Consider the following 284072-nt stretch of genomic DNA (forward strand, 5'->3'; position numbering starts at 1 on the left):
CAATGTAAAGTAGGTATGTGGGTGGCATGGACCTAAGGCTGCCACGGTTGGACAAAGACCAGACACACTCAGAGGCTCTGGACTCTGTCTTGAAAGTAGTGGGGAACCATCAGGTGGTCTGGACAGGGGAGTGATAGAATCAAACCTATGCTTTAGAAAGATAACTCAAGAGGCATTGTGGAAGATGGACTTAGGAGGAGGGGAGATTAGAGTGACGAGGACTAGCAGGACGGCTGCTGCAGGAATCTCAGTCAGAGATGACAAATTGCAATGAGCCGGAAGAGATCTAGAGTAGTCAAAGCTATAGAAACAGAAAGTAGAAGGATGGCTACTGGGGGCTGAGGGGAGGGGGAAATGGGGAGTTGTTTAATGGGTAGATTTTCAGTTTTTCAACATGAGAAAGTTCTGGAGATGGGTTGCACAACAACGTGAAGGTAGTTAACACTATTGAACTGTACACTTAGAAATGGTTAAGATGGTATATTTTATGCTATGTGTTTTTTACCACAATTTTAAAAAAGCTAAACTGGGACTTCCCTGGCGGTCCAGTGGTTAGGACTCAGTGCTTTCACTGCCGTGGGCCCGGGTTTGATTCCTGGTCGGGAAACTAAGATCTCACAAGCTGCGCAGAGCAGCCAAAAAAAAAAAAAAAAAAAACTAAGAAAAGAATGAGGAAGAAAAATTTTTCAGATTGAGTAGACTCACAGGATACCAGAAAATAGGTGAAAAAAACCCCATACTTAATGTATTAGTGTGCCAGGGCCGCCATAACAAAATACCACAGACTGGGTGATTTAAACAAAAGGAATTTATTTCTCATGGTCTGGAGGCTAGAAGTCCAAGGTCAAGGTGTTGGCAGGTTTGGTTAGTCCTGAGACATCTCTCCTTGGCTTGCAGATGGCTGCAGTCTTGCTGTTCCCACACATAGCCTTTCCTCTGTGTTTATGCATTTCTGGTGTCTTTTCCACTTCTTATGACACCAGTCCCGTTGGATTAGAATCCCACTCTTTTTTTCTTGTTGTTGTTTAAATTTTATTATTTATTTATTTATTTTTGGCTGTGTTGGGTCTTCGTTGCTGTGTGCGGGCTTTCTCTAGCTGCGGTGAGGGGAGGGCTACTCTTCGTTTTGGTGCGCAGGCTTCTCATTGCAGTGACTTCTCTTGTTGCGGAGCGTGGGCTCTAGGCACGCGGACTCAGTAGTTGTGGCTCACGGGCTTAGTTGCTCCGCGGCATGTGGGATCTTCCCGGACCAGGGCTTGAACCCTTGTCCCCTGTATTGGCAGGTGGATTCTTAACCACTGCGCCACCAGGGAAGTCCCTAGAATCTTACTCTTATGATACCATTTAACCTTAACTACCTCCTTAAAGGCCCTCTCCCCACATATAGTCACATTGTGGGTTAGGGCTTCAATTGATGAATTCTGGGGGGGACACAATTCAGTCCATAACAACTAGAGACATTACCACGTAATACCAACAATAAAAACTATGAATAATAATTTAAAACTTGGAAAGAAAATTCAGTTTCTCAGTTGTACCACCCATATTTCAAGCACCCAGTAGACACATGGGGCTCGTGTCCACCATATTGGACAGCACAGATATAGAACATTTTCATCATCTCTCAAATTTCTGTTGGATTGCAGTAGTCTGGAAATTGTGGAAGAAGTCATAAAACCCCTAAGATTGTAATTGACTCTATTTTAATACACCCCCAGGTCCCTCTTCCCTACCTTAATCAGAGGGATCATCCTCTTTCCAACCACCTGGAATTTCAACAAGGACTGGTAAGATTTGTCACCTCTGATTTTCAATACGTGGATTAGCACATCTATGAAAGACCTGCTGGCCTGGGCAGCATTCTTGCTCCTGGGGCCATCTGATCTTTGGGAAATCTCATTGCAGTACCCAGAGCCTAACAGAATAAAGCAAGCATGTATATGATTTAAGGAGTCATATGATTTTATGATGATGGGAAAAACCTGTTTTGTTTTGTTTTGTTTTTGAAGGAAGAGGATTCTCTTCACTACCATGAATAATGACAGACTGACATAATCATAGATGAATATTCTATTCCATATCTGAAGTTTAGGATAAGGGAGTTGGTGATAATTTTAAATTCAGTTTAATTCCTTTTGTGAATAATCTCTTTATTTATATAAAGCATAAGATTCCTAGGAAAATTATCTAAGTCATGGCCCTTGAATAAGGCCCAAAATGAGTAGGAGCTGAGTTTACTTCTTCAGGTGTCTTGTCTTCCGAGGCCATGGTTGTTGTTTGTCACCCCTGGGTGATTCACATCTGTGGTGCCTTCCAAGCCCTCTTCCTTAGTCTCTGACAGAGGGGTATTTGCCTCTTTTTCATGGTAATACTGGTTCAGCTGCTGAACCCCAGATTTCGCTGCAGATTTAAGCACAGAGCTCACCAATAGCCCCTGGGTCCCCTGATAACCTGGCCATGATCATCCGAAGGCTGGACCCTAGGTCTATGGCCTCATCTCAGCCTCACTCCTTGGGTCTATTGCAGTTCTGAGCAGCAGAGTACAAAGCTATGCCTGACTTTGTGGTAGATTCCCACTCCTGGCAACAGCTGGACCATGTTGTACATATGCTGCTCTTGCTCATATTAACATTCTAGAATAGAGAAGGCACATCTTTCTCTCCCTGGATCAGGCTGAACCCTGCCTAATAGCTGCGGCAGGGCACTCCCTGGGAGGCCCCTCCCTGTGCAGCTGTCCATGTGGCACCTTGTATTTGATTGAAGAAAACCTGCATGGCTTTCACATCCTCCAGGCTATAAAGATGAAGCTGCAGGATCTAGCAATCAGTCTCATGATCAGTCTGCTCCAGGGACATCCTTGGTAGAGTACAAAGTGGGTGAGGCCAGCCAGGGACTTTGGGAGCAGAGTCTGGCGGAACCAAGAGCCTGCTGTGGATGGCTGGATCCCCTGAGATGAGGAAAAAGGCACCAGGGTCTTTTTCTGGGCACCACATGAAGTGACAACCACAGGGTACAGCAGGAGGCACTAAAGGAGCAGGTCATGGTGGGTCTTGGTGATGTCTAGCTGGATCTGACTATACTAGAGTGGAAGACGACACACAAACTGTTTCCTTTGGGCTGTGGTCTGAAGGAACCCAGAGCTCAGTTAGAGGACATCTCACCCATCAACTCCCAGCCTCTCTTCCTTTTAAGTCTGGGGCCAGAGAATGGGACTCAGTTGCTCTTCTTGGTCTCCCTATCCAGATCACCAGAGACTTCCTCTGCTTTACATGGGCCCCATTCCATGCAGGTATGGGGCCCCAAATTACTACACAATCCAGTCAGGGAGAAGTGAAACTGCTCTGGTAGATCTAGACCCACTCTGCCCAGTTCTCTGTCCCATGAGGAGGAAAGATGGTTGCTTTCCCCAGTGATCAGCAAGGGATATGACCTCTATAATTATTTGCCCGTTTGTATTGACTGCTCAAACCTTGTCCCCTTGTTACACAGTCAGCCTCAAAATACGTTGGCACTTCCTACATGTCCCTGCCACATTTCATCTCCAGCTCACAAAAGAAGCCATGGAGGGAATTTCCTGGTGGTCCCATGGTTAAGACTTGGCGCTTTCAATGCTGTGGGCCTGGGTTTGATCCCTGGTCAGGGAACTAAGATCCCATTTTGGGCAGCGCCCCCCGCCCCCGCCAAAAAAAATGCCACAGACACCCGCAGTTAAGAGAGATCAAATAACAGTGATTCTGATACAGAAGCAACGTTTAATTTCTCTTTTCAGTTTAAAAATTAACACAAGCAAGCTATAGCATCCAGTTGGGGAATTAGAAAGTAAAAGGTAGTTGAACAGGGAAAGATTACAATATCCTTCATGTCTAGTACATAATATATCCACGTATCTTTCAACTGAAATACAGAGAAATTGGGAGAAAAAATAGGGGCTAGGACCTATTAAGAGAGGGGGCAAAGCTGACTCTGGTCACATGTCTTTTAGCACTGGGATCAAATGAGTAGCACACTTCTGCCCTAAGCTGTCTCAACATTTCTAACTACCTGTTGTGCACAGTCCTTGTACACAGTCCTATCAGAGACATTTCAGACAGGAGATAGGATTCCTCGGAGGCCTTCCCTATCCAAAATATGTCTGGAAATGTTTCTGTATTAGTCCCAGTATAAGGCACGTCAGAATGGTTGTGGAATGCTTGACAAAGTATATTTGATCTTCCATAGGCATTGTGAAGTCTTTAATCTCAGGGCTTTCCATCAGCCGTTTGCCTACTGCTTCCAAATGCTCCCGAGATTTATCCGTGCACTTCTGGGTGACACTAATGGCAGAAGTCTTTAACTCTGTTACCAGCTCAGTGGAAGGGAGCTTCTCAGCAAATTCAACTATCAGTTGCGCTGTCTCGTAGAGCACCCACTTATGTTCCTGCCTACATGCCTCAGGAAGGGTAACTGAGCGCTGCACCCACCTAAGCTCCCCTAGGGATCCTCTCAGATCCTTCAGAATGACCTTAGCATTGCCAATCCCTTCTTCCTTATTGTGCTTTTTGCTCTCACGGATGAGGGTTTCAGGGGTGTCCTTTCCTCCCATCTTAACAAGCTGAAGCTGCAGAATGTGGGCCTCGGTTGTGCAACCAACCTCCTCCAGGGCCACCTCCAGAGCTAAGTTGGATAGGTACTCAGAGAGAGGGGCTAAGGAGGGGACTGTGTGCAAGAGATCCTGGCAAGTTTGGGGATCTGGGAGAGGGATCTGGTTGGAGAGCACGTTCAGAGGATGCCCAGTTTCTGTGAAAGATGGCTGGAAGTTCAGGGCCGCTTCCTGGGCATTTCTTGGAAAGGCAGCCACTTGGGACAGCAAGACACAGCAAAGGAGCAGCACAGCCTGGGTCATGGTGGGTCAGCAGAACAGCCCTGCTGGAAGGAAGCAGTGCTCAGATTGGGAAGTGGGGAAAGGCTTGGGATGAAGAGACACCAGGACTGGTCAGAGCTTGGAAGTGTCTTAGCCCTTGGAAATTTCAATCACACTGGACATCAAACCTTATAGGCTGTGGGAGATACTCACCTGCTCCTGGTAAAAAAAGAAGCCAGAGGAATGAGATGGTCTGAACACGTCCTTTGCCTCTGTGCTTCTCTGATCTGAATGACTTCTTTTTAGATCTGATCTTCTCTTTATCCCAGACAAAACAGTTGACCCCTCTGAAAACAGTGAAGGACATAACATTCACCAATATATATCTGCCTCTTCTTAGTTCAGGCTTTGCCCTTACCTTTGCCCCCATGCTGAAATCAGGTTTCTCCCTTTTCCTGCCCCATATCCCTCTCATCCTAAGGATTTCTCTAGACCTAAACTTCGATCAGAAAAAATTCCTCTGGGTCTTCTGGGGAAGTGGGATGTGAAAGGCAGGGATGCCAGTGATTTCTGGATAGGAGACCCCAAAATAGTTCTTTAAAAATTTTTATTATTTTTTAATTGAAGTACAGTTGATTTACAATTTACAATGTTGTGTTAGTTTCAGGTGTACAGCAAAGTGATTCACATATATATATATTCTTTTTCAGATTCTTTTTCATTATAGGTTATTACAAGATATTGAATATAGTTCCCTGTGCTATATAGTAGGTCCTTGTTGTTCATCTGTTTTACATATAGCAGTGTGTATCTGTTAATCCCAAACTTCTAATTTATCCCTCCCCCCACCCCGTTTCCCCTTTGGTAACTGTAACTTTGCCCAAAATATTTTATTTATTTATTTATTTATTTATTTGGCTGCACCAGGTCTTCGTTGTAGGAATGTGGAGTCTTTAGTTGCGGCATGCAGGATCTTTTAGTTGTGCATGCACGAGGGATCTAGTTCCCTGACCAGGGATTGAACCCAGGTCCCCTGCATTGGGAGCACAGAGTCTTAACCACTGGACCACCAGGGAAGTTCCCCAAAATAGTTCTTATTCAATGGATTTAATAGGTAGAGGAATAGGACAATAGAATCCACCAGAAGTCAGACCAGATAAGAGCAACTTTTCAGTTTTTACATTCATTCCAGTGCAATTCCCTAATTAAATGCATCCATTACCTTGATAGTACCCCTTTCCAAGCCTATATCAAAACTATAGGAATTGGGCTTCATATCTCATCCAGGGGTCTAGGTGAGAAACTGTAGTCTGAACAGTAAGGAACAATGGCATACGGTGCCTCCTAAAACTGGTACAGAAGTCCACACATCATTGTGGCACAAAGGTTTCTCTCTGGTGCCATAACCCACTTGGCACACAACCAAAGGGAACAGGTCAATGAAGGGGTCTTGGGTCCCTCCTCCTATCTTATTCACTCCTCTCAGCCCCAGGACAGCTCCCTAATAAGAAGAAATCAGTCCCTAGAATAAGAGAAGTAAGTCTTCAGAAAGCTACAGGGACACATTCCTAAAACTGGGAGAACTAGATGTAGAGGTATCCAACAGTATTGCCTGAAATTCTTGGACCCTAAGTCCCCAGGGAACTTCAAGACTCTACTGCTTCTGGACAGCTTAGAGAAGTTTTTGGGTCCTGCCAGATTCTCCCGTTTCTGACTTGAGTTCACCATCCATAACTGGACCTCCAGTTCTACAATCAGCGTCATCCTCATCCTCAATATGAAAATTACTTTTCCTTGAAATTCCTTGAATTTCCAACTCTGGTGCCTTGGGAATGACAGGGAAGAGAGATTGTGTAAATATGTAGGGGGATGGTAAGTGGTGGTGAGCTTGTCTCCAGGACTGAGGAATGACAGAGGGATGAAGACAAAGCCAGGTCCCCCCAATCAGACTTCCTACCTTTGCTCCTGTCCTCATCTTCTACATGTCCCTCATCAATTCCCATTAGCTGTCGCTTCTTGGATGATGGGTTTTTTGTTTTAATTAATAGTTTATTTTTGGGAATTCTCTGGCAGTCCAGTGGTTAGGACTCCATGCTTCCACTGCACGGGGCACGGGTTTGATCCCTGGTCGGGGAACTAAGATCCCACAAGCCACACAGCACAGCCAAAATAAATAAATAAATAAATAAAATAAAATGGCTCAAGAAGCAGAGTCCAAAAAAAAAAAAGTTTATTTTTTAGAGTAGTTTTAGGTTTATAGAAAAATTGAGCAGAAAGTACAGAGTTCCCAAATATTCCCTCTCTCCCAACCCCTCAGTTTCCCCTATTTTTAACACCTTCCACTGGTATGGTACCTTAGTTACACTTGACTGTTATATTATTTAAATTTTACGTATTATTATTATTATTACCTAGGTCTACAGTTTACATTAGGGTTCAGCTCTTTGCATTGCACAGTTCTATGGGTTTTACCAAATGTATAATGTCATATATCAACATTTACAGTATCATACAGAATACTTTCACTGCCCTAAAAATCTTGGGTGTTGTTTTTAGTTGCCAGTCCCCATCAGCCTGGTTTCCCACTGAGATAGGAGGCATTGAAGTAACTTCATCAGCCCCCTAGACCAGCAAGGCTGGTACATAAGTAATTAATAGCATTCCTGCTATTATCCCCTTGGGACCCCAGACCTGCTCTCCTTTTCCTGGCTAACAGGAGGGCCCTCAGGGCTTGTGCTCAGTCCTCCTCCTCAGGCCTTGCCCTCCAGAGACTTCAGGTTCCAGCACTGGCTGAAGCTTTCCTCCTTCTCTGAATGACTCAAAGAAGCATCTAACTTTCTCGGGGTTCAGCATGTCTGGACTCCACAGGAAGTTTTCCCATGGGGTCAAAGAAGTAGAAAGTGGCAGCAGAGTAAAAGGACTAGCCTCTAGATTACCAGATTGTTAGTATTAACAACTACTCTGTGCTTAATACTGCACTGGTGAAGATCAGTAAGCGCTGGGACCCTTATTATCATCACTTTATTCACCTCTGTATACCTACTCTTTGGGTAATCAAGTCCAATTGACACCCAGTGCCCAACACGGTGACTCCTACGTAGGAGGCACCAAATACACTGTTGTGTTAATTGGATATATTAATGAATGTACCTGTGGGATCCAAAGGTGAATACGACCTGATCCTGCCTGGCTTTCAAGGAGTTCACAGTCTAGTGGGAAAAAGAACAAGATGAAGCCCTGTAAGACTGGCGCTTTATCAGGGGAATGTACAAATTCCAGCTGTAAAAGTGATTTCTTTTGGTTTGGGGTTCAGAGAGTGACACAGACTGCCTCACAAAAGAAAGCACATTCGAGCCGATTCTTGGAGGATGGGCTAGGAGACTGGCGGGATCAACAGCTTGGTGGCGTGAAAAGTTCCCTCTATGAGGGAACACAGCAAAAACATCCTTCAGAAATTAAGGTAAAATCAAGATGTTCTCAGATTAAGTAAAACTAAGAGAATTAGTCGCCAGCAGACCTACTCTAAAAGAATGGCTAAGGGAATTTCTTTAAACAGAAAGAAAATTATTTTAAAAAAAAAGCTTGAAATGTCATGAAGAGCAACAGAGTGAAAGATATGGATAAGTAATAATATACCATCTTATTCTCATGAGTTTTCTAAATCATGTTAAGTGATTTAAGTAAAAATTATAACATTGCCTTATGTGGTTCTCAGCATAGAGAAATATTTAAGATAATTACAGTATAAGTGGGGAAGGTAAAGAGACCTAAGGGAACGCAAAGTTTCTATACTTAACTCAAACTGGTAAAATGTGTCTTAGCCCTTGAAAACTCCAATTACCCTGGACATAGCTTCACCTCTACCTTCAGAGGCTATGGGAGGAAAAAAAGACAAATCAGAGAAACAAGACAGTCCAAATGCATCCCTGACCTAGGGCTCTCCCTAATCTGAATGACTATTTTCTGAACCTCACCTTCACTCTACCACAGCTGGAAACACAAGAGGGCCAGAAAGCTAATGGTTTCCAACAATAGGGAAGGACATGACATTTGCAATGTTTACCCACCTGTTTCTTGCCCAGACTTTGTCTTCCCCTATGCCCCATGCTGACAAATGTGTCTCCTGCTTCTTCCTGAGGCATACTTTTTTTTTTTTTTAATTAATTTTGTAAGTGAAATAGGGAGCATTTTCTTTTTCTTTAAAATTTTATTTATTTTTATTTATGGCTGTGTTGGGTCTCCGTTTCTGTGCAAGGGCTTTCTCTAGTTGCGGCAAGTGGGGGCCACTCTTCATAGCGGTGCGCGGGCCTCTCACTATCGCGGCCTCTCTTGTTGCGGAGCACAGGCTCCAGATGCGCAGGCTCAGTAATTGTGGCTCACGGGCCCAGTTGCTCCGCGGCATGTGGGATCTTCCCAGACCAGGGCTCGAACCCGTGTCCCCTGCATTGGCAGGCAGATTCTCAACCACTGCGCCACCAGGGAAGCCCCTGAGGCATACTTTTTTAAACAATTGAGGTATGGGACTTCCCTGGTGGGCCAGTGGTTAAGACTCCGTGTTCCCAATGCAGGGAGCCCAGGTTCGATCCCTGGTTAGGGAACTAGATCCCGCATGCTGCAGCTAAAGAGCCTGCACGTGGCAACAAAGATCCCATGTGCCACAACTAAGACCCGGCACAGCTAGTTAAATAAATAAATAAACAAATAAATAAACAAATGAGGTATATACTCAGCTATAAAAAGGAACGAAATTGTGCCATTTGCAGAGACGTGGATAGACCTAGAGACTGTCATACAGAGTGAAGTAAGTCAGAAAGAGAAAAACAAATATTGTATAATATTGCTTATATGTGGAATCTAGAAAAATTATACAGATGAATTTATTTGCAAAGCAGAAATAGAGACACAGACCTAGAGAACAAACATGAATACCAAGGGAGTAAGGGGATGTGGGATGAACTGGGAGATTGGGATTGACATATATACGCTATTGATACTATGTATAAAATAGATAACTGAGAACCTACTGTATAGCACAGGGATCTCTACTCAATGCTCTGTGGTGACCTAAATGGGAAGGAAATCCAAAAAAGAGGGGATATATGTATACGTATAGCTGATTCACTTTGCTGTACAGCAGAAACTAACATTGTAAAGCAATTATGCTCCAATAAAAATTAGTAAACAAAACTGAGGTATACTTGATGTACAGTATAAGATATACAACATAGTGATTCACAATTTTTAAAGGTTATACTCCATTTATAGTTACTATAAAATATTGACTATATTCTCTGTGCTGTATAATACATCCTTGTAGCTTACTTATTTTATACATAGTAGCTTGTACCTCTTAACCTGCCCCTGTATTGCCCCCCTCCCCTTCCCTCTCCCAACTGGAAACCACTAGTTTGTTCTCTATATCTGAGTCTGTTTCTTTTTTGTTATATTCACTAGTTAATTGTACTTTTCAGATTCCACATATATGTGATATCATATAGTCTTTGTCTTTCTCTGTTTGACTTATTTCACTAAGCATAATACCCTCCAAGTCCATCCATGTTATTGCAAATGGCAAAATTTCATTCCTCTTTATGGCTAAGTAATATTCCATTACATATATACCACATCTTCTTTATCCATTGATGATGTGTTGATGGACACTTAGGCTGCTTCCATATCTTGGCTATGGTAAATAATGCTGCTATGAACACTGTTGTGCATGTATCTTTGTGAATTAGTGTTTTCATGTTTTTCAGATATATACCCAGGAGTGGAATTGCTTGGTCATATGGTAGTTTTATCTTTAGTTTTTTTTTGAAGAACCTCCATACTGTTTTCCACAGTGGCTACACCAATTTATGTTCCTACCAACAGTGTACGAGGGTTCCCTTTTGTCCATATCCTCACTAACATTTGTTATATGTGTTCTTTTTGATGACAGCCACTCTGACAGGTATCAGGTGATATCTCATTGTGGTTTTGATTTGCACTTCTCTGATTAACGACATTGAGCATCTTTTCATGTACCTGTTCTGATGCATACTCTTTTTACCCTAAAGATTTATCCTAGACAAAGGATCTTGAGGTGTGAATGTTTTTCTATGTCTTGTGTAGGGAAAGCAAGAGAAAAGGGAAGGCTGATAATCTCTTTTAACCCTAATAGTTAAAAGTTCTTACACGAACATAGCAGGTGGAGGGTTGAGGTATTTAGACAGATTGGCAAGTCAGATCAACATTGGCAACTTTTAATTTTACATGTTTAATTCAATGCCAAACACCAACCAAACACGTTCATCATCTGACGAGTACTGCATCCCAACCCTATTTCAACATTAGGAACTGGGCTCAATCTGGTGTTCAGGGGGTGATCATAGGAAAGAAAATGAGGATGGGCGTGTCTAATGCCTTTTTAAAAATGGTGCAATATCCCCACTCATCATGTCACAAAACTCCCCATCTAGTGCTGTGACCCACCTCCAGCAGAAAGGCAAAAGGAACAGACCAGTAAGAGGGGTCTAAGGTGCCTTCTATATTTCACTCACTCCTCTCCTTTGCCAGGGTGTGCTATTAACCAAAGAAGAAGAGGAATAAGTCTCCAGAGAGCTACTGGGGCACACTGATAAAAGTGGGAGAAGCAAGAAGTGACTGAACAGGAGGCCAACACTGTTGCCTGGATTTCCTGGACCCTAAATCCATGCAGAAGCCCAGGGCTCCACAGCTTCTGTCCAGTAAGAGGAGTTTCCAGGTCCTGTATGCCCCTCCAAACTCAGATTTAAATTCACCACTTAAAAATGGGTCTATCTCTGCCCCTAGGCATCTGGCTCTTCAGTCGCTCTCATCGTCATCCTCAATCTGAAACCGCTTCTTCTTCCGGATTCCTGGAGCTCCCAACTCTGGTGCTATGGGAATGACAGGGGTGAGAAGACAGGATATCTAAATTTGTCAAGGGGGAAGGAGGATGGTAGCATTTACCTTCAGGACTGGAGGGAAGAGTGCTAGAGGTTAGAAGAAAAGGCAGATCCCGACCAGACCCCCCTACCTTTGCTCCCGCCCTCATCTTCCTCCTTTTCCTCATCGCTGTCCAGCAGCTGTCGCTTCTTGGGTGCCACTTTCAGCTGCTCTTTCCCACCATCAGTCCCTTCCTCTGAAACGACCATGAGAGGCATAAAATTAGGGAACTAGGTCCTCATAGTCTCAACTACCCTATCAGCCCTCTTGATCACACGGCGGCTGCGTAAGTACTCAATAGTACTCAATAGATAAGTGGTCCTGGTATTACCCTCTGGGGACACCAGGCCTGCTTTCTTTTTCCGGGCTGACAGGAGGGCCCTCGGGGCATGTGCTCGATGCTCCTTTTGGCGCTCCTCCTCCTGTTGGTGCGCCTCTTCCTGTTGGTGCTCCTCCTCAGGGCCTTGCTCTCCGGGGACCTTAGGTTCTAATCCTGGCTGAAGCTTTTCCTCCTCCTCTGGTTGGCTCAAAGAAGCTGCCATCCTCCGGAGCTGGGTGGGACTCAGCTTGGCTGGAATTCGCCAGAAGGTTTCCTACAGGGGCAAAGAAGTCGAAAATGAGAGTAGTGGGAAAGGAGCAGCCAGCCTCTAGTGCACCAGATTTTGATATTATTCATTGAATAAATATGAGCCTACATTGGTGAAGCTCCACAAGGGTTGTGAACTCTACTTATTGCTTATTTATCTAGTATGTGCCCAATGTCTAACACAGTGCCTGATACACCAGGAGGTTCCCAGTAAATACAGTTGTTAACTACATAAGTAAATGAATGGATCCTGGGGATCTAAAGGTGAGTCAGATATGATCCTTGCTCTCAAGGAACTCACAATCTAATGGGAGAAAGAACCAATGTACTGTAACACCACAGGATTGGGGCTATATTAAGGGAATGAACAAATCACAGCCACCAAAATGATTACAGTTGCCCCTCCGTGTCCGAGGGTTTCACATACATGGATTCAACCAACTGCAGATCAAAAACATTGGGGAAAAAAAATGAAAAATTCCAGAAAGTTCCAAAAAGCAAAACTTGGATTTGCTGCACATTGTCAACTATTTACATAGCATTTACATTGTATTAGGGATTACAATTAATCTAGAGACGATGTGCATAGGTTATACGCAAATACTATGCCATTTTATATAAGAGACTTGAATATCTGTGAATTTTGGTGTTGGGGTGGGGGGGTTGAAGGAGGGATAGAGACTGCTTCTCTGAGGAAGTGACAACTGAACTAACTCTTCAAGGTTGGGTGGAGTGTTCATCAGGAAGATGGGTGATCTGCCACCTTGTGTATGAGGTTGGAGCCTTCCAGTAGGGGGACTGGCATGATCAACTGTTTGGGGGTATGAAAAAGCCTACTGTTTGGAGGATGGAAAGCAGCCCCGGATGACTGTAGTGTCAGGTAGGTGTGTGGTGACGTGGCTGTGAGGCTGCAATGGCTGGCCAAGGCCAGAGACACCACTGGGAGGCTGTGGACTTTGTCCTGCAAACAGTGGGGAACCATCAAGTGCTCTGATCAGGGGAGTGATATAATCAAAACTGTATTTTAGAAAGATAACTCGGGGGCAGTGTGGAAGATGGACTTAGGAGAAGGGAAGATTGGAGAGATTAGCAGGACAGCTGCTGCAGGAGTCACAGTCAGAGGTGACAGGAAATGAGGAGGAGGGGATGTATCTTAAAGTAGCACCAACACACTTGGCTGATGCTGTAACTGGTGTATTTACCTGCCCAGAGGCAGGAGGCCGAACCCTTAGCTTTTGCAACAGCTGCTGAAACTGTTCATTTTCCATTGCTTCCTCATTTTCTTCTGTCAGTGGCACCAGTGGAACTGCCTGAGAGCAGCCTAGGACAGGGTCAATGGTCACATGGTGAAGATGTGAAGAAAGAACTGGCCCTCCATCCCACGACCAGATCTCCAGCAGCCTCCAGACCCCAGTCCTCCTGAAACCGTCATTTATCCACTCACCAACCTCCTCCCGATCTTCCGCTGCTCGAATGAGGCAGTTCTGGAGCCACAGGAGGGGAGCAGAAAAGCCTAAGGGAAGGTGGAAAACTTATAACTGGCCCATACAACCAACCCCACCACCTGAGACATCTCTCCCAACTGGGCCCTCACCTTCCTGATGCAGGTTTTGCCCAAGGTTTTGAGTTGAAAGGATGGAGCCACCGTGGGCTTGTTCTGCTTCTGAGCCCTCCTCTTTCTCTTCATCCTCTTCACTCTCTTCCTCTGGCAGGTTTTCCTCTTCTTCTAGATCTTCCTGGCAAAAATCGTTCAAGGACTCCTCTTCATTAGGCTAAAATTCATTGGGGTGGGTAATGAACAAAAGGAGACAAGACGAAGAACTGAGTGGAGTCCTCTGGTTCCTGGCCACCCCACTGGGGGGATCTACTCAGAAGAGCCTGAGACAGGAAGAATCTGGGTGGGCTACTTCTAAGGAGCACTTCGGGGGGGCAGGTCCAGCTGGCAGAGCCAGGGTAAGACTGTTACCAAGCTTGAGGGCGCCAACTTCTTCCGGCGTTTCTTGTACAGCTCCCGCCGCTCAGCCACCAGCCCCAGAGCCAGCAGTTTATCCACTATTCGGGCCCGTGAGCGTTTGGCTGTGATGTTCTTCATGATATTACCCAGCACATCTATAGAGAAAGAAAGTGTGAATGCCCAAGAGCAACAGGGGAAAGGGATTAGTAAAGGAAACAGAGGTCTTTGGAAAGAGGCTAGCTCAATTCACTCAAAAATGACACCACAAAAAACAGTATGGGGGTCTCTCAAAAAACTAAAAATAGAATTACTATATGACCCAGCAATTCCACTCCTGGGTATATATCCAAAAAAATAAACAAAAACACTAACTTGAAAAGATACATGCACCCCAATGTTCATGGCAGCATTATTTACAATTGCCAAGGTATAAAAGCAACCTAAGTGTCCATCAACAGATGAATGGATAAAGAAGATGTGGTATACACACACACACACACACACACACACACACACACACACACACACACACAAAGGAATACTACTCAGCCATAAAAAAGAATGAATTTTTGCCATTTGCAGCAATATGGATGGAGTTGGAGGGCATTATGCTAAGTGAAATAAGACAGAGAAAGAGAAATATTATACATCACTTATATGTGGAATCTAAAAAATAAAACAAATGAATGAATATAACAAAAAAGAAGCAGACTCACAGATATAGAGAACAAACTAGTGGTTACCAGTGGGGAGAGGGAAGGGGGAGGGGAAAGATAAGGGTAGGGGATTAAGAGGTGCAAACTATTAGGTATAAAATAAGCTACAAGGATACATTGTACAATACGGGGAATATAGCCAATATTTTATAACAACGATAAGTGGAGTATAACCTTTAAAAATTAGTGACTATAGTGAATCACTATATTGTATACCTGTAACTTATATAATAAAAAAGAAAAAAAATATATATTTAAAAACAAACAAACAAAAACGACACCATAAACAGAGCAAGTGGACAGGATGGAGAGGATAAGCCTTCCTTGGGAACAGGAAGCATCAGGAAAAGAAATTGAGAGCTTGGCTCTCATTTCAGAGGTTCTCTGAGCTTCCAACTCACTTACCATCAGAGTCCCGGAACTCCTCAAAAAGCCGCTGCAGCTCCAGCTCCTGATCTTCCGTCCACAGTACAATCTGGGTTCCTTTCCTGTTCAGGGGGGTGTCAGTGGAAGGGGGAGATCAGGGAGTGAAGAGTGGATTCCCCATCTCAATTCCCTCCAGAGCGTGTGCCTCTACCTCTGGAAGTCCTTGACGCTGTCAGCCAGTCCCAGCTGTACCAGATGGTGGATGACCTGCTTGCGTGTCCGAGGAGCAGTTTTCAGGTGTGCCAAGATGGTGTCCACCACATCCTGACCTGAGGTGGAGGAGGAGTGAGGCAGTGAAGAGGGGTCCTGGAGCTCAGGCTGCCCTCCTCATGCTCTTCAGACCTCAAGGCCTCATACCTTCCACATCCTTATGGGCAAGGTACAGTTCCTGAAGCTGGGCCTCCTCCTCTGGGCTCCACACAGGGCGTCTGCGACTAGAAGATCTAAATGGGGAAAGGAGAAGGGGAGCATGTAGATTGTTGGCTCAAAAAGAGGAGACCAAAGGTCTTCTCTTCTAAAAAGAATAAGGGCAATGCAGGTACCGCAAAGGAGCCAGCTAGCAGAGGCCTAAGGTGTGCTTCCTTCCTCTTACTCTCCTTCCACTTAAGAACCCAAAAGTCAAACTAAGATTTTCCAGGTTGGGCCCATGGAACCTGACACTGCAGGGGCTGAGAGTATTATGGGAAAGAGAGAGAAGAGTGAAAGGAGAGAAGCTGAGATACTCAGGGAAAGAGGACAAATATTTCTATGCATCCTTATGGCTTCCCAGCACATCTTGGGATAAGGCACATATAGACTCTCTCTGGGGGGCCACCCCACTCTGACTGCCCCCCCGAACGCTGGTGAAGAAGGAAACTAGAGTAGACAGGAGACTTAGGCTCAATCCCAGTTCCTCTCTCAGGTGACCTCAGGTAAAGCATTTCACCTTCGGGGCTTGTTTTCTCACCTACGAAAGGGAAAGAAAGGTTACACCAACTGATCTGCAAGCTCTTCCAGCTCTGACACTCTGTGACTGTGTCACCCCTTCCCCACCGCCAAGCCTTCCCCATCCTCAAGCTCACCCGCCATCCAGGGAGCCATAGCCCTCAGTCATCTCTCGAACCACAGCTGTGTTCTTCCAGAACAGCAGCTCCACAAAGGCTTTTTGGTTGACCGCGGCCAATGCAAAGAACTTGCCCAGGATGTATTTGGCAAAAGTCACTAGCTCCTGTGGGAGAGGGAGACTGCTGTGAGGCCTGTGGCCTAAATGTACATAAACATGGGCCTTTAGGTATTTTTTCTAGGCCTGTTCCCAGCTGCCCCCTCCTCGCTCAGCCTCTTCTATCCTTCCCCTTGCAGCTCCCTCAACCTGCCTGTCTACTTCCTCACCGTTCTCTCATCGCTCAGCCTTGACACAGCTCAGGGCACTTTATCCCCTATCCTTTTACCCCAGGACTCCCCTACACTTCTAGAACCTCATTCTTTTGTATCTCCTTACTTTGTAGGCCCCAGCAGCAGGGTCGCTAAGCATACGATTGAAGAGGCAGAAGAGGGAAAGCTGGAAAAGCAGGGCTTCCATTTTGAGATCATAGGCCAGCCGGTGCAGCATCTTGACGACACAGTGGTTGGTGTGGGCGCTATTTTGCTTGTAGCTCCGCAGCAGCAGCACGTAGGCTTGGATGACAGTTGAGTTTGCAAAGCTGCACCAAGACAGGGAGCGAGAGGATGTCAGCGTGAGGACGTGTGGTCGTCCTCACAGCCCCACGGTCTCCACCCTGACACCAATTCTGTCCTCCCAGCCCGCACCGTTTCAGGTAGTCCAGAAAGTTAAATTCTTTCTCCAACACCTCGACCACGTGCAACTCTTCCTCCTCCTCCTCTTCTTCATCTTCTTCCTCTGCCCCTTGTTCCTCTGGCCCCTGCTGCCCTATAGAAAGACTGAGGATTACTGGGTGTCTGTGACGCTGGCGCTAGAGAAGAGCTGGAAGGAGAGAGATGAGAAGGAAATGGAGACTCACGGGGAAGCAGGGCCCAGAAGATTTGCTTCAGCAGCTGAATCTCCTCCTCTGGGGAAATGTTCTGAGAGCCAAACACATCTCCTTCTGGCCACACCTCCCTGGAGCACAGAGGGAATATCTCAGTTATAATTTGAAGTGGGAGAAGGAATTTAGACTTATTTTATTTTCCAGCTGGAAAGAGGATGCAGACTGTTATTTCATGCTAATCTTCTCTGTATCGTTCCAATTTTAGTATATGTGCTGCCGAAGCGAGCACCAGACTGTTATTTCAAAGATGAAACAAAGACTCTAGGGAAATTCTCCCTCATAAGCCACACTGCAAAGAAAATCATATAGGAAGAAAAGGCAAATAATCTAAATGCGTGACATTTGAACAAATGTTGAACAAATGTACATATTCACACAATGGTGTTTTTTGTTTTTATAAATTTATTTATTTATTTATCTATTTATTTTTCGCTGCTCTCACAATGGTGTTTTAAAGCCATTAATAATTGCAGAAATATATCTGATGAGAAATGATGTTCACGGGACTTCTCTGGTGGTCCAGTGGCTAAGGCTCCACGCTCCCAATGCAGGGAGCCTGGGTTCAATACCTGGTTGGGGAACTAGATCCCGCATGCCTCCTGCAACTAAGAGTTCACATGCCGCAACTAAGAGTCTGCATGCTGCAACCTAAAGATCCCGCATGCCGCAGCAAAGATCCCACGTGCCTCACCTAAGACCCGGTGCAGCCAGAATAAATAAATAAATACTTGAAAAAAAAAAAAAAGAAATGATGCTCACAATATATTGAGAAGTGAAAAAAATACTATAAATCAGTATTGCAATATTTCGATCTTGTAAAAGAAGGTGTATATGATATGTCTATATGTAACACAGAGGGAAAAACTCTGGAAGATAACTCATCAAAATGTTAATGATGGCTATCTTTGGCTCATAGAATTAACTTTATTTTTTTTTCCCCAACTAACTGTGGTAATATTTCTCAAAAATGAAACAAAAACAAATAATAAACCTCCCAATAAACCAACCAAAACTCCCCAGGACTCAGTACCCTGTACAGAGCCCCAGCGCTTCTGAGGGGACTTCTCTCTTGAAGACTGAGAACCCTGTGCCACAGTGAAAGCCACTCCCTGCCCCCAAAAGCCCAGGGGCTGGATGTGGAAGGATGGGTAGGCGGGACTCTTACCGGGCAGACCTAAGAAGGGTCAGGGCCTGTGGGGCCTGGCCAGCCAGGAGACAGTCTTGGATCCGCACCATGGCTTCTGCCCGCTGTTCTTCCACGGGCACCTCTGAGGCCGCATCAAAGGGAACCATGGAGTCCAAACTGAGCTCAGGATCCTAGAGAGGGATTATTAAAGCTTTGGTAACAGTTGGGGCGGGGGAGACCCAGAGAGCCTGCCCAGAGCACTACCCTCAAGAACCAGAGAGTAGGACTTCCCTGGTGACGCAGTGGTTAAGAATTCACCTGCCAATGCAGGGGACACGGCTTCGAGCCCTGGTCCGGGAAGATCCCACATGCCACGGAGCAACTAACCCCGTGCGCCACAACTACTGAGCCTGCATTCTAAAGCCCACGAGCCACAACTACTGAGCCCGTGCGCCACAACTACTGAAGCCCATGAACCTAGAGCCCGTGCTCTACAATAAGAGAAGCCACCGCAATGAGAAGCCCATGCACAGCAATGAAGAGTAGCCACCGCTTGCTGCAACTAGAGAAAGCCTGCGCGCAGCCATGGAGACCTAACGCAGCCAAAAATAAATAAATGAATGTATTAAAAAAAAAAAAAAGAAAGAGAGAGTTTCTGCAACTACTTACCTGGGCACAGCACTGTAGCTGCTCAGCCAGGGAGGGCCACACAGACTCCATTTCCTCTGGGCTGTAGGGGACATTACCAGAAGCTACGGACTGATCTAGGACCTTCTTTTTCTTCTTTCTCTTCTTTCGTTTGTTCTACAGAGAAGGAACTGTGTTAGGATGGCACGAGAGCTAGGGAGGCCTTTTCCCCATCAATGTCCTCTATTAACTAAATAATTAGATGTCTGAATTAATTAGACATTCACAGAGTGACCACTATGTGCTACTCAATGGCAATGGGGAAGCAGCAGTGAAGAGCACATTTCCTTGCCCTTGAGGCGCTTGTGGCCTAGTGGGGGAGACAGGTAAGTAGACAGGTAAATGACACTACAGCCTGGATAAGACCTAGAACATGGCTGAGCATAAAACGCCATAGCAAAACCCAGGAACAGCACGTGACTCATTTCTTGCGGCAGTGATACCTTAAACAGAAGCCTAGAGAATGAGCAAATTTGCTCTGAGGATAAAAAATTCTATATGAAAAGGCTTTATAAAATGCAAAGCACTCTGCAAATGTAAACTACAATTTTTTCTCCTGAAAAGCAGGAGAATGAGAGTCAATACCCTGACCCCGCTCCCCCAAGTCATGGCTGTGAACCAGTCTTCGCTGTGGGCAAATAGGAGGGCCTGTGAGGCCCTTAATGAGGTTCATGCTTTATTCAAGGAACTTACAAACACACTAAAGGTCAGGAGCATGAGTTTGGATTCCAGCAGACCAGGATTTAAGTATTGACGCTAGCCATATACCAGCAAGACCTTGGACAAGTTGCTTAACCACTCTGCGCATGTGTCCTAGTGCTATTGTGAGGATTATAGGGAAACCTTAGCACAACGTCTGAGACATAGTAAACGCTCGATAAATGATAGCACCTGTTAGTACTGCTAATACAACAGAGCTCCGAGTGTAAATAGACCTTTTAGAAAAGTCTCATTGGTACTACGGCCCCTTTCAAGTCCAGTTCTGACCGAGTTTTAACCTATAGCAAACAGAATTATAGGAAAATTTTTACAAAGCAGAGTCCTTGTGTCTCCAGGATAGAAATTCCTTGAGGTTTTCTTCTTGTCCCAGACTTTTCATTTATTATATCATTTCAGGCTCATGGGTAGATGTTACAACCAACTTTAAAAACCAGGACTCACACAAGCAGCTTAAGTTATTCTAACAGTAACTAATACAGGATGAGATCCCAGACCTTTGACTTTTTTTTTGGCCGCACCATGCGGCATGTGAGATCTTAGTTCCCTGACTAGGGATCGAACCTGGACCCCTGCAGTGAAAGTTCAGAGGCTTAACCACTGGACCACCAGGGAAGTCCCCAGACCTCTGACTTTTAATGTAAGGCCCTTTCTATCTCATTACAGTGCTTCTGAAGTATAACCAGGAAATAGCACAGCATAATTACTAAATTCTAAAATTATTAACCCCCTGAGACTTCCCTGGCAGTCCAGTGGTTGAGACTTCGCCTTCCAATGCAGGGGGTGTGGGTTCCATCCCGAGTCGGGGAGCTAAGATCCCACATGCCACGTGGCCAAAAAAAAAAAAAAAAACCCCAACAGACATAAAACAGAAGCAATATTGTAACACATTCAATAAAGACTTTAAAAATGGTCCACATCAAAAAAAAAAATCTTAAAAAAAAAAAAGTAAATAAAATAAAATTATGAAACCCCCAGAGTCTATGTGCTTAGGACAGAGCAGGCGTTTAATAAATGTTTCCTGAATGAATTAAGATACTTATGGTAGATCAGGGATCAACCTAATGAGAGGAGACTCACAAGGCAGAACCACATTGGCAACACCAACAAAACTCTTGCCCTTAGTTCAGAGTAGTTCTAACAGACCAGCTTAAGCTACAGAAAATGTGAGGAGAAAGAGGCCCCTGTCCTTTCTGTCCCCCACCCTTTCCCCCCAGCTCTTTCTACACCTTGGGCTGCCCAGTACCTGCACCATCAGGTTCCCACGGCTCCGACAGAACCGCTCCAACATCTTGAGGAAGAGGTGGGTGGTTTCCACCAGGTCACGAAGGAAAGAGCGGGGCTGGCATCTCTCATCAAACTTTCGAAAGAGTGCCAGGAAGAGCTCTCGGTACTCCATCACATAGAAAATGTTGTCTAGAAACAGGGAAGAGAAAGGAATGGAAGGACTGATCTGGAAAGCTTGGGGAAAGGAGAGACAGGTGAAGCTGGGTCTGGGAAGAGTGAGTTTCGGATCAAGAGGCAGGGAAGGCGGGATCAGAGAGCAAACCAGGCCTCACTCTGGATGATGCGGCTGCTCTCCCTCACAGCCTCGTCTGGGGACACATTCATCTCATTCACTGTGGCCAGCAGCTCCTGATAGGCCTTCAGAGCCAGGTGCATCCTGTGAGAGGGAAAGAGGTAAAATGGAGGACAGCTTAGGACCTTGGTTCATGGAAACAGTATCACCCTTTGCACCCTCACCCGCCAAAATAGTTCCATCAAAAACGGAATGACCCAGTCAGTCCTTGCTCCCCAGCTGACCACCTGAAGCCTGAAACAGGACAGAAAGTACCATCCAGAATTCAGGCATTCAGATTCCCAGCCAGGCCAAGATGTCCACTCTGACCCCAATTCTCCTCCTGCTCACCGGCGTGCCCAGGAGGTGGCTTCCTTGCGGTCGGTCAGCATCATCTCATAGTACTTGGTGAGGTTCTGCTCAATGAAGTGGAAGGTGCGGACACTGAGGGTCTCAGAAACCAGGCCTGGCCGGAAGGAGGCAGCTCGGTTGAAGGCCATGAAGAAAGCCAAAGCCCACATGTAGTAGGTCTCATCGTGCTGCTGAGCCTTCTCCCGAAGCAGGTGGTCCTGATGTCCAGGAAAAACAGACCACTTCATGACCTCAGGGCTTCCAACTTCCTCCTGTCCTATGATGACCAGGTGGACCCTGGACACCACTGTAACAATATTCTAGGACCCAAATTTCCATCCCTCTCTCATTCTCCCCACATTCCCTTCCCCTTCCTCTGCGGCAATCTCTACAGCTTTTTTTGTCGTATCAATAACCCCCTCCCTCCTGACTTCATCACCATGTCTCAGGCGCACCCTACATCCGTCTCACCTACTAGTCCACTCTCCATGGTCAGCTTTCCATGGGTTCCTCCCCAGCTTGCCCTTCTTACCCACCGCTGCCCCAATCACCTCTCTACTCCAACTTTCCTAGGCTCTCACCTTCACCGAGCCCATGAGCCGGTTGTAACAGTTCTCCAGGAACTCAGAGCAGAAGTCTCTGAGAAAGAGTCTCACGTTGAGGGCAGAGCGGCGCTGAACGGACAGCTCCCGGGCAGCCTGGCGACGTTTAGGTACCCGTCGGGGCTGCTTTCCCAAATCTGAAGTGTAGTTTTGGAGCTGGGGATGTAGGTTGAGGGAATTAGAATTACTCCTAACCACCTCCGTCCCCGGCAGCTCTTTACACATCCTTGGTACTACATTTTCCTCAGAAGAAACTTGTAGAAGGTGCTCTCCCTCTGGTACTAAGTGAAGATGCAGGTAAAGACAAGGCCAAAAGCTCTATTTCTCCTAGGTCTCCAACTTTCTAAGCCCAAGAACAGAGAAGATTTACCTCCAGAGAGATAAAGGCCCCCCACTCCACAATGTTCCCACCCCTGATGGGAGAATACTCACATTGTGGAGACCTTTGTGAAAGATGAGGTCCCTCTCCCCAATGGATTTCAAGCCCTGGACAATGTAGGAGCCCCCAAATCGAGAATGCCTGCAGAGAAAAAAAAGTCCAGGGTGATTCCTCAATTCTCTGGAAGCTCCATCCCCATTCTCTTTCAGCAGCACATCAGAGTATGTTGTAACTGCAAAGTGCTCTCTGGTCACCACTGCCTTAGCCTTTGGCCCAAGCCCTAGCATTCCGCAGTGCAGGAACGGGAACATGGGTAGAGCGGCTCTCCACCACTCACCTGTTGCCTCGTTGCAGGGCTCGAGTCTTCTTTTCTGCCATCTCTCGCTGGCGCAACACCTCCAGTTCTGCCACAGCTGTCCTCCGCTCCTGAGCTAAGCGTCCCTGCCCTACTCCTGCCAGCTGCTCAGGGTTCTAGATTTAGAACAAGGAGGGAAGAGTCAGAAGGACAGTCATTCCCTATTCTGAGTTCACTCCTAGTGGGGACAGAAAGAGTGAACAAAATAGGACTGTTGATGGGACCCTGTACTTAAGACATGGCTATTCCACCTGGCACCTGCCTTCCCCAGGTATTTCAGTCATGATACAAGAGCAATTCCGGCCGCACAGCAGAAACGGACATGAGGGAAGGGATTAAGGCAACAGGTGAGTGTCTCACCTGGTCACGAAACATAAGGGAGATGATCTCCAGCACATGGAGGCTCCACTGATGCTCTGCAGTTGCGCTGGCCAGGAAGAGGAGCAGGTCGTCCAGGCCACTGAGGTGAATCGCCCAGAGAAGCCGGTCGTGGACACTGGCGTCATCATCGATCCTCTGAGCGGTAAGCGGTGAGGGGAAAAGGGGAGATCAGTCAGTTCTACTGCCCTGCCTTGAGGTTTTCCAACTCATTCCTTGACGAAGGTCCCTCCCCGAGTTTCGTCAGAGGACAGAACAGCGAAAAAGGGGCAGCCCAACCTAATCAAGCACAAGAACTCAGACCAGCCAAGATCACCTTCTCCTGATCAAGGTCGGCTGGGACATGGAGAACATTTCTGACCAGCAGCAGGATCCGCTCAATCAGCAAGCTGTCTTCCTCCTGCCGTTCCTCCCAGCCCTGGTCAGAAGAAGGAGAGTTAGAGGACAAGACCCCCTGTGGAAGGCGGGAGGCATCTACCCTGATGGGGCGAGAGAGGCACAGAGAAGAATCAGGATTAAAAAGAAAGAACAGGAAGAGTTCGAGCAGTCCCGAGGCAGCAGAGACAGCGGATTGGACTTGTACCCCCAAGGACTGGGACCGTATCTCCAAACCCCGCATGTTCTGACGCCCCACCTGGGGTTCTGCCCAGGGGAGGAGCAGGGCGCTAACTGTCCCCTGGGATCTTGTGAGGTGGAGACTCACCAGCTGCAGCAGCTCATACAACGTTTCACTGAGGACTCCAAAAGCCTTCTCACTGGCAAAGGCCTATGAAACAGGGGGGTGGACCTTAAGTAGCCCCCACCCTCTCCTTTCCCACCGCCCCCAAACTCTGCCCCGGGGTTCTGGAGGAAAACCTCACCTCTTTGTAGGCCTGCAAGTACGCTAGCACCTGCAGAAAGTGGTGCCGGAAGCTGGGCTCCTTGGGCACGCTGCCAAAACAGAGCAAGGCTGGTTGTGTCAAGTTCACCATCAGCCTGGGGAGACCATGAAGGAGGGAGAAGCTGTTCAGTTTCCTCACCAGGCACAAATACCAAAGGCTGGCACACAGTATATGTTAAAAAGCTGGGGGATCAACAACGAGGTCCTGCTGTATAGCACAGGGAACTATATTCAATATCCTGTGATAAATCGTAATGGAAAAAACATAAAAAAGAATGTATATGTATGTATAACTGAATCACTTTGCTGTACAGCAGAAATTAACATAGCATTGTAAGTCAACTATACTTCAATTAAAAAAAAAAAAAAAAAAGCTGGGGAATCAACCTGATGACAGCATGAAAGAGAGACTGGTCCTGGCGGTGCTGGGTAAGGATGGGTAGGAGGTCGCTCTGCAGGATTTGCGCCGCCCCCAGCTGCTGCCGTACATCTCGCGTCTCATCCTCATGCCTCAAGTAGCGGATCAAATCCTTCACACTCTCTTCAGGGACAGAATAAACACTTACATGGAACCCTGGCAGAAGCTCTACCCAGGCCCATGTGCTCTTCATACCCAGGGCTTGAGAAATTCAAAAGACCTAGACTCAAGCGTTTTTTTTTTTTTAACCTGTTACCTCAAAAAGCGACTCACCTAAGCAATCTGGCTCCTTGTGGTAAGTGTCTCCCTCCAAGTACCCAAGAGCACTGCATGTGGCTAGAAGTTCACAATTCATCATGTTCAAGTCCATACATCAGTGGACCAGCCGTTAGAGAAGAAAGGCAGGTGGAGCCAAGGGAGCTAGAAATGAAGAGGCCTATAGAGACAAGGAAAGATAACAAATGTAGGGGGACTTCCCTGGTGGCTCAGTGGTTAAGAATCCGCCTGCCAATTCAGGGCACATGGGTTCGTGCCCTGTTCTGGAAAGATTCCACATGCTGCGGAGCAACTAAGCCTGTGCACCACAACTACTGAGCCTGTGCTCTACAGCCCATGCTCCTCAACAAGAGAAGCCACCGCAATGAGAAGCCCGCGCACCGCAACAAAGAGTAGCCCCTGCCCGCCGCAACTAGAGAAAGCCTGCGCGCGGCAACAAAGACCCAACGCAACCAAAAATAAAAATAAACAAATAAATAAATAAATCTATTTAAAAAACCCAAAACAAAACAAATGTAGGGTCCTCCCCATAAAAGGGAGGGGGGAGCAGGCAGGGCCCTAATGCTCTGAGTATTCTGATCAAGGTCCTCAAATGCTTCACTTTTGTCAGCACCGGAAGTGCTGTTCCCAGTCCCAGGGAAAACTTTAAGTTAAGACTTCTACCCAGGAGGCTCCGAGACTAAGAATTAAGCCATCCCATCCTCTCAATCGGGTCTGAAACTGTAGAAACAGTATGTTTGAGTCTAGATAACCTAGTAGAAAGAAAGGCTGGTTAGCAAAGGGCATCAACTCTGAGAATTTCACCCTGAGAAAGCTCTGCAGCCTTGTGAGAAGGTGGGAGAATGAGCTTCCCTCTGCCTTAAAATTGCCGGGGGAATTCCCTGGCGGTCCAGTGGTTAGGACTCAGCGCTTTCACTGCTAAGGGCCCAGGTTCAATCCCTGGTCGGGGAACTAATTCCACAAGCTGTGCAGCACGGCCAAAAATAAAAAAATTGCTGGACCCGGTCCCCCTCCACCTTCCACCCACACAGTTAGAGCTCTGCTGTACCACAAGAACTGAGAAAACCCAGCTCTGACTGTACAGTGATCCCACTGAGGATCTGATATATCCCAGGAGCCCTGAGGCTTCTGAGGCCCTGGGGATGTGTAAAGAAAGTTCCCTCACTCTCCTCCCCCAAGTTACTCTTAAATTTTGGTGATCTTAGTAGAGGCCAGTACCTAACAGAATGGGTGAGGAAAAGAAGTAAATAGGAACTAGTTAAATTCCTTGTCCCTCTCCACAGAAGAACCATCTTCCTTTTCTGAAGCACACCCCCTTTTATTAAGATCCCTAAACCCTCATCAGATAAGCAAATAGGCACAGATCCTGGATGTTTCAGAACCTGACACTAGTCTCACACACACACACACACACACACACACACTACATGCACTATGCGTCCCCTTGTCACATTCAGCCACACTCTCAGCACGCAGCAGCTTCCTCTAAAAACACCTTTCCCTGTTCCATATGTACCCCTAGCCCAACTCCACCCCTGTTCCCCCACAGGAAATAAGAAATGGGCCATGTCCAAAGGACCAAGGTTTAATGCCTGATGTTATCTCCATGCATTTATGTAACTGGGCTACTTCTCTGGGCTGCTGCCTTCCCTTCCCCTACCCAGTGCTAATCTCCTTTCTGACCGCTCAGCCCAGCAACAGTGAGCCAGTAAAACACAGAATGACCAGGAAAACTGAAGGGATACCTGCCTTTGCTGCCCTTTCTCATGGGACTTGCAGACCCTAAGACCTGGCCTCCAGTGAGGTAGGTGCAGTGTGTGAGATCTGTGACTCTCCTCCAAGATGGATCTAGCTTAAAAAAAAAAAAAAAAGATACATGTAGCTTTTCCAGACAGACCACTGGTGTATACACACATACACATACACACACACACACACAGAGCAGACCAATTCTAATATTCAATAATACTCAATATTTGTAAAACTGGCCCCAGCAGAGTACTCAAACCTCTGCTTTCAACACATCGTTTTACCTGAAAGGCAAAAATAACAGAGGTGGTAACTGCTGTTACCTGGCTACCTAAATAAAAGCTGGAGAGGAAAGGAGATAGGGAAGGCGCATCCTTGCAGATGTGAGAAGGGAAGAGGTTATGTAAGAGACCTAAGACTTCAGGTTCTAACCCCCTGCAGTTCTGACAAAACCAGAGAGCGACAAGCAAAGTAGAGGAAGAAATGGGTCAGATGACTATGATAAAGCTCCCAGGCAAGTTGGGTTTACGTGGGGCAAGCTGGCAGTCTTGGGCCTATTCATTAGAACTGGAATAAAAGAGCTCTAAACAGGAGTTCCAGCCCTCACTGGTAGAAACATACTATTAAAAAATCAGCCAGGGACAGAAAACTTACAGTTCACTCTCTTTTCATGCAGTTATCTAGAAGCTACTCACCTAGTCTGTGTGGCCTCATCTTCCTCTCCTAGACCACTTATAGCCTGATTATCTGTCTTATATCTACTTCACACTTACCCATCCAACCCACCACTTCTTAGATCCATGCCTTAGGTGCCTCGTCTGGCTATGTAGCCCCCCAACCCAGGAACATAAACATACATATTCCAAGACATAGAGCCCCCTCACGCTCTCCAAACCTTGCTCCCTCCTTCTGGAAGGTCCACCTCCCTTAACTCCAAAAGTTCTAAGCCTATCTGATCTTCAAGATCCAGCTCAAATGCCACTCCTCCACGAAGCTCTCCCTGATAGCCTACAGCAGGACAGGATCTGACGGCACATATCACTCTAAATGGACTTCCTCCTCCGTCACTGAACTACTTCTTTACGTTATAATAACTTAGAATACATCTTTTCTCCTCTACTAAATGTTGTTTTATGCATTTCTGAATGCAGTGAATTTCTTTCATAAGACAGACATTCAGTAGAAACTGTTAAATGCAACTTGGTGTAATAGAAAGAACAGTACAACGGTCAGAAGGTGGGGTCAGAGTCCTGGCTTCACTGCCTACCTGCCCATTTATTCCTCATCAAGTCAGTCTTAGCTTCCTTATCTGAGAAGTAAGGGAAAGGATACTGTGGCAGCCATGGAAGTGCCTGCTCAGATTTCTCAAGAAAGAACTTTCCATTCAGCTGCAAAGAATGCAGTTAGCTGACAGCACCTCCAGGACCCACCTCAGCCCTACTCTTCCTGGGCAGTCCCCCAGCTAATGACTAAGCACAGGGCTCACTAAAGTCATAGTGAGCGTGGGCTCACTATAGTTACCTCCACCAAATTCTTTCCTCCTACAAAGAGGGAAAAGGAGAAACCACAGGTGCTGTTTCAGGATAACGGGACAGAAGAGATATATACAAGCTTTTAATTTCTCTTTGTTCCAATCGGAGTACTTTATTCTCCTTCCTGAGTTTTCTACTTTGAAAGTAATTCTCCCCATGCCACCTCTTCGACCCAGAACAAAGGCAAAACAGGAAAACCAGCCATTCTGGCTTACCAGAGAACCAATAGAAAAAAGAAATTCCTTTTTTTTTTTTCTGAAAAAATGTTTACCTTAGAATTAACAAAACATGCAAGTAAAAGCATTAACATTATACCCTCAATGTCTCAACTACCTAAACAGTCATTCTCAAGCCAGGCTGTACTTTAAAACCACCTTAGGATACCTGCTTAGGCCCTGTCCAAATATTCAGAAACTCCAGGGGCTGGGGAGAAGGGGCACAGGCACAGTATTTAGGAAACGCTCGCCAAATGATCCTATAATTGGGAACTGCTTTAACATATACAAGACTGTTATGCTGAAGGAAAATCAAGATGCAAAGGCGGGGGGAAAAAAAAGATGCAAAGGTGGTCTACAACTTTATTCAACAATCAGCAGTTAGTTCTCATCATTTTTTTAATTGATGACCTTCTAGATAGGGTTTTTTTGAGTTTTTTGTTTTGTTCTGTTTGCTTTGTTTTTAAATACTGACTGGGGTAATATAGTTGTTCCCCAACTTCTGGATTTCATGGATGGGTCTTTAATTTTTTTTCAATTTAGGGAGACTAACCTAAGGTGATAGACTCTAAATTTTGTAACTTAAGGACAATTAAAAAAAAATACAGACACACAAACCTCCTATATTGCTGGTAGGACTGTAAAATGGTGCAGCTGCTGTGGAAGTTGGTTTGGCAGTTCCTCAAAATGTTAAACAGAGTTACCATAGCACCTAGCAATTCCACTCCTAGGTATATATCTGAGAGAAATGAAATGCACGTCCACACAAAAACCTGCACACCAATGTTCACAGCAGCATTATTTATAATAGCCAAAATGTGGAAAACCCCAATGTCCATCAATTGATGAATGGATAAACAAAAAGTGGTATATCTACACAATGGAATATTATTTGACAATAAAAAGGAATGAAGTACTGATACACGCTACAATATAGATGAAATTTGAAAACATTACGTTCCATGAAAGAAGCCAGACACAAAAGGTAACATATTGTAAGATTCCACTTATATGAAATACCCAGAATAGGCAAATCCAGAGAGACAGAAAGTAGATTAGTGGTTGCCAGACACTGGGGAGAGGAGGCAATGGGGAGTGACTGCTAGTAGGGACGTATGTGGTTTCTTTTGAGGGTGATAAAAATGTTCTAACATTAGATAGCAGTAACAGTTGCACATCTCTGTGAATTGTACATTTTAAAAGGGTGAATTTTATGGTATGTGAATTATATCTCAATACAGCTGTTATAAAAAAACACCCAATTACTATACATTGTTTTCAGTATTTAAACACCAAAAAACCCCCACAAAAACCTAAGAAGGACAAAAATCCCAGAATAAAGTACAGTCCTTTAATACATTTAATTTTATGAAAAAACTCATTATGTTGTATTTTCACATTTTATCATAGACAGATGAGAAACTCTGTCAAACACCTTAGACAAAGCAGATCTGGACATTTAAAAGGGATGTTAGTTACTTTTCTCACTCAACTAAGTACTAAGCAGTTGAGATGAAGCAATAATCATCTCAAACGCAGGCCTCAAAATGCAAGAACCAAAGGAAAATAAAGGATAAAATATTAAATACGCTTGCAATTCAAAATAGAAAATTAACATATTTCTTGAAAACAAAATAAAACCAAGCAAAAAACTCTGTCCCAAACCAACCCTGCTCTAAGAACCAGCTTTGAGATTCACTAGTATGAACAGAATGACGCTTGGCATTTGAATTCCAGTTCTGTCCAGTACTAAGTTGGTGATCTTGAGGCATGTGGCTTAACCTAAACCTCAGTTTCCTTATCAGTACACTGAGAAAAATAAGTAGGGGGTGGTTCAGATGAGATCATGGAAATCAGTGTCATTTGTGGACCAATGGACACTGGTCCACAAACTGTTAGCAGTCTGCATCAAGATATGGACAAAAACAAAGCATAAGCATTTAGAACATCTTATAGCAATTTGACGCAGTTGATGTTTGTTGAATCTAATAGTAAAAATGCCTATATTCTGTATGTCTCTTTTTAACGTTATTTCTCTAGTAATTTAATTTTTCTAATAATACTATTCTAGTTCTACTATTTTAGAAAAGTACTTTATATTTCAAGTGATATATCACAATAAAGCTAGAAAAAAAAGAAAGAAAGAAAAGTACCGGTCTGCAACAGCTTGGGGGGGAAAAAAACCCTGGTCGTTCACCACGAAAGTTTGAGAAGCTCTGATATCAAACACTTTACTGAGTGTTGAGCACAAAGAATTCTCAAAATATTAATTTCCTCTCCATCTACTGGACTCTATAGTCAGTCACTAAGTGCTTACAAAGATCCTCCAAGGCAAAAGATAGTGCTGTGCAGGTGCAGTGGCTGCAGTGCTAAAGAAATTTAAGGAATTTAGTTGCAGAAATAAAACTAGGGCTCTTTTCAGGTTAAAGTAGCCAAGGAGGTTTTGTCAGAGAAAGTGTGATTAGAACTGGGCCTTTGAAGGCTGCATAGAATTCAGGCAGCTGAGAGGAGGAGGGGAACTTAAGCAGAGAATTTGCCAGAGTAAAACCAGGGAGGGAGCCACTATGAATAGAGGAGTCTTAACAGGAAAGCAATGGAAAAGAGGGTTGGAACCGGCTTTATGGGAAAACTTGGTCTTTGTCTATCAATTCAAGGATTTAGAACATAAGCCTGGGACTAACTGAAGATTTCTGAGCTGAAAAACAAAATGATCAAACTGGGGTCGCACAAGCAGGAGCACATATCCTACTGGTGTATCACTACACATCACTCTCTGTAAGGTCTCAATCTTTTTTCCTTTTACTGCATTCACTCTGCAAAAGATCCCAACCTCAGATCAATGCAACCATTTGCTTTCTAGACTCCTGGATTCAAATCTAGAGTCAGATCTGCTAGAGGAAACCAAACAACCCTGCAAAATGATACACAACAAATGTGGTCTCCAACCTGAACAGGTCCTCAGCCTGGCCCAGCAAATCCTTAGTGTTCCTGGCCTTCTCCCTCTTCTCCTTCCCAAGGAACAGCTGTTTCTAACTTTCACCGTTACCCTCAAGCCCCTTTACTCCACTGCTTCCCACACCTCTCAGCTGGTGTCTCAGGTCCCTTCCTCTCAGAACAACTGAGATCATCAGAAACGAACTGTCTCAATTCTCTCCACCCAAGCCTAAAAACATACATATTTCAAATGAATCTAAGCCCTCCATTTGTGAATGATCAATTACTTCTTGTCCCTCAGTTGCTTCTTCCTCATTCCTCATTTGTTTCCAATTTTTTCTTTATACTGGCTCCATTCCCATATGTTATGAGTTGCTCAAAGCTCCTCCGTCTTAGGGGGTGGGAAAACCCCCCAAAACAAAAGAAAACAAACACCTTTCCTTGACCTCATATTGGCTGCTCCTCCACTCCTCCTTAAGTGATGATGCTCCACAGGCTTGCGTCTTTTTCTTCTTTTGGTGGCCCTGCCACACAGCTTGGGGGATGTCAGTTCCCCAACCAGGACTTGAACCCGGGCCACGGCAGGTATCATAAGTGCTCAACACATGCTTTCTAAGCTGAAGTAGACAAGTTTCGAAGTTGAGGGAGGAGAGGTTGGGGCTGGAGATTTGGAGGCATCAGGATGTAAGGCGGTGTGTCAAGTTGTGAAAGTAGATAAACTTACTCAAGAGAGTTCTGAGAGGAGTAAGGAAGCCAGGGCAGACTTCTTTGTCACCCTGTAACTGCAGAGGACTCATTTACACGTGTTCTTCCTTCCAGTTCCATCAGGGCAGAAACTCTGTTCTATTCATCTCTGTCCACCTGGTACTGAGCACAGGGCACAGTACATGTTAGGAGCTCAGTAACCTTTTACTCAGTTGTATAAGTGCCACTGATAATAGAGGGAGGTAAAATACTTCAGGGACACAGAGGAAGAAGTGACTACTTCGGCCCAGGAGGGCTGGAAATAGAGGTTTTCAGCGGGACAACTGAGCTCCTGAAAGAGAAGTTCATTTGGCAGAGAAGTGGCAAGAACTTCAAGTAGAGGGAACAGCAGGAGCACAGGTACCAAAGCGTGAAAGAGCACAATGCAGACACACCCTTTCCACAGGTTTGGGAGTCAAGTGCATGAGATAGAAAAAAATGATAGGGAGCTTTAGAAAATCAGCTGACAGGGTCAGAGTCAGACTGCCAAAGGCCATGGACACCCACCTAAAGATATAAACTTCACCGTGGGCGGCCAAAGAGGAGTTTTAAATTTAATCTGAAATGACCAGATCTACTTTTTATAACGGTAATTATGTAGTGGCAGCACGAAGGGCCAAGAATTGAGAGACTCAAGGGAAGGAGCTTAATTAACGGCTGATGGTCCGGCTAACAAACCCAAGCAGAGGCTGTATCCTCCTTAAGCCTTCTACCCGAGGGAAAGGAAGGAAGGGAATGAGAAATCCATTTTATAAAAACTCAAGATTTAAGTCAAGCGACCAGTGAATCCCAGCTCCTGCTGACCACCAAGCTGTACACCTATTTTTTTCGGGTCTGAACTGGATGGAAAGTTCCGAAGGGTAAATGCCCGGGAAGCTTCTGTTTTACTTTAAGGGTTCCAAGCCCCTTCCCATCACAGCCGCACCGCTGCGCGAGGACCTATCTGTGCAGAATCGCGTCGGGAAAATGACGGGACGTCCCAGGAGAGTTGGAAACGCTGCGGTTCCCACACAGGACGCGGGGTGAGGACGCGTGCGCACCTAAAGCGCGCGCCCCGCCCCCTGTCTTTAAACCGGGTGGCGGGAAAGGGGACTCCGCGCCTCCCAGAAGAGCCCCCGCGGCTTCGAAGGGACGCAATCCGCTTAGAGCCCTCTCGCCCAGACACTCACCCGCTCCCCGCCGGTCCTCAGGATCCCCGCGGAGCCAGCAGCGGCCGCCACATTTCCCGCCACCCGGCTGGGCTGGACCAGATCCCGCCCACGTGGGGAGCGGGGCGGGGAGAGCGGGGCTGCTCCATGTGACCCCGAGCGGGCGGGGGAGTTGGTGATGAAGTAAGGAAAAGGGAAGCGAGTACAAGTATTCTTTTATCTGAGTCGATCCCTTATATTGAGCCCCAAATCACAGCACAATGGATTTCCTGCTGACTTAAGACAGTTGGGATCTAAGTCCGATTAGAGGTGAATTTACAAACATTCTTCCCCTGCACTTAGTCAAGTGGATTATTCCAAAGTCTTAACAAGGTTAGTTAGAAAAGTTAGGCTTTATTTGTGAGGAAATGGAGAGTTCGGCTACGTGGAAGAGTGGTCTTTTGCGGGGCTGGGGTGTCTGTCTTACTATAGGTATAGGTTTAAAGCTTGCGAAATACGCAGGAGGCTCCTAAAAGGAAGAGGTCAACATAAGTATTCATCGTCAGGTCAGGGTCTCCTCTGGCTTCTGTTGAGATGAGTGTATTTTCCCAACAACAAAAGAAAATAGGGATCAAACAAATAATATCTTGTGAATTATTAAAATTTGAATGGAAGGAATCAATTTCTGGGACATGTAAAGGGTTAGATTTGCTGAAGATGAAAGGACAGATGAGAGAAAAATGAAAAGACACACACAAAAATGGAAAATAAAGAAGACTATAGAACTAGTGATAAAAGCAGAAAGATGCCATTTGAAGAGTGTTTTGGGCTGCTCTAAATTAAAACTGAGGGTCAAATCCTCTCCCTCCTATGTCCCCCACCCCTACCTCTGCATTTGCTCCAGGCATCAGGTTTCCTGTTTTGGCCTTAGGGAGCTCTTCTGGGCTTAAGTACCACCTGCTTGGAGGCCACATTGCGGGTGTGTCAGGCAGAACAGTTAAGCTACTTAATTTTTCTAGATTCTAGGCTCACCCACCTTTTGCTTAGGTTGGGAGCTCAGTGGCCCAGGGCCTCCAAAGAGATCCATCATGCCAGAATGCACACAAAACCCAGCCAGTGGTTGTAGATAGGTTGATGTGGATTTACAGAACAGTTCAAACCCCATTGTTCACTTTTCTCAGAGCTACTTCCCCACCCAAGTCCCTGGGGCAAGCATTTCTGAGATAAGTAGGCTACACTGTCGGGTTAACTTCTCCAAAACTTTTTGGCATCCTGATCTGGGGCTGATGCCTCCATTTCGTCCACCATGCCCAGCTGCTCCTACCAACTCTTGGAATGCCTCATCTCCTCCACTTCTCTCCATCTGCCTCCTCTGAGGAGTAACTAACTGCTTCCCTGCTCCCTCAGAAACCTAGAGCCATACACTTGACTGGCAGCAGGGTAAAGGCCAGAAACTTAAGGTCTTGGTTCCCTGTACTTACCACACTGGGTTGGGAGAGGAAGGTATAGGGTGACACCTCTTTTCCCTTCCCTACCACTCTTGCCATGCCCCAAAACTCAGACACAGTCACATTCACTCACAATCATACGCACAATCATGCACACACAGCGGCGAAGAGAGGTGGGATGGGGAGGAAGGGAAGTTTGCACCAAACAGCTCGTGAATGCAACTTGAAAGATTTCACACGGCAAAAGGCAAAAAAATAAAACACACACATAAATTTAAAAATAAAGAAGTACATGCCCCTCCCCACAGTCTTTTTCTTCATCCAGGGGCTGGCTCAGCCCCTCCATGTAAACCCAGAAGCTTCCTATTCCCTCTATTCAGCTGTAGCTTTTACAGGGCCTGGGTCTTCAGTTCAACAGGTTCCCCTGTGCCCTCTGGTTGTCCATTGGATTCACTGGGCCTGGCACCCTTGAGAATAGACAGTCTCTCAGAAACACTCTTGAGCCGGGGGCAGAGGAGAAAGTCATAAAGGAGACTGCCCAGGCCTGCTCCAATGATTGGGCCCACCCAGTACACCTGCAGGAAGAGGAAAGGAATAATCAGGTTTGGGGAGGGGACCAAGAGCAAGGCTGCTCTTTTTCCAACCCCATTGTTGTAAAACAGACATCCTGCACTTGGTACATACAGCTGGGCACTATTTAAGCAGAAATCAGTGTTTGTTTGTTTGTTTATTTTAAAACTTTAGACTCCTGCACTGCCTGCACCACAGAACTTACCATTTCTTTTCCGACTTATTAAATTATACCTTTATCCCACACCTTTTTAGCACATGTATATTCTATTTTTTGCTATCAGTTTGTACTAGTTTCCATATTGCTTTGAAAATTTCTTTTTAACTGTGGTAAAATACACATAACATGAAATTTGCCATCTTAACCATTTCTAACTGTAACAGTTCAGTAGTGTTAAGTATACTCATGTTGTTGTGCAGCCCATCTCCAGAACTTTTTCATCTTGCAAAACTGAAATTCTATACCTATTAAACAACTCCCCATTTCCCCCTCTCCCCAGCCCCTGTTACCTACCATTTTGCTTTGTTTCAATAAATTTGACTACTCTAAATACCTTGTATAGGTAGAATTATATGTGTCTTTTTCTTTTCTTTTTTCTTTTTTTTTGGCTGCTTCTGGGTCTTTTGCTGCCTGTGGGCTTTCTCTAGTTGCGGAACTTGTGGGACCTCTCTAGTTGCAGAGAGCAGGGGCTATTCTTCATTGCGGTGCGTGGGCTTCTCATCGTGGTGGCTTCTCTTGTTGCGGAGTATGGGCTCTAGGCGCACGGGCTTCCATAGTTGTGGCTCACAGGCTCTAGAGTGCAGGCTCAGTAGTTGTGGCGTATGGGCTTAGTTGCTCCGCGGCATGTGGGATCTTCCCGGACCAGGGCTCGAACCTGTGTTCCCTGCATTGGCAGGCAGATTCTTAACCACTGCGCCACCAGGGAAGTCCCCAATATGTGTCTTTTTCTGATTGGACTATTTCACTGAGCATAATGTCCTGAAGGTTCCTCCATGTTGTATATAGCATGTATAGAATTTGCTTCTTTCTGAAGGCTGAATACTATTTTATTGCATGTATATACTACATTTTGTTTATCCATTCATCTGTGAGGGACACTTGGATTGCTTCCACATTTTGGTTCCCGTAAATAATGCTGCCATGAAAATGGGTGTACAACTCGGAAAAAATTTTTGAATTATTTTCATACGTTTAGCTGGTATATGGCCAAACAACACAAAAATAGCTAATTTTTATTGAGGACTTATTCCATATCAGATTCTGTGCTAAATATTTCACACATATAATTTTCACATTTATTTCTCATAACAGCCCATCTTGTAGTTAAGGAAACTGAGGTGCAGAATGATTGAGTTATTTGTCATGGTCACACATGAGGCTAGTAAAGTGCTAGAACTGGGATGAAGCCCAAGCCCATTTGTGCTCATACATATCCTGGTCTCTGAGAGTAGAAGCTTCTGTCTTCCTGATCAGTATTCTGTCCTCATAGCTCCTAGTTTGGAATCCAGTGAATACTTAGTAAAAATCCCTAACTAACTAGTGAAGGAACAATATGAGCAAGAGCCTATCTTTCTAGCAAAATAATGAATCCTGCTCACACAGGCATGCAAACTCTGTGCAGCCCCCTTAGCTGAATGTTGGTAGAGCAGTCAACACATCCAGATGGAAAGCAGGAACCAAACCTGGGAACCTGCAGTCCACACCCATGCAGGAGGGCTTCAGGATCTTGCCCTTCTCCTCTCACTCACCCAGTGGTTGGTGAAGTTTCTGGTAAGAATGGCAGGAGCAAAGGAGCGGGCAGGGTTCATGCCTGCACCAGTATAATACATCTGCAAAAGACACAGTTTTAACTGAGACACTTCCCGCCCACTCCACCCCAGCTTCTCTCCCACCACCCACCTGCCCCCCAAGGGTTGGTACCTTGCCTCCAGCCAGCAGCAAGTAGGGGAGAACAACCTGCATGGAAGTCCCACAGTGGGGTGAAGTCACTAATGCCCCATCTGGGGACAGACTATGGATCCCCCGGCAAAACCCACATCTACCCATGATGCATGCCTTTCCACCTTGGGGTCAGGAAGGACTAGATAAAGCCATCACAAGAGAGGAGAATAGGGACTTCCCTGGCAGTCCAGTGGTTAAGACTCCGCGCTCCCAATGCAGGGGCACGGGTTTGATCCTTGGTGTGGGCAGGAAGAATGCTTAAAAGTCGACAAAGGCTTGGGGGACCGGGAATCCTTAAACAAGAAGTTGCTCCCCTCTCCTGCTTACCCCAAAGAGGTGCCCCAGGGTGAGGGAGAAGCCAACGGCCAGGGCCACGGAGCCCAGGCGGCCATTCCGCCTCTCGTCGTATGTGGCAAAGATGCAGAGCACGAACTGGAGCGTCAGGAAGATCTCCACTATGGTGGCCTGGCCCACACTCACCCCAGGATGCAACTGGGCAAAGGAAGAAGAAGGGGGGCAGTGCATTAGGGCTGCCACAGCCTTACCTACTCAAGGCTTCCCCGGCAGGAACCCCCTTACGGCATCCATTCCATCGAGGGGAAGGATAATACAACCTCTTTCACAGTAATTGTATTTGCTCCTTAATTTCTCCTAATAATACTCCTTCATAGTAGAAATCAATGCACCCACTAATATGGATGAGGAAACTGAGGCCCCATAAGGTAAAATAAGTTTCTTCAAGAATCTGCAGGAGTTGGAAGAAAAGCTGGGACCTGAACTCAGGTCCAGGGCTCTATGACTTCCTTATCCCTCCACAGCACCTGTTGATCCTCCCCACCCTGAACACACACACGCACGCGTGCACACACACACACACACACACACACACACTCTGTCCCAAACCCCTGGGGAACTGATCTACCTGCACTTCAGGAAGGAAGTCAGGGCACCAGGTTCCCCCAGCCCCACTCAGCCAACCATTACCGTGTTAAGTGCTAGGTTTCCTCGGACGGCAGTCGGGGTAACACTGTACAGCACGGCAGCCCCAGCCACGGCTCCCAGGAGTTGGGCTGCCATGTAGCAGAAGGCACGGAGCAGGGACATCTGGGAGCCCACAAGGAAGGCGAAAGTGACTGCAGGATTGACGTGGGCTCCACTGATGTGGCCCACAGCCTGCACCAGTGTAGCCAGGGCCAGGCCAAAGGCCAAAGCCACCTGCAAGATATGCAGTGGTCCAGGGGCCCAACGCAGTGAGGCCCCTAGCCCGAAGAAGACATAGAAGAGGGTGGCAAAGAACTCAGCAAATATGGCCCTCCAGAAGGAGGCTGCCCGCAGTTCCCACATGGCAGGGGGGATAGGCACAATGCCTGGGTCCCTGTTACCCCCCTGGCCTGATCTGGATGGACAGCCCCCTTTATAGAGGACTTTTAATCCCTGGGAGGGGCAGGCTGAGGTGGCTGGCCCAGCCTCTTAACCCTTTCACAGCTGCGGAGGGCTGGGACCACTCTTGTGCATCGGATAAAGCTGCTGCATTTTCCCCTCCCTCCTCAACTGGGAGATGAGCACAGCCATGGGTGTGAGGGTGGGGATAGGGTCAGGGCTCGTGTGAGGCTCTGAGAGAAAAGGACCAAGAACAGGGGAACTGGAGGAATCTGCCTTTCTCTTCAAGTCAAAGTTGGGGTTCATAGTCCTGACTGACATCTATATTAGAACATTCCTCAACTCTGCTTGAGAGGTTAGTGAAGCTGAGTTCACTTCATGGAGTATGAGACTGCTCCTGGGGGCCTCCAGGTTCCTCTGAACAAGCCGGAGTAAGGGTGGGGGTGGGGATCAGGAGTGGGGTCCAGCAGGGAAGTTAGATAGCTGAAGAGAATCCTTTAGTTCTCTGGGATTAGAGGGCCTTCTCCCATTGGCTGGTTTGGGCTGGAATCTGTGGACCCTGCAGCTCTGGGACAGAATAGTTCTGCTGAGTCTGGCTTTCTCTGAGCCCGGGTTCCCTCCCCCGACCCATGCCAGCACCTCCCTTTCCAAACCCTCAGCCTGGCCTTTTATTTTTATTATCTATCTATCTATCTATCTATCCATTTATTCTTTGCCACACCGCACAGCTTGCAGGGTCTTAGTTCCCAGACCAGGCATTGAACCTGTGCCCCCTGCAGTGGAAGCTTGGAGTCCTAACCACTGGACCGGATCGCCAGGGAATTTCCAGCCTGGCCTTTTAAACCACAGAGATAGAGAGCAGGAAAATGCTATCCTTCATGGATAGGCTGAGAGTGGGGTTGGGGAGCTGGGGAGGGGAAAAGGGGTGAGTAGTTAAATCTCAGACTCAGTTTGTACTTCATCTTTCCTAACTCTAAGATTGTAGCAGGAAGTACTGAGAGGAAGGAAACTGAGTCATGCCTATGAAGCAATGGGAGTGTCTAATTCCTCCTAAACTGGCTGTGATCAGGACACTGGAGTCCTAAACCTCTGTGCCTAGGGAAAGGTCTGGGGGTGTGGGTATCTGGGGAAGCAGGCTGGTCAAGGAGAGAGGAAAGGACAAGATGGGGAAGAAAAGCTTGGGGAAAGAGGTTCAGTTGTGGACAGGCTTAGTGAGGGACTTGGGATCTAGAGATGGGGGCTGTGTGGTGGCAGAGAAGGCAGAATGGGACACACTGATAGGCTCCACCATCTCCACATCGTGGCAAGTCATAGAGATCACAAGCTGTTCCCGTGTGAAACACAGGAATTGGGAGCCACATATAGGCTATTGAGAAGGGGATGTCATGAACAAAGGACTATTCTGTGCACTTGAAGTCCATAAAGAATAGCAGTAACAACAAAAATCCTGGCTTTACCACGTTCTAGGTGGGGAAGTTACCCCACTAGATACAAACTCCAGGAGGGCAGGGACTTGTCGATTTGCATGCAAACCCCATGCTTGACACACAGTATGCAGTAAATAAGTATTTGTTGAATAAATTAATGTAAGCTCTCTGAGCCTCAGTTTTCTCTCGATCAAATAAGGTAATGTAGGTACAGGCCCAGGATGGTGCCTGGCACAGAATAAAGCACTTAATAAATTGGAGCCATTTGCTGAGGGTTTTATCAACAGGAACCATTAACCCTATAGCCTCTTATAGTGAGGAATAGAAGGGCAAAGAGCAGCTAATTTGGTGCCCTTGTAGACACCAAATAAAATGGCGAAATTTCCTTATTTGGAGCCACCAACCTTTCTCTTTTACTCTTTTTTAAAAAATTAATTATTTAATTAATTAATTATTTTTGGCTGTGTCGGGTCTTCGTTGCTGTGCAACGGGCTTTCTCTCGTTACTGCGAGCGGGGGCTACTCTTTGTTACGGTGCGCGGGCTTCTCATTGAGGTGGCTTCTCTTGTTGCAGAGCAAGGGCTCTAGGCGCGCGGGCTCAGTAGTTGTGGCTCACGGGCTCTGGAGCGCAGGCTCAGTAGTTGTGGCGCACGGGCTTAGTTGCTCCGTGGCATGTGGCATCTTCCCGGACCAGGGCTCAAACTTCTGTCCCCTGCAATGGCGGACAGATTCTTAACCACTGCGCCACCAGGGAAGCCCCTCCCGTTTACTCTTTATCAGATGTTGATAAGAACCCCATGGAGAACTGAACCCCAGCCCATTTCCTTTCACATCAGCCTCCCTACTTAGCTGAATGCCGAACTTTCAAACTAGGGATGAGCTCTCAAAAGCTCACATGAATTTTTGCATATCTTTACATGTAATTAGCATACACAATGTTTTCTATTAGCCTAGCCTCCTGAAGGAAAAAAAAAAAAAAAAAAAAGCTGTGTCTCCCTTGAGGAATGGAACCCAGCCTTCCCCAAGCCTGCTGCTTGGTATGGGTGGGGTTCTCATCTATGCCAGTACTCCAGAAGTCACTGAGAAACCCACTGCCAGCCTGCCTGGTCTACTTGCTGGTGAGCCACAGCAAACTGGAAAGTGGAGAAGAACTCCATGCCCTGGCCCTGGCCTATGTAACTCCTCTTGCTCATCTGGAAGGGACCAGAGATGCTAAGACCAGGGGTGGAGGACACATACATCCCTCCCACTGGCCCACAGCTCCCACCATCTATCCACAAAGGCAGCTCTGAGCCGCATCTGCAGCAAGTCACCCAAATTTCTGAGTTGCTGAGCCTAACTCATTGGCCTATTGCATCGTATTGAAAGCGGCTTAATGAGAGGATGCACAGAGCAGGGCTGCCCCTTCTTTTGTTCATTCCGTAAAGTCCTAGCCATCCACCCTCCTTAACTACCTAATGTCGTCCTACTCAGGGAGAGGGGCTGCTGCTTACCTGAGAGACCAGCTAGGCTGCAGTCACCCATGGCAGTGCCAGGTAGAGGAGGACTGAGGCCAGGATGGCTGCTGTGTCTGGGCCAGAACATAGGATACTGGCTGGAAAAGGTCAAGCCACTGGGCCCAGAACAGTGCCAGAGGCAGGGCTGGATTTGTCTGGGCCCCACTGACCTCATCAAAAACCTGTGCCAGGCTCGCCACCACCAGCCCTCCAGGCAAGGGGTGAGGGACTGTGTCTGACACGGAGCTCCCACTGGGGGCATGATGCCCTAAGGACAAACCCCATAAAGATCAGGGTATCCAGGCCTTCAGCCAATACCTCTCTCCAAAACCGCCGGCTCTGTAGGTCTTGGGGGAGAGGAAGGAGAAGGGAAGGCAGCAAGATCATGCTGTCTTCTCCCCACTGTTCTCCCACCCCTCTCCTCCTTAACCTCTCTCTGTCCCCATCCCCTTTAACAAACTCTCCCAACCAGGCCTCAGCCTCTTCATTCTGTACCTACTGACCCCCAAGCACCTGATGTGAAAGGAAGGAAGAAGGACTAAGAGACAGAATAAGGAAGTGATCAGAGAATAAGGCCCCCCTTGGTTGGACTCGGATTTATTTTATTTTTTGTTTTACTATTTTTTAAAAATCTGAGGCAAAATATTTTTATTTTTATTTATTTTATTTCCTTTATTTTCTTGGCTGCATTGGGTCTTAGTTGCGGCACGTGGGATCTTCGTTGCAGCATGTGGGATCTTTTGTTGTGGCGCGCGGGCTTCTCTCTAGTTGTGGCGTGCGGGCTCCAGGGTACGTGGGCTCTGTAGTTTGCGGCACGTGGGCTCTCTCGCTGAGGCTTGTGAGCTCAGTAGTTGTGGCGCGGGCTTAGTTGCCCTGCGGCATGTGGGATCTTAGTTTCCCGACCGGGGATTGAACAAGCGTCCCCTGCGCTGGAAGGTGGATTCTTTACCACTGGACCACCAGGGAAGTCCCTGGACTGGAATTTAATGGCGGAGAAGAGGAAATGTCTTGGCTTCAATGGGAGAAGGATGGAGTCTATAGAAAGAGATGCTGGTTTCTCCTCTCTCCAGAAATCTGACCTCCCAGGTCACCATTTTGCCAGCCTGGTCTGGAGTCTCTGTTGCGTGTCCTGCTCCAGTTTGGAGACTGCTATTCTAGGTCTAGGTGGGTGGAGCTGGGAGATGAGGAGGAATTGTTTCAGGTGCTGGAGAAAGAGGCAGCCAGAGAGATGAGCGCTCCACTCCTGTGTCAGAGAACATCCCTCATCTCCTTCCTTCAGCCAATACAGAGGAGCCTCATCCCTCAACCTGCCACCCCTAACCCCAGCCCGTGCCCTTCCTAAGGCAGCCTTCGACATTCGTACTCACACATTCTCACACCTAGGCATCCACTCTCCCCAGCCTTGGTGCTTCTCTCTCCTGCCAAGCTTTTCTTCCTCTTTAGCCCTTCAACCCCAGCTGCACTGAGTGAAGGGCAGGAGCTTATAATGGCTTCAGTCAACCAGAGGTACTCACAGTGAAAGGAGAGACTCATTCTTTCACTCCCTAATCATCTCTATGAACCTGGGTTTCAGGAGCCAGAGAGGTAAAGAGGAAAGCTAATGTGTGGATCTGGAAGACAATGAAAAGAATTCCGGGGAAGGGGAAGTAAGGCCATTCCCATCCCTCACCAGAAACAGAGTCAACCAGTGAGAAGGTACCAATGCTGCATGAGCACTTGGGCCCCTGGAATGGGCAACGGAAAGCACCTGTGAGGAATTGCCTGTGAGTGCAGGGGATTCTTGGGGTCAGCACTTGGGAACACCCAGGACACACCTTAGTTCATCTTTGGCTTCTTTTCTGGCTAGTTTGTTCACTTTTTTGCTATCACTCTACTCTATTCATGTATTTGGGGCTCTTTTCAAGGATTGCCAACAAAGTTTACTTCTAGATTCTCCACCTTTCTCTCTTCTGGCCTTAAGTAAACATACAAACATTTTTGAAGTTTTTTCCACTAGGAACTGCAGAAATGGATAAAAGGGATTTGTAAAGTAAGAAACTTGCGGTAGTTACAGAGTTATTTTAAGTCTTACTGGCTTGTGGTAGTAATCATCCCGGAGTCTCATCTAGCTCTACAGTTGATTGAGTTATCTCTTGGTTACTAACCATGAGCCTTTCAACCTATTTATATTCCTGTAGCTAGTGATCCTAAGTTTATTCCCCTCTTCAATAAAGAAGGCCCCATTTCTGTCCCATAGAGGTGCCATAGGAAGCATAATCCGTACTACTAGGGAGCAAGTGAGTCTATAAAGCTTAGAGAATCTTCAGGCAGAGCTATTGGCCTTGCTTCATTTCTCCACAGTGGGTCCCATGTGATTACTCACTATCTTTCTGAAGCTACTCCCTAGCCAGCCCACATCACCAGGACCTAAAGAATAACCCAAGTTTGAGTTCCATAAAAATATCTACTTTGCTGACCATACAGGATTGTACGAGGATCAGATGAGATATGCCCAAGCAATATACACAAGTTGGCTGCCTTAAAGTAGAAATGAACTGATTCATGAATTAATCAGATATAAACATGCTTTATGATTATTTAGTATTGACCACCCTAACAATTACAATGTGGTTGAACAGCGATATGGTCCTGAGGGGCTGGGTGACCATCCATCTCTGCTTCCACCATGTGGAATCTCTATCCCAGCCCCATATTTAGAGTGCCAGGTCAGCATGTAACCCAGCTCCATTGTGTGGACAGTTTCAGTAGGACAAAGGCCCCAACACAGCACAAGCTAGCCTAGCAGCCCCTTTGGCTAGCTCCTGATGGCCCCCCTTCTCTCTCTTTCTCTGGTTATGCTTTGCTGACTGCTGACTCCTGGCAAAGTCCAGAACAATCACCAAGCTCTAAGTGCATCATCCCTCTCCCACTCATAGTTAAGGGCTCCAATTAGCATTTGGAAAAGACCAGGGCCCCCACATGTTAGAAATGGGGTAATCCAAAAAATAAAGAGTAAATACACTGGCCTATCCTGTCCTTTCCTCCTTCACTACTTTCTTTCCTGTGGAGTCAGATACAACTCCAAGCCAGGCAGACCAATGCTCACTATGGGTCAGGTCCTGTTCCAAGCACTTTATATGTGTTATCTCAGATACTGGTATTGCCTTGGATTGCACCTTCAGTTTATTCCCTAATTACTCTAGTTTACATTCTCCCCTTGGATGACTTCATCTAAGTCATCTCCTCCCTTGAAATTTATATCCATTTATCTACGGAACGGTTTACCTACTTGGGTGTCCCACTGACCACAAATTCAGCCTGTCCAAAACTGAACTAATTATTTTCCCCCATCCAAACATGTTTTTCCTTCTGTATCCCCTCATTAAGTCAGAAACCTATGAATCAATTTTCCTTCCCCCATCCTCTCACTCCCATCTAACAGTCACCAAAGTTCTATCAGTTCTACCTCTTGGATAGCTGAGCCCACACCATGTCCCACCTAACTCTAGTGGCCTTGGACCCTGCTTAACAGTTTCTAGTCTCATTCCCTCCAATTCATGTTGCTGTCAGCTTGACGTTCGTAAAAGTACCTGTAATTTGTCATTTCCCTGTGTTCCCTTCAACAGCTCCTGAATGCCTGAAAGACATTCTCATCAGGGCATACATGACTCTTCATCATCCAGCCTCAACTTTTCTAACTGCTCTCCTTATCTCCCTAGCATGAAACTCTGGCAATACTGTGCTCCTTGTTGTTCCTCAAACACCCACTCTGCTTCATAACCCAGTGCTTTAGTCTAAGCTGTTCCCTGTACCTTGAATGTCTCTTCCTCTTTCTTCTGTCAAGTAAAATTCTAACACTTCCTAATTATTATGCATGGAAATGTTAAAGAGTTAATTACTTGTTCATTAGCAACGAGGCAGGTAAATCATCAGAATGAGGGTGAGTTTATCAAATGGATAATCAGTCTGTAAAAGTGAAATAATGCAAGCGATGACAGGTAAGACACTATACCCTGAGCAGGGAATAAAGTAATAGAGTTGTGTCTAAGTGACAGTGTGAGGAATGTGCAGTGATTGCTTCAGCTCTCAGGACCAAGTGGAACCGAGGGAGAAATCCTACAGAAGCACAGTCCTGGAACTCTTCTCTCATTACTACCAAAATGCAAAGTATTGACAGAGCAGGACTTTACTGAAGGAAATGTTACCTTCACGCCTTTCCTTCTAGGCTTGAAAGAACAGAAACCTCTCTTCTCACATACTAAGTAGGATGAAAAGGCTGGGCCAGGCTGACCCCTGGTGGAAGGAATGAGCTATTGCATGCAAGAATCAGCACAAAACTCCCTTTTTAAAATTTTTAAATTATTTTAAAAATATTTATTTATTTATCTACTTGGCTGCATTGGGTCTTAGCTGCGGCATGCAGGATCTTAGTTGCGGCCTGCGGAATCTTTCGTTCCGGCGCGTGGGCTCTCTAGTTGTGGCACACGGGCTTAGTTGCCCCATGGCATGTGGGATCTTAGTTCCTTGACCAAGGATTACTCCCGTGTCCCCTGCATTGGAAGGCGGATTCTTAACCACTGGACCACCAGGGAAGTCCCAAAACTCCCTTTTCACTCATTCATTTATTCATTCAAAAATAGTGAACACTTACTCTGTACTAAGGGGAATACTGACACCCTGGAGCCCAGATTAACACGGGACTTAAACCCCATTCTTAAGATTTCACGGACTTCCCTGGTGGCGCAGTGGTTAAGAATACACTTGCCAATGCAGGGGACACGGGTTCGAGCCCTGGTCTGGGAAGATCCCACATGCCCTTGCGCCACAACTACTGAAGCCTGCGCGCCTAAAGCCCGTGCTCCACAACAAGAGAAGCCACCGCAAACAGGAGCCCGCGCTCCGCAACGAAGAGTAGCCCCCACTCACCACAACTAGAGAAAGCCCACGCGTCCAGCAACGAAGACCCAACGCAGCCAAAAATAAACAAATAAAATAAATAAATTTATTAAAAAGAAAAAAAAAATTCACAACCTAATGGTAGGTAGCTACCTGTTTAAACGTTCCCTCAGCAGCACTGGAGAGAAGGTAAGGCCAGTTAGAAAGCCAGTGCAGCAGTCCAGGGGAAAAATAATGTGATAGGAATTTAATAACAATCAGATATGTGAAGTGAGGGAAACAAAGAAGTGAAGGACTTCCAGGTTTCTGGCCTGGGCAAAGGTCTGGTTGTGGGTTGCAGTTCACCAGTCTGTGTAGGAAAACGAAATTAGCTTTAGACATGTTAAATTTGAGGTGACTGGGGGACATTCAGGTAGAAATGTCCAACAGGCTGTTGGATATACAGATCTGGAACTCAGGAGAGAAATACGGAGTAGAGATTTTGAGAGTTCTCCAATAGGTGATAGTGGATTCTGCCTTCGGGAAAAAGGCATTAGCTGAAATCTTGAGCAAACTCGGGTTCCCCCACCTGAGAAAACCAAATACTGAGTTAAACCTTCCATTGCCAGTCCTGAAAACACAAAACCAACACTTATTTAATATTTATTAGAACAACTGCCACTTACCCAGTGATTGCTATTTGTCAAGATGTATCCTAGGTAACTCTCTCGTTTAATTTTTACTACGGTCTGACGGCTAGACATTTTTGTTTTACAAATAAGAACATTAAGGCTCACAGAAGTTAAGTGATTTGCCCAAAGACACACAGAGGAGCCGGGTTCGAATAATACAATTATTGTTTAATTCTGAAATCTATACCTTTAACCATCTTGTTACACCATCTTTCTAAACGTCCTATTTAGTTAAAACGTGAACAGCATTCCTCTCCGCGGAAATATTGAATAAGCTGTTCCGGATGCAACCAGAACAGAATTCACTAAAATGGCGGCTCCCTGCGGAGCGCTGGCTACCTTACGTCATCACACTGCGCTACTGCCTCTCGCGCACAAAGTGCCAGGGGAGCAGGCGGGCAGATGGAGGGGGTCTCAGCCAGTGCGGAGCGGGGCGGGGCGGGGGGCGTGCCCTGTTCATCCGTGGCTCAAGATGGCGCTGCCCTTTGGTCGTTCGTTGTGCCTGTGCCGCTGGGGAGCCAAACGATTGGGGGTTGCCGCCGTAGATGCCCGCAGAGGTAGGATTATATCCTTTTACTTCCAAAATAGTTTCCGTCTGTTATTCCTGGAGCCCGCTCGGAGAAACAACTCCAGCCCCTTCGACTCATTCCCCCTCCCCCACCGCGTTGGTCTTGAGATTCCAAACCTGGGACGCTCTCTGGTTTCTTTAAATTCCAGGGCTTCCCCAGTCCGTGTTTTTCGGCTCCTTGGGCTGCCCATACTAAAGCGCCCCGACTCTCTTACCCGCTTGACGTTCCGACTCTTCCGTGTTTCCTCGTGATCTCTTGACTGCCTGTTTCAGATCGGAACGTGTACGTCACTGGTTCTAGAGTTCTAGCGCACGTCATTATCCACTCTCTTTGCTCTGCCCGCAGGCGTCAGTTTCAAACTGGAAGAAAAGACCGCTCACAGCAGCCTGGCACTCTTCAAAGGTGACACAGGTGTCAAATACGGCATGGTGGGATTGGAGCCCACAAAATTGGCCCTGAATGTGGAGCGCTTCCGGGAGTGGGCAGTGGTGCTGGCAGACACAGCGATTACCAGTGGCAGGCACTACTGGGAGGTGACAGTGAAGCGCTCCCAGCAATTCCGGATAGGAGTGACAGACGTGGATATTTCCCGGGATAGCTGCATCGGTGTTGACGATCGTTCCTGGGTGTTCATCTATGCTCAGCGCAAGTGGCACACCATGTTGGCCAACGAGAAAGCCCCTATTGAGGGCATTGGGCAGCCAGAGAAGGTGGGGCTGCTGCTGGAGTATGAGGCCCAGAAGCTGAGTCTGGTGGATGTGAGCCGGGTTGCTGTGGTCCACACACTACAGACAGATTTCCGGGGTCCAGTGGTGCCTGCTTTTGCCCTTTGGGATGGAGAGCTGCTGACCCATTCGGGGCTTGAGGTGCCTGAAGGCCTCTAGTATGTCCGTCACTGGAGTCCCTAATCACGCTCTTGGCCAGCCTCCTGATCCAAGTGTCTGAAACCTTTTAACTGTGCCCCAAGCAACTGCTAGCTCCCACAATTCAGTGATGGGTCCTCTGTGCAATATCTGTCATCTTCCTCTCCCCTACCTTGTGAAAGCCAGGCATACAGCTACCCTCTCCCCTCCCCCAGACTATTGCCAATTTCCTAGGCTACCATGAATGTACTTTCTCTGACTTGCTTCCTTCAGTCTCTCTGCCTCTCTGTGCCCAGGACTTTCTCAGACTGTATTCAGTCCTAGGGTCTTACTTTTCAGCTTTGTTTGAATTTATTCATCAGAATTTATTCATCACTGTGCTACTTCTCCTTCCCTTTGCCCACATGTAACCTGTTTGTTTTGGGGGCTCTACCGAATCTCTCCAGAGTAAATCCTTTCTACCTCTGGCTGGAGGAGTGGTGCAGTGAATGACTTTGCCCTTTCTGTACAGCACATACAGAGTCTGGGCTCTGGCTCCCTCAGGTAGTGCTTTACTGACTGTCAGAATGAGAACAGAGCCCTCCTTGCCTAATACCTCAGTGTTATGGACTCTCAGCCCCAGACAGCTGCAGCTCTCCTCACCCTGAGTCCATCTGCCTTAATTTGCACACCTCTGACACCTGGTCAATCTGTTGCAATCTTTGGACCAGTTACAACCATGACCAAAGAGGAAGAGACATGTGGGGCATATTGAGGGGATTAGTACTAGAAACTTTATTCTTGAGAAGTTCCATCTTCATTTCTGCTACAGTTGTAACTTCCAGAGGGAGGAGGGAGGCCTGAAGTCTTGCACAATCCATTTTGGGGCCTGTTCAGACCCAAGCACTTGTCCCCACTTGGAGCAGAATACAGTTAACCTAAAGCAGTATTTGGGATTGAAGATAACCTAGTGGGGTGAGTATGTATGTGAAATATGTATTCTTTGGGCTCTGTATGACCCTGTGGTTCCATCTTACTCTACCTTTATGATGGTGATGCAGCTGGATGGCCCTAGGGGAGAAAGAGAAGGACTGGGTCTAGCAAAAATAATAATTTGTGTAATTAAAGTTTATTTGAGCACAAAATACTTTCTCTGTCTATAAAATTGCTGTTAGCAGTAGCAACACTTCCTGGCCAAGGGGGGCAGATCTCTCCAGACTACTAAAGCCCGGTGCATAGCTCCTCTCTTTCTCTGTGGATATATACATGTGCGTGGTGGCTAGAGCCCCTTACCAGAGTATCTCTCTCTCATAATGGCTTCTTCAGAGAGAGGAAGAGGGGACCTGCGTGAAGACCTGGGATGATTTGGAGTGGGCTAAGCCATTAGGCTGTCCCTTAAGCCCACAATCTTCATGGATAGCTCTACTGCAGGAGTCCACAAAGGCACTTCTCTATACTCTGTCTGCCAAGGGAATGGGGTATTTTGACTCTCACTGAAAGCACTGCCCCCCCCCACCACCTCACTGAAGCAGTGCGGCCCTCTGTAGCATGTTTGGTGGTTATATGTTAAGTGTGTGGCCAGCTCGTGCTTTTTCTTGTGCAGGGACTATGCATGCCCCATGCTCACACCATGCTCTCTAAGTTCTCTTTGGACAGGGCCTCAGCTGCTGCTTCAGCCTGAGTCTCAGATGGTGTGTATGAGTCCTGGTAATCTTGGAGCAGTTTAACCACCTCCAGGTGGTTGAACTGCACAGCATCATCCAGGGGAATGTTGCCCCACCTGAGAGGAGGAACAAAGACCATGATCAGGCAAAGAAGACATCAAGAGTGCCCTGGTTATATACATAACTGTGGTGGCTGGAGGGCCGTGGTGGAGAAGCTGCTGCCCACCTCCCTTCCCCCCACTTCTTTCAGCTTAATCCTACTCACCTGTCCTTGACAAAAGGATTCACTTTGCAAGCCTCAATCAGGAATTTAACAACTTCAGTGTGTCCTAGGAATATGGGCAGAAGGAAAATGAGAGGGTATATAGATCCTGACCCTTTTGGTGTTAACATTAGTACAGACCCTTGGCAGCTGGCGTCTGAACTAAAAGGGGAGGGGGGAAGGCCTCTTTCCATTTTCGCTCCCTGCAGCACCCAATAAGAGCCTGCAAACTGAAGCGCATCTGGACAAAACTAGTTGCTGCCCTTGTAACCTTGAGGGCACATACAATGGGGGGTACTCTTGGTAGAAAAGAAAGGTCTTAGGATCTGCTTCCTCTCTTAACCTTCAGATACCTTCAGCTGCAGCAACATGCAGGGCTGTGCGGGAGTCGTAGTCTTTCTGTTCCATGTCCATGGCTGACAAGGCAAACCTAAGAGGAGTGGAAGGTAGCTGCAGTTACCCAGATCAGCCTAGAATCACTGGTATCCTTTCTGAAGTGGGGTCAGACTGGATGAGTTCCAGAAAAAGCAAAACAGAGCTTATGCCAAGATCCGTAGACCGTGTCCAGTCTGTGTTCTCTATCCAGATGAGACTGTTAGTCCCACGTCAGAGTGATGGGAGTGTGATGGTCCCAGAAACATCACTGCCTACCTGTAGTAGGTGCCCAGTACATATTTGTTGATGTTGGTAATCCATTTGAGGCAGGGTCCTTACCAGCCTCCTAGGACTCTGCTTTTAACACCCAGGTTAATCATAACAGTGGCTACCATTAATTAAGTTCTTATCACATGGCAGTCACTGTACTTTTTAAAAAAAACTCATTTAAATGTAGTCTCTGACCATTCAGTCTGACTCTAAGGTTGAAGCACTTAACTATATTGCTGTGTTAACGGCTAATGAGATCTCTGACCAGGAGTATTTTATTGTGTTTATTTGGTCAGAGTAGAAGTACCTTCGAAGAGCTGAGACATCTCCACTATAGGCAGCAAATAACAGGTTCACCACAGTCTTGTTCTGGAAAACAAATCATACCCATCTGAAATTAACTGTGACTTTGAACCCACCCATGCCCAGCTCTACCCTGTCACCCTCCCCCATGGATGCTTAGCCAAGGGTTTTACTGAAGTGTTACGGAATGTTCTCTTCTGAAATAGTCTTACAAGGCACCTGGGGTTTTCCTTACCCGAACTTCTCCCCCTTCACGCCGTGGGTCTAATTTCCGAGCGCAGTGCCTCAGATTGTCATAGTTGTGGAAATTGAAGAGAGATACCAACTTCTAGAATTGTAAGGCAAAAAGATTGTTTACTTCCTCCCTGCACTTAGTAGGAGCTCAAAATTGCTTTATTTTCTCATTCAAAAATATTAAGTACTGGGCTTCCCTGGTGGCGCAGTGGTTGAGAATCTGCCTGCCAATGCAGGGGACACGGGTTCGAGCCTTGGTCTGGGAGGATCCCACATGCCGCGGAGCGGCTGGGCCCGTGAGTCACAATTGCTGAGCCTGCGCGTCTGGAGCCTTTGCTCCGCAACAAGAGAGGCCACGATAGTGAGAGGCCCGCGCACCGCGATGAAGAGTGGCCCTCACTTGCCGCAACTAGAGAAAGCCCTCGCACAGAAACGAAGACCCAACACAGCCATAAATAAATAAATAAATAAATAATTAAAAAAAAAAAATATATTAAGTACTATATGCAAAGTAACTTACTTGGCAGAAGCTGACACCCCTATAGCTGTTGCCCAGCTTGTCCAGGGGAGGTGATAGACACATCATTCCCATGATATTGGGCACCACCAGGAGGATGGCTCCTGACACAGCTGACTTGGCTGGCAGGCCCACCTTGGGGACAAAGTTGGAACTGCAGATGAGCAAGAGGTGCCCCAAGTCTGTGTTAACAAGTTCGTCTATCCCAAATGACTTCATGGGCAAGGCCACACCCATCTCAACCTTTCGGCTTGTTAATTAGCTTTTCTTACTCCTGTCCTCCCCTGCCCCCTCTTAAATTTATGGCTTCAGTAAGGAAATATTTACTGAGTATCTATTCTGTGCCTGATGATGTGCTAGGACTAGGACAAGGTCTCTCAGTTAACTTACATTCTGGTGGTAGGAGATAGACAATTAAATAGGTAAACAAACAAATAGACAAAAATAATCACAACTTATGAGAACACGTTAGAAAAAAAGGAGGGTGCTGTGATAGAGAATGATGTGGGAGGGAGAGCCCAGTGGAGAGAGGGTAGTCAGAAAAGCCTCTCTTTGGAAGTGACATCCTGTATGAGACCTGGAAGAGAATCACCAGCCTGTGAGGGGCGGCAGAGGAGTGGTTCTGAAGTTGCACTGTCATGTGTTTATGTGTTTGAGGGGCTTACTGTGTCTGACAAACTCCCCTAAGGATTCTTGGCCTAATTGCCCGGTGGGAAGTTAGTGAGTGAGAGGCAGGAACAAGTGTCCACCTCTCCACCTTCAGAGACTCGGTGTCCCCTTTTCTTGGCTCTGGGCTCATGGCAAATGGATGGCAGGGCCAGAAGCACTCACATGGAAAGCAAACTGGCCCGAGAAGTCATACATGCCGCAGGAGTGCATGAGGCTGAGGGTGTTGCGCACTGCTTCAGCGCTCAGCACGCTCTCGCCTGTGATGGGGCAGATCCCGCCATTGGCCAGGGTGGCTGCCATGACACTGCCTGATTCACAGGTCACCTCCACGGAGCACAGCTGCGGAGACGAGGCAGAGGTGAGGGTCCGGTGTGGACCTGAATGCTGTGCTCTGAGGTGTAGAGCAATGTTCTTGACATCCTGATCCTTCAGTAAGTTCCCCTGGTGTTTCTGAAGGATGCCAGAACCACTGGAGGAGAGCATCCCTCTTGTGGGTCAGAGCAAGGAAGGCAGTGTGTCCCGTTCCCTTGGCGCTGGGCTGAATGGCGGCATCTGCTTACCTGGAAGTAGAGATCCAGGGCAGCCATCATGTCCACCCCTTTAGGAAAGCACTGCAAGGAAGAAGAGGGGAGAGCGTTTCTCTCAGGCCATCAGCGGTCCCTGTCACACTGCCAGGACCTCAGCCGAAGTCCCCAGCCCCCATTGCCCTTCCACCAGCTGCAGAATTCCCAGGGACTTTCTACCGGCCTCTCCCAGTTACCTTCTTTTCCTTTAGATAATAGCCGATGGCATAATTCCGATCCCCTGTTTCCTTCTCTGACTGGAATCTGAAGCAAACACCCAATTTAGTACTTGACATTTGAGGGATGGGTGTGAGGAGAAGGGGGAAAAAATACCTTCCCTGAGAGAGACAGAACTAGATCACACATGTCAAACTAAATCAGCCCCTTTATTAATTCTCACAGTAATACTGGAGAAAACTTCTGAACCTGAGAAAGCACTGGGTCCAGCTTTATCATAAAGTGTGAAAAACAAAACCAAACCCAAAATGCTCTAGTCATCTAGTCTAGGAAAATGAGGTTTTTGGCTTTGAGAGGCTTGGCAAGAAAGGGCCCAGGTGCAAACTCTCACACTGTCTTTCTCATTAAGTACCAAATAGAAATGGAACAAATCCTTTTACAAAGCAAACAAATGTCGATGAAGGCGCTCAGAGGAAGCTGAAAGGCCAAGGTTCCCCTGGGATTTCTTCTTCCTAAGATTCTCTCTATCCTCCTCCTCCATTCCCCGCCCCCCACATACGTACACACACACACACACACATACACTCAAACACACCCCCCCACACACATTCAGCCAATCCTGTGAACAGGGCCTTACGTGGCATTGCTGAAACCCATGTATTCATTCCCAGCCATTTTATTCAGATACTGCAAGACCTGGAAGAGAAAAAGGGGCATGGGAGGCACCCCATGCGTAAGGACCCCTACTAAACACACAGGCCGACTAACCCTTCTGCACTCCTCAGTCCTTATCCCAGCAGGGACTTCAGGAGGCTTTCTTCCCTCACGCCAGCAGATTCCTACACCTCTGGAAATAAGGCTTCTAGTATGGGCTGGTGCACCATCAAAGTGGGATTAGAGCCAGGCACTGGGGCAGCTGGAATGGACAACATGCCATGGAGAAAAGCAGCCAGGGGCTGAGCAGTGAGGGAACTTACAAAATCAAACTTCTCTGCTTTGTTACAGTCCATCTGCAAGGAGACACAAAGAGATATCAGTATTCTAAGCCTAGGAGGATGACAGGGAGGGTCAGAAGGATGTAGTGGAGATAAAGTGTTAGATTGGTTTTGCTACTGGGTGTGTGTTGCATTTTACAATTTTTTTTTTTTTAACAACTGAGACTTTTTTATATCCATGCATACCTAGTGATCTTAAAAACCAAATCATTTAGATTTTATTATCAGGTAATGAGTACAGATAAGCTCACCCCAGCTATGAGTCTCACCCATCCCTGAGTCTCACTCACATTTCCATTCTCAATGCCAACCCTCATCCCTGACTCCCACTTTCATTTTCCTGATTCCAATCCTGTTCCCAAGCCCCACCCCTATTCCTGGTCCCCATCCTCATTCCTTACACCCCAAGCTGGAGGCTTACTCTATCCTACCCCTGACTCCCATGGCCATTTCCAAGACTGGAGTGAGTGATGGGAATGGGAGGACGGTGTGTGTTGCATACATTATAATATTCAATTATATCAATTATATTGATAACTGAAATAAAGCTAAAGATTTTAGCTGAGAGTCAAGTCAGTAGGGCCTGTTTAGATGGGAATGGGATGAGGCAGGTCCCAGATACAGGGCTGTAGATAGAGCTATCCCGGAGCAAGGGGAGAGCCTGAGCCTGGTCCATCCCGCCCCCCCCCCACCCCCCCAATTGCTTCCTGTATTCGTCAGCTATAGTGTCAACACCACAGGGACTCTGACACTTGAGTGAGTCCCTGGGGGGGAGGGTTCCTAACACCACCTTCCCCAGGAAGGGCTGTGATTGGCTCTGGATTGTTGCTGCCCACACTGCTCTCAGGTTCTTGCTCAAGCCCTGGGAGACCTACAGCTGACAGGCTGGCCGGACACCCTTGCTCAAGGCCAACTCACAGCTCCAGGTGACGTGAATGGCTGCCCTGTTCTGGCCATTCACCCTTCTTTCCATGTGTCCCTCACCCAGAAGTGGCCAATCAGTACCTAACAGAGCTGTCCTCCCCCTGTGTGTGGCATTTGGTCCTTGGTCCTAGGCTGGGGTCAGGACCTGCTCACTTCCCTCAGAGCCAGGAAGCTCTGGGCTCCAGACTCATGGGTAGGAGCCGGGACACAGCTCCTTTTACTAGCATCCTCAGCGTAATTTGCGAGTCCTTGCTGTGTCTTCACTGCCCCCTGGGCACCCTCAAAGGAATCAAGTCCCCACCAATCTCCCTGGAGAGACAGGCAGATACGAGGGATATAGGAACAAGGGGGTTTAGAGAACAGTACCTTCCAGAAGGCTAGGGTGGCACTGACCTTGATCAGGGAGCTCACAACAATGGCACCAGCATTGACCATGGGGTTATGGGGGATTCCTGGGGAAATACAAACCACCCAGAGTCTTAAGCAGCCACTGAGCAAAACCTTTACCGCCTGCCCACTCTGTAGGATAAATGGGAAAGATCTCTTTGCTGGGGAGGATGGAGTGACAGAGCTGATCAGGAAGGGCAGAGAAACACACACCCTTGGGAGGAAGGTAGGGTAAGAAGGGGGCATCTATGAGTCTGGTCTGAGCCCAGGGAGTGCTCACCTTCCTCATTGAGGGAGAGCTTGTTGTAGCGCAGGCCACTGGGCTCCTTGCCCACGAACTTGTGCACGTAGTCAGTGCCTAGGGTGCTTATGGAGATGGCATAGGTGAGGGGCTTCACACAGGACTGCAGGCAGAAGGGGATCTTTGTGTGGCCCACGGAGTGCCTGGAGGCAAGCAGGTACCATGAAAGGGGTCGGACTATGCTCTGCCCGTGTGCCCTGCCTCCCCTTCCTCACCCAGCATCTCACCGCTGACCATCCACAGTGCACAGGGAGACGCCCCACAGTTCTGGATTTGATTTGGCCAGCTGAGGGATGTAGGCTGCCACCTGGGTATGAGTGGGTAGAGAAAACAGAGACAGGATGAAGACATGGATGTGGAGAGGGGGAACAGAGCTGAGGTTCAGGTCAGGAGAATCTTTTAGATAAAAGCTAAAATTCTGTCTTCTGCAAGACAACAGGGTTCCCTCCTGCCTGTTGTTCCTAGAGACACCCAAGCCTTAAGTCCTAGAAGGCCTTATATTTCTGCAGCCCCACTCGTATAGAGACGGCAGTAAAGCCCATGGAAGGTACAAAGAGAATTTTGGGGTCAGCTTCCCTTTTCTGTTCTTAGGCTTAATTACCCTGTAGGTCTCTTTCAAAGTTCTATTGAATCCTTATGTCAGCTGTCTCCATAAAAACTTCAGATTCCCTCACCTGCTCTAGAAATCACAGGTAAAATACATAAAGCCCTTGTCCCTATTTTTAGAGGTTCTGCTTCTCATCACTCATCCACTGGATTCCCAGCCCCAGGAAATCTCTGAGAAGCAAGGTATATCTGGTCCAGAGCCCTTGCCCATCCCTCAGCCCCCTGGCCCTCACTTTGCCTCCAGTGAGCTCCTTGGCATCCTCAAAGATGCGGTCCACATGGCTCGTGAACTCCTCAAAATCAGGAATGACGAACTTCTTTCGGAATGCCTGGGTCAGGAGCACAATGTTCCTGCTCACACACCTGCATCCCAGACACGATTGGGTTAGGTAGGGGGCTGGAGAGATGCAGCTGTGACTCACTCTGGAGCCATGGAAGTTGGGAACAAAGAAAGTGTGAGTGGTCATCGGGTTTGGGACCAACAGCTGTGTAACCTTTGGCACATCACTTGATCTTTCTGGGTCTTAAGTTTCTATGCCTCTAAAATGAGGGGTTGTAATGATATGGAAAGATTCCAAGACACAGTGTCTTGGGATAGGAGAAAAAATAAATACCTGAATAATATGTATGGTAGGTCATCTTTATATTTTAAATCTTAAATTATACAAGTATGTTTACATATATTCCTATATATATATGTAAATGCTTAGGACATTATCTAAAAGATATCTACTAATCTGTTAACAACGTTTACTTCTGGGAAGAGGGACAGGGATAGGGGAGAGAGGGAAAGGAGAACATGTATTTCTCTGTTGCTTGAACTTTTATAATAAGTATAGGCATATATATGTGTTACTTGTGTAATAAGTAATAAAGTTGAGGGGTTGAATTATCCAATCCCCAGGATCCCTTCTTGCTGTTAAAGTCTGTGTCCAAAGAACTGCTTTGAGAGCAGTGCCCTTGTTTCTGGGCCCCTCACTTTCGGAAGAGATCTCGGTCCAAGAGGCCACCACTGCTCGTCTCTCGAACCATGTGGCGCATCTGGCTCATGCAGTCCCGGAGCCGGGGATCTGACGTCTGCAGTCCAGTGGCCTTCAGTGCCTTCAGGGGAAAGAAGCCTGGTAAGGTCAGCTACAAGGACGATAATCCAATCCTAATCATTTTTCCCAATGGATAAAAATTAACTGAACCCCAACTACTACAACAGGTGGAAGATATGGGTTTGCAGACCAAGAAAGGATGGAATATAACAGTTTTGAAGGCTAATAGGGGTTTCCTGCCCTTTTTCATCAAGGCAGCTGGTTTCTGAACCCCTTGGGTCAAAGTCCCGAACCAAAAAGATAGGCTGAGTCAGAGGGTTGAATCATCCCACCTGGGGCAGTGATGGGATTGCCTCATCAGCCTAGGCATCTGCTATCATCAGCTATTCTTCATCCTCATGAAGCAACCCATTAGCTGCCCTGTACTTGTCCTACCTTCCTTTCCCCAGTTTCCAGAGATCCTAAGGGATCAGTGTTCTGAGCAGGTAGAGAGGAACTTACAGTAGTGAACTTGTGGATAGGGATTCGTTCCTGTCCCTCAGCAATAGTGTAGAAGAGCAGATCACCCAGACGGGACAGCATGCCACTCTCTGACAAATCACTGTTTGGGGGCAGAGACAGGGGAGGAGGACAGGAACCTGAGAACTCCTCCCTGCTTCTCCTCCTAGAACAAGGGCTTATCAGCAGGTAGGTGTCCTCAGTCTACACCTTCTCCCTGAACCATCTGATCTATCCCTATAATTCCAACCTTCACATCTGTCCTGAGAAGTCTTAAATCCTATTCTCTAACTTTCTTTTGTTCCTAAACTTCAGACATTTACTTCTAGTTGCCTTCTAAATACTTCCATTTCTAGATGTCCCATAGGCACTGCAGACTCAACATGTCCAAGCCTGAGATCATCTTGCCTCCCTCCCTCTGCTCCTCCTCTTGTGATTCCCATTTGGATTAATAGCGTTACCACTTACCCAGGGCGGGGACCAAGCCGGAAATGTGGAATCATTTGGATAATTCCCATACCTTACGTTCATAACCAACATTGGATGAATCTACTTCCATAATGTCTCTCAAATCCACCCTCTTTTCTTCTCTTCCCCTGTGCAAGCATGGTGTTGTAGAAAGAACCAGAGTTTGCCTTTAATAGCTGTGATCTTAATATGGATAGTAAGTCAGGTTATTTAATAAAGCTGAACCTGTTTCCTCATCCCTAAAATGAGGGTTTAATATCTGCTTCACATGGGTGATGTGAGGTTTAATTTAAATGCCATTCCATGAAAAACCATCTTTCACAAAGTAGATGCTCAGTAGCTCCTTGTTGTCTGTTACCTATCTGCTACTACACTCTCTTGACTTGCAACCCATCTTCCACAATGTGCCAGTTATCTTTCTAAAACTCAAATATCATTTCTCTACTCAAAAACCTTTGATAGCTCCCCAGTGCCTATAAAATAAGTTCTTATTTCTTGGTATGGCATTCAAGGCTCTTTAAAACCTGCCAACATTCCTTTCCTATTCTCCACCATGCCCCCATACTCCAGTTATGCCAGGTAATAAATAGGTGGCTCCCCAAATGGCCTAGGCACTGTCAGGCTTCCTGGCCCTTGTTGTTTACACTGAAACTTCTGCATGGAAAGACCTTTTCCTCCTTCACCTGCACAGTCCTGCTCATCCTTCAAGGTCCAGATCAAATGTTACTAACTCTGTAAAGCCTTCCCCAAACTTCTTGATTTTGCTTATGCTGCTGGTATGACACAACATACCATCTTATTGACAGAAGACAATCTCCCTTGCTTCACTGTTATGTCTTCGTGTTTTATACATCTTTGTCTTCCTAGAATTGAGCAAAGTCCCTAGCACACTGTGGCTCTTCAATAAAGAATCACCAAGTTACATTTCTAGGAATATCCCTGTTCCCTAAAGTATCTCTCTCACTGGCTTATAGCACCTAAAAATACAGGTACTAAAGATTTTTGATCTTCAAGATTTCTTCTATTAATATGTTAACAGATTTAGAGGAATTATTTTATCAGCTCATTCCAAATATGACAACTTTTTGAGATTAGACCCTTCAAAACCCTTAGACCCAACAATCTGACTTCCAGGTATTTACCATATAAGTGTATTCACATACCTACAAGGTAACATATTCACAGTCATTCATTGCATTGTTAGTAATAGTAACACTGGAAACAACCTAAATGTGCATCAACAGGGAACTGGTTAGGTAAATTAGGGTATATTCATATGATGGAATATTATGCAATGTAGAAAAAAGAAATGAGGGCGTGCTTTAAGTATTGATATGGAATGATCTTTAAGATATAATATTAACTAAAAGAAGCAAGCTGTAGAACAGCGTTTATAGTATGGTACTATTTATGCTTAAAAGGGAACATATATATGTATGCTTTTTCAGGCACAAAATATTTCTGGAAGGATATATAAGAAGCTGGTAAGACTGATTTAGGTCCCTCTAGGGAGATGAAGCAGGTGCTGAGCAAAAGAAGCAAGAGGGATACTTCCCACTTATATATCTTTTTATATATTTTGAATTTTGAATCATACAAATATGTACATTTTACCTCATGGATATGATATATTGATATATGATTATGAATATATTATCTATTGAAACAATGCATTAAAAAATAAAAAGCCCCTCAAGGAACTTGGCATAGACTAGGCATGTGTGTGTTTTGGGCCAGGAGGAATACCAGGAGAGGGGCAGTTCTTCTGTTTCTGAAGAAATCCAGTTGTTATAATGAGGCTGGTGCCTATAGGGAGGAAAGGATCCATGTGGTGGCAGAGGAAGGGAGGAAAAAGCTATCTGAGGAATAACTCAAGAAGGAAAGTACGTAGGAATATTTTGAGGCCAGGTCTCCTTGCCTGGAAAATGAAGGAAGACAGGAAACAATGCCACACGGCTGAATGTATCACAAGCATTTAAAAAAAAATTGCATACCCTTTGACCAAGATATGGATTGATCTGCAATATAATGTTGGGGGTGGGGTAAGGTGCAGAATAATATGTATAGTATGATACCATTTGTAAAAAGCGGAAATAATATCAACATATATTTGCTGATATATGCATAAAATATCTCTAGAAGGTTATACAAAATATCAATGACAGATGTCTCTGGGGAGCAAAATTTCCTAGGAATTTAAGAAATAATTGAACAAGTGCATAAGAATATGTAGTAACCAAATTGAAGATTGGTTAAATAAACTGTGATACCTCATACAATGGAATCTTAAAATGGCAAAATGGCAGCCATTAAAATGACATCATGCATGCCCACATTAAATCATATTAACAGCTGTTCATAAATGGGAAATATAGGCTACCAAAGAATAGGAATACTATGATCCTATTTTTGTTCAATTTTATATATACATATAGAGTATATATATGGGTTTAAATCATGGATGTATATTAAATATGGATATATGGTTCCCTCTAATATTGGGATCTTGATTTTCTTCTTGATACTCTATTTACCTGGTTTTTCTTTAATAATTAGAAATAAAGTTAAATATTAAAGAAACAAAACAGTAACCTAAATAACAGGGCATTTTCTCTTTGCTGTCCTCCTTATCCACCAAGAACACTTCCCCTCATGGTGTCACACTCCCAGAACCCATCCCCCTCCATGCCCTCAACTCCTTCTGCCCAAAGGAGCATTGGTCCAAGGCCTTTACCAAGAAGTCCCTGGGAGCACAGGCAGCAATAGGCAGGAGGATTAAGGTTCCTAAAAACACTTCCAATTGTAAATCAACTATACTCCCATTAAAACAACAACAGCAACAACAAAGCAAACCACTTCCATCACCTGACACCACAGGGTAAGGAAGGGTGTGTGTGGAGGAACCAGGGATGCTTCTTGCTCCCCATCCCACAGAAGGTGTGAGGGTGAGGGAGGTTAAGCCTTTTCTCTAACCCACCACCATTTCTCCCAAGGTGATTATTTGGGAAAAGTCAGGATGGAGAGTAGACCAGGAGAGAGAGGGTTTATTCTTTAAAGTTTAAACATTTTGTGTCTCCTTGAGAAGAGGCTGATGGAAAAGTACAGCATAATAACAATTCTCATTAATAATAAATAGATAATACCTTATTGGATGTTACCTGTCCAGGACAGGGACTCCAATGGTGGTGAGGTAGAGGACAGAGTAGTCTGTCTGGCTACTTTAATTATGGTGTGCATGTCTTTCTGAATGTCATCAGTAGATATCAATGACAAGGGAAATGGTCCATTTCCTGTTCCTGCTATAAAAAAGCAGGGGCTACTTGGATAGTGTCTATGTTGGCTTCTGGGGAGGACAAAATTTCCTGCTCAGCTTCTCTGCATCTCGAAGAAGCTCAGCCACCAAGTGTTCCAGGGTGGTGGGGGAGAGAGGTGCAGCCTCTCGGGCAGAGTTAGAACCCAAGGGAAGAGAACCCCTTAAATCAGGGAGCCGCCTGAGCAGCACATAAAACGGCTCTGACTGGCTCTGGTTTGGGAGATCTGCGTCTTATGATTCTTCCCCCCATTATAAAGATTTTCCTCCTTCAAAAACCAATCGGAGAACCACCCTTATTCTACAGATTAGAGAGCCCTGATAACGCACACACCCAACACATACGCAAGTATCTGCGCACCAGTAACACACGAGCATCACACACGCCGAAACACAGATAGACCACACACAGACCCAAGAACACTGGGACTCGAGGCAGTCTGTTCCATACCCACGCATCCCCTAATCCCCTAACACGAGGACAGGGGAGAGAAGGAGGGTTAGGATGGGCGGTGCGCACACGGCCCTGCACTCAGACACGCGCACCAAGCAACACTCCGCACCCACCTGCGTTCCCAATTAAGTACGCACCTTGGACAGGCACCATCCCGAGGACCGACCTGCCCAAACGCCCTGCCGGGCGGACGGCACGTTACCGCCCGAGCGCGGCGGGCCCAAAGCCCCAAATCTAAAGGAAAAGGCATCTCAGGCCAGTAAGCGAGAAGGGAGATGCGATGCTCTCCTTGGGGAAGGGGACTCGGAAGCTAGTGGGAACGACAGTGAGAGTGCCTGTCCTCTGCCCCTGTCCCGCGAGCCTTACTGATCCTGGTGCTGCGGCTGGTGGCTGTGTGGCGTCTCCCTGCCCTGCGCCGCGGCCTCACTGAGGTGGTGCCGGACGCCCCCGCCAAGGAGGGGGCTCCGGCTCAGGTGACCCCAGCCTCCCCGCCGGCAGTAACTGCCGGCCCGGCTCAGCGCATTCTGCAGAGCCTTGATGGAGCACATCCCCCCAGCGCGCCGCCCGCTCCGCCAGAGGTCCCAGGGCTTCTGAGCGGTGGTTGGAGGGAGGGGCGGAGGAAACGCGGACCAGGTGGGGCGAGCTAAGCAACGGAGTGCGGGACCTGCGGGGTGGAGAGGAGAGGCCCGGTGGGTGGGGTTGGAGCAGGAGGAGGCGCCGGTCCCTACAAGGCTCGGTACACTGCCAGGTGCACCCAATCCCCGCCTAGACAAGGCATCGGTGTGTAGTGCACGCGATAGGGAACACAGAGCGCAGGGTGCCTAGTGGCTGGTGAGAAGTGGGCGGTTCCTGAGAGTTGGGATGGACAATGCCCAGGTCCAATCATTGAGAAAGTAAAAAACTTGGGGGCGGAGACAAGACGAGGCTACCCAATGAAAGCAAGGCGGTGGGCCGCCCACAAAATCTGGCGGATTCCTCCGCGTTCCGGCCCGCTGCGGCCCGCCGTGCGTGCAAGCGCTGAGGGCGGGAAAGCTGAGGTGGGGTAGTTGTGAAGGCGGAGGACGCGGTGGCGTCAGAACCATGGAAATCTCGGAAAGAGGGGAAAGCGGTACCTCTCTACACTCGGATAAGAGTGAACCCTGCTCAAGAGGCCTCTTAGTGACCTCCGATATTCGAAGGCCAAAACCGGCCTTCAGCACCCGGCCTCGTAGCGCGGCGTGGAGGCCCAACGAATGCCTCGTTTCCAGCACGCGGTGTTGGTGAGTGAGGAGTCATATGGCAGGAAATTACCCCGACCAGAAACAGCGCCCGGGCACTTCAGTGAGATCATGAGGCGGGGGAAAGGTCATCCTGGGCTGCTAGGGTGCCTGGGTTCTCGTTTTACCTCTGCCAGTTATTTGGTGTCTGTTAAGACTTAGGTGTCCTTAACTCTGAGCCCTTAAACATTTTATAAGCCGTTAGGTGCCCCCTAAATTTTAGCTAATTTAATTGCTTGCCTCTGTATTCCTCGCAGGCAGAAAAGATGTACAAAAATAATTTTGAAAACTAAGCATATTCGGGAATTTTATCATTTGCAACTAGGAGAGCATTCACCTATATCTTCACAGCATCTGTATTTAGTAGGAGCTCATGGAAATAATAGCTATTATGGTTTGTCAACCACTTTGTATAGTCTGTCTCTCCCTCTTACCAGAGACCTAAAGAATAGTTATTACTAGTCCCATTTTGAAGATGAGGAAGCTAAGACTCAGAAATTAAGACTTTTTATTTATTTATTGGATGCATCAGGTCTTGGTTGCAGCATGTGGGATCTTTTGTTGCAGTGCGTGGGCTTCTCTCTAGTTGTGGCGCAGGGGCTCAGTTGTCCCCCGGCATGTGGGATCTTAGTTTCGCCACCAGGGATCCAACCAGCATCCTCTGCACTGCAAGATGGATTCTTAACCAGTGGACGACCGGGGAAGTCCCAAGACTTTTTTGAATAAGATAACCCATCTAATAAGTACCAGAGTCAGGAATCAGACCCAAGTCTCTGACTACAAGGCTCTCTCCATCATGCAGCTCATCCCAAAATTAACCACTGAATTATTCCAATTGTTCCTAAAGGAAGCATTTATGTCGAAGCAGTATAATACGGTACTGAGAATTGGCTAGAGGCTGGCTGTATCACAAAATGTCACTTGCTTTTCTTTTTGTTTTTGGGTTAAAATGAGCATCAAGGGTAACTGTGGGAAAAGAAATATCAAAACGATACTCTGGTGTGTTCTGTGGAAAGGCAGTTCTCCTTTGGCTTGGTTAAGGTCAGAGGGTTTATTAGTTTGAAACCAGGTAGAGTGACCTTCCTTTTATTTTTGTTTGTTTGTTTTTCCCTTCTGTAGTTATTCCTTATCTGCCCTATCCATTCTCCTATAGGTAGGACTCTAATTCGGGGACTCCAGCTTACCCTGGCTGCCCATTACTTCTTTAAGAAAGTTCTGGGTCTTAATACTTAGTATAAATGCGAACCAGCATTAATTTTTCCAAATGTAGTAGGCTAATCTTATCCTTGTTTCATAGGAATGTTATATCTCTGAAGTTTTTTGAGCTGTCACGAGAAAGATAACGTGTTAGGGAATTTCTAAACATTACCCAGAAGGTGTTTGCTTCCTTTTATTTCCTACCCCTGCTTTTTTGAATTAGCTTTAATTATAATCAGTAACAAGTTCCTCACTCTTTTTCTTCCCAGTTCTCTCTGATAGTAGGAACGGGTTGGGCAGTGAAGAAAGTCTGCCTGTAGAAGGGGAGGTTCTTTGCATAGAGATCTAGCACTTTGACCTTTGGACTGATTCTTCTTCCACTATAACATTGCTACTTTTGCATGAGGATGGAGGGTGGACCGGTGACTTGGGAGGCCCACAGCATTGTGTGAAGTATAAGATATTTAAGATCAAGTTTGTCATCCCAGGTGGTTAGAGTTTGGTAATGTCAAGTTCTTTTTTTATTTCTGATTTGAGAAGGTCCTATCCAGTTAAATCTTTGCAAAAGTACTAGCCAGCTGTGACATGGCCAGCTAGACCCGAAGCTTTTCATAAGCTTTCAGGTATCTCTAATAGTAGGTTTTTAGGCCAGTCCCTTGTTGTGCTAGAGTTTTGTGGTGTATGGGGAAGGATTTTGAATTTTTTAATCAGAAAAGCTATATCCTCTGTGGTACAAAATTGGAAACTTGATGCTTATGTTTGGAGGATGTATATTTGTTATGATTTACAGACTATCATTTGTTCTACTCTTTAGACTGTAGTTAGAATCTTAATTAGTCAGAGTGAAAGATTATTTCACCTAATTTTTTTTTTTCATTAGCGTTTGTTCTGCAAAAGTTACTATTGGTGCACATTCCTTCCTGCCTTAGTTTCTCCATTTGTAAAAGATAATCTTGTCTTTTACTGGGTAAAATATAAGTACTGGGAGCTCTGACATAATCATCTTCAATTCATTCAATGAGTATTTATTCATTGGCCTATAGTGTGCCAGGCCCAGTGCTAGGAAATCCAGAAATTAAAAACAAAAAACCAGTTTCTGATTATTGGAAGAAATGAGAAAGCCAGTGTTTAAAATTCCTAATGAAAAAATGCTGAGGTGAAGAGATATGGAAAAGGAAGTAGAAAGAAGGGACATCTAACTAGGCTCGGGGTAAAGGGGAGCTAAGATAAAGGGGGAGGGACATCAAAGGGAGGTTGGGGGATTGGAGCCAACTCTTTCTTTTTCTTTTTCCCATTCATGGATGGGTTTTTTAACCCCCCCTTTTTTTTTTAAATTAATTAATTTATTTTTGGCTGCATTGGGTCTTCGTTGCTGCACGCGGGCTTTCTCTAGCTGCGGTGAGCGGGGTCTACTCTTCGTTGTGGTGCGCGGGCTTCTCATGCGGTGGCTTCTCTTGTTGTGGAGCACGGGCTCTAGGCACACAGGCTTCAGTAGTTGTGGCTCGCAGGCTCTAGAGCGCAGGCTCAGTAGTTGTGGTGCACAGGCTTAGTTGCTCCGCGGCATGTGGGATCTTCCCGGACCAGGGCTCGAACCCGTGTCCCCTGCATTGGCAGGCGGATTCTTAACCACTGCGCCACCAGGGAAGCCCTAAACCCACTTTTATTCGTTAATTGTAAGTAGTACAGATATTCCAAAAATATAAACAGACACTTAATGGCGTCCTACATTTCAAGTGCTTTTTTTATTTTTAATTTTTATTTATTATTTATTTTTATTTTTGTCTGCCTTGGGTCTTTGTTGCTATGCGCGGGCTTCTCACTGCAGTGGCTTCTCTTGTTGCGGAGCACGGGCTCTAGGCGCGCGGGCTCAGTAGTGTGGCCCACGAGCTCTCGAGCGCAAGCTCAGTAGTTGTGGCGCACGGGCTTAGTTGCTCCGCGGCATGTGGGATCTTCCCCAGGCCAGGGCTCGAACCCGTGCCCCTGCATTGGCAGGCGGATTCTTAACCGCTGCGCCACCAGGGAAGCCCCTCACGTTTTTGAATACAACAAGTTTATCAAACCATGAACCTGTAAGCAAGGTAGTCAGAACCCCACAGCCCAGTCAGATCTCCCCCACCCTCCAAACGGTATCTTGAAGAGGGTTACGTGGCACGACATGGAACATGTAAAATCTGAGATACTACAAGCAAAGAAGCTCACGGGGCGCAAAGAGGAAGGTCTGCTCCAGGGGCAAGCCCCACAGCAGTAAAGGAATGGGGCAGGGGGCCAGACCCCTGCCTTCCCTCCCCTGCTTGAGTGCAAGTATTTACCAGTATTAAAATAAAAGGACAAAACTAAAACCCCATTTTACCAAAAAGGCGACTGAGGGACAGTAGTGGCAAGTAACCGACTGAAGACCTGAAGGGGAAAACAGGCTTACCTTCCGGAGATGCTTGACCTGTGTGGGACATGGGATATAGGACAGCCTTACGGGGGGGGGGTTGCCTTACTGAATGAGGCCTCATGAACAGAGTAGGGGTAGCAAAATAGAACGGAATCCATTTCCCAGGGAATGACTGCCTTTAGACTTCCTATGCTTTTAGCACAGAGAAGTTTGTGGGCCACTGTTAACAGAGGTGAATTTATAAAATGGTCAAACTCTTTGGGAGGCAGGAGGGAATTAAACAGAAGGTCCCAGGTTAACTGAAGGCAAATTTACTCAACCTCGCTACAGTAAGGGACCCATGGACCTACAGAGTGTCCCCTCTACAATGTGCAGAGTGGAAACTCTGACCCTTTCCAAATTGGTCCTGTGTCCAAAGCTCCCCCTATGAGAGGGACACGAACATCAGGCTTTTGATTTAGAAGCCCAATCAGAGAGACACACTGTGTCCCTGAAGAGGCACCTTAAAGAACTGAACCTGGCAGGTGGGCAGATTCCTGGCACTGCGTGAACTGGGGTCGACCAGGCCTGGTGGCCTATTGCTTCCCGAAGACCAGCCTCAAACAGGAAGGGCTGGTAGGAAACCCCGGAACAGATCCTGGGGTGAACTGGCTCCCTCTCAATCTTGCCCTCCTCCAAAACTGAGTCTGGCCTGATTCCTCTAAGGAGCAAGTCTTGCCCCTAACACACTGTGAAACTGGAGACCAGAGGGTGCATAATGACTCCAGGCTGGCTCTGGTCCACACCGATGGACCCTGCTTAGACTTATTTGGCTGAGCTGCCTCTCCAGGGAAGGGAGGAGAGGGTGAGCGGGGTGTGGCATTTCCGGTGAGGAACTGCATGGGGGCAGGGCAGGGTTCTGGCGAGAACGAGGCCTATGGAGGCGGGCTTCATGCAGAAGCAGCGGGGACACTCCCACCAAGCCATCCTGGGCTCTAGTCACAAGTCCCTTGGAACACTTGGACAAGCCTGATAGGAAAGAGGGTGGCACCAGCTCTTCCTTCACCTGGAGGCAAGGAGACCCAAAGCAGGGCAGAAAGGGTCCTTGGAACTGGATCAGCTTAGAGCCTCTTATTGCTTATTTAGTCAGAAAAGCATAGCTGGACCCCATGGCAGATTTGGCCCAAGGGCTAACCCTTAGGATGGGGCTCGGGAGAGAGGCCCCTCCTGCAATATTAGGATAGAGGCCTAGGCCAGGGCCTTAGAATCAGAAGCTCCCATTTTCCTTCAGGAGATGTCGTTCCTGGCCAGCCCTGGAACCCTCTTCCCCTACCTGCATGAAGCAGGATCCCACAGGCACCAGGGAATGATGCCTGGGAAATGATCACATGGGCTTTGGGGACCCTGTTCTACTCATGTGACACCGAAGGGAAAGACAAAGCCTCACAACCTTGGGACAAGGAGGGGAGGTGGCATCACAATGCTAGAGAAGGGTGCTAGGCGGTCAGAACGCCAAGCTGCTGCTCCACCACCTGGTCCCGGCTAGCTCCTCAGACTGGCCTAGTGTGTGGCCAGTCTGGAAAGGATAATGGGGGTAAGTCCTGAGTGGGCGGTGTTCTTGCACCTGAAGCAACTTACAAATGCTTTGTGACATCTGCCTCCAGGGAAAACAGAGAGGGGGATAGGCCATGGTTAAGGCAGTGATGCTGAAGTGGGGCTCCCTCTGGGGAACCCCTTGTGTGGAGCCAACTCTTAAAGGTTGAGAGATGTTTTCAGGGACATAAGGAGAAAGGTGTTCCAGACAGAGGGCTCTTCAAGAACAGACATCATGAGAGGAACAGTTGAGGGACTCTAGATGAGTTTGGTTGGAGTGAGTTTGGTTGGGAGTGAGAATGTGTGGACCAGTGAAGCTGAGGATATACTGGGGACTGCATTATGAAAAGTTTTGAATACTATGATAATATTCAGCCACAGCCTACAGGCAACTCCATAGTAAACCTTCTTTTAAAGCTCCTCTTTCATTTAAACTTACCATCCCATTGCTTCATAAAGAAGCCCTCAATTTCCTACCATTACACTCATAACCAACATCTATCTCTTCAGATACTATTTAAGAGGAATCCTTCCTCCACTCTCAGGTTAATCTCTCTACTTACTTTACTCTATTTTTCAACTTCTTCTGATGACTCCATCATTCAGCATTTAAATATGCTCAGGACTCTGCCATCTTAAGAAACAGCCACTATATTTTGCCTCTTTTTGTGTGTGATTAAATTAAAATATATTTCAGTTAAGTAGCTCTATGCAATTCAGATTTTCCATCAATATTGCTTTTTTTTCTTTTTTTAAAATTTGAGATATAATTGATATATTTTTACTCTTATCTGTATTCCTTCCATCACCAAGTTTTTTGAAAAAGTTGTTACACTTACCACTTCTTTATGCTCAGTTATTATTTATTATGGTGAAACTAAGCTGATGCTGCCATTGTGTTGCTTTGGGCTCATAGGCTTTAAGGGATTCATTGGAGTTGAAAGTTTAAATAATAATTCATCAAGGTCAGGAAATAGATTAATATGTTTAAAAACTCCTAAGACATCATTAGTTAAGCACGTGTATTGGAATAGGATTTTTTTTTAATTAAAAAAATTTTTTTTAATTAAAAAAATTTTTTTAAATTTGGCTGCACTGTGCGGCATGTGGGATCTTAGTTCTCCGGCCAGGGATCGAACCTGGGCCCCGGCAGTGAAAGCGCTGAGTCCTAACCACCGGACCACCGAGAATTCCCCTTGAATAGGGTTTAGATTCTGACTAGAGCACTATGGTGCTGGTGCACATATTTTAACTTGATGTTAGACCTTCATGGAGTAAATGAAATTTCCTCTAAGTTCACATGTATCTATGATCTATTCCAGTATGCTTTCCTAATTCCTCTTTGGTTTAGCAGTTACACACAAATTTTATAGGACTGAAAAATATAAACATGAGCATGTCAAAAACAAGTCACAATATTATCATCACACTGGTGAGATTTATGATGCCTAATACATGTTTTCTTTATTTTGCCAAATAATGTCTCCTGTAATTTGGCTTCTCTGATGTCCATAAGAATAGATTATAGCAAGTCCATATTATTATAAGATGCTAAGAGAATGTTGATTTTGCTAAAGTCTCTAAAAAAGATTTTAAAAAGCTCTTCGTAGACCAAAGCTAATTTGAAAGAATTTGAACAGCAAAAAGAAAAATACTTAAGTGATTGGTAACATTTTCATACCTTTCTTAAACTTTTTTTTAACCTAAAGAATATGAAAGATGTTTTCAGAATCTTATATTGCCATATAGTGACCAAAAACATTCTCTAAAAGACTAGGTAAAATTAATTTTTAACTACACTTATCTAGTTGAACACTCCATAAGCCATAATTTCTCAAGATGTTATGTAATTTGAAATGTTTTACATCATCCACTTTTACCTGTCAATTTGCTAAAAGCTGTTGTTACAGCTCTCTGATCTTTGGGAAATTTTTAGGTAAAACCATTTTAGATTATCAGGTAATTTATGTAGTAACTACTACTTAGGTAAGAGATTTTCAGAGCTAAGTATTTACTTACTGATTTGCATTTATTATTCCAGTCCAGTTCAATTAGGTGAAAAATTACAATAAAAAGTACAGAGGTGCCAAATAAATTTATGATATATGAAATGGTTACTAATATAATATAATTGCCATTTTGTGAGAATTATTAAATGCAGAAATGGAAAAAAGTAATAAGTACATATAAATTTTCTGTGATAGTTACTGGCAATACTGGTACTTGATTTCAAATTTTTATGAAATATTATCTTAGTTTTGATTTGCATAATTCTCATTCCTGTATTTATAACAGAGTTAAAATGATTTAAAAACTATTTAAGGAACTCTATAGGATTGCAAGGTTTAACAGAATTTTTTTTCCTTTCTAAAAATTTTTTTTTTTAACTTTTAATTTTATATTGGAGTATAGCTGACTAACAATGTTGTGATAGTTTCAACAGAATTTTTATTATTCAGCATATAAGCCCAAACAGGGAAAAAATATAGGTCATAAAACTTATCAATTAGCCAACTCATTAATAGGACTATTTTCTTTTAAAATTTTAGTTATTCATCTGGTTCAAAATTCAAAAGGTACAAATGGGCATATGGTGAAGTCACCCTCCTGTTTCTGTTTCCTAGCTACCCACTTCCCCTTTCCAGTGGCAAACGTTGTTATCGGTTTTCTATATATCCTTCCAGATATATTTTATTCATGTCTGAGCAATTATATTTTTTCCTGTTTTACACAAATGGTAACATAATATAAGCACTGTTTTATATTTTTCCTTAAATTTTTTTTTTTTTTACTATACGTCTTGGAGAACCTTCCAAATCAGTGTATAATGTGCTTCCTTTTATGGCTATTTAGTATTCCATTGTCTGGATGTATCATCATTATTTTAAAAGTCCCCTATTGGTGAATATTTGTATTGTTTTCCATCTTTTGTTATTATTAGAATGACTTCATTTCCTGGTTTGTTTGGGACAGTCTCAGCTATGCCAATTGTCCCAGCTTAAATTTTTTTTTTTTCTTTATTGGAGTATAATTGCTTTACAATGGTGTGTTAGTTTCTGCTTTGTAACATAGTGAATCAGCTATACATATACATATATCCCCATATCTCCTCCCTCTTGCGTCTCCCTCCCACCCTCCCTATCCCACCCCTCTAGGTGGTCACAAAGCACGGAGCTGATCTCCCTGTGTTATGCTGCTGCTTCCCACTAGCTATCTATTTTACATTTGGTAGTGTATATATGTCCAGCTTAAATATTAATAGTGTCCCCTTTCTCTTATAAAAGTGTCGTGATTTAGACAAAACAAAACAATATATTTTATGGTTACCTTAGCTAATACAGTGCTGCAGTGAATAAGATTATATATCCTTTTATTTTGCAAGTTTGCAAATATAACTAAGTTAAATCCTAGAAGTAGAATTGCTGAGTCATAGAGCCCGCATGCAACAACGAAGACCCAACGCAGCCATAAATAAATAAATAAATAAATAAATAAATTAAAAAAAAAAGGTATATACATTTGTAATTTTGATAGATGTTGCCATATTGCCTTCCATATTGTTCATACCATTTTCCAGTCTCACCAGCAATCAGAAGAGTACTTGCTTTTCCACCCTTACCTCAGTTCATTATCACTTTATTTTTTAATGTTTGTTTTTCCAATAGGTATAAAATGGTATCAGTGTTTTTTTTTATTTTTCAGTGTTGTTTTTATTTTACTTTTTAAAAATTACCAATGAGGTTGAGCATCTTTTTATGTGTTTAAGAACCATTTGTGTTTCCGTTTTTATGAATTATTCATGTATTTTCCCATGTTTCTGTTGGATATTAACCTTTTTTGAAATGAGTTGCATACATTCCTCCTCCTCCCAGTTTATCATTTGACTTTTGGTTTTCCTTTTACAGTTTTGCCATGTAGGAATTTTTTATCTTTACGTAGTCAGATTTCTTCATCTGTATTTTCTATTCTATGAATATCAAAATCCATTATTCAGGGCTTCCCTGGTGGCGCAGTGGTTGAGAGTCTGCCTGCCAATGCAGGGAACACGGGTTCGAGCCCTGGTCTGGGAGGATCCCACATGCCGCGGAGCGACTGGGCCCGTGAGCCACAGTTGCTGAGCCTGCGCGTCTGGAGCCTGTGCTCCACAACGAGAGAGGCCGCGATGGTGAGGGGCCCGCGCACCGCGTTGAAGAGTGGCCCCCGCTTGCCACAGCTAGAGAAAGCCCTCGCACAGAAACGAAGACCCAACACAGCCATAAATAAATAAAATTAAAAATAAAAATAAAGGAAAAAATTTTAAAAAAAAATCCATTATTCAGCTGGAATCATGTGTAATCTTTGATTTCCTCATCCTTCAGACCCTATAATAGGTCTCAGATCCATCTACTTCTCCCCATTCTTACTCTTCTAGTTAAGCTTCTTAATTTAGTTCTCCCTCCCATTAATTTCACTCACTTCTATTCTTAACAGCATAGCCACAAGTGATCTTTCAGAAATGCAAATCTGGTTATGTTGTGTTTTTATGGAACCCATCGATGATTTCCCAAATCTAACATAACTTAAAATATAGAGGAAAATGAATGGGGAAAAAAAACAAATGAGAGATGAGGACACTTAGCAAATGTAGATTACTCTTTTTTTTTTTTAAGATTTATTTATTTATTCATTTTATAATTTTTTATTTTTGCTGCGTTGGGTCTTTGTTGTTGTGTGCGGGCTTTCTCTAGTTGTGGCAAGCGGGGGCTACCTACTCTTCACTGCAGCGCGCGGGCCTCTCATTGCAGTGGCTTCTCTTGTTGTGGAGCACGGGCGCATGGGCTTTAGTAGTTGTGGCACACAGGCTCAGTAGTTGTGGCTTGTGGGCTCTAGAGTGCAGGCTCAGTAGTTGTGGTGCACGGGCTTAGTTGCTCTGCAGCATGTGGGATCTTCCCGGACCAGGGCTCGAACCCGTGTCCCCTGCATTGGCAGGTGGATTCTTAACCACTGTGCCACCAGGGAAGTCCAGATTTCTCTTGACTATGGGGAAAATTAAAAGAACAAGAATAGCTAGAGAAGAACCTATAGTTCAGGGAAGGGAATTTTGTTTGTTTTGCATGTTTGTTTTTGTTTTGTCTTTTTAAGAAAATCATCATCTCAGTATGCTGAGGAGGAAAGCCAGTAGAGATGAAAAGGTTGAAGATAGCAGGTGAATATTATATGCTAAGATTATAGGGAGAAAAAGTGAGGTAGAAAGCTTGAGAATGATAAATATTTAGAATAGCTTTTGTAGAACTAAGAGAAGGCACTAACTAGAATCTTGTAGGAGTGTTGGGAAATATCTAAGAGCCTGTTTGAGATGAGAAGTTTGTAGTTTAAAGATTTACGCAGAAAAAAAAACACAGATAGTTTTTTTTTTTTTTTTAATAAATTTTTATTTATTTACTTATGGCTGTGTTGGGTCTTCGTTTCTGTGCGAGGGCTTTCTCCAGTTGCGGCAAGCGGGGGTCACTCCTCATCGCGGTGCGCGGGCCTTTCACCACCGCGACCTCTCCTGTTGCGGAGCACAGGCTCCAGACGCGCAGGCTCAGCAGTTGTGGCTCACGGGCCCAGCTGCTCCGTGGCACGTGGGATCCCCCCAGACCAGGGCCCGAACCCGTGTTCACTGCATTGGCAGGCAGACTCTCAACCACTGCGCCACCAGGGAAGCCCCAGATAGTTTTATGTGGGAGTGCTGTGAAACTTTCAATGGACAGATAATCCCAATCTTATGCACTTTGTTCCATGAAATAGAAAAAGAAGAAAAACTTTACAACTTGTTTTGTTAAATTACTGTATACTTTAAAACCAAAACCAGACAAGGACAATTTAGGAAAGATAATTATAAAGACATAGGTGCAAAAATCATAAAACATACATTTTATGATCAAGGAATTTTTATCTCAAGGTTGCTAGAATGGTTTAACATTAGAAAATGTGCATAATTACCAAATCAACAGATTAAGAGAGAAAATCTATTTGATCCTCCTGGTCATTGCAGAAGAAGTATTTGATAAAATTAAATACCTATTCGTCTTCAAAGTTCTTAGCAAACTAGACAAGGAAAGGAATATCCTGATAAACCTGACAAAGGGTTTATCAGGTAACAGGCCTGGTATCACAACTTCTGTTAAATATTTTATTGGAGGTCTTATTATTGTCCAGTAAGACAAGAAAAATAAATAAAAGGTATAAAGGTTACAAGAAAAGATACAAAATTGTATTATTCACAAGTGATATTTATGAGGAAAATCCAAGTGACAGGTAAATTGTTGGGGCTAATAAGAGAGTTAAACAAGGTTGCTAGATAAAAGATCAGTATCCAGAATACAATAGCATTCCTATATTGAAGTAATAATTATACCTATTTTTTATGGCATTACAAACTGAGAAGTGCACATGAATAAACCTATTATAGGATGCATAAGAATTTTAGGGAGAAATTAGTTAATGGAAAGGTATACCATATATTGCAAATTCTAAGCTGGCTCCCATGATCCCCGCCTCCTGATATTCATGCCTTGTGTAAACCCTTCCTCTTGAGTATGAATGGGAACTGTGATTTGCTTTTAAGAAATAAAATCTGGCAAAGGTTACTCTCCCTTGTTGGCATTCAAGAAGCAAGCTGCCATTTTGTGAGCTGTCCTAAGGAGAAGGCCACATGATAAGGAACTGAAGGCAGGCCCTAGCCAACACGCAGCAAGAAATTGAGGCCCGCATCCAGCAGCCTGCAAGGAACTGAATGCTGCCAAAAATCATGTGACAGAAGTGGATCCTTCCCAACTTGAGCCTCACATGAGAACTCAGCCCTGGCCAACACTGACTGTAGCCTAGCTAAGCCATGCCCAGACAACTGACCCATAGAAACTGTGAGATAATAAATATGTGTTGTTATATACTACTAAGTTTACAATAATATTTTATGCAGCAATAGACAACTAATATACTGTGTTAAATGGAGGGAAACAATCAAAAATATGGAGGCTCTCCCCAAAGTAACTTATAAACTTAACACAATTCCAATTAAAATCTCAACAGGGTTTTGCACAGAATTTTCATGAATCCTAGAATTTTACTGATAGTAGAAGACAAAACAGAAGCCAAGATAATTTTGTAAAAGAGTGAAGAAGCGTCTGGACTTCTCTACAAGATGTCAAAACTTTATAAAGCTATGTGGTAAAGATGTGATTAACTTTTTAAGAAACTGCCAGTTTTCCAAAGTGGCTTACCATTTTACATTCCCACCAGCAATGTATGAGAGTTTTGGTTTCTCTACATCCTCATCAACACTTACTATTGTCTGCCTTTTTTATTATAGCCATTCTAATGGGCATATAGTAGTATCTCATTGTGGTTTTAATTTGCATTTCCCTAAAACCCAGTGATTCTGAACAGCTTTTTATGTGCTTAGTAGTCATTTGGGTGTCTTTGGTGAAGTGTCTATTCAAGTCTTTTGCACATTTTTAAATTGGGATATTGTCTTATTATTGAGTTATAGGAGTTCTTTGTATATTCTAGATACAAGTCTTTTATCAGGTATGTGATTTGCAATATTTTCTTCCAGCCAGTGGCTTGTTTTTTTATTTTATTAATGGTATCTCTTAAAAGTCAAAAGTTTTAAATTTTTTTGAAGTGCAATTTATCATATTTTTCTTTTATGCCTCATGCTTTTGGTGTTGTCTCTAAGAATTCTGCTAGCCCAGAGTCATGAAGATTTTCTCCTGTTTTCTTCTAGAAGACTACAGTTTTAAGCTTTTTCATTTAATTCTGTGATCCATTTTGAATTAATTTTTTTGTATGGTATGAGGTAAGGGTCTAAGTTTTTCTTTTTTGCATGTGGATATCCAATTATTCCAGCACTATTTGTGGAAAAATTCTTTCCTCATTGAATTGTCTTGACACCTTTGTTGAAAATCAGTTGACCATTAATATAAGGGTTTCCTTCTGGTCTCTCAATTCTGTTCCATTGATCTACATTCCTATCTTTATAATAATACCACATTCTCTTGAGTACTTTAGCTTTCTCGTAAGCTTTGAAATCAATTACAGTTAGTGTAAATCTTTCAATTGTTCTTTTTCAAAATTGTTTTGGTTCTCCTAGGTCTTTTGCACTTTCATCAGCTTATCAACTTCTACAGAGAAGCCTACTAGGATTTTGAGAGGAATTGCATTGAAACTATATATCAATTTGGGGGAAATTACCATCTTAACAATTACTTCTTTAATTTCTCTCAGCAATGTTTTATACTTTTTGGCGTATAAATTTTACATTTGTTTTGTTAAATTTATTCCTATTTAATTCCTTTTGATATTATTATGAATAGAATTGTTTTCTTAATTTCATTTCAGTCTGTTTACTGCCAGTGTATAGAAATATAATTGATTTTTGTATATTGATCTTGTATCCTGTGACCTCCCTGGACTCATTTACTAATTCTAGTAGTTTTATTGTGGGTTCCTTAGGATTTTCTACATAGACAATCATGTTTTGAATAAGGACAGTTTTATTTCTTCCTTTCCAATCTGGATTCCTCGAAGCTATTTGGTTCTGTTTTTGTTGTTTGTTTGCTTTTTCTTAGGACATTGTCTAGAACTTCCAGCATAATGTTGAATAGAAATGGTGAGAGCAGACACCTTTGCCTTGTTCCTGATTTTACACGGAGTGCATTCAGTCTTTTAGCATTAGGTATGAAGTTAGCTGTAGGGTTTTTATAACTTTTTTATCTATCAAAATGAGGAAATTTCCTCCTATTATTAGCTAGGAGATTTTATCATGAATGAGTATCAGATTTTGTCAAATGCTAGTTCTGCATTTAGTGAGATGATCATGGGGATTTTGTCTTTATTCTTTTAATATGACAAATTACATTACTTGATTATTGAACATTTAACCAGCCTTGGGCCTGGCACTGACTGCAGTTGGTCATGGTGTTTACACCTTTTTTATATGTTCCTGAATTCAGTTTGCTAATATTTTTTAAAATAAATTTATTTATTTAATCTATTTATTTTGGGCTCTATTGGGTCTTCATTGCTGCACGCGGGCTTTCTCTAGTTGCGGCGAGTGGGCTTATCATTGCTGTGGCTTCTCTTGTTGTGGAGCACGGGCTCTAGGCGCTCGGGCTTCAGTAGTTGTAGCATGTGGGCTCGGTAGTTGTGGCTTGCGGGCTCTAGAGCACAGTCTCAGTAGTTGAGGCACAAGGGCTTAGTTGTTCTGTGGCATGTGGGATCTTCCTGGACCAGGGCTCGAACCCGTGTCCCCTACATTGGCAGGCGGATTCTTAACCACTGCGCCACCAGGGAAGCCCCCCTAATGATTTTTAATAACCTTTGATAATCATTGCCCAAATGAACTGTTTCACTAGGGGTTGAAAAGTGGTGCTATTCTATCATTCCTTATTTATTATTTTAAATTCTTCTATAAATAAGGACTTTGCTTCTTCAACTATTTGGTCATTCAGGGATACAGTTCATATAGAAAAGGTAGGCTGTGTATTTGATTTGTTTCGCTTTACTTGCTAAGTTATAGAATAATAAGTTGGTTCTGTAATATCCTCCAAAGGTGATCAGAGTTTTCAAAATTATTATGATTTTGAACAACTATGATATGTTTACATTCTTTGCAGTTGTTATTCTTTTTGATGCTCAAATGTCCCATCTCTGGACAGTGGAAGTCCCCTCAAGTTGACTCTTGAATTCTTTGACACAACCCCAAATAGATTTGTTTTGGTTTTTTTGGTGGTTGACAGATCTTTTATTAACAGTCGAAAGACTTCACACTTGTTACAATAGGAGAATAAGTGTTTCTTTAATGAATAATTAAATGAAAACTACCTAGGACCTTATAGGATTTTTAATGTGTACTAGGTTTGATACATATCTTAGAAGATAGGACTAGCTTGCTGGAATCATGAGGGTATGACCGAAAATTAGAAACAGTAATTTATAAAACATTCACCTAGATCCACCAGAGGGCAGACAGCAGAAGCAAGAAGAACTACAGTCCCGCAGCCTGTGGATCAAAAACCACATTCACAGAAAGATAGACAAGATGAAAAGGCAGAGGGCTATGTACCAGATGAAGGAACAAGATAAACCCCCAGAAAAACAACTAAATGAAGTGGAGATAGGCAACCTTCCAGAAAAAGAATTCAGAATGATAGTGAAGATGATCCAGGACCTCGGAAAAAGGATGGAGGCAAAGATGGAGAAGATGCAAGAAATGTTTAACAAAGACCTAGAAGAATTAAAGAACAAACAAACAGAGATGAACAATGCAATAACTGAAACGAAAACTACACTAGAAGGAATCAATAGCAGAATAACTGAGGCAGAAGAACGGATAAGTGACCTGGAAGACAGAATGGTGGAATTCACTGCTGCGGAACAGACTAAAGAAAAAAGAATGAAAAGAAATGAAGACAGCCTAAGAGACCTCTGGGACAACATTAAACGCAACAACATTCGCATTATAGGGGTCCCAGAAGGAGAAGAGAGAGAGAAAGGACCAGAGAAAATATTTGAAGAGATTATAGTCGAAAACTTCCCTAACATGGGAAAGGAAATAGCCACCCAAGTCCAGGAAGCGCAGAGAGTCCCATACAGAATAAACCCAAGGAGAAACACGCCGAGACACATAGTAATCAAAGTGGCAAAAATTAAAGACAAACAAAAATTATTGAAAGCAGCAAGGGAAAAACGACAAATAACATACAAGGGAACTCCCATAAGGTTAACAGCTGATTTCTCAGCAGAAACTCTGCAAGCCAGAAGGGAGTGGCATGATATACTTAAAGTGATGAAAGGGAAGAACCTACAACCAAGATTACTCTACCCGGCAAGGATCTCATTTAGATTTGATGGAGAAATCAAAAGCTTTCCAGACAAGCAAAAGCTAAGAGAATTCAGCACCACCAAACCAGCTCTACAACAAATGCTAAAGGAACTTCTCTAAGTGGGAAACACAAGAGAAGAAAAGGACCTACAAAAACAAACCCAAAACAATTAAGAAAATGGTCATAGGGAACATACATATCGATAATTACCTTAAACGTGAATGGATTAAATGCTCCAACCAAAAGACACAGACTTGCTGAATGGATACAAAAACAAGACCCATATATATGCTGTCTACAAGAGACCCACTTTAGACCTAGGGACACATACAGACTGAAAGTGAGGGGATGGAAAAAGATATTCCATGCAAATGGAAATCAAAAGAAAGCTGGAGTAGCTATACTCATATCAGATAAAATAGACTTTAAAATAAAGAATGTTACAAGAGACAAGGAAGGACACTACATAATGATCCAGGGATCAATCCAAGAAGAAGATATAACAATTATAAATATATATGCACCCAACATAGGAGCACCTCAATACATAAGGCAACTGCTAATAGCTATAAAAGAGGAAATCGACAGTCACACAATAATAGTGGGGGACTTTAACACCTCACTTACACCAATGGACAGATCATCCAAAATGAAAATAAGGAAACAGAAGCTTTAAATGACACAATAGACCAGATAGATTTAATTGATATATATAGGACATTCCATCCAAAAACAGCAGATTACACGTTCTTCTCAAGTGCGCACGGAACATTCTCCAAGATAGATCACATCTTGGGTCACAAATCAAGCCTCAGTAAATTTAAGAAAATTGAAATCATATTAAGCATCTTTTCTGACCACAACGCTATGAGATTAGAAATGAATTACAGGGAAAAAAACGTAAAAAAGACAAACACATGGAGGCTAAACAATACGTTACTAAATAACCAAGAGATCACTGAAGAAATCAAAGAGGAAATCAAAAAATACCTAGAGACAAATGACAATGAAAACACGACGACCCAAAACCTATGGGATGCAGCAAAAGCGGTTCTAAGAGTGAAGTTGATAGCTATACAAGCCTACCTAAAGAAACAAGAAAAATCTCAAGTAAACAATCTAACCTTACACCTAAAGAAACTAGAGAAAGAAGAACAAACAAAACCCAAAGTTAGCAGAAGGAAAGAAATCATAAAGATCAGAGCAGAAATAAATGAAATAGAAACAAAGAAAACAATAGCAAAGATCAATAAAACTAAAAGTTGGTTCTTTGAGAAGATAAACAAAATTGATAAGCCATTAGCCAGACTCATCAAGAAAAAGAGGGAGAGGACTCAAATCAATAAAATCAGAAATGAAAAAGGAGAAGTTACAACAGACACCGCAGAAATGCAAAGCATCCTAAGAGACTACTACAAGCAACTTTATGCCAATAAAATGGACAACCTGGAAGAAATGGACAAATTCTTAGAAAGGTATAATCTTCCAAGACTGAACCAGGAAGAAACAGAAAATATGAACAGACCAATCACAAGTAATGAAATTGAAACTGTGATTAAAAATCTTCCAACAGGGGCTTCCCTGGTGGTGCAGTGGTTGAGAATCTGCCTGCCAGTGCAGGGGACACGGGTTCGAGCCCTGGTCTGGGAAGATCCCACATGCCGTGGAGCGGCTAAGCCTGTGAGGCACAACTACTGAGCCTGCGTGTCTGGAGCCTGTGCTCCACAACAAGAGAGGCCGCGACAGTGAAAGGCCCGTGCACCACGATGAAGAGTGGCCCCTGCTTGCCGCAACTAGAGAAAGCCCTCGCACAGAAACAAAGACCCAACACAGCCAAAAATAAATAAATAAATAAATAAATAGATAAATGTTTAAAAAAAAAAATCTTCCAACAAACAAAAGTCCAGGACCAGATGGCTTCACAGGTGAATTCTATCAAACATTTAGAGAAGAGCTAACACCCATGCTTCTCAAACTCTTCCAAAAACTTGCAGAGGAAGGAACACTCCCAAACTCATTCTATGAGGCCACCATCACCCTGATACCAAAACCAGACAAAGATACTACAAAAAAGAAAATTACAGACCAATATCACTGATGAATATAGATACAAAAATCCTCAACAAAATACTAACAAACAGAATCCAACAACACATTAAAAAGATCATACACCATGATCAAGTGGGATTTATCCCAGGGATGCAAGGATTCTTCAATATATGCAAATCAATCAAGTGATACACCATATTAACAAGTTGAAGAATAAAAACCATATGATCACCTCAATAGATGCAGAAAAAGCTTTTGACAAAATTCAACACCCATTTCTGATAAAAACTCTCCAGAAAGTGGGCATAGAGGGAACCTACCTCAACATAATAAAGGCCATATATGACAAACCCACAGCAAACATCATTCTCAATGGTGAAAAACTGAAAGCATCTCCTCTAAGATCAGGAACAAGACAAGGATGTCCACTCTCACCACTATTATTCAACATAGTTTTGGAAGTCCTAGCCACGGCAATCAGAGAAGAAAAAGATATAAGAAGAATACAAATTGGAAAAGAAGAAGTAAAACTGTCAGTGTTTGCAGATGACATGATACTATACATAGAGAATCCTAAAACTGCCACCAGAAAACTACTAGAGCTAATCAATGGATTTGGTAAAGTTGCAGGATACAAAATTAATGCACAGAAATCTCTTGCATTCCTATACACTAATGATGAAAAATCTGAAAGAGAAATTAAGGAAATACTCCCATTTACCATTGCAACAAAAATAATAAAATACCTAGGAATAAACCTACCTAGGGAGACAAAAGACCTGTATGCAGAAAACTATAAGACACTGATGAAAGAAATTAAAGATGATACCAACAGATGGAGAGATATACCATGTTCTTGGATTGGAAGAATCAATACTGTGAAAATGACTATACTACCCAAAACAATCTACAGATTCAATGCAATCCCTATCAAGTTACCAATGGCATTTTTTATGGAACTGGAACAAAAAATCTTAAAATTTGTATGGAGACACAAAAGACCCCGAATAGCCAAAGCAGTCTTGAGGGAAAAAAATGGAGCTGGAGGAATCAGACTCCCTGACTTCAGACTATACTACAAAGCTACAGTAATCAAGACAATATGGTACTGGCACAAAAACAGAAACATAGATCAATGGAACAAGGTAGAAAGCCCAGAGATAAACCCACACACCTATGGTCAACTAATCTATGACAAAGGAGGCAAGGATATACAATGGAGAAAAGACAGTCTCTTCAATAAGTGGTGCTGGGAAAACTGGACAGCTACATGTAAAAGAATGAAATTAGAACACTCCCTAACACCATACACAAAAATAAACTCAAAATGGATTAGAGACCTAAATGTAAGACCAGACACTATAAAACTCTTAGAGGAAAACATAGGAAGAACACTCTTTGACATAAATCACAGCAAGATCTTTTTTGATCCACCTCCTAGAGTAATGGAAATAAAAACAAAAATAAACAAATGGGACCTAATGAAACTTCAAAGCTTTTGCATAGCAAAGGAAACCATAAACAAGACGAAAAGACAACCCTCAGAATGGGAGAAAATATTTGCAAACGAATCAACGGACAAAGGATTAATCTCCAAAATTTATAAACAGCTCATGCAGCTCAATATTAAAGAAACAAACAACCCAATCCAAAAGTGGGCAGAAGACCTAAATAGACATTTCTCCAAAGAAGACATACAGATGGCCAAGAAGCACTTGAAAAGCTGCTCAACATCACTGATTATTAGAGAAATGCAAATCAAAACTACAATGAGGTATCACCTCACACCAGTTAGAATGGGCATCATCAGAAAATCTACAAACAACAAATGCTGGAGAGGGTGTGGAGAAAAGAGAACTCTCTTGCACTGTTGGTGAGAATGTAAATTGATACAGCCACTGTGGAGACCAGTATGGAGGTTCCTTAAAAAACTAAAAATAGAATTACCATATGATCCAGCAATCCCACTACTGGGCATATACCCAGAGAAAACCTTAATTCAAAAAGGCACATGCACCCCAGTGTTCATTGCAGCACTATTTACAATAGCCAGGTCATGGAAGCAACCTAAATGCCCATCAACAGATGCATGGATAAAGAAGATGTGGTACATATATACAATGGAATATTACTCAGCCATAAAAAGGAACGAAATTGGGTCATTTGTTGAGACGTGGATGGATCTAGAGACTGTCCTACAGAGTGAAGTAAGTCAGAAAGAGAAAAACAAATATCGTATAGTAACGCATGTATGTGGAACCTAGAAAAATGGTACAGATGAACCGGTTTGCAGGGCAGAAGTTGAGACAGATGTAGAAAACAAATGTATGGACACCAAAGGGGGAAAGCCGCGGGGGGGTGGGGATGGTGGTGTGATGAATCGGGCGATTGGAATTGACATATATACACTGATGTGTATAAAATTGATGACTAATAAGAACCTGCTGTATAAAAAAATATAAATAAATAAATAAACATTCACCTAATAGCTTTCCTAAACATTAGTTCCCCTGAAATTAAATCAGGAAGTAAAATTTCTGTTTAAACCCAGTTTTAGATATGATTCATAACAGATGTTAATTTTATGATTTTGATGCTACCTTTTTAAAGGTACTCAATAAAAATTCAAATCTCATTTTAAGATTACAAATTTAAAGTGTGCAGTAAAACAACCCCAGTATTCTTTGATAGCTTCCTTGCTTACTGGTCTGAGTATGCCTTGTACATATTGTTTTTTCTTATTTTTGCCATTGTATCTTTGGAATATATTCCTAGAAGTAGAACTGTTAGGTTGAAGGGTGCATATGTAATTTTCCTAAATAGTGCAAAAGGAGTTATGCTATTTTCTATTTCCACAAACAATATATGACAGCCTTTTTACCACAGTCTCTCCAACGTGGTTGACAACTCAGCTTGTTGTCAAGCTTTTGGATTTTTGCCAGTCTGGTAGGTGAGAAATGGTATCTCCAAGTAGTTTTTTTTTTTAAAGGAATTCCTGTATTTTTATTATCATTTTTTATTTATTTTATTTTATTTTTGGCTGTGTTGAGTCTTCGTTTCTGTGCAAGGGCTTTCTCTAGTTGCAGCAAGCGGGGACCACTCTTCATCGCGGTGCGCGGGCCTCTCACGATTGCGGCCTCTCTTGTTGTGGAGCACAGGCTCCAGACACGCAGGCTCAGTAGTTGTGGCTAACGGGCCTAGTTGCTCCGCGGCATGTGGGATCTTCCCAGACCGGGGCTCGAACCCGTGTCCTCTGCATTGGCAGGCAGATTCTCAACCACTGCGCCACCAGGGAAGCCCAGTAGTTTTAATTTTAACATATTTTTATGTTCAACAACACATTTCAATAAGTTAATGATAGTGAGTCCACATTAACATATAAAGAAAGAAATTTGCCATTAGGCATCTAAAATTTTATGAGTTGGCTCTGATTCTCAAACTGAAGGTTATTTACTTAGATTTGCGGTAAGGAATAAGATGGATTTGTTTAGACAACTATTATGTTAATAAAATATTCAATTAAAAAAAAAGATGGATTTGTTATACTCAGCATGGCGTAGTAAATATCAACTGTGGTCTCACACTTGGAAAATGCTTTGTAATCAATAAAGTACTTTCACAGTCATTATCTAATTTGACTGTCATGATTGTCCCTGAGAAATAGAACAGATACTATGCCCATTTTGTAGAAGGGGAAAATGATGTTTTAAAAAATTGAGATTTTCCAATTTAACACAGCAAATGATAGAGCTGGGTTTAAATTTCAAACTTCTGAGTTACCTATATACAAATTCTGTGCTTTCTCTTCCTGGTATTTGCTAAAGGGTGCATGACCTATATTATCCAGTTGGTGGCAGTGTTCTCTTAATGTTCATTGAGATTCACTTTCCCATTGGAGATACTTAAAAGAAATTGAAAATTGTATTCTTACAGCTAATATTCTTGAGCATAAATTATGTTTAGGTGTTAAAGATAAAAAGATGAATAAAGTTGCTGCCTGCTTCCTAGGAACTCACCATCTGGGTACAAGAGGGAGGGCAGTAAGTAGAGTTAAAAGCCTGCAAAAATTTTGTACAAAATGCTATGGGAATACAAATTTATAATGGGCCTTTTGAGGTGGTATCTTTTTATGTGATGATGGGGGTATAGTTTTATCTAGTACACAGATGAGAGACACAAGTAAATTCAAGCTTTCTGACTACCTAATGACAAAAAAATGAGCCACAGAAGGAAAATAATATGTATTGTAAATATAAAGGAAAAAGCTCCTAGATGTCCTAATGTGCCATTCCATCACTGTCAACACTATTTTCAGTGTTTTTTTTTTAACATCTTTATTGGAGTATAAATGCTTTACAATGGTGTGTTAGTTTCTGCTTTATATTAGTGTTTTTTAAGGAGTAATATCTTTTCAGATGTAAATTTAGTGTTCAAGATTATTCCACTCGTTCATTGACCAAATATTAAAAAAAAATTGTGTTTGTGTGTGTATCCAAAATGTGTTTGTTGGAATGGTTTCCCATTCATCCTGATTCAGGGTGCTTTTAGTGCTGCTTCTGTCTGAAGGAGCATCTTTCTGTAAGCTTTGCTTTTTCTCCTGTAGGCTGCCAGAGGACAGTAGAGCAGCCAACACACAAACCTAGTATTCGTGCATGACTAAAGAGAGTGATGATTTTATAGCATCCTGGGCATTTCACATCCATGAAGTAGGAATTGGGTCTCTGCACTAGGCAGAGTTTCCTCTCTCCTCTTCTCTTCTTCTAGATAGGGATGAAGGAGATCCTTTTCAAGAAGCAAGTTCTCATGGGGAGGTTGTCACTGCTGACAAATATTTTTAAATTTTAAATTAGCCAGGTACTGTTAAATGCTAGGGATATAATGGGGTACACGAAATAGTCACAGTCCCCGTCCTCATCAAGCTTATGCTTCTGGTAAACCCTGCCAGTGACTAGTGACCTTATAAATAATGTATATTGATGTTTTAGAAACCACTTCTTATATTCAAATCTTATGTTTCATCTGAGAGTTTCAGAGTATGGTACAAATTATCCCCAGAAGGAAAGCAGAATTCAAGCAAATTACCTTCTAAATACATAATGAATTAAACCTCAGGTAGAATCTAGAATACTTAATTAGCAGCACTTCCCAACAACTGTAGTTTTCTACAAATCTTCTTCTTGTTTGCATTATAAGTTTATCCCTAGAAATATTATCCATTGTGTAATTTAAGAATAGGCCAAAATATTAGGTATCACTGCTTTATCACTTGAGATAAAAAGCTGATTTGAGGAAAACAGTTGAACTTTCACCTCTGAAATCCTAGGATTATTTCTTTATTTTTTCTGACCCCAAAAGATATATATATATCAGAATTCTAAATTTTACAGTCAAATGAGATTGGTATGGGAACAATGTTGAATTGAGACAGAAAGTCTGGATTCTGGTGTCAGATATTTGACCCCTATGACCTTATGCAAGTGAGTTTACCTTTCTGGGTTTTTTTTTTTTTTCAATCTGAAAATGAGGGAGGACAAAGGAAAGGAACTATCCAGTTCATCAGTATTCTGACTCATTATCATCTCCACAGTCTCACACTTTTTGCAGTGTTAGATTTAACCATATGAAATTACCAGTATTTGACTATTTGAAAAGATTTATATTTAACCTACATAAGCAGCCATTTCATTTGGTTCTAATTGTTCAATTCAGTTGTGGACCCTTATGGGGATCATCTGAGCTATTTATTTTAGGGATAGCTGAAGCCAAACAAAATTAATGTCTCAAGTGTAAAGGAAACATACATTTGGAGACTATAATATTACCCATCAATACAGTCCATTCTGGGTATGCATAGAATCCAGTCTAGTCTTTTCTTTCTACATTATGCTAATTTTCTGGTCCAGTGATTCTAGATGATTTGATTCCTGTATTTCTTTAGTGTCTGGCAAAGGAAAAGTCTACTTGAAAATTTTGTTAGGATATTCTCTGTAGTAAGTTTTGGCCAGAAATATCTGTTATAGAAGAGGAGAATATACTATTAGCACTGATATCCAGGGTATGAGATAAATAATTCTTCAGAGTTGCCTGTCTTTTCCCCTGTTTTCCAATGAGTTAAGTCAAGGCGTTGAGAGGCCAAACTTTCCCCATTTCTAGTTTTAGACCAATTTTGTCATTCCATCCTACATTCAAAGGGGACAGGGCTAAGCTTTTCTAGTTGTTTGATTCACATCCTTAAATTTTCCTACTTAAGGAAGCTGATGTGTTAAACTTTTTTTTTTTTCACTTCTTCTTAAGGCATTACCTCATCTCTTTACCATTAAATAAATTGAACTTTTTGGTCTTTTTTCATGACCTAGACTTTTGGGCACAAAAGTTAATCGGTGGGAGGAAAGATAATCCACGGAGAATACATATATATATATATATATATATATATATATATATATATATATATATATATAAAATACATATATTTATATTTATATAAATATAAATTTATATTTATATTATATATTTATTTTTTAAAATATATGTATATGTATTTTTTTGGCCGCGATCTTAGTTCCCTGACCAGGGATCAAACCCGCACGCCCTGCAGCGGAGGTGCGGAGTCTTAACCACTGGACTGCCAGGGAAATCCCCACAGAGAATATGAATAGCTGGGGAAAAAAAAACCCTTGGCCCTAATATACTTGTTCAGGTCTCTGAACCATATTCAGAGCTCCACTAACAAACTTGGCCCTGTCTCACTGCTGGCAGACACATGTGCTACATCAGCCTGGCTCTAGTCCTACAGCTAGGGTCTGGCATATCTGCAGGTACTACATTCCTTGAGTTCTCCACCCTGATGTGGAGGGGCCAATAGTTGCATGCAGTCATCTTTCAACATACAAGTCAGGGTTGATCTGACCCCAACTGCTCTCTACCTGAGACACATACTTAAAAGTGTTGTTTTGTTACCGAGTCCAAGCTCGTGCTGCTTGCCAAAGGACAGGCCAATAAACCGAGAGACAAGTTGTTGGGGCAAGGAATAGTGACTTTATTCAGAAAGCCAGCAGACCGAGAAGTGGTGGACTAGTGTCCTAAAGAACCATCTTACCCAAGTTAGAATTTAGGCTTCTTTTTTACTAAAAGGGGAGGGGGTGTGGTTGGTTGCTGCAAACTTCTTCATGTCAGAATCCTTTGTTCTTGCATCTGTCCACATAGGTCAGGTCATGTTGTTCCTGTAAACCTCCAACATGACAAATGTTATTCTCTGTTCTACAACTTTTTACCTCTATACGAATGGAAAAGTTTTATATCTTTAAAGGTCAGAGCCTTGAGAATGGGCTATCCTGTATATTTCAGGCTATAGGCAACATTCTTAACTTATAGCAAAAGCAATAGAATACAAAGGTTAAAGTAAAAGAAACAGGTCCAATATGGAGTCAGATTTGTTCTTCCCTGTTACAGTTTTTCTGAAGAAATCACAAACCAGTCTATATTGAATCCGAGGTATAAATGTCTCCTTCCAAGAGATGTTCCAAATAACTTATTTTACTTTTTCCACTCAAAACAACTTTTGGGTGCTGGGCTCAAGAGAACCAAGAATTTGAGAGGCATTGACTAAATCTGGAATAATGTAAGCAATATAATGCGCAAAGCAGATGGGGGGCGGTGATCAAAGTAAACACACTGGAAGAAATAGGATTCTTCCTCTTCTCATATACTTCCTGAATATAACCACAGAACTCCATTACCTTCTCTGTCACTTCCACAAGATTCCATAGCCTCCTGTAAAAATATACTTACCAGAGTAAAGGATGTAGTTTCCAGTCCTGTTGGTGCTCTTTGACATAATTGACCTTTGGCATCAGTTCACCAATCTGGGTCATTTTACTTTTATGGCCCTAAACTTATAATCAGAGTATAAACATACAGGTTTTTGTATTAGTAAATACATATGGAATTTATATAGAATTTACAAAATAGAATTTATTTAATTGGATCCTTCTTTATCTCCCTTCTGATACTTTCTACTTTTAGAATGGCAAAATGGTGTTAAATTTCAGGATACATGAAGATCCTCCTTTTTTCTAGATCTATTTCAATTTCTTAGAGTAGTAGGACTCTAGAGAAATGGGAGCTGGGATGTCTTGTCTAGTGTACTTTGATTCTGTACTATTTTGTTTCCTTTTTTTCCTAGAGATGAGACGGTCCACCAATTTCCAAGAGATTGGGAGTTATGAAAAGAATTTCCAAATAATTGGATTATTTGCTTATAGAAGGCAGAGAAATGAAATTGGACTGGGTGATTCCTGAAATTTCTTATTCAGTATTTCCACTTATATAGTTTAGCCTGCCTAGTCCTAGTATGATCTTTTGAATGTAACTAAGATACTAGTTTTTGGAAATGTTCACTTCAGATCATAAAATCTGGGTTATACAATACCCAGAGGGATACACTGGGAGACAGTAGGGTAATTAATCAAAATGGAGCTAACATCTGTTGAGTGTGTACCAAGTGCCAGATACCTGCCTAAGGGCTTTATATACATTGCCTTATTTCATTTCACTACAATTTTAGGAAGCAGAGACTATTTATTTACTGTATTTTACAGATGAGAGAAGTAAGGTTCAGATGTGAGGGAATTCTCCCAGTGTCACTCAGCTTGTGAGTGACAGGACCGAACCAGAACTTAGATTTGATTCCAAAGGCTAATGAAGTAGGTATTATCTCCATTTTGGAAATGAGTAAATTAGAGATGTTAAGTAACTTGGCCTAAAGTTACATAAACAGTAACTAACAGTGGTGTCAGGATTTGAACTCATGTCTGCTGCTCTCTAAAACTTACGGTTTTAACTATTTTAAGTTCTAAGATATCATTGAGCGTTAAGGAGTGCAGTAAGAGAACACAACACGTTGAGAATATGAGAAGTTTTAAAAAATTAAATTAGGTTGACTGCTATTATAAATCCCATTATAAATCAGGCCTTAAAGATTAAGGTTTTGTACCACATTGTTAGGCTAAGGGAGAAGACATCAACCAAGGACCTAAATGGCAATGATAACTTGGCATGTCATGAATGAGAATCTCTGAGGGCAGAAAAGGAACTTTAAAAAAATATGGTATCACTGAGAGATGCCTTTATTGATTTATTGACTGCATTTGGCTGCTGTGCTTCCAATCTCAGTTGCAATTCCCACATTGAGGCTGTTCCCACCCTTCCTGTGTCCCTTGAGCTGAGCAGGAACTTCCTGTCCTATTGGAAATGAAAGTCAGAGATTGGGGGTATGGTATGTGTGTATTTACTCTGCAGACTGTTGGTACTGTCTGTCCCATTATTATAGCAAAAAGGTGACAGGAAAACTAGAATAGAGACTGGGACTTCATTTAAGGGACGGTTTGGGCTTAATGTGTTTTGTGGCAAAGCAGACAGAGTTAATTTATTACTTAGAATATCCACTATGGCTGTGAGGGGGCCTTAAGAAGTGATTTGAAAGCTTTCATTCTATATCCCTGTTCTACTTGGACTGGATTGGTAAATTACTGGGTATCATTCTTAAATTTTTGTTTTCCAACAAGTTTCTTTTATTGTTAAGTTGCCTTCTACAGGACATTCCTTTGAAAGTATTAGAGGTGAGTGTTGCAACTGTGTTCATTTCTTGACTCTAATGTTCTTCTTTCCTAAGAACTTTGTATTTTTCTTCTCTGTGAAGCATATGTTTTTAAAATATTTATTTATTTTTTTCTGCAGCTCACAGACAGCTTGAAGCAGACATCCCAACTCTGTGAACTTCAGCTTGGGCATAAATTTCAGGTTGGGTGAGTAACTAATTGTTCAGCTTCATAGACCTTGAAGACTAGGAAACAGTGGGATAAAGATTCAAATAAGATAGCTTACAATTGAAGAAATCACTAGGCAATTATATCTCAATAAAGCTGGGGGAAAGAAAAAAGAAAGCACTAGGCACCAAGTTTCATGACATAGTCCAGTTTGAAAATTCCTTCTTAAGTGTTAAGGCATACCTGGGAGAATCTGAAAAAGATTAAGAGGCATCAGCCCATCAGCATAACCCAAGAGGAGTAAAACTATCCAAGGATCTGAAACTAGTTATTTCCCATCCTCTGTTTTGCTTGTCTCTGCTCTTTGGTGAGCTCTTCTGTTTGTCCTTTCTTTGTGTGTTAAGATCGCTATCAATATAAAGTGGGGGGTAAGTCCTGAGCTCACCTCACATATTCTTTCTCAGTACTGTGATTTTCTTCACACGTTCTCCAAAGCAGTGTCCCAGTGGCCCCTTTAAAATCAAGATTGGAATCTTCTTATAGCTGAGATCTAAGGAGAAAATATCCTCATTTTTTCGTGGGAATCTGAACTTGTTCATATAGGAAAGGTGATGGAGTTGAAAGCGGTAGACCTAAGAACTTTTCTTTTGCTTTAACTGCTAAGCCTGTGGGGGAAAACAGAAAAACAAAAAACCAAAAAAACATCTTGGGCATTAGGACCCAGTGGAAGAGCCTCACTCAGACTCGGGGTTAAGTTCTATCAGTGACGTAAACAAGCAGCCCTAGCTCATTCTTTACTCCCCCCCTCCTTCTCTCCCCCTTTCTCCTCCCCCTCCTTTCTCCCTCTCCCTTCTCTTCCTCCCTCCCTCCTTCCCTCCCTCTCCCTCTCCCTCTCCCTCTCTCTCTTTCCTCTCCCTTTCCCTCTCCTTCTTCCCCTCTTCTGTCTCTTAGCTTCCTAACATTAAAGAGAAAATGCTGCTATCAGTGACTTCAAGGCCTGGGATTTCGACTTTTGGCTATAACAAGAACAACAAGAAGGTAGGGAAAAGTGCTTTTTTGGAATCCAGCTACTTCCTTTTCTGGGGATCGGGAGTGTCCTTGGCTTTAACATTCTCCTTAAGAGGGGAACGGGATTCCTCTCCTCTCAGCGCCTCTCTTTTTCCATCACTTTTTTTGGCATCTTTTCTCACCTGGTTCTGAAGTTTCAGGAATTTATAGTCCCTTATGTGAGGCCTGAAGGCAGTGGAATTAAAAACAAATTAAGCTTTGCAAGTTTGTGTCTTTGTGAAACGAAGTTAGTTTGACTTCCTGCTGATGTATCCAATTTTCACAGGGAAAATATGTCACCTCAGACCCTGGCCCCCAGCCTACCACCTCCAAGGTTATTTTGTCATTTTGATTAACTGTTTGCATTCTCCCCCCAGCCCACCTTCCTTCCTACCATTCCTCCAGCATTATCAGGTAGCTGAATACAGTCAGTGAAATCACAACAGCTTCATCTGAGAACTGAGTCTACTCTTCTAGCTTAGATAGAGACCCTACCCCACCCAGCCTGTAGGGAAGGAGTTTTAAGAGAAGACATACCTTGGGAATTAAGGCAGAGAGTTCTGTGATTCTTTGGGGTCTGCTGCTGAGCTGGGCCTTCCTGCTCTGCAGATAGCCAGGCTCAGCAGAGATCTCTGGAGTCTACGCTTGGGCACAGGGGCAGTCTGGGGAGAGGTGTACCGTCATCCCCACAATTGCCAGGGAATATCTTGGGCAGTTTCTTGGCATTTCAGTGCACACCGTGCTGATTAGGAGGAACTGTATGCTGTAGCAGAAAGACCATTTACCCTGTCTCTTGATTTTATATAGCTGTTCTTTGAAGAAAAAAGGTGCCTTAGACATTTAAGGATCTTTTGCTCATTTGATGGATTGTCGGGTAGTGGGTAAGAATTCCTGATGCTTTCTTATACACCTAGGGAGACTGTTATAGGTGAACAAAGTATCTGATCAAGGCATTGGTAAATGTTTAGACCCAGAACACCTAGTGTTAGTTTATGGGTGTTAGTTTATGTGGTATTCATTGTGTTACATCCTTAAGAAATATGGGTTCATATTTGTTATCAATTTTAAATATATATATATATATACACACACACACACACACACACACATAAATCAATATGATTTTGATAGAGAGATATCTAATCTGTCTTTATTCTTTTCATATCTTGTATAGTACTGTATGAAATCTCCTTCCTAATTTTTTCCCTCCAAGTCTCTCAGGTTACCCATTAAAATACAGTAAAATGAATTCCAGAAATTGGTTTTTTCCCTATTAGCGGCTTCATGTATTTGATGCTATCTAAAATATTCTCTTTTCTTAGCTCTCCACTCCCTTTCCCCCTTGTTATATAGGAAACATTTAACCAGCTTCTAAATCTAGGATAGTGTAGGTGACAAGAGGTATGATTGCGGACTGGGATTCAAATCTCATATCTCTTTCTGATAACTTGTAAGGTTTGGGAAACACATTAGGAAACCTGGGGTAGGGGTAGATACATACTTACTAGTGTATTTGTCAAGTATTCTTTGGGTTCTTACAGGTCACTGTTATGATGACATCACTTTGTGACTGTATCGATGACTCCTTGTGTGTATATATAGGTTTGTGGGTGTTGAGTATATTTAAACTAAATGATTGCTACATTGCTCTTTGTCTTTTTGTTTATATGTATGGCTTAATGTGTTCATTCATTTTTTTGGGAAGACTGTTTTGAGTGAATCTGCTCATGTAATTTGTCCATTTTTATACTGAAGGTTAAATTTTTAAAATAACTTATTAGTTTTTAGTAATAAATGTAAGACATGTCTATTTTTAAAATTTAAGCATAAAGAGGTATATAAAATAAAAAGTCAAGTCTTCCCTTCATGTCCTGAAGTTCCTTACCTAAATCCCACTCCTTAAGGGAAATAACTAGTAGCAGTTTGCTCTATCTATTCTACCAGACTTTTTTCTATGACAAGTAAAGTTTTAATTTTGACATTGGCTTATTTGCTCAGTTTCTCAAGTAGGACAAGTCTATGTAAAAAAGTTCTTGAAACTGTCTGGAACATTTAAAAAACTGAAATAAAGAACAAAATTCTAAACTTCTGAAAAAATACATATAAATATGTGCTTTTATTGTGCATCATTTTGTTATACCAAAATCTGGAAATAATAGATTTGCAGAGATCTGCCTTCTTTAAGGAGCATTTTTACATCATAATTTACTGTAGTCATCACTTCTGGTTGGTGGCATAAAAACAATTTCCAGTGAGCTCAGTTTGAAAAGCTATTTGTACATTACTGTTCTGACTTCATTAGTTTTATTTACTTGTCTTTATTATTTATTTATTTATTTTTGTCTGCATTGGGTCTTTGTTGCGTGTGGGCTTTCTAGTTGAGGCGAGCGGGGGCTACTCTTCCTTGTGGTGCGTGGGCTTCTCATTGCGGTGGCTTCTCTTGTTGTGGAGCATGGGCTGTAGGCCCACGGGCTTAAATAGTTGTGGCACGTGGGCTCAGTAGTTGTGGCACACGGGTTTAGTTGCTCCGTGGCATGTGGGATCTTCCTGGACCAGGGCTTGAACCCGTGTCCCCTGCATTGACAGGCAGATTCTTAACCACTGCGCCACCAGGGAAGTCCTATTTGTCTTTAAAAAGTAGGATTGTCTGGGGACTTCCCTGGCAGTCCAGTGGTTAGGACTCGGCGCTTTCACTGCCATGGCCAGGGGTTCAATCCCTGGTCAGGGAACTGAGATCCTACAAGCCCTGCGATGTGGCAAGAAAGAAAAGTAGGATTGTTTTATTTTGAAACATATTTGTATACTTTATCAGGGAAGTTGTTTCCTGAGGAGCCCAGGACAATTACAGTTTTCTTATTCTTTTTTGGCTGTTGTAAATATAGGCATACAATCAGCAAATATATAATGCCTGATAAAGGCACATTCTTTCTCAGGATGTAGTGTTGAATATCCTTTCCTTTCTTTGGAATTAAAATAGTCACAGAAGGGGGAAAATGTGGATTTCAAAGAGAGATTCTGCAAAATTATGGTACATTAAAAAAAAACACATCTATTTTAATGGCCTTCAATTATTCTTCGTTCTTAAAAAAAAAAAGATCAGAGTTCTAGGGTCTCAACACTTCCTTCAACTTTTGAAAGAGTTGCCTCAGTAGAGAGATTTGAGTATAGGTGAGATTGAAAGAGGAAGTGTTTGGGACTAAAGGAATTTCAGACTTGTAAAGAACCTAACCACGCCTTCCCTGACATCATCTTCCTGGCATGTGTTATTATAAGTTAACTCCTCAGAGCATCAGCAACCATTCCCTTTGGAAAAAAAGAAAAGGGACTGTGTTTAACTTGGGATAATGTGCCTTCCCCAACGTATTTTGCATAAATTTCTATTTCTTCTTGATTTTAACATATTGAAGACCATATTGGGGCTGGGAGTTGGGGGGAGTGGAGGCAATGATGAGAGTAGAACTGACTGGCAGGCACTGCCAGACTTTCACTCTTTAAGAAGTTTGAGTTACCTGAGATTTTTGGAAGAGTTTACTCAGGAGAGAAGAAAGTAGGAAGCAATACTAGAATTGTTTATACTTCTAACAGGGAGAGAGAATTTTTCTGTGTTTACTACATTTTCATCTAGTTTCCATCAAATCAAATTTAGTAGAACTTTTAAAGTCTAATGTCTCTTGACTGGGGGCAGCTAATAGTTCTGTTATCAGTAATAAAGTTAACTCACTTGGTTAAAGTTTAGTAGTAATGTCTTTCCATTGATTCCTCCTTTTTTTTTTTTTTTAGCTCTATTACACTAACTTATGCCCTCATTACCACAGCAATAAACATCCCGCATGATCTTGTCTCCTATTTCTCCACTCCCTACCCCTTGACCCCAAGTAATTTTATACCTGCTACCAGAATAATCTTCCAACATTCCAGCAGTTTAGTGCTGAGCATTTCTTATATACAAACCTTTAATGGCTGTGTATTACCTGCTAAACAAAGTCCGAATCCTTAGCCCAATACCCACTATTTATCCAGCCTTTCCTTATCTTCCCCACCTCCCCTGCATGATTTCATCACATTGACTCTGCTCTAGCCAGTTGTGTTACCTGCAGTTCTCTGGATATAACCTTTGGTTGTTGGTTTACATTTCTCAACCCATAGGAAAATATGCTGTATAATAAAACAAAAATATAGAAAAGAAACAGGACAAAAGAAAATATAGATTAGAATAGAAAGTCAGGGACTTCCCTGGTGGTCCAGTGGTTAAGACTCTGTGCTTCCAATGCAGGGGACGTGGGTTCGATCCCTGATCGGGGAACTAAGATCCCACGTTCCACGCGGTGCGGCCAAAAAAAAAAGTCAGCTGGAATTAAAATACAGATGTGCAAACCATAGAGTTAATCCTGGAAGATGAAGACTGATGAATAGTCATTGATTTTGTCAGTGTAGAGGTGGTTGGTGACTTTGACATGCAATTTCAGAGCGGGGGAGCAAAAGCAGGGTTGGAGTGGGTTGTTGAGTGAAAGAAGGTAAGGAAGTATAAATGGTATATATAGACTAATCTTTTAAGAACTTTGATTAAGATGAAGAGCAGAACCCAATTTAAAAAATAGGCAAAAGGTCTGAATAGATATTTCTCCAGAGAAGATCTACAAATAGCCATGAAAAGATGTTCAGCATCATTAGCCATCAAGGAATCAAAACCACAGTGAGATACCACTTCACACCCACAAGGATGGCTGTAATCAAAAACACAGATAATAATGTGTGGTGTAATTGGACCCTTATACACTGCTGATGGGAATATAAAATGGTGCAGCTGCTTTGAAAAACAGTTTGGCAGTTCCTTAAAAGGTTAAACACACTCCTAGGTATATACCCAAGAGAAATTAAAACACGTCCACACAAAAACCTGTACGTGATTGTTCATAGCAGCATTATACATAATAGCCCAAAGGTGGAAACAACCCAAATATCCATCAACTGATGAAAGGATAAATAAAATATTATATATACCCATACAATGGAATTTTGGAATTTTATTCAGTGATAAAGTAATAGAGGGACTTCCCTGGTAGCACAGTGGTTAAGAATCCGCCTGCCAATGCAGGGGACACAGGTTCGAGAAGATCCCACATGCTGCAGAGCAACTAAGCCCGTGCGCCACAACTACTGAGCCTGCACTCTAGAGGCCGTGAGCCACAACTGCTGAGCCCACGTGCCACAACTACTGAAGCCTGTGTGCCTAGAGCCCGTGCTCTGCAACAGGAGAAGCCACTGCAATGAGAAGCCTGTGCACAGCAACGAAGAGTAGCCCCTGCTTGCCGCAACTAGAGAAAGCTCGCGCAGCAACGAAGACACAACACAGCCAAAAAAAAAAAAAAAGTAATAGAGTACTGATACATTCTACAAAATGGATGAACCTTGAAAACATTATGTTAGTGAAAGAAGCCACTCACAAAAGAACGCATACATTTGACCCTTGAACAATGCAGGGCTTGGGAAAATCTATGTGTAAGCTATAGTCGATCGTCCATATATACGTGACTCCTCTATATCCATGGTTCTGCATCCTAGGATTCAACCAACAGCAGGTCGTGCTGTACTGTAGTATTTACTATTGAAGAAAATCCACATATAAGTGGACCTGTGCAGTGCAAACCTGTGTTGGTCAAGGGTCAACTGTATTTGATGCTTCCATTTATATGAAATATCCAGAATAGGCAAATCCAGAGAGACAGAAAGCAGATTAGTAGTTGCCTAGGGATGGAGTAGGAGATGGTTGGGGAGGGGGAAAGAGGAGTGACTGGTAATGGGTATTGGGTTTCTTTCTGGGGTAATGAAAATGTTCTAAAATTGACTGTGGTGATAGTTGCACAACTCTGTGATCCAAATACCATTGAAATTATACTTTAAATGGGTTAATTACATGGTATATAAATTATATCTCATAACATTGTTATTTTAAAAGGATGGGGAGCAGAGAAATGAGATAAAGCCTGCAAGAGGATGGTGGTAGTGTTGAGAGAATTTTCTTAAAGATGGGAGATATGGGAGCCAAAATGTAAAAAGAATCATGAGTAATTTGATACTTTCTTTCCAAATATATATGTTCATATTCATATCCCTCCTACTCTCTGATTCTTTTGTCATTGTGCCTCATGTAGTATTCAGCCTCTGATCCTTTTGTTGTTGTTGTTGTTGCTTCCTTTTGGAATGGCCTTTCTGTTCATTTGTTCACTCTACCCACATTCGTTAAATAGCTCCAGAATGCTAGGACCTGGGGCTAAGGCATGATGGTGGCCATTCAAGAGCTCACAGTCAAAACTGTCTTTCAAAACCCTAACTACGCTTTAGAAGTTCAGCTGAAATGTTACCTCTTCTATACAGCTTCTCCTAATCCCTCTACCTCCTAACCCCAAAGGGGACTTTTTTTCTTAGCCTCCATAATATTTTGTACTTCATATGTGGTATTTATATAATTTTACATTGTATTGGAATCATTTAGGTGATTGTCTTATCTTCATTGCCGTAGTGTAAACTCTGTAAAGGTAAAGACAGTGTTGTTCAGTTTATTATCCTCTGAAACACCTGATACAGCATCTTAAGCCTATCTAGTAGATACTTAAAATATATATCCTAATAAATGTAATTAATGTTAGGCATTAAATTAAGATTAAGAAAAGGAAAGCAGCATTGTGTTCTATACAGATTGTGAAATTTCGAAGGGGGTGGGAGGGAGGGATAAATTGGAAGATTGGGATTGACATATATACACCACTGTATATAAAATAGATTACTAATAAGGACCGACTGTATAGCACAGGGAACTCTACTCGATACTGTGGAATGGCCTGTATGGGAAAAGAATCTAAAAAAGATTGGATATATGTATATGTATAACTGATTCACTTTGCTGTACACCTGAAACTAACACAACATTGTAAATCAACTAGACTCCAATAAAAATTTTAAAATAAAATAAAGTTGTGAAATTTGGAGTTAGATCTGAATTTAAATATGGCTTTTGTCACTTATTAGATGTGTGACCCAGTTCCAAGTTTCTTAGGCTCTCTGACCTTGAGTTCTTCATCTTAAAGTACTGATATACTTTATTGGGTTATTTTTGAGGATTGGTAATATTTGTTAATATTTATAATCATATATCAGTATGTAAATAGACTTATTTCTTTTATCAAAAAAAACCCCTTTTTCTTGATGCCATTTCTTCCTCCACCTGCTGCCCCATTTCTCTTCTTCCCTTTATATAAACTATCTGAAAGTGTTGTTTATTCAAGAGTTATATACTAGCTGTCTCCAGTTTATTTCCTTCCATCACTTTTTCTTTTATTATCTTTAATATATTATTTGATAATACAAAAGGTTACATGTAACTCTAAAGCACAATAATAAGAGGAACACCTGTAAGCCCATCTTCCAACTCAAGAACTAGAATCATTGCCTGTAAATTACATATACTTAGGAGTTTCTCCCCATCCCATCCCCTCCCTCCCTCCCTTCTAGAGGTAAACACTCTTTTAAATTTTATATTTATTATTCTATTGCTTTTTTAAAACATAGTTTAAAGTCATGTTTAATTTGCTTGTTTACATTGTTCTAAGTAGTTTATGTATAATTATATATATTATATCATTTAATCCTTATGACAATTTCATTATTATTTTCCCTGTTTCACAGATGAGAAAAAATGAACTACAGAGAGTTTAATAATCACGTTCCTAGTGAATGGCCCAGCTGGGATTTGAACCCAGATAGTTTGGCTCCTAGTCTATGCTCTCAGCCACTACTATATTGTCTTATTGCAATACAGTCTTCTGTTTGTTTCCATTCAGTGTTACATCTTCATGATTAATTCATGTTGTATATAGCTGTTTTATTCATTTTTTCATGTTGTATAATATTTCATTTTGTGAATAAACCATAATTTATCCATTCTCCTGCCAGTGAGCTTTTGGATTAATCCAGGCTTGTTTGTTTTTGCTATTCCTAACATTGATGCTCAGAATATTATCATTTATGTGGTACATTTGTGTAAGAATTTCTTTTGGGTTTATACCTAGGTGTGGGACTGTGCAGTATAGGTATGTGAATGTTCACCTTTAAGAGATAATGCTAGGGAATTCCCTGGCGGACCGGTGGTTAGGACTCTGCACTTCCACTTTAGGGGGCACGGGTTGGATCCCTGGTTGGGAACTGAGATCCTGCATGCTGCACAGCATGGCCAAAAAAGTTAATTAATTAAAAAAGAGATAATGCTAAATTGCTTTCTAAGTATACCACATTTGTTTCCATCAACAGTGTAAAATTTACTGTAGACTCACATCCTCTCTACTTGTTGATAGTGTCACACCTCTCATTTTCTCCTAAGCCTAATCCAGTTAGGCTTTTACTCCCACCACTCCACCAAAACTGCTCTTATGAAGGTCTGCAATGACTTTCATGTTCTTCAGTGGTCAGTTTGTAGCCCTCATCTTACTGTTAATCTATTGTCAACACTTGACACGTTTGGTCACACAATTCCTTGGAATACTTTCTTCATTTGGTTTGCAGACCACCATACCCTCCTGTTCCTCTAGTATCTGTGGCTTTCCTCTTCAGGCTCCTTTGCTGGTTCCTCCCAATTTTCCTGATCTCTAAACCTTGGAGATCCCCAGGACTCAGTCCTTGTTTCTTCTCTATCTACACTTCTTCCTTCATAATTTTATCTAGTCTCGTAGCTTTAAATATCACCCCTATCTAATGGAAAATAGAAACCATGCTTGATCCCATGTCTCCTGCCAGTTACTGTTCCATTTTTCTGATCCCTTTTATAATCCACCTTCTTGAAAAAGTAGTTCCTACCTATAGAATCTCTACTTCATTACATCCTACTCTCTTTTCCTTAGTATTTGTTTTTTTTTTTAAATAAATTTATTTATTTTATTTATTTATTTTTGGCTGCTTTGGGTCTTCGTTGCTGCGCGTGGGCTTCTCTAGTTGTGGTGAGCAGGGGCTACTCTTCTTTGCGGTGCGCGGCCTTCTCATTGCGATGGCTTCTCTTGTTGCAGAGCACGGGCTCTAGGCACGCGGGCTTCAGTAGTTGTGGCATGCAGGCTCAGTAGTTGTGGCTCCCGGGCTCTAGAGCGCAGCTCCGTAGTTGTGGTGCATGGGCTTAGTTGCTCTGCCTCATGTGGGATCTTCCTGGACTGGGGATTGAACCCGTGTCCCCTGCATTGGCAGGCAGATTCTTAACCACTGCGCCACCAGGGAAGCCCGTTAGTACTTGTTTTTTATTTTTAATTGTAAAATATACGTAACATAAAATTTACCATCTTATCCATTTTTAAGTATACAGTATAATAGTGTTAAGAACGTTTACATTGTGCAACCAGTCTCTAGTAGAACTCTTTTCATCTTGTGAAACTGAAAATCTACAGCATTAAACAACTTCCCATTCTCCCCTCCCCACAGCTTTTGGCAACCACTATTCTATGTTCTGTTTTTATGAATTCTCTAAGTACCTCATATAAGTGTAATCATACAGTATTTGTCTTTTTGTGATTGGCTTATATCACTTAGCATAATGTCCTCAAGGTTCATCCATGTTGTAACGTATGTCAGAATTTCCCTGCTTTTTTCTTCTTTAATTATTATTTTATTTTTTTATTTTTGACTACATTGGATCTTCGTTGCTGCGCATGGGCTTTCTCTAGTTGCGGCGAGCGGAGGCTACTCTTTCTTGTGGTGCAGGGGCTTCTCATTGCGGTGGCTTCTCTTGTTGTGGAGCACGGGCTCTAGGCTCGTGGGCTTCAGTAGTTGTGGCACATGGGCTCAGTAGTTGTGGCTTGCGGGCTCTAGAGTGCAGGCTCAGTTGTTGTGGCGCACAGGCTCTGCAGCATGTGGGATCTTCCCGGACCAGGGCTCGAACCCGTGTTCCCTACATTGGCAGGCGGATTCTTAACCACTGCGCCACCAGGGAAGCCCCAGAATTTCCTTGGCTTTTTAAGGCTGAATAATATTACGCTGAATGTATTTACTTTTTTTTTTTTTTTTTGGCCACACCGCATGTCTTATGGGATCTTAGTTCCCCAACCAGAGATTGAACCCGGGTCCACAGCAGTGAAAGCCCGAGTCTTAACCACTGGACTGCCAGGGAATTCCCACATTGAATGTATATACCACATTTTGTTTATCCATTCATCTGTGAGAGATACTTGAGTTGCTTCCATCTTTTGGCTGTTGTGAATAATGTTGCTATGAACATGGGTGTATAAATATCTCTTCAGACTCTGCTTTCAATTCTTTTGGGTATATTCCCAGAAGTGGAATTGCTGGATCATATGGTAATGCTATTTTTAATTTTTTGAGGAATTACCACATTGTTTTCCTTAACGGCTGTACCATTTTACATTCCCACCAACAGTGCACAAGTTCTGATTTCTCCAAATCCTTGCCAACACTTATTTTCTGTTTTTTTTTTTTGATGGTAGCCATCCTAATGGGTGTGAGAGGGTATTTCATTATGGTTTTGATTTGCGTTTGTCTAATGATTAGTGATGTTGAGCATCTTTTCATGTGCTTATTGGCCATTTGTATATTTTCTTTGGAAAAAATTTAAGTCCTTTGCCCATTTTTTAAAATGGGATTGTTTGTTTTTTGTTACTGAGTTGTAGAGTTCTTTATATATTTTGGCTATTAACTCCTTATCAGGTATACAATTTGCAAGTATTTCTTTTTTTTTCAAGGAATGAATTTTTTTTTAAATCTCTTTTAAATTTATTTATTTATTTATTTATTTATTTATTTATTTATTTATTTATTTATTTTTGGCTGCTTTGGGTCTTCGTTGCTGCGCGTGGGCTTTCTCTAGTTGTGGCGAGCGGGGGCTACTCTTGGTTGTGGTGTGCAGGCTTCTCATTGAGGTGGCTTGTCTTATTGCAGAGCACAGGCTCTAGGCACGCAGGCTTCAGTAGTTGTGTCACGTGAGCTCAGTAGTTGTGGCTCGCAGGCTCTAGAGTGCAGGCTCAGTTGTTGTGGTGCACGGGCTTAGTTGCTCTGCAGCATGTGGGATCTTCCTGGACCAGGGCTTGAACCCTGCATTGGCAGGCGGATTCTTAACTACTGTGCCACCAGGGAAGTCCCTAGGAATGAATTTTTATAAACAAGTTCTACAATGAAAAGGAAACAGCATCTGTTTTTTTAAATTAACTAATTAATTTTTATATTTGGCTGCGTTGGATCTTTGTTGTTGCACGCCGGCTTTCTCTAGTTGCGGTGAGCGGGGGCTACTCTTCGTTGTGGTGCGCAGGCTTCTGATTGCACTGGCTTCTCTTGTTGTGGAGCATGGGCTCTAGGCATGTGGGCTTCAGTAGTTGTTGCACACGGGCTTAGTAGTTATGGCTCGTGGGCTGTAGAGCACAGGCTCAGTAGTTGTGGTAGACGGGCTTCGTTGCTCTGCGGCATGTGGGATCTTCCCGGACCAGGGCTCAAACCCGTGTCCCCTGCATTGGCAGGTGGATTCTTAATCACTATCACACCAGGGAAGTCCCGGAAACAGTATCTTGATACGTAAAAGTTTTGTTAAACAAGGTTTTAAAATTTTTAAATCAGAAAGTGTTTAAGACTAAATTCTCAAATGTTCAAATAAAAACAAAAAGCAACCTATACAATTTCAACAATAAAATGTGTCCTTGTGCACTTGTCTTGGGCACTTTGAAAATGTTAAAATTTTAGAAGTTTGAGTGATAGAGACAGCACTTAAAGGTTTTGTGAACCATTTTTTTCCCAAAAAAAGTATACTTTCAGTAAAGTATTTTACCATTTTATCTGACCATGCATTTACATTTTTTTTCTTCCTGGATAAGGGGATTTACATTAACACTGTATTTTTACTGTAAAAAAAAAAATTTAGAGATATTTAACTTCCTAAGTGGCGTCAGTCATACATCAAACATGATTTAATGAGCAAATTCTAAAATTTTATAATGAAATAGCACATGTAGATGTATACTTGTATGTTCAGTTATGGTAACGTTCCAAATTATGTCACAGAACTTACACTTAAGTTCTCTAAGAAGTTAAATAATACGATTTATCCCGAAACTTTACCAAAAAGCTTTCTGAAATGTTAGTAAAATGAATCACTGAAGTTACATTTTCTCATTTATTAACAAAATACTGAGTCATTTAAGACTATCAACTTGAATGTTTTCCATTATATACACCAAAAATCTGATTCACTAACAAGAAACTTCTTGCAGTACAAAAAGATAACAGATAATTAAAATATTTGCTCCATAATACAGCTAATCCATATAATACATCCCTTCCTCAACTGTCTAAAGTGATTAGGAATTGTCGCACCTTCGTTTGCATAAAACCCTTTCCTCCTCTTAAAACCCTGAGGTGAAAGGTTATTAATGTAATAAAACTAGAACCACAATTCTTCTCATTTCTGTATTGGACTGCTGTTAGGTTTTAAAAATTTTATAAAGAAATGTGGCGACTTGTAAAGCTGTTCTATACAGTTTTTTAAGAAAACAGTCCCAGACAAACGTAACAAAAAGGGCCTAGAGTGACCCTATGAAAACATCCTTTTATCACTTGTTAGTGTCGAGATGAGCACCATTTTCCTTCTCTACCACTCTTCTGTTATCATAGTCATGGCTCCAGCCATCGTGATTCCTGTCTTAATAGAAGAAATCATCTCTGTTTTCTCTGTAATGATGGTCAGACCCATGATCAGTGGTGTAACACTGTTTACGGCTATAATGTCTATCCGCCATGTAGGAATGAGAATTCTCTCTGACTTCTGTGATAATGGTGTATCTTGGCACCACTGGGAGCTTGAAGGCTGGTTAAAAGTATGATTATGTGGGGGACTTCCCTGGTGGCACAGTGGTTAAGAATCAACCTGCCAGTACAGGGGACACGGGTTCGATCCCTGGTCCGGGAAGATCCCACATGCCACAGAGCAACTAAGCTCGTCTGCCACAACTACTGAGCCCTCGTGCCACAACTACTAAAGCCCGTGTGCCTAGAGCCTGTGCTCTGCAACAAGAGAAGCCACTGCAATGAGAAGCACGTGCACCACAAGGAAGAGTAGCCCCCACTCGCCACAACTAGAGAAAGCCCGCGCGTAGCAGTGAAGACCCAACGCAGACAAAAATAAATAAAAAAATCTTTTAAAAAGTGTGATTATATGACTGAACTGATGGGGAAAATCCTGATTGATCCAGATATGGAGAACCAAATTTCCCTCCATGTGACATCTGTCTAAAAACACTGTTCATCACTGCTTGTCTCTGAAAATTATCTGAAGAAGAGAAAGATCTTTGAATTATCTGTGGTGATGGAGTCATTTTAGCTCCTTTTTTACCTATTAGGAGATGTGGAAGTAGGGCTTGAATTTCCAACACAATGCTGGGGATATGACAAACTGACTTCCTGTGAGGCATGGTTACTTCCTGATCTAATCTGAATTTTGATGGGCCTTCCAAAAAGCTTGATTTGTAAAGTAGATTCATGGCATAAGGAACAGATACTTTACGTTTGAAATTCACAAACGCAAACTGCTTTGGTTTACCATCCTTATCTTTTGGAATTTTCACTTTTATTACTGGCCCAGCCTGGTGAAAAAGCTCAAAAAGGAGCTCCTCTGTGACTTTTGTTTCAAGGTTACCCACAAAGAGAGTGTGATTTGCTTTGGCTTGCAAATATTTTCTTATATTCTGTAGGCTGCCTTTTTACTCTGTTGATTGTGTCCTTTGAAGCATGGAAGTTTTAAATATGGATATAGTCCAATTTATCCATTTTTTTCTTTTGTTACCTGTGCTTTTGGTGTCATATCCAAGAAATTGCCAAGTCCAATCTCATGAAGCTTTTCCCCTATGTTTTCTTCCAAGATGTTTAGGTCTTTGATCCATTTTGAGTTAATTTTTGTATAAGGGTAATTTTTTACCCTTACAGTGTAAGGTAAGGGTCCAATTTCATTCTTTTGCAGGTAGATATCCAGTTTTTCCAATACCATTTGTTGGAAAGACTGTTCTTTTCTCATTGAGTGGTCTTGGCACCCTTGTCAAATCATTTGACCATATGTGCAAGGGTTTATTTCTGGCTCTCTACTGTGTCCCATTGGTTAGTATGTCTGTCTTTATACCAGTACCACACTGTTTTGATTACTATAGCTTTGTAATAATTTTTGATATGAGAAAGTTTGAGACTTCCAGCTTTGTTCTTCTTGTTCAAGATTTGGCTATTCAGGGTACATTGAGATTCCAAATGAGTTTTAGGATGGAAGTTTTTAGTTCTGTAAAAAAACCCACAACATTGTTTTTCATTTACTTGTGCCTCCTTCCATTTCTTTCAGCAGTGTTTTGTGGTTTTCAATGTACAGATCTATCACCTCCTTGTTTACTTTATTCCTAAGTATTTTATTATTTTTGATGCTATTTTAAATGGATTTTCTTTATTTCTCTTTCAGATAGTTTGTGTATAGAAATAAAACTGATTTCATTGTTGGTGTATAGAAATGGAACTGACTTTTGTATGTTCGATTTTGTATCCTGAAACTTTTTTTTAAAATTAATTAATTAATTAATTTTTGGCTGCATTGGGTGTTCGTTGCTGCACGTGGGCTTTCTCTAGTGTGGCGAGCAGGGACTATTCTTCGTTGAGGTGCACAGGTTTCTCATTGCAGTGGCTTCTCTTGTTGCAGAGCACAGGCTCTAGGTGCACGGGCTTCAGTTGTTGTGGCTCATGGGCTCTAGAGCACAGGCTCAGTAGTTGTGGCACACGAGCTTAGTTGCTCTGCGGCATGTGCGATCTTCCTGGACCAGGGCTTGAACCTGTGTCCCCTGCATTGGCAGGCAGATTCTTAACCACTGTGCCACCAGGGAAGTCCCTGTATCCTGAAACTTTATGGAACTTGTTTATTAGGCCTCACACTTTTTTGATGGAGTCTTTAGAATTTTCTGTATACAAAATCATGTCATCAGCAAACAGACAATTTTACTTCTTCCTTTCCAATTTGGATGCCTTTATTTCTTTTTCTTGCCTAATTGCTCTGGCTAGGACTTCTAGTATTATGTTGAATAGGAGTGGTCAGAATGTTCACCCTTTTCTTGTTCTTGATCTTAAAGGAAAAGCTTTCAGACTTTCACTGTTGAATATGATATAAGCTGTGGGCGTGTCATATATGGCCTTTATTATGTTGAAGTATGTTCCTTCTGTACCCAATTTATTGAGTATTTTTATCATGAAACAATGTTGAATTTTGTCAATTGCTTTTTCTGCATCTATTAGGATTATCATGATTTTTGTTGTTTTGTTAATGTGCTATATCACATTTATTGATTTGTGTATACTGAACCATCCTTGCATCTCAGGGATAAGTCTCACTTGATCATGGTGTATGATCCTTTTAATGTGCTGTTGAATTTGTTTTGCTAGTATTTTTTTGAGAATTTTTGCACTTATATTCGTCACGGATGTTGGTCTGTTGGTCTGTTGTTTTATTTTAATGTCATCATCTGGCTTTGGTACCAGGTTAATGCTGGTCTCGTTAAATGAGTTTGGAAGTGTTCCCTCTTCTTCATTTTTTTGGAAGAGTTTGAGAAGAATTGATGTTAATTCTTCTTTAAATGTTTGGTAGAATTTACTTGTGAAGCTATCTAGTCCTGGAGATTATCAATCTCCTTACTTATTAGTCTGTTCAGATTTTCTGTATTTTTATTATTAAGACTTGGTAGATTGTATGTTTCTAGGAATTTATTCATTTCTTCTAGGTTGTCCAATTTGATGGCATATGATTGTCCATAGCAGTGTCTTATGATCCTTTGTGTTTCTGTGGTATCAGTTGTAATGTCTCCTCTTTCATTTTTAGTGTTATTTCTTTGAGTCCTGTCTCTTTTTTTCTTGGTAAATCTAGCTAAAGGTTTGTCAATTTAATCTTTTAAAAAAAACTAACAGTTTTCCATTGTTTTTCTATTCCTGATTTCATTTATTTCTGCTCTGATCTTTGTTATCTCCTTCTTTCTGCTAACTTTGGGCTTAATTTGTCCTTTTTCCAGTTCCTTTGGGTTGTTTATGTGAGATCTTTTTTTTTTCTTCTTCTTAATGTAGGCAGTTATCACTCTAAACTTCCCTCTGTGCTCTATTTTTGCTGCATCCCATAAGTTTTGGTATGTTGTGTGTCCATTTTTGTTTGTTTCAAGATATTTTTTGATTTTATCTTTGACCCATTGGTTGTTCAGGAATGTGTTGTTTAATTTCCACATATTCGTGAATTTTCCAGTTTTCCTTCTGTTATTGATTTCTGGTTTATACCATTTTGGTCAGAAAAGATACTTGATATGATTACAGTATTTTTAAATTTACTGAGACTTGTTTTGTGACCTGATGTGCTCTATCCTGGAGAATGTTCCAGGTGCACTTGAGAAGAAGGTGTGTTATGTTGTTTTTAGATGGAAGGTTCTGTATATGTCTGTTAGGTCCATTTGATCTAAAGTATAGTTCGAGTCCATTGTTTCTGTATTGATTTTCTGTCTGGGTGATCCATTCATTATTATTATTATTTTTTTTTTATATTTTTTCTTTTCGTCTTTCTTTGTTTTTATCTTTTCTTATTTTTACAAACCCTTGTGTCGAGGGCTGACTTTCGATCCATTCATTATTGAAAGTGGGTTATTGAAATCCTCTGCTATTACTGGATTGTCTGTTTCTCCCATCAGATCTGTTAATATTTGCTCAATATTTTAGGTGCTCTGATGTTGTGTATATACACATTTACAACTGTTACATTCCCTTGATGCATTGACCCTTTCTTATCATTATGTAATGACTTTCTTTGTCTCTTGTTACAGTTTTTGACTTAAAGTTCTTTTTTCTGATATAACTATAGTTATCCTTGCTTTCTTTTGGTTTCCATTTGTGTGGAATATCTTTATCCAACCCGTCACCTTGTTCTTATGTGTGTCCTTGTAGTAAATGAGTCTTCTGCAAACAGCATAAACGTTAGACCTTGTTTTTTATCCATTCAGCCACTCTGTGCCTTTTGATTGGAGAATTTAATCCATTTACATTTAAAGTAAATATAACTAGGTAAGGAATTATTATTGCCCTCTTGTTAATTGTTTTCTGGCTGTCTTGTAGTTCCTCTCTTCCTTTCTTCCTCTCTTACTGTCTTGCTTTATGAATTGATGATTTCTGATAGTGGTATACTTTGATTCCCTTCTCTTTATCTTATGTATATCTGTTATAGGTTTTTGTTTTGTGGTTACCCTCAGGCTTACTTGAAACATCTTATAGATGTAACAGTCTATTTTAAGCTGATAACAGCTTAACTTTGATTGCATATGAAATCTACCCTTTTACCCCACCCCCATTTTATGTTTTTCATGTCACAATTTACATTTTATATTGTGTATCCATTAACAAATTATTGTAGCTATAGCTATTTTAATACTTTTGTCCTTTAACCTTTATACTAGAGTTAAGTGGTTAATACCACCACATTACAGTACCAAACTATTCTGAATCTGACTGTATGTTTACCTTTACCAGTGTGTTGTATATTTTCATATGTTTTCGTGTTACTAGTTAACATCCTTTCTTTTCAGATTGAAGAACTCTTCAGCATTTCTTGTTAAGGCAGGTCAAGTGGTGGTGAACTCTCTCAGCTTTTGTTAGGGAAAGTCTTTATTTTACCTTCACTTCTGAAGGACAACTTTGCTGGGTAAAGTATTCTTGTTTTGCTTTTTTTTTTCTTTCAGCATTTTGAATATATCATCCCATTCTCTGCTGACCTGCAGGATTTCTGCTGAGAAATCTGCTCATAGCCTTATGGAGGCTCTGTTGTATGAGAGACATTTTTTTTTTTTCTAACTGACTTTTAAAAAAATTTTATTTATTTATTTATTTATTTATGGCTGTGTTGGGTCTTCGTTTCTGTGCAAGGGCTTTCTCTAGTTGCAGCAAGTGGGGGCCACTCTTCATCGCGGTGCGCGGGCCTCTCACTATCGCGGCCTCTCTTGTTGCGGAGCACAGGCTCCAGACGCGCAGGCTCAGCAATTGTGGCTCACGGGCCTAGTCGCTCCGCGGCATGTGGGACCTTCCCAGACCAGGGCTCGAACCTGTGTCCCCTGCATTGGCAGGCAGATTCTCAACCACTGTGCCACCAGGGAAGCCCCTCCAACTGACTTTTAAATTCTCTCTTTGTCTTTGATTTTAGATGGTTTTACTATAATGCATCTTGGAGAAGGTCATTTTGGATTGAAACTTTGGAGTGAGCTATTAGCTTAATGAACTTGGATGTCCACATCTCTCCCCACATTTGGGAAGTTTTCAGCCGTTATTTCTTTGAATAAGCTTTCTACCCCTTTCTCTCTCTCTTCTTCTGCAACTCCAGTAGTACGTAGATTGTTTCTGTTGTTATGCCCCATAAGTCCCATAGGCTTTCTTCATTGCCTTTCATTCTGGTTTTTGTTTGTTTGTTTGTTTTCCTTCTGGCTGGATAAATTCAAATGATCTCTCTTCAGGCTCCCTGATTCTTTCTTCTGCTTGCTCTAGTCCATAGTACTTTTAAGTTGCCCAATCCAACTAGTGTTTTGTTTGTTTGTTTTTTAGTTTTTATCTTACATAACCTCTTAGTGGCATTGCTGGAGTTGACTATTTCCCATTTCTTTTTTTTGCCCCCATTTCTTGAAACTGTCTTTTGTTGCCTCAGATAACACAACCTTCTTGGGTCTTGCCCTTTTGCCCTCCTCTTTTGACCTCCTTGTCAGTTACTCTACTCAATTTCTGAGTGTTTATATTTCTTCAGGCTTTCTTGCCTTCTTTCTAAATATACTTTATTCCTAGATTTCACTTATTACTATGCTAACAGATTTACAGATAATTGCTAGACCAGACTTCTCCTCTGTGTATCCAACTGCTTAATTGATATTTTTTTCCTAGAAATCTCACAGGTTATTAAAATTAATATATTCAAAATGTAATGATTGCTTTGCAGTCCTCAAATTGGCTCTCCCCTCCATCTCTACAGCATTAGTGAATGATACCATCATCCATCCAGTTACTCAAGCTAGACACTGTACTTTCCTGTATCTAATTTATAAGCAAGTCCTTTGATTCTACCTATAAACTACACCTCAGATCTTTCCATTTCTCTCCATCTTTACAGCCATCTCTCCAGTTATAGACTATATTGTCTCTTGTTTGGACTATTACAGTGGCCTCCTAATTGAGCTTGCCATTTCACCCCCTGCCTCGCTCTTATTTATTCTTCCCATAGTAGCCAGAGTCATATTTTCAAAACATAGATCAGATCTTATAACTTCTCTCTTGCATAAAATTATTCACTGACTGTCTATTGTATTGAATGAAAGCCAAGTACTTTAACACAGCCTGGAAGGTTCTGCCTACCCCTCCATCCTTCATTACACTCCAGCTTCACTGGCCTTCTGTTTCGTTCAGATTCAGTTGAAAATCTCACTTTGTGTCTTTTGCCCATTTCTCTTTCTGGAATGATCTTTTATTTCATTTTCTGAATGGCTAGTTTCTGCTCATCCTTGAAGTCTCACTTACATGTCACCTTTCTGACTATACTAACTAAAGTAGGTCACAGCCTTCTGTTCTTTTTTTTTCCTAGCCCATTTATCACACTGGGTAATTATACAATTACTTTGTGATTATTTGATTAATGGCTATATCTCTACTAAACACTGAATTCTGTTAGGACCAAGACCATCTCTAGTCTTTGTCTTAGACCATCTTTAGCTTGGCATTTTGTCCTTGCTATCAGACATAGTGCCTGGTACTCTAAATCGGGCATTAAGTATTTATTGATTGAATGGATGCAAGCTCCTTTTATATTTCAGGCACTATAAGAGCTTTATATGTATTTATTTTAATCCCCACACTAATCCTATTACATAGATGCTGTTACTGTCTGCATTTTGCAGGTAAGGTTAAGCAACTTACACAAAGTCACAGGCTAGTACGTGGCAACACTAGAATTAAACTATAGTCTTTGATTTTTGAGCCCTTGTGTTTTGACCCCTTTCTGCTAGTTAATGGGCTCTATAGTCAAGAAATATACTTTTGAAAAAACATTTAGTAAACATTGATTCATTGCCTACTCAATTGCTAAATGAATAGTGAATAACTGAGTGCTTATATCAAAACTGAATCTGATTTTTCCTCATTTGTGAAATAAAGGTCTTACATTATAAATGAAAATGATTTTCTTTGTTGTCCCAAATTGAATTATTACTAAATCATTATTTTACAATTATAGAATTTGTAAACTGGTAGGGCCAGGCACACTAACATTTTACCCTGGCCTCCATTTCAACTACCAAAGGAAATACTTGCCTAGCCCTTAAAGACTGCTGGGGTTTGTGGGTTTCAGTTTGAAGCACCCTTCTTCCTCCACTCCAGTTGAGAAATAAGAAGAAAGTTTGACAAATGGAAATAAAAACAACAATTTTATTACTGATAACACTAATATTCAAGAAGGTAGCTTGTATCTGTGGGCCAGTGGATTTTCTAATACTGCCAGAATTAGACAGATTTCTCCACCTAGGTGCAAGCAGTGATCAAAACCAAACCAAACAGAAACTACAGACTTCCCCTGTGGGGCAACCCCTGTGAAACCTCAGCAGTGTGTAAGGTAGCAAAGCTGAGTGTGTGCTCCCTTCAGGCAGCTGAACCCCCAGAGCGAAAGAGGACAGAGCTGTGCTGCTGCTTCTAGAGCTGCCTGCACAGCAGGAGCGATATGCTGATGTCTGTCCCTCTACACTGAAGGGAGCAGTGGAGTGGGCAGTGTTTTCCCCAGGGAAAATGATGATCAGATTCCTCAGTTTAGTTCCATTTTCGCCTATCAGACCAGTGCTTAAATCTAGTAGATTTTTTGATGACTGAGGTAAAATGATAAGCTGAGTTTCTTTACCTGTTTTTTTTTTTTCTTCTTTTTGACCACACTGAGTGTCCTGTGGGATCTTAGTTCCCTGACCAGGGATGGAACTCACGCCCCCTGCAGTGGAAGCGCAGAATCTTAACCACTGGACCACCAGGGAAGTCCCTCTTTACCTGTTTTCTGGTGTCATTTTAGACTGTTGATTTGAACACATTTTAGAAATTGATCTCTTAAAAAAATAATTGGAGCTAATTGTTGACCTTGCTTATAGTTCGTGAAAGCCATTGCTGTCCCTGTGTTTAGAGAAACAGCAATGGAAAGAATGCGGACTTGGGAACCAGATGATCCTCAGTCAAAAATAAGATTCTACTACTTATTAATTATGTAAACTTGGGAAAGAAAGAACTCCTCTGAACCTTAGTTTCCATATCAATAAAAATGAAAATGGAGGGAATTCCCTGGCGGTCAGTCCAGTGGTTAGGACTCAGTGGCACTTTCACTGCCATTGGCCTGAGTTTGATCCCTGGTTGGGGAACCAAGATCCCGCAAGCCATGCAGCATGGACAAAAAAAAAGAGAAAAGAAAATAAAATGGAAATTATACCTATCTTTTTTTTTTTTTTTTTTTAATATAAGGACTTTAGACTTTTTTTTTTTTTTTTTAAACAGAGTCACACGTTTATAGCTACTTTATTTATTTATTTATTTATTTATTTTGGCTGTGTTGGGTCTTCGGTTTGTGCGAGGGCTTTCTCCAGTTGCGGCAAGCGGGGGCCACTCTTCATCGCGGTGCGGGGACCGCTCTTCATCGCGGTGCGCGGGCCTTTCACTATCGCGGCCCCTCCCGTTGCGGGGCACAGGCTCCAGACGCGCAGGCTCAGTAGTTGTGGCTCACGGGCCCAGGCACTCCGTGGCATGTGGGATCTTCCCAGACCAGGGCTCGAACCCGTGTCCCCTGCATTAGCAGGCAGATTCTCAACCACTGCGCCACCAGGGAAGCCCTATACCTATCTTATTATCTTTTTTTTTTTTAAACCTCCACCTTCCTACTTTCTAAATTTCTCTTCTACTGTCTCTTTTATTTATTTATTTATTTATTTTAATTTTTTTATTTTTGGCTGCATTGGGTCTTCGTTGCTGCGTGCGGGCTTTCTCTAGTTGCGGCGAGTGGGGGCTACTCTTCGTTGTGGTGCGCGGGCTTCTCATTGTGGTGGCTGCTCTTGTTGTGGAGCACGGGCTCTAGGCGCATGGGCTCAGTAGTTGTGACTCACCGGCTCTAGAGTGCAGGCTCAGTAGTTGTGGCACACGGGCTTAGTTGCTCCGCGGCATGTGGGATCTTCCCGGACCAGGGCTTGAACCCATGTCCCCTGCATTGGCAGGTGGATTCTTAACCACTGTGCCACCAGGGAAGCCCTCATTATCTTCTTTGTAAATATTATATTAGATAACAAAATCCTATGGGGCCTGGACTATGGTAAGTAGCCAACATTTGTTATTTTCCCTTCCCTTTGCCTGAGAAAAAGATAATAAAATAAAAGGTCAATTGACTATTGAGATTAACATCAGTAGTCACTAGAGAAGCTACATTGTTACTAGGAAGTTTTGTTTTGATTTTACATTTTTATGTCATTGTTCTGTTTTTGCATTCCATCTTGTGCCTTTTGAAGGCCAGCCTTTTCTCCCATTTTGCATTTCTTCATAGCATCTCCACATGCTACATATTAGATACAATAAATAATTGTTCAGTTATAGATTCTTTTTTCTATTCTCCAAATAGTACCTACTTAATAAATTTTTTTTCAAAAACAAACAACTTTTTATTGACATATAGTTGACTTGTAATGTTGTGTTAGTTTCAGGTATACAGCACAGTGATTCAGTTATACATATATATGTATTCTTTTTCAGATTCTTTTCCATTATAGGTTATTACATGATACTGAATATAGTTCCCTGTGCTATACAGTAGGTCCTTGTTGTATTATTTTATATATAGTAGTGTGATTTATTTTATATATAGTAGCATGTATCTGTTAATCACAGACTCCTAATTTATCCCTCCCCCACCCCCTTTCCCCTTTGATAACCATAGGTTTTCTATGTCTCTGAGTCCATTTCTGATTTGTAAATAAGTTCATTTGTATCATTTTTTAGATTCCACATATCAGTGATATCATATGATATTTGTCTTTCTCTGTCTGGCTTACTTCACTTAGTATGATAATCTCCAGGTCCATCCAGATGGTTGCAAATGGCATTGTTTCATTCTGTTTTATGGCTGAATAATATTCCATTGTACATATATATACTGAATCTTCTTTATCCATTCATGTGTTGATGGACATTTAGGTTGCTTCCATGTCTTGGCTATTGTAAATACTGCTGCTGTGAACATTGGGGTGCATATATCTTTTTTTTTTTGGCCACGCTGCGTGGCATGCAGGATCTTAGTTCCCCAACCAGTGATCAAACCTGTGCCCCCTGCATTGGGAGCATGGAGTCTGAACCACTGGACTGCCAGGGAAGTCCCCTATATCTTTTTTTTTAAATAAAATTTGCCATCTAAACCATTGTTTAAAAATTTTATTTATTTATTTTTGGCTGTGTTGGGTTTTCGTTGCTGCGTGCGGGCTTTCTCTAGTTGCAGTGAGTGGGGGCTACTCTTCATTGCAGTGCATGGGCTTCTCATTGTGGTGGCTTCTTTTGTTGAGGAGCACAGGCTCTAGGAGTGCGGGCTTCAGTAGTTGTGGCACGTGAGCTCAGTAGTTGTGGCTTGCGGGCTCTAGAGTGCAGGCTTAGTAGTTGTGGTGCATGGGCTTAGTTGCTCTGCGGCATGTGGGATCTTCCTGGACCGGGGCTCGAACCCGTGTCCCCTGCATTGGCAGGCAGATTCTTAACCAGTGTGCCACCAGGGAAGCCCCCCCACCCCATATCGTTTTGAATTAGTTTTCTCTGGATATATGCCCAGGAGTGGGATTGCTGGATCATATGGTAACTCTAATTAAATGGTTTTTGAATGGGTTAATTTTTATGCTGGTACAAACATAAGAATTTCCCTGACAAATAAATTGCAAGAAATAGGGGACTTCCCTCGTGGTCCAGTGGTTAAGACTCCGCGCTCCCAATGCAGGGGGCCTGGGTTCAATCCCTGGTTGGGGAACTGAGATCCCACATACCACAACTAAGCCCGCGCACCGCAACTACTGAGCCCATGAGCTCTAGAGCCCGCGCGCCATAGCTAGAGAGCCTGCGCGCCGCAAGGAAGACCCAGCACAGCCTAAATAAATAAATAAATAAATAAATTTTAAAAATTCTTAAAAAAAAACTGCAAGAAATAGGAATGCATAGGGAACCTGTCGATTAAAAGATGTGTCAGACATAGCAACCAGTGACAGTATATGGACCTTACTTGGATCCTATTTCAAACAAATAAACTGGCGAATTCCCTGGAGGTCCAGTGGTTAGCACTCCATGCTTTCACTGCCAAGGGCCTGGGTTCAATCCCTGGTCAGGGAACTAAGATCCCACAAGCCGCATGGTGTGGCCAAAAAAAAAAAAAATCAAATAAACTGTAAAACAAAACAAAACAATTCTGACATACATAGGACAATTGGAAATTTTAACTCTATTTTATAAAATTAAGGAATTATTAATTTTTAGATGATATAGAGTTGTTTGGGTTTATATTTTTTTAAAAGAGATTTTTCAGAGCTACATGCTGAAATATTTTGTAATGAAATTATATATTTGGTATTTGCTTTGAAATAATATGGGAGGTAAGGAAATAGGTGGAGTTACAAATGAAGCAAGTTTGTCCATGAATAATTGTTAAAGCTAAGTGATAAATGTGTAGGGATTCATTATACTCTTCTTTTGCCTTTGTATGTTTTACATAATTAAAAGTAAAAAAAGTTATTCTTATTAAACTTTGCTTCCCGTCCTCTGAACCAGGACTCTCTTTTTTTTTTTTTAATAGGTTAAGATATGAGCAACGTTAATACCACAGCCAGGCTAATTATTACTTAAGGATATCATTGAATGCAACTGTCAGGAGTAAGCCTAAGCAAAGATAGAGAAGAAGGAAAAAAATGGAGGAAGAATGGAAAAGAGTAAGAGAGAGGATGGAGACTAGAGAAAGGGAAAGAAGTGAGGGGTAGTAGAGGGTTGCCTCTAAGCTATAAGTCTCTTATTCTCATTCTAAATTTTCTTCCAATTTCACCTCCAAAGGATACCAGAGGTAAGTAGGAACCTGAGATTCTGCTCTGTAAGTTCTGTCAAAACTGTTTTGTAATAAGGAGAAAGAAAAATCGCTGTTTTGTTTTAATATATCAGCCTAAAAGAACAGGGATTTCCCCCTTTTCTATATTCTTTATGGATTAAATATACTGTAGCTATTATGTAAATAGTATATCTTTATGTGGCTATGGGTACTGGACCTTGCAAAAATTCTTACATAAGCTTCCACATTACTATCCAGGAATTAGATAGAACTTATAAAACTTTCTCTTCCTCTTTTGGAGACCTTATCACTTTGTTTATAGTTTGGTATTCAGTTCTTACTTTGGCAATCAATCCTCACCTCCACCCCTTACCTTCGACTTCTGCCCCATTCCCAATTGTAGTTTAAGACCATGAGTTTGATAAACTAGGTTAACACTTTCCCAAGGACTAGTTCTGTTCAAATCACTGTCTTTTTTGAGATTCAGAGTATGTTAGGAACTATGAGAGCATGGGTCCAGGAGTCAGGCTGTATGGACTCAAGTGTTTTAACATTCTATCCTAGTTTTAAAAAATTAGTATGTCAGACCTTGAAACTTTTTCTTTTGTTTTTAAATAGATAATAGATGTATGGACTTGGTATAAAATATAAAAGGTTCAAAAAGTCTGTTTTCACCCCATATTTCATATACCTAGTTCGTCTTTTTAGCGGCCAACATTATTAACCGTTTCTTGTGAATCTTTCTAGATGTATTTCTATGTATATTATATCAGACTTTGAAAAATTATATCCGCAGTTCTTTGTGACTTGTAAAAAGCAGACTAGAGGGACTTCCCTGGCGGTCCAGTGGTTAAAACTCCACGCTTCCAATGGAGGGGATGCGGGTTCAATCCCTGGTTGGGGAACTAAGATCCCACATGCCCTGTGGCGTGGCCAAAAAAAAGGCAGACTAGAATAAGGATTACACTTTATATACCTAACGTAATGCTAGGTGGTTGCATATATACATTTTATTTTGATCTGAAAATAGACTAGGCATGTATACCTTCCATATTCTTTGGTTAGGTTACTTTCTTCAGGTGTGTAGTATTGCCAGTGTTTATTGTTTGGTGAATCAAAAATATTTCTATAATGATCACAGGAGCAGAATCTTTTCATTACTTTGAGATTTTAGGCCTTGATAAAACCAGATCCCTAATCTACCAATCTGGGAATTCTTTGTATAGGTAGTATAAGGGTGAGGAAGAGGAGTGCTGGTGTTTCCTGACTTCCTATGGGTTTGTGATCTCTGTATTTCTGACCACAATAAAATTGTGTCAGATAATGAAAATAGGGTAAATGACAAGGTAGGGTAAAATAAACTATAGGCAGGCATTATCTTTTCCTATATATTTTCTCTGAGGCAACTTTATTGTGGAAGAGAGGCACATATACTTCTCTGCAAGCTCTGAAGCTCCAATGATGCTGTTATTCTTTTTCACTTTGCAACTCCTTCTCAGGCCATACAATGATCCACCAGTTAGGCTGAATAGTGGAGGGGTTGTGTAATGCAGAGTAGCACTCCATGGGCGCTCAGTTGTATCCTACCCATGTTCTCCCCAAGCAGTTGGTTGTCATGTTCAGACTTAAGCTACTTAACCTTCAAAGATCCTTTTTATATCCTGAGAATTAAACTTTTTGCTCTATGGTTCCTGGTACATATGAGATATTGCCACACTGACAGGTACCCACAAACTGGTGGCATAGTTGGTTATTCCTTGGGATAGAGGCATGGGCTTGTGCTGCCTAAAAACACTGTGCCTAAAAGGACTATGCCCTCCAATAGAATTGCCCATATATTTCAATTGAGGGCTCTTGCTCTAGTAAGTCTATGTAAGCACCAGTCTTATGTAGATTTTCCTCTAATTTATTTGGTTCACAATTCAAATGCCTTTGTTCCTTAAATGTTCTACTTTGACTAGACCTTACCTATTGCCAGGGAACTTAGAACTGTTTTCTTTCCAGAAGGGAGAGAAAGGATGTAGGGTCATGTAAAGGACTGCTTTACATGTTTACTCAGCTGGTTGCTTTGGTTTGGATACTGTCAGTATTAGGGTTTCCATTACTTGGTTCTGCTTAACAAAAAGTGAAGCGACATAACAGAGGGAATGTTGAAATAAAACTGAACTTCAGTTTCTAAGTTTTAGAAGGGAAATAACACATCACCTGCTCTACTTCACAAAGTTGTCTGGAAGATGAGATGAAATCATAAAGTTAAATCAACAGTTTAACTTAAGATACTGTTAAATTGTTAGACGAAAAGAATTCTGCATCAAACTGTGCCTTGAGGATTTTTGCCCAGTGAGGAGGTTCTTTATCCAATCTTAAAGAAAGCAGAGTTTCTCAGGAGTTTCTGGTACATATCCTCTTGCACCTGAATCTTTAAGGTAGAATGGTTTGTTCATCGTTTAGGGTCCTAAAAGGAAACAGATGGCATACCCAAACGGAGTAATTTGAGAAAGAGGTAATAAAGGGACTATTTACAAAGGGACTTAGGGAAACCAGTGAGAGGGAGTAGAGTACCCTATGGCCAGCAATTACAGAGCCTACGTACTCTGTATCTAAAAGGGCAAAGACCTGAGAGAGATTACCAGAATCTAAGAGTAGCTGTATGGAGGGAACTATGGGCTTCAGTAGAGGTATGCAGCCAAATCACGGTATTCTGGCAGGGAAAGGAGCTAGGAAAAGAAATACTCTGGTCTCATTCTCCTCCTGCCCTTTGATATCCTACTGGTATATATCTGGTTAGCCAAACCCAACTGGAAGCCAGAGGGCAAGGGAGCCTGTTCATACACTCTATATGGTCAGCTTCCAAGGCATAAAGCAAGGTGGACAAGAGTGGCAAGTGGATCTGGAAGGGTGAATGGATTCCTGAGCAATGTGTTTGGCTGTATGCTTAACTGAGGATTCTTTACTTATTTTGACTTAGGGTTTAAAAACGTCAATTTTATACTTGAGAACTAGTTTGAGTATCACCTGGTATGAATGTAAGAACTCCCTCTGGTATTAAAGGGATGTAGAAAACAGATTGCTACTGTAGTGGTAAGAGCCATGAAAGAGAAGCGGGGAGGAGATGAGGAGCTGGAGATGGTGTCAAGTTTACTTGAGCTAAGAGGAAGTAGTAGAAGTGCTGAGAGTCAGCTTTTAAAACCAGGTATGGGGGCTTCCCTGGTGGTCCAGGGGTTAAGACCCTGAGCTCCCACTGCAGGGGGCCCCCGTTCGATCCTGGTCAGGGAACTAAGATCCTGCATACCACACCGTGTGGCCTAAATAAATAAATAAATAAATAAATAAAATAAAACCAGGTGTGGTGGGCAGATCCGTGGTGTGGGTTCCCTGGCTCAGGCGCTGCGTGTTCCAGAGATACCTTTCTGTTTTTGTTTTGTTTTTAATGTTTTTTTTTTTCAGGGAGGGGGATTACAGAAAATATTCCTTTCTTGCTCTGATATGATTTAATGTCTAATTCATATTTCCACTTGAATTTCAATAAAATATATTAATCTTAGGAATTTTCTATCTGGAAATGAAGTAGGGTGATGCCAACCTAGGCTGAATCCTGTGCTAGGTCATACTAGCCTGTGATAGCCTAACATCTCAAGAAGTTTTCAATGGTTGGAATGTCCTCTTCTCTCTACCCATCTCTATCAAATTTTTATAACAGCTTTATTGAGATATAATTCACATACTGTACAATTCACCCACTTAAAGTGTACAGTTCAGTGCCTTTTGTATATTCACAGAGTCCTGCATCCATTACCATACTTTTAGGACATTTTCGTTACCCACCCCCCAAAGAAACTCCGCCCACTTAGCCATCACTTCCCAGTTCTTTCATTATCCCCCTCTCCCAGCCATAGGTAATCACTAATCTACTTCCTGTTTCTAAAGACTTGCCTATTATACACATTTCATATAAATGGAATCATGTAATCGGTGATCCTTTGTGATTGCCTTCTTTCACTTAGCATATTTTCAAGGTTCATATTATAGCATGTATCTGTACTTCTTTCCTTCTTATGACTGAATAATAGGCTCATGTATGGATATACCACATTTTATGTATCCATTTATCAGTCGATAGACATTTATGTTGTTTCCACTTTGGGCTATTATAATGCTGCTGTGAAATTCGTGTACAGGTTTTGTGTGGACGTATGTTTTCAGTTCTCTTGGGTACATACCTAGGAGTGGAATTGCTGAGTCATGTGATAACTCTGTGTTTAACCATTTTAGGAACTGCCAAACTGTCTTCCAAAGCAGCTGCATCATTTTACATTCCCACCAGTAGTGTACAAGGGTTCCAATTTCTTCACAGCCTCACCAGCACTTGTTATTTTTTATTATAGCCATCAAAGTTACTTTTTTTTTTTTTATAATTTATTTTGAGGTGAGATATGTGAAGATGGTTTTTTTTTTTTTTTTTTTTTTTATGGCTGTGTTGGGTTTTCGTTTCTGTGCGAGGGCTTTCTCCAGTTGCGGCAAGCGGGGACCACTCTTCATCGCGGTGCGCGGGCCTCTCACTCTTGCGGCCTCTCTTGTTGCGGAGCACAGGCTCCAGACGCGCAGGCTCGGTAACTGTGGCTCACGGGCCCAGCCGCTCCGCGGCATGTGGGATCCTCCCAGACCAGGGCTCGAACCCGCATCCCCTGCACCGGCAGGCAGATTCTCAACCACTGCGCCACCAGGGAAGCCCCCAAAGTTACTTTTGATTAAAGTCATAATCTTTTTATTACAGCCATCCTAGTGGATATGAAGTATCTCATTATGATTTTTAAAAATTTATTTATTTTATTTATTTATTTTTGGCTACATTGGGTCTTCCTTGCTGTGCATGGGCTTTCTCTAGTTGCAGTGAGCGGGGGCTACTCTTCCTTGAGGTGCGCGTGCTTCTCATTGCGGTGGCTTCTCTTTGTTGAGGAGCATGGGCTCTGGTCGTGTGGGCTTCAGTAGTTGTGGCACGCAGACTCAGTAGTTGTGGCTCGCTGGCTCTAGAGCACAGGCTCAGTAGTTATGGCGCACGGGCTTAGTTGCTCTGCAGCATATGGGATCTTCACGGACCAGGGATCGAATCCGTGTCCCCTGCATTGGCAGACGGATTCTTAACCACTGCACCACTAGGGAAGTCCCTCTCCTTATGATTTTGATTTGCATTTCCCTATGGCTCCCTATTAAAGGTTTAATATCCTACTCATTCTTCAAGGTACAACCCAAACATCTTATTTGAGAAACTTTTCCCTCAGGAATTGTTTCTTCTTTCATGTTCTTATACCATTTTGCTTGGATCCCCATTAGCACACGTATTTTGTTCTGCTAGTTATCTAGATTGTACGCTCTGGTTTGTGAATTACTTAATGGCTTCTTGTGAGTGTGTGTTTAAATTTATTATGACATATTTCACTTATAGTCTTACTCATCTGTGAGTCCCCACTGCATCAAGCAGGGCTTGGACATATTTGCATTCAGATATTTATTGAATGATTCAAATAATGCAAAGGGTCTCATGAGTGACTATTAGGAGATCTGTTACTTTGCAGGGAAAGTGGACTTTCTCTTATTAGGAGACATTATGACAGAACTCAGAAAATAATGTATTTTTAGACAAAAATGTTCAGAGGTGTTATATGTCCCAGAGACCACTGGCTTTAGGAACTTGTCTTGTGGATCATCAATATCCAGGTTGTAATAGGAATTTTGATGTCAGGCCACTGGATTGTGTATCTGTGAGACTTTCTTAGGCGTTTATTAAGATGATACACAATTAGCAAATCCCCTAAGTTTATTTTACTCCTTTTAGCAAATATCCATGCTTATACTCTATGCCAGGAACTTCACTGGGCACTAGACACGGGATGAAGTTTTCTCCTGCTCTGGTGACAATAAGAGTTAAGGGCTCAGGATGGGGATAACTTTGATAGCAAATGAGTGGATACAGCGTTTGTGAATTTTATTAAACCAGGCAAAATGAACACTTGATCAGAGAACCTTATTTTCAGAATAAAGACAGTGTTTCAGTTACATTAGTTTTTAATTAGCAAGTAGCTCATCTGACTGGATCATTCTTTTAAAGATCTGATGAAAACTTAGTGATTGGGAAGTAGGCCTTGTATCACTTCTACCATTATGATCTCTTGCAAGAGAGCAAAAGGAAGAACGCTCTCTTGTCTCCTAGTTTCCTGTAACTCAGCAAGACAGGAAACATAAAGTTCCTTGCTACAGGAAGAGGGGAGTTTGATTTTTCTTTTTCTGGATGAAGATGAAGGAGTTATATATTTCTCTATCCCCATACTATAAGCCCTTCCCCAGATTATTATCCCAGAGATTCTTATGGGATATTTTATAGCACAGTTCTCTAACCATCCTTCAAATACCACCCCACCAATCTTTAGGAAATTAAAATCTCTTCAATATTTTATCTTAAAGGCCTCAGCCCTAGACAGTAAAAGAACAAAACATAAGGAATTGTTTTATAATGTAGACATAAGTAACTTTCTGAGGAGGTCAGAGAGAGGTAGTTCTGAAGATGGTCAGGGCCTGCTTACTGAGTAGTTATCTCGCTGCCTGCCTCATAGGCTCAAATCTCTTCATGTGCTTTCCATAAAAACATCTCTCCAAAGTTTTCCTGGATTCTTAAGAACTGCTGGGGGTGGGGGGGACTTCCCTGGTGGCGCAGTGGTTAAGAATCCGCCTGCCAGTGTAGGGAACACGGGTTTGAGCCCTGGTCCGGGAAGATCCCGCATGCTGTGGAGCAGCTAAGCCCGTGCGCCGCAATTACTGAGCCTGCGCTCTAGAGCCTGCAAGCCGCAACTACTGAGCCCTCATGCCACAGCTACTGAAGCCCACACACCTAGAGCCCATGCTCTGCAACAAGAGAAGCCACCGCAATGAGAAGCCCGCACCGCAATGAAGAGTAGCCCCCGCTCACCGCAACTAGAGAAAGCCCACACGCAGCAACGAAGACCCAATGCAGCCAATAAATAAATAAATAAATATTTAAAAAAAAAAAAAAAGAACTGCTGGGGAAGCATCAAGTCTCTGCAGACAAATAACAGCTCAACTTGGGTGAGTAATCCATATTCTGCAAAGGAAGGAGAATTTTGTCCTTTAATTATAGAAGAACTCCATTTTTTAAAAGACTCCAAATTTTAAAATAATAACTGTTACTGACAGCTTATACTTGCTGTATGCCAAACACCATGTTAAGTACTTTATGTCCATTAACTCATTTGTCCTACCTTTCTTTGCCTTCTTTCAGCTTTTATGTATGCCTGTTTACTATGCAAGGGGAGTGGCCCTTCTAGGAAACAGCCAAGTCCTCCCCATGCTGGTGTTCTCACACACCTTTTACTGATAGATTCTAGTCTCCAACCAACCTCAAATTTGGTGTTCCCTAGCGTTTGCATTCAATCAATTCGTCTTTGCAATCCAGTGTTCCCTGTTCTGCCTTGGTAACGCATTGCCCATAGGCATCTGGGTTCCACTGGAAGATCCAAAGCCAAAAAGTCCTCGCCCTGAGATTGCTTCCCGCCTTCAGGGATCATAACTGAATTTACTCCATTTCCCAAAGAATTAGTGCAATACTAGAACTTTCTAAAAGCATTAATACCTCCTTTATAAGCCTATATTTCTAAGGTGGTGCGTTAACTTTTAGCTAAGAAATCAAACTTCCAGGCTCTTCCACACTAACTACCAGGCTTTTCACGCCTTCCCTGCATAGTATTTTAAAGGTATTTAAGTGTTTACTAAATGAATAAATTAACCAGTATTTATTGTAAAAGCATTCAGCATATATCCATCAAGCAGATAACTTCAAATTCTGCAAGTCTGAATTTAACTTCTATACTTTTTCCTGACCTCCCTTCATGTCTGATATCTCCTAACTAGTCTTACCACCTCTGGTCTCCTACCCCTCTGAACCAGCTGGGATAATGCACCCTAGTGTTAGCTTTCTCAAGTATATGTTATCATGTCATTTCTCAGCTTATAAACCTGTTAATGTTTCCCCGTCACTTCCAGAATTAAATCTCCTTCATGAGAAGACTCATACCTAGGGACTTCCCTAGTGGTCCAGTGGTTAAGAATCCACCTTCCAATGCAGGGGACGCAGGTTTGATTCCAGTCAGGGAGCTAAGATCCCACATGCCGCGGGGCAGCTAAGCCCCCATGCTGCAACTACTGAGCTCTTGAGCTCTGGAACCCGCCCACCTAACTAGAGAGAAGCCCACACACCACTATTAGAGAAGCCCGAGTGCCGCAAGGAAGAGCCCGCGTGCTGTAACTAAGACCCGACGCAGCCAAATAAATAAATAAATATTAAAAAAAAAGAAGACTCATACCTACCTTTTCTACTGGATAACTTTACATATTTCTTTGCTACATGATAATATACTACCATCCTTTATTTCTAAAGGCAAATTTAATACCATCCCAGGTGTCTAAGATTCTAGGCCAAATATGAGGGCCTTGTTTTAAAGAGTTCAAGTCTTGCTCTTCATTTTCTAGCTTAGGCTCTGACAGAGAACCAGTGGCCTCAGAGAACCATTACAGACCAATAGGAGTCAAGAGAGACAATACTGCCCCACCCTTCTCTCACCCAGTAAGAATATCTCAATCCTCTGGACTCTCATATATACTACCCTTTTCTCTTTTACATACATAGGTAAACAAGGATCATTAGTTTACATTAGTTATTATTGTCTCTCCAAATAGTTTCTTTCGGGAAGCCAGATAAGCTTTACTTAGAGGCTTTCTTGACGTTTTTTCTTGAATTCTCTTGAAAAGAGAATATTTTTCTATTTTTTCTCTTTGGAGAGTATATAGTAGTTTCAGAAGCTGTTTGGGAATAGCAAAACAAAAGTTTTGGGTTTTTTTTTTTCTGAACTATATCTTCTAGGAATTTTTCTGGCCCTGCAGCAAGTTTATCATTGACTAAGTCATATTTTTAGATTATAGTTAAGACATTAGTGTTAAAACCAAGGTTATAACCATGGTAGTAAACCAAAAGCTTCTTTTCAATTTCTTTCTTTCCTCAATAACCCTTGTGTTCTTATTTGGACAGTCGTAGCATCATTGATACTTCCTCTTAGGAATATTCTCTCACATTGGGATAGATGAACTCTAGCTGAGGCAGGTGATCTCATCTGCCAGTGCTTAGCACATGATATGATAATGCTAGAGTTGCTTCTGCTATCATTGTTACTGTTGGCATCATCATCACCCCCAGGCCTAGGATCTCTTATTTATTTATTTATTTATTTATTTATTTATTTATTTATTTATTTAGGGGCGGGTGAGGGTGTGGCACACCATGCAGCTCGCAGTATCTTAGTTCCCAAAACCAGGGATTGAACCCAGGCCCCAGCAGTGGAAGCGCCGAGTCCTAACCACTGGACCACCAGGGAATTCCCTAGACTCTCATATTAGAAGAAGCTTGGCTTTCTCAGCTAAGGATCAATAATGGCAGTTCCTTAGAGATGAGGAAAGGCATGTCTTAGTGAATGATCTCCAGTAGTGATCTTCTTATTCTGCACTCAGGAACAGCCATGATTAGAATATAGTTGATAATCTTCTTGACCTCTACTTTATTATTATTTTTTTAAATATTTATTTATTTATTTGGCTGCTCCCAGTCTTAGTTGTGGCATGTGGGATCTTTGTTGCTGCACGCGGGATCTTCGTTGCGGCGTGTGGGATCTTTTTAGTTGCGGCATGCAGGATCTTTTCAGTTGCGACATGCGGGATCTTTAGTTGTGATGTGTGAACTCTTAGTTGCGGGATGTGGGATCTAGTTCCCTGACCGGGGATTGAACCCGAGCCCCCTGCATTGGGAGCGCAGAGTCTTAACCACTGGACCACAAGGGAAGTCCCTTCTTGCCTCCACTTTATTTATTTATTTATTTTTTATAAATCTGTTTTTTTTTTTTTAAAGTTATACAATTTTTATTTATTTATTTATTTATTTATGGCTGTGTTGGGTCTTCGTTTCTGTGCGAGGGCTTTCTCTAGTTGCGGCAAGTGGGGGCCACTCTTCATCGCGGTGCACAGGCCTTTCATTATTGCGGCCTCTCCTGTTGCGGCCTCTCTTGTTGCGGCCTCTCTTGTTGCAGAGCACAGGCTCCAGACGCGCAGGCTCAGTAATTGTGGCTCACAGGCCTAGTTGCTCCAAGGCATGTGGGATCTTCCCAGACCAGGGCTCGAACCCGTGTCCTCTGCATTGGCAGGCAGATTCTCAACCACTGCGCCACCAGGGAAGCCCCTTGCCTCCACTTTAAATCAGATGATGCACTTAAAACAGTAGTGATAATGGAGGGGGCCTAGACCACTAGTATTTGATTATTATTACATATCTACTAATTCAGTGGAGATTTCAACATCATTCTTAAAGTATGTACTGCCATTTCTAGCACTGGATGTATGACTTTTAGGTTTATTTGCCCTGTTTTTGTCTTGTTGTCTGAAAGTTGCTGAAAAACATGCATGTGCCCTGCCCTGCACTTGTCGACTATCACTACCACTACAGAGGAATAATTCATATTCTTCTGGTACATGGATTGTTCTATATGGAAGATCCTAGTATAAGTGCTGGCAAAGAGAGGGGGACCAGGATAGGAAATATAAAGGGTGTATCAAGAGCTACAGTAGGTCATGAGGCTTTGGGCCATTCCAGAATGTGGTATTGGGTTTCTTCTTTGCTGCAGTATAGAGCTGAGGAATGAACTGTGTATTTGCAAGTGGGTACACATTTGTGATTGTGTATAGTGACAAAAATAGTAAATACTTTCTTCAACATATTTAGCTTGAGCAAAGATTTTTATTTTAAAGTTTGCTAAAGGTCAGAGGCGTGAAATATAAGAGGCACATTTCACATTAAGATTCTTTGGGGGGAAGATTTCCCCTCTTTGATATTCATGTTTCCCTTTTTCTTCTGTTACCACTCTAATCCCTTACCACTACCACCAAAGAAGAGAGAGAGGGGGAAAACCTGGAGATGCAGCTAGTATTTTATAGGGAAGTAATTCCAAATAGATTTATACTATACAGTGCTTTAAGCCAAGGGAGAACTGGAATATGAGTATGATATAGTAAAATGCACTATATTATAGGTAATTATGCAAATTTAGAGGATTTTGAACCATATATATATATATATATGTATATATATATATATATATATATCTAGTGTATATATATATATACACTAGAAGCCTGATTAGCGCATAAGGGTATAAAATATGTCATGAAAGAATTGGATCCATGTTCCAGTCAACCTGGTAATTTTTCTCTAACAGAAGTACCCCCCCAAAATGTAGCAGAGTCTGGTTGCCTGTCCTGGTATCAGTAGTGAAAAATTAGAGATGTTTCACCCCAAATGCTGGATTTCCTTAACCATACTTTATCTATTATTCATTCATATTTAAACTTTTAAAAACTTGTAAATAACTTACGACTAAACCCCTATCAGCATAGTAACAAATTTCATTTTTTACTACCTGGCATGGTAATTAATATTTCATTTTGTTTGTCTAATCTTATAATAATTTTCAAGCTCCTGCAGGTATTTTGTAGTCTCATATTCTACAGTTTTATGAATAATCTGTGTTCAACTTTTCTATACCTTCATCATTTAATAAATTTTTATTAGTTCCTCTGTGATTTTTGAATGGAACCTAGATTTTATTAGTCTTGTCTCATTAAACAGTTTACTTAAGAGGCATACATTAATTGTGTCTCCAGCATCTGTATGATAAAAACATTCCTCTATAACAAAGTACCTTTTTTCAAAACCTTTAACAAGCTTATTTTGGCCTCTCATTTTCCCTGAAAGTTAGGTAGGACAGTTAAATATTTTCTTATTTTATGGCAGAGAGGAATTCCTTTAGGTTTCTTTTTTAACTGTCTCTTAAAAAAATAATCGATTAATTAATTAATCAATCGATTAATTAATCAATCGATTAATTAAGGGCTGCATTGGGTCTTGGTTGCTGCGCACGGGCTTTTCTCTAGTTGCGGTGAGCGGGGGCTACTCTTCATTGCAGTGCGCAGCCTTCTCATTGCGGTGGCTTCGCTTGTTGCAGAGCACGGGCTGTAGGCGCATGGGCTTCAGTAGTTGTGGCACGTGGGCTCAGTAGTTGTGGCTCGCGGGCTCCAGAGCTCAGGCTCAGTAGTTGTGGTGCACAGGCTTAGTTGCTCCTCAGCATGTGGGATCTTCCCAGACCAGGGCTCGAACCTGTGTCTCCTACATTGGCAGGCGGATTCTTAACCACTGCGCCACCAGGGAAGCCCTTTTAACTCTTTTGATGACTTCATTGCTGTTAAAGTTTGGAATCATTCTTTCCAAGGGGCCAAGATCTTCCTCACTCTTCAGCATCCAAAGGTATAATTCTTCTGACCTTTTGTTCTTCATGTCTCCCTGCAGACATATGTGTCATTGTCTCAGCCAATGGCACCACCTAGTCCAAGCAACAGTACCCCTAACAGCAGCAGTGGGAGCACTGTAAATGACCAGCTGAGTAAAACCAACCTCTACATCCGGGGATTGCAGCCAAGCACTACCGACCAGGACCTAGTCAAGTTGTGTCAGTCGTAAGTTGGGGTACATAGGGGTAGGTTTCTAGGGACAGTACAGATTTGGTGATACTGGCTTCTTACCAGATGCTCTTATCCTGAAATGCAATATTATCAATATTTTGCTTCTACCCCTATAGTTGCAAGGTTTCTCAGCAGCCCCTCTTAGAGAAATTCTACCTACTACCAATATATAAACTTTTATGTGTTTCTCTGAGGAAAGCTGGATAGGGCTGACCTTTGAAGCCTAGTTAGTATATGACTTTGTTTCCAGCATGTACCCAGAACTGATGGTCTTAGTGGAAAGATTCCTATCCTTACACCTTGAATAGAAATGCTCAGTATCTCTAAAGATATTGATTAGAAGATAGTGAGAACCAGCAATAGGGATAGAAGAAAGTGGGACTAGCCAATTGAATTATACACTTAGGAGAGTTTCTGCTGCTAGAGTTATTCTCAGTGACCCAGAGGAGCCCACAAATTAGTGGATAAAGAAGAAGATGGAGAAAGAGTTGTCACTTGGCATCTACCCCCTAAAGATCTTTGGGGTTTCTTCAGCATAGATTTGAGTCATGAGGTGGAGACGACTACCGTGGAATTAGCCCAATTAGGAAAGCTGGAAAAATTGCAGGAATGCAGAGATGCCAGCTCAGTTCCATTTGGCAGAAATATATGTGTTTCAAATCATTTATATGGGGGACTAATTAGAGGCAGAAGTCCGGTGGGATGGGAGTATTAATGGGGAAGGGGAAATCGAGTTTAGAAAGAAATAAAAATAGGAACCTTAGTCTTTGTAAATTTACCATCTTTTAAAACTTAATTGAAGTATAACAAGCATACAGAAAAGTGCACAAATCAGAAGTGTTTATAGAACAGTGAATTTTCACAAGGTGAACACATCCTTGTAACCAGATCAAGAAATAGAACATTACCAGCTCTTCAGAAGCCCACCTCCCAGTGACAGTCTCTCCTCCACCCCCAAAGGTATCTACTGTTTGGCTTCTAAACGATTGATGTGGCTTGTTTGAACTTCATATAAATATAATGATATAGCACATACCGTTTTACGTCTGGTTTCTTTTGTTCAATGTTGTTTGTGAGATTCATCAGCATCGTTGCATATAGCAAAAATTTGTTCATTCTTATTACTTTATAGAATTCCATCATAGGAATATACCATAGTTTATTTACCTGTTCTACTGTTGCTGGACATTTGAGTTGTTTCCAGTATGTGACTATTATGGATACGGATAGTGCTGCTGTGAACTTGTACATGTCTTTTGGTGCATGTGTATAAGTATATACATTTATGTTGGGTACATACCTAGGAGTAAAATTGCTAAATCATAGGATATACATTTGTTCAGCTTTTGTAGATACTAGTAAACAGTTTTCTAAAGTGGTCAAACTAACTCAGACTCCCATAACAGTATAAGTATGTGGCAGCTGTTCCAAATCCTGAAGAGGCAAACGTTCTCCCCTCAAAATGTCGTTGTATGAGGCTCAGAGGTACTCTATAAATCCCTTACTCTACTGAGGTAGTGGTTTTTGGAAGTTTGCTAGCACCAGGCTGCACAAAATCAGTTTCTAAAGGCTAGATGTGTGTATAAAACCTGAATCTGTTACCTCGGCTTACCTTGCTAGAAGGGTATTTAAATGGAACTTAGGGACTAGTAATTTTTTTGAGGGAATGGGAAATGGCAAAAATGTTGGTTTATGAGGGAAAAGAGTATCATATCAATCTAGTTCCTTGATTTCTGCACCCTGTATTTCTTGTACTAAATATAATGTGCTGCAAAAATCAATCCTCTCACTCCACAAGACAGAGAAAAAACTCAATTCTACTTCACTATACTTTTAGACTTTCATTTTGCCCTTCCCAATAGTTGCCTTACCTTCTGCTGTGTCTGAAGGGATGAGAATAGTCAGGGTCAGCATGTACAGTAAGATGGAAGTAAGGAGCCCAGTAGGGGACCATAGAGAAGTGGGAATGAGGAAGGGAAAGAATAGGTGCTAGATGAGTTATGATGAAAGGGAAGCTGTGAAGAGCTGGTGGGTGGAATCCTCATGGGTGTGTGAGCTGGGAGGGACACCTTTCTGTGAAGGGTGTTTCCCATGCATAGGACTTCCTGCCTTTGTCCCAGTTATCTCTCTAGGTTGTACGGGAAGTAAATGTTGCTGGATCCTAAGCCCTTGTGGACAGGAAGGAGAGGCGTGGAGTCTGGAACTGAAACTCCTGGTTCTCTTGGAGGGGCTCCTTCGGAGGAGGAAGCTGCACGATCCAGCTGTTGCCAGCTGAAGTGGAAATTCTGAGCTCAAAGTCTCAGGCTGCTCAGACCACAGCAGGCTCCACCCTGGGGCCTCGATAGGGATAGCAGCGTGTGTGTCCTCAGGCTTACAGTCTCTTGCATCCCTTCCCTTCCTAAATTTGGGAAAGAATCCAAGTATGTAGCCCTGAAGGGTTAGGTTCACCACATCCATTCTAGCCTCCAGGGCATCGCTTGGCTTATTCTGTCTAATCCAGTGGGTCACAGAGCTCCACTAAAACAGTCAGTGAGAGGCTTCCAAGGAGCAAAACAAATACATCAATCATCGTATGTTCTTTAGGGATGGGATGAGAGGAAAAGTAGAAAAAAATGCTTGTTTCAGGTATTAATCTCAAATTCAGTCCCTGCCAACTGTTTTCAGTTAAATTTTATACTTCTGACTTTGTTAGTGCTTTCTGTTCTGTCTCTCTAATATTCTCACCCTCCTCGAGTGGAATGTAGAGACTTCTTTCTAGTAGAACACTTCTAACATAATCCCTGACCTGTGATAGATACTCCACTGCTCAAGTTTGGGGAACTCCACATGACTCTGCTGCCAAAGTATAATTTTCAGAAAGTTGAAAAACATAACTCTCCTACAGATATAGGTGAACGCATGCCAAATATTTATTTTACTCATTAGTGAGGGAACTAGCAGGATGGTAAAATGGGTTCAAAGAGCGTTTGAGGGACTGAGTATTGATAGGTATTGAAGAAAGAATGTTGGAATAAGATTACTAGGTTATAGAGAAAACTGGTTCATACCCTATAGGACAGTAAAACAGTAACCTTTGGGATCATCTTTTCTAATGGACATAAATTATTTGTATTTCTACTAGGTAAAAATCTACAAATTAATATGTATCTTCACAAAATCTGGGCGCACATCAGTAATAAATAGTAACTGAAACAAAGAAACATCTCCCTAGATAACAGAATGTACCTTGAATGGGCCTTGTAGACAGTGTTCCAGAATGACATTGAAAGAATGTGCAATCCTCATTTTGCCTTATCGTCAAGTTTTGGATAATTTTCTTAACACAGCTGTTGCATTTGCTTTTATGCCCACTCCCCTCCCTAATACACTGAAATCTTGACAATAAGAAATAGAAGTCAGGGAATTCCTTGGCAGTCCAGTGGTCAGGACTCGGTGCTCTCACTGCTGGGGCCCTGGGTTTGATCCCTGGTTGGGGAACTAAAAATCTCATAAGCTGCGAGGTGCAGCCAAAAAACAAAAGAAAAAGAAATAGAAGTCTTAGAGATTAAAGCAGGAAAGAGCCATTTGGTTAAATGTTGAGGTCCCATGAATATAATAATAATATAATATAATATATAATAATAATAGCAGTTAAGAGTGTTCAGGTGTTTACCATTTGATAGACATTAGTGCTTTATATTCATGAACTCATTTCATATTTCCAACAATCCTATCTCCATTTTACAGATGGTGAGACTGAGGCACAGAAAGGTTAAATGACTTGTCCAAGATCACACGTAGCTATAAAGTGGCAGAACCAGGATTTGAACAAAAGCAGTTTGGCTCAAGTTGACCTTCAGTCAGGGGGCCAATAGAAGGGTGAAGAGTGGGGTGTCAGAGAAGAGAAACAGTTTTTCATAGGAGGAATGGTGTTTGTTCAAAGGAAGATAAATAACGTCAAGGATTATTTTTAGTCCTCAAGGAATTCTAGCCAGAGCTCTGGCCTTACACACTGCTATGTGGACACCACCAAGCTTCTTTCCCAAAAAAAGACAATAGTCTTTTTCTAACTAGTATCTGAGTCTTATTTGGGGAAGAAGAGAGAAATGTGTTGATAGTGTAGGGACTGCAGTTACCTTATTTCTTGTAGGTACCTTTGGGGAATAGGTTTATATGATAAGTGTGACGTTTTAAATTCATTTCTTCTTTATTCTAAGGTTTGAGTAGGGACAGTTTTCCTAGTGGGAGTGAAGACAGCATGGATTCATCTAGATGTCTCAATCTCTGTCCTAGTCTAAATCCCTGTCCCCAGATTATCACTTTACATTTTCTTCTCCCTTAGATATGGCAAGATTGTCTCCACTAAGGCCATACTGGACAAGACCACAAACAAATGCAAAGGTAAGGGAACAGCTGTTCTTGGTGGTGGAGAACAGCTGTTCTTGGTGGTGGAGAACAGCTGTAAGTGAGGCCATCCCTTGCCTTTGCCCTTTATTGCTGCAAGTCCCTGGTTTCTAGTGTCAGGAAGGAGTCTTCAGGGTTTTCAGGCTTAAAAGACTAGTAGGTATTTAGATTCTTTGTGACCAGATAGCTAGAGCTGAAAATGCTGTTTTGAGGACCCAAGGCTAGAAGCCTGCACAGAGTGCCTTTGAATCTCCTGGGCCTACTTTGGGTGTCATGTTTCCCTGGATTGGATGGTAGATATTCCTAGGTGAGTTTATTTCTGCTTAGCAAAGCATTGTAAATGCCTTTTGTTTGTGGAGGTGGGTTGGGTTTGTTGGGGTTTTGAGCAATTCTAGGTGGGGATGGAAGAGTGGAAGGAGGGGAAAGGGCTGTACATTGGGGTGAGGAGGGGCTTCTTCCAGCAGGTGGCTGATTATCTGCTGTGGAGAGGCTGTATTTCCTACATGCCTAGCATTTCTGGGGGTGTGCCTAGAAAAGAGAAGGGGGTTCTTTTTGAAATAGAGGGGGGCTGTGAATTATTAGAGGAGCCTAATTCTTGAAACCTAGGATTTCTTAGGGGAGAGGGAGGAAGGCAAGGATACCATAAAGACCTCGTTGCCCTCGGCATTCTCAGCTATAAAGTAGACCAAATCTCACAGGGTTTGAGGAGCACGTGGATAACCACCTGAAACCTCTTCATTTCTCTTCCTCCCTACCACTTCTGTTGCGTGGATCGTAACTCCTCCTCTGTTTCCTGAAAAGCCTGGGCCTCCTACCTCCCTCACACCCCCCACCTCCCAGTGATGCTGTTTCCCTGTTCCAGGCTATGGCTTTGTGGACTTTGACAGTCCTTCAGCAGCACAGAAAGCTGTAACAGCACTGAAAGCCAGTGGTGTGCAAGCACAGATGGCAAAGGTAAGGGTACTACCCCGTGTCTATTCCTCTGAGGGGTTGTAGTTAGCACCAAAGGCTTCCAGAGGTTTAAGAGCCATGCGGTTGATGGGCAAGAGCTATCTGCAGTGCTTTTTTTTGTTTTGTTTTTTATTTATTTATTTATGGCTGTGTTGGGTCTTCATTGCTGTGCGGGCTTTCTCTAGTTGTGTTGAGCGGGGGCTACTGTTTGTTGCGGTGCATGAGCTACTCATTTCAGTGGCTTCTCTTGTTGCGTAGCACGGGCTCTAGGCGCGCGGGCTTCAGTAGTTGTGGCTTGCGGGCCCTAGAGCACAGGTTCAGTAGTTGTGGCACACGGGCTTAGTTGCTCTGTGGCATGTGGGATCTTCCCGCACCAGGGCTGGAACCCGTGTCCCCTGCATTGGCAGGCGGATTCTTAACCACTGCGCCACCAGGGAGGCCCTCTCCCGCCTCTTCTTTCTAGAGAAAAGCCCTCTGACATTAGAGTGACTTTAGACTTCCTATGAGACTAGAACTTTCAGGGCTCCATGGTGACCCAGTGCATCTGGCTCTTAGTGCAACCCCCAGCACACTGGCTTCCCTTTTCCCTTCTCTCCTCCTCCTGCTTTCCCTCCATCAGGGAGTGTACGGGCATTCCTACTAAGAGGAGTCTGCTGTGGCTGGAAGAGCGGAGTGGGGGGATTACCCAGAACAATCCAGCCCGGGAAGCAAAGGCAGTCCAAGAGAATCCAGCCTCTGGGACAGGCTGTTGGGCTGTTGGATAGGAGAGAAAAGCGCTGCTCTGCCTAGTTCTTAAAGAGACAGCCAAAAACTTCATTGATGGCTTGTATTGTGGGCTTGTACAGTAATAGAAATATTAAATCTATGGGGTTTTTTGGCCCGGACTCAATATATAACCCATGACCCATGATAGTGGGACTAGGTGTTACAAATCGTTAAGATTCGCTTTGTTTATGTGCATGCCTTCCTGCTCTCTCTTTTCTGAGATGTCATTTTGTGGCTGCCCACTGAGGGTGGGAGAGGGTTAAGAGATATGAAATTCATTTTTTCACTTTTATTTCCATAGCAACAGGAGCAGGACCCCACAAATTTATACATCTCAAACCTCCCACTGTCAATGGATGAGCAAGAACTGGAGGGAATGCTGAAGCCCTTTGGCCAGGTTATTTCCACTAGAATCCTTCGAGACACCAGTGGGACCAGCAGAGGGGTTGGCTTTGCAAGGTGAGGGATGCCAAGAATGGGAAATGATGAGGTTAATAAGGAATGTCGCTTAGAAGATCACCAAAAAGTCTGTGCCCTGCTCCCCCCAGGACCAAACTATTAGTCGAAAGTACTTGCAGTAAATCAAAAGTTCATTTAATTTTAGGTCACAATACTCACAAACCTATTTTCTCCCAAATCTTTATCCTTTCCCCATTACTTTCTGCTATTCTAGCCTTTGTTCCTTTGATTCAGACCTAACCAGAATAAAATAATTCCATATCTTCTTATAGTTTACTGAGTATTTCTCATCCTGTTATCTCTTAATCTGTGAAATAAATATTAATTCTCCATTTTATAGAAAAGGAAACCAAAATTCCCAATATGAACTGATTTGCCCAAGGTCTCACAGGAGCAGAGCCCTTATCCTTCTGGCTTCAGGATCAGCAGGATGAAATGGAAGATTTGGTCTACCTTTTCAGATCTGTTGAGAGTCTTAGATTCTAGAACCAGCTCTGCGACTAACTGCCCATGTGATATCAGATCTTTATGAGCCTTGGTTTACTCTGAAGTAGAGATTTAGATGAGTGATTTTCTTAAGGTGTTCCCTAGAGCTTCAGAGTTTTTCAGGGTAACTTCTTCTGAGCTTAGGGTCACTATTGTAGGGCTTCAGCCTCTTCTAGCCCACTTAGGAAATGGTTCTGCTTTTATTTAAGATTTTGCTTGAAAGGAGATTCTGTTGCCTTTCTAAAAAAGTTTGAAAAGTATTGGAGTAAGTGATCTAAAAGTCCCTTTTTCTTTTATAATATCTTCTCTGGTCCAAGAACATTCCTTTACTCTATAGAGTGTTTTAGACCTTGAGAACAAGGAATAGGACCTTTTCCCTAGCCAACTCAATCTTGGTGGCACCACCTGCTGGCAATCCCAAGTATAACTAAAGGGGAGTTTCTAAGGTTTGTGATCATCAAACGTTTTTTCTCCATACTCTCTTAAAGCAAAAGCTCCAGTTCATGGCACCTTAGTTGTCTCGATAATTTTTTAGCCCTAGACAAAAGAAATACTTAACAATTCAATTTATTAAGTAATTAAATGGTCTAGACAATTCAAAAAGTGTTTAATAAATATCTTAACAACTTTGTAGTTATTTGAAAAATACATTGAAAGAGAAAATATTTTTATTTCACTCTTAAATAACTATACTTTCTAGTGAATGTGTGCCTGTTGGACACTACACAACTTCTCAAACCTTGGAATCAGATTGGACAGTTACACCCTCATTTCCTGTTACACATTAGTTTTCTTATGGTACTTGCTTTTGTCATAGCAACCACTGAAAAACCAGCTTTGCAAAAGTATGTTATCTAAAGGATTGTAGGGTGATCTAATGTTGAAATGATGAACTGTTTAGAGTTAGTCATCTTTACAGTAGATATCCAATAGGTATTGCTGTATTTTCTTCAGAAAGTTAAAATATCCCTTGTTGTGCCTCTGTGAGCTCATCACAATGGCCCAGGGTGCCTCAAAGCCCAGTTTGGGAAATATGGCTTTGAAAACTTAAAATTTAACTATGAAATCTCTTGTGTGTTTCTACATTAATACCTACAGATTTTCTTCATACATTTAGATTCTTGCAAAGTATAATTTCCAGCAATTTATAAATATGGACATTTTAAATAAAACTATCATATCATTTAAAAATGTATCTAAATGAGATCTAAATGTCATAGCAATTTGATACACAAAATCATTTTAAAAATACCTAGGGCATTTTTTTTAAAGTCATAACTCTTACATCATTCTTATAGTGTTCTTTTTTTCTTCTTGATCTTGTATTTCCATTGTATTTCCCTACAGAATTGTATTCTAGTGTAATTATAGTTGAAAGTCTTTGTATGGATCATTCTGTTTTACTTCTCTGCAATGAAAATATGTATATAAATTTTTTTTCCTGTGGCCCTGAGTCTATATGCATTAATCCATAAGAAAATTGTCTTTATAATTAGTTCACAGTTGCCCCAAACAACATAAATATATTAAAATGTTGATACAAAATTATTTCATATAAAGTAAATTTTATTGGAAATGCTCCTTTTAGATTTATATAATTAGATCATGTAGCCATCAGTGAATATTGTTTATTGCTGTAACAAGACAGGGTTTAGTACCAGTTCTGTTCCTGTGTTTTGTTTTCATGGTGAGGAACCTTGTTCACATAAATAAGTAAATGGGAATGGAAAGAGTTTTGCTAAAATAGGAATTCTTTGAATTCCTTCTGAATTATATGCCAAGACCAGGGTGATCTATCATCCAAAATGACTTTTTTAGGTGTCAGTTGACAACTTGTTGAGTCCTCTAGCTTGTGGGAAGGAAGAATTGGAAACATCTGACTTAACAAAAAGATATGTAACTTAGTCCTCCATGCCTTGTGTTGAGCTTTGGGATGAGTTCGAAGTATATTGAGAAGAGTGGTTGTAAGAGGGGACTTTAGCCTTGATCATTAGTGATCACAAGCTCTCCCTCAGGCACATCAGTTTTAGGAAAGAGTTTATGAGGAAGTTGAGGTCCTGAAAGTGATTCTCTTAAAACCCTCCATGCCTGCTCACCCTTTTGAAAGACTAAGGAGTAGGAGTAACCCAACTCAACACTTCTTGCTCTAGGACACCTAAGGTTCTTTTCTCTAAAAGTTTCCATTTGAAGCCTTTTTTTAGTAACTGCCTTCATAGGAATGGTTCATATCTTTAGTGGTTATTGGCATAGAAAATATACTGAGACTTACTTTAAATATGGAAAGAGGGGAAGATACTGTACCCTGTGTTATATAGATCTTTATCATTTTAGAACACATTTATATGCATTATCTCATTTGATCTATACAGCCCTGTGTAATAAGGTAGATGGAGATTTGAAGCAGAAATGAGGAATGAGTCCGAAGGGTTTTCGTGCATTTTCTAACTCACAGAGCCTTTGAGCGGTGAACGGGTGCCGGAATCTAGATTTTCTGATTTCTTACTCAGTCCTCTTTCCCCAAAAAGACACTTTAACTCAGTAGTTCCTAACATTGTTTTTTCTATCACTCTGGACCATAAACCCTGTCTTAATACTCTTTCCTCCCACAGACTCATGAAATCTTTTTTTTCTCCCATTTTTTTAAAAAAATTGAAGTATAGTTGAATTATAATATTGTGTTAGTTTCTGGTATACAGCAAAGTGATTTATATATATATCCTTTTTCATATATATGTATACATATGTGTTTATATGTATATATAGATAATATATGTATACATATACATATATATTTATTCTTTTTCATATTCTTTTCCATTATAATTTATTACAGGATATTGAATATAGTTCCCTGTGCTATACAGTAGGACATTGTTGTTTATCTGTATTATATATATTAGTTTGTATCTGCTTACCCCAAACTCCTAATTTATCCCTCCCCGCCCCGACTCATGAAATCTTAATGATGATATCAGTAGCTATTTAGACCTTGATAATTATAACCAGAAGCAAAAAATAAATATTGACAAATTCTTAGCTTGCACAGTTTTATCAAAGTGAGGGAAGAGGGGAACCCCTGGTGGTCCAGTGGTTAGGACTCAGCACTTTCACTGCTGTGGTCTGGGTTCAGTCCCTAGTTGGGGAAGTAAGATTCCACAAGCTGCACAGCGTGGCAAAAAAAAAAAAAAAAAAAAAAGTGAGGGAACAATTTCCATTAGGAATTTTGTAATAAAAAATAATGGTAACAGCCATTGTATTCTTATTTAGGGACCCAGACACAATACTAGGCCCATCTATCAGTGTCTTCTTTGGAATATTCATGGTTTGAAGACCTCCCTTATTCCTTTCAGGACCCCTACAGGAGCCAGTTGAGAAAACCTTCATTAGAAGCTGGGGTTGCCTCTTTAAGATACCTTGACTTTGTGTGGAGGAAACTCTGTATTTCTGTAGTGACAACTTTTGGAGCATTTGTGGGGCTGGGAACTTAGAGCTTTCTCTTCGAATATAAGGAGAGTACAGATCCTGGAGAAGGTAGACCCTAACTCCTCTTGTGCTCCTTAGGATGGAGTCCACAGAGAAGTGTGAAGCCATCATCACCCACTTTAATGGAAAATATATTAAGACACCCCCTGGAGTACCAGGTGAGGCATCTGGGAATCAGGCTGAGAGGGCCACAGGTTATGACTTCCTGTGAAGATTCTGGAGGATTTTTGCATGTGTGAGTGGACTAAGTGAGGTGGGACTCAGCTGCCTGTCTGCTTTCTCTCTTGGCAGCCCCATCTGATCCCTTGCTTTGCAAGTTTGCTGATGGGGGTCCAAAGAAACGACAGAACCAAGGAAAATTTGTGCAAAATGGACGGGCCTGGCCAAGGAATGGAGACATGGTAAGAGGCCCTCTAGGAGACAGGAATACTAAGGACATTAAAATGTAATGGATGGGGCTTCCCTGGTGGTCCAGTGGTTGGGACTCCATGCTTCCACTGCAGGGGGCACGGGTTCTATCCCTGGTTGGGGAACTAAGATCCTGCATGCCGAGCAAAGCGGCCAAAAAAAAAAAAAAGTGGAATGGAAATTTCCGTGGCCTGATTTCTGTGGTAAACTTGAGAGCTACAGTATGTAACAGAGATGCTGGCTGCTTAACATGCTCTTCAGTGTGGATCTTGAATGGAATTTTGCATCCTGCACAACCAGAAAAACCCTGGAACAGTTGTAGTGGGATTAGTTCAGACTTCGTTTTTAATCAGTTGAACCAAATAGATCCTCAGCCTTGAAATTCTGAGCTTGTTCCTGTTCTCACCTAAGGGCTCACAATGTGCATGCTGTGTTCTTTCTTTATAGGGTGGTATGGCCTTGACCTATGACCCCACCACAGCTCTTCAGAATGGGTAAGGGTGTTTTCTATAAACAGGCCACCTGAAAATGACAACGGCCTGTGTCCAGGCACTCGGATGTTTCATCTTGATATTTAAAGAGTAGTCAGTGGTGGGACTTCCCTGGTGGTGCAGTGGTTAAGAATCCGCCTGCCAGTTCAGGGGACACAGGTTCGATCCCTGGTCCGGGAAGACCCCATATGCTGCGGAGCAATTAAGCGCATGCGCCACAACTACTGAGCCTGCGCTCTACAGCCCGCGAGCCACAACTGCTGAGTCTGCGTGCCACAACTACTGAAGCGCACATGACCAGACCCATGCTCCACAACAAAGAGAAGCCACCGCAATGAGAAGCCCATGCACCGCAACAAAGGGTAGCCCCTGCTCGCAGCAACTAGAGCCCACGCACAGCAACAAAGACCCAACGCAGCCAAAAATTAAATAAATAAATTTATTTTTTAAAAAAAAGAGTAGTTAGTGGGAAGTGGCTGTGTCTTATCAGTGGGGGCCCTTGCCTTGTAGTTTCCTGTGACTCCTTACTGATGATGTCCCTTCCTACAGGTTTTACCCAGCTCCTTATAACATCACCCCCAACAGGATGCTTGCTCAGTCTGCACTGTCCCCGTATCTTCCGTCTCCTGTGTCTTCATATCAGGTATGTTGTCTTCATATCAGGTGTGTTCATGCCCAGAAAAGGGTGTGGTGTTTTTCCCTACCATTGTGTTTTAGGCTGGGAACTACTTGTTGTTCTTTTGTTTTTTCCTTTATACATACTATACACAAATAGTGTTACATAAAAGCATAACACGTGATCACACTACATGTATATAGACTGTTGTAGAAGCATCCTTTTACTCTCTGTCCACCACTCCCACAAGCAAACCCATGTTAATTTCCTACTAGTTTCCATATTTTTTGTTATCTGCATATACACATAAGTATAGGGTTTTGGAAGTCATTGTTTATGTTACAAAAATTTGCCATATTAAATATATTTTTTACACTTTACTCTTCTCATTTAAACCAGTGATTCTCAAAGTGTGGTCCCTGGACCAGCAGTATCAGCACTACCTGGGGATTTTTAGAAACAAGTTCTTGGACTCCACCCCAGATTCACGGGAACTCTGGGGACGGGTCCTACCAATCTGAGTTTTAACAAGCCCTCCAGGTAGTTATTATGCAGCTCTGTTCTAATTATTTCCTTTTTAATAGTAACATATTTTATGCTGCACACATACCAGAATTCTTCCACTATACCCCAGTGAAAGGCATTCTTTGGATTTCAGTTTTTATTTGGTGCAAATAATGTTCTAGTAAACATCCTTTTGCCTATATCCTCACATATGAGTGCTTTTGTTTCTGGGGGCTAGAGTCTGAGGGGTGAGGTTGTTAGGTTGAGTAATACACGGACTTTCAGTTTTATAGATGTTTCCAGATTGCTTTCCACAAAGACTGTGCCAATTCACATTCCACTGGCAACATATGAGAGTACCCATTTCCCTCCAGCCAGAGGTGACATTGCTCTTTTAAAATTTTTTCTATCTTGATAGATGTAAAGTACATTGTTACTTTAATTTGCACTTCCCTGACTGCAGCTGAGTTTAAGCATTTTTTTGGTCATGTTTTTATTTGCTCTTCATATGCTTGGCCCATTTTCCTGTTTGATTATTTGTTCTTTTCCCATCAACTTATAAAAACTATCAATATTATTGGGACTTCCCTGGTGGTCCAGTGGTTAAGATGCTGCGCTCCCAAAGCAGGGGGCATGGGTTTGATCCCGGGTCGGGGAACTAAGATCCCACATGCCACATGGGGCAGCCAAAAAAAAAAAACAAAACAAAAAACCTGTCAATATTACAAGTAGTAATCTTCTGAATGTTATCTTTGTTACAAGGGTTTTTTTCCAAATTTAATTGTTTTCCGTTGACTTTATGGTCCTCAAACTTGAGCTGTGCATCAGAATCACTTATTAAACCTAGGTTACTGGGCACCACAGCAAGAATTTCTGATTCAGCAAGTCGAGGGTGAGAGGCAAGAACGTGTGTTTCTAACAAGTTCCCAGATGCTGCTGCTGCTGCTGCAGGGACTGTACACTGGGAATCGCTAGTTTTTGCCATACAGAAGTTTAAAATTTGTGTATAGTTAAATATGTCTGCTCTTTTACTTAGAGCTTTTGAATTTCTTGTCTTAATTTAAAAGGTCTTCCCAGTCCCTATATTGTACATATGGTCCCCAAGATGTATTTCATTGTTTTACATTTAAATGTATAATAACCAGGAATTTATTTTTGTATATGACATAAGATAGGGGTTCTATTGTATTTCCTTCAAAATGTTCACCAGTTATCCTAGCACCAAATTATTAAATAATCCATCCTTTTCCCACTGAATTGAAATGCCACCTTTGTCATATAGTAAACACTGGAATCTTTTTCTGTATCCTTTATTCTCTTCCAGTGATCATTGTGTCTGTTCCTGTTTCAATAATGTATTGATTTGATTACAGTGGCTTTCATAGTATGTTCTAATATTTGATAAGACAAAACCTTCTCCACTCTCATACTTTTCTTTGCTGTGTTTTGGCATTTATTCTTCTGTATAAGTTTATGATCATTTTATCTAATTTTTAAAAATCTGTGAGGGAGGATTTTAATTGGAATTACATTAGATCTATATATTAAAGAGAATTGACTTCTTAAAAAGTACTAAGTCTTTTCACCTAAAATATGGTATTTCTTTTCATGTTCTCAAATTTTTATATCCTTCAATAAGATCTTAGTTTTATTTACGTAGGTCTTATGTTTTTCTTGTTAAATATACTTCTAAGTGTTCTGTAATTTTTATAAGCATTTCTAGATGCTTATTGATACACTGAGAAGTTACTGATTTATGTTTGTCTATCTTGTATACCGCTCACTTACCAAATCCTCTTATTACTACTAGTTTTTTTTTTTTTACTTAAATCTCTTAGGTTTTCTAGGTATACAGTTATATCATTGATGCAAAATAATAGTTCTCTCCTCCTTTTCAATTTTATGCCAACTGTGTTCTTATCTAATTGTATTTATTTGACCCCACTACCTAATTAATAGGTTACTATAATTGCAATGGTTTTAATATGTCTCTGTTTGAGTTAAGGTTTGCAGATAGTTTTTGGTAATAGCCTTTAATATATGTAAGTAGTTTCTTTCTAGTCTCTATTTTACTTTGTGGTATTTTTAAAAATTTATTTTCTGGTCACACCTCGGGGCTTGTGTGATCTTAGCTCCCCGATCAGGGATTGAACCCGGGCCACGGCAGTGAAAGCGCTGAGTCATAACCACTGGACCACCAGGGAATTCCCTATTTTGTGATTTTTTTTTAAAAAGTAAATGGCTGCTGAATTTTCTAAAATGTCTTTTCAGCATCTAATATTACACTATGGCTTTCTTTCTTCAATTTTGACTTATGTTTGTAGAGCTTCTGATCTTGAACAATCCTTATATTTGTGGAATAAACCTACTTGTTTATCAAGATGCATTTCTAGCTTCTTGTTGCTTTTTTTAATTTTAAAATTCAGATATAATTTACAGACGATAAAATTCATCCTCTTAAAGTGTACAAGTCAGTATTTTTTAGTATATTTATAGAATTATGCAACTGTCCCCACTATCTAATTCCAGAACACTTTCATCACCTCAGAAAGAAACTGTGTACCCATTAGTAGTTATTCCCCATTTGCCCTTACCCCTAGCCCGTGGCAATGACCAATATACTTTCTACGTCTATAGATTTGCCTATTCTGAACATTGCATATAAATGGAAGCATACAGTTTATGTCTTTTGTGTCTGGCTTCTTTCACTTAGCATGTTTTCAAAGTTTATTCATGTGTAGCATGTATCAGTACTTCATTCTTTTTTATGACTGAATCACATTCCATTGTATGGATATGCCACATTTTGTTATCCAGTTATCAGTTGATGGCCATTTGAGTTGTTTCCACCTTTTGGCTATTATGAATAATGCTGCTCTGAACTATTGTGCACAGTTTTTGTGTGGACATGTGTTTTCATTTCTCTAGGGTATATACCTAGGAGTGAAATTGCTGGGTTACATAGTAACTCTATGTTTAACTTTTTGAGGAACTGCTAAACTGTTTTCCAAAGCCCCTGTACCATTTTACATCCCCACCTGCAGTGTATAACATTTGTTATTGTGTCCTTTTTTAATTATAGCCATCCTGGTGGGTATGAAGTGGTATCTCACTGTGGCTTTGATTTGCATTTCCCCAGTGACTAATGTTGTTGAACCTGTTTCATGTGCATGTTGGCCATTTGTGTATCTTCTTAGAGAAATATCTTTTCAAATTTGTAGCCCAGTTTAAAATTGGATTACTTGAAGTGTAAGAGTTGTTAATATTTTTTAAACAGTTTATTCTTAATATTTACAGTTTCTGAGGGGGGGCACACTCCAACCTTATGTGGGTTTTGCTGAACATTATCAGATCATTGGACAAAATAATAGTCTCTAGGCAATTAACATTGTTGTTTGTTTATTTTCACTTGCATTAGAGAGTAACTCAGACATCTCCTCTACAAGTACCTAACCTGTCTTGGATGCACCACCAGTCATACCTCATGCAGCCTTCAGTGAGTGTTCAGAAGTGGGCAAAAGCCAAAGAGGCAATTTGATGTAAAGAAAAACAGTGGGATTTGATGAAAGGAGATAAGGGTGTGAGTTCTGGCTCAGTCTCTTGTGTAACCCAGGTGTTTGACCTTAAATTCTGTGAGTTTGCTATTCTTAGACAAGGATCCCTCCAGACTGATGGGCAGAGTGCCTGTTCCTGCTGCATAGCTGGGCCGTTGCTCACCTATCATTTCCCAGGGTTTTTAAATGTCTGTCTTCAGTGGTTCTGGTAGCCATGCATCACCGCTTCAGGCAGCCTCACAGGACGCTGCCGGCTAACCCTGTCCTCTGTTGCTGCTCCTATAGGGCTCAGTGCTGACACCAGCAATGGATCATCCTGTTGCTCTCCAGCCTGCCTCCGTGATGGGACCTCTTACCCAGCAACTGGGCCACCTCTCGCTCAGCAGCACGGGCACAGTAAAGCAGGATATGTTTTTATTATAAACTCCTACCAAGCAAAGAATACCTATGTAATACTCTTAGGTTTAAATACTCTTGAATAAGGATGGGAATCACTTCAGTGTCATCGAGGGCACACTCAGAAAAGGCGATAAACTAAAAAGATAATAATCCGTGAGCTAGGAATACAGCCATTCTGCTCTTTAGCTCATTCATTTTAACTGATTCCTACTCATGCAACTAAATAAATGGTGTTTCTACCTACATATTAGTTTATCTAGTTCATACACTTTCCTAGAAGTCTTTATCAAAGTAGTAACAGGAATAATGGGTGAAGCTCATTAGTCTTCTTGTAGGTCGGATGCATTCTGATTTGTTCAGGAGGGCTTAAAGCAGAGAAGGCAGTGCGTTGAGAAAAAGCAGAAGACAGGAAAGAGGAGGAAAAGGTAGTCATGTACTTAGAAGCCTCTCTAAGCCAGTGTACTTTAGAGTCACCTGAAGTGCTTTTAAAAAGCACAATTAAATTAGGACAATTAAATTAGAATATCTGGGGACGGAACAATAGGCACTCGTATTTTTTACAGCTCCCCAGGTGCTTTAAATGTAGCCAAGAATCACTGCTCTAAGCCTATTGATGTATCTCATTCCAGTATATGCCAACAGCTGCAGCTATGCAAGGAGCGTACATCTCCCAGTACACCCCTGTGCCTTCTTCCAGTGTTTCAGTTGAGGTAAGAGCTTTATAATCTCTTTGGATTGAAGATTGGAAAATGAACAGAGGCACATTTTCCCCTGATCAAAATCTTCCTCTCACAGTGATGCTGATTCTGTGTTCACAAATAGCTGGTAGGGATGTGAAGAATGTAGGAAGGAAAGACTTAGTTTGTATCTCTGAATGAGGCCCTTCCTCTCATTTGGCAGATGGTAGTTAATCCCAGGATGCTGGCTTGTATTGACTCGTGTGTCCTGGGAAGAGGATGGGTTGCTCTAAACGTTGGGGAAGTGATGCTCTGAGTGTGCGTGTGTGTTTGTGTGTGTATGTGCACTCACACAGGTGTGTGGGAATGGGTTGGTTGGGGAGGACACGCAACTTAGCTAGGCTGCTTCAGTGGGAGGTGAGGAAAGGCTGCACAAGGTGACTCTCCTGCCTTGGCTGTGGTACAGGATGGCGGCAGCCAGCAAAATCAAGTGACAGTGGATGCTGCCTCAGACCATGGGGTCTATTCTTTCCAGTTCAACAAGTAACAGTGGTAAGAATCACATACTGAGGGGCGGGGTGGGCTGAGCAGCCTGAAATCAGACTCTCATGTTTGTCATTCCCCCTCCCTACCCTCTCTGGCTTATGCCTCCTTTAGGATTTCCCTCCCCATCTTTGTTGAGTATAAATGAATTCTTGGAGATGCTGATGCTCCAGACTCCAGAGGGCTGACCAGCAATACAGCCCCTCTGTGGGCCCAGCTGAGGACTAACACTTGGTCATCGGTTTTCACAGGCCTGGGCCTGGAAAAAGAAGTCTCTGCACTCCTGCCCTGTGCTCTTCCTCCACTCCTGGTGGAGCCTGGAGGAACTGTCACTTTGTGTGTGTGCTACAGTCAAGGAGACCAAAAAGACTTCTTTTCTTTTGTGAAGAAAGTTTTATGTTTTGTTTTAAACTGCAATATACTCTTTCCCTACCCCAAAGAGACACGGTGCCTGGAGCTTGTTCTCGTCTTTATGAAAAACAGTTTTTGATGTGTTGGACTTATTTGGGAAGGCTTTTTAAACAAATTATTTTCTTAAAAGAAAAAGGTGTGGTGCTAGAACACTGATGGAGTCCTACTGTGGGCCCTACTTACTGAGTTTAGTTATGGACCTTTTGGCAGGAGGTGTAAGAAAATATGCAGACTTTTAAAGTTTTGTTTTATAAAGCTCTTAGATCACACATCCCATCTCTTCTTCACATACATTTTATGCCTTCTTTCTCTCATCCAGAGTGTTCTTTTTCTCTTTTCCATACAGCAGAACCTGCCTACTTTGCCTCTTTACAGTTTTTAATTTTGTGAATTTCTTTTTTGAATGAAATTTCATACGGAATTTTGGGGGGCTGGGCAAGGAACAAGGTAGAACACTAAGCAGGCAGTGGAAGTGGCTTTTCCTCCCTCTGCCCTGCCACATCCTAGGAGGAAAGACTAGACTTTGCCCTCCGGAAGCAGAGATGTGACCTAGGCTCACTAAGGAGACAATCCCACAGCCTTAGGAAGCCATCCTTCATCCAAATTTGGATGAAGACTAGGTTTTCCCTGGCGAGTTCCGGAGGAATGGACCTACTGACTTCTGACTAACTCTTCTCACTGCCAAGGCCAACACCACATCCTCTGAGAAAATGTCTTCCCTTGCTACAGCTTTTCAGGAATACCTGCTTTTCTGATTCCTAGAGGATCTTTTCTGCCCTGGGTCTCAAGGACTCTCTCTTCCCTATCTCACATCGTTGCTGTGCTCAGAGCCTTTGCTTTTGTGACCTTGCTGAATCCATTTAGGTTCCTTCCCCACCACGGACAATCAGCTGCTTTACCTCTAGACCGACGATTCTCAAAGAGGTGGTTTTGTCGCCTAGAGGCCACTTGACAATCTCTGGAGACATTTTTGGTTGTTGTGCCTGGGGGTGGGGCTGTGTGCTACTGGCAGCTAGTGGCTGGAGACCAGGGATTCTGCTAAACACCCTGCACGGCACAGCAGAGCCCCAACTCCCCCAGCAGAGAATTGTCTGGCTCAAAATGTCAGTAGTACCAAGGTTAGGAAACCTTGATGTAGACAGTGTCATCCCTGCCTCCTGTACCAGAGGACTTGGTAAATTCCCATCCCAACCCTGGACACACAGTGCCTTTTGACACTCAGGCAGCTAGTTGAGAGGGACAGAACTGAGGTTCTTGAATTTTCCCCAGGCTTTGACCTTTGGCACATCTGTGTACAGCAAGAGCTGTCCTTGAAAGGCTTGTGCCATGTGCACACACACGTTCAGAGGGATAGAGGTGGGGACTGTTCTGTGTGTGTGCTGTGCAGGGGCGGGAAAGGACAAAGCTCTTTGTAACTGTCCAGAGCAACCTGCCCTAGTGTGTTTGGGCCCCTTTTCCAGGGAACCAGGACATCAAAAATAATCTTTCTGCTTGTGGAAGGACAGCAGGGAGCTGGGATAGAAAAGGGCCATAAACCCCATCTCACTATTTACAAGGTCAGGAGTCCTTCAAAAAAAGGCTATAATTTGCTCTTCAACTCCATCACCTTCTGCAAGACCTGACTATGCACACGGAGACAGATAGGAGGAAGCCTTTGTCCATCTTCTAGGAAATAAGATCCTGCACCTGTCTCTTCCCAGTCACTCCTTCTGCACTGAAAGGAGAGTTCTGCTCCCCTTCACTTCAAGGTCAGGTGCCTTTCCACCAGACAATCAGACAGAAAGCCAAATGATGGAGAATGGAGAAACAGGTGTTCAGTTTCTGTAGGGGAGAAGGAGATGCTACTGGGCGGGAAGAAGCTGTATTATCAGTTGTTGTACATAGAGCTTGGGCCTAGCTCCCCTCCACCCATCCCAGAGTTGAGAGTCCTAACGCTCCCTACCCTTAGAGTGTCCTTTTGTACATCCTGGGGTTAAGGGAGTAGGGGTAAGGGACAATAGGTAGGATGTAAAGTATAAAGGATAAAATCGCCACTATTAATTTTCTCACAGGTACTTCCAACCTCAGGAAGGGTTTATCTAATGTAAAACAGCCCCAAACCCAGTAACTTTATAGAAGGTTTTGGCTGGGCAGGTATCTCTTGCTTCTGAGTCTCTACTCCTTAGTCAAGGAAAATACACCATATATTTCTTGTCAGTGGCCTTGAAGAAAAGGAGAAAAATCTAGAATCCTGTTCATTTAATTAATAGTAGTTTGGGGGAGCCTTGCTTTGCTAGGAGGCTTAGTGAAATGAGGGCCTTTCACGTGTAGAAACTGTTGTTGATGTCACTGCTGCCGCTCCTCTGCCTCCCAGAATTCCTGGTTCTGTCTACTTTCTCTGTCTGTATTTAAATGTTTAAATGGCTGTAATTTTGCTTTGTTTTGTTTTAAAATTCTGAAGTTACCTTTTGTGTGTTCTCATGTGAATCTGCTTAATGGATTTTATTAATGGGTGTTTCTGGTTTGGGCAGGTTTGGGCATGGGAAGTGACGGAGAGCCTGAAGTTATTTTTGTAATGGTTAATGGCATCGTGGAATTTTGTTTGGGCCTTTTTGGGTTACACTCATGATACTTTTTGCCTAATTGTTAGTTCATTTCTAACAGTTCATAACATGGGTGAGTGATTGGAAAAAGGAGACAAGGAAGGAGGGGTACTTTTTCTCCCATGAAATAGCGCCATTGGTGGCAGTGGTGGCAGAGGAATTGTAGGGGGAGACTTCAAGCTCACCGCCTAGGGCTGGGCTCTTTAAACACTATGCTAATGTTTTCTGAATCCTGTCTTCATGGAGCCCAGGTCATAACTCTCTCTGTACTTCATACCCCCGCTCATTACAGATGCTCATAACATTCTTAAAATATTTTAGTACTTTGTATTTTTCTCTTTTCAGTCAAATGGAACATACTAGATCCCTTTCTCAGATGATACAATCCTTTACTAGCCTCAGAGCCTGCCCATCCCATTTCATGCCGGTGTTATTACTGCTCCTCTCTCGCTCTGAGATGATACTCAGCCCCGAGGCTGATTAGACCTTTTGGAGGAGGGTGTGGGTCGAGGTTAGGGAAGATGTGGGAATGATGATGGGGAGAGATGTTATTTTTAAAGTGTGTTTTTAACCAAAGGATTTGAAGAGTTGCCTAGGCTAGGAAGCCTGGTGACTCTGAAGAGGTAATAAATAGCCCTTGTCAGTAAGAGATGGGGGTAGTAGGGGGACATTACTTGCACTGAGTGTGAGGACTGTGCTGCTCTACTGACCATCCCTGGATTGGGCCACCTCAGCCCAGTTCCATTCTTCCTTTCCTAACTTACTGATCAGGGAGCTCATTCAGCCCCTTGGTGCCTGCCTGCATTGCTTATTCCCTGCTGCTTCAGTGTCTACCATTTGGGGACGTACATGTGGGTTGTTACTTTGCTCCACAAAGGTGAGGTGAGAGGCCTTGCTGGAATGGAATGTTGCAGGGATCCCCATAGAATCATCTTCTAGGGAAAAAAAAAAAAAATCGTTGCTGTTCTCTTATGCACGTGCCCGCCGCACCCCTCCCCCCTTCTTGGGAGAGCAGCAGCATTGTACCTATGAGGGGGTTACCTTGAACTTCTTGGCCTAGGGCAATAAACTTGGGTCAGTGATCAGATCTAAACTTGTCCTCAGGCTCTGCTAGACCAGCTTCAGAGAAGAGGGTGGGTGTTATGAAAGCCAGTCTGTAAGGGCTAGGTCTTAATTCCTTGTGCCTTGTCACACTGATCCTTCCTGATTCCCTCTTAAACCAACTACTCCATTTCTATGCTACCTGCATTTTAGGTCCTTCCAAGCATTAGCAGATCCCTCGTTTGCTCAGCTTTTACTCCTTCCTTTCGTAGGAGGGTCTTCCTTCAACAGCTGAGATGGGCCTGAGAGCTCTATCACCCTTTTCATCTTTGCTGAATTCTGCTGCACCTCCCTAGGGGTGGTCCCCACATGACTGTAGTAATGAGAAAGCTAGGTGCCCTCTCACCCCAGTTACCACTGCTCCTTCTCCCTGGCATGTCCACGTCTGTTTTGAATGAACCATTCTCCAGGTGTATCCCAGAACTTTCTTGTCTTTGTTAAAGACCTACCTCACAGCTTCACAATTGAACATGGGCACAAGCACCTGGTTTACTTCTTTCCTTCCTTTACTCTGTCCTTCCTTTCCTGAGGGTTAGGAAGATGGGGGCTACAGAGGGCTCACAATCAAATGCAAAAACTCTTTTGGTTATTTCTGTTTCTGGAATGTCTTCTTTGAGATTTTTACCTCATTTATCACCCTAGAATAGTGTGAACTCTTCAGTCGGGTCTTGCTGTGGTACGCCAGGGGGACAGGCTGAGCAATGACTGCTTAGAATATTAACTAATGCTTGGGAGCCACCCCCAGGAACACCAACATGGGAGCAGAGCTCAGCACTTGAGAGGATAAGAGCTTGCCAGTGGCTGCCATTAGCTGAGAAGGTAAACATGCACCAAAGAGGGCATCTGGGATTTTTATAGGGCTGAAAGCAGAGATGTTCCTTCTCCACCTATTCCAGTTAGTTTACAGGGTCACCAAAACAAAACTTCCAGCCTGGAGTGTGATAAGCTTTCCTAGCCTGAGTAAAGAAAAGTTCTCGCCCCACTACTGGTGTCCACATCCCCCAACACACACATTTTTTTTCGGGTGGCAAGTGCTCTCTAGCATGCACTTATCACCTTGGACAGGAAATAAGTTTAATTTATACTCAAAACACATTTTGTACACTTTTTCTTTACCCAGAGGTTTCCAGTTTTATACTCTTGCCACATCTGTGCCAATGCTACACATTCTTCTTTTTCTGACTCTTGGTATATTCACTTGTTCCTTCCCTACAATTGGGGAGAACTTTGTCTTATTTCAACTTCTGAAATAAAACACGAAAGTCTACCTCGTGGTGTCTTATCCATGATTGGAAGCTGGGAAGGTGGTGGTGAGCACATATATTTGCTATAGTGGGAACACAGGTGGCAGCTTAGGAAGCCAAGGCCATGTCTCACAAGGCAGGAACTAGGGACACTTGAATCCTTTGCTGTAGCACCTCAGCCAGGAGCACCTGTTCCACCCACATAAGCACAAATTCTGCCTTGGATGCCTCTTGCACAGGAAGGGCCAAGCTTGGAGGTTCAGAGATGATAAACCTTGAAGTTTAGGGGCATATTTCTCCCCGGCCTGTGGTCTCCTACATCAAACCAGTCGTACTCACCCTAACAAACACCCAGCCTTCACCTTTAGGCAAGTATGAGAACCTATGTTGAAGGAAGATAAATACAGACTCTTTTGAATCTCTATCAAATGTGGTTTTTATTCAACTGACAAGCACTTTTCTACAGCTGCACTTGTGGAACATCACATGGCAAAAACAGGAGTTTTTTTCTCTAGACTTTTTTTTCCTTTTTTTACCTTATTAAAAATGAGATTGGTCCTAAAAATATAGAAAGAAATAAATTTAAATTCACAAAAAACTGTACATTATCAAAAAGTCACTAAAACACCACATTTGGTTATATAAAAAGTCAAGTCCCTTTTGTTGTAAAAGGAACATGGAAATTTGTTGGTGTTGATGGTGTGGTTTCTTCCTGTTACCAGACTGATAGGGGAGAGGAAACAAAGGGGTAGGGGTGGGTTTTATTTACTTTTTTAACTTGCCTTCCCTATCAAATACTCTTGTCAAGAAGAGAAAATCCACCTAGCTCAAGGGGCAGTGAAGATGAGGAAAGAAAAGTGAGAAACGGCCCCTTTGGTCATGCCCTCCCCCCGCCCCCCATCAACCCTCACTTCAAATTGAGGCTAGGACTCCACCCCACCTTAAGAGTGCCTGGTCCCTAGGGAAAGAGATGGAGCTGGGAGAGGAACACAGAACAGGAACAATCAAGATTTCACTCCCCCGTCCACCTAACCTCCAACAGTAGAATTAATCTAGAACATTTTATACCAGGGTAAGACTGCCGTGGGGAAAAGAAGAGCCCCCAACTACAACAGTTCCAAATGTCTAACACAAAGTTTGTTACAGCGCAGTTATTTAGATAAAATATAAATATTTATGCATAATATAAAGTCAATTCAAATATTCTTCAATCCACCTCTTATTTAAAAGCAAAAAAAAAAAAAAAATCTCAAATAAAATTAAAAGTTCTGAGGTTTATCTGACAGAAAAGGCGACTTTAGAAATAGGCTATGGGGGAGAAGGGGCATAAAGGAATAAGAAAGGGGCTGCCCCGGGACCTGTACTGCCCCCTCACCCCCTTCAGTGGCTATTCAGTGCTGCCAGAAGCACAAGGAATGCTCCCCCTCACCTGGCACCCCCTCTCCCACCAATGGAACACTTCTTGGATGCCTCAGCTCTCTGCTTGGGCCAGCCAGCAGCCACCTCCCCAGTGCAAGTACCCGTAATCTCTGATGGGAGGGGCTCTGCTGAGCAGGAAAGCAGGGGCCAGGGGCCCATGGCTATAGCTGGGAGTTAGCAGCTTTCCTCTCACAGGTCGGGGCTTAACTTGGGCACAGTCAAATGTAGGGCAGTGGTGGACCCAGAACCTCTCCTCCCTACTCTCCTGTGTTCTGCGGTCTCTGCTACTGGGTAGGGGGTCCCAGGATATGAAGTAGATAAGGGAAGGAAAGCACTACTAAACCCACAGAAGCTCATGGGATTAGGAAGAGATCCAGTTCTACCCCTCTCCCTGCAAAAGCTTAAGACTCAGAGCTACTGAAAGGAGAGGGAGTTCCTGCTGAAAGATTGCACAGTTTGAAGAGGCTGGAACAGAAATGACTGGGAGAGAGGGGAGAGAGACAGCCTTGTACCCAGAAAAACTGTTCCTGTGGTTTCCCAAAGACAAAGTGATGGTGTGAAACAATGGGAAAGGTGTTTCAATGGTTGGAAACAATGGGAAACAGATACTTGGGGGAAAAACTGAATGGATGCCACCAGACAAAACGGGCACAATCACAGCATCCTCTCACTCACTCACTCTCTCTCACACACACACCTCTCTCTCTCTCAGGCCAGTCGATTGCTACCTGGCCTCCATCTTGGGGGTGTGCCCAAACTCAGCAGTAGTTGTCCCTGAGGAGTTCCCAAGAAGGAGGTTTGGGTAAGAGGTGGGGAAGGAGGCTGGAAGGCCCAGGGTTCAGGGTGCCTCCCTGCCCTCTCCCCAGTTTGCTAAGTTTCAGAAAAGGCTAGAAACTCAGCATTTGAGGAGTATCCAACATTACAGAGGGACTAGCTATTGGCAGGAAGATGAGGACAGAGAGAAAGACAGGGACCTCTGAACTTCTTTTTCCTTTGAAGGGAAAAAAGATTTGGGGGAAAAGGATGGAGGAACCCGTACACAACAGTTTTACATTATTGGATGAGAGAAAATCTGAAAAGGGGGTTGGGGGGGGACTGAGAGAGAGAAAGTGAAAAGCGGGGGAGGGACTGAACATGGAAGCAGCATGTTCAGGGCCCGGTGTCCGGCTCGACACACTTGGGAGTTAAGTCCACTTTACTGGCCGTCACTGCGGGTCCACACACAGTACAGAGTGTTTCTTGGTTTCACACATTCACTAGAACTATTGCTATTGTTAAATAGCCCCAGAATGCTGGGGCATGTACAGGGAAGGTGAGAAAGCTGGGAGGAGGAAGTAGGAGCTTCTTTCATCCTCCTCCTCTTTTTTAATTAGGAAATAAAACAGAAAGGAAAAATTATTTTTCTTTTTTTTTTTTGGCTTTCAGTCCAGAAGGACCTCATCTCTGCCCCTCTTATGTGAGGAACAAGAGGAGGAAAGGAAGAAAGGGGTGTAGGGATAAGAAGATGTAGGGCGCTGCCAAAGGTAGGGTCAAAAAATCAGGGTTCTACCTCGGACTCGAGTCTGGACCCAGGGCAGCATCAGCAGGTGAGAATGGCAGGGTCTGTTTGTTTGGAGGGCAGGGAGCAATGCCACAAGGTGACTCCCCACCTCCCTTGCCTCACAGATTGGCCTGTTTTCCCTGATAAAACTCCTCCCAGCGGCTCTCGAAGAAGCGACGCATGATGTGCCCAGCCTTGCCCACTTCAGAGTCATCCTCATTGAATGTCTGGCAGTTGTCAAAGACCAGAAGTGCATCAGCCGCAAACTCCTCTGAGCTGGTGTACCTGGGCAGGGGTGGAGACAGACCTGTGAGCTGGGTACAAGTTACGGCAGTAACAGAAGAGCCGGGGGCTTCCCTGGTGGCGCAGCGGTTGAGAATCTGCCTGCCAAAGCAGGGGACACGGGTTCGAGCCCTGGTCTGGGAAGATCCCGCATGCCGCGGAGCAACTAAGCCCGTGAGCCACAACTACTGAGCCTGCGCGTCTGGAGCCTGTGCTCCGCAACAAGAGAGGCCACGCTAGTGAGAGGCCCGCGCACCGCGATGAAGAGCGGCCCCCGCTCACCGCAACTGGAGAAAGCCCTTGCACAGAAACGAAGACCCAACACAGCCAAAAATAAATAAATAAATTTAAAAAAAAAAAAAAAAAAGAAGAGCCGGGACAGTTACTGATGTCTACTTACCCTCCCCGGAGCAGCCGCTCCCGCATGGTGGAAAAATCCATAGGGTTTTTGATGATGCGCCGGTACCCACTCACCAATCGTGGGTTCACAGGCTCCAGGAAAGGCCAGGCTGCATCATGGGACTCCATCTCCATCAAGATAATCCTATTACGAAAGACAGTGATGACTGCACTCCCAGGAAGCAAACACACTGACCCCTCCCAGCCCTTTACTCCGGCAAAGGTAGAGCCAGTTGTCCCCAGAATTCACTCAACTCACTCGCAGAACGTGAGATCACTGTGGTGGTTCCGCATGGAGAGCCGCCGCCGCTTTGAGGGGGACTGCCCTCCTTCTGAGCACCGAGGCGCTGCCGGGCTTTCTCGGCCCCTCGACAGTAGCCGGCGCCGGCAGCTATCACCCTCTGGGAAGTTCAGCACATAACTACTTTTCCGCTTCTGCCCTCGTTTTGGGAAACCTGGCCTCTGAGTCAGTTCTCCCTCTACCTGCTGAAGATAAGAAAAAGGTAAGATCAGCAACAGCTGGAGATGTTCTCTGCTTGCCCTTCACTTTACTACAATCCCTACTTGTCTAAGTGTGACTGAGGCTTCAAAATACTTTCATGCATAAGCCAGCATGTGAATTTATTCACATAACCCAATAAGGTAGGTGAAAGGGAAAGTATAATCATTCCCATTTTATAAGGAAAGTAAAAGCAAGTAAGGTTATAGAATTTAAGTGACTTGTCCAAAGAAGGATCAGAACTCAGGTCTCCTAGCACATCATCTGGAGCCCTTTCCCAGGAGAGACTGAGGCATGGTAAGAATGATATTTGTAGGACTGGTGGTAAATGGGATGAGAAAGAAAATCTCTGACTTTCGCTTGGGAGTGGAATGAGAGGGAGCAGAAGACTTACCTGGGCCAAACAGACGGCACAGAACCAGTCTCCTTCTGGGACAGCCTCCATCTTGGGCCGAAGGCAGTAAATATGGCAGCCACGGTCACACCCATCACAAAGTAGAAGAAACTCATCGTTGTCACCCTTCCGGCAGACTAGACAGGTCTGGACCGAGGTTGTGAGGAGGCAGGGTGAGCCCTCAAGCCTCTGCCTGCCACTGACCCCACCCACGCCAGCTGGCCATCTTGTCAGCCCCCCCAGGCTCTCCAGGCCTCTTACCACTTTGTTGACAGACTTCTCCCAGGCAATGGACCTCTCCAGCTGGCCCAGGCACAAGCAGACCTGGGCCGCGCTCCAGCACCGCTCCAGCGTTTGGCGCCAGGCTCGAATGCGAGGGGTGATCTCGTAGGATCTGGTGGGAGAAAGTGGTGGTTTGGGGATGAGGAACAGGACCCATTAAATTTATTCCTCCTCCCCCAAGACCAAGACGCGGGGAGCCACTCACATCTCTGGAGCCGTGCGCTGTGGGGCGCCACTGGGCGTGCTGAGCAGGGCCTTCTCCAGCACGCCCTCGTGAGCTGGCCACAGGGGCTCCCGCAGGTACCGCCGCTCCACATTCTGCTCCAGGGCAGCGAGTCGCATCACTGCCAGGTCCAGGGGGTTGGTAGTTTTACGCTGGGGTGCCAGTCCTTCCTTGCCTCGACCCCGCCAGGTGATATCCTCCTGGGAGTCAGGTAGATGCTCACAGTAGGCCAAGTCTTCACGAGTAGAGTCTGGGCTGGGACGTGTCCAGCCCTGCAGGTGGGAGAGAGGAATAAAACTCATTATAAAGAAAGAACATTAAGCATAGAAAAAGATGTGACCCATTTAGGGTCATGGGAGGTCACTTGTGAAGTGGGAACCCCAGGTTTTCCCTAACAGGGTACAGGAGATTAACACCCTCTCGTCAACAACCCCCTACCCAGTGCCAGCCCAAGTGTACCCGAATCTGCAGATCAGACAGGATAACCCGCTGTTCCAGCTCCTCTACCCACTGAAGCACAGCCAAGTCTGTCTCATATGTCTTCTCTTTGGGGGACCAGCTCAAGATCCCTTCTTGAAAGGCAAGTAGCTGACTAGGCTCAAAGATAGGGTCTGAGGAGACAGAAGGCAGAGGGAAAAGCCCATCAGGCTATTTCGTTGTCCACAGCAGCAGCTCAACGTTTACCTGGGCTCTGCAGCTCAGGGTGGTTAAGCATCTACCTTACCAGTTGAGGGCCGTAGGCAGACTTCCTGTAAGAAGTCCCTGTGCTTGTTTAGGTGTTTGTGAAGTGCCTTCTCTCGGATGCCTCGGGGGTGCAGGGCCTTGAGCATGGCATCCAATGTCTCAGGATCTCGGATCCACCACCAGCCCGAGCGCATCTCTGTGAAGATGGTTTATGTGTGTGGGGTGGGGAGTGGGAACCAGCTATGAATCACATGGTCCACATCTGATGCCACTCCTACCTTTATCTCACCCCATTCCACCCCAAAGTCACTCACCAGGGGGGACGGGCTGGGCTGTCAGCTGGGTTAGGTAACGCTGCTCCATCTGTCTGAAGAACTTACTGGGAGGTCTCCCTCTCCGTTTTGGCTGTCCCATCCCTGTGGGGCTCTGTGGTGTTTCTCTAGGGTCTCCTGCTCGCCTTTTAGGAGCCAGGCCCAGCAAGGGGGTGGAAGAGAGCTGCCCTGGAGAATAGGGGTTGGCAGCACTGGGTCTATTCACCTGTGAATGAGATGACACATAAGGTGATGAGGGTGTGTTTTCATGTTGACAGGACCCCAGTGGCCCCATCCCTTCCCCCCAGCTTCAGCAACAGCCCACAGCCAGGCAACAGAGCCTGTGGCAAGATGAAGATAAGTGCATACCGCTAATTCTGGCTACTTACTGGCTTGGAGGAGGCAGGTAGCTGAGGGGAAGGAGTGGGCTGGTCCTCAGAAACTGCAGGGGGTGGTGTAGGGGCAGCACTGCAGGGCATCTGGGCTGAGAAGTTAAACCAGGGAGCTTGAGAATCGGGGCTGGCTTCTGTCTCGTCAGCTTCTGGCTCCTCCGGGGGCCGTGATGGCATTGGGTCCAGTTTTCCGGGGCTGCTATCAGGCGTGAGGACTGAGCTACTGAGCAGGGAGCCATGGCTCTGAGTCTGGCTCAGCCAAGACAGGAAGGCTGACTGGCTGAGGTCGTGCTGGCTCTGACCCAGAGACAAAGGGGAGCCCTCTGGCTCTAGGAACCCATTATGGGAGTGAGGATGGGACTGAAGCTGGGGCTGGGGCTGGGCATGAGCCTGAAGCTGAGGATGGGGCTGAGTCTCGGGCTGAAGCTGGACCTGCAGCTGTTCTGAACCTTGACTCTTGACAGGAGATTTCAAGTGCCTAGGTTGCACAGACCCAGGCTTAGTTTTCCGAGGTCGGCCTCGGGCCCGGGCAGGAGAACTGGCAGAGGTGCTGCAGCCAGCTAACTCCCTCTTCAGAGAGAAGGAGGCTGGGCTGGGTGTTGAATGGGTTGCCACTTTTAAGGAGTCAGTTTCCTGCTTTATCACATCCTCAGGAACTGTAAAGAAAAGTGAAGAGCATAACACATACACAGATATAAGGGGAAAGAAAGAGGGTGTACAAACACAGGACATATACTTTCTTTTTCTCTTGGACTTCATACCCCCCTTTTGGAGACTGCACCAGGAAAAGCTTATATGCCAGTGAGCACAGTCTCTGGAAAAGAAACACTATGCTCCCAAGTAATCATCATCAGCATAATCATAAGCTAACATTTATTGAGAACCAGCTATAAGTTAAGCATTATTCTAAGAGCATTAACTCATTTTAATCCTCTCAGTAGCCCTATGACGTATACATTCTATCATTAACTCCATTTTACAAATGAAAAAACTGAAGCATACAGCTGGTAAATGGCAGAGCAGGTAGGTAGGCAGTCCTACTCCAGAGCCTGTGCTCTTAACCACACTGTGCTATACTGATTCTCATACAATGAAAGAAGCCCAAGACAACTAGGCAGAGGAAAAGGAATCGTTTAACTTTTGTTAGGACTCAATTCAGGGTCCTACGACACACCTACCTAAGCTCCCCTCTGTTCCTTCCACAAAGATACCAGTCAAATAGGGCAACACCCAGTAGTTGCGTCTGTAGCGGTCCTGACCCAAGGAGACTGCCCGAAGCATCTGGGATGAGTGAAGCAGCTTTTTGCGAAAGAAGAGCTGACGCTGGGTAGGCAGTGGAAAAGGAAGATGAATGAAAAACACACTTCCAGGGTGACAGTGGTGACTTCGTCCGGTATATGGGAGAAGGGCAATGGCTCTCAGCTTCCCTATAAAATTGATACCATCTGGGCCCAGCTCATAAGGTAATCAATTCTCACCCAGCCCCTATCTCCAGCTCCTGGGAGGTTAGAAGCACAATACCTTGCTGAGTTTTTCTATCTGGCGCTCTAGCTCTGGGATGCTAGATGCTATGACATCAACCTGGAGAAGAAACAAGTAGACACCAAGAGAAAGGGAATCATCAGATTCAAGAAAAAAATAATCTGTTTTCCAACTCCCACTTTCCTTGGTCTGGGCTAGTACCTCTCCATCTCTTCGACCCCTACGGCCATGGACAGCAGCTGTAGTCTCCTCCTCTTCCTCCTCTTCCATGCCACTGGTCTCCTCCATGATCCGAGAACTGCGCCTCCGCCCCAGGCCTTCCTCCGGCCCCTGCAGCTCTACCTCAGGTCGCCCAGTTCGCTTGGCCAAAGCAGTTTTCAATCTTGACATAGACAGATTAAGGGAAACCGTGGTGAGGAACATGATACCACCACAAAAGGAACACAGTGAATCTAAACAATCCCAGGCCCTGGGGTAAGGTCCCAACCCCAGGGGAGGGGCTAAGGACACTGAGTTCCAAGCAAAAATCCTGGCTATGCTTCACTCTTTCCCCCTTCTCTCCTCTGTCCTGTCCCTACCTCCGGAGCCGGCCTTCAACAATCCACTTGTTTTTCCTGTAGCTGGACATACTCTCCAGAGTCTTGTCAATCTCACTGCAGGGGAACAGGGAATGGGATTCTGAGGGAGAAGTGGCAGCACATACACAGAAGAAGGGAGGCTCAAGGGTAAAGGGAGTTTCATCCTAGAGCCTAGATTGGATGAACGGCAGAGGAAGGCTTGGAGTCTCCCAGGGAAGAAAATTAGATTCAGTCCTAAGTCACACCAGCATGTCCAGAGCATGGCAGTGGACACACATCGCCGAGGATTTCTAAATGGCTAACCCCCTCCCCCATCCCATTCTGACCAAGGCACACAATAACCATCCCCACCCCTGCCCCTCACTTGATGATGAGGGTGGAGCCATTGAGCTCATGCACAAGGAAGGCCAGGACAGCAGCCTTCTGCTGGGGCGGCTGGGCTTGAAAAGGCTGGGTGCGCAGGCTGTCGCAAAGGGCTGGCTCCACTCCATACGCCATGAGGAAGCAGCGCAGGATCTCAGACACATTGTCTCTTGTTAGTGGGATCTCGGACACCTTCTCCCCCAAGATCTTTAAGGACTGTTTGGAGGAGAGCATGATAGGAGTTAAGAGAGAAAGAGGAACAACTCAAGTTGGGTGAATCTGGAGCAGGAAAATACAATAGAACTACGGGGTTAAGATAGGAAAAGAAGAAAAGAATGAAAGTTGATAGGACAGATGAGAGAAGGAAAAGGACAGGTGCAAAAGAAAAGGAGTAAATTAAAGGAAAATGAACAAAGTAAGCAGAGGGAGGTCAGAAAGAAAAAGAAATAGAAGAGAAAAAAATATATGGAAAACAGAAACAGGAAGAAACTACAGATCTTCCTCCACTTGTCCCTGGAGAGAATGACGAGAGTCAGGACCTAAAACCTTAAAGCAGTGAGTAGAAGTAACCTAGGAGAAGACGCAATAAATTACCAGAAGGGCTAGCATGTAGTATATAGATCTTCCTCAACTTATGATGAGGTCATGTCCCAATAAACCTATCATAAATTGAAAATATTCTAAGTTGAAAATGCATTTAATACACCTAATCTACAGAACATGATAGCTTAGCCAACCCTACCTTAAACATGCTCAGAACATTTACATTAGCCTAGAGTTGGGCAAAATCATCTAACGCAAAGCCATTTTATAATAAAATGTTGACTATCTTGTGTAATCTACTGAATACTGTACTGGAAGTGAGAAACAGAATGGCTGCATGGGTACAAAATGGTTGTAAGTGTATCAGTGAACACATGGCTGACTGGGAGGTGTGCCTTGCTGCCACTGCCCAGCATCACTAGAGAGTATCGTACTGCGTTTCTCTAGCCCAGGAAAAGATCAAAATCAAAATGTGAAGTACAGTTTCCACTGAATGCGTATCACTTTTGAACCACTGTAAAGTCGAAAAATCATAAGCCAAACCACTGTAAACTGGGGACCATTTGTGTATCTCCCTTCACTTGTCCTGATCACTTTGGGAAGGGGCTTTCATGCGTTTAACTTAAAGAGAAAGCAAAACTGAGAAAAGCACGGATTCCAGGCCCTCTGAACCCGCCCAGGAAAGGACCTCACCTGACAGTAGGAAGGCAAGCCAGGATCATAGAGCGCAGCTTTCAGGAGCCGCACCAGCAGATCTTGCACCTCGCCCAAGCTGTCGCCTTGACACAGGAGTCCCTCCTGCAGGACTCCCAGGCTAGGTACATCTTTGGCAGGGTCAAAGCCCAGCACCTTGCCGAAGCTGTGCAGGAACTCCACAATGGTCAAGCAGTCTGAGAAGGCCCCACTAGGCAGGATCAGACCAGGGATGCGTGAGAAGTCAGGCAGGGGCTGTAGAGATAAAAAGAGGTAGGGTGTTCTGTCAAACATATGGGAAGGCAACAGTCTGGATATCTAGGAGGCTCTTCCTTTCACAGAAGTGTCTTCACGGATGGCCCCTCCAGGACCTGTTACTCTCCCCTCACTACCTGGTGGTCAGTCAGACACATGTCCTCTGTGGGCTTCTTCATCTCCTCCAAGATCATCTGCTGCCTCTGCCGCTCCTCCAAGCGCCTCTGTGTGGCCAGAGCTTTATCTGCTTTACAGGCTGGCTTGGCTTTGGCCACCTCCTCCTTTTCCTTCATTTTTACCTTCTCCTTTTTCTCCCTCTTGACTTTTTCCTTCAGTTTTTCCTGCTTTGTTTTTACTTTCTCCTTCTCAGCCTAGCCACCCAAGGGAGAGAGGAATCAAGAGTGCCATAAAGATTCAAGTCACCACCCTTTCCAGGTCCCCGTCCTCCCCACCTTACACCCAGAAACATGACTATAAAAAGAGACCAACTCACACGTCTTGCAAAATCAGTTTGGTGACTTCAAAGTTATGCTTGTGTGTACATGCACCTACCTTCGATTTCTTCTTGGCCTCCTTCTGCTTTAAGCTCTTGGTCTCTTGTTTCCTCTTGTTCTTGGCCTGTAAACCATAAGGGAAGTCATTTCTCCTCAAACTCTGAAAGCATCACTGCTTTGACTAGCATTCAAAAACAGACAAGGGTACTGGGGAGGAGAGGTGAGACATGGGATGAGAGGTCGGCAATGGATCAATTCTCTCACCCTGGAGATGCTCACATTATTCCTGAATAAGCCCAATTCTCTAAATGGCGAGTGGCAGACGTGGGAGAAGGAAGAGAAGACAGAGCAGCTGTAGGAAAAGTTAACCTACTGTGTAATCTCTCTGATGTCCCTCACCTGCCCTTGGTTAGTAGCCTGACACTCTCCCCGTTGTACCTTCTGCTTCATCTTCTTCTTGATTTTACTCATCTTTGCTTTATCTTCCTCATTCAGTGTTTCTGTGAGGGCAGAAAGAAAAATGAAGAGTGAGGCAGGCAGGCCAATCTCCAGCATCCAGAGCAGCACATGCCTGTCACAAAGCTGGCCTCCAAAGCAGCTCCCTGAAGAATCCAAAAGTTTGTGTTTTTTTTTGTTTTAAGTATACATAAAATGTTGGAGAAAAAATGTAGGAGAGGCACCTGCTATAGAGGTAGCACGAAGAACTCAAATGGTATCTCCTGCCCAGAAGCACCAGCCCCTTGAACACTAGACTGCTTTAGAAGGGGTCCTAGGGGCCAAAACAGCAAAGTAGCCTTATAGCCTGTCTCTCCCCCAGGCTATCTGACAGATTGATTTTAGAACAAAGAAAGGAACAGAAAAACTGCCAGGGAAAGCAGGTGGTCTTGAGTGGGAAGCACCAATTAAGCAAGAATGTGCCAGAAAGAAAGGGCCCAGATAATGGACACTTTAGCAGAATCATATCAAACTGACATAGCTATTGCTTATGCTCAGCTCCTATGTCTTGCTCTACTAAAAGGTCTGAATTTCTTCCCTTTTGGAAGACAATATTGAAGTGTGATTCTGCAAACAATAGTGTTTCAGAATTGGTGTTTTTGATATGACAGCACCTATCCTATTCTGGCACAGAAACACTACCACCACCACATCTGTACAGCAACCCTCTAAGTTAGACAGGTATCACCTGCAGATGACCCACTATAGGCTTTTATTAAAATATAAGTGACTCGCTCCAGGTCATACAGTCAGAATATGGCAGAGCTGGAACTCTGAATAGGAGACCGATGACTCCAAATTTTTTCAAATTTATACTATATCAGGGCAAGTGCAATATTTACTGAAAAATTAGACATTTCCAATCTGTCCATCCCACTAAAACAGTGCCAATTATCTTTTGGATTCAGATGTGAATTCTGAACCTCCATGATGGTGGCAATGAGTAAGGTAAGAGTGTATGTATGAGACAGCCAAAACCAGTAAGATAAGTGAGAAGCTGAAAGATGGAAAGAAAGGACATGAAAGCCCTCTCCTCTCATAACTATCTTTGGGGACCGCCCAGGCTCCACTAGTAAGAGAGTAACTCAGTAAAGAAACTGGTTGTAAAAGAAGTACCACAAAAGTGCTGGGACCCTGAGGCTGCTTTCCAGAGAGGGGAAGGTGATTCAGATTCATTTCTTCCAGACGTCAGTCACATTCCTGGGAAACCCAGGCATTAGCAATTCATCAACATTTCAGATACCTCAGAGAGTGAGCAGAATCCCCAGTCGTACCTTGGGCCTCCAGTTTCTTTAGGAGGCGGTTGTCTGTCTTATTCAACAGCTCAGTGATTTTGACTTTGGGTGGCCGACCTCGGCCCCGTTTCACCTTGGGGACGTCCTTGGTCTTGGCCTTCTCAGTGTTTCGAGGTCGGCCCCGTTTCCCAGTAATTGCCTGAATCCTGGATGGGATCTCCTCTGCTGAGAGCTGTACCCACTGCAAGCCCTGAGGTAATAAGGAAGACTCTTGTTACAATGGGAGGGAGTCTGAGCAAGCCACCAGGCCCTCTGAACCATTCAATGCCCAAGACTCTCCAAACCCCATGAGAGGAAGCTGCAGCTTGTCCATCAACCCTTTCTCAGACACAAAAGCATATTTAACCCTTGGGTGTGCACCTCTGGTGTGTCTCTCTCTTCAAAGAAATCACCAACAGGCATACGGGGACTGAAGCTGAAGTGCTCGCGGCGGACGTTGTGTACCACATTGCGGCTCAGGTACTATGAGGAGGAGGTAGAGTGGCATCAGTGAAGTTACAGCCCTACCACACCTATTGGCCAGCAATAGCCCAAGCAGAACAAGTCCCAGAGCAGACAATGCCAGCTTGTTGCCACTGGGCCCAAAAAAAGGAGTCTGTGCTTTCCTAAAAAAGTCCACGAAAGCTACATTACCTTGATCACTTCCGGGAACTGTTTCATCCTCTTCCCACAGGGGCCGTAATACCAGGTCTCCCCCTGCCATCGGTGGCTGCCCTTCTTGATGCGCACCTCTCTCCGCCACCTGCCAGAGAAGCACACGGGCCCTGCCGCCAGGTCACACCCCTACCCACTCTCAAGCCACCCAGAAGCCAAGCCCACTGAGCAGATGGCCCGCCCCTCACCTGTCTCACTAGAACTGCATGTAGGTGCAGAGGATCCTGCGACACAAGCTTGGCCAGAAGGCAGGCCTGGGCCACAAGCCCCTCAGCACCACAGGGGAAAGCAACACACCAGACTGCACAAGCCCAGAAAGACCTCCACCCCTCCCTTCACAAAGTCAGTGAGATGAGCAGCCAGAAACCCCCTCCCTAATGCCATTCAGGGCAAATTACTGGGTTTCCACTAAAGAGGATAAAAGACCTAAGAGAATAAAGGCAGAAGAGACAGAGGGTGGGGAGGCAAGCAGAAGAGTAAACTCACTGCTGACTCCATGAAATGACTCCGTAGAGGCCAGGGTTTAGTAAGGAACTCTGTGTTCTGAGCAACAGATTATTCTAAGACTAAGCCTTATCTTTCTCTCAAAACTTAAAGCAGAACTCAGACTTGGTGACCACAAGTAGCCTACGGGGGCGGGGGTGGGGAAGGTCAGGAAGGCAGTTATTCCTATAAAGCCCTTGGTGTGCTGGCTTGTCCATTCTGGTCTCATACTGTTCCTGACCTTAAAGTGCATTAAAAACAAAAAAAATCCCAATTCATGGGGACTAAGCCACTCCCCATTCACTGCTATTCCTTCTCTAAGCATACAGGACAAGGTAACTCATTCGGACATCTGAACCCTAGACCCACCAGCTGAATTTGGAAAAGATAACAGCAGTAGCCCCTTGAGGAAAAAACTGAGTGGTCACAAAATGAGGAAAGAATGGGTGAGAGGAGGAAGACCGTGACAGAGGAAGAAAGGAAGCCTAAGAATCTCATGCCCAGAAACATTATCACTGCAGGTAACTATCCTTTAACCCATTCTTGTCTAGCCCATTCCTCCCCATCTCAGATGAGAGGAGCTCCCTTCCCTTTTTCCTAGAGTCATTCATTAAATGTGTCAAAGGTCGATGCATGCAGCAAACTAGAGCATTTACCCATGTTGGAGGGGAAGACGAACTTCTTCTGGGGTAGCAATACGTCTCCTCAGGACATCACCTTGGGGAGGAAGATAGGGGATACCCAAGTTAAGAGTTCAAGCAAAATACTGAGACGACAGGCCAGTGAGGAAGGGCTAAATGCCTCATGAGACAGAAACTTTTCCTGGAACCAGCTAGGGGTGGAACAGAATCTAGACACTCACCACTACCAGAGGGAGTGACTCCTCCTCCAGTGATCTCTTCCAGGTCAGCAGTCGTCTCAAGGAAGCTGCTGACATTCTTATTTGCTGGGGAGGCTGCTGGGAAGACAGCTGCTGGGGAAGGTGCGGGGGAGGCTTTTGGGGAGGTCACTGGGGAGGCTGTCAAGGAGACTTCAGAGGAGACAGGTGGGAGGGCTGCTGAGGAAGTTGGAGAGACTGTTGGGAAGGCTGCCGGGGAGATGTCTGGGGAAATTTCTGGGGAGGCTGCTGGAGAGACTTCTGGAGAGATTTCCGGGGAGGCTGCTGGAGAAACCGCCAGGGAGACTGCTGGCGAGGCTGTTGGTGAGACTGCTGGCGAGGCTGCTGTACGGAGCTGAAGAGTGGATGACTGGTCAGGGGCTGGCTGGGTCAGAGATGGTGGGAAGTCTGAAGTCTGAGTCTCCATGTCTTCCTGTTCTGCATCACTGCCATTATTCAGGTCAAAGCTAGTATCTAGAATCCAAAGGGACAGGATGGCTAAAGGAAGAATGATCATATAAAACAAGAGAATCTACTCAGGCAAACCTGGATGAAGCTAAACAAGGTTACTTCAAGGGCTTTCCCCTAGGGTTGGAAAAAGAGAAGTAGCCTCTGGCTCTCTTCCCCTACCGTTCATGAAGGTTAAAGGGCAAAACTGCTGCTGCTGTCACTGTGTGAAGAAATACCTTTCACCTGGAGCCAGTAAAGGCCTCTGGCCTCCTTTCTCCCACAAACTCCAAGTCTCACCCCACAAGTTCTTTTGGGCACAGGGCAGAAGTCAGAGCGCTTTTTTTAGTCCCACCACACACTATTCCATGGCCTCCTCAGCTCCCAGGAAGGCGCTCTCACAGAATCCCCACCCCTAAGGCCTGCTCTCTCACCTCTGCCCAGGCCAAGGACTTCCTCTGCCCTAGCTCTCCTCACTTACCTTGCAGAACAGACTCCCCAAGGACAGGTGGAGAGGTGGGGCTGGCAAAGATAGAGGCTGAAGTTTGACTGTCATCTGCCAGGAGACTGAAGGCAGTGGCATTATTGAGGGAAGGACAATCGAGGGCAGAGATCACAGGGCTGTCCTCAAGAGGCAGCTTGTCCTCTGCACCCATCAGCTCTGTGTCATCTATACCGTAGAGTCCTCCAGTCACTGGCTCTTCAGGGGTGGAAAAATCAGAAAGCAAGAGTTAAGAAATACTAGTCTGAATATATCCAGTTCTAGTTCCTATATTGTGAAGCTTCTTTCTAATATTAGGGAAAGGCAAGGCAATGGTTTCTACCCACAGACCAACACAAAATTCTAGCACCTATCATAAAATAGGCCTTTCTTATATTTCAGTGGGGTAAAAGGTAATCGTTCAATGGCAAGTTAGTGAGAACCCAAATAGCCCATCTGTGTGGTAATAAGTCCCTATCCAGGGCTCCTGGCCAAAAGGAACACTGGGAGAGAACCTGGGAAATGAACCAATTCAGCTCAGAGTGCAGCTGGCCCAGTCAGGCCTGTGGCATGAAACTGTGGTCTGCCACAGGATCATCTGGAGACCCCAGTGCCCCAGATTCCCAAATACTTTCCCTGGCTTACTAACTCTTCCAGGTGGTATAAGCTGACTACCCTCTACATAGATATGTTGAAGGGAGCCAATCTCCAAGCCTACCCGGTGCCAAAGTGTTGAAGGGCTCCAGAGAGACTTCACTGAGGATTGGAGTGTCTTCCAGTTGATCAGGAAGATGTGAAGGATCATCTAAGCAGCTCACTGTGGGATCAGGGACCAAGACTGAGACCTCTTGGTGTAATGATTCCACAGAAGGGACAGAGCCGTTGTAACCACACATCTTTAGTTCTAGGAAATCCCAGGAGAGGGCAAAAGTCAAAATCAGTGCCGTCAATGGGTTCAGTTAGCTATTAGTAGGCAATCTTTCCTAGAGGGATGGATGTTCATTCTTTCAACATTTATGGGTCCCAGTTCTATGTTGGGTACCGATCATACCGAGAACTTTTGAGTACACAAAGATGTGCGAGGAAGATCCTGCAGCAGGTAAAGAGGGGAAAGAAGAGTGGGGTCTGAGACAAGAACCCCATCATGTTCTCAGCTGTTTCCCCCATCCAGTTAAACAGAGAAAACATCCTGTGATTTTACAGGGTAGTCACCCTTGTACTTGGAATCAATAGCAGACTAAGCATTTATCTATTCTGAGGGGAAAGATGAGAGGGACTGCACATGTACCTATGCTAACAACAACAAAAAAAGAAAGGAAATTGTGAGTAGACAAGCAATGGTGTGCTCTGCCTGTTCCTTCCCTCCTGCATGTGCCAATCACTACTTAGGGCTCAGCCCACTTTAGCAGCCAGTCTGGCCCTGCCATAGTCAAATCAAATTGGCCTCTTTGCCTCCTGCTGATGCCCCAACCCCTTCCTATAACTTAGAAGAAGGCTTTCTTGATGCAGGGTGTCTGTTGGGGCTGTTTCGGGCTCGCCCACCTGCCCTCTCCAGGCCAGCAGCTCTGCATGAGCTTGAAATAATTTGCACTCCCACTCTCGAGCTGGTGCTGCTGCCACAAAAACACCAGCCACTTGGCTCTGCTAATCACCAACATGCAAATCAGCCTCCACTGCAGAGAGCTGGAAAGACAAGTTTTCCTCACCTCAAAAAGCCACTGCGCCCCCCAGAGCCCCATTTTCCCTCTCCCAACCCAGCTCACAGACCCAGTTATACCTGGCTGCTCCTCTTCCAGCTCCAGGCTGCCTACCAAGCCAGTGCCATTCTCCGCCACAACTGAAGTCAGCTCCTTTTCTGCTGCCTCATCAGGATGGATACCACTGCCTACCTCCTGGGAGGGTGCAAAGGTCTGGATGCTGGATCCCAACATAGGAGAAGTCTGTGGGGAGGTGAAAAAACTAGGGGGTCCATTGGGCATCACCTCAAAATTCTGGTCAGGAAAGGAATCATATAGTTCCTGTGAATCGAAGTTAAGCCCCATGGGACTCTGGGTACCGTTGGCCCAGAACTCTTGGCTCCCAGCCCGAAGGTTAGTGTTGTGACTTGGGGATGAAGGTTGCCGGCTGCCCCCAAGGATGCCGTTGAGTGGGTATTGTCCCCCCGAGAACTGGGAGAGAAGGGGTGGGTCCTTGAGGTTGCTGCCAGGATTGGCAGATGGGTACTGTGAGTAGTTCCAGAGACAGTCATAGGCCACGTTGGGGTGATGGAGGTGTGAGGTGCTGGAGGAGTGGGAAGCAGAGTTCAAAATCCCTGAAGTAGTAGTGTGAGATACAGTAGATAAGCCATTAACATTCACATCCCCATTCAAACCTGGCAGAGAAGGAGGGAAAAGGGTCAGTTACAGCTATGTATGCAAGTAACACTATAAATTCTACTAAAGGAACAGCACTGACTAGAAAAAGGGAAGGTGAAGGGGTGGGGGATTCCCCCTCTACTGTATTTATAGTTTTTTGGTCTCCAGGGAACACCAAACCCAGATGCTCCTGGGTGGAAGCTTAGCAATCGCCACTGAGGCTGCTGAGTAGGGGACTGGGGAACTCTCCCAGCCTACCACAAGCGACCAGCAGAGAGCTGGCTGCTCTTGATGCTCAGGGCTTTTTAAATTTTTTTTTTTTTAATGAAACTGTTCACAGACGCCCTACAGTGACTTGCATTCTTCCCCACCCTCATTCCCTGGAGGAATTCTTCCCTTGGAGTGGCATGACTGAACTCTCTGCCCCCCACCCCCTGCCGCCTTCCCCAGTGCCTGTTTGCCCCACAGTGGCACCAGAAGGGACAGCCTCCACCTCACTGGCACATGCAGATCCAGCACTTTGTGCTGGGCTAAGAATAGAATTTGCAGTCACCACAGCAGAAAGATCCCAGCTCGGAAGGCTGGGCTTGGCCCCTCCCCATAGGCACTGGAGGGTAATACGCAGGGGGGGAAATCTCTGCATGAGCAGTACTGCAGACTTCAGTTCTCAACACCAATGGCAGCCTCTGGACCGGAGGGCAATCAAATAAAAGGAACCAAGATACTAAGGAAGCTTCGGGGGACGTGGTGGGAACAGTCCTCCAGCGAAATAAGGGAGTTTCTATCTATCTGCAACCCCCTTGTGAAAGACAGGAGGGAGTGGTGAAGTATAAGCCTGTGGCAGTATTTTTCTGCTGCAAGGAAGGAGGCAAACATTTGTGCCTCCCTCTGCTTCCAAGCATAAAGTACCTGAAACCAAGGCAAGATTAGAGAGGTACTTGGCAGGGCCATGGTACAGAGCAACTGATAAGCCAAATCCAGGAAAAGACCTGATCCTGGCAGCAACACTTCCGTCTGGAATTATAGATGTTTCTCTCTGGGGAACTAGGTAAGAATTAAAAGTCTCCCTGTCCCTATCTTCTATCCACAAGGACAGGAGGTGGCACAAGCACTTCAAGCATCTGCTCTCTTCTCTGCTGCACAAACTAAAAGGCAAACACACCCCAACCTTCACCCAACCCCTCCACCCCCAGTCCTAGGGGAGGGCTACTCCAGCCTCTAAAAACAGCTTCTTAGAGGGCTGGCCCTTTATCTCTTTCTCACGGGTCCAACCTGGTTATCAGAAGCAGCAGCCGGGGACAGGGCTAGGGAACAGCAGCAGCCACCTCACCACTCTGGCAGTAGCCAGGGAACAGGGCTGACAGAAGAGCAAGCTAAGATGAAAAGGCCAGTATGTTTTTCTAATCCCTTCCAGCCTTAAAATGAAAAGTGTTGCTTCCATAAACCCCTAGAACTTGTTCTTAGAAGTTTGGCTTCTCTCCAGCAGCTGGAGTTCTGAGGATTCACTTCCTCCCTTCCCACCTGGCATAAAAGAGAGCTGTTGTGAAGTAGCCAGTCCAGAGCCAAACCTTACCCCATCAACCTGCTCTAAAGGAGCGGTGCCCACTCCCTCCCAGGCCATGTGGCCCTCACACTCACTTTTCCCTTGCTGGGGGAAGTTCATGGGAGACCCGTTAGTGTAGAGCCCCTCCCCTGAGGAGGGAGAGGGTTTCAGTCCTGAGGCAGCAGGTGCAGGGGGAAGGCCAGTAAAGTTAAAATGGTCGTTTGCCTCCATTTCTGTAGGAGGGGAGAGAAAAGGGAAAAAAAATACTGGCGGTTAAACAAGGTTATGTCACCTGGAATCTTCTAGAGGGAATGCCCCCTCCCCTCCATCTACTTTACTTACCCTTCTCCTACCCAGGTACTGGATTGGGAGGGAGGGGGGTTGCGGGGGGAGTGGGGAAGGAGAGAAGAGAAGAGGAAGTGGAAATATACTCCTAACCTGGGCAATGACCTCATAGAAACAGTGTTTTAAAAAGTCAGAACTGTGGAGATAAAAAGAGTTAGGGAGAAAACCAAGATACACACCTAGAGGAGTCTTCCCCCTGTATAAGCCCCACCCTCTTAACTCCCAGCCCAGGTTACCCCTCTATGTTAGATATTAGCCCTCAATTGCAACATTTAACATTCTCCATCCTTCCCCCCCACCCCCGCCAAGGTAAGGCCAGAGTCCCACTCTCAGGGTATACAGAAGGTTCTCAAAGCCATCTTTTTGACAGGAAAGCATGGACGTGTTGGCAGAAAAAGCATGTTTAATACATATACTGTTTTATTATTATAGTTGAGTTAAGAAATTTCCACGTTACCCTATCCATAGCCCTAGACATCTGAAGAAGATAGTATAGTTAACTGAGTAAAGGAATTTGAAAAGAATACATTTCAGGAAAGGTGACCATAATAGCAAAAGTCAAATCATCCAGTAACACGTCTACTCCTTTTTCATGGGAAATACCATGCTCTCTAAGAATATAGCTCACAAAAGTGTCAGAGCTGGAAAACTGATGAAATAAGAGAGTGTCCCAAGGAACAGTATTCTATTATGTCTACTGTGATTACTTCCCCATGTTTTGGTTTTGTGGCTTAAATGTAAATGGTCACTGAGAGTATAGCTAGGTACTTAAAGTTGTAAAGTGCAGTGGCTCATTGGGGAGTTGTATGGTTAAAAAGCTCTTCACCCTCTCCTGAATACGATGAGGTGATATACTACTAGCAATGATGATGAGAATAAATTTACCTTCAATAGAGCAAAGAGAAGAAGGAAGAAGACAGAAAGCAGAAGCTAGAATTACTGGCAAAGTCTGACACATCAATCAGATACTTATGATGTACTAGCGCATACTAATTTGTTATGTGAGAGACATGATCTGTCTTGATACAGAAAAAGCAACTCCTTTGGTTACCACAGAAGAGTAAAGGACAGAAGAGTTCAGGTATAAAGATTTCTTTATCAAGCTCCCAAGATGAGATAATAAGCAAACCTAGGTGATGTTTTAAATAACCTCTTAAAAAAAAAACAAACTATAAGTAAAGCTTTTAAAAGAATGAATAAATCAGTTAAGAACACATAAGACCACTGCCCAAGGTTTGCAAGAATCATATTCTTGAGCATGCTAGATAATGCAAATTAGCCACCATTAGGTGAATCTAACATAATTCTGAGCATGAAATATAAACCCTGTACAGTAAGTATATGGCATGACAGCTATAAGATTTTCCATGCTTGGGACTTCCCTGGTGGCAGTGGTTAAGAATCCACCTGCCAGTGCAGGGGACACAGGTTTGATACCTGGTCCGGGAAGATCCCACATGCCGTGGAGCAACTAAGCCTGTGCGCTCTAGAGCCCGTGCTCAAGAGAAGCCACCGCAATGAGAAGCCCACGCACTGCAACGAAGAGTACCCCCCCGCACCGCCTGCAACTACAGAAAGCCCATGTGCAGCAACAAAGACCCAACGCAGTCAAAAATAAATAAATTCAATAAATTAAAAAAAAAAAAAAAGATGTTCCATGCTTAATACCATAACTGTCTCTACCTTTATCAATTTTAACTGGAATTTAAAAAATAAAAGCAGGGGCTTCCCTGGTGGCCCAGTGGTTAAGACTCTGCCTGCCAGTGCAGGGGACATGGGTTCGAGCCCTGGTCCAGGAAGGTCCCACATGCTGTGGAGCAACTAAGCCCGTGCACCACAACTACTGAGCCTGCGCTCTAGAGCCCGCGAGCCACAACTACTGAGCCTGCGTGCCGCAGCTACTGAAGCCTGCGCAGCTAGAGCCCGTGCTCCACAACAAGAGAAGCCATTGCAATGAGAAGGACGTGTGCCGCAAGGAAGAGTAGCCCCTGCTTGCCACAACCAGAGAAAGCCCGAGCGCAGCAAAGAAGACCCAACGCAGCCAAAAATAAATAAATAAAGTAAATAAATTAAAATAAATAAGTAAATAAAAAATAAAAGCAATTTGTATTTTGTCAATTTAAGGGGGGAAAAGTTTTTAGGATAAACTCATTTCCCATACAGGATTTCCCATCTTCACTCTAAAATAAGCAGCAGACCCAAACGTGCTTCGCATCAATGAAGAAACTCGGTCTCTACAGAAGACCTCAGGGGCCCCCAGCATTTCCTTATAGTTAAAGACCATCCTCAGCACTAAGGGATCTGCAAAATAAGCATCATGAGATTAGTGACCCTTCCGAAATGAAAGACACCAAGGAGGAAAGTTCATTCCCTATACTCTAGGTTAGGTTCCTTCCAAAGCTTACATCACAGGGAGGACTTCCTGGAGGTCCAGTGGTTAAGATTTCGCCTTCCAATGCATGAGATGCGGGTTTGATCCCTGTTGGGGGAGCTAAGATCCCACTTGCCTCTCGGCCAAAAAACCAAAACATAAAACAGGAGCAGTATTGTAACAAACTCAATAAAGACTTTAAAAATGGTCCACATAAAAAAAAAAAAAAAAATCTTTAAAAAACAAAACAAAACAAAGCTTACATCACAGGGAATTCCCTGGCAGGCCAGTGGTTAGGACTTGGTGCTTTCACTGCCAGGGCCCAGGTTCGATCCCTGGTGGGGAAACTATACGCCGCCAAAAAAAAAAGGAGGACATTCAAGGATTCATTTCGCAAGTCTAGAAATGCTATGCCTGGAGAGCCAATCTCATCTGATCCCCACATCTCCTCTCCCCCAGTTTTATGCACAGCCACACCTCTGCTGTGCGCTGGACTATATTCTCCCACTCAATGATAGGCCACAGTTCGTTTTTCCTTTTTCTGTTTGAATCCACGAGGAAACTAGTGACCTTCTCATCTCTGCTACTCTGGGACAGCACAGCATTTCCTGTCTCACAAATTACATACTAATAAGCATAAATGGATGGCTTACAGAAATCAGATAAGTAAAAGGAATGGGAAGTTATCTAGTGCCTGAGGTCTGTTCCCCCAGGAGCCTCTACTGAGGGGTCATCAGGACCACAATCACTTCATTTATAAGAAGCTTCCTAGAAACATAAAATACTCTGTGCTGTGCAGTGAGATCAGCGCAACAACAGTGAGCTCTAGGTGCAAATCCCAGCTCTACTACCACTAGCTCTGTGACCCTGATCAAGTTACTTAATGTTGCTGAGCCTCTACTTCATCATTAGTAAAAATTTTAGTACTTACCTCCAGGGCTTGTGAGGATTAAATGAGAAAATCTATATAACGGACCTGGCACAGCATGTGTCACCCAGCAAGCACTCAATAAATTTTAGCTATTATTATTAGACAAAAAAGAGTAAAAACTATTTTTTGTTTTTAGTTTTTAAAAAGATAGTCATGTCCAAAGGGTCAAAATATAATTTAAAACCATTACTATTTTTACTAGTATGGGAGATACTACAAAATCAGGGATGATCCTCCCAGCCAGACTTCCTTGTATGCAACTAGACTCTTGATTTCAAGAGAAGTTTTGCATGTGGGATCTTAGTTCCCTGATGAGGGATCGAACCCAAGCCCCCTGCATTGGCAGAGAGGAGTCTTAACCACTTGATGGTTAGGGAAGTCCCTACACTCTTGATTTCAGATGTCACTTAAATATAGGATCACATTATAGGAATGCAAAGAAAATGCGGGCAGCTCCTCTCAGCAATAAAACCAGGGTTACTTTATTTTAACCTTCCTACCCAAGATGCTTTTCACAATAAAGCCTGAAGGTAAATTATGTCCTCTCATCTAGAGCTAATAAGAAGAACAGTAAAGCAAAGGAGAGTGCCTCCCTTTGAACTAATGGGATTTTGGCCAAATGAAAAAAGAAATCAGTCAGTGCCCAACCCCCAGAATAGTAGACAGCTCTCCTGACCAGGAAGTACAATCAGGCCAGCACCCAGCCCAGTCCCAGTAGTATGTAAATGGATCTCTTAAGGGCCTCTAAGCTTCATTTATAAGAGTTAAGGGACATTGCCCCTTAAGCTTGAGGCAGTAAAGCTCTTGCCACATGGCCAAATAGGCTGCTCTTTCTCTCAGTTGCTACTGAAGAGTTACTACTCTGTGGACCTGTGACATGGTTTTGACAGAAAAGGGCTGACAATGCACAATGTTGAAATAAATGTTACGAATTTCAACACTGTTGCAGGTGCCCTGACCAACCCTAACACTCAGACCTCTGAGGCTACCCCCAGAAAGACAAGACACATTAACACCATCTAGCTGGACACTTGAGCAGTCCCTGCAGCTCCTTGGTTCATTCTTCCCACATAGAATACTAAAATTCCACAAATAGAGAGGTTTCTAATTTTGGGGGGTGGGGAGAGATTTCAAATGTCTATCTTTACTAAACAGTGAATGTAAATCTTGCAGTATAGTAAATAAATCATACTACTACATTTTAGATTTGTAATTGTGAATGTTATGAAGGATACTTCTGAACTCTACACATCTCTGGAATCATCCACCATACTCTAACACAGTGGTTTCCAACCAGGGTGATTTTGCCCCCAGGGCACATTTAGTTATGTAGAAAGGTACATGCTACTGGCATTTAGGAAATCAAAGCTGGGGATGCTCCTAATGATCTTGTAATACACAAGGCAGCCCACTACAACAAAGGATTAGTTGGTTCTTGCTCAATCAAGAGCAAGGTTGAAAAACCCTGCTCTACCACAAAAGCTGCCTCATTTCCCATTTCTACCCTATACCCTGGGGAAGATCCCAAAGTTTTCACTACTCCCAATTCCTGATGCTGCAAACAAGCATGCCTTCACTTTCAAATCTAAAAACTCCTTCCTGGCTAAGCTGTCTTCCTCCACCAAAAGAGTTCCAAGTGCCAAGCCACAAAATCAACATGCCTTCTTCCCCAGTAAGGATAGCCCATTCAGACAGCCCTGGTAACAATCTTCCCTTGGAACCCAGACTCAGACTACAGCCATACTGACTGAGACTCATTCTCTCAAAATGTCCTTTCCTTAACCCCCTTTTCCTAGTCAGGACAGTGAGGCAGAAGGAAGATGATGAAAGAAGGAAGATTATTATCCTAAGGGAGGCCACTCAAAGACAACTGCCATGTCCAGGCTGCACAGAAGAACACAAAGATGACTGTTCTCTGTCCTTCTTTCTTCTATACTATGTAGGTTCTACAGCATCAACCAGAAATTAAGTTCTACCCTTACATCTCCAGCACTTTAGTGCTAAGTACATTAAAAAAATGAAAGGAAATACTTGTTGAACTCATAGATTGAGCAAATGAATGAGTAAATCTGTCTTTTCTGTCACTACCAACTTATTCATCCAATAAAGTTTGTGATTTTTGCTCCCACCATTCTCAAGAGAACCAAAAAATTCAGCTTCATTCTTCACAGAGATAATTCCTAGAGGGAAGAAAGGCCCCAAATCTTGACATATTTTGGACAGATGTCTCATGCAGAAAATAAGGCCTGGAAACAGGGAAGCATGATTTAACTGAACACTCAAGGTATATAGCAGGTTTTAAAGTATTTGGCAACTGAATAAAGGAACCATATACTAACAATCTAGGCTAGGTTTTCTGCCACAGCTCTGGTCACTTCACTGTCAGAGGACTGGAAATGCCTTTAAATTGCAGGACACTAAAAACCACACTCCAGAGGTTGTAACAAGGTTATTTCCCTTTCAAGCTCTGATTGTTTCTCAGAATTTCAGCTCTAACAGTTAATGACTTCACCCCTTCCTTCAAAAATCTATCCCCCTCCCCCCTAAAAAAAAAAACTGAGCTGAGAAGGCAGGTTATACAGTGCCCAAGCCCAAGAGAACAAAAGTAGCAGTACCACTTGTCTCTTAAGAACCCTCACGGTTTTTGTTTTTTTCTGGCCGCACCTCGCAGCTTGTGGGATTTTAGTTCCCCGACCAGGGATCGAACCCAGGCCCTTGGCAGTGAGAACGTGGAGTCCTAACCACTGGACCACCTGGGAATTCCCAAGAACCCTCATGCTTTAGTTTTTAATGAATATTTGCTAAACTGTTTGGTAATATTTTCATTATGTAAAATGCCCCTTTAATTATTCTCTTTAACTAGGAGAAGGACAGAACACCACGTAACAATAACACAATGCTACTTCTACTGCCAGTGACCCAATCCAAGAACAGTCTCCAGAACTCTTCAAAGAAGACAGGTTTTTTGTTTTGCACAATTTTATAAATCTCAAAATTATGAAGACCAAAAAGTTGGTAAAAAATGGTCCCTCTGACCCATGTGCAGCAATGCTGATAAAGTATTAACCTTAGACTATGAGGTATATGAGGACATCCATATCCTAAGAAACAAATCAGGAAGATTATCTGCCCCAGGAAATCCTCAAGAGTTTTATACTTCACTCTACATCCTAGGAAATAAAAACTTTGGCATTACTGCCTCACTGTACACATCTCACACAAAGTCAAACATCATACCGGTTATTGGACTAACTTCCACACTATTTTAACTGTATTTTATTCTTTTAGTAAAAGAATATAGCAGACCTCTTCAGAGGTGATAAGAAAGGTCAACATCAGCAAGACACAGTAACCCTCACAAGCTTTGCTTCTCTCTTGGCAACACCTGATTCCAGAACCACAAGACTGCAAGATGAGCCCCTCAGGGCATTCTAGATTTCCGACTGGCTCTGAGGTCGGCCCACATAGGTCTCTCTACACCTCAAATTTTTTCCTTTACGGAGAGGCTTAAAAAAAAAAAAAAAAAAAAAAAGTCAATATTAAGAAACCCACTTCTCTGAGAGAAAAATGCATCCATTTTACAAAAAGGCCATGAAAGGTTTACTTCATTCAGCTTTCTGATCAGTCGTGTATCAAATGAAGCCATAGCTATCTACTTTCTCAAAATCAACTTTTATTTCTCTTAAAGAGTCCAAAGAAATAAGAGTAGTCTTTCTCCTTCCTTCATTCTTTTAACTTCCACCAGGGAAAATCAATTTACTATTCTGTCAGGCCCCAATCTAGGTAAACAAAGGTTGAAGAATGGGGAACTTAAAATCACTGTCAAGAAAGCAACTCAAAGGAACCAATCAGTCAAGCAGAAGGGCAAGAAAAAGGACAGTGACACTGAACTCGTTTCCAGACTATCAACCCCAACAGCCCCAGTAAAAGGAGCAATGATGCTATCTTAACAGTGCCACATAATCATATATGTCTATCTGGTCCTATCCTGGACCTTTAACCTAAGAATCTACAATTCAGGTGGAAAATACTGAAAAGATTATTTAAATGTTAGGCTTAAGCAGTTTTCAGGATAGTCCAAATGATCTCGATACCTCACCTCTCAAAACAGAAAATCCTGTGGCCAACTCACCTCAAACCAAACCCAGGGTCTAACCAAATGCCTGGGGGCACAGTACACACAGTCCATCACTATATGCTATAGTAGAAATCTCCTGGAGTTAGCAGGTGGGAAAAAGAGAAAATCTGGACACATGACTTCGCACAGAACAAGGGAAAAGCTTAGCCCTCTCCACGAATGGTAAAAAGAGAGAAGATGTCTTTTATGGACTGAAGCATAAGTCATATGATAACTAATTCTCCTAATTACTTGGTACTGCAGAAGGTAAACCCCCCCCTATGTCAACTAACAGGCTTCCCACAGGGACTTATCCTTAGGCTAGAATCACCAGTGAGGAACAAGCCCACCACACTCACTCTACAAATCAGTCCCTACCCCCCACCACAAACCCCACTCAGTTTAATATTCCCCATTCCCCCCTCTTCTTCCACCTCTCAGAATCAACTTCATCACGTCACAAGCTCACTTACTCAAGTGCTCTGCAATACAGAAACTGTCATACTTAAAAATATATTTAATATTCGTATGTATATAAGAATATATATTAAGCAGGATCCCAAAAAGCCACTCTCATGACACAAAAGATCCCAAGTCTTCCTGACAGCTCTCTACACCGAGGAAATTTGCATCACTTGTGTAGCCCTGCTGGTGGATGAGTGAGTTTGATTTTTCTATGACCTCTAGCTCAGGGGAAAAAAATCCAGACAGGGAGACAGAGATGCTTTGGAGGGGGGGATTGGGATCAGGGAGTCAACTGCAGTGACTACTTCCAGTTGACAAATTAAGTTTCCAAAAAAAAAAAAAAAAAAAAAAAGTCGAACGAAGGACTCTCAGACCACATGGTTGGCAGGATCCAAGCTTGCCCGAAGGCCTCAGAAAATGAAACCAAATCTGATTAAAATGGACATTTCAAAACAACAAGAGACGCAGCAGCAAACGCACAGCTGCCATTTCCCGGCCACTTCCTGCGGGAGGCTTGGGGGAGGGGCTGTTTGTGTACAGATGGAGGTGGAAGCTATCCCCCCGCATCGCCCCCCGAAGGATGCACATCTCCCACTCCAATAAATCCTACAAAGGATGACTGCTGTTGGCATTGCCTTCCCCTGAAAATTGGGAACACCAGGAAAGAAAGGGATGATGCGGGATCATCTTTTCTGCCACGGAAATGGGGATCCCCTTAGTGAGGGATCCCCCTTGGAAAGGGCTCCCTCTTCATTCTTCCCTCCGGCCCCTAAGGCCGGCTCAAATCCGTACGCCTCAGCACCGGCCCTATCAACCCCCATCCCTGGAGTGGCGGATTCTCCCGAGACTCGGGGGCCCCAGGCCAAGCACAGCTCTACTCCAGCAAGGCCCTCTCCTGCTCGCCAAGCTCAAGAGAACGTGCACCCCACCCCTCACCCCGCCGAGCGGACACCCCGAGACCCCTGGAAACCCCTTTGACCTCCACTCACCGTTGCCAAAACGCCCCACTCCCCACAAACGGAGTGTTTAACCCGTCCAGGGAACCCCCTCACCTACCCTTCGCACTCGGGCAATCCCCACCCCATCTGAAGAGGTGGAGCCCCTCCCGGGGATTCCACCCCGAGTCCCCCACAGGAGTCATCTCCACCAGCCAGGCGGCTTCTCCGCCTCCTCCTCGCAGCCGCCGCCGTCGCCGGGAACCTCCACAGCTCCTCCCGCTCCCGCCCCCGCCGCCCCATCCCGATCTTCTGCAGGCAGACCAGCCCCCTTCTCCTCCCACCCCCCAGTGCAGGAAGACCCCCGCCCAGGGCTGGGTTCTAACTGGAAATAAGCTCGAGTCGGCGTCTCCTCCCCCCACCCCCCGGCAAGGCTCTAGGCGGCTCCAGAGCTTCGGTTCCCTGAGGGAAGCCTCGGATGAAAGCGGGGCTCCCTCCCCTCAGGCCCCCAGCCACAGACCCAACAGACCTGAGGCGGCGGCGTCCAGCCAGGCTCGGGGCTTGTCTCTCCCCGGGGGACGGGCAGTTCACATGGCCTCGCTCCGGGCGCCAGGAGGGGAGGGGAACGCGGGGGAGGGGGTCTGGGGTCCGGGAGGGGGGAGGGGGACGCGGCTCAACCGCGGGGCCCGAGCGGAGCCAACATGGCCGGCGGGGGAGGAGTGAGCCGGAGCCGGAGGGGGCGGGGAAGCTGCGGCCGAGAGAGAGCCGCCCTCCGCAGCCTCCGCCGCCGGGTCCTAGCGCCGGCCACCCGGCTCCCCGACCCGGATCTGGGTCCTAGCGCCGCGGTGTCTCCCTAGCCTACCGGGAAGCTCCCTCTGCACTGTGTCTCATTGTGGGCGGTAGTCCTGCATCACACTGAGCAAACTGAAAGGCGTGCCCTGATCCCAAGGTTAACCTAAAAGACTAAACCAAATTTCTAGGACCGAGGCATGTGCCACTCCTCTAAGATCATTTCGGGGGCAGTTATTTCCCAGGATGGGTAGTGGAAAAGTGGAAGTGTAGAAGCAGAAAGGTTAGTCAGGAAAATTCAGTCCTGGTAAAGGGGTGGAAAAAGGCAAGCTCCTGCTCCATCTGCTGCCCACTCACCTCTGTCCCGTGGGTGGCAGCCTGGTCCTGCCTGGATCACCACTTTCCTGGCGACATCTGCAGGGCTCTGGGGGTCGGGAAGATTCCTGTGGGTAGGAAAAGGAAGCTTGGCTCAGAGACCAGACAGGGAAGGCCTGAGTCTAGCCTAAACCTGGTCAGAGGGACAGGGGAGAAGCAGGAAAACTGACCAGCAAATAAGGTGCCCCAAATGTCCACCTATTCTATAGTTCCAGTATACTTTTTCTGATAGGGCTATATAACTAAGTGAAACCTTCTGAGAAGAGGAAAGAAAAATCTTGCAGAGGACTAGAGTTTAGCTATCACCTAAAACGTCTATTGCAGGGACCCAGAATGAAGAACAGTGTCATACATGAGGTTAGAATTTAGAGAATTTCTAGTTCAACATTCTGTTTGGTAGATGAAGAAATTATGGCCTGAAGAGGTTAACCGACTTGTTCAAGGTCAAACAGTGGATAAAATGTGACTAGAAACCAGGTTTCTTTTCCTTGCAACTCAACAGACTTTGCAGGCTTCAAGATAATTCCCATTCAATTCATTGCAATGCAGTTGTACAAACAGTTGCCTAACTGTGCAAAACTCAAGCTGAATATTCTGGAAGAGGAACAGACAGAGTGGGGATGATGAAACTCTGGCAGGTTGGGGGGTCAACAAATACTTTTTCCTTTGGGAGTCTGGGGAGGAAGGAGATCTGAAAACTGGGTGGGGCCAGAGTAAGGCAGGACCAAATACATTAGTCTAGATTGGATTTCCTTACTCCACAGGGGAGTGAGTTCTTCCTAAATTTGGGGGACAGACTTCACTCCCCACTACAAATGGCTCAGAGAAGCTAAGAAGGAAGTGAGCTTCACCAAAGCCTCAAAGTGTGTGGGCCAGAGAGAGAGGGGCTAAGAGGGTTAGGAGGGTTTCTGTCCCTCTCCTGAAAAAAGTAGATTGTCAGTGGGAAGGAGTAGACAGAAATCAAAATCCTTTTCTCCCCCATGACTCAGTAACAGATTTATAGGGTCACCTTGTATAAAAAATAAGGACCCCCCAACAGCCTACTGACCTCAAGTCCCTGGGTAAATAGAGGCCACACTCAGGGTAGAGGGGGTCCTTCTTTCTGGAGAAAGCAGGGATCCAGCAAACTTCTGCTAAGGAATGCTTCCCCCATTCCCAAAATAAAGACAGGTGAAGAAGAGAGCTCAGGGCATGGAACTGGCTTCCTAAAGGGCCGAGGAAGAGAGCTAGGTATGTTTTTTTTTTTTTTCCTTTTCCTCTTTCCTTTTCCAGGGCAGATGAGGGAGAATCTTCCTACCTCCCGCCCCCAATCATAGGGCTGGCCAGTCGGAGGCGGGCGGCAGGGGAGGAGCCTGCGCCAGTCAGACGGGTGTAGCCACGCCCCTTCCCCCCCCCACCACACACCCACACACACCCACCCGCTGGCTCCACTCCGCTCCGGAAGAGCCGGTTACTCCTGTGCCCCACTGACTGCTCCCACCCCTTCCGAGCCCCAGGCCTAGTCTCCAGGGCAACCCCTAGGACTATCCCGGCCAGGAGCGATTGGGAAGAGGGGTGTTGGATAGGAGAGGGCCACCTGGGATTAGAAAAGAAAGTGGGGCAGGATCCATTCTTTTCCATCTGGTGCAGAAAGACTACAATCACCTTCCTCCTTGAATGAGACCCCTCCTCATCCCATCTAATCAGAGGTCTTCCTTGCTCTTTGAGGAAGGATGAGGGTGGGGTGTCAATATGCCAACAACTGGGTGTTTACTTCTTGCCAGAAGCCACCCCAAGCAGCAGCTGTGCTTCTCCCCCCATCCAGATGACAGAAGGCAGACTGACCCTTTCTGTCCCCAAACATTCCTCAATCCCATCAGATGTGGCCAATCACCCACCCACCCCATCTCCCTTTAGGAAGCTACTAGAAAGAGGAAGGGGCAAATGGTCTTTTTTTCAGCAACTTGTGAGAAGGGTACCTAGGGAATACTCTGAACCTCTCACAAGCCAGGCCAGTGGGCGGGTAATAAAGAGAATGGGGAGGGAGAAATTAGCACCTGCTCCCCCTTTCTCACCCTCCCTGTGTTCCTGCTGCACCACCCTGACTGGGGTCAGCTGCCACAGTGCGTGGCTCCACGCAGGAGCCAGATGGCTGGGGCTGGGAGGGGGCGGAGACAGAAAGGGAGAGAGAGGGAATTCGTTCGCATCCCTCTACCTCTCTCCCTCTCCCTGTCCAGGTACTCCTGGAATTCAACCCCAAACACCACTGCTGACCACCCTCTCCTCCCGCCAGCTCCCTTCCAGCCTGTGAAACATGACTCAGAAGAGTCTGAAGCAAATCCAGACACCCTGTCCCCTCATTCTGGAGTGTGTTGTGTTGGGGGTAGCAGGGAATGAGAGCGCAAGAAGGGAAGGGGCAGGGCTAGGGTCGCAGGGGATTTGCAGGGAGGGGGAATTCCCCAATGGAGGTGGGGTAATTATTAAAGACCTCCCTTGTGCTCACTGGCTGAAGGGTTCACAGTGTTAATAGGGTCTAGTAGGGAGATGGCCCTCAACCTTGTAACCATTCCAACTTGTCCCCCTTCCCTGTCCAGGTTAATGGAAAACAGTCTTCTCCCCCTCCGTATTTTGGGGAGGCCAGATTCTCCTATAACACATCAAAAGGACCACAACTCATCCTTCTTCTCTCCAAATTGGTATGTGTCCCCTCAGATTCAGCACAGTCTTTTTTTAAACTCCCCAACGAGCTTCTCCATGCTGGTCTCAGAAGAGGATGGAGAAAGACCTAATTTCCTTAGGACTCCCTTTGCATCTGAATAGAGAAGGCTGGGCTTCCCAGGCTTTCCCCACCACCCCACCGCCCTTAGAGACTTAGTCCTAGAACCTCATCCACTGTCCCCCAACAGCCCCTTAAGCCCAGAATCACAAGATTCTGGATGCGCCCTCCCCCATTCCCTGACTCTGGGGTAGGAGCGTTCTTAGGCTGGACCGGCCCACCCCAAGTCCAAGAGGGTCGTTCCCACCTGGGCTGGTGCTGAGGTCGCACCCCCAAAGTCCGGGAGAGATGGAGTGGGGTGAGGGCTACAGAAAAGCTTTAGATGGGAGTTAGTTGAACTTGAAGGGCTAAACGGAGCAGGGCCTGAAAGTGACTCTAGTCTATGATAGCCCCCAACCCCCCTTACTACGGGGAAGGAGAGTAGTTGGGGTGGCGGTTATTCCCCCTCCCACTGGAGGTTAGGATGGCGTGGGAAAGCGATGGTTCCAGAGGGGAGGAGGCGAAACCCGGACCGCGGGAGATTTTTCTGGCGAGGAAGGAGCGGGGGAGGGGGAGATCCTGGGTCCAGAATAGGAGGGGTACCCGGGAGAGGTTGGCCGAGAGGCGTGAGAAGCCTCCGGATTCCGGTCGCAGAGGACAGGGGAGAAATGGACGAGTAGATAGTGCGGGGGAGAGAGGAAGGGCAGCTCCCGCAGGGGGAGGGTCAGATCCTGAGTCCAGGGCAGCGGGGATCCCGGGGCAGGGGGACCGCAGGGGCGGCCCGCCTGGGGACTCTGGGACCAGACGTGGGTGCCGGGCCTCACCTGGAGCAGGGCCGGGCGACGGCGGCGGCGGCGGCGGCGCAGGTGGCCGAGCCGGGCGGCGGCGGCGCCTCCTCCCCCAGCCCTGGGCCGGCGGCGGCGGTGGCGGGGTGGGGGGGCGGGGGGGGAGGTAGCACTTAAAGGGACAGGAGCTACTGGGGTAGGGACGAGCGCTCGGGTAGGACTGTCGCGAAGAATCCGCTGAGGGAGGGGGAAGCGGGTGGCGTCTCCTAGGGGCCTGAACCAGGAAGGATCCCAGATGGAGGAAGAGAACAGATCCCAGGAAGAAGAGACAGAAACTTCTGCGGTGAAGTGGGGGATGGTGGTGGGTCCGAACTGGAGGACCTGGGAGAGCTCCACCCGCTCTCCGGAGGCACCGGCAAAGATCTCTTCACAAAGGAGGGCCAGGAAGGCAGTGAGAGTCGCAAGGACTCCGGAGGAATGGCGGTGTCGGAGAGGGAACTCAAGGCCGAGTGTGCTGGGGGTAACACACAGCGGCCCTACTAGATGAACAGGTTCCCTGTGTTTCAGCTCCTCAGGGGCTCAAGCCCTACAGCCGTGGAGAGACGCAGCCTCCTTCCCCCAGCACGACCCAAGTTTAAAAACTTCTGCAATCAGGAAGCCAGGAGGGCAAAGACCTCCTAGGCCTTTCAACCTCAGTCCTGCCTCTCTCTGTCTTCTTAGTGACTGAAGCATGGGGGTCGCCAGTAGCAGCCCTAATGAGGCTGGTGTGGGGCCGTGAGGATCGGCTTTCTTCTAGTTCAGCTCTCCCCCAGCCCCCACCACCCTTGTGGCAACCTCTGGGGCAACAGGAAGCAGCTGCTCAGTGCAGCCCCCCCACCTGGTGGTGGGTCAGGGTCAAGGAGGGAAGAGGGCAGGGACTTGAAAGGCCGGGGAGAAAACAGGGGGAGAAGCACCTTAAAAATCATCCAGTGTGACCGAAAGTGGGCTTTACTTTTGTGGGGGTAAGGCCAGCAGTGAGTGCTGTGAAATATTTCTTGAATCTCAGCAGCTTAAGTGGGAGGCGCAAGGGGCTGGGGCGGGGGTGGTGAGGTGGGGAAAGCCCCAACCTAAGGTGCACTCTTAGGCTCTTCCCCAGAGCTGGAGCTTGCCAATGTTCATGACCCCTTGGTCGGCAGCCTCACCAGCTGAGCCCCTGTGCCCCTATAGTCTGGTTTCCCCTCCTTCACCCCCCAAAAGAGCAAAGGTTAGGCCCCACCCCTGCTGAGTCAGCCAGGGAGGGAGGTAGGCATCCCTCAGGCCTTCCCGGGGGCTGGTCCTCATACTTACCCATGTCGGGCTGGCAGGGCTCCAGGGCTGGGACCACCCAGCTCCTCACTGTCCTTGGTTCCCCCTTCACGTGCAGGCTGGTGTTAGATCCTCCCAAACTGTGAGGTGGGAACTAGCACGAATCAAAAAGCCAATGTATGCTTCCTGCGAACCACGGCCTGAACTGCTGTAGGGTGATGTCCCTGTGTGACAGACTAGGGTGGGGAGGGAGGAGGGAAGGGCGTGGCTTTCTCTGGGTGGAGAGGGAGGAGGCGGTGAGGACAGGGCAGAACCAGGAGAAATATGGAGGAAGGTTAGATCTGTGGTGACACCCCAGTGGCGTGGTACAAGAAGAGAGCGGTGAAGGGGGAAGGAAATAAATAGTTGCAGCTAGTGAGAGGGAGAAGGTTCTCGATGAATGCTAAGAGACATAAATGTGTGGGGGGAAGGGTGGAGGTATGATAGAAACAACCTTAGGTTCACAGTTCCTAGGTCTGCATCTGGATAACATGGGAAAACAGAGCAGAAAGGGCGGACCCATACCCTGGGGGCTTCTGCACCAGCTTCTTACCCACTCCAGAGTAAGGACCTAGAGGATGTGCCCCCAACCCCCATAACTCAGCATTTCCCCAAATCCAGGCTTTTCTAGGAGCAAACTACTGGACACAGGCGGCTCAGGGGCTCCACCTAACGTCCAGATCATGACACAGGAGAGACTGGTGCCAAGGACGTCAGAGGCAGATGGGGGGAAACTCAGAGGCCCCTACTCCACCCCTGGCACCTCTCCCAAGGCTCCTCCCCAGCCTTCAGCCCCCAGGGGCCTCTGAATTGGGATGTTTGTCCTGCCCTGCATCTACCCCACTTGAATGCCTCGGGGTGGAGCTTATAGATTCAGGCTCCTCCTTAGGACAAAAGCCCCAGCTGGTTTGTAAACAATCATTAGCAAAGAACCACATCCCAGCAAATGGCCTTCATGGATTTCAAAATGGTGAGATCAGAGTTCTTGCAGAGCCTCCAGTCCTACCACCACCAGAGGGCAGTAGGAGATGGGTCTGGGCCCAGAAAAGAACATTTAAGGGGCATCAAATCCAACCCTGCACTTGTTTGAAAAGGTGGGTATACTTTTGAGTAATCCTTGCAATCCTGCGTGCTTTAGTGGGCTAAGATGAAGGGAAAATTGTCTAATTACATTACTTAGTTCAGAAACCCAAGCCCAACAACACTGAAAATTATCTCCTATAACAGATTCCTTCCCCAATTTTAAGGGATTTTAGCAGACCTCAGAATAGGCCCCATGGTACTTTATATTCTGCGTTGCCTCAAGGAATCACAAACATACTAGTCTTGCCCAAAATATAAGTTAGGAGGCAGTAGTTAGGAACACCTTCTGAAAAAAATGAAGGTAGAAGATAGAAGAGAGGGCTGTTTTGACTCAATTTTAATCCTTCAGAACACGTTATCATTTCCAAAAAATTTAATTCACTGATTAACCCCTGCCTTCTCTTAGAATAGCAGTTATTTCTAAACCCAACCCATTTTTCCCAAAATGCTCTTCTAAAAAGTCCTTTGGCTTTTTAAAAAGCAGAAATACACTACATACAAGAGGCAAAAAATCAACTTGCTTTGAACAATGACATAAAAGGGCAAAAGATGAGACCCTACTATTAAGATCACATCATCCCCAGGAAACCCCTTCACAAGACTCACAGCTGTTCCATCAATCCAAGACAAATGGCTTTTCTTTTTTGATGACCCCATTTCAAATATATATGGCCTACTTTGTGCTGTTTCTTGTGTGTGGCTATTCTAAAATTACTATTAACAACGTCAGTGTTGGCTGTGTTGTCAAGACCAAGAAAAACAGACAGATGCTGAGGGATGTACTTTTTATTGGAAACCTTAAATACTCTTCAGACAGAACACAATGTCTTCAATCAAGGCTCTCAGGAATGTGGCCTACAGAGAAAACTGCAATTTCTGGATTAGGAGCAAGGAGAGGGACAGCACGGAGGATGAGTGCTTAGTTTGCCAAAAAGACCCTCTCACGAGTGTTCTTCAGCCAGCTTATCAGCTTTTGCCACAGCTTCTTCAATGGGTCCCACCATATAGAAGGCCTGTTCTGGGAGATGGTCATATTCACCTACATGGAAAAAAATCCAACTGGTGAGAAGTGAAGGATATTATCAACTTTCTGCAGTGGGTACATACCTCACCACTTGAGGACACCAGTCAGAATGTGATGAAATTGTGTCACCTTAGGTATCTTTTCTTAAACTTCCCTCACAAATCCAATTTACAAGACATGAAGCTACAGTACAGCTTAAGAACAAATGGTCCATAGTCATATAACTTGGGTTCAAATTCTTGCTACTTTGGCTGTATGATATTGGGACTGGTTATTTTAAACTTGCCATGCTTCAAGTTTCCTAATTTGTAAAACAGGATAATAATGCCTTCCTTATAAGGATGTTGTAATTCACTTAGAAGAGTAGCTAGCATGAAAGCACTCAGTAAGTCTAAGTCTTACTCTCAGACATTGAGTATTTCCAAAGAAAACTGATGGGAAATAACTTACTTTTATATAAAAATTATGTAATTAGGCACAATATATTTATATATTGCTTGATGGTTCCTGGAATGGGAACACAGCACAGCAAGCATTCAAGGGATTTCAGTTTCTTTGCCATTTTATGTTCAGCCTTATACTTGAAATCTCACCTGCCAAAATCTGCTGGAATCCTTTGATGGTCTCCTTCAGGGGTACCAGCTTCCCCATATGACCAGTAAAGACCTCAGCCACCTGGAATGGCTGAGACAAGAAACGCTGTATTTTCCGTGCACGGGACACAGTTAATTTGTCTTCCTCAGAAAGTTCATCCATACCCAGGATGGCAATGATGTCCTGGAGGGATTTGTAGTCCTGTGAGAAAACAAGATTAAGAGAGGCCTAGTAAACATTTACATTCCTCTAATTTGGACAAAAACCTAAGGATTAACACAACTTTATATTCACAATGAGCTCTGTGTACAGCGTTTTAGCACTTTACTGCACTTCTTAACTGAAACAAATTAGTTACTTGGGGGTCATGAGGGCCCTCAGCTAAGATCAGTGTCTTGTTTCCCCTACTCCGAGTCTAGTAGGTGGTGTTAGAAAATATTGGATTCCAAACATGGAGTACCTGGAAACTCAAGAGACCTCATTAACACTCACTAGGAACTGCTGGTCTCATCTTTCCTTGCTCTAAAGCAAATCACAAATCACCAGGAGAGATACGGTCCTAATACAGTCCCCAAATTCCCTCTACGACTTTATGGCCACTGATCTCACCTGCAGTACTCACCTGTAGGATCTTTTGTACCCCACGGGCAACATCGTAATGCTCACTGCCAACAATGTTGGGATCCATGATGCGAGAGGTAGAGTCCAGAGGGTCCACAGCTGGATAGATGCCCAGCTCAGCAATAGCACGGGACAGCACAGTGGTGGCATCCAAATGGGCAAAGGTAGTGGCAGGGGCAGGGTCAGTCAAGTCATCAGCAGGCACGTAGATAGCCTAAAGTCAAGAACCCATGAAGAGCAGCAGGAAGCCAAGTAATTCTACTTAAGCCATCCCCTTTTCTGACCTCTCCTCATTATGTCACTCTTATCTTCTCGGCATTCAAGAGTCCACCTCAAAAAATGTGGACTCTTACCACCCCTAATAGTGGCTGAGTAAGCTTATAGATTATCTAGTCCCTCCGAGACGTGATGAAAGAATTTTCATTGTTATTCCTTTTGTTCTTCATCCTACTTTTTAACTTTATTGTAGTGATACCCACTTTAACAGTAAAAAACAAAAACAAAAACCCTTGCACTATTATACTAGTTCATCAGGAAAATGAACCATGAAAGTTAATAAAATTTAGACAAATTTTTAGATAATTTTTACTATATACCATCTACATACATTTGAACATTTGAAAATTTGTAGTAGTTAGTGTAGTCCACATTTAACGCGCAGTTTCCATACAGCTTCAAACTCCCCTTCAGGATGGAAACCACTACTTTGTGATCTACGTTTACATGTTCACCTTCAATTAGTTTAGATGAGTGGTTTCTTAATCTTTTAGGGTCTTTAACATGCACATGCAGAATTTTACACATTATTTCAGGGAGCTCAGGTACCTACTTAAAAGCCTTTTGAGATATAAGTAACTAGATTTTGTACCTTTCTGTACATACCTTTATACAAATTAGACCTTCATCCATTTAACTGTTCTCACCTGTACAGAGGTGATAGATCCCTTTTTGGTGGTAGTGATTCTTTCCTGCATGGTACCCATGTCAGTGGCCAGGGTAGGCTGATAACCCACAGCAGAAGGGATTCTGCCCAATAAAGCAGACACCTTAAAAAAAAAAAAAAAAAAATCTTTAGCCTTATCTGCATCATTCCATAGAAAGGTCAAATGAACCAGGTTCTCTCAAGCATTCTCTCTTACCTCTGAGCCAGCCTGGGTGAAGCGAAAGATGTTATCAATAAACAGTAATACATCTTGACCTTCTTGGTCTCTGAAGTATTCAGCTACAGTCAGTCCAGTCAGAGCTACCCGGGCCCGGGCACCAGGCGGTTCATTCATTTGACCGTACACCAGCGCTACCTGCAGTAATTATACAAATTCAGAAATTGTGGCAGAGGAGTGGGAAAGCCATATACCCAAGGTCCCCAAATCAGAGAAACTACCAAAAAACCCTCCTCAGATGTCTATGTTTTTGTTCACAATTTTCCCTTTTGGAGATGTAGTTCAAAACAACATGAAAGGTAATTTCTTATAATTACTGAGGCAATATTCTTATGGTAGGAAGGAAATAAATTGTAAATAAGTGAAAGGCACAAAATAGGGTAATCTGAGATATAAGAACCACCTTCAACTCCCCCCAAAGTTAGCTTTCAAATGATGGGTCTATGTACCAAAAACAAAGACTAGAAATATCAAAGAAGAAAACAAAATGTATATTAGTGTATTAGAAGCTGGGGGAAAAACACTGACAAATTTTGTTTGTAGGTCCTGGGACAATAAAATGAAAATATAGAACATGGCTTCACCTAGCAATGCAGTCAACTGCAACAGTGTCCTGGCACTACTTTGTGGACATCTATCAGCTCAGTGCTCACCTTGGAGGTGGCATCTTTCAGGTTGATAACACCAGACTCGATCATTTCATGGTATAAGTCATTGCCCTCACGAGTCCTCTCACCAACACCAGCAAACACAGAGTAACCACCATGGGCTTTGGCAACGTTGTTGATTAACTCCATGATCAGTACTGTCTTGCCAACTCCAGCACCACCAAAGAGCCCTAGGAGAGGTTGAGAAAAAAAGAATAAGAGTTTTGTTTCCAAATAAGCAAACTTCAAAAAAAATTTTTCTTTCCATCTTGTCCCTTCTCAGAAATGGCATCTGGCATCAGCAAACTCAGAAGAACGAAAGTCAGAAGCTACTCATCAGTGAGGGATAGGTCTCAGTACCCACTCGTAACACGGTAGGATTTTTTTCCACACATTAGGTTTGGAAAATATCTACCCACCACTAACATACCAATTTTGCCACCCTTGGCATAGGGAGCCAGCAGATCCACAACCTTGATACCGGTAACCAGAATTTCCTGCTCAACACTCATCTCCATGAATTCAGGAGCCTCAGCATGAATAGCAGCAAATCTGTAAAGGTAGAAGATCAGTGTCTACTCATTAAATAGTTCCTCTCAATTCTCAAGCCCAACCTTTTACTCATAATCTCATCTCTTATGTAACATTCTAGACAAAACTGTCACCCACCATCGAGCCCAAATATTCTGCAATAAAGGGGATTTCATCACCTCAGGAAGCAATAATCCCATTCCCTGACAACTTTAACTGTCATAAGGTTTTCCTTTTACAGAGCCCTAACTTAACAGCACTTCTTCACATACCAACATGAAATACAAAGGCCACTGGTATTAAAATGAACTGAAATAATCAACTTGGGCCCTAAGTAGCAGTTTGATTTTTTTCTTTTTTTTTTACGATCAGAACTTCTGCATCATTAATTTTCTTCAGAAAAAGCTGCATTGTGTGGTTTTAATAAATGAATATATCGGCATTTTAAGTATTCTCTGCAAGAAAATTCTGCTATAGTAGAGGCTGTCACCTTAATGTATAAAACTGCTAGGAAAAACAGTTCCTTTCTGTGTAGATGCAACAAGAGGGGGATACTTACTGTTTGGTTTTTATGGGACCTCTCTCATCAATAGGTTCTCCAATGACGTTCATGATTCTACCCAAGGTCTCAGGGCCAACAGGAATTCTGATTGGTGCACCAGAATCCAGGACTTTCTGGCCTCTAACCAAGCCTTCTGTACCATCCATGGCAATGGTCCTTACTGTGCTCTCACCTGTCAGATAAGGCATTGCAGGGTTATACAGGACAAATTGGCTTCATGATATTTAATGAAGTGTAACTGGCATTGAACACCTAAGTCAACCAAGACTCCTTCTCAGTACGTAAATGTGGCTTCAGCAAACTCAGAAGAACGAAAGTCATTTTGATAAAATCATCATAGAAGGAAGACAGCTTAGTTTTGGGGGATATTTCGGTCAAACAAGATCTTTACTATTCCTAACAAATTCTACTTACCCAAATGCTGGGCCACCTCCAAAACCAGCCTGGTCTCCCTGCCTTGCACTTCCAGGGCATTTAGGATGGGTGGCAGTCCCTCATCAAATTGGACGTCCACCACTGCACCAATGACCGCCACGATGCGCCCAGTGGCGGCACCTGCCTTTGGCGACGGAGATGTTTGAGCGGCATAGTCTCTGGCTAACAGACAAAAAAAAAAATGGAAGAAGCTGGGGTTAGGACAGTTAAAGGTCATCGGAAACCCCGACTTAACTCACAAGTACTGGTGAATACAGCCCAGGCCCGACCTCCTTCCGCTTGCACGGAAGGCGGGTCCAGAGGGAGGGCCGCACTGGAAGCGGAGAAAGAGCCTGCACCATCTTCCCATCCTCCTGCATAAAACCCCATTATTCGAGAGCTCGGTGCCCCCATTCCACGGGAAGGTCAATGCACCTGCCCGCACTTTTCCGTCACACAGCGCCCCTCTTCCAAAGTGAGACGGAATTAGATCGTTCCTGTTCTTGTTTTCCCGCCGTTAGAGGGCAGGGCGCTGGCCCTGGCGTCCTTCTAGCACCACAGATCCCTTAGGCCCAAGCGACTATCGGCCCCAGGCTCAAGGTCATGGGACGGCAGAAACGAACCTAGCCCCTAGAGCAAGGCACTTACCAGGCTGCAGCGGTGCCGGAGCGGCCCGCAGTAAGAGCTGGACTTGAGGTAGCGGCGCTGAAGGGCTGAGTCCCCGCAAGGCCCCAGAGGCCGTGGCAGCGGCCACACGACCGACGAGTCCCAACATGGCGGAGCCCAGGTGGCGACTGAGCGCTGCAGCAGTCTGGCCTCCAACTCCCCACAGTTGGGGGGCGAGGCCTACTCCGCAGTAGGCATGGCCATTGGATGATCTTGTTGCTCATCACTCTCAGCGCTGCTCCTATAGGCTAATAACCTCTCATCTTCTCAACCATTGGCCAAAATTGGTGCTAATCTGAATTGCTTTTTTGTATTGGACAGTGTCTGGTTAGGTGCAACCCTCAGAGCCTCGAAACATAATTGGACAACAGGGATGTCAATTGGAGAGAGTACTTGGCGGAACTGCGTTTAAGGAAAGGGACCGAGTTCCTGTGGGGAAGCACTTAGGCTGTATCTGGCTGTCCTTGAGCTCTCTCCTTAGATAGGACCTTGAGCTAGGTGACAGTCTCAAGGGTGGGGTTAGGGAAGTGGTAGCGTCGTGAAGCACCACTGACTGACCTTGGCTAAGTCAGGATCCTTCTCTAGAGTCAAACGGTTTTTATTTCTCAGTAGTGAGATTGGAAGCTTTCAGATAACTCAGGAGGTCAGGAATCCGGACAGAATTAAAGCTACAAAGAAACTCATGTAACCAGTCGTTTAACAAATGTGTGCTAGGCATTGAGGAGGCAAAGATAAATAAGACTTAGGACCTCACTTTTAAGGGAAGACAGATGAGTAAAAAATGCAATCAAGTGTGATGGGTCCTGGTTGGTATAGGGTAAAATGTATGGAGGAAGAAGGAGGGGATAAATTTGGGTCATCTAGAAATGTAGGAGGAATTGTCTCTAAGTGGTCATCTAGAAATGTAGGAGGAATTGTCTCTAAGTGGAGGAGGCTGATAGACTGGTCGCAAAACATCAGTAGAATTCCTAGGGTAAAGTAGGAAGGAAGAATATTCCAAGCACACATTTGCATTAAACAGCATGTTCCTTTTGTGGAACTGCAGGTGAGGAAGGTTAGAGGCGAGGAAGGGAAAAAAAAGAGAGGATAGTAAGGAGATGAGTATAGAGAGAAGCCGGAACCAGTTCTCAGGGTCTTGGATGGGAGCGGAGGCTGGGCAGTGATAGGTGTGTGGTCCTTGAGCATGAAAAATGGTAAAATAAACAGGACATCCTTTTCTGTAGTATTGACTTTATTCAAGGTATTTGGTGGCAGGGTGGGGTAGACCCTTAATCTATTAGAACAAACATGGCTAAATGGAGTAGTTCAGCATGAAGCTAGTTCCCCAGACTTTCTCCGACCAGCACACATTAGTTCTCATTTTTCTGCGTGATAGTGAAAGTTTCCTATTTGGTAGCAAGAACTATCAAATAATTTAAAGGAGAAAGCAGGAATAGAAGAGAATGTTAAATTTGAAGTGTCTTTGGTAATCTTGCCTAGTAAGAGGGAAAGAACCCAAGAAAACAACAACATGTATGGGGCAGGTAGAAAAAAATACACTATGTAAAGAAGCAGCAGAAGAATAAGGAAAACACCAAAGAACATAGTGTAAGAATCAAAAATAGAGAATGTTAAAGAGAAAGTGGTCAATAGTATAAATCACATAACCATTCTATAAAATAAGGGCTGTAAAGAACTAACTGGGTTTGGCAACTAGGAATTCATTCCACGGTGATGTGGGGTCAAAGGTAATTTCAGTGGATGCAGGATATACATTTTTGTTTTGCAATTTGTGCTCTTCCCATTATGCTGGGCAGCATCCCAGTTAATAGGGACCTATATATTTCACTTGCCTCCCTCAACTATTAGAGTTGAAGTTTCTATAGATAGGATAAGATACTTAAGAGTATTGCTACTGGAGCCATATTGTGTTTATTTTTTTAATTTTTAAAAATATTTATTTGGGGCTTCCCTGTTGGCGCAGTGGTTAAGAATCCGCCTGCCAATGCAGTGAACACGGGTTCAAGCCCTGGTCCGGGAAGATCCCACATGCCATGGAGCAACTAAGCCCATGCGCCACAACTACTGAGCCTGCGCTCTAGATCCTGCAAGCCACAACTACGGAGCCTGCGAGCCACAACTACTGAAGCCCACGCGCCTAGAGCCCGTGCTCCACAACAAGAGAAGCCACCACAATGAGAAGCCTGCGCACCACAATGAAGAGTGGCCCCCGCTCGCTGCAACCAGAGAAAGCCCGCGCGCAGCAACGAAGACACAACGCAGCCAAAAATAAATAAATAAATACATTAAAAAAATTTATTTGGCTGTGCTGGGCCTTAGTTGCAGCACGCGGGAGTTTTTTGGATGCAGAATGCGGGATTTACAGCATGTGAACTCTTAGTTGTGTCATGGGGGATCTAGTTCCCTGACTAGGGCTCAAACCCAGGCCCCCTGCATTGGGATCACAGAGCCTTAGCCACTGGACCACCAGGGAAGTCCCAGACTGGGTTTAAAATCTTGTTTTTGCCACTTACTAGATTGTAACTGAGCAAGTTTAAAATCTCTGTATATCACCTTCCTCATTATGAGATAATTTCATAGGGGCGTCTCAAAAATTAAGTAGATTAAAATGTGAAAAGAAGCATTTAGAACAATGTCTGGCGCCTGGCACATAGTTAGCAGTGTATTTGTGTTGGCTAGTATTTTTACTTACGATTGACATAGTGTTAAGATCCTTTGGTGTTGTATCACCAATTTTGGTCGTGGCCAAAATTTTATTAACCGTCAAACGTTTAAACTGACACTTAATCGAAGTTTCAAAGTGAAGATTTCGACCTAAATTTCCAGGTAACTGAGGCTCATCACGTTTTGAAATGTATTTACACATTTCTTTTTAGCAGATTATCAGGAAATTTAACTGTTCTTTGGGCAGCTGGGTTATCATTAAACAAATCTTTGTACCAAAATGCAATGCTAAATGCTTTCAATGTTACCGAGGCATATTTCTCCACTATGCTCAACTTTGTAAATTTTTGATTTTTCTAACTCCTTTGCTGTCAATGTTTGGCCCCAGCAACCTCAAGTCCTCTTCTGAAATCAGATAACCTGCTAAATTTATAAGTAATACTGTCTAAAATAAAAGTAAATAAACTTGATTAGCTTGGGTTGAGGTAGGCCTTAACAACAGTATTTCTGAACAAATAATGTCATCTATTTTAGAGTTCTGACATGTTTTGGTCCTACTTCGTATTTCTTGATTCCTAGATAGTAGTTCATGTAAAATACAAGTTACTTTCCATGGGACAACAGAGACCACAAAGACCTAATCTGGTTTCTTACCTGAAGTTAATTCCAAATGACTGACCCCACAATTCATGACTGAAAACCTTATGAATTTTATCTTAAGGTGAAGATTGCATTTTCCACCAACTCTTTTCTTTTGGCTGCGCCACATGGCTTGCGGGATCTTAGTTCCCCGACCAGGGATTGAACCCTCGGCAGTCAAAGCACAGAGTCCTAACCACTGGACCGCCAGGGAATTCCCTACCAACTCTTTATTTTACTGCCATCCATAAGGGTCATGTCCCACATTCTTTCAGTACTCTGGGAAATAGTAAAATGTCTTTGTCTCTACCGTATTTCTTGACAATCATCTTGGGTGATTTCAAATTCCAGGAAAATAATCCGATCAATACCCTAGCTTCAGAGTTCTTTAATCACTTCAATTCCAACTAGTTTAGCACTGACATTTCACGTAAGTATCCTACTCAAGTTCTACCTCAAAATTTCAACATTCTCTTGTCAAACCACAATTTTGGTTTTTTTTTTAATACAGTAATACATGAACAAATTCTAAATATACAGGATTAGAATAAATCCTTTCACCACAACCCAAATCTCATTCCCAGAAATAACCACTAAAAACGTTTTGCATATATCCATTACTTTCTATCCATTCCATGTACATAAAACATATGCATTCCCTATTTTTAAAAACTTCAGTGGAAGCACACTACAGAAAACTTAAGTTTTCTGATCTTTATGTTTTGGAGAACTTTCTGTGTCAGTACATTTATTGACTGCAGCTACATCTTATGCCATAAAAATGTGTAATAACTTATTTTACTCCATTAATGGTTATTTGGATTGTTTCAGATGGCTATTACATGCAGTACTGAATGAAAAAAAGGATATCTTGTAAACGTTTGAGTACACCATCTACTACTACCTTTATATTCCTAGAAATAAAATGTTGGCTTAAAATCATGTTCGTTTAATTGTTATTTATTTTTGGGCCGTGCCACAAGTCTTGTGGAATGTGGGATTTAGTTCCCCAACCAGGGATCTAACCCGGGCCCTATGCAGTGAGTTCAGAATCCTAACCATGGGACTGCCAGGGCATTTCCTAAAATTATGTTCATTTAAATGACATTCTGCCAAATGCCTTCTAAAACATTTTGCTAATTTACCAGGTTCCCAGAATCCTTGCCAAAACTTTTTTTAAAAATGTGCCTAATACTAAATGTATGAAATTACTTCACTGACTGAAGTTGCATTTCCCTAATTTCTAAGACAGAATACTTTATTGGTCATTTTTATTTCTTCAGTGAATTACCTATCTCTACCTTTTGCCCATTCTTTTCTATTGGCTTGTCATAATGATTAGTGCTATTCAAATGCTTTGTTAAATGTTGTAAATATTTTATTCAAGTATATCACTTATCTTTTAACCTAAGTTACCTTTTGATCTATGTAATTTTTTTTTTTTTGGCCACACCACGCGGCTTGTGGGATCTTAGTTCCCCGACCAGGGATTGAACCTAGGCCCTAAGCAGTGAGCATGCAGAGTCCTAACCACTTGGACGGCCAAACTCCTAACCCATGTTACTTTTAATGTTAGATTTTTTAAAAAAACTTTCCTTTGTAGCTTTTACATTCTGTATCATTCTTGGGAGGATTTCCCCATATCATTAATAAGAATTTGAATTTTTTTCAGTGAGTGGGCCAGGAACCACCAGCATCAGAATCACCTAGCTCTGCTTTACCTATGGTAATCACTAGCTATACTGGATTAAATTTAGTATAAAATTAAATATTCAGTTTTCAGTCACACTAGCCACATTCCAGATCCCTAACAGCTCTATGCGGCTGGCAGCTACTTCATCAGACAATGGAGAGATACAGAACATCGTACCACACAAAGTCACGCTGGATGGAGCTGATACCTCAGCAGGACTAATTCAGAATCTGCCTTTTAGATCTAAAAGAGAAGATGTCGAACTTCAGCACACATCAGAATCACCTAGAGGGCTTAAGGCAGATCACTGGACTCTACTGTCTCATTTCTGATTTAGTAGGTCTGTGCGGGTGCCCGAAATTTATATATCTAACAAGTTCCTAGGGGAGACTCATGCTGGTAGCCGGGATCACACTTCAATCGTTGTCAAGTATCAGTTAAATTGCAAATTCCTGGGCCCCACATCACCTACTATAGAAAGCCTGTCTGAGGGTTGGGACTGATGAATCCACATAGCCCCATGATTTTGATTGTCCGAGAACCATCAAGGTCTAGTTCTATGGAAAAAACTAGAGCTATGAGGCTAATTAGTTGTGAGAACAAAAAAAAAACCAATGGTTGAGGGAGGGAGGTATACTCCTCATGGAGGGTGTTAACTGTATTGGAAGCAGCTTTACAGCTATCACCCCTAAACTTGTGATGAGATACAGCCACAGGAATAGGGTGCTAAGGAGAGTATGGAAGTCAAGGTCACTGGATTTGAGGCTAAGAAATTTAAGCTAGAGTTCTGGATAGGTTCTTCACATAAACAATGAAGTTATCCAGGCTGACACTATAACTTGTAAGCAAATATTTGGTTTTCAGTTTAGAAAAAATTAAGTGTTCAGAGCAAAGCATGACAGGCAGTATATATACAAGTTATCACCAAATCCTATTTGACATTATCTCTGGAATCGCTCTCCAGTTCTCAATGCCAGCGCCTAAATTTACCCTTTTACATTTTACCGTTTGAATTACTGCACTAACTTGTTTCCTTACGTCCAGGCCCACCTGCAAAACATTACCCATGCAAAATGTAGTAACAAGTATGTACTGAGTGTTCAACATACCAGGTGCTGTCATCAGGCTGGAGATTTAGTGATAACATACATCTTTCACTCTCCTAGTAGAGCAAACTACCAACTAATAATCAAGTGTGGTTAATGTTTCAGTTAAGTCCACAGGCCTTAAAAGCCTATCAGGATAAAATAAATAATTTAGGAGTTAGAGTAGACCTTAGACAAGGTACCTGCCTCCCCCCTCCTTCCCAGCCTTTATGTTCTCAAGGTTGGTATAATGCTGGGTGAGCCATGCAGAAGAGCATTTAATGTTAGCATACAAGTGAAGTTCATTATCACTCATTTCTTGTCAAAAGAATTCTTGCTAAATAGAAAAAACGAAAACTTGCACAAAACTGAATAGGTAAATAAAACCTTCATGCTACCTGTAACAACTAATCACCTTCCCCTCTTCCTTGGAGGTAATTTAACAGTTCAGGAAGTTGAATATAGCATCTTTATCACCACATGTCAAAATAGACAAACTGTAAGAATAGATGCTATCTCTCTCACTCAAACTTAAAAACTCACCAAATGATCCTCTCCCCAGTGACTCTCTTTAAAGCAAAAGTAATTACTGTTTAGATTTTCAATACAAGGCCAAATAAATAGTTCTCCTTCAGTTTTGGCCTGTCAATTCACCTTTTGGCATGAAGTACTTTAACTTAGAGGGACCAGATACCATTCACAAGACTTTGTACCTGACAGCAATAAGGGTTAATGAAATCCCATTCAAGTGTCTGAGCACAAAATAGGTTTTAAAAATTTTAAGAATCTTAAGAAACAGGATGAAATCAGAAATCCATCATGATATACTTTCTTAATGCTATAGCCTAATGGCTGGCATTAAGCCAATCCTTAATGAATCTTTTAACTTCCAGAACTGACATACAAAAATAGTTCTTTGAGAGAATAAAACTAAAAATAGAAGGGTTTTTTAAATTTTAAAGTTTTTCCCTGAAGCTAAGCAGTACACTATCAGGCATACTGATACCTTTGGTATGCTCCAGAGAAAGGAGACCAAGTTTAAAGTAATTTTTTAGAAGTACGTAAGTCCAAACATACCTCCGAATGTGGAAAAACCTAAGGCTCTGAGGAAACTGCATTTCCTTAACAGGACCAGAACCCAAGTTATACTTCTGTAATATAACAAAACAGAGTTGACTGCCAAGTGTTATTATGCCCACAGTCCCCAAAAAGTTAAGATCTTCTAGTTGTGGCATTTCAAGAAAATGGTCTTGAATATTATTTGGAACACTCATATACTTAACAAGGGAAGAAAAAAGGTTGTGTTTTCCCTTCTAAATCTAAATACTCTATCCGTATCTATTACTACACTTCCCATCTCCCAAGTTTTTGTTCACTATTTGTCCTGAGGCCTAGCCTATGATGTGAGCTCCCTGAGTACACAATTACCTGAAGGATTAATCTTTGTATCCCCCCAGCACTTTAACACTGCCTGTAACACAGGTCCTCAATGACTGACATAAGGAAGTACTGAAATATGAAGCAGTTCTATGCTATGACAAATACGCAGAAGCTGGAAGGAATAATAAGTGCCAAAATGCGGAAGCTCAAAGATTTAGAGGAGGACAACAGATTTAGTTTTATTTCAATCAAATCACAACACTTTCTTTTCCAACTGTTGCAAAGTGCATCTACAATTTTCTATTACAGATCCACTTTTAAAAGGTTTTCTGTGACATTACAGCAAGCCTCTTTTTTTTTTCCCAAACAGAGGAATATTCCCAAATTCTTCCTCAAGCAAAAATAAAAACTCAATTCCAGTAAATGGCAATACATGAAATTACAGTAAACCAGACACTTGAAAGGATAGCCAAGAAGTCTTCCAACAGTTTATTAGAAAGAATGTAGACATTAAAAAAACTCCCCACTATCATGAACATAAATTGAGGTTTTCAGCCCAGGTACAAGCTGAATCAAAAAAAAATAATAATAAAATAAAAAATCCAATAGTGTATTAACATTTTTTTAACTCATTTGCCATACTGACAGTGCAAATACAAATTTGGTCTAAATGTACAGACTCTCAAGCAACAATGTACAGCCTTTCTTCGTCCTCCATGCTAAGAGATGTAAAAGTTTAAGGGTCAAACAATACCAAATGTACAGGCTTCAAAACCATCTAAGTTAGGGCATTCACTAGTTTTAGCTAAGATACATCTGGAACACTGACAAGTGATCACTTACGTACAATAATGTGAAGTAAATTTTTTGAAAAATAAAACTTTAGTGGAACAATCCTGAAGGATATACCAGAGGAACAACATGTTACCAGCTTAAAGTATCAACCAATTTGTTTCAGCCACTTTGAGTCCATGTTCTAAAATCTAAAATTTACTTTCCCTAAGCCAAAAGCTTCCAATCATGTCAGTATCTATGTTATGAAGTAAAGGAGACTTAGGTAAAATGTTTTTTATTTATCACAACTGCTTTATCAATTGCCTAGGACCTCAACAGCATCATGGAAATCTGGGAAATGTTCATGCATAAGGTTATTGCCTTAGCTGACTTAAAATTGCCCCATACAATGGTACATATCAACCCTTAGTGAAGCCTTTAAAAAAACAAACAGGTTGAAAAATGGGTTAAAGGAGGCAAATACAGAATCTGCCTTTAGAGCTATCAATTTAGGAATTCTCTCAATTATGAAATCTTGCAGAAGTTATTTTTCTTTCTCAAAATCCAGCGATGACAACATTCCTTACTCCAGATCTGGCATTTCTGAAAGGATTTTTAAAAGATTAGTATAAATTACAAGGGAATAACCTAACAACTTCAAAGTTTTACAATAGGAAAAAGCAGCCACCAAGAGTTAGTTTCCTAGAGAATTAATTGTCTTTTTTTAAAAATTTGAATCTCAAATCATTCAAATTTCTGCTTTAGCTATTTTTTAGAGGCCATTAAGAAATAATCATGTATCTTCCAAAAATTTTAAACAGGTTAACTTCTCTATTTTGAGAGTTTGGTCTCTGATGTGAAATATCACTGTGTAAACATACTTTTTACAAAGATACTTACTTTCATCATCACTGTCTTGTGAATCCTGCAGAAAGGAAAATTTAAGAAGTTACCAAGTTGATCAAACATTCCTCTGCTAACTGAACAGTTTGCGCCTTAAAAAGCTGAAGCACTGTACTTTTGACTAAGGTAGCAAAGATATATCAATCTTTGGTTAGATATAATCTTTGGTTTGGTGGTTTTATCAATCTTTGAACTTATCAATGGACTTAAGAACAAGTTTACTTAAGACAAACAGACATACAGCTGAGGATCTATCTTCCTATAAGATATATGCCTTTTCGTGGGAATTGAGCCCACCCTTTAAATCCCTTCCTATCAACCAGACTGAATCCTGGTATAAAATGGTTTCTCTTCTCTCTTGGCATTCAATGGAAGAGGAAAATGGCTCAATATGAAGACCACTGGAATGACAGAAGACAATGAACTCTAATCCTAGCTGTTGAATTGTCTAAGTATCTTCCAAACTACATTGAACAACTTTCTTAAAAGATGTTAACAGGATGCCAGGTGGGGAAATGTTGAGAAGAGTGGTCTAGTATATCCTTACAGATTCACAACATCCATCTGTTCACTATACGTCTCTCTGACCAACCCTGCTGTTAAAATCTGTTCAATTTTCTTTGTCAAAATAATCCCTAAACTAACTGTTATAACCGAGTAAGGCATATGTCTCTATAAAATAGTAATTTTGAATTATAAATCTGGTGCCTTGAAGAATGATCCAGGGGACACCTGTTTCCTAGTAGGTATCCATCCCTCAAAAATGGGCACATTTAAAAAACTGGTTTTCCCTGTAATATTTTTTAGACCATTAAGTGGCAAAAAAAAAAAAGAGCAATCTTGAATCTACATAAAACAACCTGAAAATACATTGTTTCTTAGTATTTAAGTAAACATGGAAAAGAACTTATAGACTTACATCATCTGCTCCATCTACTTCTGGTAAATCTACATCCTCATCACCACCCATGTTGTTCATCATCTATTTGAAGTGTAAAAATTAGTTTTAGAAATGATGTTAAATTAAGCCCTAGGTATTAGGTTGCACGATGCAGAATAAACCTTAAGTCTGTCATAGATTTCTACCAATTTAAAAAAAGAAAAAGAAAAAAAAACCCATCAAACTATATATTAGGTACCTTCCTTTCTGGAAAAGGTAGATTATAGGTAATTACATAAAATCCTGAAAACTTATAGGAAGTTAAGAGTAAGTTCTCATTGAAGAAAAATTATTAAAATTCATCCAACAAGATATATATGTATAATGTAGAAATTAAACACCACAATCCTGAATAGCAGTCACCTCTGGTGGCTAAAAATGAGATTATTTGTACTGAACAGTTGTAAAGTTTTGTATCTTCAACTAAGTGGCATGTGTATTATGGTATTCTCATTGTAGTTTTAAAATATTGTGAAGAACCAATAAATAACTTAAAATAAAGTCCTCTGGGCTGATTAGCTTGCATAAAAGGCCTGAATACTGAATCAAAGGCTGAACACCAGTAACTAAGCTACAAACAGAAAATAAACATAAACATTGAAAGAAAAGATACACACTGTGGAAAACACCCTTGTATACGTACAATAAACTGGGACCAAAAGAGCATACTTATACATAAAGTACTAATTTCCCATATTTAGTTCTTTCTGATCATAAAGCAAGCAGTATATTATTTAAAGAGGAACAAATAAGCAGACTATATAATTAATATGAGATGGGGACTTCAAAAATACATGCTTACCTGGACTTCAGAGTTAGAAGGGGCCTTAAAATGATACCTACTCAAATCTCTCAGTATAAAAATTCTGGGCATCAACTCTCGAATAGTATGAGCAAGTAGTAAAGAGTTTTCCTACATCTGAAAGCACTAAATCCTGGTTAAGTTTCTTTGAGCAGGAAAAATGCTCAAAAGGTGCCAAGCACAACGCTAGGTACCGAGATGCAATGGCAACAGACACAGAACTGAATACATTTGAGAGCTACTTAGGAGATAAAAACAAAATACAGACAGCAAAGACAGCAGTTAATGTTATACTGGATAGAGAGAATCAGTGAAAGAGAACACTGTTAAGAAGTTATGACTTGCACAGCTGGGTAAATGGTGGCATCAATTACTACAGGTAAGGAGTAGCATAGTTTAGGAGAATCACATGAATACCATTATCTCCCTTCTCTGTTTTGAAATCAAGGTGCCAGAGCCATGTGAGGAGAGATGTTAAGTAAGCAGTTGCATACGTGAAGCTGGGCACTTACTCCTTTTAACTCTTTGTTGTCAAAGAAGAAACATAAAAATATAGTCAAGATTTCAAATCACAATGAGAGTATCTTCAACTTACAATCTAACGTTTTCTTTTCTGATCAGCTTTACTGCAACACATTTAATAAGGTCTAGTCTACCTAAGAGAATCTCAATGATTTTTTCCCTTTGGCCATGGCAATATGTATTTCAGTGACATCCTGGAAAAACAGGCTTACTTAAAATCCTTTCCCTGATTTTGCAATTAAAATATCCCTACACACCACTCATTGTACGTATCTCATCATGTGTGTTTAAAGGTTTATATTCATATTACATGGCTCCAAAATGCAAGCCAATTACCACATTCATGCTCCTTCAAAAACAAAAATCTGTTCCAATGATGGAATAAAAACTGTGCTGCACTGATTGTACGGTTTATTTTTTGTCGTTATACATCAACTTTAGAACTTAACACTAATTTTTAAAAATTCATAAAAGGTTAAATGACCATTGTTAAAATCTTATTTGGTTTTCTGCAGAACAGTCTTGAAAGTAAAATAATACATGTCCTAAATATCACTATGTCTTTAAAACCAAATTAAATTGACTACACAGAAATACACTGGGAGGGAGGTGGAAGAATGCATTTAAAAGAACTTACCTCAGAGAAACGATCAAAATTAGACATGTCTTCATCTGAATCATCTTCCCAGTCTTTCCAATTATTGAAGTCCACACTAAGCCAATTAAGCTATAGATCAATACAAATATCACCCTATGATTAGGTTATCTTGTACTCTTTTAGTGTGTACCTAAAGACTACATTTTTTGAGCTGTGGGTTCATACTCACTAGTGAGGCATGGAATCAGCACACACACACACAAAAACTAGAAAAATGTAATAATGGTAAATATAGTTTCATGAAGCTGCTTTCACAGTTGTCAGAAACAAACCTACTTTTGGGACTTCCCTGGTGGCGCAGTGGTTAAGATTAAGAATCCGCCTGCCACTGTAGGGGACACGGGTTCGAGCCCTGGCCCGGGAAGATCCCATATGCCGCAGAGAAACTAAGCCCATGTGCCACAACTACTGAAGCCCGCAAGCTCCAGGGCCCGTGAGCCACAACTACTGAGCCCACGTGCTACAACTATTGAAGCCGGCGGGCCTAGAGCCCGTGCTCCCCGACAAGAGAAGCCACCGCAACGAGATGCCCGCACACTGCAATGAAGACCCAATGCAGCCAAAAAAACAAAACAAAAAACCAAAAAGAACAAAAAAACCCACCTATTTTTTAAAACAAAAATTCACTGGTAGGAACTATTCAAATTCAGATACGTGATTAACTTATTATTTTTTAAATGTCACCATGATATGCTCTGATGCAGCATCTGAGTAATTTATACTTCTAAGCAAAGTCTGCCTCTTGAATGCAGAAGAGTCTGCATCTATTAGTGACTATCTTATTCTGACCACACTTGGTATTAAGTTAAAGCTATAAACCTCAAAGTAGAGAAAAATATATAGACCACAAGGCCTTAATATTAATAGTACCTAGCTATGAAACAAAAACTATATTCCTCGTACCAATTTTTTTTAAAAATGTAAGTTTCAGGTGTATAACACTGTAACTCAACATCTGTATACAACTACAAAGTGATCACCCTCCAAGTCCACTTATCGTCTATCACTATACAATTGACTCCTGGTACCCCTTTCACCCACCCCTCCAACCCTTTCCCTACTGGTAACCATCAATCTGTTCTCTGTATCTGTGAGTTTTCGTTTTGTTATGCTTTTTAAAATTAGGTTTGTCTTTTTCCTTCTGACTCATTTCACTTAGCTTATTACCCTCAAGGTCCATCCATGTTGCTGCAAATGGCAAGATTTCATTCTTTTTTAATGGCTGAGTAGTAATCCACTGAATACACACACACCACAGTTTATGGCATCGTCCATCAATGGATACTTCGGCTGCTTCCACGTTTTGGTTACTGTAAATAATGCTGCAATGAACATAGGGGTGGCATACATCCTTTCCAATTAGTGTTTTCATATTCTTCAAATAAATACCCAGAAGTGGAATAGCTGGATCATATGGTAGTTATACCTTTAATTTTTTTTTTTTTAATATTTTTTTTTATGATGATGAAAGCTTGATGGTATTCACATTGCTTAATTTGTGTCATGCTTTATTTATTTATTTATTTATTTATTTATTTATTTATGGCTGTGCTGGGTCTTCGTTTCTGTGCGAGGGCTTTCTCTAGTTGTGGCAAGCGGGGGCCACTCTTCATCGCGGTGCGCGGGCCTCTCACTATCGCGGCCTCTCTTGTTGAGGAGCACAGGCTCCAGATGCGCAGGCTCAGTAATTGTGGCTCATGGGCTTAGTTACTCCGCGGCATGTGGGATCTTCCCAGACCAGGGCTCGAACCCGTGTCCCCTGCATTGGCAGGCAGATTCTCAACCACTGCGCCACCAGGGAAGCCCTACCTTTAATTTTTTGAGAAATCTCCATACTGTTTTCCATAGTGGCTGCACCAATTTATAATCCCAACAATAGTGTACAAGAGCTCCCTTTTCTCTGTATCTTCTTCAGCATTTGTTATTTCTATTTTTCATATTAGCCATTCTAACAGTTAGGACATGATTATCTCATTGTGGTTTTTTTTTTTTTTTAAATAAATTTATTTATTTATTTTTGGCTGCGTGGGATCTTCGTTGCTGCGTGCGGGCTTTCTCTAGTTGTGGCGAGCGGGGCCTATTCTTTGTTGTGGTGCATGGGCTTCTCATTGCAGTGGCTTCTCTTGTTGCGGAGTACAGGCTCTAGGCGTGTGGGCTTCAGTAGCTGTGGCACGTGGGCTCAGTAGTTGTGGCTCACGGGCTCTAGAGCACAGGCTCAGTAGTTGTGGTGCATGGGCTTTGTTGCTCCGAGGCATGTGGGATCTTCCTGGACCAGGGCTCAAACCCATGTCTCCTGAATTGGCAGGCAGATTCTTAACCACTGAGCCACCAGGGAAGTCCCTCACTGTGGTTTTGATTGGCATTTCTCTGATAATTAGTGATGAACTTGGGCCATGGCAGTGAAAGCCTGGAATCCTAACCACTAGGCCACCAGGCAACTGCTCTGCCCATTTTTTAATCAGGTTTTTGTTGCTGAGTTGTGTGAGTTCTTCATATATTTTGGATATTAACCTCTTATCAGATCCATGACTTACAAATATATTTTCCCATTAAGTAGGCTGTCTTTTCATTTTGTTGATGGTTTCCTTTGCTGGGCAAATACTTTTTAGTCTGATGTCAATGCATCTTTTATTACTTAAAAATACCAAACTTTCAAAAAAAGAAAAAGGAACCTACCTTTGCCCTTTCTTTTGTTAACCTTGGCCATGACTGGCCAGATTCTCCTTTTCGTAAACAACATAAAATTGATCTGTCCGTTCTTTTATGCTTGGAATCCTAAAAACAAAAATAAGCGCTATCACACCGTTTATCTCTCTGGTATTACTACAGGACACAAAGTAGCTGGTTATTTGTCATTTCTCCTAATTTCTTTCTAAACCCTGAAACAACCCCTAGACTACTGAAGATTTCATAAGCTATCCAATTGCAAAAAACATTTTTCCTCCCCTGCACAAGGTGAATAGAATAAAACCTTAAAAAGTTAACTAAATATGGTACAATCATAGAACATACTTAGATGTATCTATGCTTAAATAAGACAAGCCTTAGGAGTACAGCCCTTACATCAACTACACAATTTAATTTTAAAAAGATAAAAAATAAAAATTAAAAAAAAAGTATTGCCCTGAGTCCAAACAAGAAGAACAAAAAGAATATCCAGAAAAGTAGTTACAAGAGGGAAAATAATGCAAAATATATACTTATTAGCCTCTCAACTGTTAAGAATTAGTGCTTATCTCTAAAATGAGTACTTAAAGTATGTCCATTTCCTTACAATTTAAATTGGGATTAAAGTATCAAGACTACTTACATTTGGATCAATACAGTGAAAAAGATCAATTTCATTTAAATGTTTAAAATTATCACTTCCTCCAAGACAACTGTACCAAAAAAGAAAAAGGGAAAACAATGAGTCTCTTCAAAGAGGTAAAGATTAGTAGTATCTTCAATGAAAACACGAAACAATCAAGCCAAAGTTATTCAAGCTGCCTGAAACAAGCCTTTTACCCAATGATGTAAAATGGTAACTTACCTGAATGTAAGTTTGGATTTTTCAAAATTTACATTAACATCTTTACTGTCTTCAACACAAAATTCAATGAAGACATAGTCCCTTCGATCGTACCACTTTGCAGAAGCAGGCTGCCTACAAAAAGATAAAATTAAACAAAGTTAAGCTGAAATTCACTAACTGAGTATTTACATAACCTCCAAAGCTTAGCATGTAAGTAACATACTTCTGTTCTCCATCAGAGCATTGATTATTTTCAGGCAGTTTATTGCAATTTCAAACGTGAACTACATCTTTTTCCCTAACAGCTGCAGTACAAGTTAAAACGCAATGATAGGGACTCTCCTGGTGGCACAGTGGTTAAGAATCTGCCTGCCAATGCAGGGGACACGGGTTCGAGCCCTGGTCTGGGAAGATCCCACATGCCGTGGAGCAACTAAGCCCGTGCTCCACAACTACTGAGCCTGCGCTCTAGAGCCCGCGAGCCATAACTACTGAGCCTGGGTGCCACAGCTACCGAAGCCCGCGCACCTAGAGCCCACGCTCTGCAACAAGAGAAGGTACCGCAATGAGGAGCCTGCGCACCAACGAAGACCCAGCACAGCCAAAAATAAAATAAACAAACAAAAAAAACGCAATGATACAAATTTCATCATAGAAAGGATTTAAAAAATGAAACAAAATGCTCACTGGAGTTAACCATTTAGGTAGCCCTGTCAAAATTTGTGCTACTCCTTTACAGCCCTGCTCTTAATAATTCAACTTCACGGAATTTTAAAAACCAGAACTAGGGGACTTCCCTGGTGGCGCAGTGGTCAAGACTCCGTGCTCCCAGTGCAGGGGCCCCGGGTTCCATCCCTGGTCAGGGAGCTAGATCCCACATGCATGCCACAACTAAGGAGCCTGCCTGCCGCAATTAAGACCCAGTGCAACTAAAATAAATAAACACACATGTATTTTTAAAAAATAAAAATAAAAATCTGAACTAATCCATTGTCAATTCAAATACAGTATTCAACATTTCTACTTACAATGTTAGGAACTGTGAACGGAATTTTTTTAAAGTATGAGAAATGACAGTATTTGTCCTCAAAAAAGTTCTCATTTGGACTGTCCTGGCAGTCCAGTGGTTAAGACTCCAAGCTTCCACTGCAAGGGGCAGGAGTTCAATCCCTAACTGGGGAACTAAGATCCCGCATGCTGTGCGGCACAGCCAAAAAAAAAAAAAGAATGTTCTCATTTGCAGCTGACTATATAAAGCAAAGCAACTGATTTTTTTTTTTTCTGGGCAAAAAAATCTTCCTTACAAACCCTTATGATTCTAAATAATGACATTAGATAAAAAATTAAACTTTATAGTCCCATCTGTTAATCTGTATCTGTATCCAATATATACTTACACTAGAAACAACTTGGAATATTTACTTTTTCCTTATTATTCACCAGCTCCTGTCCCTTGCAATAGACTCCTGTCTTCTTCCGTGTTAGCTGCCTAAAGCTCTACTCATCCATTAAAATTATGTTTTAGAATACAGCTAAAAATCTAGTAAAAGCAAATACAGTCAAATGTAATTAACAGGCAATGAAGATTATATACGGTAAAAACTTTGAAAAATTTCCTTTGTCATCTTTAAAACAAGTTACTTAGATAAGTATTTACATATGCATAAAAATTCCAAGAAGAATTCACACGCACACAAATGAACAGCATTTGCCTCTAAAGAATGAACCAGAAAGATGAGACAAAGTAGAGCCACCTCATTCTCAACTGTTTCAACTATTTTTAAAAAAATAAGCATGTGCTGCTTTGATAATCTAAAAATCAAAGTTACAGGAATTCTTTGTATTTTTTGAAACTTTTCTGTAAACCTAAAACTTCAAAATAAAATTTAAAACCAATTAGTTATTATATGTTCAAACACTACTCATAAATCAACTCAACTTAAAGGAATTGTTTTGTTTCCAAACTCTGAATTTCCCAACCCTGAGGAGCAGCAGTTTAAAGTTCTAAAGTTACAGCCAACTGCTCATCAACATTTTCACACAACTGTTAAACTTGACTAGTCATACTCTACTCCAAAACACTGATATCAGATCTGCAATTAAAAATTACAGATGGCAATTTCCAAAGTCTAAATACCAACAAATCAACAAGGGTAAAAGCTATTTTTTCAGGCATCTATTGGCAGATTACAAGGGGGGTGGGGAGGCACGCATTTTTAAATGCCTGTGAAAAAGACATCTAACCAAAATTCCGTGTTAGAGCTAATAAACAATTTAGGAGTTTTATGATTAGGTCCCAATAGGCCATACATTATTTCTAGCTTATTTTCTTGCCAAAACAGTATTCTCAATATGTGGTAACACGTTTGGGTCTTTTCCCCGCAGCTTGTGGGAGCTTAGTTCCCCAACCAAGGAACGAACCCCGGCCCTCAGCAATGAAAGCGCAGAGTCCTAACCACTGGACCGCCAGGGAATTCCCCCATGTTTGGTCTTCAACTGAAAATATTTGTTACCTTAACAGATACTTAAAACTTTAAATGACCAAGTTCATAGATTTTCAACTTGAAGTAACCAGACAGTCCTATCTTCAAAAAGCACTAATAATAACAATCTGGGGCAATGAACACCCCCAGTGTCAAAATACTACTTATTTCCAACAAAAAGAAATAAGTTCCTATAGAGAAATGGTTGACCCCAGCTCCGAGGTGGGAAATATAAATGAGCTTGGGGCATCTCATAGTGCAAATCAAGCTATTAAAAACAATGAGATCAGGGACTTCCCTGGTGGTCCAGTGGTTAAGACTCCACACCTCCAATGCAGGGGGCCCGGGTTTGACCCCTGGTTGGGGAACTAAGATCCCACAGGCCGCGCGGTGTGGCCAAAAAATAAAAAAATAATAAAAATAAAAGCAATTATGTTGGGATTTCCATGGTGGCACAATGGTTAAGAATCCTCCTGCCAATGCAGGGAACACAGGTTCGATCCCTGGTCCAGGAAGATCCCACATGCCACAAAACCACTAAGCCCGTGTGCCACAACTACTGAGCCTGCACGGTCTAGGGCCCGCATGCCGCTGCTACTGAGCCCACACGCCTAGAGCCCGTGCTTCGCAACAAGAGAAGCCACCACAACGAGAAGCCCATGCACCACAACGAAGAGTAGCCCCCGCTCACCGCAACTACAGAAAGCTGGCACAGCAACAAAGACCCAACACAGCCAAAAAACAAAAAAACGAGATCAGTCAAAACAGGAGGAAACAATGAGTCTCTCTCCCTGGCCAACGACAATTTGAAAGGATGTCTGCAAACTGATCCAAATACACAAAATATAAATACTCCAGTTTATATTGATTAAAGAAATACAAAACAAACTACCCACAATTCTAGATCACCAGAAGATACTACAGATCCAATTCTTTCCAAAAATGCAATTAAAGAGAAAGAATAGGCATTTACCCTTCTTTCCCTTTATGAATCTTTATTCATGATACCCGAATAGGGCCCGTTCAGGAAGGAAACTTGTTTACAGAATTCCAGCTTTGTGTGGAATAAAACGTGAGGAGGAAAAAAAAAAAAAATCACCATTTTGCAACCTTTAAGCTGATTTGGCAGTGTTCATCAATGAATGGGACCATTAACAATGATTAGATGAACAGCAGATAAAGAACTTATGATCTTATTAGCATCACAAAAAGTGGGACAACCAAACATTCACCTCCTGATTTGATCAACATGATATATTCCTCAGTAAACTTAATTCCAGTCTATAGGAAATATGAGGAAAAGAAACAAGTTAAATGATATCACAAGAAGTGAAAAATTCAGAATACTGTTTCTTAAATCAATGGCAGAAAAGAGGCGGAACTGCTCTAGATTAAAAGAGACCTAAGAGTTATCAAACAAGTGCAATTTGTAAATCTGGTACGCATCTTGATTAAAACAAACTAAACATAAAAAAGATTACTGAAACCGTGGAGACCTAGATATGGACAGAGTATTAGATAATGTGAAAACCGTTAGTTTTGTTAGGTGTGAAAGGCACTGTTTTATGGAAAACAAATGTCCATTCAAGATTAAAAGGTTAAGTACATGGGGTCTGCTTTACAATAACTAAGGAAAAAGGGAGAAATAAAGCAGTGTGGCAAAGGCCTGCTAAATGCTGAATCTGGTGGATGGGTAGATGGGGATTTATTACATTCATAATACTTTAAAAAAAATGATATTAAATGGTTTTGGCATGGAATGCTTTCTTCCTTTAGAGCAACCCAGTATAACTGTGAAATTGTGTTATTTAAAAATTTAAAAAGAGGGACTTCCCTGGTGGTCCAGGGGTTAAGACTCCATGCTCCCAATGCAGGGAGCCCGGGTTCGATCCCTGGTCAGGGAACTAGATCCCACATGCCGCAACTAAAGATCTGGTGCAGCCAAATAAGTAAATATTTTTTTAAAAATCCACTGGGCAGAAGAGGAGGCGAGTAGATAAAATAAGAATGACCCTGTACTGATAATGGTTGTGACTGAATAATGGGTACATGAAGAATTCATTGTAGTATTCTACCTTTCCTGTTTGAACAAAAAAGGTAATAAAGCTGAAAACAATTACCCTGATTTTTTTCAAATTAATTTTTATTGGAGTACAGTTGACTTACAATGTTGAATTAACCTGATTATAGTGAGCAGATTCTTCTCTCACTATGTTTACAAATGGCTATTTCAATAAACTGATAAAAATGCTTTTCTAGCCGAATTTAACAACATAATCTGAAAATACTTAATAGTACTGTTTACCGTGTTAAAGTCAAGTTACACATTAAGAAACTATAGTAGGGCTTCCCTGGTGGCGCAGTGGTTAAGAATCCGCCTGCCAATGCAGGGGACAAGGTTCGAGCCCTGGTCTGGGAGGATCCCACACGCTGCGGAGCAACTAAACCCGCGCACCACAACTACTGAGCCTGCACTCTAGAGCCCGCGAGCCACAACTACTGAGCCCACATGCCACAACTACTGAAGTCCACGTGCCTAGAGCCCGTGCTCCGCAACCAGAGAGACCACCACAATGAGAAGCCCACGCACCACAACAAAGAGTAGCCCCTGCTCACCGCAACCAGAGAAAAGCTCACGCGCAACAACGAAGACCCAATGCAGCCAAAAATAAAATAAATAAAATAAATAAATTAAAAAAAAAAAAGAACCTATAGTAATGGAGAAGGAGCACATTAATGGCGATCTGGTATATAAGCTCTTTAGTTTCTGTTCGTATCAAGGACATTGGAACCAGGGGAGAATCTTTCCTTTCCTTGAATTCACATTAAGTAATCTAGATTTATATCATTGTTATGGCCTGAAATCACATCCTAAATTTATATGTTGAAGTCCTAAACCGCCAATACCTCAGGATGTGACTGTATTTGTAAAGAGGATCTTTAAAAAAGTAAGGTAAACTGAGGTCTTAGGGTGGGCTATAATCCAATATGACTGGTGTCCTCCTCATAAGAGATTAGAACAGTTACACGGACACGGAAGCAACCTAAATGTCCATTGACTTTCTGCCCCTGTACGCTGCCAAGTAAGCACCATTGACATCTCCTCCCTCCACTGCAGTCAAGTCTAAGTCAGAGTTACCCAAAGAGCCCCAACAGCTGCAGAAGCTCTTCACTGGAGGTTTGAGCTTTGAAACAACCAATGAGTCTGAGGAGCCATTTTGAGCAGTGGGGAACGCTCACAGATTGTGTGGTAATGAGGGATCCAAACACCAAGCGCTCCAGAGGCTTCAGGTTTGTCACATATGCTACTGTGGAGGAGGTGGATGCGGCCATGAATGCAAGGCCACACAAGGTGGATGGAAGAGTGGTGGAACCAAAGAGGGCCGTCTCAAGAGAAGACTCTCAAAGACCTGGTGCCCACTTAACTGTGAAAAAGATTTTTGTTGCTGGCATTAAATAAGACACTGAAGAACATCACCTAAGAGATTATTTTGAACAGTATGGGAAAATTGAAGTGATTGAAATCATGACTGACTGACGCAGTGGCAAAGAGAGGCTTTGTTTTCATAACCTTTGATGACCATGACTCCGTAGACAAGACTGTCATTCAGAAATACCACACTGTGAATGGCCACAACCGTGAAGGAAGGAAAGCCCTATCTAAGCAAGAGATGGCTAGTGCTTCATCCAGCCAAAGAGGTCGAAGTGGTTCTAGAAACTTTGGTGGTGGTCGTGGTGGTGATTTTGGTGGGAATGACAACTTTGTTCGTGGAGGAAACTTCAGTGCTCGAGGTGGCTTTGGTGGCAGCCGTGGTAGCGGTGGATATGGTGGCAGTGGGGATGGCTATAATGGATTTGGTAATGATGGAAGCAATTCTGGAGGTGGTGGAAGTTACAATGATTTTGGAAATTACAACAATCAATCTTCAAAATTTGGGCCCATGAAAGGAGGAAGCTTTGGAGGCAGAAGTTCTGGTCCCTATGGTGGTGGAGGCTAATACTTTGCCAAACCACGAAAGCAAGGTGGCTATGGTGGTTCCAGCAGCAGCAGTAGCTGGCAGTGGCAGAAGGTTTTAATTACTGCCAGGAAACAAAGCTCAGCAGGAGAGGAGAGCCAGAGAAGTGACAGGGAAGCTACAGGTTACAACAAATTTGTGAACTCAGCCAAGCACAGTGGTGGCAGGGCCTAGCTGCTACAAAGAAGACATGTTTTAGACAATACTCATGTGTATGGGCAAAAAAACTCGAGGACTGTATTTGTGACTACCTGTTTAACAAGTTATTTCAGTTTCTGTTCTGTGGAAAGTGTAAAGCATTCCAACAAAGGGTTTTAATGGAGATTTCTTTTTTTTTTTGCACCCATGCTGTTGATTGCTAAATGTAAGAGTCTCATCACGATGCTGAATAAATGCGTCTTTTTAAAAAATGTGCTGTGTAAAGTTAGTCTACTCTGAAGCCATTTTGGTAAACTACCCCAACAGTGTGAAGTAAGAGTTCCTTCAGGGTGATGCCAGGTTCCGTTCAAAATTTATTTACAACCTGCTTTGGTGGAAAAGCTATTGCCTTCAGAAACCCTGGTGTAGCTGAACTGACAGTTACTGCGTCGTGACCTGGAGTTCACCGTGAAAAGGGTCACCCAAGCAAAGTCATGGAGTTTTTTAGTTATTAATATGATTGTTGGCACATCCTATGCAATATATCTAAACTGAATTACGGTACCAGATAAAGTTATAGATGAGAACGAAGCTTCTGTATCATCCATTATCATGTGTATTCAATAAACGATTTAATACCCTCTTGGGGAAAAAAAAAAAGTCCATCGACAGGAATGGATAAAGATATGGTACATATATACAATGAAATATTACTCAGCCATAAAAAGGAACGAAATGCTGCTATTTGCAGAGATGTGGATGGACCTACAGACTGTCATACAGAGTGAAGTAAGTCAAAAAGAGAAAAATATCATACAATATCGCTTATATGTGGAATCTCGAAAAACAGTACAGATAAACTTATTTGCAAGGCAGAAATAGAGTCACAGATGTAGTGAACAAACTTATGGTTATCCAGAGGGGAAGAGGAGATGGGACAAATTGGGAGACTGGGATTGACATATATACACTACTACGTATAAAATAGATAACAAATGAGAACCTACTGTGTAGCCCACGGAACTCTACTCAATGTTCCGTGGTGACCTAAATAGGAAAGAAATCTAAAAGAGTGGATATACTGTATACGTATAACTGATTCAATCTGCTATATAACTGATTCAATCTGCTACAGAGCAGAAACTAACACGCTGTACAGCAACTATACTCCAATAAAAATTTAAAAAATAAATTAATTAAAAAGAGAGATTAGGACAGTTACAGAGGGAAGACCCTGTGAAGAAGACAGAAGCCAGCCATCTGCAAGCCAAGCAGAGAGGCCTCAGAAGAAACCAACCCTTCTGACACCTCGATCTTGGACTAACACCCTCCAGAATTGTGAGGAAATAAATTTCTACTGTTTAAATCACCCAGTCTCTGGTACTTTGCTATGGTAGCCCTAGCCAACTAATAAAATCATTTACCAGACAATAAAAACAAAATTAAATGATCCTAACCTGGAGCCAAAAATGGTTTTAATATTTTTAAAGTTGTAAAAACAAAAATGTGAAACAGGTATTTGTGTCCTGTAAAGCCTAATATTTACCAAGTGCCCCTGATCTAAACCGTCTGAAAATACAAGGGGGGGAAATCCTACACTTAACCTAAACAATAATAAACACATATATTCACTCATTTGAAAGGAAAACCAAGTGTTTATGAAATCACAACACTCTTTTCTCCTTTTAACCCAGAGAAAGGGTGATTTTAAACTCTAGCTCCTAAACTATGTCTAGTCTCATACAAACACTGGCAAAATCCCAAACTACTGTTCAAGTCTGTTAATTCACTTTAATAGTAACATACCTATAAATGCAAAAACTTTTTCACCTCTGCATACATTATGTGAATAAGCCACTACTTATAACAAAATACCCAAAATCTCCGAAGTGGGACATTCCAAGTTCTTCTGACAAGTTCTTCCAAGCTCAATGTTAGGGCTATGTCAATTCAAGCAACTAAAATTTGCATAAACTAAAATTCTCCTCTGTAGTTTTGACTAAAATTTCTTAGTTTGTCTTAAAATGACAGAGTGGAAACCACATTTGTTCCCAAATACCATTTTTAATATACTAGAATCTCATGCATTTTAATTCTAATTTGTAGAAAATTACAAGCACCTCTCCCTTAAAAAAAAATGGATGCACCATGGACTTCCCTGTTGGTCCAGCAGTTAAGACTCCGTACTTCCACTGCAGGTGGCATGGGTTTGATCCCTGGTTGAGGGAAGTTCCACATGCTGTGAGGCATGCACCCCCACCCCCCGCCAAGAAAGGATGCACCAGTGCAATGGCCTTAATGCATGCCCTCCAAATTCATACATTGAAATCCTAATGCTCTACGGGATGATATTCAAAGATGGGACCTCTGAGAGGTGCTTACTACTAGGTCATGAGGATAGAACCCTCATAAATTAAAGTCATGCCTTATGGGCTTCCCTGGTGGCGCAATGGTTAAGAATCCGCCTGCCAATGCAGGGGACATGGGCCCGAGCCCTGGTCCAAAAAGATCCCATATGCCATGGAACTAAGCCCGTGCGCCACAACCACTGAGCCCACGTGCCACAACTACTAAAGCCTGCGTGCCTAGAGCCCGTGCTCTGCAAGAGAAGCCACCGCACCGCAACAAAGAGTAGCCCCCGCTCGCTGCAACTAGAAAAAGCCCGCGCGCAACAACGAAGATGCAACGCAGCCAAAATAAATAAATAAATTTATATTAAAAAAAAATAAAGTCATGCCTTAGATATAAAGAGGCTCCAAAGAGGCCCCTAGCCCTTTCACTGCTCCAGAGGGGCCCCTCGCCCCTTCCACTACCGTAAGGACACAGCAAGAAACTATGAACCAGAAAGCGGGCCCCTTCACCAGGTGACCATATTGGTGCCTACATCTTGAACTTCCAGACTGCAGAATAGTGGACAAGGCCTTCCCTGGTGGCGCAGTGGCTGAGAGTCTGCCTGCCAATGCAGGGGACACGGGTTCGAGCCCTGGTCTGGGAAGATCCCACATGCCGCGGAGCACCTGGGCCTGTGAGCCACAACGACTGAGCCTGCGCGTCTGGAGCCTGTGCTCTGCAACAAGAGGCCACGATAGTGAGAGGCCCGCGCACAGCGATGAAGAGTGGCCCCCGCTTGCTGCAACTAGAGAAAGCCCTCACACAGAAACGAAGACCCAACATAGCCATAAATAAATAAAAAAAAAAAAAAAAAAAAAAAAGAATAGTGGACAATAAGTTTCTGCTGTTGATGAACTACCCAGTCTGTGGTATTCTGTTACAGCAGCCCAGACTAAAACAACCAGCAAAGCTACATGGAAAAAATTTGCTAAAGAACATTTCCAGGTTATTGCAATTCTTCTGATAGTTTACTATGTGCAGGGCAGATTAAATTATTAAAAGACAATTAGGACACATCAAGCCTTTTATGAACTGGTAGGACAAACATATCATACATAACTCCAAGTAAGTTCATAAAGCTTAAGATTGAAAACCAAGGTCACAGACGTCCCTGGAGACCATGGAGAAGAGTTTATTCTGTATCCGGGTAGTTTAAAAAAAAACATTAATTACAGCTATCATCCCTTTAGAAATTTGAATATCTTGAGAGAGAAAAAATTCTGTTATCTAACAGAATTCTACAGCATATAACTTGTCTCTATAACCAATACTACCGTCAAAGCTCCAACAACTTTATTTTGTCTCTCAGAATATTTCCAATGTTCAGAAGTTTTTGTAAGGGGAATTCCCCTGGTGGTCCAGTGGTTAAGACTGCGCTTCCACTGCGGGGGGCGAGAGTTGGATCCCTGGTCAGGGAATTAAGATCCCCACATGCTGCAGAGCGCAGCCAATCAATCAATAAATGTTTTTGTAAGCAGGTACTCTGGACCATTATACAGCAAACATGAAAAATTGTGAGGTCTGCGTGCCAGAACTACTGAAGCCTGCATGCCACAACTACTGAAGCCCGTGCGCCTAGAGCCCGTGCTCCGCAACAAGAGAAGCCCCCGCACTGCAGTGAAGAGTAGCCCCTGCTCGCCGCAAGTAGAGAAAGCCCATGGGCAGCAACAAAGACCCAATGCAGCCAAAAATAAATTAATTAATTTATATTAAAACTTAAAAAAAATTTGTGAGCTCTATGTGAGAATTTAGTGAAAAAACTTTTATTCAAGTAAGAGGCCTACAAATCTAAGTTAATACCATAATAATTCAAATTTGGCTTCCTGAAATGTACAATTTAGCTCAACCTCATGGGATACATATATATTACCTGCTCATCCCATAGAATCACACAGGATTCCACATCATTTTGGTGTTTTCCCCCCCAGAAATCATTAAGAACTGTCATGGGACTGTTCAATCAGATTAGTTTTTTTATAAAAAAGTTTTTAACATACACAAATGAGACATATGATCAATATCTGAATTCTTATTCTGAATCATTGAGAAAAAAATTAGAATACTATTATTTGGTCACTAAACATTAGGCTCTTCAACATATACAGACAGGGAATTCCCTGGTGGCTCAGTGGTTAATAATCTGCCAGCCAATGCAGCGGACGGGTTCCATCCCTGGTCCGGGAGGATCCCACATGCCGTGGAGAAACTAAGCCTGTGTGCCGCAACTACTGAGCCTGTGAGCCACAACTACTGAAGCCCGCATGCCTAGAGCCCGTGCTCCGCAACAAGATAAGCCACTGCAATGAGAAGCCCGCGCACTGAAACGAAGAGTAACCCCCACTTGCCGCAATTAGAGAAAGCCCGTGCATAGCACCGAAGACCCAACGCAGCCAAAAATAAATAAATTTTTTTAAAAAACCCCCAAAACAGACAAATATACTGGTGAAAATAGCAATAACGACCTTTTAATAAAAATGCTCTACTTTTGGGACTTCCCTGGTGGTCCAGTGGTTAAGACTCCACACTCCCAATGCAGGGGACACGGGTTCGATCCTTGGTCGGGGAACTAAGGTTCTGCATGCCGCACAGCACAGCCAAAAAACTAAACACAAAAAATGCTCTTAAAAAAAAAAAAAGCTCTACTTTTGTAAAAATATTTAAGACTGCAAAATGTGATACAAGGATGTACTAAATGACAATCTTTATAAAACAAACATTTTTAAATCTATTAAGTTTTATCTTCAACTAATGGCCTCATACAGAAATTAATCAAGCAGAAAAAGTGTATTAGTTTTTGATTGGAAGACCAATATCTTCATATTTTTAAAAAATTGGAGGGGGAAGAGAAAAAAGGGTATAATCTCTTAAAGGAGAATTTATGGTAATCATCCAGTTAATTAAGAGAAAAAAATCAGTCTGACCAAACCATAACTAATAAGCTAAATATTCCCAAAATAAACATTGTCAAAATAAAGGGCTCACAAACAAGTCAAATGTACTTTGAGGGTATATACTGATTTGGTGGTCTTTCTTTTCCAGATTTCCCAAAATATAGCAAAGCCTCAATTAATAGAATCTAAAGTTATAAACGACTCTCACCTTTATCTTTCACCTACTGACCACCAAACTACTCGCCCAACCTGCATGATAGGGACTTCCCTTGTGGTCCAGTGGTTAAGACTCCGCGCTTCCAATGCAGGAGACATGGGTTCGATTGGTGGTTGGGGAAGTAAGATCCCACATGGTGTGGAGTGCGGCCAAAAAAAAAGAAGCCTATCTATACTGAGATATAGCTGAATTTGACTGAAGATGCAATACAGCAGAATAAAGGACCAACTGTAAAAGATCCCAGGTAGTTCCAAACACCACTGTCAAGCACCTCATATAGCCAAGTCTTACAGCTGAAAGAGATTTAGAGTCTAAGTATTATTCAATAAACAAATATTGATTAAACATGATACCGGGAATTGTTCCAGAGATACAGCTGTCAGCAAAGCAGATAAAAATCTCTGCCCTTAAGAAGCTCACATCCAAGTTCGATGAAATTTAGCCCAAAATTATTCTTCTAAGAAACATGGGGGTAGAGGGATCAGATCCATTACTAGCTATGGTTTACCTTTCTTAAAGTATAAATAAGTGATACACTATAAGACGTTTTTTGTTTGTACTCTGAAAAGTAACTCATCTCTATATTTAATTATATTTGTAAGATACATTACATCACAATCTATAACCTCACATACTTTATTCAGAAGTAATTAATGATAATCCCCATATAAATTTATTTTTAATGGAACATGATGTTTGTCTGAATTAAAACATCACTTTGATTTCTAAGCTAAAACAATAGTAATCAGAAGACTAGCTTTTTACTAGAACTTGATAATGGAGAAAATATCCTCTATGTTTATCCTCTATAAACTAAACATTTCTGGTAAGTGGAAAGCTTCTTAAAAACTAGATTCACTCATCTTCCATGTATCCCGGAGTATTTTTAAACATCAAGAAGGGTTACAGGGACTTCCCTGGTGGCACAGTGGTTGGGAGTCCACCTGCCAGTGCAGGGGACAGGGGTTCGATCCCCAGTCCAGGAGGATCCCACATGCCGCGGAGCAGCTGGGCCCGCACACCACAACTACTGAGCCTGCGCACTGCAACTACTGAAGCCCGAGCGTTCTAGGGCCTGCGTGCCACAACTAGTGAGCCCACGTGCTGCAACTACTGAAGCCCGCGTGCCTAGAGCCCGTGCTCCACAAGAGAAGCCCACGCACCGCAACGAAGAGTAGCCCCTGCTCACTGCAACTAGAGAAAGCCTGCACACAGCGATGAAGACCCAATGCAGCCAAAAAAAAAAAAGGGGGTTATGGAAGAAAACAAACTCATTATAGCCAAGGGAGGAAAAAAAAAAGTTTAAAAGATGTTACAAAGTTCAGAATAACTGATATTTTAAAACCAAGTCTATCAACTGGTCTATCATTTGCAAAAGAGAATCGAGAAACTGGCAAATCTATTTCAGTTGGTACTAAGTGAGGAATGATATGGAAACATGAAAATTCTGCTAAAAAAAAAAAAAAAAAAAAAAGCAGTTCCAGTTTCACAGACTGAGCAGTTTTTCCTTGTTAAGTATTATCAAAAGCCCTGCCTGTAAACATCTAAAACCAAACTCTCTCACACATATTCTTTGCTCAGAGAAACCCCGATATACTTCTCATATTTTCAGATATTCTGTATGCCAGTTGTACTACTATGCAAAACTTCCTGGAAAGTTAATCTGAATATACATGCAAGTCCAATGATCCCCAAATTACATGCCAAGGTGCATCAAGGCACTATGAAAGAATTTACAGGGCTGCCACAGGATATTTCAAATTTAAGAGAAATTCAGTGATACTCAACTTCAGTCAAGGCACTAAGTGGTTCAGTTTCAACAGCAGACTGCACTGTATCCCTCTCCACTAAGTTTCATCGTTGCAAAGCTGGATTTTTGGTGGTTATGATTTAAAAAAGGAAAAGACCCACAAAAAAATCAACAGGGAACAGGAATTGAGATGGAAGATGGAAGTATCCAATCCGATTTCAAGGTATAACAAGTTATAACAAGTTAACAAGTTCCCAAAAGGCATACACCTTTCATTAGTAACTGTGGTTATACAAGAAACTACGTTTTTCTTTCAATTTATGTGTGTTAGCTTTCTGAAAAGCTAACAGGCTATAAGGACGAAATACTTAAGTAGTTTGGACCCAACTATCTAATAAACAGAACTTCTAGGTTACTCCTTTTGGCCTAGCAGCACCATTAAAAAACCAACCAACCAACAAATAAAAAAATACAAAATAGTTTCAACAAAAATACTACTAAGACACCAAGGGGTGAACCAAGAAAAGTTTGTGAACCTTTGTGCTACTTCCTTTCTTTGGTAATTCCCACTCTAAAATATAAAGGTGTGGGACTTCCCTGGTGGTCCAGTAAAGACTCCACACTCCCAATGCAGGGGGCCCGGGTTCCATTCCTGGCCCAGGAACTAGATCCCACATGGATACCGCAACTAAGTTTGCATGCCACAACTAAGGAGCCCTCGAGCCACAACTAAGGAGCCCGCCTGCCGCAACTAAGACCGAACGCAACCAAGTAAATAAATATTTCAGGGGAAAAAAGAAAAACTGAACTACAGGCATGGTTATTTATTGGAAATAAAAGGACCACCTGGAAAATTATTCTCCCTTTTTGTAAAGTGGAAAAAATAAGTCTTTATGAGAAATTCTGGGTTCCAATCCTATTTGGGACAGTTGTTTATACTAACCAGCAGTGCTGTGAATTGATATCTAAAGAACTAAATCCTGTAATGTAATAAAATTGAAAGTTAAAAAAACACCTCTGTGGCTTAGATCCTTTCAGTACACAAAGATAATTAAGCATGCTGAGTTGGAAAGAGCCCCGATATAAACACTTTTCAGCAATAAAGTACGGCTACACAAGAAGATCAACTATAGCATAGAAAATCCACAACAGCACATTTTATTTGGTTTTGGAGTACAACACAGGTGAGGGCATATTACTCAAGGTAAGATTTAAAGTAATTGGCACCTTCCTGGAAAACCAAAAGTTCTAAGGTGTCCTGTGGAAGTCAGCCTCAATTTAAAATCTATCCCTAACCTACACAGTAAATAATAAACTTTACTAAAACACACTTTGTATTTCTGTAGTAAAATCCACTAGATGCAGCAATTCTTAATTTAATAACTCAGATAAAATATGATTATTAATGTTTCAGAGCTCGATTGATTCTAAACAGTTTATTATGAAGGTATTTTTTCCTGAAAAGCAATCATCACTAACCACCTATGACTCTAAAATGATACAGCTTCTAGAAGATCTTAAAACTGAGAAAATACAATTAAACAGGAGAATCTTAACAACACATACTGGTCTGCCTCAAGTGATTTGTCACTTCGTTTCTACTGCCTTCCAGTTAAAGTCTAACTAAGCATAGAAAAAAAGAAAATCCAGTTGCTTGGTTACAGTGGTTAGGAAATCAAAACTAAACAAAAGCCATCATCAGTTACTCTTCCTTAACTTATAGAAATTAACCATATGCTGTATGGTCACTATTACCATTTGTTTTGGAGGTTAAAGACAGATGATTTTATTTTGGGGACTCAATCCTACAAAGCTGAATGATGGCAAAGTTAAGATTTTAACCAAGGCTAGCAATGGTCACAGTATGTTTCTGGACAATTTATTAATTTAACTACAAGACACTGGAAAGAATGATTTCAAACCGCTCAAAACTAAATAAAACGTTTTACTTCATATCTATTGTTAATACGTCCAACTTATAACCTAAAACCAACTACAATAACTTAAAAAAAAAAAAAAAAAGTAAAGTAGCACCCCCTGCAGGGGATTTGTGCAGGTTTTAAATGGAGGAGAGAGAGGTTCTAAAATTCCCAGCCTCCTCCAAGGTAGGTGAGAGATTGAGAGCTTTTATGCAAACTACTAGACAAAACTTAAAAAACTTGATTAGAAGAAATGTATCTAGGAAATGACGACTGAAGAGCAATCAAATGATTAAAAAACAGACCTTAAAACCCTTGAGATGTCCAGCGTAAATGTCTCTCTCTACAGCTAAAAATAATGTCTACAGCACACATCAACAAAATGAACGCTCATCAGCCAGATTCTTCCTAGGACTCATTAAAAGTCTTTTCCAACTCAAATAACTGACTCATAATATTCATCTTATAAATTCAGTCATTAATAAGATCCCCTAAAGAAGTTGCAAGATGGCATATACTGAATACCTTAAAGACAATGAAATTTACCTGGTCCCTTCAAAACACTCATTTTGAAAACAGCATTCTTCTGACAGACTGCTTTTTGGAATACTGCTACACTTTTCATCCGAGTTTTTAACCTATTTACATAACGTAATATTTCTTACCTATTTAACTATTTCATGTGACCTCCGAAAATGTTTCTATCTCAAACCATATTAAACATACTATTTCTTCACGAAAAAATTTGCTTGGCTACATTAATCTATTAAAAGTTGGTAATGCCTTATCTGAGGATTAATTTTCTCCTAACAGATGTTTTAAGACTGACAATCCTGCTACATTAATTGGAATAGATGTCAAAGAGAAAAAGCACGGGCTTCCCTAGTGGTGCAGTGGTTGAGAATCTGCCTGCCAATGCAGGGGACACGGGTTCGAGCCCTGGTCTGGGAAGATCCCACATGCCGCGGAGCGACTAAGCCCGTGAGCCACAACTACTGAGCCTGCGCGTCTGAAGCCTGCGCGTCTGGAGCCTGTGCTCCGCAACAAGGGAGGCCGCGATAGTGAGAGGCCCGCGCACCGCGATGAAGAGTGGCCCCCACTTGCCGCAACTAGAGAAAGCCCTCGCACAGAAACAAAGACCCAACACAGCCAAAAATAAATAAATAAATAAATAAAATTTAAAAAAAAAGAGAGAGAAAAAGCACAAGCTATTTTTCACAGATTAAAATCTTCTATTACATACCACTTTTGGGGGTGGGGGAATCCTTCCAAAATTCTAATATGTCACTTTACAATCATACATGCATTCTTCTCAAGGCTTCTTTTCCATCAAGTGACTGTAGTGTTTTCTTATCTATTTAGACGTCTAACTGAATACACTCACCACAAAGGTCATTATTTTATTAAGTAAACCCTTGCAAGTGCATTACTTTTTACAGGAATAAAAATTGTTCCCCTCAATTGCTCTCTATACATAATTTTTAGGGAGCGATTAGAACCAAAAAGGTACTAAACCGGCAGTTCTCGTATCTGAAAAGGTAAAGCTTTCCCTGAGAAAAATCTAAAGGCTCAAAGTGGCGATGCCAAGAATTCTCATTCGGTTAAAATCACCAAGGTTTTCCTGTATCATAAAGCTTCTAAACAATCTGTAGTCACTTCACGTAAAGAAAATTAAGCTAAGGCAACAAAAAGGTAACGACATACCTGTTTCATCCTTAAACTAAGATAGGATAATGAAACCTCGCCTAAAGTTTAATATAGAACACTGAAAATGTCCACAAATATCTTTCGACTCCAACACGTGCAGAACGCCCTGCTCAATGGTAATTCCTCGCTGCCAGGGACACAGCTGAGTTTTGGCAACTTTCACTCCCTCAGCGAGACTGGAGTTAGGAGGAAGCATGGAAAGACCATACTCAAGCAATCACGACACCCGAGAGGGAAGTTAAGTTGCGGCGACGGTATGGCCTCCCTCCAGTCGCCTAGCAGTACCTGTCGCTCGCGGCGCACGGCCGCGTGGTGCTCTACGAGCACCAGCAGCCTTGTGATAGCACCCACCGCAGGTGCACTTGGCCCCGGGCCTGGTCGCAGCATCACAGAGCGACAGGAGCAGACCGCCCCAGGAGCAGAGCGGTAGCCCACGAGGGTCCACGCCTCCAGGGCGCCCGGACGGCGAAAAGCTCACGAGAGACTAAGGCCTACGGCTAAGTTACGGAGAGTTAGGAGCAGCCGGCACTGCCTAAGGGGGAAGGTGGGATTTCCGGCACAGGGAAGCCGAGGGCCGGTTTAGAGGTGGGGGAAGCGGACATCGGAGGAAATATGTCCTCCACCCGCCAACGGTAATCACAACAAGGATACTGAACCTCCCACCCCCAGGCAAGAACGATTTCCACCGAGGGGGAAAAGCCGAGGGGGCCTAAAGCGGGGGAGGGGAAGGGACGGCTTCCCGGCAGCCCCCCGCGCGGCCTCGGCCTCCCTCACGGGCGACCTTCCCTCGGCGGGGTGTCGCACTCACATCGTGAACGGGGCAGGGGGACGGGCGAACGGGTGGCGGGCGAACGGGTGGCGGGCGTCTCCGGCGGCAGCTCCTGGGCAGGCAACTCCTCTCCGGTGGCGACTCCGGCGTCTTCTCCCCGGCAGCGGCCTCTTCTCGCTTCCCTTAAGCGACGGCAGCGGCGGGCTCGACCTGGGTCCCCAGAATGCACCGCGCGGGGAGAGCGACTCCTCCGGTCGAGAAGAAGAGGAAAGTGTAGGAAAAGGGGCGCGAGGACGGACAACGAACGTGCGTGCGTGCGAGCGAGGGGTGGTGAGGCCGGGCGGCGGCTGGTGACGCAGCAAAATGCCCGGGCCTAGCCGCCGCGCGTGCGCACTCTTTGTTTTCGGGCTCCTGCCGGGCTTTCTAGAGATATCTACGGAAAGGGCGGGGCCTCCCAGCTCCTTCGCGATCCTTCCTAGCGCTGGCCCCGCCCTACGTCCGCTGCCTCGGGCCCGCCGCTCCTCCCGCGCTCCCCCCTTGTGGTGGAAAACCGTTGGCCGCCTAACCTCCCGGCCACCCGCCTCGGGCGATCTCCCCGAGAAACGGCCGCGTTGACTCCGGGAGGAAGGCCGAGGCGGAGGGACGCAGAGTCCGGAGGCTTGAAAAGTGAAATGAGGGTTTGGTTACTTTTAAGAGCGTAAACCGGCCCACTGAGGAAACATTCCACCGCAGAAGGAGGGGAAAAGCCTCTGCTGGTGATATACTATTTGCGGAGAAGGGCTAACTTCCGAATGCAGGGCCTTGGTCCACCTCGCCATTTTTATGAGAGTTGGAGACCCTGTACAGGGGCAGCGGAAATTTGAGGTCTTTGGCTGAGGAGGAACGTTTACCCTTGGGGGCCGGCGTTTGCACCTGCTTTGAGATATTAGTGCTGTAGGTGAGACAGGAAGGCTGTTAGGGTCTAAGTTTGTGGGAATGGAGAGACTAGGACTTTCGTGTCTCCAGACACATCAGTTGGGAGTGGAGGTCCCCCATCTTTTTTCAGCGCTCGAACTGCCGCTTTGTGCAAGGCACTGGGTTAGGCTCTTGGGGGTTGGTAACCAAGAAAATCAAAACAGTACCTGTCTACTGTAGAAGGTCACTTAACCGTGCAGTAAGGGAGAAATACACCAATGCGCCGCTCGTTAGAAGACAAGGTTTAAGCAAGTGCGGTAAGACATTTTGGGAAGTGTTTGGGGGCTTCATATTAAGCATTGAGGACTTGGTATCTATACTGTGCAAGGCAGATGTTGGGAACTACGGACATTGCACCCAATGCTCAAATCCCTTTGAAAGGAGGTTAAACCCCAGCTCTCAATACCGTGATTCTAAGGAGCTTAGTGCTTGTTGGGGAAAACAAAGCACACAGATCCAGATATTTGAGTCCTATAATGGAAATACAAAAAATAACGGGAGCATAAAAGGAGAGGTCGATATTGACTGGAAGGATTAAGAGAGGCCTTGTTAAGAAAAATTACCCAAAACATGGAAATAAGGCAAGGAGTGGAGGGATGACCTTTCATTTCACGCTGGGACATGGTTTAACCTGTCTGCCCAAGGATGGTTCTCTAGGAGAAGGTACCTGTGTTTGACTTGCTATTTGTTATATGATTAGAGCTCAAACATTGTGAAGTTACTTGAGTTGCAGATTGCTGACTGATAGAAAAGCTAACTCGAAAGTTTATGGTTTTATTGCTGTGTAGGACGCTAACCAGTTTTGTTTAACCTGCAACCTTATTCTAATTCTTATTTTTATGCCTGTAAATAGCTAGTTCCTTAAATGCTCCTGGAACCAGCTTTACTGTCTTACTGGTTCCCTCGGTGAGTTAAATAAATGAATGCTTGGCTCACGTTAATTTTATATTGGTGGGAGAATCATGTTTTGAAATTTTTTGAAAATTTTACTTTGATAGCCTCAGAGGTGACAGCAGGAATGAGTGGGAATAGTACATTCCAGGCAAGGATCTTGATAGGTGAAGAGATAGGAACAAGTATATCTAGGTGGAGTTGGCAAACTTTCTGTAAACGGTCAGATAAGGCCACAAGGTCTCTACTGCAGCTTTTGAACTCTGCTATTGTAGCATGAAATCAACCATAGATAATGTGTAAGCAAATGAGAGTGTGTTCAAAAAAAAAAACTAAGAATGCTGAAATTTGAATTTTTTATGTCCACGTGTCATATGATTTTCTTTTCCAACCTTTCAAAATGTAAAAATCATTCTTACCTTGAAGGCCATACAAAAAATTAGCAGCCTGCAGGCTGTAGTTTGCCAATCCCTGGCCTAGGAAGTCCAGAGTGTAGGGAGAAGGTAGGTCACACTGAGTATCAGGCTAATTGTTTTCAACTTATTTCTCTTGACAGTGGGAAGCTATTAAGTTTTTTTGAAGGAGAGTAACACTCTTATGTTCTAGAAAGATTAATTTGGCAACAACATATAAGATGAACTGAAAATGGAGGAACTGAATTGAAGATAGCATTTAGAAGTCTGCAACCCGAAATAACTGGCATTTTCCCTTATCAAAAGAAGTGCTGTGGGAAAAACCATCACACAAGAAATTTTTGAAAATTCAAATCCATTGCATTGTAATTTATAGTTTATTTACTACCCCCATTGGACATATTTCAAGGGCTTTCATGTTAGTGTAGCTCTGGAAATGGCGTCTCACCCAGAAGTTTCACAAATAGCTTATAATCAGGTTTATCCATGCCTTTACGTTTTGTCTCATCCATTAGCTGATGGGGACCCAAGTTGTACCAGATCTCTTTTTCAAATTCACTGAAAAGTTCTGTATCTAGTAGGGGGCAAAATCTAGATTCAAAGATGTGTAGTTAATAGTGTCAGGGGTTTGGGGAGAGAAATATGCAACCCGAATTGGCAAAAACTAGAAAATACTTGGTGTTAGATGCCATTTCACAAGTTTGATCCTAACAGTCTCCTAAGAGAAAAGAAATTCCCAGGCCAATTTAAAACACTAGTAAAAAGGAACACAGAATTTGTCAGTTTTAATTGTAGCATCCACCTTCTCCCTGATATTTTACTGAGGACTGAATTTAAATGTGTCCACAGTCACTAATAGCAAAAGAGAACTTTACAGGCTGATACGAAAAATTTTAAAAATTAAAAAAAAATTATAACAGGTGAGAAAAGTCCAGTTTTATGAGGGGGTTTTCTAAAACGATAAGAACTTAGAGGTTGTTAACTTTTGTATTTGTAAGGTAAATAAAAGGAAAGGGGGCAAAGTAGTAACCTGTTCTAGGTACAGGAAATAAGAAATTGGTCATAACGTTTAAGGGAGACATCATGACCTAGCTAAATGTAAACATCACATATACCAACTTAAATTACTTTATGTTCTCTGATACCATCATTATCTTCCTACAATTTAGAAGCATACCTTACCAGTCTGGTTTGGCAGTAATAGAAAGGGTTAAGAAACGACTGTGTCTTGTGTTGAGCTTTTTCATATTCTCAGTTTTGCTGCTAGTCTCTCACTGTAGGATGACAAAAGAATGAACAGCTCTCAGTGTAGGAAGCAGCTTTAAAAAGCTAATTCATTTTTAAATAAAATACATTGAAATGTTCTAAAAATGGTCTTCTACCCCAAATATCACCTTACAGCAGTTGATGTTGAAGAAAATAAGACAATAAATAGAGTGATATATGCTTATTTCTATGTAAATTAGCAGTACTCTCTGGGATCAGAAAAAATCAGATAATAGTTTTTAATTTCATGGTTTTCATGAGAGAGAATGTATTACAGTTCTCGGGTAACTCTGTTTGCCATAAGTAAATACTTCATTGCGCTCTTTCCATTGTGTAAGGTAGGAAGTGACCAGAAAAAGGTTACATATACATTTAGACATTAGATTTTTGTGGAATGTTAACATCATTTTGTCCAGCACCTTGCAGGATAACTGAGTATATAATGGGATGATGGAGAAATAGGATTACTTTCAAAGTTAAGGGAGCCTTCTTTTTTTCTGATTTTTTAGTTGTTCACCTGAAATTTTTTTAATGCTCCCTTTTCTAGGAAATAAGGGCTAGGTAATTCCATTTGGGGGAAAATAAGAGAAGACCAAGTGCTAAGAGATTTCATTTAAAAAATATTTGGAGGGAATTCCCTGGGAGTCCAGTGGTTAGGACTCCATGCTTTCACTGCTGTGGGCCAGGGTTCAATCCCTGGTCGGGGAACTAAGATCCCACAAGCCACCCAGTGTGGCAAAAAAAATTTTTTTGTAATTTTTTAAAAATTTGAAATTTAGAGCCTACCATATGCCTGATACAGCAAAGCAATATTGTTTCTGACCTCCAGGAATTTTAGAAAAGGTAAATAAGTAAATAGATAAATTATAATGCATGTGACAAGTACTATATTAGAGCTGTAAACAGAGTACTGTGGGAACAGCAACCCAAAGAACTAAGTAGGGGCATCTGGGAAAGCATCAAAGAGGGTAATGATCAAAGCTGAGTTTCAAAGGCTGAATGAATTTCTCCCAGGCCAATGGTGAGAGGCAGAAGAGGGTATTCCGGGCAGAGAATATAGCATATGTAAAGCAGAGGCAATGGAATTTTCAGGGATCTGTGCAAGGTTCAATGTGGCCAGAGCCTAAGAGAGACTATAGGTAAAGGAGAGTGATGAGAGATAAGGCAGGAAGTTCAGTGGGTTCAGGCCAGATGGTAAAGGGCCCTATATGTCTGCTTAAAAGTTTGTACTTAATTCTATTGGCAACAGAAGTTTTTAATAGGAATGATGCTATAGCGTGAGTGGACAAGCTTCTTGCGTATAGGTACTGGTGTCATATTTGTTTCTTACCAGTGCCAGACACATAATAGATGCTCAGAAGTTTGTGGAATATAATTTGCTGTAAAAAGACTGCAGACAGGCCAGCTATGGTAGTTTAGGCAAGAGAGTAGAGCCAGAACTAAAGCAGTTGCTGAAGGACTGAAGAGAAATGCTCACCCAGAATTTTGATAAATTTCTGCCCTTGAAGACCAGTTAGAAAAGGGGGAAGAGGTAAAGAGGCTTCTAGTTTGGGAGAGGGGGTAAAATGTGACACCATTAGCTGAGACTGAAAGGGACAGATGGAGGAGTAAAAAGAGATTGTTTAATATTGTATATATTTAGTACTTGAGGGAAGGATTTTTATTTTTGTGGCTTGTTTAGGAATGAGGAGTGGTTTTTGTTTGTTTTTATCATGTTTGAAGAGTAAGAGAAGAAGCTAGTAGAAGGGGAGGGGTTGAAGACAGGATGACTGAGAGAACAAGGTCTGGTATGAGGCAGGAGAGGATAAAACACAGAGGAAAGAGGGAAGGAGATGAAAGTCTAAGGGCTTTTAAACTAGTATGTAAACAGGTTCTAAACTCCTTCACATACAAAAACTCAAGGCTTGGCTTGTAAGGAGGATCTCTTATGTAGTGTATATAGATAGAACTATTTTGGTACTCTAATCCTGGAATGTTAAAATTTTGTCTTTGTGTGATAGACTGAATGCTTGTGTCCCCCGCAGAATTCATTGGTTGAAATCCTAACCTCCAGTGTGATGGTATTAGGAGGTGGGGACTTTGAGAAGTAATTAGGTCATGAGGGTGAACCATCATAAATGGGATTAGTGCCCTTTTAGAAGGGACCCCAGAGACCTCTCTCTTCCCGTCTTTCATGTGAGGATACAATGAAGGATACATGTGAGGATACAATGTGAGGATACAATGAAAAGTCACAGTCTGCAACTGGGAAGAGAGCTTTCAGCAGAACCCAACCATGCTAGTACCCTGATCTCAAACTTCTAGCCTCCAAAACTGTGAGAAATAAAGTTCAATTGTTTATAAGCTACGTATATGGTACTTTGTTAGAGCAGCTTAACCTAAGACAATTTGCCAAAGATGATCAAGCATATATCAAAGTGATGATTTCATACAGATCCGATCACCTCTGTATAAACATTAATGATAACCAATAACAGGAATGGGGTATTCCTGATAGAGTCCAGACACAGACACAAGAATATTTTGTACTGGACTTCCCTGGTGGTCCAGTGGTTGAGAATCTGCCTTCCAATGCAGGGGACGTGGGTTCGATTCCTGGTCTGGGAACTAAAATCCCACATGCCACCAGGCAACTAAGCCTACATGCTGCAACTACTGAGCCCACACTCTCTGGAGCCCACACACCACAACTAGAGAGCCGACTTGCCACAACTAAGACCCGACACAGCCAAATAAATATTAAAAAAAAAAAAAAAAATAGTGTGGTACTGGCTTAAAGGCAGACATGTAGACCAATGGAATAGAACAGAGAGCCCAGAAACAAACCTTTGCATAATGGCTGAATAATTTAAAAAAAAGACTTTGTACTGAAACTAATATAATGTTATGTGTCAGTTATATCTCAATAAAAAATTAAGGGCTTCCCTGGTGGCTCAGTGGTTGAGAGTCTGCCTGCCAATGCAGGGGACACGGGTTTGAGCCCTGGTCTGGGAAGATCCCACATGCCATGGAGCAACTGGGCCCGTGAGCCACAACTACTGAGCCTGCACGTCTGGAGCCTGTGCTCCGCAACAAGAAAAAAAGAAGGCCGCGATAGTGAGAGGCCCGCGCACCGCAATGAAGAGTGGCCCCCATTTGCCGCAACTAGAGAAAGCCCTCGCACAGAAACGAAGACCCAACACAGCAAAAATAAACAAACAAATAAATAAAAAGCCCCCCCCCAAAAAAATTAAAAAGGTACTGTGTTATCTAAATAGTGAAGTTTTACCACTTTAATATTTTTATTTTCACTATAAAATTGTAGTTTCCTTGGTACTTCCCTGGTGGTGCAGTGGATAAGACTCCATACTCCCAATGGAGGGGGCCCGGGTTTGATCCCCGGTCAGGGAGCTAGATCCCACATGCATGCCTCAACTAAGAGTTCACATGCCACAACTAAGGAGCCTGCGAGCCGCAACTAAGACCCAGCACAACCAAATAAATATTTTAAAAAATTGTAGTTTCCATAAAGTCAGAGATTTTGTTTTGTTTGTTGTATTCCTAGGGCCTGATATGTAATAGGCATTTCCTCCATTTATTCAACTCATATTTATTGAGCACCTACTATGGCCCAGGTGTTGTTGTAGATGCTGAAGATATAACAGTGAACAAAAGTCCTTACCCTCATAGAGCTTACATTTTAATGAGGTAGACAATAAAGAAGCAAGAAATATGCTGAGATGCATTATTCAATATCTTTTACAAAAAGATTTAAGAAATTACAATCACTTCCAAATTATCTAATATATATTAAAATTACACATTCTCAAGTATGTGGCCAAAGAACGTTGCAAGGAAATGAATTGGTGATGACAAGGTTGCAGTTATTGGTGATACAGTTATTTGGTGATGACAAGGTCATATGATCATTGAAATGGTGGCTCAGGTATGGTGAAGGAGAATATCTTTGGAGGAGAAGAGGTCAAGGAACTTGAAACGCCAAACTATTGAAGGGATATTGATATCACCAAGAATTCTGATGGCTGTCCCTGGAGAGGGTGATAGAGAGCCAGGATCTAAAACCTTAAAGGAATGAGTAGAAGTAACCTAGGGAAAGAGGCAATAAATTTCAAGAAGAGCTAGTGTGTAGTATACATATCTTCCTCAACTTATGATGGGGTTATGTCAAACCCATCGTAAGTTGAAAATACTGTAAGTCAGGACTTCCCTGGTGACACAGTGGTTGAGAATCCACCTGCCAATGCAGGGGACACATGGTTGAGCCCTGGTCCGGGAAGATCCCACATGCCGTGGAGCAACTAAGCCCATGCACCACAAGTTCTGAGCCTGCGCTCTGGAGCCCGCAAGCCACAACTACTGCAGCCCGCAGGCCTAGAGCCCGTGCTCCGCAAGAAGAGAAGCCGCCACAATGAAAGGCCAGCGCACCGCAACAAAGAGTAGCCGCCACTCGCCACAACTAGAGAAAGCCCACACGCAGCAACGAAGACCCAATGCAGCCAAAAAAAAAACCCCAAAAAAAACAGTATGGAGGTTCCTCAGAAAACTAAAAATAGAACTACCATATGACCTAGCAATCCCACTCCTGAGCATATACCCAGACAAAACTATAATTCAAAAAGATACATGCACCCCTATGTTCATAGCAGTACTATATTCATAGCAGTACTATTCACAATAGCCAAGACATGGAAACAACCTAAATGTCCATCGACAGATGAATGGATAAAGAAGATGTGGGACATAATATACAGTGGAATACTACTCAGCCATAAAAAAGAACAAAATAATGCCATTTGCAGCAACATGGATGTAACTAGAGATTATCATACTAAGTGAAGTAAGTCAGAAAAAAAGACAAAATACCATATGGTATCATTTATATGTGGAATCTAAAATATGGCACAAATGGACCTATCTACAAAACAGAAACAGACTCACAGATGTAGAGAACAGACTTGTGGTTGCCAAGGGGGAGGGAGGAGGGAGAGGGATGGACTGTGAGTTTAGGATTAGTAGATGTAAACTATTACATTTAGAATGGATAAATAACAAGGTCTTACTGTATAGCACAGGGAACTATATCCAATCTCCCGGGATAAACCATAATGGAAAAAATATTTTAAAAAGAATGTAAAAATAAATGAATAAATAAGGGAGTTCCCTGGTGGTCCAGTGATTAGGACTCAGTGCTTTCACTGCCGTGGCCCTGGGTTCAATCTCTGGATCTCTGGTCGGGGAATTAAGATCCCAGAAGCCACATGGCATGGCCAAAAAACAAACAAAGCAAACCTTTAAATAAATAAATATAGTAAAGTGTTGAACATCTCATGTAACTTACTGAATACAGGCATGCCTTGGAGATATTACAGGCTTGGTTCCAGACAACCACAATAAAGCAAATGTCAAAATAAAGTGAGTCACACAAATTTTTTGGTTTCCCAGTACATATAAAAGTTATGGGGCTTCCCTGGTGGCGCAGTGGTTGAGAATCTGCCTGCCAAGGCAGGGGACACGGGTTCAAGCGCTGGTCTGGGAAGATCCCACGTGCCGCGGAGCAACTAGGCCCGTGAGCCACAACTACTGAGCCTGCGCGTCTGGAGCCTGTGCTCCGCAACAAGAGAGGCCGCGATAGTGAGAGGCTCGCGCACCGCGATGAAGAGCGGCCCCCGCTTGCCGCAACTGGAGAAAGCCCTCGCACAGATACGAAGACCCAACACAGCCAAAAATAAAAATAAATAAAATAAAGAATTATTAAAAAAAAAAAAAAAAAAAAAAAGTTATGGTTACATTATACTATAGCCTAAGTGTGCAATAGCATTATGTCTAAAAAAACAATGTACATACCTTAGTTAAAAAATACTTTATTGGTAATTCCCTGGCAGTCCAGTGGTTAGGACTCTGTGCTTCCACTGCAGGGGGCACAGGTTCGATCCCTGGTTGGGGATATAAGACCCTGCATGCTGCATGGCATGACCAAAAAATACCAAACCAAACCAAAACAACAACAAAACTTTATTGCTAAAAAAATGCTAACCATCATCTGAGCCTTCAGTGAATCATAATCTTTTTGCAGTAGTAGCATTAAAAAGCACTGATCACAGATCACTATAACATATATGATAATAATGAAAAAGTTTGAAATATTGCAAGAATTACCAAAATGTGACACGGAAACAAAGTGCTGTTGGAAAAAATGGCACCAATAGACATGCTAGATGCAGGGTTGCTACAAACCTTTAATTTGTAAAAAATGTAAAGTGAAGCACAATAAAACAAGGTATGCCTGTACTGTACTAAAAGTGAAAAACAGAATAGTTGTATGGGTACAGAATTGTCAGTGTATGGCTTGTTTACCCTTGTTATCGAGTGGCTGACTGGGAGCTGTGGGTCACTGCACTGCCCCGCATCACAAGAGAGTATTGTACCACATATTGCTAGCCCAGGAAAAGATCAAAATTCAAAATTTGAAAGTATGGTTTCTACTATATGCATATCACTTTTGCACCATTGTAAAGTGAAAAAATGGTGAAAAATCACCATGTCAAACAATTCTAAGCTGGGGGCTGTCTGTAGTCTGATAACTTATGATTTAAAGAGGACACTTACCCCACCTCTAGGCCCAATAGTACCAAAGAGTGTAGGAGAATAGCTACATTCAAGAGGGCTGCAGGGAAACATTGCCACAAAGGAGAGCCAGGTTACACTTAGAGCAAGAAGGTGAAGGAAATGTTCAGAGAAGAGATTGAGGATATAAGGGATTTTGCAGATATTTGATCTTGAGTTCAGTTGTGAAAGGATTTCAAAATGTGGGAAGGCGTGTAAAATGGAGTTAGAAGCAATGATATACAGACTGTAGGAATTTTAGAGTCCAGGGTATAAGGCATGGCTGGGGACTCCTGGATTCTAATGATAACTGACTGAACAGGGATAAAGGGCATAATGATCTCAAGGAAGATGGTGGTAGAGAGGCTGTGAATATTGAGTACAGTGGGGAATCTTTTTTTAAAGATTAATTAATTAATTAATTAAGGCTGTGCCGGGTCTTAGTTGCAGCATGCAGGATCTTTTATCTGTGGCATGCGGCATTTGGGCTCTTAGTTGTGGCATGAATGCAGGATCTAGTTCCCTGACCAGGGATAGAACCCAGGCCCCCTGCATTGGGAGCATGGAGTCTTACCCACTGGACCACCAGGGAAGTCCCACAGTGGGGAATCTTGCCAGGACATGAAGAGTTCTGGGGTTCCCACTTGACCTCTGCTGATAGAGGTCAGTAGGGAGACATGCAGAAGGGCTGTTCTCACCCTGAGGATAATGACTCCCTCACTTTTTTAAAAATAAGAATTTGGGAATTCCCTGGTGACCTAGTGGTTAGGCTTCCGGGCTTTCACTGCTGTGGCCCTGGTTCAGTCCCTGGTCGGGGAACTGACATCCTGCAAGCCACACCGCACGGCCAAAAAAAAAAAAAATGTATTAAAGTGTACAAATCTGAGTCCCCCTTGACTTCTCAGGAACCTCCACTCCAGGCTTATAGAGGGACATTCTTAATTCCTAGCCCATGGGTCACTCTCTTTTATGTTTAATTTTTAAAAATTTATTTAAATTTTTAAGATCCCGGCATGAGGGATCTTAGATCCCTGACAAGGGATCGAACCCATGCTCCCTGTATGGAAGCGGGGAGTCTTAACCACTGCACCGCCAGGGAAGTCCCCATGGGTTCTCTGTTGACCCCTGCAGATGCCAACAGCAGTCTTTACAGGACTGGTTTCATTTCTAGTAGCTTTTTTTTTCCTTTTCTTTTTTTTTTGCCACACTGAGCAGCAAGCGGGATCTTAGTTCCCCAATCAGGGATTGAATCCATGCTGCCTGCAGTGGAAGCGCGGAGTCCTAACCACTGGACCACCAGGGAAGTCCCTATTTCTAGCAGCTTTATCTTGATTCCTGCTCAATAAATAATTTGTTGAAGGAGTGCATCAGGTGCCAGATCTGTGATAGAAATCATTTTTTACCTCAGAGGACCTCAGATCACTTGAGTTCTGTGTTTCCAGATTTGCAACATGGAAATAAAACTAATATCTAACTCCCACACAATATCTAAGATATATTTCTATATGGGTAACTTTAAGGGCTTTGAAATCCTCAGGAAAATGCCAAAGAAGCCCTTATGTTTTTTGATCCTCTGTTCAGCATGTATGGCTTATTGCTTGATGCTCATGAATAGAACACTGATTAAGTACCAACAGATATTTATAGCATTCATCAATATGGGGAAAGAGTAGGGATAGATATGATAATTGCTAAATTATTTCTATATCTAGATTGATTTTCTATCATAACTTCTTATCAGCTATATTCCCATCCAAGTTTCATATGTTTAATTCCCCACATTAGAGAAATGATCCTGAAGTGATATTTAATTTAAACTATTTCAGTTTATAAACACCATATCTTAAGAAGAGCATACTAATATTGCGCCAATCTTTATTTTTCTAGGGCAACCCAAGGTTTATGAAATGTGAGGGTGAAAAAAGAAATATTTGAATGCAAGAATAGTGCAGGGCTATCTTCATCTTCACTGAAACTGAGGACAACCCTAAGTGCCATTTAAAAATTGTGACGTACACACACACAGGGTTCTGGAAATGGTATGGAGAGTCTGAGATATCATCAGGAATCCAGATTCTTTAAGTTTTCCACTCCTTGATCCCTAGGGCCCTTGTCCTTATGGTCTAAGATATCTGTTGGATTTCCAGCCATCACATTCATGTTCCAGGCAGTAGGATGGAGGATTGGAGAAAAAGAGAAAGAAGACATCCCAGCAATCTTTTATTTTTATTTATTTATTTATTGGCTGCGTTGGGTCTTCATTGCTGCGTAGTTGTTGAAGTGAAGTGCTGCGTAGTTGTTGAAGTGCTCAGGCTTCTTATAGCGGTGGCTTCTTTTGTTGCGAAGCACAGCTTCTAGGCACGCGGGCTTCAGTAGTTGCAGCACGTGGGCTCAGTAGTTGTGGCACAGGGGCTTAGTTGCTCCACGGCTTGTGGGATCTTCCCTGACCAGGGATCGAACCCGTGTCCCCTGCATTGGCAGGTGGATTCTTAACCACTGTGCCACCAGGGAAGTTCCCCAGCAATCTTTTATTATTTTTTTAATTTATTTTTTACATTCTTTTTTTTTTTTTGGCTGTGTTGGGTCTTCGTTGCTGCGTTCAGGCTTTCTCTAGTTGCGGCGAGCGGGGGCTACTCTTCGTTGCGGTGTCCAGGCTTCTCATTGCCCAGCAATCTTTTAAATCAATCTGCCAAAAGCTGGCACAGAACCTTTCTATTTGCAACTCACTGGCAAGAACTTACGTGGCTACATCTAGTTGCAAGGGAGACTGGGAGAATGGGATTGTTTACCCAGGTGATTATGTGCCAAGCTAATATCAGAGATTGTATGATTTAGGAAGATAAAGAGATGTTGGAATAGGTGTTTAACAGTTTCTGTTTCAGATATTTCACATATTCTTTTTTATTTATTTATTTTTATTATTAAAAAAAATTTTTTTTTTGGCCACACCGCTCAGCTTGTGGGTTCTTAGTTCCCCGACCAGGGATCGAACCTGGGCCCTCAGCAGTGAGAGCGCAGAGTCCTAACCATTGGACTGCCAGGGAATTCCCTATACTGTTTTTTAAAAGGTGGAGGAAAAGTGCAGTTCTCAGAAACTTAAGAAATTGGTGACCAGGGGTGGTTGGAAAAGGGATAAAAAGAGGAGAATGGGAAGGGGTAGTACAGATGAGGATAAGGTTAACACTTCTTTGAGAATACCTTTTTGTATAGCACCATGGTAATGCTTCACATGCCCTTCATATTCCCCCAAAATAAATAAATCAAACAAATGAGGGCTTCCCTGGTGGTGCAGTGGTTAAGAATCCGCCTGCCAATGCAGGGGACATGGGTTCGAGCCCTGGTCCGGGAATATCCCACATGCCGCGGAGCAACTAAGCCAGTGCGCCACAACTACTGAGCCTGTGCTCTAGAGCCCGTGAGCCACAACTACTGAGCCCGCGTGCCACAACTACTGAAGCCCGCACGCCTAGAGCCTGTGCTCTGCAACAAGGGAAGCCACCACAATGAGAAGCCTGCGCACTGCGACAAAGAGTAGCCCCCGCTCTCCACAACTAGAGAAAGCCCGCATGCAGCAACGAAGACCCAACGCAGCCGAAAATAAATAAATAAATTTATTAAAAAAAAAAAAAAAAAAGAGAATGTGGAAGGAACCCAAAATGGTGTACAAACAGTAACATATGGATCTAACTGTATTTTAAATAAAAAAACACAGTCACACTGAAAGAGTGATGAAGAAAAGAACTACCCTGAAATAACTTTGGGAAACAGTATCTTGTCTGGATTCTGCAAGGTTAAAGACAAAAATAACTGTACATAAATTCTGTAATAGAATTAGGAATATGGGTTAGCAATTCTGACACTACTTTATGGGCATGCTAGAGCTGAATAATTAAGTAAAAACACTATTAAAAAATAAACAAAAATTGTGGGCTTCCCTGGTGGCGCAGTGGTTTAGAATCCGCCTGCCAATGCAGGGGACACGGGTTCAAGCCCTGGTCCGGGAAGATCCCACATGCCGCGGAGCAACTAAGCCCGTGTGCCACAATTACTGAGCCTGTGCTCTAGAGCCCACGAGGCACAACTACTGAGCCCACGTGCAACAAAGACTGAAGCCTGGGTGCTTAGAGCCCATGCTCTGCAGCAAGAGACGCCAACACAATGAGAAGCCCGCGCGCCGCAGGGAAGAGTAGCCCCCACTTGCCGCAACTAGAGAAAGCCTGCACGCAGCAACGAAGACCCAATGCAGCCCAAAATAAATAAATAAAATTTACAATAAAATAAATAAACAAAAATTGTGACATCTACTTTTGCTTCCATATCTAAAGAAGTGTCTTCCTTCAAGCCCAGGATGACCCTTCTCCCTTGTTCTTTTTTTTTTTTTTCTCCTCTCCCTTTGCTCTTAATCTCAGAGTCCTAACCACTGGACCGCCAGGGAAGTCCCTAAATGCACAATATTCTTGAAAGAATGAATCTTGATTTCCTTTCCTACCCTAATGATCTGGGTTGACTATATAGAAAACTTCATCTACCCTTACCTCAGCTTCTTAAATCCTAGACATAGTCCTAAGTAGTCAGGTCCCTTTTCCTCTTCTCTGGGCCCCACCCAGAGTTCTCCATTGAGCACAGAAGCTTCCAAGAAACTTGGAGATCCGAAGCTCCAATGTTCCCCCCTATTCTAGCAGCCTTTTCCCTTCTGAGTTTCTTAAAGGTGAAATTATTCTCCCCTGCTTGCCTAAGCAAGAGAATATTGGAGGGGCAGGGCACAAGAGGATGGACAGTATTGTTTTACTTTCCATTGTAAGTTACCTCCTAGCAATAATTTCCTGCATTTCTGTGGTAGCTTTAATACAGACTATACTGTAATTCCTGGGTGGTTCCCATGGCCCTTCCCTAAGGTGGAGGCTGAGAGAACTACTTTACAACGTCAACATTTGATTATATATATATATATTAATTAATTAATTAATTAATTAATTTTGAGCTGCGTTGGGTCTTCGTGGCTGTGCACGGGCTTTCCCTAGTTGCGGCGAGCGGGGGCTACTCTTCGCTGTGGTGCGCGGGCTTCTCATTGCGGTGGCTTCTCTTGTTGCGGAGCACGGGCTCTAGGCGTGCAGGCTTCAGTAGTTGTGACTCACAGGCTTAGTTGCTCCGCAGCATGTGAGATCTTCCCGGACCAGGGCTCGAACCCATATCCCCTGCATTGGTAGGCAGATTCTTAACCACTGTGCCACCAAGGAAGTCCCTGATTATATTTTTTTGCAGGGATTTCCAGGAATTGGGTCACCACCCACTTTTTGGTCTTTTTTGGTCATCCTCAGAACTGTCATGGCACCTGTGGGTGTGTCATTTAGCATATGCTAAAGTATTACAATGAGCATATAATGAGGCTCAAGGTCCACTGGAAGTTGAATCTTCCGCCATCTTGGGCCTGATAGGTTCTAACCAGTTTTTGTCATGTCCTCTGGCTATGTCATTCCTTTAAAGGTTGTGCCCTGCTCTCTTCCCTCCTGTTTCATAATTTTCTTTAAAATTGTTCAGCAAATAATAAATATGGCAAAATATTAATTGTTGATTCTGGAAGGGAATATAGCTATTCACTGTACTAATCTTTCTACTTTTTTCTATGTGTGAAAGTTTTCATATTAAGAACCCCCACCTTGGACTTCCCTGGTGGCGCAGTGGTCAGGAATCCGCCTGCCAATGCAGGGGACACGGGTTCGATCCCTGGTCCAGGAAGATCCCACATGCTGCGGAGCAACTAAGCCTGTGCGCCACAACTACTGAGCCTGCACTCTAGAGCCCGCAAGCCACAACTACTGAGCCCGTGCACCACAACTACTGAAGCCCGTGTGCCTAGAGCCCGTGCTCCGCAGCAAGAGAAGCCACCACAATGAGAAGCTGGCGCACCACAACAAAGAATAGCCCCAGCTCATCACAACTAGAGAAAGCCCACATGCAGCAATGAAGACCCAATGCAGCCTAAATAAATAAATAAATAATATACACAACATAAAAAAAATTTTTTTAAAAAAGCACTGAAAAAAAAAGAACCCCCACCAAAAATATATATATGGAAAAATTCTTATACATAAAGAAATCAAGAAAGTAATCTCATCCATTTTCCTATGCTTACTTTAACTCCCTCAAAGAAGTGATAATCCATTCCTCAAAAAGAACTCTACCTACTTCAATTGGCACTTCTCCCCTTCACATTCTGTATTTGGAAGCAAAACTGATGACTCTCCTTTGTATTTGAAGATCACCTTTAGGTTTTTCCTTCAGCCTCCTGTCCTCTACTTCATGAGAAACAACTCTCAATTCCTTACATCCCTTCTCTCTGCATAATTGGGGGCAGGGAAGAGGAAGAGAGATATTTTGTGCCTTGATTTTGCCACATTCCAAATTATGAGATAACTAGTAATGTTGGAGCTGTCTACTAAATGCTTCAAATTTATTGTTGAAACAAAGTTTAACTTTAAAATGGTTTCTTCTAGGGAACTCCCTGGTGGTCCTGTGGTTAGGACTCCGCGCTTTCACTATGCAGTGCGGCCAAAAATAAATAAAATAAAATAAAATGCTTTCTTCTAATACTTTAGGGCTTCCTTTCCCTGCTGGGTTTGGGGGTGGAATGAGATGTCATATTTTTTTGGCCGCTCCTCGCAGCTTGTGGGATTTTAGTTCCCTCACCAGGGACTGAACCTGGGCCCTCGGCAGTGGGAGTGCAGGGTCCTAACCACTGGACTGCCAGGAAATTCCTGAGATGTCATTTTAATAACATGTCATGGGTAAAATATAATGAGAAAAGTGAAACTCAGTATATTCCGAAAAAGAAAAACAAAACAAGAATAAAAATGTTTTTCCTCAGGTAAGTTTTAAATTATATTTTACTGGCTTTAACTTCCATTACATGGACAATTGGAAATTGACTTCAATTTAAAGTGCAACTCCTAAGAAGCTTGATATTTTGATATATTCTCCATCCAGTAAGTGTAGGTTTCTTACTCTAGGAGAGGGAAGCAGCCTCTTTGCACCTTAAAGCCAAATTCAAGGAGTAAGATGTTTAAGTCTGAGAACCTGTTCTCTTGTTTGGCTCAGGTCCAACAGATGGAGTATTGGACAAAATGAGATACATTCATGTTTTCTTATATGTGGTCAGAAAAAAAAGAAAGATCTTTGTATCTGGTTTTCTTTATGCTAGTTTTTGGTGGAAAATCTATAATTAGATAAGACAAACTCAAATCAGCCACATATTTTACTTTATTGCCTCAAGCTTTTTTTTTTTTTCCGGGCTGTGCAGCTTGTGTGATCTTAGTTCCCCAACGAGGGATTGAACCCAGGCAGTGAAAGCACAGAGTCCTAACCACTGGACCGCCAGGGAATTCCCTCAAGCTCTTTTGTAGACATCTCAAGAACAGTCATCTCTTTATCTGAGGACAACTCCCAAGGATGTGCCCATTCTATCTAAATGTATCTGGCCCATCACAATTCAGTCAGCCATTTCTGCATAACAACCACCACAAAATCTAGTAGCTTAAAGCAAAAACTTATTTCTTACTATTTTGTGGGTTGGATGGGCACAGCTGGTTTTTCTGCTCCATGTCATATCAGCTGGGGTCAGTCATGTGACAGTCTTCTGGAGGCTTGGCTGAGTCTGCGTGATCCAAGATGGCCTAATACATCGGTTAGTTGGTGCCTGCTGTTGGCCAGAGCTTTTCTCCTCACATAAACTCTCAAGCAGGATAGCTGGACTCCAAGGCTCCAAGAGAGTGAAAAGTGGAAGTTGCCAAGTCTCTTGCGTCCTAAGCCTCAAATTGTCACAGCTTTATTTCCAACACATTCTCATGGTTAAAGCAAGTAGCAAGGCCAGTCCGGATTCAAGGTGTGGGGAAATAGATGCCACCTCTTGAAGAGAAGAGCAGCATGTATATATAGAAATGAGAGGAACTATTGGTAGCCATCTTTGCAGACAGTTTACCACACATGGGGAAGGAGAAGACTAAAAAGAGGGGAAAAGCTTTTAGTTCAGAAAAGAGGAGAAACATGAGACGAGACAGGGAGTAAAACAATAGAGGTACGCTTCTACAATGCTTTTGTGAGTTAGTATTCTAGAATTCCCCCAGGAAAACTAGCTGAAGGTTTATGTATGTTTGTTTTAATAAGGGAAGGCAACGTCATTCATTTCATCTGCCCCCTTATTCTTAAGTCCAGGATGTCAGGAAAAATTTATATATAGACATATATATTTATATATTAAGTGTTGTGTTTAGAACATGGGTTTTCAAGAAAAACTGCTTGAGTTCAACTCCTGCAACCACCACCTAGGCAGTTACCTAATTTCTCTAAGCCTTAGTTTCCTCATTTTAAAATGAGCTTAAAAGCTATACCTACTTTATTGGATTATTGTGGGGGTTAAATAAGATAATATACTTATTACACTATTTAGCAGATAGTAAAAACTGGATGAATGTTAGTTGTTATTATTAAATCTATTGTCTGTCCTCATTTGGTAGAGAATCTTCCACTGGAATAGCATAGGGGAGGGCTACATCCTGGTGCCAGTCTAAGTTAATTATTTTGGCCTTCTGGGTTAAGGATCCATAACTTACTCATTTTGCTTTTTCCCCTGTCTCTGTAGACAAAGAGTATCAAAACTGTAATATTTACAATAGATGAGCATTAGAGGTCACCTGCCCTTCCATGTAATGGACAAATCCTCAAAGGGTCTCAATATAACCTAACCTCTATTAGAGATATTATTATCCAATAATAATGCCAAACATTTGTAGACTGTTTTACAGTTTGTAATGCCTTTTCATATTCATTATTTAATTCTCACCATTCTGTGAGATATTAACCTCATTTTACACTTAAGGAAACTGAATCTCAAGGGGATCAAATTACATTCATGTCCAATATTACATAGATTTTTAAGTGGCAGAATTAGTATTTGAATCCAGTGTTACAATATCTACAATTTAGTTTAAAATATTTCAACATAAACAGTGAAATATGGGTATGTTAGCTTAAAATTATACTCTAGGTATGGCTAGCATTCTAATTGGGAATTCACACTCCATAGGGATTACCAGAAGCACTTCAGTTGTCTGAACTCTGATCAACATTAGACATTTTGCATATTAAACTAATGAAATGTCAGAAATTAACTTATATTGGAGACATTAATGGATTATTAATTGGAATAATGGATGTTAGAAATGAGCTCTGATTGTTTAAAATAGTGGTACTGTGGATTGGCTAAAATACTTAAAACACTCCCCATGCTTACATGAATTGGTAATGGTACACGAAATGATAAAACAAAAAAATTTCAGTTAAAATCAAGCAAGGCCTACACCCTGTGTCCTTAGGGATGGAACCTAACACTCAGTATCTAAAAGGTTCAATGTCTTGCCACTGCAGTGGGGGATTTGTAGTTACTTATTTATCTATTTTTGGCTGTGTTGGGTCTGAGTTGCAGCACGCAGAATCTTTCATTGCGGTGCGCAGGCTTCTCTCTAGTTGTGGCCCGCCAGCTCAGTTTCCCCGCAGCATGTGGGATCTTAGTTCCCAGACCAGGGATTGAACCCGCGTCCCCTGCATTGGAAGGTGGATTTTTAACCACTGGACCGCCAGGGAAGTCCCTATTGCATCTATCTTGATTCAAGCTTCATGCCAAATGTGGTGGGAACATAGAACACGGTGCTTAGGGTTTCTATTTTTATTTTTTGGCTGTGTTGGGTCTTGTTGCTGTGCGCGGGCTTTCTCTCGATGCGGTGAGCGGGGGCTACTCTTCATTGTGGTGCGTGGGCTTCTCGTTGCGGTGGCTTCTCTTGTTGCGGAGCACAGGCTCTAGGCACGCAGACTTCAGTAGTTGTGGTGTGCGGGCTCAGTAGTTGTGGCTTGCAGGCTCTAGAGCTCAGGCTCAGTAGCTGTGGCCCACGGGTTTAGTTGCTCTGCGCCATGTGGGATTTTCCCCAACCAGGGATCGAACCCGTGTCCCCTGCATTGGCAGGTGGATTCTTAACCACTGCGCCACCAGGGAAGTCCCTAGATTTTTTTTAAAATTGTTTTATTTTGGCTTGCTAATAAATATTTATTTAACACTGTTGGCCTAAAACAAAAGTTATTTCACCAGCCAAAGGGGATTTATTCAGAAGCAGCACAGAATTGCAACTTGGCACATGCAACTATGTGAACCACAAACAAGTCTGAGTGAAAGCAAAGGAGAAGAAAGTTTTATAGAAGAGAAGTAGAAGTTGGGAGGAACCTTACAAACAAAATGTCCATTGGAGGAAACTAGGAGTTCAAAGTATAGTGACTTTTCATTGGCTAAGTTGTCACAGTCTTACTGGCTGAGCTGTTGCCAGGCGAGAAGAACATTTTTCTTCCTCCTCCTGCCTTAGTAAAATAGTGTTAGTTCCTTCTGGAGATGCAAAGTAGGTCTCTTCCTGTTGGGATTTGTATTGATGTCCAGTGGCACCTGCCTGAGAGCTCCCCATTGTGGCCTTGCCACTCAATTTTAGTGAGGTTTCCCTTTATTTTCACAATACTAAATGTCATTTTCTGACTTACAAACTTACGTTCTTTTTATTACATGGCAGCTATTCCAGTTTCTCTACTATCCTCCTGTAGTTTTTTGTTTTTTGTTTTCTTTCTGCTTGTTTAGGCGGTGGCAGCCGCCCAGGGGCATTTGAGCTGGCTGACCTGCACCCACAGGCCACTTCAGATCCAGGACTGCCCGTGGGGCCTTGGTAGCCATGGAGGGCAGTGTCTGTGAGCACCCAGACCCAACTCCAGAGGAGCAGATGGAGCTGGAGAATGTCTCACTGTTGAAGCAGAAGCTGCTGCTGGAGATCCACTACCTGCAGGAGGAGCTCAGCGAAGTCATGAGCGAGATGGCCTGGAGGCCAGTGAGGGCAGTGAATCCTTGCAATAGGATTGGAACATGGCAATGGTTAGGAAGAACTCCAACAAGGACCCCAAGAAGGGGGATCTAGTTCTTGGTGGAGAACAAACTTCTCCAGTACACACCCAAGGTGTTCACTTCCTGTTTCCTGTTCAAGGGCAAGGGCCTGAACAAGACAGCTGCAGGGACTACCTAGGGGAGAGGGAAAAGCTGAACCTAGCAATGCTCCATACCTTCATGGATCTGCGTGACTGGTGCAGGCCCTCAGGCAATTTCTATGGAGCTTCCTGCCTCCCCAGAGAGGCCCAGAAGATTGACCAGATGATGGAAGCCTTTGCCCAGCAATACTGCTGGTGCAACCTTGGGGTTTTCGAGTCCACACATGTGTGCCATGTGCTGTCCTTTGCCCGGGATAATGCTGAACACCAGGCTTCACAATCCCAACATCTGGGAACAAGCCAGGCCCAGAGCATTTTGTGACCATGAACCAGCACAGCAAGTAGGGTGGGACCTGCCTGAGGAGCTGATCAGGAACCTCTAGGACCACACCCAAAATGAGCCCTTCAAGATTCCAGAAGATGATGGGGATGATCTGACTTTCTTTAGCCAGCACCTGCAGGGCTGGCTTCTTAAGCTGGGAGGGAAAGGGGGCCAGGTGAAGAGTGGAAGCAGCGCTGGTTAATCCTCATAGACAACTGCCTCTACTATTTTGAGTAGACGACAGACAGGGAGCCCAGAGGAATCATCCCCCTGAAGAATCTGAGCATCAGAGAGGTGGATGACACCCAGAAACCTAACTGCTTTGAGCTTTATATCCCTAATAACAAGGAGCAGCTCATCAAAGCCTGCAAAATGGAGGCAGATGGTTGGATGGCTGAGGGAAACCATGTGGTGTACCTGATCTCGGCCCCCATGCAGGAGGAGAAGGACCAGTGGATCAAGTCCGTCCAGGCAGCTGTGAGCACGGGCCCCTTCTAGAGTTGCTGGCGGCAAGGAAGAAGTGGATTTCTGTTAAGAAGAAGTAGGAACAGCCCTGCCCCTTTGCCCCCACTCCATTATTTATTATAGAACTGCCTGCCCCAGTGGCTGGCTGGGTCCTGCAGCTGTGGATCCTGGTGCCCTATTTGGAAAATTCATCACCTCTAGCACCTCTCTTTTATTTGTAATCAGCACGCTGTTGGTAATCATTAATTATTTAAACACCAAATAAATAAATAAACAAATAAATAAAAGTGGGAGATTTCCTACTTGGTGGGGTGGTTATTCTAAATAAAACATTAGCAAAGAGAATCCATCAGTGTGCAAAAGAATAATACAACTAAGTAAACATTATTTTTGGAATGTGGGGGTGGTTTAATATTGAGAAAACCAATCACTATAACTTATTATGATCGTATTAGGATTATTATTAATAAATGCTGAAAAACTTTTCACAAAAGTCAGTGTTTATGCATAACAATATAAATAAGTAACAATAAGTCTAAGTAAATAAGAATTCAAGGAAACAACTTAAATATAATAAAACCTATATATCCAAACAAATTACAAATATTATCCTAAGTGGTAAAACACTACAGCATTTCATTTAAAATCATAAACTAGTAAGGATGTCCCATTACCATTTACTATTTTGTATTTAAATTTTAAATTTTTATCAAAATTACACAAGCACATGGTTTAAAAGAGTCATTCAACTCTATAATATATGTTATGAAAAAATAACCAGCCCCAACAGTCTCACTCCCCATTTCCACTCAGAGACAATCTCTTATTAAGGAAAACATACAGAAATCAATACCTTTTCTCTGTTTTAGCAATAGGCACCTGGAAAACCAGGGTAGGTTGCTGATGAAGAAAGAGCTATGCAGGAAAAATGCCAGAACTACTGCTCTGGCCAAGATAGAGTAACAGGGATCTGATCTAATCAAACTAGACAATATATGAAACAATTGTTTTCAAGACATTGAATGTCAGGTAATAAGGACAGTGATTACTTAAGAATGACAAATGAGGGACTTACCTGGTGGCGCAGTGGTTAAGACTCTGCGCTCCCCATGCAGGGGGCCCGGTTTCGATCCCTGGTCAGGGAACTAGATCCCACATGCATGCCGCAACTAAGAGTTCGCATACCACAACAAAGGAGCCCACAAGCCACAACTAAGGAGCCCGCCTGCCACAACTAAGACCCAGCACAACCAAATAAAAATAAATAAAAATTAAAAAAAAAAAAAGGAATGATAAATGAGGTGAACCCTATGATTGTTTCAGCTTACTGCCCAGAGACAATTTCCAGGTCATGGCACAAGGAGGAAGAACCTAGGAGGAGACTGGCCGTTACCCTGAGTTAAGGAGATGGAGGCCAAGGTAGCTAGGGAGTACAGGGCAAAGTATCAGAAAGGAGAGAGCTATACACTGAGAGATTTCTAGAGATCTTTAGAGGTTCCCCTTAGGTGTTTTCCTGAGTATTGTTTAGTGCATATACGTGAGGAAACCACTTAGAGTGGGGAAAGAACCGCCTGAAACAATTAAAGAAAGCAATCTCTGAATCTCACATAAGACCAGGAATAGTGCCTACTCCCAGCAGCCAGGGTAGAAAATCTTGTAAATGACTGGGTAGAGTCCTTAGAAGCCTAAGTAGTGGGAAAAAATTAGCCCTAGACCAAACTCTGCTCTGGCCCCATCTAACAAAGCTTAAAAGCAAGACCTGAAAGAATCAAACTATTACCAAGTAATTTAACTGCACCTCAGAACAAATCTCAAGAATATTTAGAGAAATACAAAAATATCCAGAACCCAACAAAGTAATATTCATGTCTGGGCACTCAATCAAAAATTAACATGAATGGAAAGAAGTAGGAAAATAGGACCCATTATGAGAAGAAAATTCAATCAATTGAAACTAATTCAGAAAGTATTCAGGTGAAGAGGGAAAAGAAATGGGAACATATTGTATATGTATAACTGATTCACTTTGTTATAAAGCAGAAGCTAACACACTATTGTAAGGCAATTATACTTCAATAAAGATGTTTAAAAAAAAAGAAAGTATTCAGGTGTTAGGCAGTGCCCTCCATGGTCGGGGGGCAGGGTAGGATCTGTCTCTTGCTTCAACTCTGTTTGAATGGAACAGACCCAGGGATGCCCCTTCCTCCAGCCTCCAACTACCCTCCAACATTTTTTTCCAGTCCCAACCTTCAGAACCAACCACTCAGCTATCCTCAGCCTCCAGGACCAGCCAACACAATTTTTTGAGCTTAGCTCCTTATTGCTGATCAATCATGAGCTCCCAGATTTGTCAGAATTATTCCACTGAGATGGAGGCCGACATTCACAGCCTAGTTAAATGCATCGGTGGGCCTCCTACACCTACCTCTCCCTGGGCTTCTATTTCGATCAAGAGGATGTAGCTCTGGAGGGCGCTAGCCCGGGAGAAGCACTGCGAGGGCGCAAAAATGCAAAACCAGCCCTGCGGCTGCATCCTCTTGCAGGATGTGCAGAAACCATCTCAAAAACCCAGGATGCTATGGAAGCTGACATTCTCATGGAGAAGACTATGAACCAGGCCCTTTTGGATCTGCATACCCTGGGTTCTGTCCACACAGACCCCCACCTCTGTGACTTCCTGGAGAGCCACAGCCTAGATGAGCAGATGAAACTCATCAAGAAGATGGGCGATTTGTTGAGACGTGGATGGATCTAGAGACTGTCATACAGAGTGAAGTAAGTCAGAAAGAGAAAAACAAATATCGTATATTAATGCATGTATGCGGAACCTAGAAAAATGGTACAGATGAGCCAGTTTGCAGGGCAGAAGTTGAGACACAGATGTAGAGAATGGACATATGGACACCAAGGGGGGAAAACTGCGGTGGGGTGGGGATGGTGGTGTGCTGAATTGGGCGATTGGGATTGACATGTATACACTGATGTGTATAAAAAAAAAAAAAAAAAAAAAAAAAAAAAAAAAAAAAAAAAAAGAAGATGGGCGACACCTGACCACCTGATTAACCTCCACAAGTGGGCTGGTCCCCAGGCTGGCTGGGTGATTATCTCTTCGAAAGACTCACCATCAAGCATGACTATGAGCCTCTGGAGCCCAGTGGCCTTTGAGGAGCCCCTCTGGTATCAGGGCTTCTGCCTGAAGCCTCTCTCTGCAGCCACTAGGCAGCTTTTTAACCATCCTGGAGCTCTCTCCCAAGCCTTGGACCAAATGGAAACAATAAAGCTTTTTGCAGAAAAAAAAAAGTATATAGACGTTAGAATTAGTAGACAAGGATATTAAAACACTTATAACTTTATTCCATATGTTCAAGAAGCTAGAGAGAATTCTGGGAAGATGGTGGAGTAGGAAGGAACAGAGATCTGTCTCTCCTCCTAGACAACAGTTGCATTGGCAGCATCTGTCTGATGTAACTATTTTGGAATTCTGGAGTCTACTGAAGGCTTAGAGAGTAAATTGTAGTTAATTTTGATCATTTTAGCTCTTAACACAGTAGCAGCTACCCATCTTCCACTCCCAGTCCTATGGCAGGCAGCTGTGCACACGTTCAAGGAGCAGCTTGCAGGCAGCTTGTGGGATCCAGAGTGGGCAAAAAGGGCCCCCTCCCCCAAATGTTGGTGATCTGTGCTCTGATCTCTGATTGCTGTTTCTGATCACAGAGGTGCAGACAAAGACGTGGGTGACCATTGTTTTTGCACCTCCCTTCATTTTTCTCTTTTCCCTTTTTGGAAACCAAGTAAAGACAAGAACATTCAAAGGTAACTGCATATATGGGGAAAACTAAAAAGTGACTGCACATGCTCAGAGAAAGGTACAGGCCCAGAAAAGTCTTGAGAAAACCTTAAGTTTACACCTAGGCTGATCTTGCCACAGAGAATGAATTTGGACTTCTATAGATCAAAGACTTATCATGTAAGAGCTAACACTATAAAGCCCTTAGAAGAAAACATAGGTGTAAATCTTGGTGACATTGGATTAGGCAATGGTTTTTTGGATTTGACACCAAATGCATAAGCAACCAAAGAAAAAGAGTAGATAATTAGACTTCAGTAAAATTTAAAAATCTTGTGCTTCAAAGGATACTATCCAGAAAGTAAGACAGAATGGGAGAAAATATTTGCAAATCATATATCTGATAAGGGTCTAGCAACCAGAATATATAAAGAAATACTACAAGTCAACATTCAAAACACAAATAATTTAATTAAAAAATGGGCACCAAAAATAAAATTTAAAAAAATTAAAAAAAAAAAGGGCACCAGAGAGATATTTATCCAAAGAAAATATACAAATCGCCAGTTAAGCACATGAACAGATGCTCAACATCAATCTTTAGGGAACTGCAAAACTACAATGAGATACAAATTCACATCCCTTAGGATGGCTAAAATAAAGAGAAACAATAACAAATTTTGGTGAGAATGTGGAGAAATTGGAAACCTCATACATTGCTGATAGGACTATAAAATAGTGGAGCCACTTTGGAAAACACTTCCTTGAAATGTTAAACATTGAGTTACCATATGACCCACCAGTTCCACTCCTAGGTGTATACTGAAGAGAAATGAAATGAAGAGAAATGAAAACACACAAAAATCTGTACATGAATGTCATAGCACCATTATTCATAATAGTCAAAAAAGTGGAAACAACCCAAAAGTTCATCAGCTAATGAATGGATAAACAAAATGTGGTATACTCACATAATTGTATACTATGTGGCCTTAGACAAAAATGACATACTGATACACACTGCTACATAGATGAAACCTGAAAACAATCTATTGAGTGAAAACAGCCAGACACAAGAGGTCACATATTTTGTGATTCTATTCACATTAAGTGTCCAGGATAGGTACATTTATAGAGACAGAAAGTATTCATGGATGCCTATTATTGGAGTGGGGACTGAAATGGGGAGTAACTGCTAATGAGTGTGAGGTTTCTTTTTGGGCTGATGAAAACGTTCTATAATTGATTGAAGTGGGAATTCCCTGGCAGTCCAGTGGTTAAGACTCCTCGCTTCCACTCCAGGGGGTGCAGGTTTGATCCCTGGTCAGGGACGTTCCGCGTGGCATGCACACGACCAAAAAAAAAAAACAACACCTAAATAAATAAATAAATACATTGACTGTGGTGATGGTTGCACGGTTCTTATTAAACACCATTGAACTGTATACATAAATGGGTAAATTGTATGATATGTAAATTATATCTCAACAAAACTGTTAAAAAAGGTCAGTGGGGTGGTTACATGAATCTATACATGTGAGAAAAATTTCATAGAATACTACACACACACATCTCACAAATGAGTACATGTAAAAACTGGTGAAATCTGAAAAATGACTATTGAATGCACAAATGTCAATTTCCTTGTTTTTTTAAATTTATTTATTTATTTATTTATTTATTTATTTATTTATTTATTTATTTATTTATTTATTTATTTTTGGCTGTGTTGGGTCTTCGTTTCTGTGCAAGGGCTTTCTCCAGTTGTGGCGAGTGGGGGCCACTCTTCATCGCGGTGCGCGGGCCTCTCACTGTCGCGGCCTCTCCCGTTGCGGAGCACAGGCTCCAGACGCGCAGGCTCAGTAGTTGTGGCTCAGGGGCCTAGCCGCTCCGCGGCATGTGGGATCCTGCCGGACCGGGGCACGAACCCGTGTCGCCTGCATTGGCAGGCAGATTCCCAACCACTGCGCCACCAGGGAAGCCCTCCTTGTTTTTATATCATACTATAGTAAAGTGAAATGTTGTCATTGGGAGAAGCTAGATAAAGGGTACATGTGACCTCTCTGTACTACTTTTGCAAATTTCTGTGAGTTTATAATTAGTCAAAAAACCTAAATGAATGGGGGAAATGTATATAATGCTAGAAGTAATCAAAATACAGCTTGAGTGGCTATATTAATATCAGACAAAGTAGATTTCAGAGCAAAAATGATTACCAGGGTAGAGTCACTTAATAATGATAAAAAGAGGAATTCAGCAAGAAGACATAATAATCCTAAACATTTATACTCCTAATAACAGAGCTTCAAAATACATTAAACAAAAATTGATAGAATGTAATGAGAAATAGATAAACCTACAATTAAAATAGGAGGTTTTAACGCCCTTCTCTCAATAATTGATAGAATAAGTAGACAACAAACTAGTATAGATAAAGAAGACTTGGGACTTCCCTGGTGGCCCAGTGGTTAAGAATCCGCCTGCCAATGCAGGGGACACGGGTTCGAGCCCTGGTCTGGGAAGATCCCACATGCCGCCGCGCAACTACGCCCGTGTGCCGCAACTACTGAGCCTGCGCTCTAGAGCCCGTGCTCCACAACAAAAGAAGCTGCCGCAATGAGAAGCCCGCACACCCCCGCTCGCCACAATTAGAGAAAGCCCGCCCGCAGCAACGAGGACCCAACGCAGCCAAAAATAAATAATAAATAAAAATTAAAAAAAAAAAAAAGACGAACATTACAAACCGACTTAAATTAATTTACATTTATAGGACATTCCACCTAACTCCACCAGAACACACACTTTTTAGGTGCACATAGCACTTTTACCAAGATGGGGATTAATTCCCTGGCGGTCCAGTGGTTAGGACTCCGACTTTTCACTGCCGAGGGCACAGCTTTGATCCCTGGTCGGGGAGACTAAGATCCCTGCAAGCCGTGCGCTCCCACTTCTTTTCGTACTCTAATCCAATAACAGGGATATTATAAGGCTGAGTAGTAAAGGCCTAGTTTCTTCAACCAGAGTTTTATGTTAGGATGCTAATTAAGGCTTACTTTGAACAAAAAAAAATCATGACTAAAGTTTGAAAGTTGCCACTTTATTCACAAATGGGATATAATCAAACTTAAAAGATTTTGCACAGGAAAGGAAACCATAAGCGAAACAAAAAAACAACCTATGGACTGGGAGAAAATACTTGCAAACAATGCGACCAACAAGGGGTTAATTTCCAAAATATACAAACAGCTCATACAACTAAATATAAAAAAAAAACCCAATCAAAACAATGGGCAGAAGACCTAAACAGACACTCCCCAAAGAAGACATACAAATGTCCAACAGGCACATGAAAAGATGCTCGACATCGCTAATTATTAGAGAAATGCAAATCTACAATGAGATATCACCTCACACGGGTCAGAATGGCCACCATCAAAACGTATAAATAGGGACTACCCTGGTGGTGCAGTGGTTAAAGAATCCACCTGCCAATGCAGGGGACACGGGTTCAATCCCTGGTCCAGGAAGATCCCACATGCCGCAGAGCAACTAAGCCCGTGTGCTACAACTACTGAGCCTGTGCCCCTAGAGCCCGTGCTCCGCAACAAGAGAAGCCACCGCAATAAGAAGCCCGCGCACTGCAGCGAACCCCTGCTCACAACTAGAGAAAGCGCGTGTGCAGCAACGAAGACCCAACACAGCCAAAAATTAATAAATAAATAAATTTATTAAAAAGAAAAAGTACAAATAAATGCTGGAGAGGGTGTGGAGAAAAGGGAACCTTCCTACACTGTTGGTGGGAATGTAAATTGGTGCAGCCACTATGGAAAACAGTATGGAGGTTCCTTAAAAAACTAAAAATAGAGTTACCATATGATCTGGCAATCCCACTCCTGGGCACATATCCAGAAAAGATGAAAACTCTAATTCAAAAAGATACATGCACCCCAGTGTTCATAGCAGCACTATTTGCAATAGCTAAGAAGACATGGAAGCAACCTAAATGTCCGTTGACAATGAATGGATAAAGATGATGTGGTATATATATATATATATATATATATATATATATATATATATATATAATGGAATATTACTCAGCCACAAAAAAGAATGAAATATTGCCATTTGCAGCAACGTGGATGGACTTGGAGATTATCATACTGAGTGAAGTAAGCCAGACAGAAAAAGACAAATATTATATGTTGTCACTTACATGTGGAATCTAAAAAACGGTACAAATGAATTTATTTACAAAACAGAAACAGACTCACAGACATAGAAAACAAACTTACGGTTACCAACAGAGAAGAGGGGGAGGGATAAATTAGGAGTATGGGATTAAGAGATACACACCACTATATATAAGAATAAACAACAAGGATTTACTAGCACAGGGAACTATATTCAATATCTTATAATAACCTATAATGGAAGAATCTGAAAAAAATATGTATAACTAAATCACTTTGCTGTATACCTGAAATTACCACAATATTGTAAATTAACTATACTTCAATTTAAAAAATATAGTTTCTTAAAACAACAACAATAACAAAAAGTTCCTGCTTTATTCAATAGTGCTTTAAGTGGGAGAAGATTTTAGAACGAACCCACTTTCTGGAGGCAAGTGTGGAGGGATTCGGTGGGGAGGATAGAAGAACAGTCAGGAGTCTCAATAAGGCTATTATATATTGAGACCCAGGTGGTTTTTTTTTTTTAATACTTATTTATTTATTTTGGCTGCTCCAGGTCTTAGTTGCGGCATGCATGCGGGATCTAGTTTCCTGATCAGGGATCGAACCCGGGCCCCCTGCATTGGGAGCATGGAGTCTTACCCACTAGACCATCAGGGAAGTCCTGAGACCCAGGTAGTTTTCAATTAAGGCTATGGCATTGGGAATGAAGGGAGGGGGATAAACTGAAAATATTTATAAAGTAAAACTATTGGGGAATGGCTTTGAAGAAGGGAAACTGTGACAGGATTAGGATGATATTAAGATTTCTTTCTTAAAAAAAATACACTTAACATAAAATTTACCATCTTAACCATTTTTTAAATGTACAGTTCAGTGGGATTATATTCCTGTCATTGTGCAACCATCACCACCATCCATCTCCAGAACTTTTTCATATTCTTCAGCTAAAATTCTGTACCCATTAAACACTAATTCTCCCTCCCTTTCTCCCCCAACCTTTGGCAACCACTGTTTTATTTTCTGTTTTTATGAATTTGACTAATCTAGGTACCTCATATAAGTGAAATCATACATATTTGTCTTTTTGTGACTGGCTTATTTCACTTAGCTTAATGTCCTCAAGGTTTACTCATATAGCATGTGCCAGACTTTCCTTCCTTTTAAGGCTGAATAATAGTCCATTATATGTATATACCACATTTTGTTTATTCATTCATCTCCGAGGGACACTTTGGTTGTTTGTACATGTTGACTATTGGGCATAATGCTGCATGGATGTACAGATGTCTCTGAGGTCCTGATTTCGACTGGAGTATATACCCAGAGTGGAATTGCTAGATCACATAGTAATTCCATTTTTGATTTTTTTGAGAATTGTCATACCATTTTCTATAGCAGCTGCACTACTTTATATTCCCGTCAACAGAGCACAGGGGTTCCAATTTCCTCGCACCCTCACCAACACTCGTTTTTTATTTTATTTTATTTTTTCGATAGTAGACATTCTAATGCTTGTGAGGCGGTCTCTCACAGTAGTTTTGATTTGCATTTCCTTAATGATTAGTGATGTTGAGCATCTTTTCATGTGCTATTGGCTATTTGAATAACCTCTTTGGAGAAATGTCCATTCAAGTCCTTTGTTCATTGAGTTGAAGTTACTGTATTTATATATTCTGGATATTAACCCATTATTAACCCAAAAATTGTCATTTGCAAATACTTCTTCCCAATTTGTTGCCTTTTTTTTTTTTTTTTTTTTGTGAGTTGCCTTTTTATTTTTATTTTTTATTTATTTTTTTTTTCGACAGGGCCGTATTTTTTTTTTTTTTAAACAACAGCTTCTGTTTATTTATTTATTTTTATTTTATTTATTTATTTATTTTATGTATGGCTGTGTTGGGTCTTCGTTTCTGTGCGAGGGCTTTCTCCAGTTGCGGCAAGTGGGGGCCACTCTTCATCGCGGTGCGCGGGCCTCTCACTATCGCGGCCTCTCTTGTTGCGGAGCACAGGCTCCAGACGCGCAGGCTCAGTACTTGTGGCTCACGGGCCTAGTCGCTCCGCGGCATGTGGGATCTTCCCAGACCAGGGCTCGAACCCGTGTCCCCTGCATTGGCAGGCAGATTCTCAACCACTGCGCCACCAGGGAAGCCCGTGAGTTGCCTTTTTACTCTGTTGATTTGTGTCCTTTGATGCAGAGACATTTTAAATTTTGGTGAAATCTAATTTATCTATTTCTTTTGTTGCCTGTGCTTTTGTTGTTATATAAATCATTGTCAAATCCAAGGACATGAAGATTTCCCCCTATGTTTTCTTATGAGAGTTTTATGATTTTAGGTCTTACATTTAGGTCTTTGATCCATTTGTAGTTTTTTATTTATTTATTTTTTGGCTGCACCGCGAGGCTTGTGGGAACTTAGTTCCCCGACCAGGGATCGAACCTAGGCCCACAGCAGTGAAAGCACCGAGTCTTAACCACTGGACCGCCAGGGAATTCTCTGTAGTTAATTTTTGTACAGTAAGTCCCCTACATACGAATGAGTTCTGTTCTGAGAGTGCGTTCATAAGTCCAACAAAGTTATTCTAGGTACACAACTAACACAATCCGCTATATAGTACTGTACTGTAATAGATTTATAATACTTTTCACACACATAATACATAAAAAACAAACAAACACAAAAACTAAAGAAAACATTTTAAATCTTACAGTACATTACCTTGGACAACAGCTGGCATACAGGGGCTGGCATCAAGTGAACAGGAAAGAAGGGTTACTGACTGGAGGAGGGAGAGGAGGTGGGAAATGGTAGAGCTGAAGGATTGTCAGCAATAGGAGACGGAGGGCAAGCTACAATTTCACTCACAGCTGACGCTAATGGAACGCATGTTTGCCTCTTTGAAAGTTTGTACGTAGGGGACTTACTGTATATGGTGTAAGATAAGGGTCCAACTTCATTCTTTTGCATGTGGATATTTAGTTTTCCCAACACAATTTGTTGCAAAGACCAAGTTCCTTTCTTTAAAAAAATTTTTAAAATATTTTATTTATATTTATTTATTTATAATTTTTAAAAATATTTATTTATTTATTTGGCTGTGCTGGGTCTTAGTTGTGGCCTATGGGATCCAGTTCCCTGACCAGGGATCAAACCCGGGCCCCCAGCATTGGGAGCGCAGACTCTTAACCACTGGACCACCAGGGAAATCCCTATTTATTTATTTTTGGCTGTACCACGTGGCTTGCAGGATGTTAGTTCCCCAGCCAGGGATTGAACCCAGGCTCTCGGCAGGGAGGGTGCAGAGTCCTAACCACTGGATCCAGGGAATTCCTTTTTTTTTTTTTTTTTTTAATGTGACTGAATGGATAGCTGTGTCGTTCATTAGCTGTGTTAGCAGGAAATACATATGGGAAATTTTTGACAGGATAGATAATGGAACTTATTTTGGGTATCTTGAAACTGAAGATGAACTTGCTAAGTCAGAAAACGAATTTGAAGAAAGACAAATGCGGCCATGCATGAAGAGTATCCACTGGAATTAGCAACTAGGTGAACTGGACAAGAAACATTTGCTGGAGAGGTAGAGTTAAACAGCAGACTACAGGGACTTCCCTGGTGGCACAGTGGTTAAAAATCCACCTGCCAATGCAGGGGAAATGCGTTCAAGCCCTGGTCCGGGAAGATCCCACATGCTGCGGAGCAACTAAGCCCATGCACCACAACTACTGAGCCTGCGATCTAGAGCCTGCGAGCCACAACAACTGAGCCCATATGCCACAATTACTGAAGCCCGTGTGCCTAGAGCCTGTGCTCCACAACAAGAGAAGCCACTGCAATGAGAAGCCTGCACACCGCAACGAAGAGTAGCCCCTGCTCACTGCAACTAGAGATAGCCCATATGCAGCAACAAAGACCCAACACAGCCAAATAAATAAAAATAAATAAAATCCTTAAAAAAAAAAAAGAAAAATAGGGAATATTAAAAAAAAAAAAAGGCAGACTACAATGGACCAGGAAGAGAATGAATAGAACTACATCTATCATCATAGATAAATCTTGGAAAGTAAGTTGAAATGAAAGGCAATTTGCATGAAGATATGTAATGCACAATATAATTTTATTTAAAGTTTTAAAACTTGCAGAACACAAACTTTTTTGGGTATATTATAAATATGTATTAAGAGTAGGAACTCATGTACAGGAATTATAAAACATCCGTTTTTATAAAATTAATTAATTTATTGGCTGTGTTGGGTCTTCGTTGCTGCGCACGGGCTTTTCTCTAGTTGCGGCGAGTGGGGGCTTCTCTTCGTTGTGGTGCGTGGGCTTCTCGTTGCGGTGGCTTCTCTTGTCGTGGAGCACGGGCTCTAGGCGCGTGTGCTTCAGTAGTTGTGGCATTCAGGCTCAGTGGTTGTGGTGCACGGGCTTAGTTGCTCTGCGGCATGTGGGATCTTCCTGGACCAGGGCTCGAACCCATGTCCCCTGCATTGGCAGGCGGATTCCCAACCACTGCACCACCAGGGAAGCCCAAAACATCAGTTCTTGATAGTGTTTACCTTTAAGGGAGGGAAATAGGACTGAGGAAGAATATACAGGGGTCCCCAACTGTATCTGTAATGTTTCTTAGAAAGGAAACAGCTGTGTAGTAGGTACACATAACCTTTCATCTGCATGTTTTTGGGGACTTCCCTGGCAGTCCAGTGGTTAATACTCTGAGCTCCCAATGCAAGGGGCATGGGTTCCGTCCCTGTTTGGGGAACTAAGATCCCGTGTGCCTAAAAAAAAACAAACCAAAAAAACCCCAAAACCAAAACCAAAACCAACCAAAAAAACTCCCAATAATCAATAATCACTTTTTAAGCAAATGGTAGAAACATGTGAAAGTTTAGCTAAGTAACTAAACTGGCCCATTAGGAGGCTTATTTTTTTTTCTTTTAAATCAGAAGGGTCATTTAGCAAATAACCTGTGCCCATTTCTAATTCTTATCAAATGCTTCTAACCATCCTATATGTGTTTTGGGCGTATTAGGTCTACTGTTACAGATGGAGACAGAGATTACTTGAGATATTTTTACGTGGCCTATTGAGTATTTGAACACACGTATTTAATCAGTTTGAGAACTAGGAAGGAGTAATTCCTCTTTAAAAGGTTTATTCAAGCTATGCATTCCCTAATTTGAGAACTAAAAATTTAATCTTTCTGTGGCAGAGGAAGTTAGTTGTACATTTTAAGTGTGGTGGATAAAAAACGGTTGAAAGGAATTATAGGCATACTTCATTTTATTGCTCTTTGCAGACACTGTGTTATTTTACAAATTGAAGGTTTGTGGCAACCCTGCGTCGAGTAAGTCTATCAGTGCCATTTTTCCAACAGCATTTGCTCCCTTCATGTCTGTGTCACATTTTGGTAATTCTCACAATATTTCAAACTTTTAAATTATTATTGTATTTGTTATGGTGGTCTGTGATCTCTGATGTTACTACTGTAGTTGTTTCAGGGCACCATGAACCATGCCCATATAAGACGGCGAACTTAATTGATAAATGTGTGTTGACTGCTTTACCAACCAGCCATCTCTCTTTTTCTTTCTCTCTCTCCCCTCAGGGCTCCCTATTTCCTGAGGCACAACAATACTAAAATTAGGGCTAATAAATAACCAAACAATGGCCTCTAAATGTTCAAGTGAAAGGAAGAGTCCCACATCTCTCATTTTATTTATTTATTTTTTAAAATTTAATTTTTGGCTGCGTTGGGTCTTCGTTGCTGTGCGCGGGCATTCTCTAGTTGCGGTGAGCGGGGGCTACTCTTCGTCGCCGTGCACGGGCTTCTCGTTGCGGTGGCTTCTCTTGTTGTGGAGCACGGGCTCTAGGCGTGTGGGCTTCAGTAGTTGTGGCTCACGGGCTCTAGAGTGCAGGCTCAGTAGTTGTGGCACATGGGCTCAGTTGCTCCGCGGCATGTGGGATCTCCCCGGACCAGGGCTCGAACCCGTGTCCCCTGCACTGGCAGGCGGATTCTTAACCACTGTGCCACCAGGGAAGCCCACATCTCTCATTTTAAATCAAGAGCTAGAAATGATTAAACTTAGTGAGGAAGCCATGTCAAAAGCAGAGATAGGTCGAAAGCTGGGCCTAAATTACACCAAACAGTTGGCCAAGTTGTGAATGCAATGAAAAAGTTCTTAAAGTAAATTAGTGCTGCTCCAGTAACACATAAAAGAAAGCGAAACTGTCGTATTGCTGATATGGAGAATTTTTAGTGGTTTGGACAGAAGATCAAACCAGCCACAACATTCTCTTAAACCAAAGCCTAATCCAGAGCAAGGCCCCAACTCTCTTAGATTTGATGAAGGTGCAGAGGTGAGGAAGCTGCAGAAGAAAAATGTGACGTTGGTGGAGGTTGGTTCATGAGGTTTAAGGAAGTAAGCCATCTCCATGACATAAAAGGGCAAGGTGAAGCAGCATGTGCTGATGTAGAAGCTGCAGAAGGTTATCCAGAAGATCTAGCTCAGGTAATTAATGAAGGTGGCTATACTAAACAGATTTTCAGTGTAGACAAAACAGCTTTATATTGGAAGAAGATACCATGCAGGACTTTCATAGGTAGAGAGAAGTCAATGCCTGGCTTCAAAGTTGCAAAGGACAGGCTGACTCTCTTGTTAGGGGATAATGCAGCTGGTGACTTTTAAGTTGAAGCCAATGCTCATTTATCATCCATTCCAGAAATCCTAGGGCTCTTAAAAATTATGCTAAGTCCACTCTGCCTGTGCTCTGTAACTGGGACAACAGAGCCTGGATAACAGCACATCTGTTTACAACATGGTTTACTGAATCTTTTAAGCCCACTGTTGAGACTTACTGCCAGAAAAAAAGATTCCTTTCAAAATACTACTGCTCATTGACAATGCACCTGGTCACCCAAGAGCTCTGACAGATGTACAGTGAAGTTAATGTTGTTTTCACACCTAACACATCCATTCTGCAGTCCAGGAATCAAGGAGTAATTTCAAGTCTTATGACTTAAGAAATACATTCTGTAAGGCTTATAGCTGCCATAGTGATTCCTCTGGTGGATCTGGGCAAAGCAAATTGAAAACCTTCTGGAAAAGATTCACCATTCCAGATGCCATGAAGAACATTAGTGATTCATGAGAAGAGGTCATAACATCAATATTAACAAGAGTTTGGAAGTTCATTCCAACACTCATGAATGACTTTAAGGGGTTCAAGATTTCAGTGGAGGAAGTAACTGCAGATGTGGAAACAGCAAGAGAACTAGAATAAGAAGTGGAGCCTGAAGATGTACCTGAATTGCTGCAATCTCATGATAGAACGTGAATGGATGAGTTGCTTCTTATGGATGAGCACAGTAGTTTGAGATGGAAATCTACTCTTGGTGAAGACACTGTGAAGATTTTGAAATGACAACAAAGAATTTAGAATACTACATAAATTTAGTTGATATAGCAGCAGGGGGTTTGAGAAGATTGACTCCAATTTTGACGTAAGTTCTGTGGGTGAAAATGCTATCAAAACAGCATTGCAGAGAAATCATTCGTGAAGGGAAAAGTCAATCGATGTGGCAAACTTCATTGTTGTCTTATTTAAGAAAGCTACCCCAGGGAGTTCCCTGGTGGTCCAGTGGTTAGGACTCCACACTCTCACTGCTGAGGACCAGGGTTCTATCCCTGGTCAGGGAACTAAGATCCTGCAAGCCGTGTGGTGTGGCCAAAAAAACAGTTACCCCAACCTTCAGAAATCCCCACCTGATCAGTCAGTAGCCTTCAACATCAAGACCCTCCACCAGTAAAAAGAAAAATTATGACTTGCTTGAAGGCTCAGATGATGGTTAGAATTTTTTGGCAATAAAGTATTCTTTAAGTAAGGTATGTACACTATTTTAATTATTTATTTTTTGTCCATGCTGCACAGCATGTGGGATCTTAGTTCCCTGACCAGGGATTGAACCTGCGCCCCCTGCAGTGGAAGCGTGGAGTCTTAACCACTGGCCCGCTGGGGAAGTCCCTGTATAGTAAGTCCCCTACATACGAACCTTCAAGTTGAGAACTTTCAAAGATGCAAACATGCGTTCGCTTGTCCAATCACGTAAGTTAGTTCACGTGTCTGGTGTACGCTGTCACGTGCGTTCATCCAAAAGTGGTTGTGCTTCTGTGTACTTTACTGTACAGTACTGTATACAGTACAGTAGTACAGTATCTTTACCAAGCCCAGGATGTCCAGAAGCAAGCGTCAAAGCAGTGGTGATATAGCTGGTACTGCTAACAAGTGCCAAGTGGTAACAATGGAATTGGAAGCCCAGAGAAAGGACAAAGAGACAAGAGGAAGAAGTAACTGAAGAACCGAAGAGATTCATGACACAGGAAATGGCAAGGGGATTTTCTTTACTTGAGGCAGCACTGTTAGTTTTTGAGGCACAGGGCCTGAACGTAGAACGGTACATGAAAGCTGCAGCAGCCGTTCAGAAAGCAATCCAGTGCTACCATGTCATCTATGACTAGAAAAAAAGAGCTATTACCCAGACATCACTGGATTGTTTTTTCAAGAGGATAGATGGAATTGAAACCAGCAAGGAACCAGAACCTGTGCCATCAATGTCAGGTGAGTGAAACTGCAGCTTGCCCTCTGTCTCCTACTGCTGACGGTCCTTCAGCTCTACCATCTCCCACCTCCTCTCCGTCCTCCAGTAACTCTTCTTGTTCACTCGATGCCAGCCCCTGTATGCCAGCTATTGTACTGTACCTACTGTACTTTTCAAGGTACTGTAAGATTAAAAATGTTTGCTTTTTATGTATTGTGTGAAAAATATTATAAACCTGTTACAGTACAGTACTACATAGCCGATTGTTAGTTGGGTACCTAGGCTAATTATTGGACTTACGAACAAACTGGACTTATGAATGTGCTCTCAGAACGGAACTTGTTCATATGTAGGGGACTTGTTGTACACTGTTTTTTAGACATAATGGTATCGCACGCTAATAGACTACAATGTAGTGTATACATAACTTTTATATGCACTGGAAAACCAAAAAAATTTCATGACTGACTGTATTGTGGTATTTGTTTATTGTGGTGGTCTGCAACCGAACCCACATCTCTGAGGTTTGCCAGTAATACATGGTAGAAGGGGTAGCAATAGCAAGGTCTTTGAGGTGGGAATAAAGAGCATTACAGTTACCAGTGGCAGTAATAGCCTTCAACAAGATACTTCTCTAAAAATGTAACCAAGAATTGGCAGTTTGTTAACTCTATAGAGGGAAGGGTGAGGAAATGAGTTAATATCCCTAATTTCTTCCTGAAATGAGAATTACTAGGCTGACTCAGACTTGGCAGACTTCAGCCTCCTGAGACTTTGTTCATTTAATGATCTAATTTGTTCTACTCCAGTGAAATGGAAGCAGATCATCCTCCTCCCCCAGATACCCATCTGTGCTTCTCCAGGGTAGCCTACCACAGCGAAAGGGCTCTGGTCTTTGTGGAAGTCATTTAACCTCTTTGGTCCTCAGCTTTTAATCACAACTGCTAAAATAATGCCTACTTTCTCAAAGAGACTGAGATAATAATAATAAAAAGATCTAAACTTTAGTTCCAAAAGCCTTCAGCAATGTTAGTCTAATTTATTATTCCAATATTCGTTCTAAGTGTCTTAACACTTATTCATTTTAGGATTCTTGACTCTACATTTACTTGTAGTCTTCCTATTTCCAAATTTTAAGCGCTCCACTTTCCCCCAAACCATTTCCTAACAACCTAAATGCAGAAATTTTATTCTTCTTAGGACTTCTATAGAGCTAACTATATTTATCACAAACTGGCTAACTGTATGTACCAGTTTGCCTGGTACAGTTCTGGTTTTCATTTATAATCCTAGCGTAACTATGGCTACCCTACTCATAATTTACTTTGTAGATTAATATATGCCTGTACAGTGTATGTCTAAGAGCAGAGCGCTTGTACTGTATATCAATAGTCAAAATCTCTCCTTCATGAGGTACCTTTTCATTTGCTTCAAAGTACTGTCATTTCACCCCCATCCATTATGCATTCTCTCCAACTCTGTACCAAGCTCTTACATGACAAGATGTAACCAACACGAAATGCTTGCCACAGAGGCCAGACGAGGCCCAATATGTATTCAGAAAGATCGTAGGTCAGAGAAGGGGATAATTATTAAATAAAGAAGAATCAGGGACTTCCCTGGTGGCGCAGTGGTTAAGAATCCGCCTGCCAACGCAGGGGACACAGGTTTGAGCCCTGGTCTGGGAAGATCCCACATGCCGTGGAGCAACTAGGCCCGCGTGCCTCCATGCTCTGCAACGAGAAGCCACCGCAATGAGAAGCCCGCGCACTGCAACGAAGACCCAATGCAGCCAAAAATAAATAATAAAAAATAAATAAATTTATTAAAAAAAAAAAAAAAAAAGAAGAAGAATCAGGATTTGCTACTAGTTAACATCTGGGAAAGAAATGAGAAACTTACAGTTGTCTCTGAGAACAAGAAGTTCCTGATAGATAGCCTGAACAGTATCTTCTCACAAGAGGTGAAAAGGCTGAGTTTTTAAGAGGGGAACCTGCAGTACTAAACCTTTTCATTTCTAGAGCTTTCATGTTTTTTAGGGGGAAGAGATCAAGCACCCACCGAGTTCATCCAACAAGAAGCCATAACTTTATTAATGATAGAAACAGTACAAATTTCAAACCCAGCTGCAGTTACTCTTTTGAAACACCAAAAAAAGGTCCTCTTTTCAAGATGGTTACATTGTTAATTCCTGTAAGAGAAAACAGATCATCAGAGGTCCTTACAGGCAAATTGAGAGAATTCAGGTCACTAAAACCTGAGGCAACTCAGAATAGGCTTTGGAAAGAGGCTTCCTAATTGGCTGATATTAAGCACAGAAAATAAAGTCACCCACGATTGGTTAGGGCAGAGGGAGTCAAGGAATAAAGGCTTGGACACTTACCATAATAGCATTTACAATATCATTACTGTTGTTCTTCAGGGCTCGGACTGCCTTTGCTCTCGACACATTTGCTTGTGACATGACCAATTCTATGTCCTTAACTTCCACACCTGTTTCATCAACCTAAAAGAGAGAGAAAAAACACTTAATAAACTAAAGGCAAGAACAACTTCAGTAGTTCTGTCAGGCATCTCCTGAATCTAGTTCTTAATGGAGTTCAAGAGCCTAAAATAATATAGAATCCACCCATCAATACAAACATAATATTATCTTGTGAGGATTAAAAGCACAAAAGATTTCCTTATATACCTCTTCCTCTTCACTCTCCTCTTGTACAGTTGGAGTCTGTGTGTTTTCTTGAATGTTTGAGACAGCTTCACCTTGAACTTTGAATTTCTCAGCAGCTGCTAACTGTGCTTGCTGAGATAAATCCTCGATCTATAGGGCAGAAAATACAGAGATTCATGTGAGTAGATCGATCAGCAGCAAATCAAAGAAATCATTTATATCTTTTCCAAACTCCCGCTCTTAAACCCACTTCACATTAACTTACTACGTAGCTTTAAATCACGTGGCCTCACTTGGATTATGTATTACTGTAGACAAAGAAATAACTTAGGTCTAAAGCAGTGGTTCTCCACTGTGGGGGTGATTTTGTTCCCCAGTGGACATCTGTCAAAAGTCTGGAGATTTTGTTGGTCATCACAACTGCAAGTGATGTTGCTAAACAGACAGCCTTCCACAACAAAGAATTATTTGACCCAAAATGTCAATAGCGCTGAGGTTGAGAAACCCTGGTCTAGAGCAACTCCCAAGAAAACTTTCCTTACCTTGGCTTCCCCAAAAACTATGTAGGTATCTGAAGCTGGGCTCTTGTATACATCTGGTTTTGTGATGACAAAAAGGATATTCTTAGATTTCCGGATAGTGACTCTAGTAACCCCTGTAACCTGTCGAAGACCCAGTTTGGACATAGCCTAAAGAATAAAAAAGAACATCAGGCTTTCAACTTCTTTAGAAGCAGCTTCAGGAAGTAAGGAACATAATAAAACTACATTCGAAGCAAAGACTTTCTGTGGGCTAAGAAAAATTTATATAGCAATACAGAATTGATTTCCAGGCCTCCTGGGCTTTCTGCCATAGTAACTTCTGTTAGTTTAACTAAACGTGATTCTACCACTACCAAGAGTTCCACTACAGTTTCCCCTCTCGAAAGGTGCTTCATCAGCACCTTTAATCCTTCTTTATAACTTAAACTCTTACCTTCCGTGCCTTCTTTTCACTCCGGCTCTGTTTTGCTTTACTGACTGGTTCTTCATCGATTTCAGCTGCCGCTGCCAGCTAAGAAGATCAAACAGCTATGAGTAAACTGGAATGTAAGAGCTGGATACCACAATCCCCATGCGGTTTTCCCTTTACGAAGGTTCACAGCTCCAAATACATAAGTCAGCTTCTCTGATCAACACTGGTTCTCCAATGCTTCCTTGACCCAAGTACTTACACTAGTAAGTTAAGGGAATACCCACCTGGCGCAGCGGTTAAGAATCCGCCTGCCAATGCAGGGGACACAGGTTTGAGCCCTGGTCCGGCAAGATCCCACATGCCACGGAGCAACTAAGCCTGTGAGCCACAACTACTGAGCCCACGTGCCACAACTACCGAAGCCCATGCGCCTAGAGCCCGCGCTCCATAAGAGAAGCCACCGCAATGAGGAGTCCACGCACCGCAACAAAGAGTAACCCTCGCTCGCCGCAACTAGAGAAAGCCCACGCGCAGCAATGAAGACCCAATACAGCCAAAAATAAATAAATAAATAAATAAGTAAATTTATTAAAAAAAAAAAGAGAGTACCTACCTGGGCTTGTTGTGTAGTTGCCTGTGTAGAATCCTGTTCCTCAAGCTCTGGTACTGATTCATCACTATCAGATTCTGTTCCAGACCCTAAGAAGACAAGTTACTTTTACTATTTTATAGTAAAGATTACAAGGAAGAGGCACCTCACCATGGCCTCCCCAGACTAGAGGTCACTGGCTTATGCTAGACCTCGCAAAATTAAATGTAAACCAACTGACCTGTATGAAGCCAGCTCGTACTGATATGACAGCCCCCAACTCAGTCACAAACTAGTGTGTACACATCTATTAAAGACCCAGCCCCAGAAATGAGAGGTAATTACTAGATACAGCCGAGCAGTTTATATAACTGCTTCCTTTCCCTCAAGGTCTTCACTTCTTGGCACAGGTAAACACCAATGACTTATGTAACGCCAAATTCTACCTAAGAGCCCAACCGTCTTAGAAAGGTTCTGGTAAACACTGTGCCTCCAGATATACTTAAGTGAAAAAAAAGTAAGATCACATTGTGGAGGCAGACTGGGGGTGGGGGTGGGGGACGATTTCCCCTCATCTTTTAAAATGGGTTGGAGGAGGCCAAAAGCAGTTGTGTACACACATTTAGCCTTATTTTCAAACCACTCACCCTAGCAGTTTGATCTAATCAACACAGCTTGAAGATTCTCAAAAATGCTGATCTACAGTTCTGTAGCCACCTCTACTAGATACTGTCCTGTGACCTCTTCCATTTCTTCCAAAAATAATTCACATATTTAAGTCTCCCTCAATTCAAAGGCCAAGCATTAATAGACTACTAAGGGAAAAAGCATACACCTGCACCATTCCCAGGCTAGGAAAAATAGGTCTTTTAAGAAAAGGGAGTCCCTGGGCACTGGTTATTACTAAGTCTAAGATGTGAAAAGAAATTCAAGTAGTTCTAGATTTCCCAATATTTTAGCAAATCCCAGGCCCAGGGACAAAGTTAGTGATGTAGTAGAGATTAGAGCAAATTAAAGGTCTAGAAGATCTTGGTTTTCAATGTCAGATCAGTTAGGTAAAAAAGATGGCAGATCCAGAGTTAGTCTGAACCACATTACACAGGATGGTATACAACAGACTATCTGAGGTGAAAACCAAGATTGTTTCACATTCCTAGAGCTTTTGCATTTAAACTTATCGTTTTATGTCCAAACACAAGCAGATATACTGGAGAGAGCGGCGCATCCTACGGTTAGTATCGGTGGGTAGCCCCCGGAGGGTTGTGGGCAACACACCATGCACACAGCAAGCCAAGGCAAATACCCTTATTATTCTTCAGAACAGGCTGCTTGGCAGAGGGGGTTGGGGCAGGGATCCCAGCAGGTTTGGGGGTGGGCATGTTGACGAGGACCGGCTGGAAAGGCACTCCCCCCGAGATTGGTTCCGGGGGAATCAGAGGCGGCAGCTCATCCTCATCAGCAGGGGCTGAGGGCTTACGGGGTGATTCCAGCACCAGCCCAGGTGAGGACGGCAGAGATTGCTGTTTAGGGAGCAAAGGGGGAACTGGGGAGGGAGCAAGAGGCAGAGAGACTGATGGGGTAGGTGCTGGAGAGACAGATGCAGATCCAGCTTTAGGAAGGACCTTCTCTGGGGCAGCTGCTACTGAAGGGGTAGACGTCTCAGACTCAGGAGGAGCCAAGGGGCCCTTTGGGGAATGGAAAGAGTCTTTGCCCTTTAAAAGAGAAATAGGGAGGGCTTTTGGAGCCTTTGGAGAACCTTTCTGAGTGCAGACTGTCAGTAGAGGAGCTGGAGCCACTGTAGGAAGGGATCCTTTAGTACCATTCTGAGTTGAGGGATCTGGGCACACAGGAGGTGAAATAGAACTCTTCTTCTGGGTGGGAGCTGTGATGAGTGGTGCACTTTCTAGAGCTGGAGCATCAAGCACTGCTTTGAGAGCCGTGGGGCCTTTCTTTATTGGGGGCCCTTTAGATGCCTGAGGTGCAGTGGAGCCCAAGGGACATGTGACTGAAACTGGGGAAGTACAGGCCTCTTTGGGGGAGGGAGGAATCACAGCTGGGGGAGTGGGAGCCCCTTTGGAGGATGAGGTTGCTGGCCCCCCTTTGGGGGCTAGAGACTTTTGGGGGGAGGGAGGAGTTACAGCTGAGGGAGTAGGGACCTCTTTGAGGGCTGGAGTTGCTGAGGCTCTTTTTGGGGAGGGAGGAGTCACAGATGGCAGAGTAGGGTCTCCTCTGAGAGATGGGGCAGCTGGGGCTCTTCTGGGAGATGGACTTGCTGGGCCCCCTTTGGGGGAGGAAGGAGCCATGGCTGGGGAAGTGGGGACCTCTTTGGGGTCTGGGGTTGCTGGAGACTCTTTGGGGACCAGAGTTGCTGAGGCTCTTTTGGGGGAGGGAAGAGCCACAGATGGGGGAGTAGGGTCTCCTTTGAGAGGTGAAGTAGCTGGGGCTCTTTTGGGAGATGGAGTTGCTGGGCCCCCTTTGGGGGAGGGAGGAGCCACAGCTGAGGGAGTGGAGGCTCCTTTGAGTGGATTTGCTGGGGCCTCTCTGGGGGTGTGAGGAGCCATAGCTGGGGGAGTGGAATCTCTTTTGGGAGGTGGGGTAGCTGAGGTTCCTTTGGGAGATGGAGTTGCTGGGCCTCCTTTGGGGGAGGGAGGAGCCACAGCTGGGGGAGTGGAATCCCCTTTGGGAGGTGGGATAGCTGGAGCTCTTATGGGGGCTGGAGTCCCTTTGAGGGAGGAAGGAGTCAGAGCTGAGGGAACAGGAGCCTCTTCGGGAGATGGAGTTGCTGGGTCTCCTTTGGGGGAAGGAGGAGCCACAGCTGGGGGAGTGGAGCCCCCCTTTGGAGGTGGGGTAGCTGGGGCTCTTTTGGGAGATGTGGTTGCTGGGCCCCCTTTGGGAGAGGGAGGAGCCGCAGCTGACGGAGTGAGGGGCTCTTCGGGAGATGGAGTTGCTGGGTCTCCTTTGGGGGAAGTAAGGGCTCCTTTGGGAGGTGGGGTAGTTGGGGGTCCTTTGGGGGAGGAAGGAGTCACAGCTAGAGGAGTGGGGGTCTCTTTAGGTAATGAGGTTGCTGGTCCCCCTTTGGGGGAAGGAGGAGCCACAACTGAGGGAGTGGGGGCCTCTTTGGGAGATGGGGTAGCTGGGGACTCTCTGGGAGATGGAGTTGCTGGGGCTCCTTTGGGGGAGGAAGGAGTCACAGGTGGAGGAGTTAGGGTTTCTTTAGGGGATGGGGTTGCTGGCCCCGCTTTGGGGGAAGCAGGAGACATAGGTAGGGGAATGGGAGCCTCTTTGGGGGATGGGGGAGTAGGGGAATGCTTCTTGGCTAGTGATCCTTTATGGACATGAAAAGAAAGATTGGCCTCTGGAAGAGAGGAAGCTTCAACTGGAGAAATAGTGAATGACAGATTTCCAGCAGGAGTATCAGGGATAGCAGGTACACTTTTAGAAACAGAAGGAGCAAGACTTAAGGTAGTAGTAGCTGAACCCTTCTTGGTTGGAGTTCTTTTGCTTTGAGGAGACACACTAGTCCCTAAAGGAGATGGGGAGTCAGTTAGGTAAGTTCCTTTGGAAGATGCAGTAACAGAAGCCCCAGAGTCCTCAGCTGGGTACCCTTCAGGAGAGGAAGCCACAGGTGCCAATGCTGAAGTTTGAGAAATATCATGAACTTTCTTTGCACCTTGAGGAATACCAGCTGGAGGAAGAGGGGGAAAAGACTCAGACTTGGGAATTTCAGGGACCTGTGCCACAGTAGCTGGAGAAGCAGAAACATTCTGGGGAGATAAAGTCCCAGCTGGAGCCACAGGGCAACTTTCAGAGGTTGGAGGGACCAAAGGTAAAGTAGTAAGAGTGGAAGTACTCTTCTTGGCAGGGTGGCTTTTAGAATCTAAAGAGACAGCTCCTTCTAGAAAAGGACTGGCTACAGGTGTAGGAGGGGAGGTACCTTTGGCAGTTGTAGGAGCCATCCCATCAATGGCAGTGCTTTCCAAAGGAAATGTAGTTACAGTTGGGGTAGTGAGAGAACTTTTGAGAAGCACACTAGTTGGATCTGGGCTTGCATAAGAATCTGTCTTGATTATAAAGGTTGGGGAGTTGACCCCCAGAGAAGAGGTAGTAGTACTGGCTGGCTTAACTACAGGGAGAGGCTCTAGGAAGCTTTTCTTTGCTAAGGTGGCTTCAGGAGAAACAGCTATCTCCAGAGAAGATGATGTACTTTGGAGAGAAGGGAGATTTTTAGGGGCTGCCAGGGCTGGTGAAACAGGGAGCCTTTTGGGGTCCTCGGGGGCTGGCAGAGGTTGAGAGACTGGTATTCCCAAAGTGGTGGTTACCTGAGGAGTAGGAAGCTCTTTGGGAGCCACAGGCGCCATAACCAAGGCAATTTGGGAAACTGAGTCCTTACTGCTCATGGGACCTGATAAAACTGGAAGAGAGACACAAGCAGCTACCTCAAAGGTAACAGGTGCTGCAGAAACTGTAGAGGAGTTAGCCATCCCAAGTGGGGTGGTTCCAACAGAAGAAACAGGAGCTTCTTTCAAGCCTGGCCTCCCTGGAGAAGAACCGAGAATCTGGGCCACCAAAGGCTGATGAGCAGCACTAGGAGAGTCTTTGAGAATGAGAGAGGCTGTAGGAGATAACAGAGAAGAGGTAGCTACATTGGAGGAGGCTATGTCAGTGATAGTAGAGAGGCCTTTGTCAGCAGACAGAGCCAGAGGGGAAGTTGGAGCCCCCACCGGAAAAGCAGCCACAGCAGTAGGAACCACCTCAATTTTGGAAAGAAGGGGAGGAATTAGAGATCTCTGAGAAGGGTAAGAGGTACCCGTGGAAGAATGATCTACAGAAACAGTATCCTCTATGGGATCTGACAGAATATTAGAACCTGAAGGTTGAACAGGAGAACCAAGAGAAGTGAGGAAAACTGGGGGGGCATGAGGAGCCACAGGAATAGACTGAGTTGAAAGAGATAAAGCAGCAGGTGGACTAATGGGTCCCTTTAGGCTGAGGCTTGCAGGGTTTTGTGGAGAAGTCAGAGCTGAGGAAATAGGGATGCCTTTGACCTGAGGGGAAGGGATGGCTAGGGGAGTGGCAGGTGGCATCTGAGGACATGAGGCTAGTCCAGACTGAAGAGAGGCCAAAGGAGTTACAAGATGGGAAGTAACAGCACTGACTATACCTGGAGAGCTGGGGGTACCTTTTGGATTAGGGACTACTTGAGAGGGAGCTTGAAGAGGAGAGGGCTTTGGTTCTGAGGAAGCAACTGGAGCTGACAGAGATGTCACTGACCCTGACTCAATCACAGCAACTGAAGGAGGTGAACTAAGAGGGTCAGGTGGATAGCCAGAGCTCTTCTGAACTGAGTGGGGAGCCAAGGCCACCAGAGCCAAGGGAGCTGAAGAGGAATGAACACCTTTCAGAGTTGGAGTTATTATGGGAGAGGCCAGAGCTAAGGCAGCTAGGGAGATGGGAGGCCCTATTAGGTTTGGTAGGAAAGCTGGGGTGCCAGCGGGGGGAGGGGCAGCTCCCAAAGGCAGGGCTGTCCCAGTGGATGACTCAGGAAAAGGAGCTTCAAAAGGGGTTGAGGCAATAGTAGAGGGAGAAAGGAATGAGGAAGGCTGGTTAGGGGTTGCCAGAGGGCATTGTTGGGAGGCCAGGGAACAAGGTGGGGTAGGGGTAGGGGTAGGTTTAGGCTGCCCTAAAGCAGCAGTGACACTCAAGGCTGAAGACACAGGAAGCAAAGCTGGAGGAGAAAAGCAAAAAAAAAAAAAAGGGGATAAAGGAGGAAAGGGAAGGAAAAAAACAAAGGTGAGTTATACAGCCCAACTTGGTACAACATGCCTCACAGAAAACATCGAAATTTTAAATCTGAGAATGAAAGTCACCACACAGGATTAGACAAAGGTGACAAGCAACAGCAATCTTCCCCAAACATTCTTCAGTGGTCAAGTAAGAATACATCCCTCTCCTCATCTCCCACATTTCCCAAGTTCTACTAAAGTAAGTGAAATATTTTAGGGTGAAGAACAGTCTAAGAGCAGCCTATTAGTCTCTAAATGGGGAGCACAGGCCCAGGAGTAAGTTGGGAACAGCATGCTTTCTACCCTTTCCCAGTTGTGCTCTTCCCTTCCCTCCTCAAACAAACCCTAAGTCTTTCTCACAGGCCATAGAAACACGACTAGAACAGTTCTACCCTGTCTACCCAAGGAGTATGAACTAACTGAAACAAATACTGAAAACTGGAACAAGGAAGATAGTCAGTGGCAATAATGATGGGGAATCAGAGCTGAATGATAAAAAACAGAACTTTTAATGCTCAGGCTTCCACTAAGTCAGGAAAAATCTGACTCTTAATACTATGTATTAACTACTACTTCACTTAGCCTCCCTATACCTCATTTTACTTACCCAAGTCAAACAAAAAACCAACCACAAATGGGTGGACTCTACAGTCTCTAAGTAATGTTAGGTCTCCAAACAATCTAAGATGAATTAGACCACGAGAGACAGCTTAGTCACAAGGATAGGAACTGTATTATGAAACTGTAACCCAACTTGATAAACCAGACTGTGGTTCTATTTTGAAAGTAGGAAACTGGAGTGGAGAAAATACATTGGATCCCCACCCCGTAAACCGGATGAGTATGCCATTCTGCCAAAATAGGCACTATGTGCACTAGAGTAAAGCTAAGCAAAAGATCTTCTAAATTATGAAAAAATACCATGCTTACTAATCAGGAGGTAACACAGGATTAGACCAACAAATGCTCAACACCTAGAAGGGAGTATTATTTAAAAAAAAAAAAAAAAAAAGCGCTTATAGCATCCAAATTTACTCAACCAAAAGTATCCCACTACAGAAAAGACAGGTGGCTCAACCAGTTTTTCCTCAAGAGTTGGTAGGTCAAAGTCTTGTGATTACAGTGCAAATGTTCTCAAACATATTAATCAGAATTTGAAACTTAGAATGTTTTCCTCTCACTGGACCTCAAGACGGGATTAAGGCCCAAATTACTTGCTTTAGATACCATAACCAATCCCAAGGCATTTTCCTCATTCATTCTAATAATTATTTAATTATAGTTATGTATTAAAAAAACTCCAAGTGTTCATCACTGGCACTTACTTAATATTATCATCTAACCTACTGTGCAATCTCAAAATATTCAGGAATAAGTTTAACAGCACTAAGGATTGCTTCAGAAGCAAATAGCATTAGTTTTGAAGCTTGATCCAGATTATTCTAAATTCATCTGAATTTCAGTCTCCACGTTTGTAAAATCAAGCTGAGATTCTCTAAAGTTTTGTTAGCACTGAAACTACAGAATCTTTTAGAGACCAGTCCTTTATCTTTACCTTAAGTCCCTTGCAGTTCAAGGATTTCATATAGCTTACTTCCCAGCTCAGAGGCCCCCTCCTTTTTCTTTGCTAGCAGCTGTATTAATCCCTTCAGCTGCTAAAATCAGACAGGTGGGGAGGGAGAACCTTAATGCTTTCAACTATAAACAACTCTATTTTAATTCCCAAAGGAGATAAAAATTGCCGTTAAGTCACAGGTGGAGTTTAAAAAAACAATAATGAATTTACCATAAAGGGGGGAAAAAAAAGGTGAGGATGGAGGTCACAGCCTGAAAATTCCCTTCATTTAGTTCTGCACAACTAATCAGCAAGAAGACTATCATAAAAAAGTTTTTTTCCCTCCCCCTTCTCAAGTTTTATAGAAATGTATTTTAATCAGAATTCAAAACCTGCCTTACACTATGTTCTACATTCATTAATTCCAAAGCCGAAGAGCAGTCAAAGGAAGGCTCTATTTCAATTCTGGGTTCCAGATAAGCTGTTGATGCAGGCACTGTTCCAGCACGCTAGAAACATATCAGCACCAATCCATAAAACAAGTTAACCAATCTAGGAGGGCCCTGGGGCCCAGTAGGACACATTTACGGTCAGCAAACATCTTATCCAGGCATGTGATGATGGCACAATGCCAAGCACTGCCATCTAAAACCTTGATGCAACCTGCTGGCTGGAACTTCACAAAAGCTCAGGTTTCCTGGACCTGCCAGTGTGTCACCTAGTTCCAACAGGTAAGAATCAAGAGTCCCTGTCCTGCTCAGTTTTCCTATGTGAGGGGAGGGTTCCACAACAGAGCTACCTTTGAGGCAGCTGTCATAACCTACAAAGCAAGCCAGGGAGCTTTTAATGTTCCCGAATCTTAAATATACGGTTTTTATTCCACTCTCTAAGCAAGTCCTTTCAGGAAAGCTACTATTATGGACTCTACTCCCTGGTAAAGCTACAACCCCATCTTCCTTAATGAGAGTCAACACTGAAAAACACAAGTATATTCTATTTGTCACTTAACCCACCAAGTGGTTTTAGGGTCAATCTTACAATCTTAATCAAGGGCAAGGGGTCTAGGGGAACCTACCTGTCTCAGCCTGGGGCTGTGGCAACTCCTGCTCTGTAGCAGGGACGGTTTCTGTGGCTTCACCGGGCATTTCTGAAGGGAATAAAAAGGAGGCCTGAAATGACTCGGATCCGTTCTGCTGCCCAACCCAGAGTCAAGCTTCCAACTGCGGAGGGCTGTTAGAAAACCATAAGCGTGGGACAACCCTCCCCAAAGCAGCTGGAATAGGTGAAAAACACGACGTAACCCTCACATTTTTGATCAGGAGAACCACCACCTTTTACCGCTCCTCTTCACTCTGCAGAGAGCGGATTTCCCAGTGCTCAGGGATTCATTTTATTCCACACTCCAAATCCTACACAGAAGCAATTACCACTGCGTTCTCCACCCGAGCGAGAGGCTCGCAGTCTGGCTCCTGAGCACGGGATGGGAGACTTCACACGCTACCTTGAACCGTCGTCCCGCCTCGCCCCCGCCCCGCTTCCTGGGCTAGAGCCTCAAGGACTCCCGTTTGCCGACTTTCGGGACCCAGGAGGGGAAACAGGATGTCCTAGGTCCCAACACTCGCTTGTCACAATAAAAAGGGTGTGTGTGTGTGTGTGTGTGTGTGTATGCGCGCGCGTGCGGGGGGCTGTTCCAAGGCTGTGACCCCTTAACCTCCTCTAGGTTCTCGTGAAGCGGTTCCCAACACCAGACGCAACCCACTTCCATCCCCGACGCCGCAACGGCTCCCATCTCCCCAGCCCTGGACTCGCGGCCTACGGCCTTTCTGCCCTGCTTTTGCCAGGACACCAACAGCAGACCCCATTTTGTCCGGAGGCACCAAGGCCACACTGCCCAGGGCTGAGTAGGAACCCGGTGGCCCCATAAAACCTCCAATTCTCCTTAGTTCCCAGTCCTCGGGGCGGCTCAGCCCGCAAGAAAGGCGGATGGCTACGGATAAAAAGTCGTGACGAAGACAGCACTTACTGTGCGGGGAACGCGGAACCAAGATGGCGGCAGAAAGAGAGCGAGCGACAGCGTGACCCACGCCTGTTGCAGAACGAAGCCTGGCGGAGGGGGCGGGACCAGGATCCGATTCCGGGTCAGGAGCTGCCGGCAGTCACTTCCTTTAACCAGTGAGCGGTTCGGGTGTTTCCAGTCTGGGGTGGTGACGAGGTCTAAATAAGGGTATGAATTTAGAATAGGACTCGCTGGCCTGGCAGGAACTCTCTTCTCTGAGCCATGCAGTCCTAAGATAGCCGACCCCTTGCTGTCCCCCAAGTCGAGGCATTTTTGATACGCGAAGGGCAATTGTAGGAGAAGCAAACTCTGCTCCCCCGTCGGCAAAGTAGCCACAGCAGTATTACTGCTACTTTCTGACTTCCTTTTCTCAAATAATTCAGGAAAATATGACGTGTTAAGTAATGCTGAATGCCATAGAGATTGTATTCACACCATTGGAAGACAGCTGTGACCTAGGTTAATCAATTATTTTATTTTTGGAATACATAATTTAGATAGATTATTATAAAGGTGTAAATTTCCCTTTTCAGAAAAAAGAACATAGGCACATATACAATTCTTTTTGCCTCTGTTTTGGACATTATATCCTGAAACTCATCCGTTCTAGAGGCCCAGGATCCCACGCTTTATATAGTAGGATTTTTGAAAAGTAGAATGTAACAGTCTTTTGTTAATGAAAGGGCTAGGGATCCTGACTCCCATATCCTCTCCAAAAGGACTCAACACATACATTACCTAAACCAGCTAACACTATTTGAGCTAGTGGCTTTAAGACAATGGTGGCTGCCTTTTAAGATAAGCAATGCTCTGAAATCTACTTTAAAACTTCTGATATTTTACCATAGTGAAGTGAGGATTAGGATTAGTGAATTAGGATTAAATGAGATAGTGGAGTTTACCAGGAATGAAAAATTCTGAAATTCTATTTAGATAGGAGTGGCAATATTATGGAGTGAATAAGAACATGGATTTTGAAGCCAGACTCCTTTGTTTGAATCTCAGCTAGGTTACCTAATGGCGGCCTTAGGCAATTTAATTAACACATATATGCCTCAGTTTCCTTATCTATGAAATGGGGATAATAGTAGCTGCTTCATAGGATTGTTAGGAAGATTAAATTATGTACATTACTTAAAAAGTGTTAAAATTGTTAATAGAATTTCTACCTAATAGTGATCTGGGAGATTTGTCAATGCAGTCCATTTACCTTCAGAAGAAAGGGCCAGCAATAGCCAACCATCTCCTTAGACAAATAAAACTACATTTTGACCATTCCCCTTTCTTTCCCAGCAAGCCCACTGACTTTTCTAACTCTGTTAATGATTAGCTAAGGAAGGATGTATTTTCTTTCTTTGGGTTTCTTTATAAACTGGGCAAATTTGAAGATGGAAACCAGTTCTGTGCCCTTTGTTTCTACAATTCTCATATATGGATGAGAAGGCAATCAGAGAGCTAGGGAAGGCAAGTCTTTGAGAATGTTTCTGTTGTCTTCAAGAACCAAACGCTCTTTTACACAAGCACAATATATTCTATAATTTATTTTATGGGCAATTCTACTGGTTTTTATCAAGGGCTCTAATATTAAAGCATTAAAATGTTTTAATGCTAGACATATTGAAAGCCTAAAACATCTCTTGCTGAAAGCATAATACCAGTCTTTCTACTCATTCTGAGTTAAGATGAACTAATGAGTCTTTAGTAATTAAAAAAATTTTTTTAAATTTACTTGGCTGCGCTGGGTCTGCGAACTCGTAGTTGCAGTATGTGGCATCCAGTTCCCTGAACAGGGAATGAACTGGGGTCCCCTACATTGGGAGTGCAGTCAGCCACTGGACCACCAGAGGAGTCCCAAGTCTTTAGTAATTTTGTATTCAGGAGTTTTAATTGACCAGTCACTGTTTTCCAAAAAGACTGAATACATAGTAAACAGAAGCTGAGATGAGGAATTTTACACAATAGTCTTTAATATTTTTTCTTAAAAAATTAGAAAAGAGAAAGAAATGAAAGGCATTTCAGTGTGTTGACTGTATCATAGAATCTGTTTTATATAAATCAAAAAAAAAAAAAAAAGGACTGTGGCTACGGAGAAAACAATGTTATATAGGTAGTGCAAAGGAAGGAAAATTTTCATAACTCACGGAAAGCACCAGCCTGATAGCTTGCTTCTCAGTGTTTCTCAAAAGATAGAATGTAAACCAGAATGACTGTTTTGTTAGGTTGGTTGTAAAACCAGGCAAAAGAAATCTGACACTTCAGAATCTATCACACGAAATCAAATACAGAAGAAATGAAACCTTTAAAATTAAACTTAAGTGTCTGGAGATATAGAGAGTCCAAGTGTTTTGACAAGTACAAAAGGTTTTATGCTGGTGAAGTTGGTTATTTTTTCTAAATTGCTTAGAAAATTGTTCTGAGGGAATAAGTTAGGAGCTA

General features: G+C 43.0%; 12 protein-coding genes, 2 non-coding genes and 4 pseudogenes across 29 annotated transcripts; 5 read left to right on the plus strand and 13 right to left on the minus strand.

Annotated features, from left to right (window-relative positions):
* Positions 1-4117: 4117 nt before the first annotated feature.
* Positions 4118-4882, minus strand: LOC132372569 (apolipoprotein F-like). Its single transcript, XM_059934650.1, has one exon. The coding sequence runs from the start codon at positions 4880-4882 to the stop codon at positions 4118-4120; it is 765 nt and encodes a 254-aa protein (XP_059790633.1).
* Positions 4883-11069: 6187 nt separating this feature from the next.
* On the minus strand, positions 11070-33638 carry TIMELESS (timeless circadian regulator). The gene is made up of 29 exons (XM_059934651.1): positions 33565-33638; positions 25219-25381; positions 24915-25068; positions 24508-24622; positions 24351-24413; positions 23964-24065; positions 23630-23785; positions 23252-23385; positions 22968-23055; positions 22515-22691; positions 21934-22151; positions 21584-21687; positions 21271-21440; positions 19290-19424; positions 18660-18811; positions 17468-17565; positions 17256-17376; positions 16948-17149; positions 16532-16677; positions 15828-15913; positions 15622-15739; positions 15450-15532; positions 14341-14483; positions 13969-14146; positions 13819-13887; positions 13577-13695; positions 12120-12381; positions 11880-11984; positions 11070-11739 (listed from the first exon to the last, which is right to left on the minus strand). Exons 2-29 carry the CDS (start codon positions 25313-25315, stop codon positions 11666-11668), a joined length of 3669 nt encoding a protein of 1222 aa, XP_059790634.1. The 5' UTR covers positions 25316-25381; positions 33565-33638; the 3' UTR covers positions 11070-11665.
* LOC132373822 (U6 spliceosomal RNA) lies at positions 17666-17723 on the minus strand (annotated as a pseudogene).
* A 1721-nt stretch (positions 33639-35359) lies between the features above and the next one.
* Positions 35360-38826, minus strand: MIP (major intrinsic protein of lens fiber). The gene is made up of 4 exons (XM_059936207.1): positions 38467-38826; positions 37810-37974; positions 37290-37370; positions 35360-35545 (listed from the first exon to the last, which is right to left on the minus strand). Exons 1-4 carry the CDS (start codon positions 38824-38826, stop codon positions 35360-35362), a joined length of 792 nt encoding a protein of 263 aa, XP_059792190.1.
* An 8938-nt stretch (positions 38827-47764) lies between these two features.
* SPRYD4 (SPRY domain containing 4) lies at positions 47765-49886 on the plus strand. The gene is made up of 2 exons (XM_059936208.1): positions 47765-47887; positions 48245-49886. Exons 1-2 carry the CDS (start codon positions 47803-47805, stop codon positions 48781-48783), a joined length of 624 nt encoding a protein of 207 aa, XP_059792191.1. The 5' UTR covers positions 47765-47802; the 3' UTR covers positions 48784-49886.
* GLS2 (glutaminase 2) lies at positions 49852-63485 on the minus strand. 4 transcript variants are annotated; one of them, XM_059936202.1, is made up of 18 exons: positions 63125-63484; positions 58530-58629; positions 57968-58089; positions 57222-57351; positions 56610-56689; positions 56362-56525; positions 56088-56146; positions 54753-54785; positions 54413-54471; positions 53796-53862; positions 53596-53646; positions 53198-53374; positions 52370-52501; positions 51851-51943; positions 51620-51681; positions 51021-51097; positions 50671-50734; positions 49852-50521 (listed from the first exon to the last, which is right to left on the minus strand). In XM_059936202.1, exons 1-18 carry the CDS (start codon positions 63304-63306, stop codon positions 50365-50367), a joined length of 1809 nt encoding a protein of 602 aa, XP_059792185.1. In that variant the 5' UTR covers positions 63307-63484; the 3' UTR covers positions 49852-50364. The 4 variants fall into 4 exon arrangements, with proteins under 4 accessions (XP_059792185.1, XP_059792187.1, XP_059792188.1 ...); XM_059936204.1 differs by having other exon boundaries at positions 62896-63213; XM_059936205.1 differs by lacking the exon at positions 53198-53374 and having other exon boundaries at positions 63125-63485.
* Positions 63486-63807: 322 nt separating this feature from the next.
* Positions 63808-160163, plus strand: RBMS2 (RNA binding motif single stranded interacting protein 2). Of its 6 annotated transcripts, none has more exons than XM_059936217.1 (16): positions 63808-64017; positions 91804-91871; positions 92784-92870; positions 130451-130617; positions 134945-135003; positions 135869-135960; positions 137024-137181; positions 141229-141308; positions 141442-141551; positions 142006-142052; positions 142599-142692; positions 146588-146665; positions 147009-147119; positions 147752-147832; positions 148266-148351; positions 148457-148785. In XM_059936217.1, exons 3-15 carry the CDS (start codon positions 92805-92807, stop codon positions 148344-148346), a joined length of 1224 nt encoding a protein of 407 aa, XP_059792200.1. In that variant the 5' UTR covers positions 63808-64017; positions 91804-91871; positions 92784-92804; the 3' UTR covers positions 148347-148351; positions 148457-148785. The 6 variants fall into 6 exon arrangements, with proteins under 6 accessions (XP_059792200.1, XP_059792199.1, XP_059792204.1 ...); XM_059936216.1 differs by lacking the exon at positions 63808-64017 and adding an exon at positions 91349-91685; XM_059936221.1 differs by lacking the exons at positions 63808-64017; positions 92784-92870 and adding an exon at positions 91349-91685.
* LOC132373752 (small ribosomal subunit protein eS27-like) lies at positions 86610-87746 on the minus strand (annotated as a pseudogene).
* LOC132372571 (RNA-binding protein 7-like) lies at positions 105471-115142 on the minus strand (annotated as a pseudogene).
* On the minus strand, positions 154092-188470 carry BAZ2A (bromodomain adjacent to zinc finger domain 2A). 6 transcript variants are annotated; one of them, XM_059936210.1, is made up of 30 exons: positions 188316-188470; positions 183453-183538; positions 173238-173375; positions 171023-171616; positions 169964-170149; positions 169246-169464; positions 168303-168791; positions 168097-168157; positions 166937-167045; positions 166664-166765; positions 166283-166493; positions 164913-165013; positions 164572-164637; positions 164157-164390; positions 163765-164019; positions 162530-162744; positions 162166-162240; positions 161789-161969; positions 161627-161686; positions 161284-161428; positions 160103-160761; positions 159717-159939; positions 159443-159598; positions 159178-159329; positions 158701-158990; positions 158475-158607; positions 158214-158360; positions 157580-157806; positions 157322-157465; positions 154092-156924 (listed from the first exon to the last, which is right to left on the minus strand). In XM_059936210.1, the coding sequence occupies exons 3-30, from the start codon at positions 173371-173373 to the stop codon at positions 156759-156761; spliced, it is 5736 nt and encodes a 1911-aa protein (XP_059792193.1). In that variant the 5' UTR covers positions 173374-173375; positions 183453-183538; positions 188316-188470; the 3' UTR covers positions 154092-156758. The 6 variants fall into 6 exon arrangements, with proteins under 6 accessions (XP_059792193.1, XP_059792194.1, XP_059792197.1 ...); XM_059936211.1 differs by lacking the exon at positions 188316-188470 and adding an exon at positions 187029-187067; XM_059936214.1 differs by lacking the exons at positions 183453-183538; positions 188316-188470 and adding an exon at positions 182836-183006 and having other exon boundaries at positions 169964-170062.
* A 1696-nt stretch (positions 188471-190166) lies between these two features.
* ATP5F1B (ATP synthase F1 subunit beta) lies at positions 190167-195767 on the minus strand. The gene is made up of 10 exons (XM_059936223.1): positions 195597-195767; positions 194949-195131; positions 194532-194706; positions 193872-193993; positions 193448-193632; positions 192774-192932; positions 192558-192680; positions 191636-191848; positions 191013-191214; positions 190167-190434 (listed from the first exon to the last, which is right to left on the minus strand). The coding sequence occupies exons 1-10, from the start codon at positions 195721-195723 to the stop codon at positions 190337-190339; spliced, it is 1587 nt and encodes a 528-aa protein (XP_059792206.1). The 5' UTR covers positions 195724-195767; the 3' UTR covers positions 190167-190336.
* Positions 193716-193786, minus strand: LOC132373834 (small nucleolar RNA SNORD59). The gene has a single exon (XR_009505495.1). It is a non-coding gene; the product is annotated as a small nucleolar RNA SNORD59 (small nucleolar RNA).
* On the minus strand, positions 194804-194878 carry LOC132373833 (small nucleolar RNA SNORD59). Its single transcript, XR_009505494.1, has one exon. It is a non-coding gene; the product is annotated as a small nucleolar RNA SNORD59 (small nucleolar RNA).
* Positions 195768-203288: 7521 nt separating the features above from the next.
* PTGES3 (prostaglandin E synthase 3) lies at positions 203289-229953 on the minus strand. Its single transcript, XM_059936224.1, has 8 exons — positions 229509-229953; positions 211207-211320; positions 210985-211054; positions 210351-210449; positions 207654-207743; positions 205672-205734; positions 204750-204774; positions 203289-204452 (listed from the first exon to the last, which is right to left on the minus strand). Coding segments are annotated over exons 1-8 (483 nt in total). The 5' UTR covers positions 229511-229953; the 3' UTR covers positions 203289-204432.
* LOC132372572 (heterogeneous nuclear ribonucleoprotein A1-like) lies at positions 216855-217684 on the plus strand. The gene is made up of 2 exons (XM_059934654.1): positions 216855-217098; positions 217283-217684. Exons 1-2 carry the CDS (start codon positions 216871-216873, stop codon positions 217667-217669), a joined length of 615 nt encoding a protein of 204 aa, XP_059790637.1. The 5' UTR covers positions 216855-216870; the 3' UTR covers positions 217670-217684.
* Positions 229954-250286: 20333 nt separating the features above from the next.
* Positions 250287-251668, plus strand: LOC132373753 (cytohesin-2-like; annotated as a pseudogene).
* A 2177-nt stretch (positions 251669-253845) lies between these two features.
* On the plus strand, positions 253846-254202 carry LOC132373754 (ferritin light chain-like). Its single transcript, XM_059937369.1, has one exon. It carries the CDS (start codon positions 253846-253848, stop codon positions 254200-254202), a length of 357 nt encoding a protein of 118 aa, XP_059793352.1.
* A 15891-nt stretch (positions 254203-270093) lies between these two features.
* NACA (nascent polypeptide associated complex subunit alpha) lies at positions 270094-281711 on the minus strand. 3 transcript variants are annotated; one of them, XM_059936225.1, is made up of 9 exons: positions 281604-281711; positions 280656-280727; positions 273546-277967; positions 272267-272352; positions 271675-271752; positions 271242-271388; positions 270721-270849; positions 270412-270534; positions 270094-270219 (listed from the first exon to the last, which is right to left on the minus strand). In XM_059936225.1, exons 2-9 carry the CDS (start codon positions 280723-280725, stop codon positions 270205-270207), a joined length of 5070 nt encoding a protein of 1689 aa, XP_059792208.1. In that variant the 5' UTR covers positions 280726-280727; positions 281604-281711; the 3' UTR covers positions 270094-270204. The 3 variants fall into 3 exon arrangements, with proteins under 3 accessions (XP_059792208.1, XP_059792209.1, XP_059792210.1); XM_059936226.1 differs by having other exon boundaries at positions 280656-280749; positions 281604-281701; XM_059936227.1 differs by lacking the exons at positions 270094-270219; positions 273546-277967 and having other exon boundaries at positions 270370-270534; positions 281604-281706.
* Between the last annotated feature and the right edge of the window lie 2361 nt (positions 281712-284072).

This window comes from Balaenoptera ricei, chromosome 10 (genome assembly GCF_028023285.1).
Source record: "Balaenoptera ricei isolate mBalRic1 chromosome 10, mBalRic1.hap2, whole genome shotgun sequence".
NCBI classification, from domain to species: Eukaryota; Metazoa; Chordata; class Mammalia; order Artiodactyla; family Balaenopteridae; genus Balaenoptera; species Balaenoptera ricei.

Coding starts and splice junctions, on each gene's coding strand:
- LOC132372572 (XM_059934654.1), top strand. CDS start 216,871: ATGAGTCTGAGGAGCCATTTTGAGCAGTGGGGAACGCTCACAGATTGT. Junction 217,099..217,282: donor GACCTGGTGCCCACTTAACT/GTGAAAAAGATT, acceptor ACTGTCATTCAG/AAATACCACACTGTGAATGG.
- NACA (XM_059936225.1), bottom strand. CDS start 280,725: ATGCCCGGTGAAGCCACAGAAACCGTCCCTGCTACAGAGCAGGAGTTG. Junction 277,968..280,655: donor ACAGCCCCAGGCTGAGACAG/GTAGGTTCCCCT, acceptor TTTCTCCTCCAG/CTTTGCTTCCTGTGTCTTCA. Junction 272,353..273,545: donor TGTTCTGAAGAATAATAAGG/GTATTTGCCTTG, acceptor TTGTCTTCTTAG/GGTCTGGAACAGAATCTGAT.
- LOC132372569 (XM_059934650.1), bottom strand. CDS start 4,882: ATGACCCAGGCTGTGCTGCTCCTTTGCTGTGTCTTGCTGTCCCAAGTG.
- PTGES3 (XM_059936224.1), bottom strand. Junction 211,055..211,206: donor AAATCCAAACTTACATTCAG/GTAAGTTACCAT, acceptor TTTTTGGTACAG/TTGTCTTGGAGGAAGTGATA. Junction 210,450..210,984: donor TTCACTGTATTGATCCAAAT/GTAAGTAGTCTT, acceptor TTTTGTTTTTAG/GATTCCAAGCATAAAAGAAC.
- ATP5F1B (XM_059936223.1), bottom strand. CDS start 195,723: ATGTTGGGACTCGTCGGTCGTGTGGCCGCTGCCACGGCCTCTGGGGCC. Junction 195,132..195,596: donor TCCGGCACCGCTGCAGCCTG/GTAAGTGCCTTG, acceptor TTTGTCTGTTAG/CCAGAGACTATGCCGCTCAA. Junction 192,933..193,447: donor TGAAAGATGCCACCTCCAAG/GTGAGCACTGAG, acceptor TAATTACTGCAG/GTAGCGCTGGTGTACGGTCA.
- RBMS2 (XM_059936217.1), top strand. CDS start 92,805: ATGCTGCTATCAGTGACTTCAAGGCCTGGGATTTCGACTTTTGGCTAT. Junction 135,004..135,868: donor GACCACAAACAAATGCAAAG/GTAAGGGAACAG, acceptor TCCCTGTTCCAG/GCTATGGCTTTGTGGACTTT. Junction 141,552..142,005: donor GGCCAAGGAATGGAGACATG/GTAAGAGGCCCT, acceptor CTTTCTTTATAG/GGTGGTATGGCCTTGACCTA.
- MIP (XM_059936207.1), bottom strand. CDS start 38,826: ATGTGGGAACTGCGGGCAGCCTCCTTCTGGAGGGCCATATTTGCTGAG. Junction 37,975..38,466: donor GAAACCTAGCACTTAACACG/GTAATGGTTGGC, acceptor TCCTTTGCCCAG/TTGCATCCTGGGGTGAGTGT. Junction 35,546..37,289: donor GAAACTTCACCAACCACTGG/GTGAGTGAGAGG, acceptor CTCTTCCTGCAG/GTGTACTGGGTGGGCCCAAT.
- SPRYD4 (XM_059936208.1), top strand. CDS start 47,803: ATGGCGCTGCCCTTTGGTCGTTCGTTGTGCCTGTGCCGCTGGGGAGCC. Junction 47,888..48,244: donor CGCCGTAGATGCCCGCAGAG/GTAGGATTATAT, acceptor CTCTGCCCGCAG/GCGTCAGTTTCAAACTGGAA.
- TIMELESS (XM_059934651.1), bottom strand. CDS start 25,315: ATGGACTTGAACATGATGAATTGTGAACTTCTAGCCACATGCAGTGCT. Junction 19,425..21,270: donor GTGGGAACCTGATGGTGCAG/GTACTGGGCAGC, acceptor CCTTCTCTGTAG/AACAAACGAAAGAAGAGAAA. Junction 15,914..16,531: donor TATGGCTCCCTGGATGGCGG/GTGAGCTTGAGG, acceptor TTCCCCATTTAG/ATCTTCTAGTCGCAGACGCC.
- LOC132373754 (XM_059937369.1), top strand. CDS start 253,846: ATGCATCGGTGGGCCTCCTACACCTACCTCTCCCTGGGCTTCTATTTC.
- GLS2 (XM_059936202.1), bottom strand. CDS start 63,306: ATGTGCTCCATCAAGGCTCTGCAGAATGCGCTGAGCCGGGCCGGCAGT. Junction 56,690..57,221: donor AGGAGCTCACTGGAGGCAAA/GTGAGGGCCAGG, acceptor ACTCATACCCAG/GTGGCAGCCTACATCCCTCA. Junction 56,147..56,361: donor GCTCTCCCTCAATGAGGAAG/GTGAGCACTCCC, acceptor GTATTTCCCCAG/GAATCCCCCATAACCCCATG.
- BAZ2A (XM_059936210.1), bottom strand. CDS start 173,373: ATGGAGGCAAACGACCATTTTAACTTTACTGGCCTTCCCCCTGCACCT. Junction 159,330..159,442: donor CTGCCTACGGCCCTCAACTG/GTAAGGTAGATG, acceptor CTGTCTCCTCAG/ACCCTATCTTTGAGCCTAGT. Junction 158,991..159,177: donor TGTCTGATCTGCAGATTCGG/GTACACTTGGGC, acceptor TCCCACCTGCAG/GGCTGGACACGTCCCAGCCC.